The sequence below is a fragment of the Sinohyriopsis cumingii genome, chromosome 1 (genome assembly GCF_028554795.1).
Source record: "Sinohyriopsis cumingii isolate HCF-2022 chromosome 1, ASM2855479v2, whole genome shotgun sequence".
NCBI classification, from domain to species: domain Eukaryota; kingdom Metazoa; phylum Mollusca; class Bivalvia; order Unionida; family Unionidae; genus Sinohyriopsis; species Sinohyriopsis cumingii.
This window is the reverse complement of record NC_142961.1, coordinates 101,744,541-102,032,898: the sequence shown is the minus strand read 5'-3', so window position 1 is coordinate 102,032,898 and position 288,358 is coordinate 101,744,541. Positions and strand designations below refer to the sequence as shown.

Here is a 288,358-nt window from a genome sequence, read left to right as displayed (position 1 = left end):
AAACATCTGTCAGTACAATCATAAAAGCAAAGACTAATAGTGAGATCTTTGCTTTAGAGAGCAACACTGAGAAAACAGTGGACAAATACAGTGATTAACAGACACGGATTAGTCAAGGAAAAAACTTCAATAATAAAAACGACAAGAAACATCCCTATATTATATAACATATGGAAAGGTTTTAAAAGGGGGTGTAATAAAATCGAAAGCTATTATTAGACCCATTAGTATGATACGATTACATCGGATTCAATGGTTAAATCCATTAATGATTAAGAAAAATGTAATTTATTTCTTTTACGAAAACATCGCATAAGAAAAAATGATTGATAAATCAGTTAATAAAATTGTAACAAATATTACACCTGATTCAACACGAATTAGTTGAAAGGGAGTCTAATTACTATGTAAGAAAAACAGAGTAAATGAGCCGGAAACTTTAAATCCGGCAATCGAAACAATAATAGTCAATGTGGAAGGATTACTCGACTATTTTATTGTTTTGTTATTTGTTGTTTTTGAATTTCAGAAGCATAAGTTAAAGCCAGCATACTGTGAGAAAGAAGTAAGACATGAGACTCAGTAACGTTAGTGTTAACAATTTTGTTACTGACCATCATTGCATCCGAATCGCTTTAGGAAGTGTACATAATAATAAATTGTATGGCAGAGGTGAGAGATAAGTTATATTTGACAAGGCATACTGATACCAATAAGCATAAAAGCTTACGCAGACGCACACAAAATATATTTTTAACCTCGTTATGGTCTTGAAATAAGTAATGGGAAAAGCATGAACAAATTGTTTAATAAAATTCAACAAATAATTCATCTCCCTTTAGTACAAAGTGAAAATGTAAGAGGAACCTGTAGGATTGTAAATTAAATCCCAAATAATTATAAAAGTTCTATCACAAGTCCAAAAACACAGTCTATTCCGAATCAATTCCAATCTTGAATTTGCCGATGTATCAATCGTCTTCATATATCATCATGATATAATCCAGAATGAGTCTTTGCATGAGTTCTCAATAATTCGAAATTAGTGATTTGGTTCCAAAGTTAACGAGCACTTTGTTATTCCAATGCAATAGTTTAAATAAATGGTTCCTCTTGTGTTATATCTTAACATAAATACTTCTACAGATTACTGAACTTTAAGGAGAAATGAATAATCTAGTTCATCTCAACCTTATATTCGACTACCTATTTCTAAAAACTTTAAAAGAAAAATAATACATAAAGAAGTACATATTTGACATGCTATATACTAAACAAGTTAAAATGAAGTGATGCAAATAAAAAGAACGATGGTCTGGTTTGTAGCCATATTTATAATTCTTTTCTAACTTTTCTTCAAGTATTGACAAACATCGTTACAAAATAAATCAGATTGTGATTTGAAATAATAACAATGCAATCTAAACTCGTTTACAGATCTACTGAATACGTCCTGAAGTCTTCTGATGATAATTATGTCTACGGTGTGTGTTTATTTTGATGATAATTATATGTATACGGTGTGTGTTTATTGTGATGATAATTATATGTATACTGTGTGTGTTTATTGTGATGATAATTCTATGTATACGGTGTGTGTTTATTGTGATGATAACTATATCTATACGGTGTGTGTTTATTGTGATGATAATTATATGTATACTGTGTGTGTTAATTCTCTTAATTTCCTTTCTTGTGCAATATGCACTTTTTATCTCTTTTATATGTTGTTATTGCTATGTAAATTCATTATGCCATATACACCATTTAGAATATATATATATATATATATATATATATATATATATATATATATATATATATATATATATATATATATATATATATATATATATATATATATATATATATATATATCCTCGCAGTATCGGTGTAGGGGGCTTTAACAACAAATCGCAGAATAATTCGTAAACAATGTAAGTTTTATTGAAAGTTCATTTACACTTTCATCATTATACGTTTGCCAAATTCATAACTTAGAACTATTCATGGTTGCAGACATTTGTTCCGTAAGAAGTTTATTTATGAGTACCACGTTTTGCTTTCCTTGTCTATAACGTCATCTGTTTCGGAATGGTTTGTTCACAGAGCGACTTGCGGTCATCGTAGACATCAGAAAAGAAATGTACTATCACAGGAAATGGCAAAAATGGCAAATATAACAATACATAATCTTAATATGAGTCAATATTTTCTTCCACTTAACTTCTATGTATGCTTCTGTTAAAGCTTCTTGGACATAACAGCGATGCAGTTTTCTACCATTCTGAAATCTAGCAGACGGCATGCAATGCATTTATGACAGGGTTAGAAACGTTTTAATACTGTTTTGTTTCTAAAATTACGTAACTGTTAATGTTCCAAAATATACATATTTATCTTTTTGAAAAAGGTATTGATTTGAATATGTTAGACACTTTTATTTCTTTATTCAGTACTGGAAATAAGGACAGAAGGAAAAAAGATGTCATTAAATTCAACAGCAAAATTGATAAATATTTCATTAATGGGCTTCTATAGGGAAAAGAAAATGCGAAGTGGTCGGGGATAAGAAGTCACCTGACTTTATTCATTAAACAGTCGACAAACAAACTGCATCAAGGGTTTTAGTTCATTGACATTATCGATATATAAAGGTATTTTGAATGGGTATAAAATGTATTAAGCAATTTAACGATTTTGGTCATTGTTGTACATAATGGGTATACTTACAAGATTTAGACTAAGTTGAAGCATTTTCTTTACTTGCAGCAGAGCTTGACATAACTGTCAATACAAACTTCTGAAAATTGCGTCATCACTTATATGTCATCACGCAATATTAATGAAATAAAATGACCGCTCCGAAGAAACACATGACGCTCCGAAACTGAAGTCACGACTATATATATATATATATATATATATATATATATATATATATATATATATATATATATATATATATATATATATATATATACAATTACATCATACCTATTTTCTTCGGCAAAATTGAAATAATTTCTTTTATTACTATGCCTATTATTATCGGTTTGTAAAGGTCAGTGCAGAAATATCGAATACTTACATTGTTTGTAATCTATTTCATCAGTACTCTCCCTTTAAGCCTTCCAGTTTATAACATGTCACCTCTAATCACGTCTAATTTTAAAAATCTCTTCACTAGAGTTAAAGCAGACAATCTTTTGCAAAGGGTTTCATTTTGAAATCCTAACAGACAGGCCTATTTCATATTTTGGTATTCCATAGGCATCATCCCCCAAAAGTTGAGCCATGCGTTACATGATGTTACATGGATAAATATAAAGAAACAAAACTTTTCCTTTTATGTATGTAATTCTTTACAAATTTTAATTAGACTGTAATGTTATAAATTAAATATCGTAGGCGGGTAGTGATTATATTGCGCGAAAAATACCACGATTCCGTAAATTGCCGAGTTTTTCCGAGTTTTGATGAGACAATAGATCACGTGGTCCGGTGACGCAATACTAGCCAGTCCTCGAATACAAACAGAAACATGGCGAGCGAGACAGACAGGGGAAGACCAGATTTGGGTTGCACACTCAAAAGTTGAATCTGCTTCCGAGATATGCTCATAACTATATCTGTTGAACTGTGTGTTAACAATGTGTTTAAGACCTGACAGCGGAAAAGTACAACAGTAAGAAGGTGCTCATATTTCATATTTTTGAATTTAAAAAAACAAACAATGTAATTTTAAAATAAATACGAATACGTTGTGTGCTTTGCAAAAAATGTGATAAGGACTAAGTGATGGTGCCCAACGTAAAAATTAAAACTTTACCACATTGCAATAAATTCATTTAAAAGGATGATGTTCAATCGTATTATATATAAATGACATATTCACACACACACACACACATATGCGCGTGCACACCACCTAAGGACTAACATCTTGAAAATATACATCCAACACTGAAACACTGAGAGATAATAATGAATTCTGGGCGAAGAGACTAAGACGGGGACCGACTTGTGTCTGAAACAATATCCATTACCAGGGAGGTATAAAAGGCATTGAGAACGGTTTTCAACGGTCGTAACTTGTGCATTAGTTTTTCACAACCCCACCCCACCCCCAGCCCGCCCACAAATAAATATGCAAAGTAGAAATCGTAAGCGATTAATTTAAACATTAAGAAGTTTTCTTATTCGGATTCAATTACAGTGTATTTTACATGCAGCTAGCGTGTTGACAAATCTGATAGTATATACATGTCTGGTATAAATAGTTTAAGTGCTGTATTGGTCAGTGCTCAAAGAATTTTTGTTAGATACAGGCCCCGGGCTGGTGACCTAAATATTTTTTAACTCACTAGCCCAGACTGAAGTTACACAAGTCCGGACAGTTCATACCTGTCAAATCTCAAGCCGGAAGAAAAATCTCCCGATTTGGGGAGTATTTCCACACCCACCTCCCGATCTCGTGATATCTCCCGATTTTTCGCAGAGAACTCCTGATTATTACATTATGTCTGTCAATTTTCATTTCTCGGAAGAAAAAAAAACATACATAAATAGATTTATCGTATGCAATCCACATATGTCATATTCTATTTTATCACTTTTTAATATTGAAGTGACGAAATAATTAATATCACACGAGAGATTTTTTCTTCTTCAGTAAATATAATGTTAAGATTTAAATTTTTCACGTAAATTTCAGATTTTTTAAAACCACTACAACAGTACTGTAGTAACAAAACTTAAAGAATTAAAATTGTCACCAATTAGCTCCAATCCCATGAATAATCACTGTGAATGCTGCATAATTTTCTCGGCAAACAAAATCGCATCTCCATTTCCGCCAAAGAAACTCGGCCACTTAACACCTGACATTCCTCTACCGTATATGTAAAGTTTAATTACCATGATTAAATTAAAAGAAGGACTAAAACAAAATATACCACGCAGCATATGTGCCCCTAAAGACCTATTTCAGAATAAATATTTTATTCAGTAAACAGTTTACACCCCTTTAGAGTTAAGCCTAAGGAAATAAGGTGGTGATAAAATTTGGGAAAAACAATTGCCACATGTATAGCAGCAGAGAGGGTGAACAGACCTTTTGTTAGAACGTCATTTTTGAAAAAATAAAGCTTCCTACGAACACGAAAAATATAAGCGTAATAAAGCCAAACCGAAGCCTCTAACTTTACCGAGAGTTTCTCTAATTTGGTTAGTTTGTTTTGTTACTTTATCTACGTCCTAAGTGTTTTTCTAAATTTATATGCGTGTTTTCGTTTACCGCGGGATGTTTAATTAAGGTCGCACCCTCTCTGCTGCTATAATTAAATCATTATTATATCAATAATTGCACCAGCTATGGAGTCTTATACAGCTAGATTATCTCGAGAGAGAGAGAGATTAGAAGCAATCAAAACGTTTTTGCCTGTTCGTGATTCTCTTAGACAAAAACCTCAAGAACGTCAAGAATTACAAGTTGAATATGCAGAAGGTAATTTTTTTAAAATTTAAACGTATTACGAAGAATACTGAAAGAATTGCAGAAGCTACTGACTGCATTCTTCCAGCAGTACGACAAACAAAAATATTTTAAGAGATCTTCGAGCTGGAATAGCAGCTGCTCAACCTCCCCCATGGATGAAGAAATACATAAAGGTATTGGAAAAGTTCGTGCTGAAGTAGCCGACATAAAAAGAGAACATGCATCTAAACTTGAAGTAAGGGAAAGAAAATATTGGATTGATTAAAATATTTAAAGAAGGTGTTATTGAAGAACTTAAAGATGTTGAAGAGGAAGATTTACCTCGTGCTGCACGTGATAGTTATTTTCAAACGTCTGAAGTTTTAAAACATAAGTATGTTTTAAATAAATAAGGATAGTTATTTTAGATGGATATATCGTGTGTATTATGACAAACCCCAGGTTAGAAGTAATGATGAAGTATATAATAAATACATTGACGACATAAATAGACTTTGGGAGTTAACAACTTAAACAACAAGAACCACAATCTCCCCAGCAAGAACCACAATCTCCCCAGCAAGAACCTTCCTATCAACTTCCTTCACCGCTGCAAAAACTAGAACGACAAAATTATGATGATGCATTAAAAATTGGCCGCAGGGGGATATAACGAAACGGAAAAATATGTAGAACCTATTTGTGTTGGATATTGGCAAAATGAAGATGATTAGATTAAAGATATATATTCTATATTTAAAAGCAGACCTTTCGAAAATGACGATGATTATCGTAAATTTTTCCATGATATAAAAAGACAAAAAGAAAACGATATACTTGACTCATTAACTAAAGAATTTATTAAAGAAGATATTCCTGTATCTACAGGAAGTGATTTTTACTCGACCACACCAGGAGGAAGTGGTCTAGGACCCTGTCCTGACAGTGTTCTTGCCGATGTTGACCGACTAGAAATTCTGATCGGAGGAAAACGCTCAGGAAATAATTCTCCAAAATTATTAATGAAATATCTGATATTTGTCGACGATTGTTTACAGGCGATGTTGACGATCGTAACATTTATCATTCTATTATTAATGAAATTGCCGATGATTATTACAGTGACTGAAAACAATTAATCAGCATGTAATTTAAAAATGATTATACACACTTCTAATCGTGGACCTGTAATAATTAGGGTAGTAAACTTGCGATTGCCAATTCACAAAGCGATTTAAGGAGATGGACTCGGTGATGTCGTTATGGATTTATTCAGAAGGATGGCTCCAAACGCACTACCGATTGCAAAACAATTAGGGATGAAAGTTATTGAAACTATTCGCAATAATGGTATTGGTGCTGTTGTTGATATTGCTGGTAAAGCATTTTCATTGATCAAAGAAAGATTAGCTCGATTAGAACGAAGAAAACCACAGCCACCAGTAAAATTACCAGCACTGAAGTTATGCCTGCAAAAATCAGTAAAGTAATAAATCAGGCTGCTAATAAAAAATTGGCAGAGTTGGTTGGTGTTTCCATATCAGAAAAAGAAAAGGAAAGACATATAATTGCTAGTCTGATAGCAGGAAGTGGTCTTCATGTTAAACGAAGATAATTATAATAAAATAAATGTTCAAACGTGTATCCGATCCAGCGTTCGATATGGACGCACCAGTTCTCCAAGATTAATCTATACGCGATTATCAGTTTTATTCTTATGCCGCACGTGTACCAAATCAGCGTGGTCGAATCGAATTACAAGTTCAAGATACTAGCAGATATTTCTTACCTACTGAAGCATTTATCGAAGTAGAAGGTAGACTTTTAAAAGCAAATGATACAGCATACGCACTTTTAGATAAGCCTGGTTTTGTTAACAATGGTATTATGGCATTATTTAACAGTGCTATATACGTGATTGACGGAAAAAATATTGAATCGTATCTCAAAAAAGTTGATATTGCTAACACGATATTGGGTCTGGCAAGATACCTCGATGATTACTCACAAGTCAGCTGGTCCGTCAATGATGTTTACAAAGGATACTACCGATCAGCCTGAGAGTAATAACGTAACACTAAATTCAGCTGGAACTGAAATTGCATCAATGCACGAAACTTACAACTCATGAGTTGTGCATGTAGATCAATGTTAAATGACGAAGAAGCTTTTTCATGTACAATTCCATTATCGCATATCTTTGGATTCTGTAGACATGTTAGCAAAGTTATATTTGGAGCTAAACGTACTGTGGTGTTTGCGAGAAAAGCCACTGACAATGATGCAATCTGGCGACCCAACGCTGTTGAAGCTGGTAAAGTAATACTAACAAAACTTTAACAGTGGATGCCATTAATGACTCCATCGCTTGCTGAAGAAGAAAAATTAAGTTTTTTTTATGAATTCAGGTGGTAAATCATTGTAATCATGGTTGACAATGACTACAGAGAGCGTTCAAAGTAATGCGGCTGGTTTATTTACATGGCAAATAACATCACAACAAGGAGTTCCTGCACAAGGAAATGCCAGAATAGATTCGCAGGAAATAAATCCAATGGTATTTGACACACTTGGAGTTTCTGAAGTTACTTTAAGGATAAACGGACATCAAGAACCTTCTGAAGAAGTTTTGTTAGATTTTGAACCCGATTATGTTGCACGTGCTTATCATCGGTTGATGACATTTATGGGGCGTGATCAAAATGTTGACACTGGTTTGCAAATATCTCTGTGGGATTTTACAACATTATATCCAATTTATTATTTTTTATTAGAACATTTAGACAATCCGTTGTTGATATACATTTTCGAGCTCTTATAGCTAGATTACCTGCTGGTGGCTACATAGCAATTGCATGTTATACTCAGCGAAAAACCAATGCCATTTGAAGGCGTTGGTGGACGAATGAGAGTTATTGACGCTCCAGTTGAAAATATGTAATTAAATCACTCACGATATTTATAAATGTCATACCATCATGTTAACGTTACTCTGACTAATGGTCAGATTGAAAAACTTCAGTCTAGTTCAGCAAAGAATTGCGGATTAAGAATATCATTAAAAAGGATCAAATTTCATGTGATCAAAATAAAATTATCGTTAAATTAACGTCTACTCAGACATTTCAAATGTCATTAAAAATTCATTTAAAAGAGGCGGTATAATTCCACTTCTTGTAGCTTTAGCAGCGATAATAGCGGCTGCAGCTTCAGCTGTAGCAAAAGCAGTTGCACTGCTGCTCTTGGAACTGTTGCTGGAATGGCATTAAAGTAAAAAGCAGGAAAAGGATTTTAAAAAGAGGAAGAGGCTTGAGACTTCCAGGAACTCCTTATCGATACGGAAAAGGTCTGAGACTTCCAGGAAAACTTCGTTAATCTTTCCAATGTCAAATTATGATTTAATTGATTTAGCTAATAAACTGAAGAAAATAATTTTTAGAGGAGTTTCAATTACCAAAACATCCAAATCTTATTGAAACAGGAATTATTAATCTTGATAATAATTCAGGTCCTTTTACTCATTGGGTTGCATACGCATTTGATAAGCGTGGTTCTATTTATTTTGAGTCATATGAACATCCTCCGCCAATAAAATGTTTAAAATACGCCAAAATATTCCATTTTTGGTATTCATCATTGCCAACACAAACACTAACTGATCCGCCAATATGTGGTCACGAAGTAATTAAGGTACTCAGTGAGATATCTTCATCAACATTACCACCTCATAAAGTCGTGCACGATTATACAAGTAGCCGTTAGTCGTTTTAAACAGATCTTAAAGTATAATGGTTGATATTTACGGAAGATCTTCTTCTATCAAAGACAAGAAAAAATGATTATATTGATTTGTCAAATTACGAGACTAAAGATGAACTTGCCGATATTATGAACCTCTCTCTGGAGTTGAACAAGAAGAAGTTGTTATTTTTTCAGGATAAATATGGTGTTTAAAAGACGAGTAATATCAAATGGAATGACATAATTCGTAGATTTCTCGGTGCTACTGAGGATAACATTCTAGTATTTACTGACAGTGATAGAATCATATATTCAAGTATATCAATCGCAACTATTAGGAATGAAATTGCAAAAAAGTGTTGCTAATCGTTTACGATCTACCGGTGATAAAGTAACGGGTGAACTCAGCATGAATGGAAATGAAATAGTTGTTTTAAGAGATCCAACATCTGATGAAGATGCCGCAACAAAACAAATATGTAGACAATAACTATAATACAGTAGATACTAAATTAACCACGCTGCGAGCTGAATGTGACGTTCGCATAAACATGTTTTCAAATCTTCGAAGAAACTTTCAAAGACTCAATAAAATCGCAGATGATTTCTTTGGAAGTCCGTTGACTGTTAACGTAAAACTCTTTGAAATTAACACAGAACTCGGCAATATTAAAACAGCTATGTCAGACATTAAAACGATTCATAAACGATTAGGTGTTATCAGAGATCCTAAATTATTTTCAGAGTTAATCACGATAGCGCAGAGTCATTACGATGATATTAGAAAAAGACTATGTTATAAGTGGAATTCCTGATATCGTTAAAAATTAATCTGATTAATATTCCCAACAAGCAGATTATCATCGTGGTATATACAGTAGCGTCTGACGAAGCATTATGGTCACCACTTAATAAAACCATTAAACATCGCTCTGAGTTACCGGTATATACAGCCTCTCAGTACTCGGTGTTATAACATTTAATAATATCTACCATTATTTTACAGCGTTATCCACTGACTCCGTCAGGTGGATTTCCTGTATCTATGTTAGTGATGTCAGGTCAAAACGACGAGGAAACATTTACTGTGGAACCCTAAGGAAAAAAAAACTAGGCTTTATTTATTATTGGTGTCTTGAATTAGTAGCTAAATTCCCACCTAATTAAAATATAAAGAGCAGTCCAATTAATGTTCAACGTTTCAGATACAATCAAGCACGTCAATGGCAAACAAAACTAAAAAATATCCTTGTCGAATATACAGAAAAAGTATTTAAAAAAATATGTCAAACGTGTAGTTGCCGTTTACATAATTGTGTAATCAGCGTCTGTTGTTATTGCTAGAACCGGTGTATTATTATCAACAATAACACCATCGCTAGTGATAGCACCAGCAGTTGTAACAATTTGTGTTTCAGCTGCAACAACGATTGCCGGTATTCATAATATCATTGCCAAAAGATATGCACGTGCACAAACACAAAAAAGATTTCAGGTCATTGGGTGGCGAAATTAAAACTGAACATATAACTACATTCACGACATTAGTGCAATTATTTAAAAATTATATCATGTAATATCCTAACAACGATCTAATAAATGAAATTATTGAAACGATACTGGATAATCTTTATGAATCTGCACTCTGCTGGTAGTGTATATGTATCTTCAAATTTACGCGTTTGCAGTGATTCAAAATCAGAAATGATTTTTTTTATTACGCAGACTGCCTGTAAAGCGAATTAGATATTATTATCATCAATATTTACATAATTGATTATATAGTATACATATATTTATATAGTATACATATGTTTATTTAAAAATATTAACAAAAAAGAAACCGTAGCATGATGAGCGGTTATCATTCATGGGGTAACTCCGTTGGTTTTTATGCCTTCCGCGAGATCATTCTCATGATCTTCTCGGCACTCCACGAGGCTTTTCTTTTTGGCCGACATTCTTTCTGAATGTTTTTGTCGGGTGCCCTTCAGTGAGATTGAGTGATTACAGTCCACGGAAAATCACTGCGTTATTTTCTCACACTGTAGTCCATTCTGATCTCAATAGAAAATTGCTGGCATCGGTCCATTTTGACCTCTATGGAAAATTACTGGCACTGGTTACTGTCCATTGTGACCTAAATGAAAAATTACTTACACATGTACATTGCTTACTTTCTCCCACTCTGCTCCATTTTGACCTCAATGGAAAATTACTGAGAAGTACATTGTGCGATTTTTATCAGAATACGCGCACTTGAAATTGTGTACATGTCATTCGCTTTACAGGCAGTCTGTGCTGAACGTGTCATGATAGCAAATACACAAACGAAATATATTAAAGCAACGATAACAGCGGATCATTTTACCAGTATAGACATATCATTTTATCGAAACTAACCCTATGTCCAATAAGGGGTTTCGAAAGCCGACCCCCATGTATGAGAATCAGCCGCGCTACCACTGTGCTCTGTTTTAACCTTACTGTCATATGTTTCAGAAATTATTATAAAGTTACCTATCCTGGATTATCCTACAAATAACCACGGCGTAGATTTATTTTCCACATTGTATTACAATAATCATACATTGTATATATTTCAGCCTTTGACAAAGTCAGATTTAAAATAATTCTGTACAAACATAAAGATCTAGAAATAACTGAACTGTATTGTACATGTAACAGCGTGTGTGACCTCTTTTCTGCCTTAAGTTAGAAAGTACAAGTACCCTTCTTCTAATTTTGAACTACTATAAAATTAAGCTACTTCACTGATATTAATTATGACATATGTGGTTAATAATTAAAATAATTATAAGAAAGTTAAGCTCAACCGGAGAAAGATATACCACAGTGACATTTCCCTTCCTCATCTCAGTAACGTAGCAACAAGCGAGGTAACTATTGAATTACGTTGCCGGAGAGAGTTTTAGCTTGACATAATTATCTCCCTTCAACAGTGGAAGCTTCAGATTGAAAAATCGACTGTTATATCTTGATTTTTTATAAACACAAAAATACCTCACATATTTTATGACTGGTAAAATTATACCAAATTATTATTATATAGATAATTGTAAAACTTCACACCAACGAAGTCTCAGATTGATAAAATAACTGTTGTATCTTGATTATTTATAAACACAAAAATACCTCACATATTTTGCGACTCTGGAAACTATCCAAAATATTATATTATATAGTAATTTGGATAGTTTCCTCATCAACAGTGGAAGCCTCAGATTAATAAAACAACTGTTCTAATAATAATCATTTTAACAATGTTTATAATAACATAAAAGTTTAATAAAATAAATAGTAATATAATATTAGTAACAACACTACTTAATTACTGTACCGGAAAGCGACAGAGTTATCTTCTTTCAACAATAATGAAAGGTGATCTTTTGTTTATATTTGTTAGAGAAATCAGATCTGGTAATATTATTTGCGACAGACTGTATTGAAAACTTGCAAATATCGCCCATTTTGCAATTGTTTTACATCCGCCAGCATTACCACTTCTACAATTTTGATGCTGTGTAATATCTCGTAAATTATCTAAAGAGTTATTGAATTTTTCTCCATCAGTATGATCGATCACAAGACAGTCTTCGATTACCCCCTCTTCGAAGCATTCGTATACAAATTTATGACAAAAGTAATTTTTCTTCCCAACGCTAAACATGAGATAACCAGTATTAGTGACAAAACCGACTGACTTTTGTAGTCGACAATTTCTGATTACACCATCACGGGATATTTCATAATCCTTCATGATAGGAAGTCTCACAAATTCTTTTTGCTCCATTTATATATAATAATATCATTTGTTTAAGTGACTATTTTCTACATTATTATTTTTAAATCTAGCTAGATGTTCTTCAGCGTTTCTTATAACTTTGTCATTATTGTCTTTGTTATTTTTAAATCATAACAGCTTTTGAGCTCTGTATTTTTACCACCAATTGCACATATAATTGTGTTATTCCTCTAACACCAACACTACACTTAAAACACGGTTTAGGCATAAACTCCCTCTCCGTACACTTTGTAAATGATATCCGCAGAATTCGTTTACACAAGTTTTGTCAAAAGGAGTTGTGTGGCCTTGTCACGAAATTGTGTAGGAGTTATATCAATATGTATATGTTGTCAAAAATGTACTCGGGTTTCGTTGCCGCGTACAGCGTCACCCGAGTGTGATATATTTTTTCGGCTTAGTTATTTCGAAATCCTGAGCGAAACTCGGACCATGCTGCACGAACAAATTGCCTGCAGCGGGGAAACTAAGTACCTAGCTGCGCATATCTGTCACAGCTAGTGTACTTATAGAGCAAACTCTCTATAACCAAATCACATTACGCCAAGTCTTGTCAGGAAGCTTACCCCTTTACGGAAGCAGATCTCCAGCTGTAGAGGTAATGAAATTTTCTTTATTACTATTCGTTTATACGACAGAATTGTTTTCATACTTTAGATGTTTTAGAACCTTAATGTTTCAAAAAGACTTGTTTCTGCAAACATATTCATTGAATGCAGTAGCTAATGAGCAGGAAACATATTTATTCTAAATTCTACGGAGAGTCAATACCTAGGTTATACAACGCCATATTAGAAATACTTTAGTCTGGTTCGAGTTAGCTATTTGTTGTAACTGAACAGACAAATTGATATTTAATTATACGCTGTTTGCATTAAACTATTAATGTAATGGGTAATGAATTCATGTGCGCGCATGCGCTACATATATCAATGCAGAAGTACTTAACCGTGTCATATGTACTACACGGTTTAGTTATCATTTTAGCTGCCTTATGCCATGCCTGCCATGCCTTATACATCGTTTGATGTGGAGTTACAGAACTCTGTGGGGTTTCGTGTGACGTATACGCTGTGTTTTGGTGACGTTGGATCGGAAGAGTGGACTGGTTTTCTCGCTGCGAGGGAACAGGTCTTCGCGACCATAGGGTCTGTGATGTGAGGGATCCTTCAGCAGTCTGAGAGGAGCGGACCATGCGTGGGTGCTTCTCTGGCCATTTACTAGAGCACGTGGAACCGGAGTTAACATCTTGGTCGTCAAATGGGCGCCACGATAGTTATAGTGTTCCATGTTATTTCTACAATTGCATTTCATAATTTCATTCATTCCTATTGTGTCGTTATATGAACGATCGATAGGTTCATAATGTCTTTCATTCCTTCTATGTCGTTATATGAACGATCGATAGGTTCATAATGTCATTCATTCCTATTATGTCGCTATATGAACGATCGATATGTTCATGTCATTCATTCCTATTATGTCGTTATATGAACGATCGATAGGTTCATCATTTCATTCATTCCTATTCCTATTTCAATATCGATTTACGATCGATAGGTTCATAATTACACGTATTGCTATATCGTTATGTGAACGATCGATAGGTTCATAATGTCATTCATTCCTATTGTTATGTCGTTATATGAACGATCGATAGGTTCATCATTTCATTCATTCCTATTCTTATTTCAATATCGGTTTACGATCGATAGGTTCATAATTTCATTCATCCCTATTGCTATACCGTTATGTGAACGATCGATAGGTTCATAATTTCATTCATTCCTATCGTTATATGAACGATCGATAGGTTCATAATTTACACTGCTTTTCAATATCGTTTTATGAACGATACGTTAAAATTTACCTGCTTTTCTAAATCGTTATTTGAACGATACATTCATAATTACATTCTTTTCTAAATCGTTATTTGAACGATACATTCAAGACTCTTTATATTGGGGTGTAGGTCACTTTTATTTTGTTGATCGGTGATAGGAATTCACGTTTGTTTTGAAATTCCATTTGTTAAATTCATGTTTTGAGTTTTTTCTCGTTGAGGTATTTGTTGATGATAGTTCCATGTTATGAACTTTTTTAATTTTCCTGATCTTTTTGTTTATAATGGTGTCAGATTTGTTAATATTTAAACTGCGTTTATAAATAAACATCTTGTAAACGCAGTTGTTTTTGGAGTCTTCCCTAATCCAGTCCCAACCCGGCTTCATCCTGTGACAGGACTACCATAATCCACCTGCATTTGTTCTTCGTTTGAATCATTGTGTATATATATATATATATATCAATTTAAATATATTCTTGTCTTAATTATAATATGAATGAGATACTCTCCATCATTAAAATTAAGCATTCTAAAACTAAATTTAATCTTGACCGACTTACTGATGCGAGTTGATCCGATGAATAAAAGTTTGATTAATACTATTTATCCTACAGAATCTCTCCATGAAGAAATGAAAAATCTTGCGTTGAAATATACCCATGAAGATACTGAACAATTACTGAGTAATTGTTTAACCGTTTCGCCAGTTGCTGCTCATTTTGCAGGAGAGAAACTTTCGTGGAAACCAACATGATTGGATTTTCTTGAAGAAATACAACGCAATTGTGTCGAATATGGACACAGTGAATTATGGAATACTAATACCGATTATAGAGATATTATTTCAGTTGATATGGTTGCATATCATCCGGGAAGTTTTCTTAGAATGGGAGAGTGTTCTAAGTATTTTGAGCGATTTGGACATCCCACACACGAAATGACAAGAATATCGATAAACAGAACATTACCGAATTTTGATTTGACTGGATTCGCTTGTATCGAGTTATTTAAGTTTGCCGAAAATCTTCATCTGATTTGTTATGTCTGGTTTGGCAATTATTTTTCAGAAACAATGTGGGCACCAACAGTATTATTATGGTATATGCCCGACGTAAAAATAATATTGTTGTTAACAAAAGGTGAAGCAATTATACCATATAAGTTTGGTTACCAAACAAATGAAATGTTCCGATGATGAAAATCCAAATATAACTGATTTTGAGAATAAGAGCGCAACAGATTTTGGCAGAAAAATAATAGATAAATTCATCCAAGGAGGATCATGTGATCATAAACGACATTGTACAAGATTGATTATAGATTATCTGAACTACATTTTATAATTGCTGATACAACGAATATAAATACGTTTGTAAGTCGAAGTAATGTTAATTTATCAGACGGAACTAAATTAGGTACAAGTGTGAGTTATATTGATAGTGAGTCACCACAGGTTACTCATTTAAGATCTTCAATGCTCGCGTACGTTTCGATAAATCTATTATCGATGATAAACAGATTTCCTGATACAGTGGTTAGAGTCGCTACGGATTCATTTTATATCAATAAAAAAATACAGGATTGCTAGAACAACTACATATCGGCACTTATGCATCATGGGGTGAAAGGAAAATAAAACAAGAAAATATACTTAATTATTCGGGGTCCGCTGACGTTGAAATTAAGGGTGTTTATTGCCAAAAAATCTAATATCAAAATTATCATGTGCACAATCGGTATTTGATCCAGTAGCTAGACATAAAGCATTTTATCTCAATGGGCCTGGTCGTTGTGGTAAAACACCTCGTGTGATGGAATTATTCTTGGACAGTTGTTCAGAAATAGTTGTATTAACACCTACTCACAGACTCAAAAGAGAAATGAGAGAAAGAAATATTAAATCGTGCACGTATCACAAATTATTTTGATGGAAGGGAGATAAATGGACTCTTGAACGAATGGGAGAGAAATATATTCCAAGGATTATTGTTTGCGATGAAATATGCACCGTTAAAAATATTTCTTGACTGGTTATTGACAAAAAATACTGCCATAATAAATGGCTAAGGAATTGTGTAGATTATTATGAAGAAATAATCGATGACCATAGAGCGCTTGATCCTGAATTAAGAGAGTTTAAGAAATTAATCAGACTACAACCGAATAAAATTCAAGGTGAAATAATGTATGAAATAATTTCAGAAACTTCTATGAACGATTTTCTGCACGTGTGGAGACCAAACGATTTAATAGTGCCAAGTAGAAAAACTGTTCGTGATACACTTCAATAGCGGTTATTTTTGTTACATAAAGAACAATTTTTAGATCTACTCGTACCGTTGTGTTATCGACCGGCTGATACACAACGGCAGAATATCGACGTTGATATACCAGGATCGTCAGAGTAAGAAACTCTTGGATTAAATGATATTGTCTTAGTTCTTGTCAATGTTGTTGACAGCGCGTTAACCATGGCAAAAAAATCCATGGACACTATGATACGCAATGACAATTCAGTCATCACAAGGATTAACCATCTCTGATACAAATGTTTGGATCGTCAATGATCGTATCGAATGGTCAAACTTAGTTTATCTCGCAGTGTCTGGAGCAGAAGAATATCTAGCTGCGGAGAATTGTCCTAGACTTCACAGAAACTACTGGTAATAGCGATGTTATTGACAATGATATAGTAAGAAAAACATTAGTTATAAACAGTGTGATAAAAAATATAAGCGCGACTTTGATCTCGATGGTGAATTTATTATGACATTGAAACAACAGCAATATAATCATTGTGCAAGCTGTAACACAGTAATGTTGTGGCACTATTCAAATGATAATCCAAGACAATTTACTGTAGACAGAACTAATAGTATTTTGGTCATACACTCGAAAAGGTAATGCTGACCTGTCTTGAATGTAATCGACGTCGAGGTGCTAGTTTACAAAGGTGAATGCGGTGGTAATTGTGTCTTCAGGAATTACTTGTAATTGCTCGCGTACAAACTCACGTTCAGGAGCAGTTGAATCTAATCTGTAGATTGCAGGTTTACCCGTGGATCTTACCACGCTAGAAATTTTATATGATGTAATGCTCCAAAGAGGATCAGTCGTTCTTTTTTTATCGCCTTCAGGTTCACAGGGTTCATATAAATATTTTTAATAACATTCCCTAAATTATTAGTTATGAAAAAATCTTGTCGTTATATTGGTATATATTTTATTCTAGTTGCATTAACGGGTTTCGTGGCAGTTGTTCGAGTAATTTCATTATTTACTGCATTTATCCCACTACACTTGGTAATCTTGCAACCCATTCGCGGGATCTCGTTTCCTTTGCATATTGATATCCAAATAACCGCCCATCAAGTGTTCAATTAAATCGTTCAACAATTGCTTGATCACGACAAATTGCAGTATGTCCTCGTCTGATTTTGACATTATGTTTTTTCATCAGAAATGATACTGCACCAAGAAATTTTTTGCCAGGATTAACCTGTAATAGTTGTGGCCATCATAAGGGTCCTCGTTGATTGATTCGTTCAAAAGCAGAAGAAACTTCAGTTGCTGTTTTAGTTGATTACGGCACTGCTTCCTTATATCTACGTGCAACGTCAACGACAGCCAACGCGCATTTGTATGTTAATTGACGTATTCCAATTTTAATAGCATCTTGTGGTAAAAATAAAATATCTGCTTGATGAACTTCATTAGGAGTCCGGACATCAAAATGTCCATGCCATGTTGAATTTGTTTAGGTGGTGGTAGGTAAATTCGCCATATCGCCTGTCGTGCTAACCATTTTCCAGCAAAAAAAATAGTAACATTTGCTGCATCAGCGAGTTTACTAATCGATGCTCTACCCCTCCAGTATACTCTTGGGCTATAATAAATCGATTCCATTATTTTAATAATTGTATGATTAATTACCGGCTTGTAATACTAGTTTACCCTTCATCTCATATCTTACCAACCAAATAGTTAATGATCCTCTGAAATATTTTTTATCGAGAATTTAATGTATGAGTCCACTTCACATCTGCAATATGTCGTTGTTCTAAATCTTTACTTTTATGAGCTACATCATGAACGTGACATGCTTGATCAATAGCATTTATTGGATACTCTCCAGGTTTTAGTTGATCTCGCTCGTCAAGTCGAATATCAAGTCTAGTTCCAGGACCACAATTATTATATCCAGGAAGATGTTTTTCTCCTGTGTATTTAGCCCATGGAATTCCTGTTAATTTTCCTAATGAAGTAGCGATATCACCACCAATTTTATTATTAGAAATAAATTTATATTTATTTGTACCACATTTTACACGTTTGCCTGTAAGTGCACGCTTTTTATTTTTTGTTATTATTGTTGTTAATCCACTCGAACACAATAGAGATTCATATTATTTATTATATTTCTACAACATGAATGTCATTGATTTCTCAGCGACACGAAAGCAAGAGCCAGTAGAACATATTTCAGCATTACCGAATTCTATCATAATGATTATAATAGGTCCATCTGGGTCTGGTAAGACGCAATTATTACTTAATTTGATAATGAGATGGCTCAGATGGGATAAGTTATATTTAGGGACTCCATCAGTTGATGATCAGATATGTTACGATGTACTTAAAGATTATAATGAAAATGAAAAGTTATTAAATGAAGATGGCGATGATATTAATTTTATTACAGATATTAATGAAGCACCGTCCGTAAATGAATTAACGGATTTATGAATAATTTAGTTGTGTATGATTATGCAATGTTAGATAAACAAGCAAATCCAGCAAGAATATTTTCCCGTGGAAGGCATAAAACTACAGATATTATCTCTGTTACTCAGCGATATGTACAAATACATAAAGTGATCGGAGATAACTGTAATACTTTAGTTGTGTTTAATGGAGTTGATACACATACTCTACGAAATATTCACCAGACTTGGTGTATTGGGGATATGGACATGATTAACAATAAATTTACACGATCCCAGAACAAATGCACAAGATGCCAGAACAAGATATCGTGTAGGTCTTGATAAAATATTTGGTTGATATAATAATTTAATTATAGCAGCAGAGAGGGTGCAACCTCAATGAAACGTCCGGTGGGTAAACAAAACACACATAAAAATTTAGAAAAACACTAACGACAAAGTAACAAAAAGTAACTAATCAAATTATAGAAAATCTCGGTATAATGAAAGTCTTCGGTTTTTAGTTATTACTCTTATATTTTTCATTTTCGTAGGAAGCTTTATTTTTTTTAAATGACGTTCTAGCAAAAGGTCTGTTCACCCTCTCTGCTGATTGTATGGTAACTTAAGACTGCAGATTTGAACTGTTAAAATGAAGTCCTAGGCATCGTAAGTTACAACAAAATAGGGCATCGTATAAGGCGCCGTAGCGGACAAAAGCTGGTCCAATCAGAATGCTGCCATTGAAATTTTGCTGTCATATGTCCAGAATTCCAATTTCACTTGTTGTATCGGAAATGCTTGTCCTTAAAGTTCCATTTTCTAAGTCGAGACATTAGAACGTATCTGTTGAATTAATCAGTAGAAATTGAAAGTTATATTTTGTATGCCGAGGTTTTAGATTGTGTCGTTTAAATTACACGGCGGTGGTTGAAATTTCAATGTCATACGTAGAGAATTTACGTATTGGTTCAACGAGTTTATGTTACAAGTTCCATTTCATATGTTGAGTATATGCATTTCATCTGTTGAATTACACAACGCTGGTTGAAAATTCGATGTCCAATGTCGAGTTTTAGGTGGATATTGAGAATTACACGGCGGTTGTTGGAATTTTAATGTCACAAGTCGAGAGTTTCAATTTAACGTGTTGAATCATATTGATTATGCTGAAAGTTCCGTTTCGTATGTTGAGTTTTCATTTTGTATCTCTGATTGGACATTTTAATGTGCTTGTCAGAATTGTTATTTTTACATGGTGAAATGATGTGTTAGTATTAAAAGTAATATTTCACAATCTCCACTTTAACAATTCAAGATGATATCGAGTATTAAGATACATCATTCGTGTATTCAGTTATGAGATTCCATTACATTTCATGCATTTACAGTCTGAAAGTTACCATTCACAGGTCGAGAATTACTATGAATTTATTCGCTAGACGTCGCTCTCGTGAACGGACCACATTATTTTTAAACAAGGATGCTGCTTATAATTGCTGTGAAATTCAACAGATGAAATCTAAATACTCAACATATGAAATGGAACTTTCATCACAAACAGTTACATCCAACGTGTGAAATAGGTATTCTCGACACATGATATTGAAATTTCAACTGCAACTTTCTCATTGGACCAGCTTGTATCCGCTACGGCGCCTCATAGCATCGTTTATTTGCCAATAATATCGAGTATTAAGAGATAACATCATTCGTGTATTTAATTATGAGGTTCCATTACATTTCATGCATTTACAGTTTGAAATTTACCATTTACAGTCGAGAATTACTTACAGACACACTCTGTCGAACACGGTTCTTTGAAGTAGGTCAGAAGGGCAGTCCTTTTCACGCGATAAATGCAAGTATAAGGATTAACTATTAATTAGTCACACTGGCTTCATTGCTTGTGTACTTAAATGAACACTTCAGTTATTTTGCCGTTTAGCTACAGCTGACCAGAATGTGAAGAAAGGGGCTTATCCTGGGAGTTAATAAGGCGTATCACAGGGAGAAATGACGCGTCCCATGGGTGCTCGCACATTGGGGGAAGGGGGTGGGTCAATAGTCGCCTACACCCCCCCCCCCATTTCTATTGTCAGCCAGTTAATGTGAAACTTTCTTTTTATCCAAGACCTCTTTTCTTTTAACCGCTGATATATAACTGCCCAAGGGATAGTTTATATCAATCGCAATCATTACAAATTACTGTATACATTCTTCATGTAACAGGCATAGACTGAAAGTTGTTTTTTTTAATTTGTAGTTTTTCTTTAAGACTACTGAAAGTTGTGTTTTCTCGAAACACGACAGAAATAGAATCTTATTTTTAGCCAAGCTTCCATTTGATTAAAATCAGATCTCAATTTCACCTAGGACAGAGGTGATTTGATCTAGATTGTGCCATGTTAAGACATGTATGTCAACATCTTGAAAATACGTTTACTCATTTCACCAGCGCGATCAAAGTTTCCTCAGGCAAACAATTTTTGTTTCGACAAGCCCGACGGCCACCTCACTTTGAATAAAGGATGAGCCGGAACGTAGATCAGAGGGACCCCGGGTGTCGGGCTATCAGATTTTTTAGCACTGCTGGTGTAGATAAAATATCTGTGAACTGATTGTTGCATTTTGTGATCACTGACTCATCCTTCTGCCTATTTTCGTAACTCATACGTTTAACACTTTTCCCAGGATTAAAATACCCAACGGTATGTCAGGAACAGCTCCAACGTTTAGTCTAGACCTAGCATTTGCGTATCCTAGAGCTGCCATTTTTTTCAGGATCCCTCTCGTAACATTCCATACACTGTATAATAATAATAATAATATTAATAATAATAATAATGAGGACTTTGTATAGCGCCTAATCTTTAGAAGCTCTAAGCGCTTTACAACATTAGACAACACCTATAAGATAAAAAAAAAACACAACATATAATGATATGATTACAAAAACAAACACCATGAAATTAGAAAACATAATTTAAAAAAACATGCTGGGAATATTTAAGGTAGAAATCATTATTAAGACTTTAAATTTGTTCTTGCAGTCGAAATAAGTGAGTTTTTGAGAGCACTCTTGAATGTGATCACTGTGTCTTTGTGGCTAAGTTCAGTGGGCAATTCATTCCACTTTGCTGGGCCCTGGTATGCAAAAGAACGCTGTCCATATGACTTTGTTTTCATAGTGGGAATAATGAGTATACGATTGTCAAAAGAGGAGCGTAGGTATCTTGCTGGTGTATACACATGGGTGAGGTCGGATAGGTATGTTGGACTAGAGTCTGACAGTGAAACGTAGCACAGAGAACAAATGTTGTGTTTGATTCTGGATCGAATGGATAGCCAGTGTAGGGTGCAAAGCAGCGGGGACGTGTGCACTGATCGTGGTACTCTAAGCATGATCCTAGCAGCTGTGTTTTGAACTTTTTGAAGTTTTTGGAGTAGATATTGAGATGAACCAGACATAATTGAGTTACAATAGTTCAGTCTTGAAAGTACTAATGAACACACAAGTGTTTCAGTGGCATCAACTGAAAGATGTTTGCAAATTGAGCTGATGTGTCTCAGCTCAAGATATGCAGTCTTGCATATGTTCATGACATGTTGGTGCAATGTGAGAGTACTATCCAGAGTAACGCCTAGGTGTCGTACTGATTGTGTGAATTTAATGTTGGTGTTGCTGATATTTATTGTTTGAGGTAAATGAAATGAATGAGAAAGTCTTTGCATTTGATCAGACTGGCCTCAGTTTTATCATTATTCATCTGCAGCTTGTTACATGTCATCCATGATTTCACATCAGAAATGCACCTCTCTACGCCTTGGATGGTAGCATCAACTTCAGTTGGGTGGCTAGATTTATATATCTGGGTGTCATCAGCGTACAATTGGTGAGACACTGGATAATGTTCTATGACATTTGAGAGCGAGTGAGTGTACAGAATGAAGAGAACAGGTCCAAGAGCAGACCCTTGTGGAACATCACGATATAGGTGGCGCTCTACAGTTTAGGGCTAGAATTTAAAATAAAAAGAATTTCCCCGGATTTCCTCACTGTTTCTACCGGCTATTTAAAAAAGACCTTGTATATCTTAGATATAATTCAAAGAACCTTTAATTCCCTTTATTTTGGTATATGATTGATGGGTGTAATATGGGTTATAGAGTATACAGCTTGGCCTTACTCCAGATGTGCACCTTTCAAAAAAGTGCTAGCTCCACTTGGTCATTTTCACTTCCTGAAGTTCTGAGGTAAATTGTATAAAAAAGAGAGCCGAAAACTTTTTTGACATTTTGTATATTTAATAATTCATTCATTGCACTTTCAGAAGCTGGTATTGTCTAGTCTGGCAAAATTCATTTTCTCTATTTTAATAGCTGCTATGGATAGTGTACTTTAGACTAATTCAGGCTGATTTTTTAGCACAAGGAAGCAGTCATTTTAGTTATCAGTGTGTTTAAATCTTGTACAATTTCCAAAAGTATAATATCCAAAGAAATATCATCCACATTACATTAATGTAGCATAGAGGTATGCCACCATTCTCTCCATTGTGCATGTTTTAAATGCAAACAGCTTCACTTTACAGACGTCACTTTCTCAAGAGTACATACTAACTGGTGAGCGCCCCCATAGATCAACTGGGCTGGAGTGTATTCCATTTGCAGATACAATTTGTGTCCTGTTGACCAAGTAGGACTTGAACCACAGTAAGGCTGTATCATGAATGCCAAATGCATGCTGGAGACGGTGAAGTAATATATCATGGTCTATTGTGTCAAATGCTGCAGACAACTCAAGGAGGGTGAGGACTGTAATCTTTCCGCTATCCAACGCAGAGAGAATGTCATTAACTACTTTTAGAAGAGTAGTTTCAGTACTGTGGCAAGGGTGATATGCAGATTGTACATTGCTAACAAGACTGTTTGAATTCAGATGAGATACAAGCTAGGATAGAACAACATTTTCTAAGATTTTTTATATGAATGGGAGATTAGAAACTGGGCGGTAGTTCTTTAAATCGTTATGGTCTAGTGTTGGTTTCTTCAGCAGAGGCTTTACAATGGCGGTTTTGAAAAATGATGGGAATTCACCGGATAAGAGAGAGGTTATAATAACATCAGTTAGTGAAGGCAATACTGGATCTAATCGCTCAAGCAGCAGTGATGCTGGAATTGAATTACGTTTACATGACTTCGGTGCACTCTTCATCAGGATTGTACGTACGAAATCCATAGAGACAGGTTCAAATGCTGCTAATGGTTGCCGCTCAAATTCTGTATCCCAAATGTATGGTGACTACGAGTTAATTGAAATTGTGGTGTTAAGCTTATCTCTAATGGTTTGTACTTTGTCACGGAAGAAATTTGCAAACATGTCCGGAAGGTTGACTGGAGAGAAGGTAGTTGGAAGTGGTGTAGATTTGTTCCTTGACATTAGCTTGTTAGTAATCTCGCAAGAGCTCTTTGCATCTGGAACTTTCCATGATCTTAGTAGTGTAGTGGGCTGATTTCGCTGCATGGACTATATTTGTGACATTCTTCTTAGCGGCTTCATAGATTTGCTTATGAATAGTGAGTCTGGTGGAAAGCCAAAGCCTCTCAGCTTTACGGCGGTCTCTTTTAGCAGTGCGAGACTGGTCCCTAACATTGCTATACCATGGAGAACACTTCTGAATTGATACTCTGCACTTGATAGCTGGGGCATGTTTGTCGAGCAATGAACGCAGGCAGTTATCAAGTTGTTCTGCTGTAGGAAGTAAGTAAGTTGTTATGTTTTCTTGGATGTCGTGCATTAGTTTGGTTCTATTTATCATACGGAGGTTTCTTTTAGTAGCAGATAAAGGTGGAGGGTTAGTGACTGATAACGTCAAGATGGCATATAATGCAGAGGTGATCTGATACAAGGTCATGGGATACCAGGGAGGATCCTAGAATGCTTTTCCGGTGGTCCTACTGACTGGGCATTGAATAATGCAGTACGCAGAAGTATTTCTTGGATAGTTGACACAAAGGTTGACGAATTAATAGGGATTTGTATTAGGTTATCTAAATTAACGGTCGAATTTTTTTTTTAAATTGTTGAGCCGAAATAAGGGAGATAACTGGAATTCTTCTTCCTGTTCTACGCCGGCCAACTTTGAAACAACGTTTCTTTTTTCGCTCCTGTTTACATTTAGGTATTGATGACTGTAGTCCCAGTTCGTTTAGTCTTGAGCACAATGTAGTGTGGAGAGCCAAGGAGTGATCATTTAAAGCAATTAATGAGGGTCCGTCATATCATAAACGGATTGACTGGCGAGTATCACGTGATGACGGTTTGTTCAAAAACAGTGGAGCATGACAGCTGAGAAAAAGTCTGATCGTTCTCATTTCCAAAAATGGAGATGAAGAAACACATACGAATTGAACAGCCAATACATAATGAACACAATAACGTAGATGAAGACAGGCAACAAGCACAAATATCATGAAAACGTACTAAAAAACGGAACAGCTGCTTCAAGCTGGTTAAGCGATAGCGGCCATCTTGTTTCCTTCATACTGTATGGTGTTGCCTTGAAATCGACTCGCTTGTAATAATGTATCCATACTTTCTTTATGCCTTTGTCTTTTGGAAAAGAAAAAATATGTTGTCCACAGGCTTTTCTTAATGTGCTATTACACCCGTAAGCAACGCAAAACGTCATTGACTTTTACTCTGGCAACTCCCAGGTGGAATGCTGGAGTCGCTACTATGACGCCACATCCCGAAAGTAACCGAATAGGCGCGGAAGTTTTGCATACGAGGTCACAGAAATTCATCTCCTAGGAGATATGCAAATATTTAAACATGGGCATTACGGTAGCAGATGATACTTCAGAAGAAGGTTTTCTTCTATAGAACTTTTATTAGTATTCTATATTTCAATTGGTTACTGGTCTCCTTCAAGTATTGTTTGTATTGAAATGCTACATTAACACTTTATATAATAATATATATTACTATGTGCACATGCCATTTTTATGAAACTAATGAAATCTGCAGGACTATAAAAACGATTTGCTTTGTGAAAGCTTGTCCCAGAGTAAAAAGGATCAAATGCATCCTGGATCATCCTTCCCATATGAAACATTACAAATCATCCAAATCTTATGCAAAATATTTATAATCAAGACTTTCGTCTAAACACAATAAAACCAGTCCAAATTAAACATTTTGTTCCGTAGCACGTATTGACCAAATGTTGTTTTGTGAAGAAGAAAAAAAAAATGTTGTGTTTTTAAGCCATTACTTCTATCATTTTGATAAAATCCATATAAGAATGACATTACCTTCTCGTGATTAGTGCTAATATTTATTACGTATCTCGTCAGCCACAAGAAAAATACGCCCTGAAATCTTCATTACCTGTGCAGTTAATAAGAACGTGTTACTCTCCCGCTAACAAATAAACGCAACTAAGACAAAAACTGCACAATGGTTGATATATATATATATATATATATATATATATATATATATATATATATATATATATATATATATATATATATATATATATATATATATATATATATAAACGCCCAAAGTCTTGATGGCGATAATCAGGCGCAACCAACTGCCATTAATACTAGCCGTACAACATTGGTAACTATTTAATGAATCTAAATCTATAGTCAATAAATCAGATCGAAACACAATTATCAATATCAGGTCTTAACATGTACAGTATTTGTCAAAATTGTAGATATTTAAACTAACTTACGTAATATATGAGTATGTAAAACCCGAGTTAATATCAGACCTTAACATGTACAGTATGTGTTAAAATTGTGGATATTTAATTACACTTAAATATTGTGTTCTTAACTAATAATCATTTAAATCTTCAGTTAATATGAGGCCTGAACATGTGCAGTGTGTCTTAAAATGTAGACATTTAATTAAACTTAAGTATTGTATTCTGCAATAATCAGCAAATAAAAACTGAGTTAATATCAGGCTTAAGACATCGTATTCCTAAAACATGAGTATCTAAACCTTAAAAAGGCAGATATTTAATTAAACATAAGTATAGTATTAAGATATAATGAGGCCTAACACCTGAATTGATATCAAGCCTTAACATGTACAATATGTTTTAAAATCGAAATATCTAATTAAACCTAAGTTTTATTTTCCTAAATATCGAGTATCTAAAACCTAGGTTGAGCACGTACTAAGACAATCGACATTTTACCAAGAGACCATATTCGTATTAACCCATTTTTTTACAATTAGAGGTGTAGTCCCTACAAATTGCGTGTATTTCAGTCTCAGATGCTTATAAAGTTCTCTCCATGTGTATTATGTCCGAGTTCGTGCTGGGTCTGATATAAGACAGCCAGCATTTGGAATTGCGTGCAATGATAAAAAGATTATTTTGTTCTTCAGAATAATAACTTTTCATTTTCAAAGCTAGCAAACAGTGCCAATGTACTGGGTGTTTAATTTTGCAAACGATGCAATAATATGAAATTGCAAATGTAACACTTTAAGTTAAGAGTAAGATATATCGCTTGTCTATGTTGTTATTAGATTATTTTATTAAAAATAATGAGATTATCTACTTACAAATTCGGTATATATTGAACAAAAGCACTATATGGACAGTGTAGGCCAGCCAATTCATATATTTATTCACACGCACCGTGAAAACTACAGCATGTAACCTATAATTGTCAGACACTAATTCAAACTTTATTGACATATTATCTTTTTATACAAGATTTACTGGAACATTCCCGCAGGCTAACCATATTTTTATTGATAAAGATTGGATATAATGTAACTGAATGCCTTGATTGGCAGAATACGTGCTGTGACCAGCACGAAAACAGATTTGTTTTCGAAATCACCAAAAGGGTAAGCAGACAAGACATGAACAGTGATAAAAAGTTTAGATTATACAACCCACTGTACATTTAGTTCTATATGAATACCAACAAGAAAAAGAAAGCAAAAATAAAAACACAAAATCGACAGCATTAACACATTAACAAAAACAACAGCAAAAATAATAATAATAATAATAATTATAATAATGATAATAACTTTGAAGACGATGACGATGTTGATTGTGGTGATGGTTATTATGATTAAGACGACAACAATGACAAAAATAAGGACAAGGATGGTGCTATTTGCACCAGTAAAAATAAACTTGAAATACAAATAAAAAGTATTCATATACGAACAATAAGAAGAATGAACTTTACAGACAATATATTCACATCAAATATTATTACAGTGAATAAATTCAAAGGATGGACTCCATAGAGAGAAAAGGGAAAGGTCAAATTTTAATATTACGACTTCACTGTTGATGCTTTAGCTTAGGAGTTGCTGTGAAGGATGTCTCGTTTAACTCATTCTCGACTCTGTGAGATGTTTGCCTTTATAATGCCAAAGATCTAATGGAACCACGTGAGAGTCTGGCAGCACGAGACTACTGCAAAGCATGAAGATGTAAATCGAAAAAATTTCGCTTCATTTATAGTATTCCTCGTACTTGTAAAGACCGTATTCAACAACTCGAGGGAAGAAATGAAACAAAGGGCAGACAGGGTTATAACACACACATACGCACACACGCTTACACACATATATATTAGATAACATGGCTATTAAAGTGTAGGTATAAAGCAATTTCATAATAACAACAGCATTGTTATATCAAATTGTGACCCACCCATGGCGCATTAATACGCATCATATACAAATATTATTTCAACTGTATGCTATCGACGGTATAGATCAATGTTGAATTTCCATTGATTAATCATTAGCGTCAGAAAATAACGATAAAAATATTAATAATCCCCGTTTTCAAAGTGAATTTAACATAGTACACAATTTCATCGCAAACCTTTCTGAGTTCCTTTTTTTTCTTCCTCCCCTTCTCTTCCATGTATAGTGGACAAATTACGAAGAAATATGGAGTGAGAGAAAAAGAGAATTTGTGCTTGATCAAAACCTTGAAACTGAACTTACACCAAGTAACCTAATATCAATGATACAAAGTTGCAAATGTGTGTTGACACTCACAATGCGACATATTTCTTGGTAAATCGTTTATTTTTTAATGTGAGAATATCCGAAGATCGCACACCACTCCCCGCCCCTTCTCTCAATGTGTTGGTTGGTAAGGCAGCAGACTAATCGACCTGCAAAAAAACATGAGGATTGACAATAACAAAACTGCCGTTATGGAAATTCTCCCTTAACCGACAAACTCTCTCTCTCTCTCTTTCTCTCTCCCTCTTTCTCTCTCCCTCTCTCTCTCTCTCTCTCCGTCTCTGTCTGTCTCTCGCTCTCTCTTTCTCTCCCTCTCTGTCTCCCTCTTTCTCTCTCTCTGTCTTTGTCTCTCGCTCTTTCTCTTTCTCTCTCTCTTTCTCTCTCTGTCTCTCTCTTTCTCTCTCTGTCTCTCGCTCTCTCTCTCCCTCTTTCTCCCTCCCTCTCTCTCTCTCTCTCTCTCTCTCATGTTAGCAAGGTACGTTTTCGCCTGTATCCTATGACAAAGTCTCTGTACTATGAATGATGGTAAAAATTATATTCAAACTTACCAACGGGAATGGGAAAGAGAAATGTATAGCAAAACAATTTGTATGATGGTAGAAATGTCAATTAAAGTAGAATATCTACTTAAATCAATTGTAAATACATTAAAAATGTTTGAATTACCTCTTGTTGGTTCGTAATTTCTCTTCGTTTATATTCCATTCAACAGTACGTGAATGGCTGAGTGTTCAGTGCACAAAAAGCTAGTCATGTGTCTGTAGTGTTTTGCTTTCTTCATTAACACAATCACTTATGTTTAAATCATAAGTGTATTATATTTATTTAATCAATATACATGAAAATATAAACTCAAAAGCAGCATATCAGTTTGAAAAGGGAATTGTAATAACCACAAAAGGCATAGGACTACATTTTGTAGCGGACACACTGGGCAGTGACGTGAAGAGTTCATTTACTTCGTCAAAACAGTTGCCTGTAATAAATCTTAGGTCTGTTCAAAGGCAAGTATGTGTATTTTTATGTGATATAAATAAAATATATGTACATCTGTACGCTGTATCTTTAATATACCACTAGTTATTTACAGTTTTCATTAAAAAAAAAACTCGGCAAACCTCGTATAAATTTATGATGCAAAACAAACAACAACACCATAACCAAAGTCACTTTAATCCAATTAATCCTGTCTTTGACATGTTTATTTCACCTATTGAGATCCTCAATGTGATCCGCTTTAGCTTCTAACAATGAAGTAATCATCATGGCAGACTTTACTATTGAGTTAAGTTACTATGGTAACACCAAATGCCTTCATGTAATGCAATTAACCAGTCTCATACATGTAATCAAAGTTCGGACAAGATCGAATGTCCATTATTGTGTCATATGCAGCCACGTCTACACTACTGACAATCTTAAACCACGCCTATACTACCCATAATGACAATCTTAAACTATGTCTAGACTAATCATACTGACAATCTTAAATCACACCTACAGTACTCATACTGGCAATTTTAAACCACGTCTATACTACCCATAATGACAATATTAAACTGTCTACAGTACTCATACTGACAATCATAAACCACGCCTATGCTACCCATAATGACAATATTAAACCACGCCTACACTACCCATAATGACAATCTTAAACCACGCCTATACTATCCATACTGACAATGTTAAGACACGCCTATACTACCCATAATGACAATCTTAAACTACGTCTACACTACCCATAATGACAATCTTAAACCACGCCTACAGTACTCATACTGGCAATCTTAAGGCACGCCTATACCTCCCATAATGACAATCTTTACTACGTCTACACTACCCATAATGATAATCTGAAACTACGTCTACACTACCCACAATGACAATCTTAAACTACGCCTATACCACCCATAATGGCAATCTTAAACTACGTCTACAGTACTTATACTGAAAATCGTAAACCAAGCCTACAGTACCCATAATGCCAATCTTAAACTACACCTACACTACTCATAATGACAATCTTAAACTACGTCTACACTACCCATAATGCCAATCTTCAGCCACGCCTACACTACCCATAATGACAATCTTAAACTACACCTACACTACTCATAATAACAATCTTAAACTACGTCTACACTACCCATAATGCCAATCTTAAACTACACCTACACTGCCCATAATGACAATCTTAAACTACGTCTACAGTATCCATAATGACAACCTTCAACCACGCCTACACTACCTATAATGACAATCTTAAACTACGCCTACACTACCATTTCTAACAATCATTAGCTAACTTTATTTCTCCATGTGTGTTCACTATCAAGCAATAATGACTAATTTACATTTCTGCATGAAACACAGGTATTTAAACATGTTTTGAAAGTGAATTTTTCAACGAACTATCTCACTATTAACTCGGTAACGTTTTCTAAAACATAGATCATGATTTGAACATTCCGAATCATGTTTTCTTTCTTTACTATCGTCAGTAAGCATGCTGTCATAAAATGTAAATGAGTAAAATAATCAAAAGAGTAGACAGATAGACTAGAGAAACTGATATGGTTCAAGGTAGAGGTTAGTTTGATCATCAATGTAAGAACTTTACAAATTATCTTAAAGATAATTCAAATAATTAAGATAGTTAAGCCAAATCCTTCATAAATACCAAAGATAAACCCTCAGTTAAAAATAATTGAACCATCTTTAATATTCAACGTGGACGAAAAGGCCATGGGCGATCGTTGATATTGGTACCAGATACACAGACTGTCATTATATGACCAATCAGCTATCTTATTTTATACAGGTTATCATAGAAAACATACTGCCTTCGTGAATGAAATGGGCACCCAACCATGTTACGTTTAATATCACTTAATTATGGATACCCGATCATGTTACGCGTCTAATTATAGTAACTGATACTGTTGATATTAGCTCTAAAACAGACACTAGTAAATCTTGTAGATAAAATTCACCCCCAAAATTCCCACAAGTTTCGCTTTGTCAACCTCAGAATCATTGACATATGTTTTTACTTTCAGTATCACTTACTGACAATTTTCAGTCTTATATGTAATGCAAGGTGTCCACACTTCATTGGGAAATAAAAGAATGGTAAATCAAATAATCGACACACTACCGTCCTATATCTATTTTCTAAATTTATTGATTAACATGTTATCAGACATCTCTTTATATATCTTAGCATGTGCCAACTCTTCAACAAATCCCAGTCAAGTTCTCCAACAGAAGAATTCACGTCAAACCGTCTTCCCTAACCTACAGATCTGTGACTACAAGCGATCTTACCGGAGGAATCATTCTTGATTTTAAGAAAGCATTCGATTTAGTTGACGGTAGTATTCATTAAGAAACAATAGTTCTGTACGTTTTCATCAAGATAACTTTCTTATTTAAAGCATATGTCACTACAGTTATTTGAGAGTATTTACACATAACGGCATAATACAGTGGGTTGATTGTCATTTATGTTAACAATTTGATTACCGGTATAATTTTCTTTCTCAGAAAGATTATTGATTTTAATATTGCTCTCGAAATATCTTGCTACGTATTTGCATAGAACAATTTTAACAGCCCAGATTGTTTGCCGTCACTGTTAATTTTTTCTTTCAATTGGTATATTTTATATACAGATAATAAATCTCTCTTAATTTTTCCCCTCCTTCAGATTAACAAAACTCATATATCAGCCTTAAATAAAACCCCAAAGTCTTTGTTTTCTGTAATTTTGTAAGTTTTTCATTCTAGAATTAACTTCATTGTCAGTATTGTTTTGCCTAGGCGCCTCCGTTGATAGTGTATGGTATACTGGTGGAGCGATCGGTGTCATATATGAGTGTTGACTCATTAGATGTTATGCTTTGCATAGGCTCCGACATTGTTTGTGCACGGTAAATAGATGGAGTAGTTTGTGTCATATATGAGCATTTACTCTTTAGTTGTTGTGCTTTCCATGGGTTCCATTGCTTTAGGCTGTTTTGTTGCATTGTTCCTCTGATAGACATTATCTTCATCATCTTTGGTGCAACACTATGATTGGCACCTAATTTTGGCAGAAATGTGATAGTTTGGGCCATTAGCACTCATTCTCTTTCAGAGATTCTAAGCAATTTACAAAGTTTTGAAACATTTACTAGGTAATAATTTTATCTCACTCTAACCCGTGAACCATGACGTGGTCAGTTATGAACTTAAGGTAATTAGTTTACAGAATCTATGTGACTGTATTGGAAACCTCAATAGCTTTTTCAAACGTATGCTGAAGACAACATTAATAGCAGTGTTTAATGTTGCATGGTAAATAGTGTTCACAATGTTTTGTGTTGCTGTCTGCAGGGAAGAGCTTTCATATTAATCAAAACCAAAACGCCGATATAAATTCGGTTTTGCATTTGTTGGTAACAGAAACACATCTCCCTATCATATAACAGTTCGTGCTGCTTGAACTCGTGCCATTTCATTAACGATGTCTGCCCAAGGTGCAACATGCGATTATTAAAACTATAGGACGTTCAGATTTGGTTTTTCTAAAATTCTAACAATTTCGACTCTACATTTTTCTTTAAGATTTTGTGAAGTAACCGTTGTTTAGGTTCTTTTGTAACCTTTTATTTTCTTCGTTTTTACCATATTAAACTTTCGTTTATTTGCTAGGAAATTTGGAACGCTAACCCAAAATAAATCATGGTCATCGTGCCGAAGGCAGTGTATTCAAAGAACGCTCGTTCAGTGTTATATCTGAAAGTGTTTATAGCAGCTGTAGTACTAACATATATGTCATGTCTTGTAAAGCTTTTCGAACTATTGCGCGGTTTAATTGCGATCGATTATCTCGTTGTACGTTCTATTTGCAATAGTTATCTTAACGCCTGTATGTAACATTGTATCTTTAGTACAAAGGGATTTATTGATATCTTTGTCTACGAATCATATTAATTAATTTCCAGCTGCCTTATGTCCATTCTAACCAGTTTCAATAACGGACAAATAGCGTGACCAAGGCGCATAACCATTATCTCCAGATAAATTGCGCGCCACATTTCTTATGCTTTGATAGCAAAATGAATGACGGAAATAGATGAAAGTTTGGAATTAATCACGTTGAAAACTGATTATATCAAGACGTTTTACATACACAACAAAAACAAGATGATGATAATGTAACATTTGCAAATTTTTTCAGCCGCTCGCATATCACCAAGATTCTCCAATTCAAGGTTCCAACATTTCGCTCCAAGTGTTAGACCTATAAAAGTAGGACATAAAATAGTTCTTGGAATGAACAGTACAACCTGGTAACCCTCCGGCCTCCCACAAAAAAATATTATGAATGAAACGTTTGGTAAGATATTTCACATCGTGAAGTCACGTAACATCAAATCAATGTTATTACCTGCCATTTTAGCAAGTCAGACTGGAAAGGAGTTCTTGGTGACATTAGTATGAAAAACAAACAATAAGAAGGGATCCAATATAGGGATGATATACATCTTAAGTATCATCTAAACCCAGTTGTGTGCAGAGACAGCCGGTATAAGTACCAGACGAAATATAGTTTGAAAGAGCAGACTCAATCAAACCGTTTCATCAAGAGGCATAATATACTAAAACAATACGTATTTCCTAAACAGTTCAAAAGTGTTCAACGTACTGGAGCGCATTTATTCGGCCATCCAAAACATTTGAAGAAAGTTTCAGAGAAAATATTGAAAACATAAATTGGAAAGTTAAAACATTATCACTGGACGAGGGGCTGAAAAAATTGTTCACAGAAAAATGGTGCTAAAATAGCTGTTAAGACGTCAGCTGTTGGGACGACACCGTTAACTGTTGTTCTTTCTTCAGCAATGTTTGTAAAAGGTTAAGTAGGGAGTGGTTGCTCCATTTGAAGGAAAAGAAGATTAGTTCTTGAATCATTGCAAATTCATTTTTTTAAATGTTTATGAGGCATCCAGAATTTACTGAACAGTTAGTCGACTAAATATTTCTTTATTTACCAACACCACATACATAATTTCTTCTATCGCCATACTATACACTTTTAAACATCTGGCTATCTGGGATAATGCTGTATATTGAACTTAAGTTTCATTTTATTGTTTGTGCCGCTGAAGTCCGTCTACGACAAGGCTTGTTCATTTGGGTCAACGCAGCTGTCATCATTGACTTAAAGCAATTAAATCGTAAATAAGGACATGTGAGCCCTCGGTACCTTGCTCTTTTGTTGATTAACATCAGCAAAGTATTTCTCTGATTTTCTGTCATCATTCTTCCGGTCCTGGCTTTGATGTATTCTGCTGCTCATACCTTGATTGGAAATTTATTTTATTAAGTTCGCTAAAATCTATATCTTTAATGGTAAACATTTAAATGTTTAATCACTAATTTCTTATAGAACGTGTAAGTATTCTCTCGAGTTTCCGAAATTTAGCTGCTTCCTAAATTAGCAATCTCTGAAACGACGATGTCTTCCTTTACGCTCTTTTCCATTTCATTGGCTTATGTTTTGGGTACCTCAATTGTAGAATTTCATATTTTCTATTTTGGGTTCAGTAAGAATTCAAATTGCACGAAAGCAACAACACCTAAGCTGAATTTAATGATGTATTTATTTTTTGGTGCAAGAAAAATCGTATTAATCGGTCCAGTTTATTTATTGTGTTTGGTACGTCTGCCAAAACATCTTATTTGATCAGCAAAATTATGGTTCAGTCCATAGTTAAAGAAAGGCTCAGACAAGAAAAAGAGTGTGAAATGAACAAAAATATTAGTTTCTTCCAAGAGGGTATATGCATACTAGATAACTTTGTGCATAATGTTCAATCATCTCCATGATTTTCATAATTAAACCTTTCAGAAACTATGGTAATAAGGTATTGCAAATATAAATGATCTGACACGACATACGTCATTTACCTGACATATTAAATGTAAAATCGGAGCAAAATTTGTTTTATATATTAAATTTAAATAACATCGTAACCTCTTATATATAGGGCCTGCAATATACAATTCTTATGTTTATGGACAACTTTGTTTATAGATAACTCTTGAGAGCCAGATATGGGGACATAACGTAATTTTCTTTTTTATTTTCTCTCATATCTGAGTGTTAACTTGGCCAGGAATATCGTGCACGCAGAATAAATAAAATGTACAATTTTTTAATATATTTTTGGGTAAAATGATGTTTATAGCACTTCTTTACGGCCTTTCTATCCGTTCTTTTCCCGACAAAACGCTGAAGCAAAAATCTAAAATAAGGCGATGGTAGAGATATTGGGAAATAAGGTTATCTTCACAACAAAATTTCCGTTGGTGTTAATATGCAGAGATACACGATTAATCATGGAGCGAAAATAAAATAGTACATTGTTACGAACTCATTGAAAATGTTTCCATTAGAGAGTTCATCTCATGAAACATTCCAGAGCATCCTTGGCTCTTAAAATCTGGAATCTTGTTTGTGTTGCATTTAACTAATCAATCATCCCAAGTTCTCTCAGTCATCCACTACAAGAAGTATAGTATCACCGAAGCATACATTAACGTATGTAGATAATAAAGACAAGTTTAAATCAACTCCTCTCCAGACATATCTATACCAAAACCCTTACAAAACATGGCATTTGAAGAAAACAAGGGTTGTAGAAAGTAACATTTGGAGAAAGAACATGACAGAAGTAATTAACATGGATATATACATTTGCTCATTAACAGTCGAAATGCCGCTTTTGTAACGATTTTAAAGATTAGATGGTCTTTGATGTGAAATACACGCAGTAATGTTTTCTTAACTTATACTGAAAAAAATGGATACTCCAAAATGAATTTGCTCCAATTAAATCCACTTTATAGAAGCATAATAACGGAATAGTTTGGGCACTTTAAGAAGTATTTGATATTTCCGTATCGAGTATTGGACTAATCGGCTAGAGATCGTCATCAGCAGCAGCGGTAATAACGACATTGTCTTCTGTTTATCTTTCTTGCTATTTTTTTCTTAATCCTTCTTGTCATCACCCTTCTTTTGAAAAATCTTGCTCTGCAATACATATAGACAATGGTTAAATGGATGCCCTCTGTGAATTTTATTACTCCCCACAACACCATAGGTTCCAGCTACTTTATTTTCTAACCAATTCAGCTGGTTATTATATTTACATAAAGCTGCATCTACACAGAGTCTTGAAACTTCGTCGATTTTCTTTGTGCGAGAATTCAATATTTCATGAGAAGAACAGGTTTTCGAAGGTGGCGTTTGTAGATGAAAAGCAATATGTATCCTTTACGAAGAACGCAAGTGCAGTTCAATGATCGTATTTTTCAGGGCCAATAGTTGGAAATGGATGTGATTTCAGGCAAATATTTATTGCTTTGGGATATTGCCCATGATTATTCGCGTCAAAACAAATCATAACACGATCAACAGCTGATTTGATTGGAAATTAATGCTAATCACAGCCGTGAAACTGTCGCAGTTGTTTGTGTATAGCTGCGTGTGGCCAAAAGATAATTGACTTTAATCCCTACGCAGTGCATTAAGGCATACATCCAGTAGCCTGGTCTTTTTAAATGAAAATTGTTTGCGGAAACTTTGTTGTTATCGTACCCAAGGATTAATGCGTAACTTAAGGTCAGTGCCGATTATAATGCACCAAAAACCGTGAAATGCAATAAAAACGCGATACAAAATAAGGTAATAAACGGAGGAAGCGACATTTAGTCAAAGGAGACCTTTGTTCCAGACCTCCAGAATTCAGATTGAGAAATTTAGATCTTAATGGTTACGTTAGAGTGGATCACCAGAATCTTCACAAAAGAGCTACGAAACACCAGGCTTGTAAATTTCTCAGCAATAATATTCACTGAAATAAATAAATTTGAAAGCAAATTGGCAACTGGCATTGCTGAACCGCGAACACGTGTGACTCCTACATTACAATGAAATATTTTGGATAACATCAAAACCCACAATAGATGGCCCAAAGAGGCTACTGATATTACAAACAGAATACGTGACAATTATCTACAGGCAATGAATTGATGGAGGATGCAAATGAAATACTCCCTACCCCGTTCTATATTTCCACTCCAACTAGTGAGCAAATTCAGCTAGATTACTCTGCCTCTATTAACACTTTAAACCCTCTCCTTACTTGTTTGAATTCAAAATCTGTTCCGCGAGATCATGTATCTTAACCCTTGAATGTCATCATATAATAATTGGGACGCCATTATACCGCATGTGTAATGTGTGACGTCAAATCGTTTTCTAATAAAGATCATGCTAGTAAAATGAGGTCAGCAGGGTTGAATAAGGAATTATGGGTCAATGGGAATGTAATATTACCCGTAGTATGTGACCCCATAAAAGAAGTCCATAAATTTAAAATTATGGGCAGTATGGAGTCAAGGGAAAAAGCAATGTTACAAAACGTCAATGGAATTAATATTTTGAGATACTCTGGATTTTCACACAGATATCTACTGACCAATATTTCCACCTTCTAACCTGACACCGCTACCTACTGACCAATGAACAGTCTTCCTGACAAAAACCCACCTCATGGAATTAATATTTTGACATGATCCTAGTATAAGCACAGACATCTACTTACCAATATTTGTACCTACTAACCTGACACCCATACCTAGTGACCAATGCACCGTCTTCCTGACGCAAACCCACCTCTAATTATCAATTTCATATACCTAACGATCAACACACATACTTACTGACCAAAAACCAAAATCGTATAACAATCACCCAGGCCTGCTAGCTGAAAGCAGTGTTACTGACAGCATAAGCATCCGTTGACCAGTAAATATAGTGTTATTGACCAACACCGATGCCTATTGACCAAAACATTGTGATATTGAACAGCACACAACGCTGCACACCAACACTCACTGTCTTTTAAAAGCAGACCTGCTGGCCAAAACAGTGTTAATGACAGCATACCCATCTAATGACCAGCAAATACAGTGTTATTAACCAACAGCTACATCTACTCACAAGCACACCGTCTTATCGAACAGCACACACATCTCCACAGCAACACTCACGCCTTCTAACCATCAGGCAATCTCTTTGACAATCACTCACCCCTACGCACTAACAGACGAAGTTATCTACAATCACCCATCTCTGCTGATCACTGTTCTGTCTTTCTGACCAGCACGTACCCTCATACTGACCAGCACCCAGTCTAGCTAACCATAACACCATCGTAATGACTTACACTCACACTAACCAATACAAAGGTTTACTGACCAACATCCACGTCTATTTATCAATACCCACGCCTATTGACCAACGCAGCTTACTTACCAAAGCACCAACATATTCCAACAAACATCCACACCTGGTAACCAATACAGTATTACCGACAGCATCCATATCTAATGAGCAGCAAATACGGTGGTGTGTTGACCAGCACCTACACCTACTGACCAGCACACGTTGTTATACTAACTAACACCCACCCTAATAGTCTTACTAACCAATACCCTCGCCAACCGAATAATACAAATTGTTACTGGCCGGCACCAGCACTTACTGACCAACACTCAAATCTCTTGACCAGTACCTACGCCTATTAACTAGTACCAGCACCAAGACCTAGATGCGTAAAGTATTGTGTACAGCAAGTGGTAAAACGAGGATTAATATCGAACTTTAGACAGACAATTACGCATTATCAACATTCAGCACTGACCATATTATAATCAAAACATATGACGACAGAATCTTGGACAGAATGCTGCCTAGAGCCTATATATAAAAATATTATATATCTGAAATTATGTTAGGAGCAATGTAAATTTGTATATATTGCACTGACCTCATAAAGAGCTGTCATTTACAGAACTAACCCATTATGCAACTAAAATGTACGTTATAAAACAATAATGCTAAAATTACTCAACTTTCCAGAAATTTGACGAAGATTAGAAAAAAACTCGTAATATTATATTGAAAAAGGCCGAAATTTAATAATAATATATTACAAATTATCAGTCGGACTAAGAGTAGCACAAAAGTCTGAAACTGACTCGGAATTTACAAGTGACTAAACAAAGTCTAAAAAATTATAAAGATAAAGGAAAGATTATAGTAGCACTAGTATTCGAGAACTAACGCTGAATTTAGTGGGGACTAAAAATAAGTCCTGAACACGTATATATGTATGTATGTATGCATGCATGTATGTATGTATGTATGTATGTATGTATGTATGTATGTATGTATGTATGTATCTATTGTATGTATGACTGACTGACTGACTTTATTTCCTCTTTAAAAAGAGATTACATCAGAATAAACAAACTCATGATAATACAAGATCATAAAATAAAACAGAAAATTGACAAAAATAAAAAAGTAAAACTGTGTCAGCTACCGTATTGACAAAACGAAATATCTCAATGCCTGCAATTATGCAAATCTGCAGTCATTTGGCGGAGCAAGGCACTAATCTTTTAACAGTTGCTTGATGATGATAATATTTCGAAAAGTTAATACGTCTATAGTGTTATGTGCTTAACATTAAGTTCGAGATAGTAACGAAAATGAAATGAAAAACTTATAACAGTGTAATTCTATATGTAGTTTTTTTTTCTTCATATGACGCATGTATTTATGCATATATATACTTGTTTGCGCGTATGCGTGCGTGCATGCATTTATCTATGACTGACTGTCTAAATGACTTAGTTACCTCTTCAATAAAGAGCATATCAGGTTGCTAAGATACATATTATACATATCATAGGATTATGAGACACATCATAGACGAGAACGCAAGCATGATATATACATCGTCAACTAATGCATTTACAAAATGAGATATATAAATACAGAAAACCATATGGAAATCTCTTGGAAATAAACATAAACAAATACATAAACACACACACAAACAGCTGTCATACAACAAAATTTGCGGATTTGACAAGAAGACTTTGGCCTTTAATTGTTTATATTTAATGTTAATTTACTACTTACTTTTAATATCATGTTAGGGCATGTTAGCTTATAGTAGGGCACACATTTTATTGTAGAATGAAGCTATGCTGTTTGCGGTCACCAACATGAGCCTATCTGATACGTCATCGTCAATAGACGACATGCAGTCAACCCTGCTTCCAAGAAGTGTCTCCAACAATATATCGTCTTCTTGATTGAATAAGTTAACCCCGTCTCTCACTTCTAAAGAGTCAATCACTCTCTCAAAGAAAACGTTTCGTTCCTCAAGCAGCATTTCGCAGCCTAAAATAAGATGTTTCGCTCTGTCGTCAGTCTCTTTTCCACAGAGTTTGCATACCATAACTTTACCAACAGGCATTATATATAGTTTCATTACTTCAGAGAGAGGCCATAACATGGATGGAAATTTACGCCCAAGAAACCATATATTACTTGGTTTTAAGTCCAAATGAATGTTTCTGAAGTGAATTAAATCATCCCTTAGTTCCATATTTGCTCTCCATGTAGTTTCTTCATGGTTTTGGATAATATCAATAATATGTCGATTCCAGATGAGTTTTTCTTCAGTTTGTACTCTTTCTGCATAGTCTTAAAGAACACTTCCCATACCATATTTCTTAGTTATTTTGTCAATATCAGGTATAAATCCCGTCTGTTTTAGCGGGTTGTTCAGATATTGACATAGGCGCATAATGAAAATCTTTTTCCAGATAAAAGTCCAATCGCCCTTACACAATCGGTTGAAAAAGAGCAATTTCATCCTATCTATGTATGCTTCCATTGACCAGAGTCCTAAGGTACTACTCGTTGCCTCCGTAGGCGAATATTTATCGAAAGCTTGCATACGTCGCGCTGCATATCTCTGGCATAACTCAAGTTCTTCTATATTCGAGTTTGTGATACCTGACCATAGTTCACATCCATATAGGACCGAGGGTAGAATAATTCTTTTCCAAATCTTCAGACTTGTTAGAGGGTTCATTCCTCCATCTCTGATACCAATAAAATATAAAGAGTTTAACAAGTGTTTGCCTTTATCACATGCTTCTTTTATCGCATCGTTTGGTTTTAAGTTGTATTTTAGAGGTATGCCGGCATACTTCTTACTTTTGACTGCCGGAATTGGAGATTTGTCGAGCATAAAGGAAGGTATACCAGTCGTTCTTTTGTTAGTAAACAAGATGGTGCAACTTTTATCTGCATTGTATCTTAATCTCCACCTTTTCGCATAGTCGGAAATTGTATCAAGCAGCTGTTGCATTGAATGATGCGAGTTAGACATTACAGTTGTGTCATCTGCTAATAAGACACAAGGCAGGTGGAGATCAACAAGATTTAGACCTCGCAAAGTGTGATCTAATTCCGTGATCAAATCATCTATCATTACAAGAAAGAACCAGGCAGACAAGATACGGCCCTGTCCTACACCCTGCCTAATATCGAAGCGTTTGGACAGCTTGCCCGCATATAAAACGGAGCTTGTTACTCTCTCAAACGAATCTTTCATGATGCGCCAGGTCTTCCCTTTGATGCCAAGTCTGTACAACTTGTAGAATAACCCGTTATGCCAAACTGTGTTGAAGGCTTTAGCATTATCAAGAAATGTAGCATAGACAGGAGTATTTTTATCCAAATAGTAGCATATAGATTCTTTGATACAGAACGCTGCAGTGATACTACCGCAATTATTTCTAAAACCCTGTTGCAACGGATTTGGAAAAGAAATCTGCTTAGAAAATATAAGTAGTCTACTATGTATAATTTGTTCTAGAACTTTCTGAAGCACTGGAATTATAGTTATATATACCCTATGAATAGTACTTGTACTACTGCTATTAATAATAATAATAATAATAATAATAATAATAATAATAATAATCATCATCATCATCATAAGTAAATAATAATAATAATAATAATAACAAAGAAATAATGGATACTTCAGTTTTTACTTGCACTTAGTATATTCACGAATATGAAACACAAGCAAACATTTTTAAAAACATTAAAATTCATTTGTTTTTTGTGAGTGTCATGATTTTAATTCTTTTTAGAGGGAATGTGTTCTTATGCCTCTTCTTCTTTGTATAAAACAGCCATTCCTCACGTAGCTCTTTCTTCACGTTCCACTCGTGTGGATAACACGTTGAAGATAAATGATATAAAAATACAAAATACAAAATATTTATCTTCTCATTTTTCTCATGACAAATGTTCTCCTTTCTTTTAATCGGGGTTACTTTCTTTGACGCTGTGTACATGCTGGGGTCCAATATTCTTTCTCTGGATTGATATAAAATACATCTTCACTTTTATCGCGACAGGAGCTGTGGTTTTTGGAGACTAACCAGATAGTTCTTTTCCAGTCTGGATCAACACATTGTTCTACCATTCAGCAATGCTTGTTTGGGACTCTGTCGATGAAGACCGCGTGTTGATCGGTAGGTGTGACTGCTGGCCCGTAAAACCGTGGGTGCTGGGCAATCGCACTATTTGCTTGTCAGTAGTTATGGATGCTGTCAACAATACTGTTTAATATTGTGTATTGTTCAGTGAATGTGAGTGTCGGTAATTAGACGTGGGTGCTGATCAGTAAGACCGCATACTGGTGAGTCCGTGTAGGTGCTGGTATGTGTGCGTGGGTGTTAGTTGATTGGAGTGTTAGTCAATAGGTGCGGATGTTATTCAATACCCATATTGACCCCAATCTATTGATTTTTTTTTTAACATTACCTTTCTTGTTGACCCATACTGTCATATTCTGTTGACATAAACACGTTGTATGGTGTCAACATGAAGGTGTACTTTTAAATCCCCGTGGACATGGACCCCATATGGTTCCATCTGAACTTAGGGTATACCCCATTACTACTGCTGTTACATTCTGATGAACATGAAGACAAGCAAGGGGATGAGAACTTAGGAAGAAAGAATGTTGCATACATCCAAAGATGAAAAAGTGGACCTGCTGGAGAAGTTACTCAATGAATTTATAAATAAACAAAAATTGATTCATTTGCTGGATCAAGATAAAAGAGAATATCTTAGAGAGGAAACGCCATTGGAATGAGGCAAGGTTTTAAGTATTCACTGATTGTTGCAATGTAATGAGATGATAAGATGAAAAGCCTCATTAAGTATGTTCAACTTACTTTATTGCCATATTTTCAGCACATTTACTAGGACAACAAGTTCATATAGCTTATTTACAGCTCTTCCCAAATAAACAAGTTGAAACATGAAAAGTGGCCAGTAGAAGTAGCAGGTGTGTGTAAGTATACGTGGATCAGAAACATGGTGCATTGATTATAAATGAATATTTAAAACTGCATGATATAAATGATATTGCATAATAACCGCTATGAAAGTATCGATGATTTTTTCGAAATTTTAATTAGTGGAATAGTAGCGCATCGAATTTTTGCGTGTATGACCTTGTTTAGAAAATGTGTTCATTGATGTATTGCGTTTAAGACCTGGTTTGGAAAAGGTGTTTAGTGACTTTTTGCGTGTAAGACCTTGTTCAGTTAAGCGTGATATCTGAATTTATTGCGCTTATGACCTAAAGGGTGATCAATGAATTTTTGCGTGTGGCACCTGTTTAGAAAAAGGCGACAATTGTATATCTGCATGTAAGATCTTGTTTAGAAAAAGGTAATAGTGAGTTTTGCCTGTAACACTTTATTTAGAAAAATTTTATTAGTGGATATTTTTGTTTGAAACGCCTGATAAAGGTGATGCGTACATTTCTGCGTGCAAGACCTTGTTAGAGAAATGTGATACGTGGATATTTCTGCTCGAAAGGCCTTGTTCTGATAAAGGTGATACGTAAATTTCTGCGTATAAAACCTTTTTAGAGAAATGTGATACGTGGATATTTCTGCGTTTATGACTTTGTTAGAAAAATGAGATACATGAATATTTCTGCGTGTAAGATCTTGTTAAGAAAAATACGAGAAGTGATTTTCTGTGTGTAAAACTTTGTTAAAGAAATGTGATAGGTGGATATATTTGAGTGTAAGACCTTGTTTAAAAGAAGATGAGAAGTGAATTTCTGCGTGTAAGAGAGTGTTTAGGTGATAAGTGGAAATCTGTGCGTTTATTAATTTCGACATTTGAAAAGATAATAAAATTCATCTCAGAATATCTCGCCATTAAAAAGAGTGCATTTCTTAAGACTAATCTTATTTAGCGTCTCGTTCCTACCGGTAGCTTATACGACAAATTTTAAAAATTCGAAACTGATCATGAATACCATTTCTAAAGGTTACACCTTCTGAAAACAAGTACACTTTTCTATTCCATTTTGTAACTTTTCATATATAACGGTATTTAAATCGTTAATTTTAATTTAACAGTTCGACTATTATCAACATCATATATCGTTTTCCTGTTGAGGGTTTGAAGAATATACAAGATGAACCTTCAATCTGCACCATTTAGGATAACCTTTACTTGATAGCTACTTTGTTTACCTGCTAAATAAGAAAGTCAGAAATGTACTATTTTTGTTTTTATGTGATTGCTAATGGGACTCTTCCAAATGAAAGTCATTAAAATACTATTATGTGTCTGTTTGTCTGTACTAAACTTGTAATTTTTCTAATCATGTACCATGAGTTATGAAGTCATGTTATGTCCCAAACTGCATCAAAATTCGGCAGTATAGGAACTCAAATACAGTCAAACAATTTTATTTAAAGACTTAACGGTAAACTTCAACTACCAAGTACTTTCACGAGTAAATGCGTGGCTTCTCTTCCTTGCTTTCAGCCACTGTTAATGTAGAAACTATGTGACTTTCAAAAGCTTTACCAAAAGCTTGAACATTATTCATCGTGCCTCAGAGAGAGAGAGAGAGAGAGAGAGAGAGAGAGCGGCGGTGGTGGTGGTGACAAGGTAGGAACTCTTGGCATACCACAGCATCAACTTTAGACCTAAAGTGATATTAGACAAGAGTTTTATTTGAATACAGTAATGGATGTAAAGCGAATGTGAATTGCAAACACTTTAACGTAAGTCTTTAACATTGTTGACGCCATAGCCGGAAATGTGAGCACAATGTGAAAAACTGCACAAATGTCACTATTTGGCAATTGTTTCTTTTACCAACACTATTTATCAATTTCCAAAATCTGTTGGCAATTTAGTATTCGTCTATTCTACGTTTTAAGTTTGTATTAAGAAATGTATTGCTTTTTTTTAAAAAATCTGCACAACATTTGGGTTAATGGATTTTGCGTGCTGAAGACATTTATGTGGAGAGTTCTGTACTTGTGTGCAAAACAAGTTTTCGTCATAATAACGTGATCCATAGTATTGGCTTGAAAAGCAAGGTCTTGCCATAAGAAAGAAAGTTTGTTTGTTATTATGTTTGCTGTTGTTGTTGTTGTTGTTGTGGGGTTTAACGCCATTTTTCAGCACACGATAGGCTATACATGGCGGCCAGTATTAATGGTGGAGGAAGAACCCGGAAAACCCCGGAAAGAACCACCGACCCACGAGAAGCTACTAGCAAGCTTTCTCACATGCCCACATTGGCTATTATGTTTGCTATGTCACTTCCTATTGTCAGTAGCATTGTAAGAACACACCCAAAAATCGTAGATAAACGTTTACATTTTTGATAATGAAACCAAGTAATCAGCCAAAAGTATTGTTGTTGTTGTTGTTCTAGGGTTTAACGCCATTTTTCAGCACAAGATAGGCTATACATAGGGCCAGTATAACTGGTGGAGGAAGAACCCTGGAAAACCCAGTTAAGAACCACCTACCCACGAGAAGCTTCTGGCAGGCTTTCCCACGTACCCACGCTAGCCGAGCATTGGACTCGAACGCACGCAGACAGAGGTGAGATGGCAGTGATCCGGAACGGTGAGCGCTTTAGACCACTCGGCCACTCAGGGCCCCCCAGAAGTATTGTACGAAAGTAACTGGACTAAGGCTCATTTCATGAAAATATTTACCATTAAGAAGAAAAAGACGGTTATTTTTCCATATATCTAATAAAATGCGAATCTCATTATTCCAAATTGTATTTGTGAGGCACGAGTATCAACAGTTCATAAAACTGCATGGCTGAATAGTATACAACTACAGCCTTTTATATGACACTGCACAAAAATGAATTTCAGCTTTCTCATCCTCTAAATGCCTCATTTCGACGGCAGTTTGAAAACATGAATTTTTTTGAAAGGTTTGTCCCATTACAAACCTCGCGAGATGAATACTGGTCTCAAGATTGGCCAGTAATACCGGATCACTTAAATTAGTTGTATCTACGTGCTTACACAGAAACTCATAAATTTATCAGTTTAAATTTTTTCTCCTTTGGGAACCATAGATGACAATATATTGTGTTCCTAAACGATTGACACGAGTTTTTCATGGACGTCAGACATTTTAGGGTCGGAATCGAACAGCAGCCATGCTGGCTCCTCTTCACGCAGTTTACTTGGGGTACAAACGTATGCGCAGGACCGGCACAAAGTCACGTTTCATAGGACAATACTGACGACAGAACAAGATGACTGCCTCCGTCGAGAGACATTGATAATACTGTAAAATAGTCAGGTGAACAGTTTTCCAGCTGTATTGGAGCAACAAGCTCTGATTCCGGAAGTTCTATGAAGTTAGGTTCAACACTAAAGCAAGAAGTGGCCATTTTAAACGCCAAAAGCGGCTAAAAAGCCAAACAATCGTGATTTTTATTGTATGGCGAAAAACAAAACGAAACAATGTACGTGAACTATTTCAGCTGCACTCATATTCATGTGACGACCAATGTGATTCCGATGTAGACAAATATATTGCCAAACTATACAGGCAGAAAAAAGAGGAAGAAAATGTATGTATTGTACAATTCAGAATTCCTCCAAAGGAAACGTTTGACAAGAAGTATGAAGTTACTGGGCCTAACGTACGCTTCTCTATAGATAAAGGAATCTATATGTAAGTAAAACGGAAAACTGGTATGGCCACCATACGACTCTACAAATAACCTCTTTTCCAAAGGTCAGTGCTGAAACATGAGCATAACTGAAAAAGTCAATCAATATTAAATGTGTTAAATTTCAGGGATTACACTGTACTTTGGACACAGGTTTTGTCCATATGCGGTTGGTGGATTATTTTCCTATTCTGATGATTAATGAGATAGGCAATGATCCGCATTACGTTTTTAATCATGCTGGCAATACATTGAGCCTAATGTCGAGTCCCTTTGAAATGTTATCCCAGGAGAGAAAGGGTGTCATGAAACTTAAACTAAAACTATGTATTGCCAGAATGATGCAAGCGCACATTATATCACTGATTCTCTCTCTGTTGATGATCTAGGAAACCAGTTACAGGCCATCAACGAGGTATATGGTGTAGGAAGTAATATAGCCGGCTCATCTCGAGCTCATAATGAATACAGCAAACTAGAGTATCGCAGTTTTGTTTAGTCCTAAACAACAACAACAGCAACAACAAAATGCAGCAGTTCCGCAAGAAGGGCAAGGGATAAAGACACAAGGGCAAGGGACAAAGACACAAGGGCAACGGACAAAGACACAGCTTGAACAACAACTCAGTTTCTGGCCCTGTATGTACAGGCAATTCACTGAATTTGCACAATGTCCAAAACAAGATCCCAAGTAAACAAAATTTTCCAGTGTCTCTTGGTTGCAATAGATAAGAACATAATTTGAACATATACCATCTCGATCTAGCCTTTCTAAATATATTCAAACTCAGTGGTGTGGATTAAGTGTGTGTGTGTGTGTGTGTGTGTGATTAGGATATTTAACATAGCTTTAAACAATTTTTCAGTCACATCGCTACGATGTCAACAGTGTGGCAGCTTACAGTGATGTCTAGCACTGGGACATCATGCCGCAGACATGCTGCCTCGCTTGGCGTTCAGCATTAAGAGGTTAGTGTTAGGACTGGTCGGCCTGGTGACTGGGTGGGACATCATGCTACATGTCTGCGGCATAATGCCCCAGTGCTAGACATCACTATAAACTGCCACACTGCAGGCATCGTAGCGATATGACTGAAAAATTGTTAAAGCTACGTTAAAAATCAATATCACATCACATCACACCTCAGACACATAGCATGATGTCCCACCCAGTCACATTATCCTGACACCAGGCCAACCAGTCCTAACACTGACCTCTTAATGCTGAGCGCCAAGCGAGGCAGCTGCTGTTAGTACCATTTTGTAAGTCACTGGTATGACTCGGCCGGGGTTCGAACCCACGACATCCCGCTTCCGAGGCGGGCGCTCTAACCCCTAGGCTACCGGTGCGGTGTGGAATAAATACAATTAGAGAAGGATAAAAACAAAAAACAGAACATATTGTATATGAAAATTCATGAAACGTTTTATCGAAGAAAAAGAGAAGTTCATCTCAAATATTACCCAATGGCAAAAATATAATTCCGTAAATATGAATGTATAAAAGTGCCGTTTAAAACTAGACTCTGTTACCATCATTGTGAAAGAAAATTGTTATTTTGAAAATGTTATCTGCATCTAATTTGGTGAAAAAAGCATTCGCTATCATGAAACGATCCGCTATTCAACCTGAAACCTTAACCTTATTAGTCAACACAAAATATTAGATTAATATAATTCTTTTTGATAGAGAAAACGTTTTTAGTACAAAGCGTACCGTTTGCTAATATCGGGTAGTTTCCGTGTAAATTCGAAACTGTTGAAACTTATATAAAATTATTATTAGTTTTGAAATCCAAACATGTCATGTAAATATGTATAAATCAGTACCACCTAATGTGTACGTAACCTTGCTAACAAGGTTTTGGCTTAAAATGTCTCTAATAATAATAATAATAATAATAAAAATAATAATGTTTGTTTCTATTCTTTATAAGATTATGTATTAAAAAAAATTCCGTCAGAATTATTACACTGGACAACAAATTTTTACAAAAGTCATGTTACTGAAATAAAATTAGTCAATTCTTATCAATTTTTATGTGCTGAACACGAATATGACAGTCAAATTGCAAAATTGGCTCTAGTTTTTTTGTAATCTGCAAGAAATTAATGTTTACATAACGAAACGCATTCCAATAGTAAAAGGTCAACTGTAATAGCCTACCTATAAAAAATCAAGTCATTGACTACATCTTAGATTTCTTCGCCTGTCTCTTGTACAGCTGTTCGGGAGCATCTCTGAGGAGTGTCCAGCAGTAGTCAGCCAGCATTGTAGTGGACCATTTTCCCTGGTATCTTTGTTCCATTGTTGCGATATCTTGATGAAAACGTTCGCCGTGTTCATCACTAACAATACCACAGTTGCTAGGAAAGAAATCCAAATGGGAATGAAGGAAGTGAATCTTTAGAGACATATTGCAGCCAAGTTTCTTATACTTCATCAACATGTCTTCTACTAGTTCCTTATAGTTTTCTGCCCTAACATTTCCGAGGAAGTTTGTAGAAACTAGGCGAAAAGCATTCCATGCTTGTTTCGCGTCACCTTCCAGCAAGTTGTTGAACCGGTCATCTTTGAAAAGCTCTCGAATCTGAGGACCCACAAAAACTCCCTCTTTAATCTTTGCTTCGCTGAGTCGAGGGAATTTTTCATGCAGGTATCGGAATGCTGGCAAAGTCCGGTCAATGGCTTTCACGAAGTTCTTCATCAAACCTAGTTTGATGTGAAGGGGTGGTAGCAAGATTTTCTGAGCCTCAACCAGAGCTGGGTGTTGGATATTCTTCTCTCCAATGGCTACATTCTGCCTGTGAGTCCATTCCTTCCTCATGTAGTGCATTTCCCTTGCTCGGCTATCCCACTCGCATAAGAAACACATGTATTTTGTATATCCTTGCTGCAGTCCCATTAAAAGGGCAACTACCTTCAAATCACCACAGAGGTGCCAGCTGTACTTGTTATACTCAATGGAATTCAGTAGCTGCCTTAAGTTATCGTATGTCTCTTTCATGTGGACAGCATACGCTACTGGAATAGATGGAAGAATGTTTCCATTGTGCAAAAGCACAGCCTTGAGACTCAGTTTCGAAGAGTCCACAAATAGTCTCCATTCTTGTGGGTCATGAGTGATTTTTAAAGCATTCATGAGGCCCTCAATATCGGAACAGAATATCAGATTACTTTCCTTTCTGAAGAAAGGCTCCAATTGCTGGTGGCGCTTTCGATATGCAGTAATTGTGACATCTTCTTCTAGAAGATTCCATTGTTGGAGTCTTGATCCTAGCAATTCTGCCTTGTTCTTTGATAAGTCCAAATCACGAATCAGGTCATTTAGTTCTTCCTGTGTTATTCTGTGTGGGGTTGATGATGCACCACAGTGAAAATCTGGATCACTGCATGCTGATGGACCAGGAGAAGAACAGGTCGACTCACCTTTGTCTTCGTCAGATGAATCAAGAGAATATTCTGCTGGAGGTTCTGGAATAGGAAGTCCCTCACCATGTGGAACTGGTCTCAATGCAGACGGAATGTTTGGGTAGACTATTCTCGACTTCTTTCGCTTCGTTATTCCGCCGGAAAGAGGAGGAACCAAGCAGAAGTAACAGTCATTTAGGTGGTTGCTTGGCTCTCTCCACACCATTGGGACTGCAAACGGCATTGATGACCTTTTGCAATTCAACCACTGTGAAAGCTGTGTTGTACATGTAGCACAGCATATATGCGGAGCCCAAGGCTTGTCTTGGTCACCAACCTTGCAGCCGAAGTAAAGATGATATGCCTTCTTCACTTGAGAATTGATACTTTTCTTCTGGTTGGCAAATGTCACTTCCCCACAAATATAGCAAAAATTGTCCGCGGTATTAACACACTTTCGAGACATTACTGTTCTTTATTGTACGTAAATGGATAAAATAATAAGTTTTATGTAACAGTAGCTTGAACTGTCTCGCACAACGTCTAAAATATTTTAAATGCTGAACCTATCTGATTGGGCTTTATATAGTACACTGCTTACGTCAGCTTCAGCAGCCGCCTGGCATTAGTATAATAGGCCTACACATGTATAGTACACTGCTGACGTCAACTTACTTCAGCAGCCGCATGGCATTAGTATTGCATTGCATCAGAAAATGATGCAATCAACTGTGGATGATGTGAGCATGATGGTATTATGCAATGTTACATCATTATTCCGGATGTTGCTGCAGTCCTACTGGAGAAATTTACACAGTGAAACATAGAAAATGAGGTATATGAATATCTTCAAAACGAGAGCCAATACAAATTTTTCATGGTTATATTCGTGTTCGGCACACCAAAATACTACAGATTAGGGCCTTTTCAAGTCAGTAATGATTTCACTGTTGACCAGTGTTATTATAATGTTATGGTGTTTCCTGGGCTCCGTCTCCTAAAACAGCCAGCCAGTACTATCATTAACTAAATGGAACTTAACCAATTTACGTGAAAATTTTAATTATTGTTTTAAAAAAATTACAAAAATAAACAAAACATTCCAATAACTTTGCGACCGTATTATTTAAGACCACAATTACGGAAAACATTGTAATCATTTTCCTTTGTGCCCTCTATCGAAGCAAATCAAAACCAAAAAGAAACGGTTGACACAGAAGCTGGTCTTGAAGTTTGAAATGAAGGTAACCATTCATCTACAGCATAATATAACACTGAATCTGTTGATGGTTAGAAATGTCAATAGTCATCACTCACATATGGTTTACAACTACCATTACCAGGAGAAGGAACTGGACAAAACCAAAAATGTTAGAAGGTTATGCTATTAATATCTCTGAAATTAATATTTCCACTTTAATGTGCATATGGAACAAGAAACAGTTATACATTTACTTGATTTTCAGTGGAAACGTGTTCCTTTTTATAGACTAGGTTTTAAAAAAACGGAAAGCATAAAAAGTTCAACTGTTTTTTACAAGACAGATACAAAAGCAGATCAGGAGAAACGATCGCTACATAAGTTCTTTCTGCGGCATAGAATGTTTTTATCTATTGAGTATAAGCACACAATTTAGAAGAGTAAAACTGAAGAGGATGATATCTGTAAAATATAATTCACTAAAGGCAAAAGGAGAGGTGCCTGAACAAAAGATATGCATGCTGATATCTGCTATAGTCAATTCTGAGATACATACTGAGTCTTCACTTGTGCAATTGATCCTTTTTTTCAGAAACGCAATTTGTTATAGTAAAAGAGAACTGACATGGAGCAATTGCCCGTTAGGGATGAAATTCTACCCCCAAACCATGATTGTAATGTAAACATCATGCAATAAATTAAGTTTAAGCACAAAATGTCAGCAAAAGTCATTGAGACAAGAATCACAGTACAAGGTAAAGAGACCATTTTTATGCTTGTTTGTTTAGTACTCTTGAAGATCCATCTCCTCACTAGGTAGACTACTATGCATATAGCATGCCCAATACCCATGGCGTTATGACCGAAGGTAGACTACAGTGCATATAATTACTCATGGCGTTATGACCAAAGGTAGACTACTATGCATATAGCATGCCCAATACGCATGGCATTATGATCTAAGGTAGACTACTATGCATATAGCATGCCCAGTAGCCATGGTGTTATGACCAAAGGTAGACTACTATGCATATAGCATGCCCAATACCCATGGTGTTATGATCAAAGGTAGACTACTATGCATATAATTACTCATGGCGTTATGATCGAAGGTAGACTACTATGCATATAGCATGACCATTATTCATGGCGTTATGACCGAAGGTAGACTACTATGCATATAGCACGACCAATACTCATGAGGTTATGACTAAAGGTAGACTGCTATGCATATAGCACAACCAATACCCATGGCGTTATGCCCGAAGGTAGACTACTATGCATATAATTACTCATGGCGTTATGACCGAAGGTAGACTACTATGCATATAGCACGACCATTACTCATGGCATTATGACTGAAGGTAAACTACTATGCATATAGCACGACCAATACTCATGGCGTTATGACCGAAGGTAGACTACTATGCATATAGAATGACCAATACCCATGGTGTTATGACCGAAGGTAGACTAATATGCATAGAGCATGCCAAATAGCCATGGCGTTATGATCAAAGTGCAAAAAGTTAAGTAAGGCGGAAACATAATAAAGTCACAATTAACTTGTTTTGTTGTTAGGATGTGGTACTAACACAGATTCATATTCTATATTACACATGGCTTCATCACTTATAAAGGACCTATAAGTTGCCAGATTAAACCCTGTGGAGGTAAATAGGAACCTTAGGCAGTCAAAATCTTGGGCCCCCCTCGCAAATTATCTCCTAATACATTTTAACAATATAATTTTGATCCATTTTTGTGGGGCCCTTAGGCCAGTGCCTACTCTTCCTATTTGGTAATCCAGCACTGACTGTAAGTATGATTCTTTAACTGACAGATCACTTATAAAGAAGAACGGGAAATGTAGCATATATTGAAATAGTAATAGAACTGGCATGCGAAGAACTCACACCCATCACATAAGTCAAGGTTTTCATATTAATAGAAATATTAGGTTGTACCCACTTTTCAGGAAAAGCAGTACATAAATACTTGCTAAAAGCTTAATGTGACCTAGAGAGTATTGGCTTTTATTGTTATAACTTATGCTTATTGGCAAAGCTTGTGAAGTCTACACTGTCTACACAACAGGGTGCTGATTATCATGTGGTTAAGGAATATAGCTTGAAGGTTTATCAGTTGGTACCTTGGACATATCAACAAATGTTTAGAAATTGTAGAAAAAATGGAGAAACTATTGTCATATTTGTAAGGGAGAAATTATTGGTGATTCTTCCAAGCTCATCTCTATTAAAATATTAAAGATACATGGTCTTTTCAGAAATTTTTGTTATCCAGTACTTTGCCTTTGTCAGAAAAGTCTCCTTCTTGTGAAAGTGTTCTTATTCTGTAAAGCTTTGTTAGTCTTCCTCTCCATTGTGTCAACTGTGTCTCAGGACCAATGACAGCTGGGGCCGCTTCTTTACCTATCAAAGATGTTTGTTTATTACATGGCAGTGGCCTAGCTGGAGATAACTTTTAACTGACAAGCCTTCTTTGGATCAAAAAGTTCATCCTATTGAGAAAAAAATCCCTGATTTACCATTGCTAAGGCAAAAAGAGCTTTTGAGAATGATGTTGATTAGGAAATTATCCCTTTAGTTGCCACATTTATTGGTCATTCTTTTGAGGAGGTCACATTTGTGCTCATAGTACGGATCCATCAATAGATATTGATCACAGTACTGATCCATCAATAGATATTGATCATAGTACTGATCCATCAATAGATATTGATCACAGTACTGATCCATCAATAGATATTGATTACAGTACTGATCCATCAATAGATATTGATCATAGTACTGATCCATCAATAGATATTGATCACAGTACTGATCCATCAATAGATATTGATCACAGTACTGATCCATCAATAGATATTGATCATAGTACTGATCCATCAATAGATATTGATCACAGTGATCCTCTTTTTGCTACTCATTCTTTTTATTCTTACCAGGGTAACAAAACACAATCTCCTGTTTATTTCAGATGGCTGTTAGTGAAACCAAAGCCTCACAAGTCACAATGTTACTTTGTCAAACATGAGGTCCTTATGAGGAAATGGAGACCACCTGAGGTACCCACTGTAGATGAGAGGTCAGTAAGCTAACAAATGGTCATTCCACAATCATATTGACAGAAGATTCTTAGTCTAGTCTATGAAACCATTGGCTGATCATTTAGGAGTCTATAAGACTTATCACGTAATCATTTTTAATGACCAAAAATTAAAAGTAGTGTTTTTCAATACTGTAGATCATGTCACACTAGCAGATCTTGTCACACTTGTAGATTTTGTCACACTTGTCTAATGGTAGGCTCATCTGCAACCTACTCCTGCAATTGATAACCATTTAGCAGAATAATGGTGGACTGTGTAAGTCCCTAACTAAGACCAAATCAGGCAAACAATACTTGCTGACCAAAATGTGTGCATCCAAAATATTTCTAGAGGCAATTCCTTTAAGAAACATAAAAACTAGGAACCAAAGTTGAAGCCTTGATAAAGTTTGTTTTACACTTTTTGGCATTCTCAAGATGTTGGAGGTTGCAGGTTCGAACCCTCACAGAGTCATAACAAAGACTTGTAAAAATGGCACTAACAGCTGCCTCACTAGGCACTCAGCGTTAAGAGGTTAGTGTTAGGACTGGTCAGACTGATTTCAAGACAATGTGACTGGGTAGGACATCATGGTACATGTCTGCAACATGATGCACCAGTGCAAGACATCAGTATAAATTGCCATACTGCAGACATTGTAGATATATGAGTGAAATTTTTTTAAAGCTACCTTAAAAATCCAGATCACACACACACCCCAATCTGTCCAGTCTAATCAAGAGTCAAATTTTAAGTCTGGAATTTTCCAACAAGTTATAGTCATTCAAGTTCTAATCTTCTGCCCATTGCTTGAAAGTCTAGGGGCTTTGGAAAGATCCCATCAAACTGAAGAATATGATTGTCATACTCCTTTGATACAGGAAAGGTTTGGGTCATTTACTGTTGTTCAATAGTAGGGAATAATTTCAAGAATCATAGGATTTTATTTTTTTTAAACTAATTTTTGGACATACTGTTGGACCATTGAAGTTATTAAAAGAGAAACTTCTTTCAAATGGGGATTCTAAGAGTAATCTTCTTGACTGTATGTCATGTTTCAGTTATAACTTGTCAAAGGCTTGTGAAGTAGTAAGAACTAATCTTTACTCTACTCAATCAAAATTGAAATTAAGGCATGACAGAACTACAAAGAAGTCTTCAGCCTGGTGATAGTTTCTAGCTTTCTTGCATTTCCTCTAAGAACTAATTTTTATGGTAATTATACCATTTAAAAGAAAGCAAATGACTTCAATTATATCATTAACACTCCCAAAAGGTGGAAACAGAAGCATCTTTGTGACAAAAATGTATTAGAACAATATTTTGGTAGTTATGGTCCTGTCAATTATTCAATCAATTTAGTTGTACATGTCCCTCACAATGAGGAGTTAAACAATGGTATGCACTCTGACTGCAGTGACTTTGTTTTAACCAATCTTCAGAATTCAGAATTATTAAACAATCTGGACCAGAGACTTTCACATCAATATTCACAAGAAAAAGAGTGAACTAAAACAATTATTATTGGAACATCTGGACATAATGACAATGAAATTGTAGATTCTATGAAATAACATCTTTACAAGATGAATCATCTCAAGCAGGAATTTTGAAGAAAAAAAACATTTACTGGAGAACGATTTCACAGAACCAAGTAAAAGTAACTGGAGTTCACCATGTATTTTTGTGCTGAAACCAGATAATACTTTCTACATGTGTACTGATTACAGAAAATGAACAGTGTTGCCTAAAACATATTCATTTCTATTGCCACAGATCGATTACTGTATCAACAAAATAGGAAATGCAAAATATGTCACCAAATTTGACATTTTGAAAGGATTCTGAGAAATTATACTCAGAGAAACAGCAAAGGAAATTTCAGCATTCCTTACTCGAAATGGACTTTCTCAATATAATCTGGTGCCATTTAGTATGAAATGTTCACCTTCAACTTTCTAGAATTAATGAACATGATTACATCTGGTGAAATAATTTTGATACTATATTGATGATGTCATCATCAACAATGATACTTAGAAAGATCACTTGGAAACCATTCAGAAATTCTTTGATCAACTAGTTATGCAAATTGGACAATTAATTTAAGTAAAACTGAGTTCTGCCCTCCTTGTGTCACATTTTTAGGACATATTGTGGAATATGGTCAAAGTTATAGAAGTTAAGGTCAAGGCTATCTCTGAATTCCCTGCGTCTATCAGTAAAAAGCAACTGGTATGATTTTTGGGTATGACTGGATATTACTGAAAACTTTTGCTCCAACTTTTCCATAATTGATGAACCACTGACCAGTTTGTTGAGTAAGAAAATCAATTTCATTTTTCTGAAAAATGCAAGGAGGCTTTTCATAAAATAAAGTCCATACTTAAAAGTGTTTCAACTCCACATTTCAGTAAATCATTTAAAATACCTGTTGAAGCAAGTTATGTTGATTCAAGAAGACAAAAATGGTGTGGATCATCAAGTATGCTTTAAAAATAATATTCAGTAAACACAAGAGATATTTTTCACAATCAAGAAAGAATGTTTGACTTTGATACTGGCTTCACAATACTTTTTAAGTATACATTAATTTAGCTCCTTCTCTTTTTACGGTATTCAGTGGTCACAACCCCCTTACTTTTATTAGTAAGATAAAAAAAAAACAAAAATCAAAGATTGTTAATGTTGAGTTTGATGTTGCAAGATACAACATTTATTATATAAATATTTCTTTTTCTTTATTAGGGGAGGTGTTATGTTATGTCTATTGATTTGGTATTGTGTGTTGGCTTTTCTTATATATATACATACATATCTTGTGTCACTGACCTTGGTCAATAATTAAATTTAGGGCCTACCTGACTAATGTCTTGTTATTTTGTCAACAGCATATTATATAACTGATATGTCTCTATGATATTAGATTATATATTAAGACCATTATTAATTGGAGGTAAATATGTTTATAGATGTAGAATTCATGGTCTAGTTTTTCTTTTAGAAATTAAAACTGTTCTAGAAGCAAATTGTTTACAAATTGGGTGGGAAAATGACCCTTATACTGGCATTGTTATTGTCTCTTAGCTATTTATCTCAATATTGTTTCCTTCAAAATTATTCAGTCCTAACTTAACAGCCAAAGTGGGATCAGTCTTAATGTTGTGTTTAGTTTTAATTTTTTTAATTATTCATTGGAATTATTGTGAATTCATTCAAGGACATTTTTGATTATGTCAGTGTGATGCATCAAGACAATTGGCACATTAGCACATTCAAAACTACTGGCACATCAGCACATTCAAGGCTGGAATTCATTCAGAATACCACTGGAATTCATTTGGATTACTCTATACTTTTGGACTTGTGATATAACTTTTAGGACTATTTGGGATTTAATTCACAATACAGTAAGTTCTTTTCAAAGTTTCACATTGTATTCTAGAGAAATAAATTATTTTACTAAACTTATTGGTTTCACTCTTTTCTTAACAATATATATATATATATATATATATATATATATATATATATATATATATATATATATATATATATATATATATATATATATATATATATATATATATATATATATATATATATATATATATATATATATAAGCAGCAAGAATGCATCACTCATCCCACCTTTATGGATGTAACAGAAATTTCCCTACATTGTAATGGCATGAAAAGGAATGTATTTTGTGCTATTTCCATAATTTAAATTGAAGTGTTTTTAATCTATGAAAATAGTTATCACTCTCATGATAATTTGAATACAGTAAACTGCAATTATCCCAAGTTCTGGTTTATCCAAAACAACATCTCCTGACATTTCCAATACTTCTAATTCAAAAAATTTACATTCTCCACCTGATTCTCTAAAAACTGACCCATCTCTCAAATACATTAAACTAGAGAAAAACTACTTTACTCATTAAAAGAAATGTCATTTTAAAAAGAAATTTTTAAAAAGTAGATCTACTGAAAGTATTTTCAAAACATTGTAAAAGAATCAATATATCAACCCAGATGATTGAGGTTGAAATATTAATATGAATATAATGAGATCAAACAAATAAATGAATACATGTGTAATAATAATACATGTATAATAATAATACATGTATAATAATAATACATGACCACTGTACTGTAACTTTATTCCAAAACATGGAAAAGGTAGATGGGTTATTATTGACTTCGATATTTTAAAATCAGCAATCTTAAATATTTTTTTAAACTGTAATCATTATTCTTTTAATTGAGTACAACAAATGTAAGATTTGACAGTAACTCTAAGTGGGCATGAACAAACAAATAAATAAAAGAATATTGAATTTTAGTCCTGTGCAGATAAAACTAACCCTTCAGGTGTTAGTTAATACATGTACAATGATTTCTTACTATAATGTTTTTCAAGGGCACATACAAATATCATGATATGTATCAGGTTCCAAATCCTGGAATACATAATTCATACTAAATGGCATCTCACTATCATGCTGTGTAATGGAACCATACAAAACATAATACATACTACATGGCATCTCACTATCATGCTGTGTAATACAACCATGCTAAACATTATACATACTACATGGCATCTCACTATCATGCTGTGTAATACAACCATGCTAAACATAATACATACTACACAGCATCTCACTATCATGCTGTGTAATACAACCATGCTAAAAATAATACATACTACACAGCATCTCACTATCATGCTGTGTAATAGAACCATGCTAAAAATAATACATACTATGTGGCATCTCACTATCATGATGTGTAATGGAACCATACTAAACATAATACATACTACATGGCATCTCACTATCATGCTGTGTAATAGAACCATGCTAAAAATAATACATACTATGTGGCATCTCACTATCATGATGTGTAATACAACCATGCTAAAAATAATACATACTATGTGGCATCTCACTATCATGATGTGTAATAGAACCATGCTAAAAATAATACATACTACACAGCATCTCACTATCATGATGTGTAATGGAACCATAATATACATAATACATACTACATGGCATCTCACTATCATGTGGTGTAATGGAACCATACAAAACATAATACATACTAGATGGCATCTTATTATCATGCTGCATAAAGGGACCATACTAAACATTATACATACTACATGGCATCTCACTATCATGCTGTGTAATGGAACCATAATATACATAATACATACTAATGGCATCTCACTATCATGATGTGTAATGGAACCATAATATACATAATACATACTAATGGCATCTCACTATCATGATGTGTAATGGAACCATAATATACATAATACATACTAATGGCATCTCACTATCATGATGTGTAATGGAACCATAATATACATAATACATACTACATGGCATCTCACTATCATGTGGTGTAATGGAACCATACAAAACGTAATACATACTAGATGGCATCTTATTATCATGCTGCATAAAGGGACCATACTAAACATTATACATACTACATGGCATCTCACTATCATGCTGTGTAATGGAACCATACTATACATAATACATACTAATGGCATCTCACTATTATGATGTGTAATGGAACCATACTAAACATAATAGATAACACATTGCAGCATCTGCTATTATCTTTGTGCATATTTATGTCTACCTTGGTTGTTATGTATAAACTTTTTACCAAGGGTAAGTTTAACTTAGTTGTTCTCTACAAGACACTCTACTTTCATTTCTCTGAATGTTTCACATGCAATGTTAGACGTGAATCGTATCATTTTATACTGTATCATGTATACTTATCTTTAGTTTTTATGACTAATTAAAAATTTATTTAAAATTAAACATATGCAAAGCTGACAAGTTTGCTTGACTTTTCTCTTAAAAATATTCTGGTTGTTTTGTTCTTCTAATCTGGCACCGTTACTGCTTGATGTTAGACTACCTTGAATACAAACATAATTACCCATTCACAGTACCATATACACCTGCTTATAGGGGCCCTGAGTGGCCGAGTGGTCTAAAGCACTCTCCGTTACAGATCACTGCCATCTCACCTCTGTCTGCGAGGGTTCGAGTCTCGGATTCGGCCAATGTGGGTATGTAGGGTCGGTGGTTCTTTCCGGGGATTTCCCGGGTTCTTCTTCCACTATTAATATTGGCCGCCATGTATAGCCTATCATGTGCTGAAAAATGGTTTTAAACCCTATAACAACAACAATCTGCTTATAACTCAGGTCCATAGACCCTGACTTGCTGCCACATAATGCTCTGAAAAATCTAGGTTTATGTTGTTTGTTCTGCTGATTATTCCTAACAAACTGCATAGGCCCAGGTTTGCTGGCATAGTATGCAATGGCAGATCTGGGTCTATGAAGTTTGCAGTTGGATCCAACCTACACATGAATGTAAATGGTAGTAATGAAAATATGCTTCTGACAACACATTTTGCTACACATACAAGAAAGCATTAAATATTTTGCTGACATATTTAGCAAACAAATAAAACCTGGCCCAATATGCAATTATAGGCAAGTAATACATGTTTATACATTACATAGTCATGGTCAATCACAACATGTATATACAGTGGAGCCTCGTTAATCCGGACACATTCGTTCCCAGCGAATATGTCCGGATTAATGAGTTTTCCGGATAATTGAATCATGCACATTTTTTATTTTACGATATCATCACACCGTATATATGTACATGTATATGCTAGCTTTAAATGTAATGTACTGTATATTCAATAATGGTTGAAATAAATTAATGAATACATCTATTAATTTGTGTTTATTTCACATTATTATAACATGTGCTTGTACGTACATATACAGTAAATAGAAGTTTAGACAATTAACACATCGAACACATCACACTATGTTCATGTACATGTATGTACTGTACATACATTTATTATGTCAATTTCCTGAAGAAGTCTGTAACCTTGTGGGCCAACATGTCTGAGAACCACATGAATACGGCATCATCGACTTGTTGATATTCGGCATGGCAAGCGCGCGGTTAGGTCTGCTGAGTCGGCAGGTACGGACAACCATTTGTCCTTGTTTTTTTATAACGTCCGCAACTGTCGACTTGCCAATGTCTAAGGAATAGTAAGCTATAATATGCTGGCGTATATCTTGAATTGTAGCTTTTGGATGATCTTCTTTGTGCTGGCAAATCTTCTTTTTTATGCTGGCCAGTATCTCTACTCGTCTGCGCTTGCTTGATGGGGTCGCCATAATATATGTAAAAAGTACAACGAATACAAACTGTTATCTCCCAGTTAAATGTGTAATGGTAAACTAATAAAATGCAGTCATTTTTATAAATTGTATTTTACAGTTGCTAATGATTGACATCCCCATTTTATTCGAAAATGAACCCCTATACTGTCCACAGCTTAAAAATGTCAACTGTATTTGCACAGCAAACAATAAACTGTGATTGTTACATACAATTGGTAAACAACAAAGAGGCTTAATGACACTTTTAATTTATTTACCGTATGTTATGTCAAAAAGCGTGGACGATTTGATCCCAGTGTGTTTATTTAATTATTAACACCCCCGTCGGCGACTAGCTAAAACAGACAGTGTTTATACAATCGCTGGTTACAATATGGTCACGCTACTTAGTTATTGATAGTGGCCATAGATTATCAAGGGCTTCACTACTGTGTTTTATGGATTATTCTTCTGATTGTATTTTCACATACGATTTTTCGAATTTTCTTATTTTTGGACAGATTATTTCCGGATTATCGAGACAAGTTTTAATGTAATTTTACACTTTGGTCCCCGATTTTGATTTCCGGATCTGGAACGTGGATTTCTTGATTAACGGAGCAAATTAACATTTAGGAATTCCGTTCACGTTGAATTATGTCCGGATAGCAAGGTTTTCGGATAAACGGAGTCCGGATTAACGAGGCTCCACTGTACATTACATAGTCACTGTTAATCACAACTTTCTGTGATAACTTAATTTTCATTTTTGCATAACTTTTGAGCTCTTAAGAACATGATAAAGTACATGTGTACTTAAAATATTAGTCTGTTATGATTACAATTGATCAATAAAGACACATTTACCAAAATCTTATTGTGAATTGCATTTGCTTTGTTTAGCTGGTTAGCAATTTTCATGTATTGTGTCGATAACAGTGACAAATCTGCGAGGACCAGATCTCCATTTTTTCCATCAGCATTGCAAGCACAAATTTATGTAGCCATACAAATGCTCTTTTTATATGTGCCAAACAATAAAATCATAAAAAGATGAGACAAAAATGAATACAGAGCATGTGAGTATCAACATTTTTTAAAGTTATCATCAACTGTGATTTTACATCATCTTTGTTCCAAAACATCTGACATTGTAATCCTCTAGAGTTAGTTACAAGGATAAAAAAATAACTTTTTAGTTTTAAATTTGTAGATCTTTCCATTTCTGATTACTTATAGCTTCCAGAAATTCCACAAATTTACTTCCAAGGAACAATACCTCCTTTTTAAAAGGTAAATGTAAAGTATTTATATAAAAAATTCTGAGATCGAAAATTATCATTGATGGAAAAATAATAAAATAATACCCAGTAATAATTAAAATCAATATCAGAACATAATTAAGACATGTTTTGTCAAACTTGCTCCAGATCACTATTGCGATGTGTCTTTGCTAGCAAAGGATCATCAACTTTTGGCATACTTAGCTACCTCACAAATTTATCTGCTGCTCTGCTCTCTGCCTAGATACTATTGTTGTGGTGGGCTTAGCACAATATTTCAGCACATGATAGGCTATACATGGTGGCCAGTACAACTGATGGAGTAAAAACCCAGAAAAATCCTGGAAAGAATCACTAACCCATAGAGAGCTGCAGTCAAGTTTTCTCATACATCCAAATGTGATGAGCCCAAGACTTGAACCCATGCAGACAGAGGTTAGATAGCAGTGATGGGTAAAGGTGAGTGCTTTAGACCACTTAGCCACCCAGGACCCTTTCTAACTAGATACAGCTGAAAGAAACTGTTCCAGTTAGATCCTTTTTAACATTTGCAAGATTGTTAAGAATAATCACACAGCCTCCATACACAATGATACATGTTGTATGTGCATTTCTCCAATTTAAACATGTGATGCAACTTTAAAAGTTAGAGTCAGTGCTGGCAGACATTGTGGAAATCACCCTAATGAATGCCTAACAGGTCATATAATGAGTTCTCTCATGGGCTAACTGATTCTGTTTGGTATAAGCAGGTACTTGTTTCAGCTACCTACATATACCAAGGGTTGGAACGAAGTGGATCAGTGACCCTTTGCTAGCAAAGACATATTTGGACGTACAAGGTAGCCATGAGAAATTGTACAGGTTTTCATTGTAACACCATTTTCGGCAAACAATAGGCTGTAAATGGCAGCCAGTATAACTGGTGGAGAGACCCAGGAAAGCCCTGATAAGAAACTAGCCCATGGGAAGCTACTGGCAACCTTTCTCACATACCCACATTGGCTGGGCTTTAGACTCCAACCCATATGGACAGAGGGGAGATAGCAGTGATCGATAAAGGCAAGCACTTTGGACCACTTGGCCATGAGAGGCCTCAATTGTATAGGTAATAACTTAGTTATTAAGTACCTTGGTTAATTAAACAGGATTTATGGGATCATTGTGGGGAAATCAATTCCAAGTTTATGTTAATTTGATGTAAACAAATAAGAATACACATTCACAATGTTTTTGTTGAGCTATTATATTAAAGAACATAAATATACTATTGCAGATCAAAACCAAAGTCATATACCCTACCAAATTGTGAAGAATTTTTTTTCCTTGTGAATAAAATTCAAGGATATATATAAAATAAACATGCTATATGTACTTGCTTATAAGTAAAATCTAACTGCTAACAACATAGAGAATAATGTGCCTGCATATCAGGTCAATGTTATTTGTTTTACTGATTACTCTTATGAACTGCATAGACCTAGATTTGTTGGCACATTATGTGATGGCAGAGATGGGTCTGTGTAGTTTCCAGCTGGACTTAACATATAAGTGGGTATCAACAATAGTCAGTGAATCAATTACAAGAAATGACATAATTCAGATACAAGACTTCAATGTAGATAGTAGTTAAAACAGTCCCTGAGAACCATGAATTCTATAACAATATAGCGATACATATCTGCATGTTAAATTCCAAACAGATTTAAAATATCTTGTGCAAAGATCCCACTATGGGGCATAATTAGATCCATTCCTTCATGCTGACTGGAGTTTTCTCCCTTTCTTCAGGCCAAGTGAGCTGAAACAGCATTCACTATATATACATCCTTAAATTCCCTGAATGGCACATACTTATCATTTGCAGATAATCACAATTCATTTTCCTTATCCAGTTCTTTCTGCAATACTGAAACTGTACATGATAAAAAAAATAACTCACTTTCTCTGTGTACCTAACAAGCAAGAAAACAAGCTGGCCAAGCATTGATCCTTCTCACAAGAATTGGAATAATGAATCTGAACATACCTTATTCACATTTTATAATGATAAAAATTTATCAAATTAACTAAACTATGCAGTAAACTGTTTCTCAGTTCTAATGGTTTATAATAAAACTAACACCTACTATTTTGCCATAAAGTAACTGTCTGATGGTAGAGTATAGAATAAGTCATGTCTTTGGTCAACAAGTATATGTGACCTTATGACAGTCAAAGGAAAACATTATGTCATAAGTAATAATTGCCATTAATTACTGCTACCAACACATACATGTATAACAAAAAATTTGATAGGTTTCTGCTGCAGTCAGAGTAGGTACAAATCAATTGGTTGGTTGCTGTCACAACAACACATGAAAGGTTATATAATGCCTGGAGTAAAGTGCCTTCCCCAGGGACAGACCATGGCAGTCAACATATCATGGTCCAGGGAGGATTTCAGTAAAGTGTCTTCCCTAGGGACAGACCATGGCAGTCAACCTTGCATGGTCCAGAAATGGATTAAGTAAAGTGTCTACCAAATGGCAGTCAACCTGGCCTGGTCCAGGAATGGTTTAAGTAAAGTGTCTACCAAATGGCAGTCAACCTGGCCTGGTCCAGGAATGGTTTAAGTAAAGTGTCTACCAAATGGCAGTCAACCTGGCCTGGTCCAGGAATGGTTTAAGTAAAGTGTCTACCAAATGGCAGTCAACCTGGCCTGGTCCAGGAATCGTTTAAGTAAAGTGTCTACCAAATGGCAGTCAACCTGGCCTGGTCCAGGAATGGTTTAAGTAAAGTGTCTACCAAATGGCAGTCAACCTGGCCTGGTCTGTGAAGGATTTCAGCCTGCACTCTCCTATAATAAAATGTGTGGCATGCTAATCACTGAATCCACCTGGTTCCTTGATAATGAGTACAATGTTCCATTCATCAGAACTTCAGACATATGGAATGCCAAAAAACTAATCAGATGGTTTCTTTCAGCTATGCCATTTACTGGAACAATTTGTTGAACATTTCTTGTCAACTGTTTCTTTATATCTTGCAACAGTTAAAAGAGATAATCAGTTGTCATATTTGGTACTCTGAAAGCTTTTTCTTTTTGGATCATTTGAGCTTTGGTTTAAACCTATAATTTCTGGCTTTTCAAATAAGAACTGGGATCAACTTAAATTTTTTGTGTCAACAACATTTTGAAAAACATTTTCACATAGCATACAGTAGAATCTGTATTGAAAGACCACCTCTTCTGCCAAAAGATAATGGTCTCTCAAGACAGGTGGTCACTCATAACAGGTCACAACACTATACAATCAATAAATCTGTCCATGAAGATTCTGATCTCTCAAAACAGGTGGTCGCTCACAGCAGTTGTTTCTCTAGACAGGTTTTAATGAATCACGACCAGTTGAATCTTCTTCCTATCCTATGAAAGAATCTTTCATTATAAGGATGGAAAAAATGCCGTAGTTTCTGATACACACTTGGGTCCACATCTGGGTGTTTCCTTCCTTTACTGTCTGAAAGGCATTTCTCCTTTTCATCAGTTTTCACACAATAAAAACCCTTTGTCTTGTTGAATTTGAAGTTTTCCACCTTGATCCTTGGATCTAGCCCTAAATATGTTTCAACATCCACCACTTCTTTGTAAGGGTTCCTGACAAGGTTATCTCCATCAATAATATGAAACTGACTCAGCTGGAAGTACTCTAACCAATGAATGAAGTGCTTAATATAAATTGATCTCTGGACCCCACTATAGCTTGTGTCAACCTTGCCAGTCTTTCTGTCTATAACTTTGTCCTCAAAAGGTTCCCATGGCTTGTTCTTCATTCTTTTACCCTCTGCAACTTGAGCATAATCTGAAATGGTTCTTTCCACTGGATCATGGACAACCAATAGTAATTTCATGGAACTGTTCATTCTAAACACTCTCTCAGGGGCTTTGGGTGATGTGAAATAAGCTGGTGTTTTCTCTATTGTTATTTGACCTTTAAAGCTGAAAGGCATCTGATGCCGGTATGCATCAAAACCATGGTTGTAATTCTCATTCCTGTCAAAAAAGTGAATCTCTGTACTTGCGGTTACAACATCTGGGTGAATATTTAGATAGTTCAAAAGTGCTCTTGTGCCACCCTTCTTTACCCCAATGATAAGGCACTGTGGAAGCTGGCGATGAGTATGTGCTATTTTCAGTCGGATCTTTCTGAAACCCTTGGGGTCTATGGTAGTTATCTTCTGTCGACTTTTTTTGAAACCCTTGGTGGCTGGGGTAGTTATTTTATGTGGTAAATTACATATAGTAGATCTGCTGTAAATTCCAGACTGAAGACAATATAATGCAACGATGACCAGAGATAGCACAACCATCATAACAACTGAAATTACTTTCAGTTGGGTCAGTTTCAGGTTTCTACATTGTAAAATCAGGGTCTGTTGGTAATTGTTGGCAGCCATTTTAGAATCACCTGTAAGGAAGAAAAAAACAGTCCAGAAAGTTCTTTCAGATGGACAGTCACATTGGGCCAATCAGTCTTTAGAAACATGCATCATAAATAATGTTCCAACATCAAATTTTGCAATATAAAGTTTAGAAGTACAAGTCTAATAAATATACACCAGGATTATGAAATATCAGTACCTTAAATAACCTTGCATAAGATATACAAAAACAGTTATCATACACCACTATCATGATCCAGAATAAACTGATTTCTTACAACTATATACCATTACAATTATAATGAAACGGAACTTAGTTAGAGTCCTTGGAGTTTTTGAAAATACAAGTAAAATACCAAAAAGCTTTTGGAATAAGCAAAGTATTTACAGCAACAATCCACCTGAAATACTTATAATTCTTTTCTTTGCTGATTTTTTACTCTTTTATCTCATTTACTTTGGAATTCAGGCTATAATGTAATATTTCATTAGGATTTTTAGAAAAAGTTACACTAAATGTAGTTAAAGAAGCTAAAGAATAGTTATCTCAAGACAGAATTTCTGGATTGTAACCATTCTTTTGTTTTTATGATATTTGGTTTCAGACTTGAATAAATTGGTCTTAGAGCCATAAATGGTGTAACACTTTTTATGGCTTTTTCTGTTCCTCTAAATATATTCCTGTGTCATCAGCATATTTGAAAAGTTTATATTCTTTATCTTTGACAAGAATTCCATTTGTATCTACTTCACTCCTAATTTTGATGCCCATTATTTCTATACAAATAAGAATACAGATCTGATGCAATAGTTTCTCCCCGTCTAAATTTCTTTTAGAAAATTCTTGTCTATATGGTACAAGACTTGCCTCATCAAAGAGTGTTTTTATTCATCTGTTCCCTAGTTAAAATTTGGAGAACTCTGAACATATGTTGCACTATATCGCATCATGTTGCACTATATCCCATCACATGCTTTTCAAAATAAGATGGAGGAAGTTTGGACAGTTGATTTTCATCTCTAAAATACATGAGGTCAGGCAATACATGTCTATTTTCAGCAATATATGGTATAACGGTACTGATTGCACAAGTCCAGGTGGGCAGAGCTTAAATTGGGGGAAGATTGCATTCAGAATTAAAGAACAACACTAGCTGTGATTGGTGCATTATGTAAGAGTTGTAATTTCTGTTAGGCTTGAGATTATGTTAATTCATATCTAGATCATATTTTGTATTTTTTATGATTTTTTTAAATGTGGTACACATGGCTGAAACTGTGTCTGTTGTGACTAGATAACTCTTACCCCATCTAGTTCCAGCAGAGTTATCTCTCTTAAATGCAATGGAGTACCTGGTTTTGTCCTTGTCAAATTGACAATCTAGCATTGTTCTCAATGACAGTGTGTGACATGCATGCTGAGGTAGGAAAGAAAGTATATTTATTTCACAAAACATTAGCATTGAGGTATATGGAAAAACAACTGGTACCGTGATACCTAAAGGGAAGAACAGCCTCACAGTGTATCCATAGAAATGCATACATGTGGGCGGCATTTATGAACTTTACTAGTATGATGTAGGAAAACAAATGGGTGCTGGACAGTTTTGGTCAAATATTGAAAGTCATTTGAGAATAAAATGTATGAAATCTTCAGAAAATAGCACAAGTTGGCTTTGGATGGGGACTTTTGATATCTGTAGCTATGATAGATATAGACTTGTGTTGTCTGATGCCTTTATGTCTGTATTGTTGGCTCCTAGATTGAAATATATGCAACAAAATAAGTTATCTAAACATAATATAGTTGATTTTGGCCAAATATTGACTATTTTACCTGCAAAAGATGAAAAATCAAGTGTACAAAAACAACTATCTTGTTATTGTAAGGCTTGCCATAAACCAGGATAGAGAACACTCTAATCAGTTGTAGATAGATCACTTGTATCATGTAGGATATTCTGGTATGAGTAATTTTAGGTAATTTATTAAAGATATGGTATTCCTTCCCACTTTGAGTTTAATTGTCCTGCTCTAATTGTCCATTTTTGTACACTTTCCTGCCTTGAAATTGTTCATGCAGGTTATTTGGTTAAGTTCTCTTGCATTCCCTTTTGTTGAAGTAGCAGGGAATACCAGCAGACAAGAGCAGTTTCTTTAAGTCAGCATTACCCATTGACACTTGTATAAGCCCAATTAAAATCTACTATTGACTTTCAATTAATTCTATTTATTTCTGTCCAGCTGTTCTTGTGGAATTTCCATATTAGGTCCAACATTACTGAGTGATAACCATTTTAGTCACAGTGCACATTCATTCCATTCAAATCCACAATGTTCTTGAAACTTTGCCTCACATTGCAAGAATCCAAATTGGCATGGGATCATATCTGCATGGTTATGGAAGGCTGCACTCTACATGCCAACATTGTAGAAAATATGAACTATGTGATATGAAAGAGCCACGTCATCTTAGAAATTAAAATTACATCACTCTTGAGGTCTCCACTGCATATAGAAGTCTAAATATTAAGTTCTCACTTTATCAATAATGTATTTTTGGATAATTTAATTGCAATGAAGCTAATACAGGTTGTTCATGAACTCATCTATATTACATGGATAATATATTAAAGGAAATAAATTTACCACACCTTATGTATATCATTCAGTTATCTCCCTTACACCAGACATAACATTTCAAGTAATAAAACACATTTTCAAAGGTGGTTATGAAAATAAAGAGAAGATTTGTGAAGTATTATATTAGCCCTCAATCTTGATGCAAAGGTAAGTAGAAGCAATTTAGTGATTTCTCACAGTAAAGTTTACAAGTTTAAAAACTGATAAAGTATGTTTTGTTTGGTTCAGGTAAGTTCCTGCCTAACTTATCCCCATTATTGTTAATTTTGTTATGTAGAAGAAATATACATTATATGTATCTATATTATCTAAATTATTCACCCTTTTATATTAGAAGGAAATGAACAACACTTCACCTGAAATTTGGATACCTGTAAGGGATGTTATAGCACAGTTGCCTTTGGGCTGTCCTTGGACCTATGGGGCCCTGTCCCCATATATTTGACCAAGGTAAGGTCATCAAACTTTCACTTCTCATTTTTCGCATTGCTGAATTTGTTTCCTTTAATTCCTTTATCATAAGCTATCTCTCCCTTTTAGATACACACTTTCCTCCTGTTTTTAACTTCATTTGATGCGCTATACTTATTGTTTATATTTGGCATTTTTCTGTATTTTATTCCCCTAATTTCACCCCCAGTCCAACATAACCACTTAGAAGCTGTGATTTACTATATTCAGTGACTGATTGGCTTACTGAATCAATTTTATTCGCACTACAAAGGAGAGAAGCTTACTATTTGTGTTATAAAGAGGATTGGTAGGTAGACTTTTGTGTGAGGACTGGTGGTTAGTGACCACATGTATCTGAAGACAGTGTAAAGTGTTCAAAGCTTATACTTTATAATAAGATTGGGTCATGTCCACCTGTCTCTGATGTTAAGTTCTGCATCTACCAAACAAATATAAAGTCCTTTCTTTTAGGTGAATTGTACTTTTTGAAGTAGGAAAGGTACATACTATTTGGTACATTGACCTTTGACCTAGTTATTACATAATATGATATAATGTGATTTATCCCATATCACCCATGTGAAGTTCAGTAAGTGATGATATGAATAAGACAACTCATAGTTAAAAGAATTCATTTTATTTCAAAAGATGATTTTGCTAGTGAAGCAAAAGTGTGAAAACATGGGTTTAAACAGCTCAATCACATTTCTATACACACTCATATAAGACATAGCTTTGTACCTCATAAAATTGTTTTTCACAAGTGAGACTAAGTATATTTGTTACCTATGCAGTCCTGAACTATTTCACTGATTATTTGAAAAATTAAGGTTTGCTGTAGGTATAACGGTACCAATTGCGCAAGTCCAGGTGGGCAGAGCATAAGGTGTAGGGAAGATTGCATTTAGAAATAAAGAACAACACTAGCTGTGATTGGTGCATTATGTAAGAGTTGTACTTTCTCTTAGGCTTTAAAAAAGTTAAGCTTCTTGGCAACATGTGAGATTATGTTAATTCCTATCTAGATCATATTTTGTATTTTTTTATGATTTTTTAAAATGTGGTACACATGGCTGAAACTGTCTGTTGTGACTAGATAAATCTTACCCCTGTCTAGTTCCAGCAGAGTTATCTCTCTTAAATGCAATGGAGTACCTGGTTTTGTCCTTGTCAAATTGACAATCTAGCATTGTTCTCTATGACAGAGTGTGACATGCATGCTGAGGTAGGATAGAAAGTATATTTATTTCACAAAACATTAGTATTGAGGTAGATGGAAAAACAATTGGTACCATGATACCATATCTTCAGGGAAGAAACCTTTTTTAATTTTCATGAATAATTATTTCCATTACAGGTTTGTCAAATATGCGAAACAAAGCTTATACATTGAGTTGAGTAAATGAAATAACATGTTCTCGCTTATAAGACATGTCCAACTGCTAATTGCACAGACCCAGATTTACTATCACATAATGCACCAGCAGATCTGGGTCTGTGCAGCTTGTTAAGAGTAAGTGGCAGAACAATCAACATAGACCATGATCTGCAGGTGTGTTATGTGATGATATATCAGGGTCTTTGTTGTTTGCAGTTGACTTGACTTATAAGAATGAACATATGCTAGGTTTTGCAGTTCTTTATACACATTCTGAGTATATATGTCCATGGTGTCATTGAAATTATACTTTGTTTTTAAGAAACATAATTTGCATTAACAAAACCATAATTAAAAGACATTACAAGAACATATCCAATACTGATCAATTTAATTTTCTAGAAAATTCTGTTGTTAATCCATTGGTGACTTGTTATTGTTTATATGTTTTAAAGCTTCTAGTATTTCTGTTAGTTGATTTATCCTTCAAGTAAATGATACAATTTAGCAATTTTGATACATCATAATTACTCATTAAACAATTAATAATTAGATCCTTAAAAATACTGTCTTTACTTTAATATACTATATATTAAAAAAAATTAATTTCTTTAAAACTTTTTTTTTACTACCATCTATACTGACTAATAAATCCAATCCAACTGCAAACTGCAAAGACCCAGATTGGCCAGTGCATCATGTGTTGGCAGATCTGGATCTAAACATTTATGTTAGGAGTAATCAGGAGAAGAAAGCACATAAACACTCATTTGCTGCTGCATTATGCGATGGGAGGTTAGGTTCTATGTAGTCTCCATTGGACTTGATTATAAGTGAGTCTATACGGTAGTAACCTTGTGACCTAAATCAGTTGTTATCTCTGTGATTGCTTTAGCATCCATTTATTCAGAATTTGGACAGTAATGGATGCAGAATCACACATGCTGACTTTGTGTAGAAAGTACTTAATGTTTACTAGTGCTGAGAATTTTTTAAAGATGATTTCTTCAGAAGTCAATTCCTGATGAATTCGATACTTGTCTTGAATATCATGTTTCATCACGTTTTCCACATACGTTCAAACGGGAACACATGTACAGCATCATTTACATGTCTGCTGACGATGTTATGTTGTGTTGGTTTCATCACTGAATAATTTATCAAATACTGTCAGCCAATAAATATATGTATAGAACTGTTATAAATACTTATGCACCATGTGCTTTCTATGAATTTGATGATGACACAATTTATATGTATTTCTTAGGAATGTGAAGAAGTTCACAGTTCATGGATGGAATAGGAAAACTGGATGTAGGATGGAGCTTTGTTAGTGCTAAATCTTCATAAATAGATATAATTCATGGCAAAGAGTTTACAATTTAAATGTGACCCCCATCGTTATTACTGTAAAATTATATATATTTATTATAGATCGGTATAACTAAAATTTGCCAGGAAAAAATGGGACCCAATGGAAATTAAAATATGCAAAGGAATAATGGAGCACAATGGAAATAAAATAAGCAGTAGAAATTATTTTTGTTTTTAATTTGGCCATGAACATTATGTCAAGACTGATCATTTCCATTTGCATACATTGACTGCATGAACGTTGGTTGCATACATTCTCAATTACAATTACACACATATATCATACAATTATTAGCATCAGTTTTGAAAATTAATTCAATTTTTTATGGTGCAATTCAAAGATATGTCTGCATCTGATGATTAAAAATTTCTTTTGAATTTTTCTTTCAATGAAAAAATTAAAAACAAAAATAAGTTCCAATGCTCATTTTATTTCCATTGTGCTCCATTCTTACTTTGCATATTTTAATTTCCTTTGGGTTCCATTTTTTCATTGTATATTTTAGTTATACTGATCTATAAGCTATCAATCTTCTATAACAAGATCATTTCTCAATGTTCTTTTACAAATGGTGAACTGTATATGTTTTATTTGTGGGCACTTCTCCATCCTTTAGCTACGTGAAGCTATTGGCCTTGGAAGTGTCCATCCCTACAGCCATCCAAAAATTGGAAAGGCTTTTATGTGTTTCTGTATCCCTTATAGTGTAGGCATTTGTTTTCCTGCAGAAAAAAATCAAAAGGAATTTGGAAGAAAAAAAGTATTTATTATTTTTCTCCATGGGTTACTGTTTGCTATTTGCATTTTGTTATTTTTACAGTGGGTCATACTTGCAAGGTCCCAGCAGCTGGTCCCTTTGTTTTCCTTCCCAGTATATTTTTAATAACATACACTTCCCTCCTTGGACACTAGGTCTTGCGGCTGGTTTCTTTAATATGGTCCCTAAATTTTAGTGATCTTGTCCAAGGATCAGTCTAATGTCATGTGTGTGTTATATGTGTATGTTGTATCATTTTAAACATGCTGTATCGTGTTTGTATTAAGACTGGACATTTTATGTATTTTAAGTTGCATTTAATTTTTATTAACTTTTTTAATTTATGAACAAAAACAAACAAAGTGGTGTAAGATATAATAGTTTCATAAAATTATGTGTTGTGATGGTTCTCTGGTCTTGGTCTAGAAATTCTTTTCTAAATAGTGATGAGACCAGAGTTTTTGTATATAGTATAATACATACATACATGCATGCATACATACATACATACATACATACATACATACATACATACATACATTACATACATACATACATACATACATACATACATACATACATACATACATACATACATACATACATACATACATACATACATACATACATACATTAGTTCATGTAACAAGATCAGAAAAATATCCAGGTCTATTTACTAAAGTGTTGTAAGTAAAATTATTTGATATATATGAATTTTTAAAATTTAATGGGTGTGAGAAAGGTTACTAATATGTAAAATTTATATTTTTCTGGTCATTTGCAAACTGTTCACATGTATTTTCTTTTAATGTAGTCAAACTCACCCATGCTGAATGTCACAGTTGATTCCAAAACTACAATTTTATGATTTTAATCATTTGTGGTAAAGTATTTGCATTCTATTTATTTTTATTTATTTATTCTTTGTCAAAAGATTTAAATGCCTACAAGAGTCCCTTGATGAAATTGATACTCTACTGACTGAAATGAATTCCCTGAATTCATGAAAAGACAGTGCTTCCTTTTAATTGCTGAGTGTTGAAACTATATCTGGTGTTCTTCAGACATAATGAGACTATTAAATCAACTGTGGTGATATTGAATGTCACTAATTTATTAAGACTTACTAACAGTCAACATCATTAAAAGTCTTTTGGTGAAAACCCAATGGCAAGATGACCTTCCATTATGGGGGAGTAATGATAACAAGAATTTCAAGATGGCCATCAAGGCAGATATTTTGAATGTATGATCAACACCATTTTCACTAGGACCAACAAGGTATATATTTATGAATATTGATATAAGTGTCTGTTTGGAAGGAGGTGACATCAGAAATATTCTGCCATGCTGATATGACTTTCAGTTTTAGATGAGTAGTGATAAAAAGATTTTAAGCTGTCTGCAATTGCACATTTAAGCCCAGATGGTCATCATAAGAAGTCTTTTGGTGAAAGACAATGTCAGTATGACCAACATGGCTATGATAAGTAGTGTAAACAAGATTTTCAAGATAGCCATTGCAGCAGCCATAATGGAGGTCAGATCAGCACCATTTTCATTTGCAACAAACAAATGTATCAGTGAAACCCCAGTGATAGCAAGATTTTCAAGATGGCCACTGTGGTGGACATACTGGATGTCATTTAGGACCATCTAGACTTTGTAAGTCTTTTGGCAAAAACCTTATGTTGATATGATGTGTAGCAATAACAGGATTTTCGTTATGGCCTCTATGACTGCAATACTGGATGCACAAGTGGCACCATTTCCTTTGGAACCAATTAAGCATCATAAGAAATTTTATAGCAAAACTCCATGCCTGCATGACCTTCTTTCAGGAGGAGTAATGGCAACAAGACTTCCATGTTGGCTGCTGTGGTAGCCATATTCCACATTAGTGTGAAAATCCCATTTCAATAATGACAATACATTCAGGAGGAGTAGTGACAAAAAGAACTTTCATGATGGTCACTGGGATGTCTGAACAGAACCATGTACATGTAGAGCCAATTAGGCCGGTCACTGGGATGTCTGAACAGAACCATGTACATGTAGAGCCAATTAGGCCGGTCACTGGGATGTCTGAACAGAACCATGTACATGTAGAGCCAATTAGGTCAGAGCATGAATGTGTGTGTAAAGTTTCATGGCCATCCTCACAGTAATGTTTTTAGGAGTAGCAATAATAAAATTGTGCTCATGGATGGGTAGATAAGAGATTGATGATGGACAACAGACCACTGAATTAAGCTCTCTTGATCTATAAGAGCTAAAAAATGGAAGGAATAAAAATCAAGCATTGGCATCATGAAATAAAGATATCAAACAACATACATGTACAAAACAAAATCATTTTTATACATTTCTTATTGTAACTTATGACATTACTTTAACTTGCAATGGTTATTAATATTAAAAATGTTATTTTAAGGTTATATCTATATTAATCTAATTTTTCATACATGATAAACAATATTTGTTGATTTCAACACATGCCTTGTTCACCAACTAGTCACCATTGAAAACTTTTGAAAAGGTTGGCAACTCTAACTCCCAAATAACTAAAGAACAGTTAAATCCCCTGACTAGTTAATGTCTTTTAAAAATGCTTGACTGTATTCCTCCCATTCTAAGTGTTTAAGTATCTATTTTAATAATTAATAAATAAATAAAAATTTAAATCAGAAAATCTTTTTCAGGAAAAGATCACACATGAGTAACTTTCCTTCCAATATATATTTGTTTTTGTGAATGATGTTCAAATGAAACAAGCTTGTCCATAAGCACATACATGTATATAGATCAACCAGCGCTTCTAAGTTGTCTTCTTGTCCCTGATTTGATTGGTTTGGTTTGGTTTTGTGGGATTTAATAACATTTTTCAACACATGATAGACAATGCATGACCGTCAATATATTTGATGGAGGAAGAATCCTGGAGACCCTGAGAAGAATCACTGACAGACTGGACGCTGTTGGCAACCTTTCTTACATACCAACACTGACAACCTTTCTTACATACCAACACTGACAACCTTTCTTACATACCAACACTGACAACCTTTCTTACATACCAACACTGACAACCTTTCTTACATACCAACATTGGATGAGCTGAAACTCAACTAACTTAGTGACCTCCTGACCACGTGGAACCCTCTCTGATTTGAAATTTTATAATCCTCGGGATTAGTAAGAATGGACTTTTACCAAATATATTTCAATTTGAATGATAAATTATTTGCATGTTTCCAGGGCCAGACTTAGGCCTTAGATTGGACTGATTTGGCCCCCCACACTCACAGGGGTCCCATGCGTGTTAGTAACTTAAATAAATATATCTATCGAGAGAAAATAATTTTGAAGCAATGGAAGTTCAATATCAAATGAAACTTGTTAAAAGTTTATTTCCAAATGATGTGCCCTCACAGGGTGCCACATGTGTAAATCCAGGGGACCCTGCCAAAATTATCCAAATTGGTTCCTGCCTTTGCTAAGGCCATTCCTACATGTTTCATATTCAAGCATGGGGGTGGAACAATGGAAGTACAAATTGCAATAATGGCTTAAGTTCTATGCTGACTGATACCTACACTTCCATCAAAGTTTCAAATCTAGAGCCAAGTTACTTTATTAAATGATAGCAGATCCTCGTTAGTAAAATTTCCAAGTTTCAGTACCACAACTGTCAAAATTGGAGCTTGGCATATGGTTGACAAGCTTTAATGATAGTCATGTAAAATTAAAAAAATTAAATACCAGACTTTAATGATACCACAGAGAAGACTAGTAATCATTGCAATAACTCAAGATTGACAATATGTCTTCTGGCAGGTTCATTAGGAGAATTAACAGTACCATTCATTTAAAAATTTACAGCAGCAGCTTTCACAGAATTTCACCAAGGATCAATTTATCACTGGAAAGGACAGTTTTAATTGACAAGTGGCATGAGACTGCTTTACCGTATATACCCCCTCATAAGTCCAACTGCAAACTGCTACCGTATATACCCACTAATAAGTCCAACTGCAAACACAGTTTGTAGCAGGTAATCAGTAGAACAAACATAGATCCTGATCTGCTGGTTTATTATGCATTTTTGGCAGTTAGACTTTACTTAAAAGTTGGACTTTAAAAAATGCAAAATTAGAGGTTACAAGGATCTAATAAATTTTGCTGCCGTTATCTGAACAAATGTATAATTTCACATCATGCATTCAAGGGAATCTTGTTTACATTCCATCCTACTTATCAAGATATTTCATGTTAAATAAAGTGAAACCAGTCTACTCAAACCGGGAATGGGACCAAAAGCCAAAAATGCAGGGTAGACTTAGTTGTGACCCTAAAAATCAATGTTAAAATCTATGACAATACAATAAAAATGAACTAAGATCTGAGGTTGCATTGATCACGCAATCATCATACTTATCATGGGCTGCACTGTAATGATTTTAGAAGTTTTACTTATAAATGTGAAAAGTAGCAGTAAATACTTAAAACAGAAATATTTTTATATAGATAAGGGTCAAGGTGATTCAAAAGTGTTTCAAAATAATTGGGTTGGTGTGCATTTTCCTTTACCATCCTCAAATATGTATCTATAAATAGGAAAGTATGGGAAAAAGTACCCTGTCACCAATTGTTCTGAAAATAATGGCTGAATGAGTATTGAAAAATTCATCAAATTTTCAGATTAAAGATCAGTGACTCTTCTTATCAAATACACAAAGACAAGGCTAAGTTGGTCTGAGATTTTATTTTATAAGCATGACACATATATTGAGCTTATATTCATCCTCTTTAGCAGCAAGCCTGCACAGTTCATTTACAACAGATTGGTAACAACCAATGCTTTCCAAAAAACAAGAAAAGGTTCTTTTTTTTCTTCTTCTAAACAGTACTTATCTTTTAAGACTTGCTGAGATTTTTTAAAAATAAGTCTGAAATTTTGCTTGTGTGAAATTGTAACCCAAGGAAGCTACAAAAAACGTGTTGTTAATTATTTACTTTTTCTTCTTCTGCTTGTTTAGAATTATCATCTTTATGATGATCTGCATCACCTCTTGATTAATTGATCAATTATGACCAAACTATGCAAAGTAACTCCTCCATTTTACACAGGTACAAATCACACCTGACTTGAAAAAGGGTGATTTGAGGGGACAGCGCATACATAGCATCATGAAACTTATTCAGAGAATTCCATGAGATATTTATGCAGGAAAGGTAGGATCTCAGACAACTGGCACCTCAAATCCACACAGAAAAATAGAAATAATGTTCGCATCAACCATTTTATAAACAAGGGAACTTTACTTGCTTTTGTCCAGTGCAATTCACTTTTATCATGGAACCAGAAGAACTGGGTCATTAGAACAAACATTATCAGAGTGTACATTACTGTACTAGGGCTGAACAAATGGTGTCCATTTCCAATTAAGTTTGTTATTCTTTCTTCTCATAATCTCTTGGTGTAAATTGATTTCTAAACACATGTCCAAAATTTTTTACAGCTAATCTTTTTGCTTAAATAAAGGAGTCATGGTGCTCACTGCCTATTTGTTGCCTACAGATAAATATAATTCTTAGTGTAGTAAGAATATCATGTGGTAGATATGCAATATCCAATAGAAAAAGACATTCTTCACAGAATGCAAAAGGTTTAAGCCAATGAGCATCATTCCATTTATAAGTCACCCTTGTATACAAGTCAAGCATGACAAAAATTCCTGGTAAAAAATTCTAGAAGACAGCATATGTCTCTGACAGATTGAAACTTTATGAATAATGTTTTCTTTCTCCTTCAAGAAAGCTCATCAGAATCGACAAATCTCTTGAATTTCATGCTAGTCAGTCTGGAGTCAACAAACGAGCAGTTGTAATTTGTTCATCCGACTGATTTGTGTCCTGAACTTCATCTTCTAATAACACTGTCTGTGTGAGTGTGATTTGGATTTTTTATGTAGCTTTTAACAATTTTGCAATCATATTGCTACAATGTCTGCAGTGTGGCATTTTATAGTGATGTCAAGCACTCAGGCATCATGCTGCAGACAATTAGCATCATGTCCCACCCAGGTGCATTATCCTGACACAAGGTTAACCGGTCCTAACACTAGCATCTTAATTCTGAGTGCTCAGCAAGTCAAATGTTGATACCATTTTTATAAGCCTTTGGTATAACTTGGCTGGGGTTTGAACCTTCATCCTCCCACATCTGAGGCAGATGCTCTAACCACTTAGGCCACCCAAGCAGTCAATAACATTGTTTAAAACTGCACTCATATATCAACTTCTAAACTCATAAGACACAAAAGAGCAGATTTTCTATAAAGCTGGTTATTGTTTACTACACTAATACAGTTGCTTACTTGCTGCAGAAGGACACACAATTCCTCACATGACAACTAAATACAAGTAGGATGTAATTAACCTTGAAAAGAAACTTAACTGATCTGAGGACATCAAGAAAAGAAACAAAATTATCTACTGTCACACTCACTGTGGACATTTTCTTATCCTGTAAAATTTTGAATTTGCATATCTTTACCGAAAGTGATGTGGTCACCCAAGGCAGGGATTTCTTGTTCTCAGTTGTTTTTTCCATCAGTGTTTCCAGAGATGCTACATATACTGTATTCCAGTCTGCTGGCATTTCCCATCTCAAAATATCTGTCATTAAGGTGATGATGAAGAAAGTCAGGTTATGATTTATTCAGCAAATACCAATTTACCTCAATTATTGGTCAAAACAAGTTTGTACATACAAGATTTTATGGAGATCAAACTTGACAATGTGACAAACATCAATGAATCATACAAGTACAGTTCACAGATTTGCACTGAAGTTTCAATGCAAGCTCCGCAAACCCCTTTATATAAAGTTGCTTACCAACATAGTTCTTATCTGGGAAAACTTTCTAAGAATGTAAATCCCCAGGAAATAATATAAAATGGCATTGAGATCCTAGAATAAACCTGAATTATTTGAAATATGCTTGAACTAGATTATATGCTTTCAATTTTAGTGTAAACTTATACACTGTACTGATAATCTCTTATCATTGTGTACGTACAAAAATACAATTTTAGATGTTTCGTCCCCACCACAATACCTAAAATTAATGTGTTTCTGACATTAGAGATATCAAATTTGTTAGGAGTGGAATGCTAAAGTACATTATTACTTCTGAATTTATTCTTAAGCACTATCAGCCTGAAATACTGTGACCATTCTAAATATGATCCAAAAGTATTTTATAGAAAGACTTTCAAGTAAGAAATTTCTCCATGAAACTGAATTATCAACATCCCCATCTTAGTTTGAGGTCATATCATGATCTCCATTCTAGTCTGAGGTCATATCATGATCCCCATCTTAATCTGAGGTCATATCATGATCCCCATCTTAGTCTGAGGTCATATCATGATTTCCATCCTAGTCTGAGGTCATATCATGATCCCCATCTTAATCTGAGGTCATATCATGATCTCCATCCTAGTCTGATGTCCCATCATAATCCCCATCTAAGTCTGAGATCATGTCATGATCTCCATCCTAGTCTGAGACTTAATCATGATCCTCATCTTAGTCTGAGGTCATATCATGATCTCCATCCTAGTTTGAGGTCAAATCATAATCCCCATACTAGTCTGAGGTCAAATCATAATCCCCATCATATTCTGAGGCTATATTGATTCTTCATAACAAATTGTTTGTAACAAACTGTACTGCACAGTCAATTGATGAGGGAGTAAGGAGTTCTCCACATAAATACAAGAAACAAATATTGCATATCAGGTGCAAGGATGACCAACTTTAGTGAATGCCTGAAAATTTTAAGGTCATGGTATATGACAATGGAATAAATATGATACAGCATGATCTACAACTGAACTGAATTTTTATGTCATTGTATATACCAATGGAATAAATATGTTAGAGCATGATTTATAACTGTACTGAATTTGTATGTTATGGTACATATATATGCCAATAGAATAAATTTGATATAGCATGAGCTACGACTGCACTGTAATTTGTATGTCATGTTGTATGCCAATGGTATACACATTATACAGCATGATCTACAACTATTCTGCAATTTTTATAAGATAAATTGCTGTGCAATATGAGATTTTATGACAAATGTAATTACCATATATACTCAATTATAAGTCGAGTCCAATTTCACATGGCACAGACCCAAACTAGACATCACCTTTTTGCACTAGCAGTACTGGATCTATCAGTTTGTTTGGAGTAATCAGTAGAACAAAAACAGCATGGACCCTGATCTGCCAGTGCATTATACCACAGCAGATTATGATCTGTGTTGCTTGCACCTGGGCTTGACTAATGAGTGTATAGGACATGCTGCTTACTGAGAGGATGGGTGATTCCCTTGAAATTCAATTACCCGGGTAATTCAATATGTTTCTATATTTAGTAGCCTCTTGTGCATTATATTCTGATCCACTCTGGGCACAGAACTCTTCCATTAAATCCATAACTAATTTTGCCATCATTCTGTATAACTGGGAGCAAAACCCTGGGAACATCCTGGATTCATCTTTCAATGAGAATGAAACCAAAGACATTGTTGCATATCTATCAAAATGTTATATATATTTCAATTATCTACCACTCTTAATACAACATTATCACTAATACCATTTGTAATCAAAATACTAATACAATAATTTCATTTACCTCACTGTAATAAAAATAAAGCAACCCCCATCCAAAAAAAAACAAGAGTCCCTTGTAAGGACTGACACTCAAGTTACGAGAAAGCATTTCTATTAAATTCAAGTAAGACCATTTCTTCCTTTTAACTCCCGCATGTTGAAACCATTCCTAATATTCTTCAGCAATGACAAGGTTTTAAAATTAACTGCTGTTGTGCACATACTAAACGTCTGATTGGTACCATTCTGTTTCAGAACTATGAAGACATCATTAGAAGTCCTGGTGAAAACCCAATGTCAATATCCATCCATTCATGGGATTAGTGACAGCAAGATTTTCAAGACATTCATTGTGGCAGCCTTGTTGAATGAATGATTGATAAATTCAGAACCAAGTAGGTATCATACAAAATCTACTGGTGAAAACCCCATACATGTACTGATATAGCCATCTATTTGGGAGGAGTCGAGAAACAATATTTTCAATAGGGTCACCAATCTGGTTATAGTGAGCATCAGCGTGTGTCATTTTTATTTAGGACCAATTAGACACCAGAAGAATTAATCTGAATGAATACCCCACATCAAAATGATTTTCTGTGTAAGAGTACTGATAACAAGATTTTACATATGGACAGTGCGGTGGCCATATTGAAGGTCTGATTAGCATATTTTTCATTTTCCATCAACTAGACATCATTAGAGGTTTTTGGTAAAATCCTATTGTTCATAAGACCATCCCTTCAGGAAGAGTACATATATGTATAATAAGATTCCCAAAAATGACTGCTGTTGCAGCCACACTGGATGTATGAGCCATACCATTTTCATTTAGGGTCACAGAGGCATCATAAGAAGTCTTCTTGTGACAACCCAATGTTAATATGGAGAAGCAATAACAAGAATTTCAAGATGGCTGCCATCATGGCCATATGAGATTGGCACTATTTTAAAAAGGAGCCACTAGACAGCATAACAAGTCTTTAAGTGAAAATCTCATGTTGATATGAACAGGTAGAGAAGTGATAATAAGATTTTCAAGATAGCTTCATTGGTGGCCATATTGCATGTCTGAATGGCAACATTTTCATTCTGGACCAAGTAGACCATGGGATGTATGTGTGTGTAAAGCTAGAAAGACAGATAACAAAGTGATGGATGGAGGACCATCCCAAAAGATCTTCTTGTCCAGGACCAGTACGGCTAAAACTGATTACCATATATACTTGCTTATAAGTTGATGCCAACCACATAATGCATCAGTTGATATGGTTCTATGCAGTGTGCGAGGAGTAATTAGTAAAATAAACAACAGACATTGACCTACTGCCACATTATGTGATAGCAGATCAGGGTCTTATGTTGTTCACAACTGGACTCGACTTATAAGTGAGTGTATATGGTAAACTGTTTTATTATTTTGCTAGAAAAGATCACTTGCTAAAGGAAAAGAATGGATTTAAGAATCATTATCTTTATTATCTAAGCTAACTTGCCAGGTTTGAAAAAAGGAAAAGGCTTTCAATAATATAATAGACTTTTATCAACTATTTTCATACATATCAACAAAACAATTTTCTTATGATGTACAGATGTGAACAATAAACTTTAAGGCACAGATTTGGCACAAATGCATGGGTTATCCCCCTTTAATAATGTAATAATGTCTAAAAGCTAAGAATGCATTCAAGTGCAAGCAGATATGATGTATTCTATATTACACAAGTCATACAGAAGACTAATGTACATGATGAAATTTTATATTCCTTTTAGAAATTCCTATTTGAAAAAAATATGTATTTAAGAGGTTTGGTTTTGCAATTTTTTAACTATTTTACTCTATTGCAGCAGGGATGATATTTTTCAAGTTGTGCCCAGGTTGCAAACAAAAAACTGCATTCAAATTTCCCGATGTACAATGTATGATACTGATATTTAGAATAAACTATAGCATTCAGCAGATTGGTTCTTTAGAACCACTGATTTCTGACCTGAAATATTAACTGCAAAACTAAGAGAAAAAAATCAACTCAGACTCAAAACTATAAAATTTACCATATTTACAGTCTCTAAAACATGGCTTTGCCACATAATTTATTTTGGTACACTTGCTCACTTCTATAATATCTCTCTATGGTCAAAAGTCAGGAACCAACTAGTTTGACCTTTGTACAGTATTATGTGTATTCTTTACTGCATATGTTTCTGCAAATTTTAATGCATGTATTTAAAGTCCAAAACTTGGCATGGCATTATAGTCTGTTATGCCTTTGCAATATCAGTGAAATCTGCCATGATTTTAGACAAATCTGACTGGTTCTAACCTTACTCCACATCAAGCTTAAAAGACATGAAATTGTCTGACATTCAAGCATGGCATCAATTTTAAATATGAAAACATTTTATGACAACAAGCATCGAGATCATAAAACTCATGGCTAGAGTTTCAATTATCAACCAATCAGAAATGAGCTTTGAAAAGTAGCATCATTTATCATTGGTTGAAACAAAAGTTCAAGAGTGATATGATTTCAAGGGCCAGGATTGTTAAAGAAATAGTTTATGATTTACATCAGAAACAAATGTGAGTTGATGATGGAAAATTTCCAAAATGTATTTATTATTAGGTAATCTGTCCACTTTTTAACCTAATGGTATTTATTATGTACATAATTTTCTCACTTTTCAACATAATTTGTTTAAATCAGATAATGCAAATAACACTGATATGCATGAATGCAAGGAATGATGCAGTTGGTTCCAAAACATTTCCAATCTCACAACAGGCATGCCCAAATTACACTAAGTGTATAAATTATGCAATAACACTAGTGAACATGTTATACTGGTACTTAGGTTATTTTTTATTAAAGTCCAAAACAATTATTAGAAAACATTTAGTATCATAACAGTTGAGTGTTTAAAATAAATTTACACGCAAGATGGAAGCCATTAAGAATATAATGATACAATTGTATTACACAAAAGTCTGACAATGTCCCATTCCAAATTATTCCAATATTATATGCCTGTTTTTAGTGATCAAACAGTCATTTTATGCAAAGATGGATTATTTATCTTTTTGTAATGGTATCTTAAAGGTTTTGTACACATTTTTCTTTGACCAGCAGTACAGTTCTGAGTATGTATAATAACTGTACATGCCCCTATCCTAAAGCACATGTTTTAAGGTGAACTGCATATACCCTTTAAAAAATAGGGTTCATGTTGTATTCTTGAAATCTTAAGTATAAAAACAGCAATGACCTTGATCCACAAAACTTTGATGTTAAATATGTTATATCATATTGAGGCATTGGTAACATGGATTGTCACTGTGGGAGTAAGGTTCATTTTTGAAGGCAAATGTCAAAATGTAGTTGTGATTCAAGGAAGGATGAGCCGTCTGTGAAGCAAGCAAAAGTAAATTTTAGAATGTCTGGTTGATGGAGTTAGATTTTGTAATGTACAGCAGAAAGTGGGGGCTCTTTATACTTTATATATTCTACAAACACGATACTGACTTTAATCACTTGGAGTACTGGACATCTGTCAGCACAATAACACTGCTTTGTATAGGGGCAAATGAAAAAAACATCATTTTCAATGCTGAGAAAAATTCAACATGAACTTCAGAGAAATTACTGAGTGCTACAAAGTCAGTAACTATAAGTTAATACTGTATTCCACTATCCAACAGAATATAAAAATATAGAAACTTTGTATATTATTTTACTGTGTGTGTGTGTGTGTGTGTGTGTGTGTGATATGACATAATTACGATACTGCTAAGTCTATCTGCTATTTTTGTATTTGAAAGTGTCTTATATGCTTCATAGAAAACATACTTTCTTTAATTCCCAGTCATTTTCTTTCGGGGCTTAAGAGTAAATAACTTTTTTTAAATTGTACAACATCATATATCCGGGTCATACACACTGCCCACCCACCCCCAAACCTCCTGACACCCACACATGGAACCACAAAACACTTTTTTAATCTAAAAGAAACCCTAAGGTTGGCAGGTATTATATGCTCTGAAGCAACACTGGCTAAGACTCAAACCCCATGTGGACAAAGGTGGGATATGAGAGTGATCAGTAAGGGTGAGCGCCTTGGACCACACAGCCACTTGGGACCCATGTGCAGAAATAAAGGTGAACAGGTCTGATGTCTAGAGGCTATGAGCTTGCTAAATAACTTCTAAAAATGTCTATAATCAAAATTCTACCAAGATCCAATTATTATCAAGTCTGATTGAAACCTACCAAATCTACACATTTATAAGACTAGTCCAACATCAAACAACATATACCTTGATCTGCCATCACATAATGTGATGACAAATCGTAGTCAATATTTTTTGCTCTACTGATTACACCTGACAAACTGCATAAACTCAGATCTGCTGGCACATTGAGTGATGGCAGATATGGGTCTGTACAGTTTGCAGTTGTATCTGTCATAAAAGCTAGTATACATGGTACTCATAAACAAGGGAGTTGTTGTGTGGAAATGAATGTGGGTGTATCCATCAATCACAAGCTGTAACTATCCAAAATAATGATGTTCAGTGTTGACAGTGAAACCTCCTCAATATCATACCAGTTCTAAAACCTGATACATTGCCAGAATAGAGATAACCACTCCCACTCATTAAACATAGCATGTCCTATAAAAACAAATTATTTTATGATCCCAATTACCCCATATGAATTAATTATTGTAATGTTTCATGGGTATACTTAAAATTTCATGTGATTGAAACAAATTGAAGTTACAACAATGATTTGATTTGTATATGTAACATAGGCAGCAGTCATCTTAGGCCTGAATGTCCAACAAATTGACAGTAAGCCTGCAAATCATGCAATACACATTTGCCTGTGATAGTATTGGTCCACTGTCCATAGGTGTCCACACCTTAGGGTATGAGTGACATATGATGATATTTTATGTTGGTTAAATCCAGTAATAATCATGGTGGTTTATGTGTACAAACAAATGTGGGTGGGTGTGAAAACTGAGGGCTATAACTCCACTAAACAATCATAAAAAATAATGACAAAGTTGGCTAAGGATTCATTAAAAAAGATGAAGATGCATACCAAGTTTAGTTGAAATCCATTAGGAATTAAGGGAGTTACTTTATGAAAAAGAAAGTGGCCGAGTCTGAAAGTCGGGGGCCATAACTCTGCAAAATTAATAATGAAGCTGAAAATTTAAATTTATGAATCATAATTTTAACATGATCGAACTCTTTGAATGTTGGATCAATATCACATTGCAGGCCAAATTTGGCTGACAGTCAATAATAATGATTACTGTGTGGAAACAAGAAATTGGATTGGGTCTGGCAATTAAGGTTTGGTAAGGCTTGTTCTGTGCTTTGCTATTTTGTCTGCACAGCAACACTGTGAAGGTTATACAATGCTAAGGCAACTACAAGTAAAGTGACTTACCCTAGGACACACAATAATAGCTAATCCAAGTTGATCAGATGGCAGAAATCAAGCCTTCACCCTTTCTGGTCATGAACCTAAAGCCTTACACACTGAGCCCCAGCAGCTCCATGACAGTCAAGGGCTATAGCTCTGTTAAATGATGATGCAGAAAGTGACAAGTGAATGCAGCCAATGTTTCATCAATATTAAACTGCATTCCAAATATGGCTCAAATGCACAAGTAATTAAGGGATTTAATGTTAACAGACAATGCTGTATAGGTCTGATAGGAAGGGGATTTAACTCTGTTAAAGGCAGATGCAGAATGCTGACAACTAAACTCATCTACAGTCACAAAACAATGATGAAGAAAAATGACAATTGAACTCTGCCAAGGTTTCATGAAAATCAATTGGCACACCAAATTTGTTTGAAATCTAATAATAAATAAGAAAGTTATTGAACAGAAATTAAAGTGGTTGGGTCTAACAATCATGGGCTATATTTAAGTTTGCACAACAATGAATAGAATGCTGACAGATGAACTTAGTATAGCTCTTTTCAAGATGCATAAGAAGGCACTTTATTACAATTACCTTAGCACTCAATAACCAACCTGTGTTACTTTGGTGTAAACACATTTCTCAGTGGGTTACCTGCCCATTACCTCCCCTTTGTGGGATCACCCCACTGACAAAGTACAATAAATCTGGTGGTAAATTTTCATCTGGACAAAAACAAACTACTTGAATCACTTGATGGCAATTAATTTAAATTTCATTTACTTCTGTTTTACCTACCATGTGTCTTTGGTGCAAAATATGAGGATTCTGTATAACAGGCCTATAATAAAAAAAAACTATGAATGCTTACTTTCACAAGAACACAAGAATGATGATGTTAATAAGTCAAACTTGAGCCAATGTTTTAATATGACAAGGACACCACAATGCAATGCATCTGAACTGTTCTATTTAGTCTGGTTCCTTTTTCCTTGCTCTTGATGGGATTTCAATGCATTTAGAGGAAACAATAACCAGTCAAGCTTCTCATGTACTAATCCACACAGAGAAAGAACCAAGGCTTAGATGACCTGGGGGCTGAAACATCATTTTGGTGGTAACATATTCTGAAAGACTATCTGCTGTGGAGAATGTGACCCAACCGAATAAAAAGAAATCAAATTTAGTTTAAAACAAATAATAATTAAGAAAGTTACTATGCAAAAACTCAAGTGGAGTGAATGTATGTATGTATGTATGTAGGAATGTATGTATGTATGGATGGATGGATGGATGGATGGAAGGGCAGACATGACAAATTTTTTATGTCGTTGAAAAGCTGGCTTTAAAAATGTTGAGCCAGAATGATATGACTTTCATTGAACAATTTAGACATTACACTGTGAGTGATGTTATGAAATAATATTATACATGGCATATCTTTATATATCATATGAAATGGGTTGACAAAAATGTAGCATCAATAATTATACGGGATAAAACAAATATGGCAGAATCTTTCATTAACATAAACAATGAGACTGAATTTCTTGTTTCATTATTTAACTATTACTGTGTGAAAGGTATAGTAATAATGGGTAAAGAAAAAATGAATTCCATGACAGGTAAGTCTCTCAGACCAACATGTACACTCACATACTTGCATATATGTTCTCCAGCAAGCCCTATCAATACACATGCAACATCCATGAAAACAGGATAAAAAATATAATTTCCTCAGTGAGCATTTTACTAACAGCTGAAATAAATAAGCTTGGAAGTTCAAACTACATTTAATATATGATGATGGCATAAATGAAACCCTCGCTAGATATTCAAGGTTAGGTAAGCAAGGCTGAGGTCTAAACAAACAACTATATGTTTAGAACTTATCTTAACAATGCAGGCTCAAACAATTTCTGGTCTTATTGTGAAAATATTTTAATTCAAGTTTTTCCTTCTACCTATGTCTAAAGTTGACACAAAATTCGCAAATTCATCAATGAAAGAAATAATAACACATCTTTTTCCTAATCCCAACTTGATTGCCAAGTCTATATGAAATCAAATTTTTGCAAAGGAAACCTAACCTTTCTCCCCACCCCCTTATTTGTGCAGCAAGCTAAAATATATCCTTATAATTTCTAATCAATTAGTAGAATTTAAAGTGCCAGGAAAGGGGCTAATTACAAAGGAACAACAAATCTCCAAGCCAACTAGTCAGACAACTAAAACTGGGATGATTAAAGTTTGATGTATGTAGCCAAATTTTATCAGGGTGAAAAAGATTGAATTTTTAGGTTAATTTCCATGCATTTCCCATTCTCAGCTAGTATGTAAAATGTGGAATTGTCTACCCCTGATAATTCTCTTACTTTAAGTGCTCAAAATTATTTATTATACCATTGCATCAATTAGGCTTGTCTTCAGTACTCAAATGAGATAATTTAATTAAGAATTAGGCTCCAAAAGAAAAAGTGTATATAGACCTCTTTAACCCAGATAATGTTTAAATTAAATGTAAGGAAATAGAGCAAAGAAAGTTTTGAAACATATCTCATATCCCCTACATTTGAACTTGATACAATGACTTGGTCCTTTTTTAGATGATATGTATTATTATTACAAAAACGGGCCACTTCCAGATGGTTTAACTATTTGTAATGTCAGCGGTACTTCAACCTTGTAATTTCCTTAAGTGATAATACATGTTTTGCCATGTGGAAACGTTTGTCAAAGCACCTGTCAAGGGCTCCAGCTCAAACTCTTCCCTCAGTGACATCAATCAGACAACAGGGACATCCTTCCCATAATGGCAACATTTGGAAAGTCCCTGTAAATGGCATTACATGCAACTGACTGGTACTTTCACACTGGCAACGGTTGATAGGTTATTAAATCATAGGTTGTGGCCCAACAGTGGCCCATAGACTATCTGGAAATGGGCCTTGGGTGCAGGAAGATTGAGAATGACTGGCATCAAGTGCAATGTGTGAAAAGTACACAACTTGTGTGCTGTTTTGAATATGGTGTGGCTGATAGTCATCTGATATATCATAGGCACTGGAATTGTTATACTGTAGTTTCATGAGTAATGGAAGTGTGATACTGAAGTCTCACGAGCACTGGAAGAGTGATACTGCAGCCATGAGCACTAGAAGTATGAAACTGAAGTCTTATGATCACTGGAAGAGTAATACTGTTGCCATGAGCACTGGAAGTGTGATATGTAAGTCTCATGATTACTGGAAGTGTGATATTTAAGTCTCATGAGCACTGGAAAAGTGATACTGTAGCCATGAGCACTGGAATTGTTATACTGTAGTTGCATGAGTACTGGAAGTGTGATACTGAAGTCTCATGAGCACTGGAAGAGTGATACTGTAGCCATGAGCACTAGAAGTATGATACTGAAGTGTCATGTGCACTGGAAGAGTAATACTGTTGTGATGAGCACTGGAAGTGCAAGATTTAAGTCTCATGAGCACTGGAAGAGTGATACTGTAGCCATGAGCACTGGAATTGTTATACTGTAGTTTCATGAGCATTGGAAGTGTGATACTGAAGTCTCATGAGCACTGGAAGAGTGATACTGTAGCCATGAGCACTAGAAGTATGATACTGAAGTGTCATGTGCACTGGAAGAGTAATACTGTTGTGATGAGCACTGGAAGTGCAAGATTTAAGTCTCATGATCACTGAAGTGTGATATTTAAGTCTCTTCAACACTACAAGTGTGAAGACCCATGAGCACTAGGAGTGTGATACTGAAGTCTCATGAGCACTGGAAGTGTGATATTTAAATCTCAGGATTACTAGAAGTGTGATACTGTAATCAGCAAAGCACAAACTAACCTTGTCATAATGTATCTTAATCATCAAGACATAAATCATGACCTGTAAAATGTGTCTAAGCCGAATGACCAAAATTTTATGTTGTTGTTGTTGTTGTTGTGGGTTTAATGCCATTTTCCAGACTATAAGTGGCAGCCAGTATATATCTGGTGGACGAAGAACCTGGAAAGGCCCCAGGATGAACCACTGACCCATCAGAAGCAACTGGCAAGATTTCTCATATGTCCATGTTGGCCAAGCTCGAGACTCAACCCATGCTGACATAAGTGATGTGTCAGTGGCTTAGACCACTCTACCACCAAGGTCCCACAACTAATTCAAGGTAACATACACTGTTTCTCACTAATTTACTGGATTAATGAAGGAGTTAATAGGTTAATGAGACTGCTTCATATTACTTGTAACATGTAAGGCTCTTTATACATGGCAATCTCTGCTGTCCACTTTCAGTGATTTGTATATGTGACATATTTTTCACACCCTTCTCTGTCAGTTTGGGATGCAAAGACAGAAGGACATGAGAGAATGGATATGATTTCAAGATGATAATAACCAGACAATATCTGCTGGTAAATACTGCAATGTTTCCTGTGCTGGAAATTGTCAATATCTGCTGGTAAATAATGCAATGTTTCCTGTGCTGGAAATTGTCAATATCTGCTGGTAAATACTGCAATGTTGCATGTGCAGGAAATTGTCATTACAGATGATGGATTCTATGAAAATAGCACTTAGCATGCTTGCTTGATCTTTGCTGGGGTTAAATTGTGGATCAGTCGTAAATGATGTATTTTTTTCTTCTCATTTCAAGTTTTTAAAATCTTCTGTACTGTTTGCATGAACTGGTTGGGGGGGTCGGGGTCATTAGCTTGCAATTTTTCCTCACAAAAATGGGTGTGACATAGTCAAGGGTAACCATGGTAGCTTAGTTTAAGGATAAAAAAGATAATGGATGCTGCTGTAAATATTTTTATCATAGAATGTTTTGCTTTCGCAATCAAGTTCTTGATGATAATGATGGATTATCAACACTTTTTTCGTTTTTGATACAAGCAAGTAACAAGCTGACCACATGTACAGATCTTTATGAATTTTGTTTTCATCATAGTTAGGCATACCCAAAATGGAGAATCCAAGAGTGCCAAATTTTTTCATAACATGACATTACTAAACATGCTGTTTCTTTCAAAAGTCCTGATTTCCAAAAATAACTTTGATAACTGGAAAAATTCTGTGTGCAAGGATTGAATTATATAAAATTACCATGACAATTCTAGGTAAATTCAAATTTATATCAATTTCTATGGATTTTTGTATTAAGTTTCCACAAATGTACAGAGCATTTTGAAAATATGTGTGGTCACCCTGTTGTAGTGGCAGCAGTAGCAGCTGACCACAGCTAATCCATTGTCTCGAGGTTTCAGTGTATAGTTTACTGCTTTATATTTAAATTGTGTCAGATTAGATGATACAAATGCTATCAGTTTATTGCTTTATATTTAAATTGTATCAGATTAAATGATACAAATGCTATCAGTTTACTGCTTTATATTTAAATTGTGTCAGATTAGATGATACAAATGCTATCAGTTTACTGCTTTGTATTTAAATTGTATCAGATTAGATGATACAAATGCTATCAGTTTATTGCTTTATATTTAAAAATTGTGTCAGATTAGATGATACAAATGCTATAAGTTTACTGCTTTATATTTAAATTGTATCAGATTAGATGATACAGATGCTATCAGTTTATTGCTTTATATTTAAAAATTGTGTCAGATTAGATGATACAAATGCTATCAGTTTACTGCTTTGTATTTAATTGTGTCAGATTAGATGATACAAATGCTATCAGTTTACTGCTTTATATTTAAATTGTATCAGATTAGATGATACAAATGCTATCAGTTTATTGCTTTATATTTAAATTGTATCAGATTAGATGATACAGATGCTATCAGTTTATTGCTTTATATTTAAATTGTATCAGATTAGATGATACAAATGCTATCAGTTTACTGCTTTATATTTAAATTGTGTCAGATTAGATGATACAAATGCTATCAGTTTACTGCTTTATATTTAAATTGTATCAGATTAGATGATACAGATGCTATCAGTTTACTGCTTTATATTTAAATTGTATCAGATTAGATGATACAAATGCTATCAGTTTATTGCTTTATATTTAAATTGTGTCAGATTAGATGATACAAATGCTATCAGTTTACTGCTTTATATTTAAATTGTGTCAGATTAGATGATACAAATGCTATCAGTTTACTGCTTTATATTTAAATTGTATCAGATGAGATGATACAAATGCTATCAGTTTACTGCTTTATATTTAAATTGTGTCAGATTAGATGATACAAATGCTATAAGTTTACTGCTTTATATTTAAATTGTATCAGATTAGATGATACAAATGCTATCAGTTTACTGCTTTATATTTAAATTGTATCAGATTAGATGATACAAATGCTATCAGTTTATTGCTTTATATTTAAATTGTGTCAGATTAGATGATACAAATGCTATCAGTTTACTGCTTTATACTTAAAATGTGTCAGATTAGATGATACAAATGCTATCAGTTTACTGCTTTATATTTAAACTGTATCAAATTAGATGATACAAATGCTATCAGTTTACTGCTTTATATTTAAATTGTATCAGATTAGATGATACAAATGCTATCAGTTTATTGCTTTATATTTAAATTGTATCAGATTAGATTATAAAAATGCTGTATTGAATATGTATTTTAAGCTTTAATTATGTGTTCTTTTCTTTATATGTGATATTATTATATTTTTCATATTTATTTTCTTTATTTCTTTCCTCCTTTCCTTTTTTTCTAATTTTTTGCAAAGTTTGGTTATATGCAAAAATAGCTAAAGAATGGAAACTTCTCCTGTCATTTAGATTCATGTAATTTATTATGTCAAAAAGATAGACCCTAGTCAGTCAAGAGTTCTAAGGTGCTCACAATTTACAGATCACTGACATCTCACCTCTGTCTAAGTGAGTACAAGTCTTGGGATTGGCCAATATGGTATGGGTAAGTGAGAAAACATGTGAGTACCTTCCCGTGGGTCAGTGGTTGACTGTCAGAATTCTTATGTCAATGCATGGCCTAAATCTACACCCCCCACCCCATTCTTAAGAGATGGCAGTATTTATGTTCCAAATGGCTGAACCATGTATTAACATTAGAAGTCTAACATAATTATACACTACAAGTCGGCTACCAGTATTCATTTTAATTAGATTACTGTATCATCAAATCATAGTTGCCCATTCATCTTACAATACTGTTTGAGTAAGTGTTCTCACAGTGATCATGTACTATAATTTCAAATGTGCACAGAACAGTTTGTACTTAAACAGACATCATAGTATATACTGATCAAAGGTTCCACCATGCAACATGGACCATGCTTACAGTAGGTGCAATTAGACACGGACAACTTTAGACTAAAAACTGAAACTTAAATTGTTATGTGTTTGTTGAATATATTTGTTAAAAGTATTTGTCTATTTGCCTGCATAACAGTTTACAAATATGCTGCTCATCCAGGGTTCTGGTGATATATATTACATTATATTTTGGTTGTCTATGACTGCAAAATAATAAGAAATATAAATTTCAAAGATTGCATTTCGACTGACATCTATTAGCCCAGCCATGTTAGATCACAATACTGATCAGACTCGATATTGAATGCAACGACGGTTGCTAAATGAAAAATATCCCGATATTGACATAAGTGATAATTGCACTCTCAGTTTGCAAGCATGTTATTATTTTTATTTTCATATGTGACTGATCAATGAATTTCAAGTTAACCTGAAATACCCACTATTTGGTGGGGGGGGGGACTAGACTGTATCTCTTCTGCAGCTAACAGTTCAGCTGCTTACGATATATTTTAAATTCTGACTTTTGTATTTCTTGATACAAGAAATAAATTCAATCCCAGTCAAACCGTCTCTGAATCACGTCAAATAATTTTTTATTATGAGGATGAAAGAATTCACGTAATTTTTGTAGCACATCTGGATCAATGTCTGGATGCTTGCGTCCCTTGGTTGCACCAAGGCAATGTTCACCCTGCTGAAATTTCATGCAGTAAAATCCCCGAGTTTCATTGAAATAGAGACGGTCCTCTGAAATACCATGTGGAAGACCCAAGAATTTCTCAACTTCTCGAATCTCTTCCAGGGGATGAGTAATGAGTTTATCCCCATCCACAATATGAATCTGATGCCGTCTGAAATATAAGTACCACCTGGAAAGGTGATAGTAATATAAACTGATTCTGACTGCTTTGTATTGTGTGTTCACTTTGCTGGTCCTGGGGTCTATCACAACATCTTCGAATCTTGATACAGTTTTATTTTTTGCAATCTTATTTGCATACACTTGAGCATAATCAGACACAACTCTTGTGGAGGGATTTCTCAAGATAACAATAAGTTTAACTGAACTATTCATTGCCTGAATCCTTTGTGGCACATTTTCTGCTATAAAGTATCGTGGTGTTTTCTCTATGGTAATTTGTCCCGGCAAAGCATATGGCATGCGGTTTTTATACCAAGCTAGACCTTTGGTGTAGTTTTCATCATCATCAAAGAAGTGCATTTCCATATCAGCTACTTTTATCTGTGGATGCAGACTTAGAAATTCTAATAAAGCTCTTGTGCCACATTTCCTTGCTCCGACTATAATGCATTGAGGTAAGTGTTTTTCTGACCCAGGAACCAAGGGTCTGTCCGCAGGTGACTTGTCATCCTCTAGAAGCTTCCGAAAGCCATACCCTGAGAGATTTTCATTCTGAAGTTTGGAATCAATTTTTAGCGATGACCAAACATAACTGTTGAATGAAAATGTGAAGACTAGAAAAATGCTAAGCACAATTATGGTTACATATAACTGTCGTTTAACGACTCCCATGATTCTATATAACTTTTCATCTAGTGGTTCTGGGTCAGTCAGAGGCCATGAATCCAATTTAGAAACTGCTAGCTTACACAAATGCCAGATTCTCCTTACATGGTGACTTCTTCTAAATGGCCAGCTTCCCATACCTCAAAATCATTCTCATCTGCAAAAAGAAATGAAAAAGTTTCATGAGAGATTCTGTACCCTATATGCTCGCTTACAAGTTGAGTCAACTGCAAACAACACAGACTGATCTGCCATCACATTATGTGCCAGCAGATCAGTATCTAATTTGTTTGTTCAACTGATTACTCCTAATTAACTGCATAGACCCAGATCTGTCCATACATTATGTGATGGCAGATCTGGGTCTGAACAGTTGGACATGACTTATAAATGAGTGTAGTTAGTACTTAAACCTGTTGCTTAGTCAATATAGTGCATGTTTTGAACTTTTGGCATCTACTTTGTATCGTTTATCTCCAAAATTAAATTCACTATATATAAAAGTTCTGGCATGAATGCAGATTCTCAGTACCCTCCAAAATGCAAAAAAAAATGTAATGAGAACATAATATTTCATAGATTTCTTTAAATATATAAATTTTAAAAAAAAACCATATGGACAATGCCAAAATCAAGAAGATATAAACATTGGTCTCTCTGCACATTTCTAATCCTTCAGATTTTCAGAGAAGAATTAGATGGAAAGATTACATGCCAAATTAATTTAAAGTACTGCCAGTAAAGCTTAAAGTTAAATAATTTTTTTAAAAGTTGGATGTAACTTATATTCTTTCTGCCACTTCTAATGATGGGGGGCACTTAACATGTTAATGGGAACAAGAAACCCTGATAAAGAAACCTATTTATGTTTCTGCTTACATTTCGAGCCCCGTGGCATACAGTAGTAGTACAATATTTACAAAATTATAGCTTACTTGATTGTTGATCCTGGTAGAGGATGAAAGGTTGTACTTAAGTTGATGGAAAATCACCCTGTAATTGCAAGACTTTATAGTCTGATGTTTGAAGATGGCAGAATACTCTGCCAGTTTGTGATGAAAATGTGACGTATGTGACAGGTATACACTAGTCTCACAATGCTATATAACTCTGTCAGACTTTTATGTTGTACAGAGATATCCAATTAATGTACAACATAAATTTGTAGCACAAATGAAGTCCATGATTGTCAAAAAAAAACTAATTCCCATCCTCAACATCAGACACATTATAAATGCAATCAAAAGAACAGATTAGAGCTGGAAGATCTCCACATAAACTATTATTAACATGTGCTAAATGTATACTAGATGTATATATACTAAAATTGTCTTGGAGTTGTTTGAAAGTGAAGGCACTTGCCAAAAATAGACTTGAAATTGACGAAGAGCACTAGACAAATAGAAGCCTGCAACTGTAACACTGTACAACTTTCTCATACAGTGCGTAGTTGTACAACTTGTGATCAACATCTTGGAAAACTTGTATCTATACAACATATATGAAACCCAACTGGATATATATATCTAACAGCTTGTGTCATGCAGCATTTCACATAAAAGATGATATGTACAAACTCAACATATTGGCTACTGATTCCTGTACAATAGAACCTGTCTTGAAAGACTGCCCCTTATGCCCCAAAAATATGGTCTGTCAAGACAGGTGGTCTCTCATAGCAGGTCATAACACTATATAATCAATAAATCTATTAATTGAGAATATGGTCTCTCAAGATAGGTTTTACTGTACTCTAAAAGAATTGTAAAACAGCAAGTTTACTATGTTCTGCACATTCATTTACTGACCCAGGAATTACAATAGAACCTGTCTTGAAAATAAACCTATTCTGCCAAGAATTAATAATCTTTCTGAACAGGTGGTCTCTTATGACAGGTTATAACACTTTACAATCAATAAATCTATGTGGTCTCTGAAAAAGGTCGTCTCTACTAGCAGTGGTCTTTCAAGAAAGGTTTTACTGTAACAACATTGGTAACACTTAAGATGGGTGTGCACTGCTATTTTCATTATTTCTCAAGGATTAAGTGGCTGTACTACTCATGCTGTTTTTACTGGAAGTGTAGTTAACTGATTCAAAATCCATCACTTTTACATTAATATAATCACACAAGCAAATCAGTAACATCTGACACACTTTTACATTAATATAATTACAAAGGTAAATCTGTTATATCAGACCAACTCTGTTACATTATTAATATAGTCACAAGAGGAAATCAGTTATATTAAACCAACTGTTACATTGATATAATTACAATGGTAAATCTATGATACAAGTAAATCTATGTTTCATTGATTTAATTACAAAGGTAAATCTGTGATACCAGACAATCTGTTACATTAATATAATCACGCAAGTAAATAAGTAATATCTAACACATGTAAATCCATGATGTCTGTTACATTAATATAGTCACACAGGTAAATCCGCGATATCTGTTACATTAATAAAATCACACAGTTAAATCTGTGATATCTGTCACATTAATAAAATCACACAGGTAAATCTGTGATATCCGTTACATTAATAAAATCACACAGGTAAATCTGTGATATCTGTTACATTAATAAAATCACACAGGTAAATCTGTGATAACTGTTACATTAATAAAATCACACAGGTAAATCTGTGATATCTGTTACATTAATAAAATCACACAGGTAAATCTTTGATATTTGTTACATTAATACAATGAGACAGGTAAATATGATATCTAACTGTTACATTAATACAATCACAGGTAAATCAGTTATATATGTTACAATAATACATTCACAGGTAAATCAGTGATATCTGACATAAAAATCAACTGTGATTATCCATCAACTGACTTATGATAAAATATTGTGGGGCCCTGAGTGGTCTAAAGTGCGCATCATTACGGATCACTGCCATCTCACCTCTGTCTGCATGGGTTCGAGTCTCGCATTTAGTCAATGTGGGTATGTGATAAAGCTTGCCAGTAGCTTCTCGTGGGTCAGTGGTTCTTTCCAGGGTTTTCCTGGGTTCTTCCTTCACCATTTATACTGGCCGCCATGTATAGCCTATCTTATGCTGAACAATGGCATTAAAACCCTACAACAACAAAAACAACAATAAAATATTGTTTTTGTTTTATTACAGACATAAATGGGGCCAAAAGTGGTCTAAAAAGCCTCTCCGTTACGGATCACTGCCATCTCACCTCTGCCTGCGTGGGTTCAAGTCTCGGATTCAGCCAATGTGGGTATGTGAGAAAGCTTGCTAGTAGCTTCTTGTGGGTCGGTGGTTCTTCCCGGGGTTTTCCAGGGTTCTTCCTCCACCATTAATACTGGCTGCCATGCATAGCCTATCATGTGCTGAAAAATGGCATTAAACCCAACAACAACAACAGACATTAATTGAGTCACTGTTTTTAGAGTCACTGTTTTTAAGTAAAACTTCTTACATTTCTTTAGAATCCTGTCATTCACAGCTGTGATTAGGACATTGGTGTCATTGCTTATAGTTGCGCTATTATAATCAGGTTTTTGGATATTACATTAGTGACAATCTGCTGAATATAGAATATTGGCATTTGAAAATGGCCCTAATAGCTAGCAGGATTTGTCATTTTTGTCTATGGGTTAAGTGCATTTCCAGGAAACAGAGAGAGTCGAGTACTCTTTAGGTCATATATTACTGAAGTCCAGTATGTGATGCTTGCTTCGATGCCCAAAATAACTGCCCCCATCCCCAATGTGCCAAGTACTGACAATAATTACTTATAAGGGTCAATATTGTTTGTTTGTTTTACTGATTACTCCTAACAAACTGCACAGACCCAGATTTGTTGGTGTATTATGTGATGGCATAAAAGGGTCATGCAGATATAAACTGGATATGACTTATAAGCAAGTAGATATGGTATTTATAATATAACCTGTTTCTAGAATGGCATTTATCATGTAACCTATTATCAGAATGGCATTTATCATGGAACCTATTATCAGAATAGCATTTATTATGTAACATATTCTCAGCATGGCATTCATCATGTAACCTATTACTAGAATGGCATTTATCATGTAACCTATTACTAGAATGGTATTTATCTTGTAGCATATTCTCAGCATGGCATTTATCATGTTACCTATTACTAGAATGGCATTTATCATGTAACCTATTACTAGAATGGCATTTATGATCTAACATTTTGCTATATGTACAGAACACTGTTGTGCACCTTTTCCCAAAGTATTTATAGTAGTTGTATTTAAAATAGTACACTTTTAGAAGAATTAAACTCAGTGCGGCAAAGTTAAATCATGGGTGACCCTCTGGATGGTGACTCTTGGAATAAATGTACATGTATCAGCTTGTAGTAAAAAACAAAAAAAAGCCTCCACAGCTAATTATGAAGCCAATAATGGAATTCAAATAACCCATTTAATCCAATCAGCAGGAAGTTCTCAATTTTGCTGTTAATGATGACTTTTTGATACATTAAATTATTTATTCCTGCTCAGTACTTGCACTTCAAAAACTGCTGAAGATTTTGACAACTGCTGCACAATGTACTTCCTATGATTTGTGGAGCCTTTCAATTTTTTAGTATTTGTCACTAAAAATGCCCACACCTAATTAATGGAGGAAACATTTTATTTGTGTATTACATACTTGCTGGTTAAAAAAATTAACATGTACATAACAAAATTCCATCAAAAGGTACATCTTAAAGTGATCTCATTTTGAGCATAAATTTTCAGCTATTTTTTGTTTCTGCAAACCTACTCTCACATAAAGATCCATACAGGCAACAGTATGTAAAAAGGTAACCTTTCACTAATTAAATAATAGCTAACAAGTGTTTAAATATTCATTAAAATTTGCAAAGGTTGAAAGTTATAGACTCCTCTTATCAAATATACATAGAAAAAAGTATGTGGGTATGTGAAATATTTCAGTGTGACACAATTACAGAGACATGTAGGTTCTCCACAACAGAAATCTTGTACAGCCAATAATTTGTGGCAGGTGGTCAATTGCTAAAGATTTCCAAGGTCTCATATACATTTCATTGACTTAATGATTTTGTCCCATAGGATGGTTATTACTATTATTGAAATTGCATTATAAGTTTAAGTTTTCGTTATTTAATAGATTTGCAGTAATGCATCATTTTACATCCAGTCTCTCCCAGAGTTCAAACTATGATGATACACCTAGGTTTTAAGGAGACATCATATTATACTATATATAGTAACTGTAAGTCCAGCCTCAAGCTGTACAGACCCTGATGTGCTGTTGCATAATGCACTGGCATTTCAGGGTCAGTGTTGTTTCTTCTACTGATTACTCCTATTAAACTGCAGAGACATAGATCTGCAAGAGCATCATGCAATGGACGATCTGGGTTAGTGCAGATGGACTTAACTTATATGTGAGTAACTATGGTAGCTGTCATAATGATCAGGTCATTGCAAGCTGTACAGTAAGTGCTGATCTCACAAAACAGACAACCTTAAACTACAACCATTTAAGTAAACAATCTGGTACATTAAACTGATGGAGGAAAAAAACAGGCACAGATGAAGGACTGATCTCAAGAACTATAATAGCTTTCTGCAAGTCATCAGCATCCTGAAAGTTTGATGATAACATAAACAAGGCAGCTGAAATTCTGGTCAAAATGGAAAATTTATCAACCACTGAAAAGTGGATGGAGGACTGAAGTAAACATACAACATGGCAGACAATAACCAGTCAATGTTACATAGAGGACAAATGATGAAATATATGAAGAAAATTTCATAAAAACGGGGCTTGCAAAATGGCTCTTTAACTCCCTCATTATCTGAAAGATACAGAAATGAAAATGCATTGGACAAATAACTGAACCATTCATCAGCCTTATGAGTCATTTCCATTTTGGCAACAAAGATCAATTTGAAATGAAAAAAATGAATGCCATTTAAATTTATCAGGTCTGACATGGCTGCCTTCGTTTGCCCTTGGAAATGGCACTTAGCTTACATTTCTGTGGGATGATATAGTCAATAATGCATTATAAGTGCAATTAAAAGGTAATATTTTCAGCAGACTGATAAATATTTAACATATTCCGTTTCATATTTTTAGGACTGTAATTGTTAATGATGAAATATTTCTATTATTATGCAATACTGATTTGTCTGTTGAGAAATATACCTTACATAACATCGAAGATACGTTAGTTTGAGAATTTATCTAAAAGGAAGATTTATTTTATTTTAATCTGAAGTGCTATTTTCATTTGGTGCTTTATGATACAGCATGACAAGTTATTTTGCATAGAGACAATTAAACAATCACCAAAGCAGACATGACCATGCCCAACTTATATGTATATCACATCATATACAATCAATGTATTTTATGCTGACACATACCCAGTGTGAATTAATGTTAATATTTAAGTGTGTACTGAACAGTTCACTGAAAAGGCTGAAAACTGTTGAAATGACAAGGATTTAAATTTGCAAAAATATATAGTGGCAGTTTGTCAGGTGACAGACACCAGTCCTAAAAGTCGGTCCAGCTGACTTTAAATCATGTGACTGTCACACCTCTGCTAGTGTCAGCATGGGTTGATCCACAGGTATCAGTGCATGTTATGGCTCGAGTGTCATAATGTGACAAGTTAAGTAAAGTAATGTATCTTGTCCAGGGACGAACCATGGGAGACAGTTGGGTCTGATCTGATGGTAGGATTTAAAACCTGCATCCTTTCGGTCATGAAGTAGGCACCTTAAACCACTGGGCCACTGCATAGTGCAGTATGTACCATGTAAAGTGCACATGTATGTGCATACAGTGTATGTGAGTATGTGTGATTTAAATTTTGAAAGTAGCTTTAACAATTTTCCAGTCACATTGCTACGATGTCTGCAGTGTGACAGTTTATAGTGATGTCTAGCACTGGGGCATCAGGCCGCAGACATGTAGCATGATGTCCCATCCAGTCACATTATCCTGACACCAGGCCAACCAGTCCTAACACTAACCTCTTAATGCTGAGCGCCAAGCGAGGCAGCTGTTAGTACCATTTTGTAAGTCTCTGGTATGATTCGACTGGGGATTGAATCCACGACCTCCCGCATCTGAGGTGGACCCTCTAACCACTAGGCCACTGGAGTGGTCATGCATACAGTGTAAAGTGCACATGTACATGCATACAGTATAAAGTGCATACATAACTTTAAACAGTGAAAAGTGCATTCATGACTGCAAACAGTATAAAGTGCACATTTGACTACGAACAGTGTAAAGTGCACATGTAACTACATACACGGTAGATTAGGATTGGAATTGGAAGTACCATATTTATCCATATGGGGTTAGCCTTAAAATTATCTGCCCCTCAGCAAATCTTTGAAAATGGAATTCAAACAAAAATCATTTGGAGCTAAATCAGGGCTGTATGGTGGATGTGGCAAAGTTTGGATGTTGTGCACTGTCATGAAGTGTGTGCTGTTGCATTGTTTTAAGTTAGATGCATACCTCATGTACCAGCCAGTGCAGGAATAGGTCATGCCACAACTTTTGGCAACACTCTGGAGGCATACAAATATCCATTGACACTAGCACAGTCTGGCATGGAGGCATACAAATATCCATTGACACTAGCACAGTCTGGCATGGAGGCATACAAATATTCATTGACACTAGCACAGTCTGGCATGGGTACATGGATGATCAGGACTTTTGCTTTGAAAAATATATAATTTTCTTTACCATCTGATTATGTTGAGAAATTTATGATCTCTGCTTTTTCTCTGAGCTAGACCTTATTATTTTCTCCAGAGTCAAATGAGTAAATCCATATTTTGTCTTCTGTGATAATCTCATTTACACATCTCTAGTCACTTTTTCATATCTATTGGGTGATTTCATCTGGAGTCTGCTTCTGATTTGCCGTCATGAAATGATGGACCGAGGTGCACAGGCCTTTCTGAATTTCAATTGAAATAAATGATGAATGAATGTCCATGATAACAGAAATATCTTCCACTGTGTATGGAGCATCTTCATCAAATCCCCCTTCAAAGCAGTGGCTTCCTGCTAATCAGTTGTGGACAACAGGTCTTCCACTGTGTAAGGAGCATCTTCATCAAATCCCCCTTCAAAGCAGTGGCTTCCTGCCAATCAGTTGTGGACAAGGGGTCTTCCAGAATGTGGGTCATTTTCTATGGATTTGCAACCATCTTAAAAATGATTTAAACACCTCATAATTTAACAATATGACAGATAATTCCATCCATAAACTTTATCCAAGTATGCCTTGATATCATTAGGAGATTACACTAAGAATACCCTGATTTATAATATGATTTTTCTTCAGCAGCAGAATTATTCTCCTTCAACATTTTAAGGTCTCTGTTATTCACCTGTGTTACATCACACACTTATATCTGCAGGTGTCCAGCAAGTCACATGAGCAGCTTCAGGTCATTAATATAACATTATTTTGTCTATCAATTGGAGTTAAAGTTATTGATAGTTCAAAGAAAATAAGGTTATAACAAAATATTCTGAACATTTCAAGGAACTCTCAGAAAGTGCACCCAGCTGCCTAAATCCAGATCAGATGTGGCCTACTGAGCTGGCCTACACTGTTTACTTGATATCATGAGCAGAACCATCATGTAGACCCTGATCTAGTGGTGCATTATTGATGGCCAATCTGGATGTGCTGTGTAGTTTTAGAGTGCATTATACATTAGAACAACAGCACAGACTTAAATCTTCCACTGTGTTATCTAACACAACATGTAAGCCAAGTTCTGCATTGTTTGCAACAAGGTGTAAATTGTATACAAGTCTGATAAAATAATAATTATTTCACCTGATTTTAAAGCATTAAATTATCCTGAAATTACACTGCTGTGCAGAAGCAAATTCACATAATGAAAAATATCTCAATAATGGCCACTGAATGCTAGGAAGAAAATGCAACAAAACTACTTAACAAATATACACTTGACTAACCATGGGAGCTACTTTGACAAGTTCTGTTGTTCCAGTTTAAGAGTGCAAAACCCTAGAGAGAAATTCTAATGCCTAAATAAATTCACACAATAACAGACAAATTGTTTTCAGTGTCAGTTGAGTATTTCCATACAGCAAAGGATTAAACACCTCCGTTTACTGAACAATTTGTTCCAAATAAACATCATGAAAATGAAATGATACAAGTTTTCATAGCAAACAAAACTAAAATTGGCAAGCAAATGGGAAATATCCTGAATGATATTAATTCAACAAAGTCAAATCACAAAATAGTCCCGATTTTTCTATGGAGCACCTGCCATGTTAATGTCAAACATAAATGCCAAGTGAAGTGGATCCAAGTACAGTGATTCTGTGACACAGTTCTAACATAAATGCCAAGTGAAGTGGATCCAAGTACAGTGATTCTGTGACACAGTTCGGTAATACATGTACAGTCGGCTCCACTTAAATGCATATCGCTTAATTGCATAGATCGCCTAAGTGCATAGTGAAAGTATGGTCCCATTTTTCATTGTAAATATACATGAATTCGGCTTAAATGCATACTCCGTTTATATGCATAGCTTGGGTCCGTTCCCGAGGCTATGCATATAAGAGGTGTTGACTACAATACAAACAGATGCCTTAACAAGAACATCCACCTCATTTTGGTCAAACTACATTAAATATAACTCATTCAGCATGCAATCCCAGCCTATCTCCTGGGAGAGCTAGAAGCAGTTGTTTAAACTTGTCTAACATCCTGATTTTCTTGGAACTGTGTCACTACATCATATACACTCACTTATAAGTCAAATCAAACTGCAAACAGCACACTGATTTGCCATAGCATATGATGCCAGTAGATCAGGGTCTTTGTTGTTTGTTCTACTGATTACTCCTAGCAAACCACACAGACTCAGACCTGCTGGACAATTTTGCAATAACAGATCTGGGTCTATGCAGTTTGCAGTTGGATCTGTACGGACAGTACATATCTGATGTCCTGTTACCAGTTGTTTTTATGGATTAAATTTGTATTAAAAATGAATCTGACATGATTTATTTAATGCCAGTGTACAGGGGGAAACAATGTACCTCCAGTCAGGAGATTACTCAATATAAACTGAGGAACAAGGGAGATAAATTATGGTTATATTGTTTTTGATATCATTAGTTTGTTCTTCTTAAGACCTTCAATTGTATGAAAATGCCAAAAAAATAACTTTTTAAGTGCAGCTTTTTTCAGATCTGACCTTCAGTGCTGTATATACTCATTTATAAGATGACTCCAACTGCAAACTACACAGACCCAGATCTGCTAGTACAAAATGCAGGGTTTGCATCGATCTTATTTGTTTATTTCTTTATTCAGGAAATTCAATACATAAGATTGTTGCAGACACTTGCATGATGAATTTCTTGCACAATAACTTCATTTTTCCAGCAAGGGGGGATCACTCTATTTTTTGACAGTTATTTTGAATCAAACTAAGCACTGTAGTTTTCTATATTTCTTTGTTCCCTATAAGAACTGTATCCAGGGTTCATGAATTTTCTGCAATCATTATCAGTTTCTCCTATCACAAGCCTTCCATACTGGCATTTCAATTCATCATGCTTGAGTAACCATTCCCCTGAGGAATTTATTATGGCCATTTCTAAGTTGCTTTCTTGGACTCAGTGCAGCAGTGCTTTTGCTGAAGATTTCATCTTCTGTTCTTTACAGCTTCTATCAATGATCACTGACCATGTGCTCTCAATTGACCTTAAGCAAGATGATAGATCGCTCCACCTACAAAATCACGCTACACAACCACCAGTTAACCTCCAACAAACATGTAGTATTTGACAAAGAAATATGTTTCAGGTTATGTTATATGTTTATTAAAACTGATTTGTTTTATTCTAAAAAAATTTAAAATTACAAAGTTACATAAATTATATATATATCAGTAGACAATATTTATATTTGAAATTCAAGTTCATAAATTAATAACCTAAGTGTTTTTTCCCCAGTAAATAATATAAATCAATTTGATAGCTGCAAAAGAACTTATTGATGTAAAACAAAATTCACTCCAAAAGATGTTAATGTATTTAGTATCCTATCCTTATTGATTTTATCTGGCTTATGTACATGCTGCCTTGCAAGTAAATTAATTAAAAATCAATAACAAAATTGTAACTAATTGCTGTTTAGGAGTGCTCTCTTGTACATAACAATTTTAAAGTTCTACCGTGGTTGATGTGTGTTGATGTAAACATGTTAATGCATGCTTAATATATAGAAGGGTAATTATCTGAAACCACTGTTTTTGTATTTCATTATTATTTACATTTTTTTTATCCCCACCCCTCCTTCAGCCCAATGAGAAAGTAAAGAGTCACTTAAGTGTCTGATAGATTGAGACCATAAATCATTATTTTTGGAACAAGCCAACATTAAAGTGTAAATTTTTAATTTTCAAATTAATCCAGTGCTTCATACACAAGAAAAATAACATACACATTATATCAAAGCCTGAAAGTTAGGGGGTTCTCCACCCATATTCTAGAAGGCTTATTTTTACATTCATTACTCAATTTCAATTTCTTTTTTTTTCTTCAAGTCATCAACGGGACATGCTTTTCTACATACTTTTATACAAATAATCATGTTGTATTGACATAAATTGTTTCCATATTCAGCTGATCTTACACACGACCATAAAAGAAATTCTTTATCCTACAATGTTTTGTATGTTTTGGGAAAGGAATAAATCTAATTCCTCCATTTAGACTATCTGGATATCAACTATCATAATTATAAGGCCCCCACTGACTTCTTATCACCCTTACCCATTGGGAAATAAACAAATCATTGCAAAATTTGTAAATATTTATCATAATCAATTCATTTTTGCCACAAGCAGCTTGTTGGAGGAAGATGGCAAACAAAAGCAATGCCTGGAGGTGTGTCTAATTTACGCTTGCTGATTGGTTAATTAATCAGCATGATTGACAACTGGCGATATGTCAATTGGTACCCAAACCAGTTAAAATTGGTAAGATATGTTTTTGCCAGCCAATGAAACTGATCAGCATATGCTTCTTTGGCAACAGGCACATTCTATTCAGTAAGCTTGGGATGCACTCAATTCAATCAGTCTGAAATTACATGTAACAATCTATATCTTTATTTTCCTCACTCTGAACTTTCTTGTCCCAAAGATAAAAGATAAAGGTCATGCAGCCTAAAATGAACCCTGTTAAGAATGAAAAGAAAGCGCAACCAAAAACTTAAAATACTGACCCTTAACCTCCACCTTGACGATGGACCCTCAATATAGTGCATGAGACACCCCAATATAGTGCATGAGACACCCCAATATAGTGCATGAGACACCCCAATATAGTGCATGAGACACCTTCTAATGTTACTTCATTCTTTAATCTCAAATGGCTTGAATTGCGCAGTGGGAAATAAAAAAGTTTGACAAAAGATTAAAACACTGAACCATGACTCTGAAGATGTCCCAAATGAGGAAGGTGACAATCTTCAAGTGATCAAAACATCAGGTTTCATCCATCATTTCTCAGATGGCTCTAAACTTATGAAGCAGATGTGATGGAAAATTTAAAAATTATGTACCACTGATTTATTATCTTGAAGATAGGCAATCAATGTAATAAATGACACACCTTCTAATGATACCATATTTCATCCCTGAATCTTAGCAGGCTTGAAAATTACAGAGTGGAAACAAGAATATGAAAGATGGGCAGATAGAAATGCAAATACTATACATTTCACAAAAAGGTGGAGGGGGAGGAGGAAATTAGTTTTACACAAACAGTAGTAAATTCGTACTATGAGCCATCCAAATTATAACCACACATTTATTTATACAATATGTGTACAATGTTATTCATATACAATACAATCTGTAACAATTTATTCACACACTTTATATCATGTGTACAATTGGTATTCATACATGATACTGTGTACCATTTTATTCATATACTATACTATGTGTAATATTGTATTCATACACTATACTATGTGTACTATATTATTCATACACTATACTATGTGTACTATATTATTCATACACTATACTATGTGTACTATTTTATTCATACACTATACAATGTGTACTATCTTATTTATACACTACACCGCTCCGGTGGCCTAGTGGTTAGAGCGTCCGCCTCGGATGCGGGAGGTTGTGGGTTCGATCCCCAGCCGAGTCATACCAAAGACTTACAAAAATGGTACTAACAGCTGCCTCGCTTGGCACTCAGCATTAAGAGGTTAGTGTTAGGACTGGTCAGCCCAGTGTCAGGATAATGTGACTGGGTGGGACATCATGCTACATGTCTGCGGCCTGATGCCCCAGTGCTAGACATCACTATAAACTGCCACATTGCAGACATTGTAGCGATATGACTGAAAAATTGTTAAAGCTACGTTAAAAATCAAAATCACATCACATTTATACACTATAGTATGTGTACTATTTTATTCATACACAATACTGTGTACTATTTTATTCATATACTATACTATGTATACTATTTTATTGATAAACTATAATATGTGTACTATTGTATTCATACACTATAGTATGTGTACTATTGTGTTCATGCACTATACTGTGTACTATTTTATTTGTACACTATACTATAAATACATTTTTTATTCATAAACTATACTGTGTACTATTGTATTCATACACAATAGAATGTGTACTATTTTATTCATGCACTAGACTGTGTACTATTTGTTATCTATACACTACACTATATGTAATATTTTATTCACACACTATACAATGTGTACAATTTTATTCATACACTATACTATGTGTAATATTTTTCATACACTATAATATGTACTATTTTATTAATATACTATCATATGTGTAGTACAATTGATTCATACAATATACTACATGTACTATTTTATTCATACACTATATGTGTACTATTTTATTCATACACTATATGTGTACCAATATTTTCATATACTAATTATTATGTGCACATGGAATAAAATGAGACCTGTCTAAATTTAATCTCTTAAAATTAAGAACAGTTTTGAATTTCAATGGTATTTTTGGTTTATCGTTGTAGGGTTTTGAAAATGTATCAATCTGTAATTATCTAGTTAGTAATGAAGGTATTTCAGCATCATGGATGTCTATGTTTTTCAGGTGTCAGATTCAATACATTTATGGGTGTCCATGTTTTTCATATATCAAGATTCAATAAAATTTATATTTTAGCCTAGAAGGTAGCTCTTAACTATGGTATTACAGAAATTCTGTTAGAGGGAAAATTGATTTAATAAAAACAACTAGATGTGTATGTTTCCTGACTGTATTTTTTTCTACTCATGCTGTGTTGGCCCAGCAACCAGTCATGAGCCCAGTGGGTCATTTATGTAGCACAGTTGGTCATTTATGTAGCTTGGTGGGTCATTCATGTAGCCATGTAAATTTTAATGATAGTTATGGTAATATGTGAGCAAAGCAGTCATTAGCTTTTTAGAGATGAATTTGTGTATTGTGTTACATGTACATCTTAGATAATACAGTTGACAGCACACAGTAAAATTAATTCTTTATATATGCTTTGCAAAGAGAATTCGATACTGGATGTAAAATATCAGTGCCATTTCCATTTAGGGCCAAGCAGATATCATAACAAGATTTTTGTTTTTAAAATATTCTTTACATAGCCATCCATGGAGACTGAGTAGAAATAACAACATTTTAGCCATATCTGATGCAAAAATGGAACCATTTCCATTTAAGAATAACTTAATATCATAAGAAGTCTATTGGTGAAAACCCCAGGATGAGTAGTGTTAAAAAGATTTATATATAATATGGTTGCCATGGTGTCAGATATGCATCCTTTTTTGGGGGGACCAATCAATGCCATTATAATGTACGAGTATGATTAACAAGAGCTTCAAGATTACCACCATGGTAACCATATTTGAAGCTAGTTCAACACCATTTTTGTTTAGGCAGTATATAAGATATTTTAGTGAAAACAACATGTCAGTATAACCATTCTGTTTGGGAGAAGGAGTGAGAACAGCATTTTCAAAATGACCACCATAGCAGCATATTGGATATCACACTGGCATCATTTTCATTTCAGACCAACTATTACACATAAACAAGACTCTCAGGTCGGGTCAGCACCATTTTTATTTAGGACAGTATGTGTGTGTGTGTGATTTGGATTTTTAATGTAGCTTTAACAATTTTTCAGTCATATCACTGACCTCATAATGCTAAACACCGAGCAAGGCAGCTGTACGTAACATTTTTGTAAGCCTTTGGTGTGACTCGGCCGGGGATAGGACAATTGGAGACCATAAAATGTCTTTCATTGATAACCTCATTTTTCATATTACCATCCATTTAAGAATAATAAGATTTTCAAGCATATCAAAATGTGCGACTACAGTTTTTGATCTGGAAACCTGTAATACTGCCAAATTGGATGTCCAAATGGCAGAACAACCAGATTTTGGGATGAATATGTATGTAATGTTTGGTGGCAATCTTCACAGTAGTTTCCGGCAAGCGACAGCAAACAAGTTCCAATGGATGCTGGATGTCCAAGGTCAAAAGTCATCACATAAGCTCTCCTACTCAATGAGCAGGAGTTAATGACAAATTAAATGAGCATACTCATCTTGAGTTCTCCAAAATGAACCTCAAATAAGGCAATTTGGTCATTTGCATTTGCCACATGAAGGACTGTGAAAAGTACTGGGATGATCCAAACAAGGCTAAACCAAGTATGATTACCAATGATACCAGGAATAGCAACTTTCAGGCTTTCTTTAAATGGGAAAAAATTGTTCCTTCTATAAATAATTGCTATTGTAATGAAAGTGGTTAATCAACTTGAAATAATCCGTATTTTATGGTCACTTAAATAGCTTTCTGATAGTCCTTAATTCTCTTCCAACTGAAAAGCTGAAAAGTGAAAGGCTTATACAAAAGGAGGAAAATGTCTCAACTTCAATACAAGGTGGACCTTCATATAACCTACATACGCATTAGGTGAAAAGATTCCTCGTACTTGTTACTCGTTACTTAGAGACCGAACATTTAATTTGTGTGAGGCAGGGCAATTAGATTTTTTTAATGTATGGCTCAGAATTAGCTTGAATGAATGAATTATATCTATTATAGTATATGAAAAAATTCTTGATGTAAAAGGTACCCCCCCCATTCAAGGCTCCCCACCCCCATAAATGATCAGTCCTTACACATTACACTCTAACCATAACTTAACTTCTAAATCTTATCATAAATTTACAATTCTAAACTATTTCTTGCCAAAGGACTAAATACCATCTCTGCTCACTTATAGGTTGAGTCAAACTAAAAACAAAGATCCTTATCTGCCATAGCATGATGCACCTGCAGATCAGAGTCTATGTTGATTGTTTTACTGATTACTCCAAACAAAATGCACAGACCCAGATCTGTTGGTGCATTATGTGATGGCAGATTTGGGTATGAGCAGTTGCACTTGTTTAAAAAGTAAGTATTGGCATCACATTTCCTAAAAATGTGTCTAAATAAGAAACCAGATAATTGCATTACTTTCTTTCCATCCTCAATTAACAAGATAATTTTTGCAGACCTAATCCTTTCAACAAACTCTCTCTGATGTTCATATGTTATTTAAAATCCGGTCCTGGTATTCATAAAACTTTAAAAGTAAAGGATTTCTTTCTTCACCAGCCTTCATCGTACTAATTCAGTTCCCATAGTAAACCTCTGCAAACACCAAGATATTAAAAATTCAATAACTTAAAATTTTTGAGTGCTCATGATCAAACCTATATTTATCAGTATAGATGAAACCTTATGTCAGCTTCCATGTAGAGGAAATGATATGAGCCATTGCATTTTCTGAACCTGCATGTGTTTGAAACATGTGCTTTCAATTCCGCACCAAAGAGTCAAGTGCTAATTTTAGTAATGAGTATTCCAAATTCAAGGCTGTTAAAGGACTGAAATTCCGTCAATAAAATAATTTTTCTATTTTTTTTCTCACTTACAACAATGATAAGCTCTCAAAAGATTCTTTCTCCTAAAACATAACTTACATTATTTGTCACCAGCTGCTGTACAATGTACTTGCAGATCTGGGCCCACGCAGATTGTTGGAAGTAATCAGCTGAACAAACAACATAGACCACAATCTGCTGGAGAATTATGTGATGGCAAATCAGGGTCTATGATGTTTGCATTTGGACTGAACTTACAAGGAAGCACATACAACTGACACAGTTGAAAATTTGACAGAATAATCACCAAAAGCTTGACAGCTACATAGCTCCCCCATTATAACACCATAACCACATAAGTTACCTGCATTATAAATGAGGGAACCTTATGTTGAGGATGTTTCAAATGACTGTGTTATAATAATCCATACAAACACAAAAATATGGTTTACAATGATGTGAAACTGCATACAAATTGGGTCTCATTAGTAGAGAACTAAATTTCAATTGAAATAAATTTAACAATGATAAAACATAATGTAGTAACCTATGTACGGTATCCATCACAATACCTGTGTTATTGGAAGAGCAGCAGCATATGAAGGGATTTATAATGAGTGACTACTGTAATGGATCTGGAAATTGGTATGTAAATTCTCAGACAGTCTCAAAACTTTGAAGAATTCAAGATCAGATGTACAGAGAATGTTATTTAAGTTCAGTCATGTGTACCTTGAAAACTCAGAATATGCATGCAACCTTTCCAGGATTTCACTTTGAAATATCTGTACACATTATAAGATGAAAAGAAATTTTTCTTTCAGTTACACAAAATGAGAAAAAGAAGGTAGAAACTACTTAAAATAAACAGGTGGCCATGGCTTTTATGTCAAGCCAACCTTTCATACATATTAAAGGAAAGTAAAATAAACCTTAATAAATGCATTAATCTAAGGTATGAACAGATGTATGTACAGACAGACCCATGGATGCCAAAGTATGTATGTACAGACAGACGCATGGATGCCAAAGTATGTATGTACAGACAGACGCATGGATGCCAAAGTATGTATGTACAGACGCATGAATGCCAAAGTATGTATGTACAGACAGACGCATGGATGCCAAAGTATGTATGTACAGACGCATGAATGCCAAAGTATGTATGTACAGACAGATGCATGGAAGCCAAAGTATGTATGTACAGACAGACGCATGGATGCCAAAGTATGTATGTACAGACAGACGCATGGATGCCAAAGTATGTATGTACAGACAGACGCATGGATGCCAAAGTATGTATGTACAGACAGACGCATGGATGCCAAAGTATGTATGTACAGACAGACCCATGAATGCCAAAGTATGCATGTACAGACAGATGCATGGAAGCCAAAGTATGTATGTACAGACAGACGCATGGATGCCAAAGTGATTGTAATGCTGTTCTTACCTGTACATGCATGCAATTCTTTCACAATTGCAGTGTAATATTTTCTGCTGCAAAATAATGTCCTCGTACATCTTGTTCTCCCCAAGCTCTATGAATATGTACAATTTTTCACACGTCTTCTTGTTTCTCCATAACAAATACAGGAAAACAAACATTTGTTTCAGTCATGACCTATTGCAGACAAGTTAAATCTGGCCAGGTGTGATCAAAGAAACTCCCCTATAAGAAAGGTAAAACTCTCTACCTATGTGCAGGTACAGCCAAGTCACTGTAACCACTCTGTACCAAGATATAAAAATTTGCATAGCTTTCCACTTGATTCTATCAATATGCAGCAGGAAGATAAAATGTTTTTGAGACAATAGACACAATCTGACATACACAATGACTTGATGAACCTAATCCTCCATTTGCAAACAGTCAAACTACCTCTTCAGGTCAAAGTGTTTGCAGTTCAGTAGTGGTATCAAAGAGAAGAGTGGAAGTCTAGATAGACAGACCATTGGCTAAAAGTGTTATCATGTTAGGACATTTATAAATATGGTAAATACAATTGAATTGCATTAATGACTTGACCACCTAAGCTTGTTTGTCTGATGTGTCCTCACATTTCCTGACACCACTGATTTAAGTGTGTGTGTGTGTGTGTGTGTGTGTGTGTGTGTGTGTGTGTGTGTGTGTGATTATGATTTTTAATATAGCTTTAAAAATATTTCAGTCATATCACTACGATGTATGCAGCGTGGCAGTTTATAGTGATGTCCAGCACTGGGGCTTCTTGCCACAGACATGTAGCATGATGTCCCACCCAGTCACATTATCCTGACACCAGGCTGACCAGTCCTAACACTAACCTCTTAATGCTGAGCGCCAAGTGAGACAGCTATTAGTATCATTTTTGTAAGTCTTTGGTATGACTCTGCCGAGGATCAAACCTACATCCTCTTGCTTCCAAGATGGACGTTCTAACCGCTAGGCCACCAGAGTGGTGTGTTTTAATTGCTCTTTTAAAAAAGTCTTGCTGTCTTTTTTTTTTAAAATTGTTTAATTTCCCAGATTTTTAGATTTATGTTTTAGGCTTTATCTTAAAAATTACTTTTTGTAAAATTAAATTTATGTGTATCATTTTAAGCATGTTTTAATATATGGATTATTTTCATCTTGACATGTCATGTGTGGCTGATTAGCACTGTGAAAAATTTTGAAAATCTGGTTGCCCTGCAGAATTTTCTTGTTGTCCAATAATATTAGCTGTAATTACCCTGAATGATTGCTTAATCAATATTTTTCACAAACTAGTCCTGATGGCACACAATGCTTGTAACTCACCATCAGTCCTGCTAAACAAAAGTCTCACACAAATTTTTATGCATATCTATCTACTTGATAGTAACAAATAAAAGATAACATAACTATTTTATTTTTTTGATGGTGTCTTCTTGTGCATCAGCTTTTCAGCCACCCCTGAGAGCAGAAACTTGTCCATATCTTATGTTTGTCTGAGTTTATATCAAGTTATTGTTAATCTGACACTATTAAACCTCTGTCTAATCTGTCCAGAATCTGTCAACTTTCCACACTGGAATTTTGTTTAGCCACCACCCCAAAAAATGTGATTGGTTCATTATTTAAACTTGCCATATTTCTTTACCACACTTAGCCAACAGAAGCAACTGTCACATGTTCTACAGCAAGTGCTCATTTCTTTAACAGACCAATGAGAAAGTGTAATACACATACCAGATCATAGGCATTCAGTGTGTCTAGCTGAAGATGAAGAATTTAGAAACCACTATCATATGTCCATGTGTGGTCAAAAGACAAACATTAGTAAATATTCTTTCTTTAAGGGTTCTCTATGAGGGGCTTGCAGGGTTCTACAAGAGGGGCTTGTAGGGTTCTCCCTGAGGGGTTTGCAGGGTTCTCCAAGAGGGTTTCATAGTATGAGTTGTGATTACTTAATGAAATAATAAGTAGCCAAAACCAATAAATTAGTGTAGCCTCTCATCCATCCAACATTCAAAAAAGGATATACATGTAGACAATTTTGACACCCTGAAACAGGTCCCCAGAATGGTGTTTCAATGATCAAATCTTTGGATTAGAAAATATATAAAGTTTCATAATGATTTAAAACACAATCATATTTTAACAAAATTTTAGTAGCCAGCTGGCTGGGCTTTCACACTAGGAAAAATGGTTGCCCAGTATTAATTTTTAGTTGCCCAGGCAATGGATTTTTTGTACCCTGGTATATATTCATTGAAATCTTTATATGTGCATGTATGTATATCATTTTAACGTATGTATTTATGTACATATGCATTGCAGCATGATTTAAAATGTTCTTGTTTGGGGTTTAATGCCACTTTTCAGTGCATGATAGGCAATACAGGTTGGCCAGTCTAACTGGTGGTGAAGAACCCAGGAAAATCCAAGTAAGAACCACTGACCCACATGAAGCTATTGAAAAGCTTTTTCACATAACTACGTTCACCAAGCCTGAGACTCAAACCCACACAGACTGTGGTAAGATGTCGGTGATCAATAAAGGCGAATGCTTTAGACCACTTGGGTACCCAGGGCCCTGATTTTGAAATGTGAAGCTAGATTGTTCTGCAGTGTCATGTATTATGAATGTGATTTGTACTGTTGAGATTTTTTCTTTTTACCTTAGTAAGGTTTCCATATTTTTCCTTTTTTTTTTTTTTTTTGAGGAGAAGCATTTTGTGTGAATCAGGAAATCTCCCTGACAATCAAGATATCATTTTTAACAGGCCGCAAAGTTTAGTCAGAATCATTCAACCTACCTGATCATCAAGGATATACCCCTTTTAAGGAGAGGGGAACATATGTCAGAGTTGATAATCATAAATGCTTACATATGTATTCGCATAATGTAGGTAGATCAGCCTCAGCACTGTTTTCTTTAAATAACAGGGTAAACAGACAGTATAGACTCTGATATCTGGAGACACCCTTAGCAGCTGGTCTGTATCAGTACTGGTCACTGTTAGGGGAGTCTTGTTAAATAGGTGAGATTCAATAAATAGCCTTACACAACCTCTGCAATTAATTACTGTACACCTGCACTTGTAAGTCTAGTCAATTGCAAACAACAAAGATCCTGATCTGCCAAATCATAATGGACCTGCAGATTTGGATCTATGTTGTTTGTTCTACTGATTACTCCTAACAAACCACACAGAACCAGATTTGCCAAACATTATGCAATGGCAGATCTGGGTCTGTGCAGTTTGCAGTTGGACTGTCTTATTTACTCTATATTTCTGAGGGACTAAAAGTAAAACTTTGATGGTTATCCTGCATGTAGTATAAAGAATGGAATATATAAGGATAATTGCATGTGGCAGGAAGGTTTTCCAGATACCCTCGGGCAGACATTTATAACTTGGTAGGCTCTGAAGCCAAACTTCTTGTTTGCACACAAGACTCACTTGCCCAGCTATCTTGGAACAAAACAAAACAAACATAAAGAGTAACCTGGGTAAATGATGCTGTATTTTTCATATGTTGATTAACAGTATGTTTATGATGCTCAGTCATGACTGGTGTACACCTTGACAAGACAGCTGTACATCTTGACAAGACTGTTGAACATTTGTGAAAATTGTTGTACACCTTGACAAAACTGTTGTACATTTTGACATCATTGTTGTACCCTTGACAAGACTGTTGTACACTTGACAAGATTGTTGTACAGTTTGAGAAGACTGTTGTACACCTTGACAAGAATGTTGTACACCTTGACAAGACAGTTGCATACCTTGACATGACCATTGTACACCTTGAAAAAAATTTCTATACCTTGATAAAACTGGTCTAAACCTTGATCAATTTATACAAGCACAAAAGACCCCCTCCTTCTGAGCATGCCTTTATTTTGTGAGAAATGACTACATAAAAATAAAGTAAAAATTTATTGTTGAACTTAATCTAGAGTGGGATGGATGTACAATTTGACACACATACATACAGAACATACAGATGCCAAAGTGATTGCTACATCAAGCTTTTCTATGGCTCAACAGAACCAAATACTTGGATTTAAAGATCTACTTACCACGTTAAGAAAAACATACTTTATCAGGTATCATACTGCCTTAAAATAATGTGCAAAATAATTTGAAATTGAAACCAACAGAACAGTTTAAACTTTAACATAAATTGATCATTGCCAGATCAACTGACATTTTATTCAATAAAAGCCACAACCCTAGTTGGCAGATGAAGAATTAGGGATTCCCTGAAGCAGAAGAGAAGGATTTTGAGATGAAATAAAGTGGAAGGTAGAAACAAAATTTTATAACGGATGAGCACACAAACAAACTAATGGATTGAAACTTAACTGTGCTGAATTAAAGATATATTTGAATTGAAAAGGAATTAATTTGCCCTGAAGACAAGAATAGTCCTTTCTACCAACACCAGCTCACTCCTGAAAAAAACTTTGAAAACTGCATCTCTGTTTTTCTGAATCCTTTGATGTATGTATCTATACAGTAGTGTTTAATGGCACGTCAACACAGATGTGGCTAAGAAGTATCTTACAACTTAACTCTATGATCTTAAACTAACAGAAAAGAGTGAAAACCAACAAGTTTAGTAAAATTCAACAAATGATTTCTTTCCCTAGAATACAATGTGAAAATCTGAAAAGAACTTAAAGTATTGTGAATTAAATTCTAATTAGTCCTAAATATTGTATCACAAGTCCAAAAGTATAGAGTATTCCAAATGAATTACAAAGGTGTTCAGCATCAATTCCAATCTTGAATGTGCAATTGTATCAATAGCCTGGAATAGTGCTGATGTGCTAAGAGTCTTGCTGTTTCACAAAGATATAATCCAAAATGTCTCTAAAAGAATCCAAAATAATCCCAAAATAGTGATTTAGTCTGCAAGTATTAATGAGCACTTTTTAATTCCAATGAATAATTTAAGTAAAAGATTCCTTTCAAATTAAATCCAAACACAACTGAAAATATAGATGAGAATAAATAATTCTGATGTAAACAACCCTGATATAAAAATTGAAGACACAGTATGAGGACCTGGATGATGGTCATCTTAATGGAAATATTTCATCAAACTGTAAATAAAATTCATTTCTAGAAATTTCTAATGTCAGAACAAAGGCTATATCTAAAACTCAAATACAAATCCTTAAAACATGATTAAAATTTGTTGTATAAACCACATTCCTATAAAAAGTCATGTGCTTGTTTGGGGTAGTACATCCTCATACAGTCTCTTCAAGCAGTTATTACTGAGTGGAAATGGACATGCTCCACAAGAATGTCAGTGGACACTGGCATAGTATGCATGCTGGTTGAGGTTTGGCTTGCAGGAGGTATGAATCAGTCAGGTATGTGTGTCCAATAGGCTGTCAACACAAGGCCATCTACTCCTTGGTCTATGAGGGATGCCACTCTTCAATAGTGAGTCTGATGTTCTTAAGTTTGTTTATTATTCCCCTTATTTTGCCAAGCATGCTGAACATGCTGATGTATACAGTATTCTAAGTCAATAAATGAAATCTTCCTTTCCAAGATCAGTGACTGCAATGAAACTTTGGATGATTTATCTGCCCTTTTATACGCAATGTGACTATGCAGACAATGGCACATAATAATTTTCCCTGGTTGTATGAAAATGTTGTGTTTCTGTAATATATGGGATATTAACATGTTAAAGATTTTGCAAGGCTTGGACATGAAATCTGAAAAGATGATGATACTGTCTTTTTGAAAGGTTTCATTGAAGTTCAAAGCTTTTGGTATGGCTGTAATTTCTTCAATAAAAATTGAGGCTTTATCCAGCAACCAGCTCAAGATGGTGAAAAAAAAAGATAGTCTGGTTGGATACTTAAGTGCCAATTTTTTTGTGTGAGATAAAGTCATTGTTGATTTGCCTCAGCATAGTGGCTTTCCAACAGTGAACTTGTAAATGTATCCTACATAGAATCAAAGTCCCTAATTGTGCATTGGACTGAGAATCCACAGGTAAGATTTCAAAGCTGACCCAATAGAGCTGTAGTCAAGTTTCAATCTTATTAATGACCTGTATAACCCAAAGCAAGGTTGGCTAAAAATAATCAAAAATTTCAAACATAACTGAACAATGTTTCAAAATGTTGGCACTATATATTGGTAATACATATCATAAATATCAATGTTAAATGTTAACTGAAAAAATATTTCAATACAAGTAGCGTTGGATAACACAATCTGATAATGCTGCTGGCTTAGCCAGCATATGGACTGGATTAGCCAGCATATGGACTGGATTAGCCAGCAGATGGACTGGATTAGCCAGCAGACAGACTTGATTAGCATCAGGTTTTGTAACATGTTAAGTATTGACATTGTCTGAAATGGTATAGCTTTTGAAGTGATTGTTTATCCAAAAAGATTACTGGATCAGTCTGGGTAAACTCCTAAAATGGATAAAGATGAAGATGCATATTTTGCATTTGCCAACCATTAATTTCTGTTTTGTAAGACTAATGTTCTGTAATGCAATTATTAATTAATATTCTACAATGCTGGCATTTCCAGTGAGAGAAGGTGACATGCTGACCAAATAAATCTGTTCAAATTTGAATGCATTTACCTAAATAATAACACACCAACATCAACACATAAACTTGAGTCAGAACATAATATGTCTACAGTTACCCGCATTTCAGATGGATGAAATTTGAATCCAACTTTAGTTTTATTGATGTGATGTGATGTGATGTGATATGATTAACATTTTTAAATTAGCTTTAACAATTTTCCAGTCATGTCGCTACCATGTATGCAGTGTGGCAGTTAAAGTGATGTCTAGCACAGGGGCATCATGCCACAGACATGTAGCATGATGTCCCACCCAGTCACATTATCCTGACAACAGGCCGACCAGTCCTACCACTAACCTCTTAATACTGAGTGCCTAGCAAGGCAGCTGTTAATACCATTTTCAAAAGTATTTGGTATGACTTGGCTGGGGTTCAAACCCACAACCTCCCTCATCCAGGATGGACGCTCTAACCACTAGGCCACTGGAGCGGTCAGTTTTATTGATCTGATGTCTTGAATTCAATACATGCTCCTACTGCTTAGTGAAAAGCATGTACTATGGATAAAGAAAAAATATAAATATAATGAAATAACTATAATACGCAACATTCACATATTCTTAGCAGAAACAAATGGCACACAAAAAGCCCAAAGAACAAGCTTTTAATTTTAGTTGCTTACATTTTTATAGTTGTTGCTCTCTTTTTAGAGAATTAAGTCAAGTTTGAAATATGTACTTGACACAACAATAATAGATGCTTACATTTGTTTTTTCTGTTCCCTGTTTATTTTGTCTCCATTTTGGCCATACTGGATGTCAGTTCAGCACAATTTTTATTTAAAACCAACAAGACATCATAAGTAGTCCTTTAGTGAAAACCCCTTGTTGGTATGACTATTAGAAGGAGCAGGGATAACAAAATTTTCAAGATGGACATTGTGGTGGCCATATTGGATGTTGAGGCTGCACTATATTCATTTAGGACCAACTAGGTGATGGAATGAATGTATGTGTCAAGTGAATGGCAATTTCCCTAGTTGTATAGGAGGAGTAGTAATAAGAAGCTTATGGTAATGGATAAATGGATGAAAAGAGGATGTCGGATGAACATCTTGCCAAAAAATTAGCTCTTCTGGTCTGTGTCCATTTGAGCTCCAAGCTCCCATAGCATAACTTTGTGTCCAAATCTGCCTTACCAAATCTGAAACAATGTAATAAGCAGGGTCCTGGCATGAATGCCTTTAACATTCATACATATATTTCCAATGCACTGAATATTTCAGATGAAGTTATTCGCAAAAAAACATAGATTAACAAGACTTTAAATATCACCAATATCAACCAAATTGCAGGAGGTTATCCTGACAAGTTTATCTTTTGACCACACCTGTTTTATTACTACCTTTGCCTTTTGTTATCCTGACAAGTTTATCTTTTGACCACAACACCTGTTTTATTACTACCTTTGCCTTTCAGACAAATGTATGTCAGATGAGCAATACCAAATCCACTTTGGCCTCTTATTCATTGCATTGACTTCTTAATTCTAAGGCTATTTTGCTTAACTGGCTCTAATTTTGATGAGAGTCTAAGACATGTTTATGATGGACTGCATGGAACCTGATTAATTTTTTTTTTCAATCTCTCAGTTTTAAAAGCACATATTATAAGCAATCTTATTTTAGAAACCAAGTATTTATCTTACTGCCATGGTCAACTCAACTAGCACATATTATAAGCAATCTTATATTAGAAACCAAGTATTTATCTTACTGCCATGGTCAACTCAACTAACACATATTATAAGCAATCTTATTTTAGAAACCAAGTATTTATCTTACTGCCATGGTCAACTCAACTAACACATATTATAAGCAATCTTATTTTAGAAACCAAGTATTTATCTTACTGCCATGGTCAACTCAACTAATTTCAAAACTATTGACAAAATTTATTATAATGTAGCCTGGGCTGGTATAGAGCCCCCAATTGTGGATTAAAAGTCTGATGCTCTGCCAACATAGCTACTGTGGCTCCCTTGTGTGATCTAAATCAGAGTGGCCCAACTATAGGCCCATGGGCCACATTAGTTACTGGAGCTCCCCTGTATGTAGTAAATCAGAGTTGCACAACTACAAGCCCACAGGCCACTTTGCTTACTGAAGGTCCCCTGTATAATCTAAAGAAGAGTGTTCCATCAGTAGGCCCATGGACCTTAAACGATATATATCACATATGGCCCATGAAATTTACATATTTGGTCCATATGGCTCACATTAAGATGTTGGACCACTCTAAATTAAATGTTCTTATTCTCTTCTCAAATCTCTCTGATAAGAAATGATACCTAATTGTGTTTACTAACCATATTATGGTATATACTAATGTAGTACACACCAAAGATGACTTCTGTACTGAAAGAACTATCTGAAACCAATAATTGGAAAACAGTAAAACAGTACAGTTCATCCAGTAACTGTGCTTGCATATTTAAGCAACATCCTGAAAAAAAAATAGTGGTGACCTTCATCATAGCTGATGTAAACTAATATCCTATGGGGACCTTCATTAATATATGCATGGTTTATGTAAATAACAAACAATGGAGACCTTCATCAATGTATGCATGGTTTATGTAAATAACAAATAATGGGGACCTTCATCAATGTATGCATGGTTAATGTAAATAACAAATAATGGGGACCTTCATCAATATATGCATAATTTATGTAAATAACAAATAATGGGACCTTCATCAATGCATGCATAGTTGGTGTTAACTCAGATTTTATGCAGAAACTATGGTAGTTAGTTGATAGAACACAAGACTTGTAATTATAGTCACAGATTTGATATTCACTAAGGCCAGGCCAGGATGGTGCCTTAGTGTATCCTTAGGTCGTTGTTGTTGTTGTAGGGTTTAATGCCATTTTTCAGCACATGATAGGCTATACATGGCTGCCAGTATTAATGGTGGAGGAAGAACCCAGGAAATCCCCAGAAAGAACCACCGACCCTCAAGAAGCTACTTGCAAGCTTTCTCACATACCCACACTGGCCAAATCCGAGACTCGAACCTATGCAGACAGAGGTAAGATGGCAGTGATCCGTAATGGAGGGTGCTTTAGACCACTCAGCCACTCGGCACCCCGTATCCTTAGGTAAGGGTCTTAGCTCCAATTTCCTCTTCATGATACAGTTTAGCCAATATTGTTAAAAGTGTCTTTAAAACCACAACAGCAAAAAAACTGATTCTAGGTTATTAGAGTTTCAATATTATTTCAGTGTAAATCACCATTGATTTAAAACAAAACAAAAAACATGCAAAATATATTTAGTGGGTAACTGCACCACAATCACAATATGCAATGCCCTGCAAGGATGGGCCAGCAGTAGTCAGTAATCACTTCTGAGGTATAAACCAGGAGAAGACTCCAATAATCAACTTTAAAAAATGGGTGGTCCTCTATTCAAATAATTAAAGTCTTGATTATTTCATGTCTTGAATACTATATATTAATGCTGTATCAGACTTTTGGATGCAAAGGAAAACAAATCAATTCTTACCAGCAGTCATCAATAGTCCTATATTCAATGAAATTAAACAGCTCATCAGACCCAATTTTGAAACCCCTACATCACAAAAGGGTCCAACAATATCCACTCTTCTCTTGTCCATGAAGCTATTCAAACCAGCTAAACCAAACAGCTACTAGTCTAGAATGGAAGCCCAATACATTTCTTAAATTGTAAATTTTCACTGACAGGCTGCCACTACAATCTGAATGAAACCGACAATAGCCAGGACTTAATTGTTGCTCGGAAGTAAACAATAGGAAATTACAAAGAGTGCCTACCAGCAGCTAACAACTGATTAATAAAAGGCATATCAAGCCATCAATTTTACCATGAACTGAGTTCAGAGTTTATACAAAATAACAAAATTACGGAACAATTGACCCTCTATTTGATTAGGGTAGAGAATAGGAGGGGAACTAAGCTGTGTTTAATCTCTCTAAAAAATTGCACTTGTTGACTCGCATGATAAAATTTAAAGAAGCTTTTTTGTATAAGCTCAGAACCAAATGAAGGTTTTTAAGATCAATGTTTAAATATAAAGAGAACAAAATAAAAATATTTGATGTGATGAAAACCATGAACAATTGCACCGTATTAAAGAAGTACTACCTGGATTTAAATTACATTAAGAAGGTAACTTCATGGATAATGTTTTTGTACTCGGACTATTAAAAAGAAAATCTTGTACATAGAAAAAGAATTTCATGCAAGGTGCTAATCATGCTGACTTTTCTGATCTTACACATAAATGACATGCCCCATAATTAAAATGGCAACAAAAAAGTCACATTGTCTATCTGGCCTTTTCCAACACATGGAAAGAATGCAAGATAGTAAAAATATATCATTTCTACATGCATGTTACTAGGTCAATATAAACAAAGAAAGTAAGAAAAATAATCTACACTTACTTAATCTAGGTCAGGTGAAATAAGTTATTTTACGTACCTTCAGTCAATGACAAGACTTAAGTAGATGGGAATTAACTGCCATTGTTTTACTTTGAATCCATCAATAAATGACGAAAAAAATAGAAATTAATCCAAACATTGTTGATATATATTTCATAGGCGATAATAAAAATAATTAACAACTGAGATGACCAAAACAACAACAAAATCAAGAAGAATAACCATTGGGAGTTGGGGAGGGAGAGAAGAGAAGAATGTTGACCATTCACACTATCATTTTTAAAATAATGTGCACAACACAAATTACAATAAGTAAATTATTTTTTGTGTACATAGATGAATCTTTCTGTATCTTTTAAATATTTGACATGACTTCAAAGATGTTAAGAATGATGTTGGTGAAATACTATTACAGAACTTAATGAAATGAAACTTGTAAGCATATTTTGCGCTCCATTTGATACTGTACTTGAGGATTTTTTTAACCTCAAACTTATGACTTTACAGATGATGATGATGATGATGATGATGATGGTGGTGGTGGTGGTGGTGATGATGATATTGAAGATGATGATGATGATGATGATGATGATGATGAAAACTATTAGTATAATTCACATACTTCCTTCTGCCTGAAATTCTAGTAACATTTTCATTATCCATTTCATCCTGGAAATTTTTATTGAACCCATACTATACCCCTTTTACTTATGGAATAAACAAAAACCACAATTACAAACCTATAAAAAACCAAAGACTTGTTTGAAATGTGTTGTTTGCATTTCCAGTAATGGTAAACGGACAAAGACAATGCCATTGATAGTATTCCATCAAAAGAGTAAACACTGATGAAACAACCAGAGAAAATACACATGCAAATCATTTAAATTACAAGAATTACATATTTTAAATATTGATCAAATAGTTTGCTGATATCCTGTTTTTGAACCTTTGACTCTTAACCTAGAGAACTTAGGGTCAGTCAGAGGAGACAGATATAGTCCAGATAAAGTGCACTCAATAACCCTTGCTTTTACACCAATTATGGTATGTTTTGGTGATAAGCTACAATCTACATATACCTTGATCTGCCATTGCATAATGTGCCAGTAGATCTGGGTTTATGCAATTTGTCATGGAGAACAAACAATACAGACCCTTATCGGTCAGTGCAGTATGCAAAGGCAGATCAGGGTCTATGTTATTTGCAGTTGAACTTGACTGACAAAATGAGAATGTATGGTACTGCATGACCCCTTTAAGCCCCTCCTGGTCCACTGTCACACTCATGGTCTGAATCCTTGTGCACATTTGAACCCAATTTAGAAGTCACATACCAAGTTAAAAAGCTGTATCTTGGTCTGTAACAAAAGTTTGTGGAGTGTCAGGAAAGTACCAAATTGGTTTCAGAAGATTCTATATTTTTATCTTTCACCCCTGTCCTGGGGATCCATTCAAACTGGAATCACCTGATATGACACCTATGAAGATGTGATTTATTAATGACCTAAGTTTTCAACTTCCTATGACCCCCTTCCATTTCTCTGGGGATCCATGGGACACACTGGAATTCTGAAACCTTCTTAAAAATCTGCACACATGGAGTGTGAACCAGCTTTACAAGAAATGTGACACAAAATTATTAATGAAAAGTGGGCTTAAAAAGTGAATGCCTTTTACTTGTTAACCACCTACTTTCAATGATTCTAAATACTACCCACATTCTTAAATATTAGACAACAAGCAAAGAAAATGTCTCTCTTTAAAAATGAAAGCAAATTATTTCAGCAATATACAGCAGACACAAAAAAACTAAAATCTAATTTTACCTTACCATAATTAGGATAAAATGTGGACACAGCCTGACACTGAAAACTACCTTATCTACTTGCTGATATGTCAAGTTGAACTGCAAACAACAAAGATCCTAATCTGCCAAAGCATAATGCACCAGCAGGTCTGTTTATTTAAAACACTGATTACTCCTAACAAAATGCACAGACCCAGATCTGCTGGCACATTATGTGACAGCAGAGCTGAGTCTGTGCAGTTTGCAGTTCGAATAGTCTTATAAGCGAGTTCAGATAGTAATTTATTCTTGCCCATGAACATGCAAAGACTGGGTATCAGTTTATACAGTTACCATAGAAAAATACATTTTTGGATTGTTAATTAGAAGCTTTTAATGAAAATCACGGATGTCAACACATTAATGTCATGGACAGTCTCAAGTCATGCAGTGTCCATGCAAGGCTTATACAAAAGAAAGGGTTAGCACGATATTAAAAAGAAATGTTCTTACATAAAAAATCTGGCAACAAATGTTTATACTTGATCTGGTTCACAAACATCTTATCCTTTCTTCCACCAAATCATATTTCAGTATAAATATTAAATGTCAAATCATAATGCAAATATAAATGTAAAATACATGTTATCATAAAGAGGTAATTTTTTGCAGTGACTCAGTGGTTAGCTTGCTGGACTCACAAGGTAAATAAAGGTCACAGGTTTGCATCCTGTCCAGATCAGTCTGGGTTGGCTGCTATAATGCATCTCTTGGCCAGGCATTCTACTCCCATTGAAATCGCACAATATTGCCTTTTATGAGTTGACATGCCCTTAAATGTCAAATAAATTATTATTTCCCAATATTCATCAATTAGTTACCAAATACAAGTGTCATTAACATAAAGTGGACTTTTCTTTGTTGAATGTTCTGATACTCTCATTCTAGATGGTTTTGAGTCCAACTGCAAACCCTGGATTTCACCTCTAAACCTGTTTTGGCCTACATCCATAAAACTTAATAGCTGTCAACTACATGTCTGTCCCCCCACCCCATAGTTCTCTTGCACCCCTGTAATTGTTTTACCCCTACTGATTATTCTTAACAAACTGCTTAGACTGAGATATGGTGGTGCATAATGAGATGATAGATCTGGGTCTAAGCAGTTTGCAGTTGGATATGACTAGTAAGTAAATATATATGGTACACAATAGATCATGAACACCTATAACAACAGAAAAGAAGAGAAGTACACAAATGATAGTCCTGGAGTACATCAGAATAATTTCTGACAACTTATCCAATTATGGCAAGATTGTGTTTTGTTTAGTTAATTAATGGTTGTGAATGAAAGGGTCATAATAGTGTAGTACATGCACAATCAGGCTTTATATCTTTTCATTAGCTATAGTTGGAAAAGTACACTGTAATTAATCCTAATGGGTCATTTACAAGCCCATTACAATTCCTCTTTGATTTAACAAGAGTTATCTAGCGATGAGATGACTTAAACCCCTACCCATAACCTCTCCCCCACCTAAAAACTACTGAAAGTACCCTCTGGTCCATCACTCTTAATTTTTATGTTACTTATTTGAGAATCATATGGTAAATCACTCTCCATTTACATGCTACCAATGGTACCCTTTGTTTTGTTTTTGGTAACATAATGAAACATTATACCATATATACCCATTTATATGTTGAGATCAACTGCAAACTGCACAGACCCAGATCTGCCACCACATAATGCACTGGCATGTCTGGATCTGTGCAGTTTGTTAGGAATAATCAGTAGAAAAAACAACATAGACCCTAATCTGCAGGCACATTATGCTATAGCAGATCAGGATCTTTGTTGTTTGCAGTTTGTCCTGACTTATAAGTGAGTATATATGGTATGTGGAAAATTCTAAGTATAAAGGACACCTGTAACGAACTTGCTTGGCATACACATGAAGTTTGGATGATGTCTTTTGAACAGTTGGTAAATTATGCTCTGAAACTAAACATTTATTGGATAGACAGACAGACAGACAGATGATAGACAGACCAAAAGCTATATCCCCATTACTACAATAATGGGTAGGAAAGAGAAACAATAAGATGGAGTCATCTACAACTCCTGCCCCTCTAAAATGTCTCAGGGCAAAGAAGACAAAATATTCAAAATGTTCAGATGTGGGTCAGGTCGTGGGTTCCAACCCCAACCGAATCATACCAAAGACTTATAAAGAAAGGTACTTGCAGCTTGGTGCTCAGCATTAGGAAAATAGTGTTAGGACTGGTTGACCCGGTGTCAGGATAATGTGACTGGGTGGGAAGTGATGCTAAATGTCTGTGGCATGATGTTCCAATGCTAGACATCATTATAAATTGCCACAGCAGACATCGTAGCATTAGGACTGGAGAATTGTTAAAGCTAAGTAAAAAAAAAAAAAAAAATAACACACACACACAAACACACACAATTTTGCTATATCAGAAGTTTATATTTGTTACATATACAGGGAAAGAGTTTGCTCCTGAAAGAAAGTGCGAATAGAAGTTAAACAGACAAATGACAAAACATTAGAAATATTGAAACTGAAGAATTGGTAATAACAAAAGGCACATCTGCACAACTAGTCTAATATGTGCACCACATTTCAGAGAGATACCTTGAATACCGTATATACTCACTTATAAGTCATGTCAAATGCAAACAACAAAGATCATGATCTGCCATAGCATAATGCACCTGCAGATCAGAGTCTGTGCTGTTGGTTCTACTGATTACTCCTTACAAACTGCACAGGCCCAGATCTGCTGGCACATAATGTGCCAGAACATCTTGGTCTGTGCAGTTTTGCAGTTGGACTTGTCTTATTAGTTTTGGAGTTTTGCCTTGAAAACAAAACTGTGGATAAAGGATGACTGAATGGACAAATCGACAAAACATTAAAATACAGAAACCACAGATTTTTTTATAGCAAAAGGCACACTTCTACCAATTGTCTAATATGTGTACCAAAACCTGTAGGGATGTTACACCATGGAAACAAAAATGTAAACAAGCTTTCTCACATGCTGCACATTGGGAAATGAAAGCGCTGATAATGGATGCATGATTGAACAATACAAAAGCATTGCAACTAAAGAATTGTTAATAGAAAAGGGAACAAATGGAGTATTAATCAAGTATGTTCATCAAGTTCTAAAGAGATACCATGGGCAGTCTGAGAGCCATGCTCTTGAAATTAAATTATTTACAGGCAAATACATGGATAGACCTTGCTATACACAGTGCCTACCTATAAATAATACAAATGAATGACATACGGCACCACTATTGTTCACAAGCCAAACCATACAATAACTACCAAACCAATCATCTTTCTCTTATTAGGGGATAAATCCATGAAAATTCCTGACTTGCATTAAGAAAAGCTGATCAAAACACAGGCAGACAAATACATGGATTGACCTGGCTATAAGGATTAAAAATAAATGACCACAACTGTTCACAAGCCAAACCATACAAAACTACCAAATGAATAATCTTTCTCTTATTAGGGGATAAATCCATTATCAGAATTATTTTTTTTTTACTTGCAGCAAGAAAAAGCAGATCAGGAAGGAGATAACTACTGTAGTTAATCATGTGGTGGCAAATTGAGCCTTAAATCATGGATAAAACCAGTAATTGATTTCACAATCTCCTTAATTGACAGACTCTTTTCTTCATAATGACTTCCAAGATTAACTATGAGAAAAAGAGTGTGTTATTATCCACCCTTAATTTTAAGCTTCAAAAGCAGGTTAGACTAGTCACATGTATTTGCAGGCAAATTTCAGAAGCAAATGACATTGTTCAAATTAATGCATTCCAGTGAAACAGATCAGTGTGCTAGTTGTATTTTCCAACATGGCATATCATCAGAAATAAGAACTGTGTGATAACTAGTAGACAAAAATATCTGCTTATGAGTCCAACTGCAAATTGCACATATCCAAATCTGTCATCACATAATGTGTCAACAGATCTGTGTCTGTGCAGTTTGTTAGGGGTAATAAGTAGAACAAACAGCATAGACCCTTAGCTACAGGTGCATTATGCTATGGCAAATCAGGATTTATGTTGTATGCAAGATTGAACCTTCTTCATTTTGGACCATCTACATGAAGCAAAATCCCAAGCTGACATGACCATTTTGTTTTGGAGAGGGAGCAATAACAATATTTTCAAGATGACCACCAAGGAGACCTGACCGGCATCAATTTCATATATCATAAGAAATCTTTAATTTAAAATCAAATGTTAATGACACCAAGTAGCAATGATAAGATTTTCAATATATATGCCAGGGTAGCCATACTGGAGATCTGATCACCACCATTTTCCTTTAGGACCAATCTGAGATTACAAGAAGTCTTTTAAAGAAAACCCATGCCAATATGGCCATTGGTTCAGGTGAAGTTGTAATTATAAGGAGTTTTTCTAGATGTTTACGGTCTGATCACTACCATTTAGAACTAACAACATACGAAACACACTTAAACCCAATGTTGAAATGACCAGCCTTTACAGATATTTTCAAAATGGCACTATATTTCCATGCTGAACATCAGATTGGCGACAGCATACTGATAGGACAAGAAGTAATGATAAAAAGATTTCAAAGATGGCCACTATATTGGCCGCTGTCAGGCCAGCACATTTTACAATTAGATCCAATTAGACATCACAAAAAGTCTTAATGTAAAACTCACAATGATTTGACCGTTCATTCAGGAGAAGTAGCAATAACAACTTTACACAATGGCCACTGAAATGGCCATATTGGATGACAGTCAGGCACCATTTTTTCTTTATGACCAAGTAGATTCCAGGATGAATGAGTGTAAAATTTCATGGCAATGCTGTCAGTGGTTTTGATGGAGTTAAAGGATAAAATAATTATGCAAATGAACAGATGGCTGACATGACAGGCTACTGTATAAACTCTTCTTGTCTCTGTCCATAAGAACCCAAGAAGTAAAACATCAATACCATAAAATTATACAGTTTTAAAACATTATTACCATAAAATTATACAGTATATATCACCTATTCAATGCAAATGTACAAAAACAATGCAGAAATGAACTTGATACCACACTGTTGGGCAAATAAAGCAAAGTCAAGCAATAGAATTATACCTGTCTCTGTTCCATTGATAAACTAATGATTACACTATCTTCCATGTGTGTCCAAGAATTCTAAAACTGCATCCTCCACATTTGCTGCAATACCATGTAGCATATGAAGACACTGAATGGACAAGCAAATTCATGTTCATCCAGGGCGTCTGAACCTGTCAATATCAATCAAGGACAAAGCTTTACAGTTCTCAAGAATTAAAGCTTCTTTGTGCATTGGTGTAAACATAGGTTTGGTTTCATGTTTTATGGCACAGCAACACAAGTAGGTTATTTAGAACCATGGCAACTGGAGTAAAAATGCATTGCTTATGGACACACTGCAGCGGCTTGCTTGGGCTGGTAGAATGTCGGGATTTGAACATGCAACCTTTCAGTGACAAGTCATGGAAAGAGGGATTGGAGTAAATGTCCTAATCAGTCCACCAGAAGTTTTCCTAAGTTAGTTCACACATAAAAAATACACCTCTAATGTTTTGTGACTGTATATACAACATATATATATACAAGAAAATGAGGTAAATGCAAAAATGCAACACCACTGACACCTGCAACAACAACATCATTAGAAAATTGATTCCTGAAACACTGGCAAGAGTCTATCCTTCTCAGGCAAGAAAATAAACCACAACACTATTCATATTTCTACATCAGTTTGGTCTCTAATTTATGTATGTGTTCAAACAACAAAATATTTACCTTTTTTCCATTAATGCATTGATATTCAAAATATTCAAAGTGTCTGGTGATTTTGGTCATTTATTTACATGTACATAATGAAATGTTTACCATAACCTGTCGGTACTCAAACTCTTCAAAGTCATGGTGATTTTGGTCATTTATTTACATGTACATAATGAAATGTTTACCATAACCTGTCGGTACTCAGACTCTTCAAAGTGCATTGTGAGTTTGGTCATTTATTTACATGTACATAATGAAATGTTTACCATAACCTGTCGGTACTCAGACTCTTCAAAGTCATGGTGATTTTGGTCATTTATTTACATGTACATAATGAAATGTTTACCATAACCTGTCGGTACTCAAACTCTTCAAAGTGCATTGTGAGTTTGGTCCTTACCGATAATTTATCTGTGAAGTAAACATTAGAATATTACATTAATATGCTTAAACACTGTCTATTCTGTTAATTGGTACCAACATAAGGTCCCACCAACCCATGCCATTATGACATCACACATGTAAATAAACCCTACAGGAGTGTTGCACAAATACTAAATGATAATACAGGTTGCGAGGTGTCTAAAACTGAATAACACAAAATGCAGGGCGTTCAAAACTGAATAACACAAAGTGTAGGTCTTCAAAGTTAAATAACATCAAATGCGGTGTTCAAAGCTGAATAACAAACTGTAGTGTTCAAAACTGAATAACACAAAGTGTGGTATGTGTTCAAAACTTAAATGTAAACTCAAAGCTGAATAGTGTTGTGTGTTCAATTGATGATAAAACAAAGTGTTTAGTGATCAAAATGGAAATAGTATCTAACGAGCATTTTTTTTAAATGTTGTTATGGAAAAGTAAAGAGAAATCTGTACAAAATACCATCACATTCCAGCTGAAAAACTCAAGCTTGGACTCAAAAGTCCACATAGAAAAGTGTCAAAAATGTTCTCCCTCAAGAAAGGCATCACCACTGGAAATTTCTTTCAGTACAGAGATCGTACACAAATATCAAAAATATATCCAACACAAAATCAGTCAGAAAATCTGAAAATATTACGGACAAAAGTCCAACTTCTGATTATCTATACAAAAGAAGATATTTGTATTAGTCTGAATAAACATTCAATCCATCGACAAGTCTGGGGCCTGCTATATTAATACAATATACAAATGATACAACACATCTGGGACCTGCTGTATTAATACAATATACGAATGATACAACATGTCTGGGGCCTGCTGTATTAATACAATATACAAATGATACAACACGTCTGGGGCCTGCTGTATTAATACAACATACAAATGATACAACACGTCTGGGGCCTGCTGTATTAATACAATATACAAATGATACAACATGTCTGGGGCCTGCTGTATTAACACAATATACAAATGATGCTACCTGGAGCCTGCTGTATTAATACAATATACAAATGATGCTACCTGGAGCCTGCTGTGAACTGAACAACTCTGTCAGCCTACCCCACTCCCTTATCCATTACCTTGGTGATGTGATTATACAGTAGGGCTATTAACACATTCAAGGCTAATTTGTACTATTCAAATGAGTATGTTGTTGAATATACAATTTCAAGATTAGCATCACCAGGTGTTTGTTGCAATTGTGTGCAGAATGGAAGTGTCATGCCTGAAAGGTAATCATGTCATATGATGGTGATACATTTGTCAAGGTCCAGTTTAATGTCCATATCTGATGTCAACTAATGTAAAGTCAGCAAGTAATTATGGTATCATCTATCTGTTAGTGTATGTGTTACCAGATGACTAAAAATAATAACTAGGAAATTATCTGTAGTAATAGCCAAATAAACACATAATGGTCATTGAGTTCAGCACTTATCTGACAATAAATCCATGGCTCAGAATCTCTGTCTGTCAATCACACATATAAGCATACACTTAAAGGGATCATCAAATCAAATGAAATGAAAGATAAAGTTCCTTTTTCTAGAGTGTATTTTTTTAATTACAAATAAGGCAAAAACTTAGCTTATTAAGGAGGTCAAAAATAACTGAAACAAATACATGTGATGGAATAGAGATATCAGCTTAGAACAAATCAGAAGATTTGCACAATTTGTTTTGGAGTTTTGACTTTCGAAGGAGGATTTTCAAGGAGAATGGTGAATTTTCAAGTGCAGCAAATATATTTGATTTTCTTATCCCACTGTGGTGGACCCAAAGTTTGGGTCACTATGTGAGTAGGTTTTTTTTCCTATTTGCATGTGAATGTTTGTGCAATTTTTGAGTCAGAGAGCATTATTTTGACTAGAGCTGAAAAATAATCTGCTATCATAAATAGGAGAACATGATCAGGTATAAAGTTGGCAAACAGTGTTTCAGCACATATATCCTTATCCGCATTTTTTAAGCAAACATGAATTTCATGATAGCAAATTCATTGCATGTTTAATATGCTGCATGATGCGTAATGTCATTCTTGTCAGAGTAGCAGTTTTAAAAGCAGCTATACGAGAAGGGCAGAATGCATATTGTGTTCTTTTAACTTGATTCCAATCACTGAAATTTATGTTCCCATCAATCATTGAATTTCACATAATTTTGGTTACTTAGATTTGGTAGAAAACGCAGAGTTAGACATCTCAACAAACTTCAAACTCTGAAGCCAAAACCAATCCTGTTTTATGCTAATTTAATTAATCTCTTACCCCTTTTGGCACTGCTTCTGACCAACCCTGTTTCATGCTGATTTAATTAATCTCTTACACCTTTTCGCACTGCTTCTGACGAACCCTACTGATAGGTGTTAATTGCTTTATACTGCTTAAGCTATTCACAAGCATATGATCATAGGCAGCCTTACCACAAATATGGGACACCTGAAGGTGTGAACAAAATAAACATTTCAATAATCATTTTGTGTATATTGGAGATTTCAGTTAGTGACAGGAGGAATATAAGACACCCATCATCTCAGGAGAGACACAGTATTGGAACGCGATGAAATGATAACCTGTTTAAACTTGTATTTCACATCTGTCTAAAATTGTAGTGGTGTTGACCAGTATCATTATCTAGCTCATCTATGAAATAATATCTTATATATAACACAGCTAATTTTTGTATAACTTTGATCATCCTGAACAATAATAAGGATGATAAACACTATCTATGATATTAATACCTAAACTTTTTTCATGAAATTTTGGGATATATATATATATATATATATATATATATATATATAGAGAGAGAGAGAGAGAGAGAGAGAGAGAGAGAGAGAGAGATGTGTGTGTGTGTGTCTGTGTGCACACACGTGTGTGTGTACAAATAAGGAAATAACAACCAGGATGGCAATAGGGTGATTACTGAGCAATACTGCAAATGATTTCCTTCTGCCCCTACAATAAGTAATGGCCTCTAGAATGCAGTAATGGGACCAACCATTTAATTTTTATGGGTGTGGGGGTCTGGAATTTTCTTTCAATCCAAGAATTATTTTCATTTACCTCAAAATAATTTATTTCTTTCAAGTAATATAATCTATCTCATTAATTATTTTTTCTATAAATCACAACAAGAATATTATTCTCAAGATCTTTATGGGTAAAACATATTTTTAAAATAAAATTCCCAAACTTCCACTAGAAAGTTAAAATTGTCATACCCTAAAGCACTGAAGGCATTCTCAATTCTACATTAAAAGCATTAAAAAGGCCAGGCCTAGAGGCTATGCTAGAAATAATTTCATGGAAGCAGAGGGCTCAGTCTAGGACTGTGAATGATAGGATCCCTGGTCCATCAAGATTTTCAAGAGGACAACCATTAATCTGACATGGGCAATCATGTTTCCTCACCTCTTGGCTAATTGTAACTGAAGAGCAGATAATAAATGTACCCCAAAATTATGCTTACAGTAAATAATTATTTCTCCAACAGCAGAATACAGTATTATTTTTTAACACAGAGTAAGAATGAATCAAAATTACTTTATGGTTCAATTATCTAAAATAAATAATTTATTGTTTTAATTTCTTTCAGATAAGAAATATACATAAATCTGTCACATTTGTAATGAATATTAGAAGTAGAAAACCATCATTATGAATAGTTTCAGACATTCATGTTGAAAATTCCAACTGATGTTCATCAAATTCAATCTTAAGAGTGATCCAATTTCTTGGAACCAGGCTACTGTAGCTAGGCAACTTGCTCATGTTGTATACAGTATTAACATGGTTCAACTGCATAGTATTTTGATAAGTGCCTCACGACACAATGATTTAATATTCTTAACTGTACTGTTAAAGAAAAAAATATTAACTGAAGTACATCACTTTCAGCTTTTCAGCACCACCCTGGCATTAAATGCTTTTTCTATGGGATCAGTGACATTTTTATGGTGGCTATAGCACAGAGATTGACTTCTGAAAGTGTCAAGCAATTAAAATTATAATATTCACCTGGAATAAACCAGATGTCTTAAATCATGTCTTGAATTTTGTTCAAAAGTCCTGTCCAGACCAAGATGGCAAATTAATTGTGAAACATATAACAAGATTTTCATAGAAATAAGTTCTTCATTTTGGATTATTTCATTACCTTAGCACAATATAACCCCTTATGTCTTGATAAACACACAAAAAATCAATCAATCCATCAATTCTTCAAGGAAAACTTGGATCAATCAATAAATCCAAGTCTTCCTAAATGAAAGCTTACTATATATTTTAGAATATTTGGAAATTAAAAATGTACAATCATAAGTATTTATGTACTAGTGTCCTAATTTTATATTTTTGATTTTCATCTTGATATTCTTTGTAACCTCTTGATATTTAATGCTTATTTTTACCCAAAAAAATAGCAAAAATAAAATAAAGATTGGTTCATTTAACACTGGTGCATAAGATAGATTAGTTTATCAATTAAGTTGGTGAAAAACTAATGTAATCTTTAATTTGTCAGAAGGATTGCAGATGTATTTTGACCTGAATTTCATGTTGGATATCCTGTGTCTTCAGATAATTACAAGAATAAATAGGGCACTGTGACCTAAACTATCTTCATCTTGGTGTTACTGCACCAGTAGGCCAAGCAAAAGATTTCCACAGATTACCTATCCAACCTACCTTGCCGGATTAATTTGCCTCAAGCTGTATAATATTTTTGGATTCAAAGCTGTGAGACTGCTATGAAAAAATATATCTGAAAGACATTAAAAAAAACGTATGAACCCATCTTGTAATGCACAAGACAGTCCATTGATCCATGAAAAACTCTAATCTTCTTAGTCCATGAAGGTTTCCCCTTTGCTACCAGATTCAAAATGAACCGCTAATAACAATACTTATTTTATTTTTTTTAAAATTACTTTTCATGACAGCCACTATTATGTGCTTTATGCCATCATGGACAGCCATGTGTGGAAAGACACTCAAGGTCTCCAATGTTATGATACACCAACAGCAGGTTTAATCCCAGTGGCAGTTTCCTAATTCAGGATATGTCATTAGCTTTGTGTAACAAGTGCAATGTGTGTGCTATTACATTATGTATCTAAAGCTAAGTCAATATAATGTACAAGAATTGTATCTACCAATAAAAGCCCACAAAGAAGCAACATTTAAAACAGAATATTATCAATTAATGCAGAGACAATAAAGACCCAAAACAGTGCAAACAATAATGTATAAAACTTCATCTACATTACTCTCATTTCATTTCAGTATAGCATATAATAAATTCTAAAGTTCCGATTGGATGACTAAATGGATCTCTTTAAGGACAGAGAGCAGCTTTCCTTGGTCAAGGGAGACAATACTTGACTATCAGACTTATAGGGGAGACAATATTTGATTATGAGCAAGCACCAGTGTCACAGCTGAAGCTATATGACATCTCCTTATATCATATGATCTACTAAATCTATTACAGTGTATTGCCTTCTCCCTTGGGAACTGTCCTCCCTCTTTGTTGTCTTGGTGTGATGTAGTGATCTTGCCTTGGACTGGGGTACTATGTCCCACAGAACAAGAGGCAAAAATGGGCCTGATATCACTCAAAATCTTACATAACAGTTGATCATTTCACTAAAGCAGGCTAACCAGTATTGTAAGAAAACATAATATGTAAATTATCTCCCAAACTTGATATGATGTTGATTTTACCTATTTTACTATAACTAGATAAAAATACTTTCTAAAACCAAAGGCTTTATAAATATGCATAATCTGTTGCTCATAATCAAAGTCATCCACAAACTTGACAATAATAAACCCAACAAAAACAATAATATGGCTTCAAGAGTGGCAACAAGGTCAGTCAATCAGATTCAAAATGACTTCATTAATATGTGTGGATCCCTGCTACTATTTAAACTGCCATGACCTTGATGATCTAAATCCACATTCTGATTTTGATTAAATATTGGATAAGAATTATGGGTTTTGGAATGGTAAAACACAACAAATCATATGGAAGATCACCTCATGCATATAAATGGATCTTGCTTATTACTGAAGCAGTCTAAGATCTTGATGATATAAGTATATTATTCAGGTCTAATGAGAATCATGTCTGATATAAGTATATATTTAAGGTCTAATGAGAATCATCTCAAATATAAGTATATTTATCAGGTCTAATCAGAATCATGTCAGATATAAGTATATATTTCAGGTCTAATCAGAATCATGTCAGATATAAGTATATATTTCAGGTCTAATCAGAATCATGTCAGATATAAGTATATATTTCAGGTCTAATCAGAATCATGTCAGATATAAGTATATATTTCAGGTCTAATCAGAATCATGTCAGATATAAGATCTTGATGACAAAATCATATTAATGTACAAGTCTGTACAAGTCTAATCAAAGATGGATCGGAATTGTGGCCTTAGTAGTGGCAACAGGCTCATCCAATCGGACAATGGTTCATTCATACAAGTGGCTCTCACTCATTACTGCTCTCATCCGAGAATTTATCACATAAGCCTATATTCCAAGTTTGATCAAAATGAGATCAGAAATATGGCCTCCAGAGAGGTAACAAGGTTGGTTATAAGATCACTCATTAATACGCATGGATCTTTGTCATTATTAAGTCAATATTTTGATTATATAAATACACATTCAAATTTTGATTGAAATTGGATCAGAAATATGGGTAAGTCATAAAAACAGAACAAGAAAAGTATGTAATGAACAGTTTACAAGTCTGTCATATTTATAGAGCGTTAATTGAAATGTCATGGGAAATATGTGACATGAAGAATACCAAGTCATATGTAATCATGTGACATGAAGAAATAACAAGTCATAGGAAATCATGTCATGAAGAAATTCCAAATCATAGGAAAACATGTGACATTCTTAAGAATACCAAGACATAGGCAATCATGTGACATGAAAAAATACCACATCATAGGAAAATATAAAGTGAAGAAATACCAAGATATAAAAAGACTGTGACAGATGCAGTAAGATGCAGTTACTGTTACAGTCACTCTAAAAAGACTGTGACGGGTATGATCCAGTTCCTGTTACAGTCACTCTAAAAAGACTCTGATGGGTATGATGCAGTGGCTGTTATAGTCACTCAAAAAAGACTGTGACTGGTATGATGCGGTTGCTGTTACAGTCACTCTAAAAAGACTGTGATGGGTATGATCCAGTTACTGTTACAGTCACTCTAAGAAGACTGTGACTGGTATGATCCAGTTACTGTTACAGTCACTCTAAAAAGACTGTGACGGGTATGATCCAGTTACTGTTACAGTCACTCTAAAAAGACTGTGATGGGTATGATCCAGTTACTGTTACAGTCACTCTAAAAAGACTGTGACTGGTATGATGCGGTTGCTGTTACAGTCACTCTAAAAAGACTAACACATACAATGCAGTTACTTTTAAATGTCTCTGAAAAATACTGGAATTCTGTAATGATAAATGCACATAATAAATGTAAAAATCCTAAATTTAGTAAAGGTTTTAAACCTGCACGTGAAATGGGAATGGTCTTTTTCACAGATTATGAACTGGTACCAATGCTACATAGCAGATAAAAAACAAACATAGAAAGTTCATGTACCTCCCACTAACCACATACTTAGAATGCTTTGTTAAAAAGTACACATTTAAATGTTTCAAATATTTTCTAAATGTGAATAGCAATGACTGAACTGCCATTAAAAAATGACTTGGCAGATCTGCTGTCTGAAATTGATGACAAGAATGAACAGTGGATCCTTATCTGCCAGTACATTATATGATGGCAGCTCTCCAAGGCCTCGGATCTGATGGCATGCTTAACATGTCAAAATACATGTATCTATTGGTACAATTCATTCAGCAGACATGCACACAGCATTGCTATTTTTGACGTAGCCCATGTTTCCTATGATGCTTCCCCACCCCATGTCAGATATCTGAATGGTTGTTACAGTGACAGGTGAGAGAACATTCCCTATTTGAAAAAAACTGGCATTTGCCAGGGCAGCTGTTTTACACAGGGGCTAGCATAAGTGAATGACCTTGGCTTGAATGCTAGCTGCCTAAAAACAATAACTAGATACTGTATATACTTGCTTATCAGGCGAGTCAAACAACAATGATTTTGATCTGCTGTAGGATAATGTGCCTGCCGATCAGGGCCTATATTGTTTGTTCTTCTGATTACTCCTAAGAAACTGCACAGACCTGGATCTGCTGGTGCATTATGCAATGGCAGATCTGGGTCTGTGCAGTTTGTAGTTGGCTTCATCTTACATGTCAGTATATGGTAATTAAGCTTCACATGATGAACAAATCAAAACACCTTTCATCACTTAATAAACCAACCACCATTTTTGTTAACAACCTGGATAGCATGCAAAAACTGCATGGTATCTTCAGTTAAAAGTATTGCATATTAATGTATTTTTCCAATGTTTTTGTGATCAAATTAATGTCCATCAGGAATTTGTTACTAATATTTCAGTCTCTTTACTGGGATCTTCAGTCATAATAGGCTTTCAATAAAACAACATCACACAAAACTTACATTTCTATGTTCTTTCTATACTAGGGGTGTAAAACTCAATTGCTATGATGGGCCAGATTTGATATAAATGTGCTTCACTCTGGCCATATGTATTATGAACTATAACAAGCATACAAATTTGACACTAATAAGATAAATGCTCTGTGGTCAGGACTGCTGAGACTGGCAGGCCTATGTTTGACACCCCTGTTCTATATATTGGTAATGGATGATACTTTTCTTCATCTTAGCAATTAGACTCCAATCAAAACTGACATAAACTGATTCATTCTGATTAAAATCTAATCTCCACAGTCCCACCTGAAGATCTGACAGAGACCACTTAGGGGTTACGTTCTGGTGACCTGTGTTACTACCATAATTGCTAATAATATCAGCTAATCAGATGAAGTCATACCTTTACATTTGGGAGTCTGAGCAGTATGGCTGATGAGCATCACAGTGTGCCAAATGATTTGATTCACTTTCAAAAATTTCTGAAAGCTGCATTTCCATTGGCTAATTCTAAGGTAGCCAGAACATGACCCCCAAGTGGTCACTGTTAGATCTTCATGCAGAACAGTGGAGATCTGATTTTAATCAGATTGTTAACTGATGCTAACTTTGAAGTTTCATGCATCATTTTGGATCTTATTTTCCTTAGACATGATGTCTTACTGCTTTCCCTAACAGCACAAATAGCATTATCCCCCTTCCTTAAATGTCCATTATTTGTTTCATTACTCCAAACCAACTTAAATGACCTGTAACCCTACTCACACATGAACCCTTGCAATATTAAATATCTGATAGGGTCAGGTCCAGCCCTTAATTGAGCTCTGGTACCCCATGTCCCACATCTGCCCTGCATCCATCACCACTAACTAGCTTAGCCACTGATTTTTGCATCAGGAAAAGTTATCACTGACCCATATCCTGAACCTCTGGCTAACTTAATTTCTTTGATTTGTGCTGACCCTGAATGCAATAAATGGAATAGCCTTATCACTTTAAGACAAACAGAATCCTTCCCTTCAACTCTGAATTACACAACTTGAAATTAATACACATCAAACAAATTTGAAAAATTTAAAATAATTACCCAGTCACCTGGGAGGGAATCATATTTTTGACCTTTACATTTCCCCCAAAATAATGTAGCCAGTGGATACTGATCAAACATTTATTACAAGAACCTTAAGAGCTGATACTATTTATCATAACAAATAATGTATTTCATGAACTGATGTACCAGAAAATGTGTGTGCTGTGATAATGAATCATTATTGTTCAATAAAAAAAAAGATAAAGTTATAGAGAAAATGACTTAATTTTTACTAACATTTACATGCTACAGGGATGGATCTACCTTTTTTCAGGACCTTTCCATGACTGCAATCCATTCTTAATCCTCTTAGTCCTTGATAGACAAAGCGTGTCCAACGACTCTGATACATTGGGCAGGAAAACAAAAAGTGTGCTTTATAGCCAATGGCATTATTACAAAATGGGCCAAGCCTTTCACTTAGAAATCTTGTTTATATATCTGACTTTCTAAAGGTTGACAGCTGATCTTCATGGATACAAATGCTTTTCAATAAGATCAATTTATTATACTGGAGAATTAGCAAGAGAACAGAAATTTAATTATCATACGTGCTCAATTATAAGTTGAGTCCAACAGCAACTTGAACATACCCAGGTCTGACATCACATAATGTGTTGGTAGATCTGGGTCTGTGTAGTTTTTAAGGAGTTATCAGTAGGACAGAAAACATAGATCCTAATCTGTGGGTGCATTATGCAATGGCAAATCATGATCATTTTTGTTTGCAGTTTGACTCAACTTATCAGAGAGTATGTGAAGAGTGGTAAAGTAAAGAAGTTTTCAGAGTAACATTTGCGGTGGGTCCTCAGCTTGTTTCCTTAATAGCTGAACAATTCAATGAACTGCTACTGGAATCAGCTTTTTATCTTGTCAACATATACAATTTAACACATGGCTTATATGTGCCCACACAGAGTTTTTTTTTTATGGCAGTGCCCCCAGGGACTCATCCTCACAGTAAACATGACATGAATTGCTATTAGATTTTGCTTCCAACAGCCTAGCAATACATTTCATTTCATTGCTGAATGACTAGTATAGATAGAAGATGCAGTCCTAATTCAGCCAAAGCACTGATGTGATTGGCTTTTCTTTGAACTTTGAATCATGAACTGCCTACATATCCTAGCAGAAGAACAATTGTTAGTTAATTAATTCCACCTAACAAGAGATCCAAGTCAACCTGATATCACTCACCTGATATACTGAACAGCTGACCATTACACTATGCAGATATACCATTACAGTCCAAGAATACAACCTGTGTAAACTATCTTTTAAATTTATTTCCTGTTGATCTGATCAACTTTAGTCAAATACAAATTTATCTGTATGATAAGTCATAGTTACTATGAATAGTCACCCAAGCTGTTACCAGTAAAATTTACAAATGAAGTTTTAATTTGTGATTTACAATTTCACATAGCTTTCACACAACTGAAACTATAATTAATTCAAAGTATTATTTTTTAAGGCCACAGGATTCTTTAATCTTGGCAATTAGGTCTGGAAGTGTTTTAGAAGAAAAACATATTAGAATATAGTTTTGGTACTAAAAGCTAAAAATACAAAATATGAATTTTAAAAAAATTTGAGTAATGGCACTGAATATGAAGAAAAAAAATGCCATCAAGTAATTGATGATGCATGTGATAATAAGATGCAAATTTGTTTCAGGCACTTTAAAATGGCAAGAATAGAACAATCAAACTATTTCATCAAATAAATCAAACATTCTTTCAAATATATAAGAATGTAAAATGAAATAAATATTTAAGAAATAATTCTCTATATATTGTTAGTCTGAATTTTGCAGATGTCATTGTAACCTATAACAGAGTGAATTTTGCAGATGTCATTGTGAAATGTAGCAATTTTAAGTTGATTATGTAATATTGCACAGAATTAAATCCATGGCATGTTTAAGGAAGCTAATATTTGAATATATATGTTAGGGTTATGATCGATTCTTAATGAGGTTCCATTTGATAACTATTTCAGGTGAAACTGGACCAGAGTGAAGGATGGGTTTTGCTTATTGAAATGTTTCAGAAACAGCATTCATACCTGTTGAAATATTTGTCATAAGTTGAAACTTTGCAGAGATTGGTATATTAATGGAAGCAAGAGAGAAATGTAAAATTCTCCAACTCAAGAGGGCATGTGTTAATAAAGGTGGTTATATAAACCTGAATTCTAATTGGGTGAACTAAAAGTTTGAGGTGTGTTTCCCATGTGATGTCTTGTGTTTAATGGTTTACTCAGCAGAATAGGCAGTGTAAATTTGCACAGGCCAAAAAGTTCTAGACTGGGGTGGGGTGGGGAGGGTGTGAACCCTCGTTAAGGTTGTCCTGTGAACCTTTCTGGCAAGGGGAAATCTCTTTGTAACTAACACCTGATAGTTAACATCATGGGTTATTTCCCTTATTTTCCTTTAGAGAGATATAACAGGCATTACAAAAGGGACTAAATCCTGATTATTTTCTAACTGCTCTGAATTTCATTTACATCTCCTGATCTTGCTAAAAAATATAAACTCAGCGGATGACTTGATGACTTAAATCTGTTGACCAAGTTTACTATAAAATCTGACCCAGAATAATACCATCACATGTTGAGCCAGTCATGTACAAAGGCACCTTATTAAAATGATTTAAGACAAAGTATTTTCTTCGTTAATTGTTAGTTTTCATGTAGTTGCTGAAAAAAATCCTAAAAGTGTTACAACTATATTCAAGAAAACAGTCTGAGTTGTAGATAACAATATGAACTTATTGCAAAAATCCAGTGTGATGCTGTAGTCTGACCCAGACTGGGACACATGGGCTCATATTGTTGCTTACAATTGACCTGTCATACATGTACTATAAACTAACTAGTTATTATATAGTACATTATGATAGGTCAATTGTAAGCAATGATATATGAGTCCCTGTGGACTGGAACCTATCTGGGTTACCAAAGTAAAATTGAAGATCATTTAGGCAGATAGTGAAGAGCATGGGCTGCATAAGGAACCCTGTCTGACCCCTACATTTGATGGAATTGTGTTACCAAGAGTGTGATTTCTGTTTGCAACATTAGAAATGTATTGATATGTATCAGCACACAAGATATGGCCTCCTTGAACACCCTCTTTGTACAGCTTACAAAGTATCCCTGTTCTCCACATTCTGTCAAAGGCCTCAGCAAAATCTAAGAAACAAATGAAAGATTTCCTTTCTTGTAATTTGTACTTGTCTATCAATGTCTGACAAACGTAAAGGTTGGTAGTTATTCTGCAACTTTTTTTTCTGACTCCAAACTGAAAGTCATTTAAAAGATCATGTATCTCAGTACACAAGATTTTCATTCTTCAGACAGAAATGGGATTAGAATAGGTACCATATGTATACTTTTGTATATGTCAACTTCAACTACAAACTGCACAGACCCAGATCTGCCAAGGAATATCTGGGTCTGTGCAGTTTTGTTATAAGTAATTAGTAGAACAAACAACATAGACCCTGATACAACACAGATCCTGATCTGCAGGTGTATTATGTTATGGCAGATCAGGATCTTTTTTGTCTGCATTCTGCCTGAACTTAAAAGGGAATATACACAGTACCAGCTATCATTACTGGACACAGTGATAGTTTGTGAACTCAATTTTAAATGACACAGGAAAAAATAGAATTTGACACTAATAGGGAGGCACTGGTTTCTATAGTTTTCCTTTTATGTAGTATCATCTAAAGTCTTGAATGTGCTGATATACTGACACATTTAAAATGCTGCATGGTTGCCAACTGAAAGGGCCTGTGGCAATCATTCAATTATAAGATTTTTAGAAGGCTAGAAATTAGGAAATGGGGTTGCACACCTGCACTGTCTTATAATTTGGGGCTGTAGGATGTTTAAATAATTAGGGAAATGTAATTACCAAACTGCATCTATGACAAATGTCTGCCATTAGGAGTTAGAAACCAGTCATTTCAGCTTATCAGTCAGACATGTTTGTCAGAAACTGTCATTTTTGGAAACTCCAAAAGATATACAGTACTCCATCATCATAATACTGTCCAGGAAGCCATGGAATATACCATCTTCAAGTGAGATTATATTATAAGGAAGTAAATAATGTATGATTTTATCATTAAAAACTGGGTCCACAACTACACCCACCTAATAATGGGAAAAATGTTATAATGAAGGCCTGAACAGTGTGTGCATGCGTGTGTGTGTGTGACTTCTACTATAAGGTACATGTACAGATGCATACATACTGATAACACACAACAGTAATATAGGATTTTAATGGCTTCCATAACATACATACTGATAACACACAACAGTAATATAGGATTTTAATGGCTTCCATAACCATACCCATCTGATAATGGGAGACATGGTATAATGATGGCCTGAACTGAGATGAGGGATATATATAATATACATACATACATACATACATACATACATACATACATACATACATACATACATACATACATACACACACATACATACATACATACATACATACATATACACACACTTATACACACATACATACATACATACATACATACATACATACATACATACATACATACATACATACAAACATACATACATACAAACATACATACATACATACATACATACATACATACATACATACATACATACATATGACTTCTACTATGCTACTAACTAGAAGCTTGCAAGGCCCCCCATACTTGACTCACACAATGAAGGTGAAATGTAGTAGGTTTCCCCTTCTCAACTTCCATAATTGATATGGGACTATTGATATGGGACTAAGTACAATGCTGTATTTTTTTTACAACACAATTGTTTAGATAGAATTTTTTTTTTTTGGCCAGGTAACTTATATGCCTAGTTCTAAAGAATTTCAACAAACTAATAATGTCTGAAGAAGAAAAAACATTTAAAACCACCATAATAGCATAACAAATCCTGATAATTTGATAGATGGTTATTAATCCCACAACCCATTGGATTATGAATATAAACATGAAGACTCGATATAAGGTTACCTGATTTTGTATGTTTCTGTGTGCAGCAAATACCCTATGCATCTACTGTATTGTTGCAGCATATTCCATGTTTTCAACAGAGGAATGCACTCTGTTGTTGTTGTTGTTGTAGGGTTTAACGCCATTTTTCAGCAAACGAAAGGCTATACATGGCAGACAGTATTAATGGTGGAGGAAGAACCCGGGAAAACCCCAGAAAGAACCACCGACCCACGAGAAGCTACTGGCAAGCTTTCTCACATACCCACATTAGCCGAATCCTAGACTCAAACCCACACAGACAGAGGTGAGATGGCAGTGATCCATAACGGAGAGCGCTTTAGACAACACAACCCCAAAGTAACTGTCTAAATAACAGACACTGGTTGGGAAAGGTCAGAAGAAACTGAACTACCCTTGCAGTTAACACTAATTAAAAAGAAACTTGTCAACATAAAGTGAAACATAATAGTTACAGGCAATTTTACAGCTGGGAGGACAAGAAAATTGTAATTAAGTTCTTCTTATTGGGTAGGTCAGGATGACACAAAAAAGTTTAAAAGACCTGCAATCCTAAATTTGACCTATCTATGATGATCAAGCCAGTCTTTTAAAAAGTATGCATGTTGTACATCAGCTCCAAATTATGTCTGAGAGAGAGAGAGAGAGAGAGAGAGAGAGAGAGAGAGAGAGAGAGAGAGAGAGAGAGAGAGAGAAAGAGAGAGAGAGAGATAGATAGAGAGAGAGATAGACAGAGAGAGAGATAGAGAGAGAGAGATAGATAGAGAGAGACAGAGAGAGAGAAAGAGAGAGATGATTGTCATTCACAGCTTTAACAGTTAGAATAAGGATACAAAATCAATTATTACTTCCACTTCCTAAGAATCTCATACACAATTAAATTTAAATATGACCAAACAACCTCATTTACGGTTCTACACTGTCAAGTTGTAACTAAATATAAGCATCGATATTCACCTGTTTACAAAATGGACTGCTTTATTCATGATCTCAAGCTATACTTGATAAAGGTAATGCACCTTGGACGTTGACAATGGATACACATGATAACATTACATCAACTCACATAATATACTGTTTAATATGCCACACCCTGCTGCAGTAAAAGTGTAGTATGAAGAAAAAAAACATACCTGTGTCACAATGAAATTTGCACCCATGAAGAGCAATGAGTTCCCCCCAGTCTAATAGTTTGCTTAATATCTTGTTCTAAACATCAATATTATGTGCTGCATCTTAATTTAAATACTTTATTTCCTCTGAATACAAAGGACTTCCTGTTAGATCTGATATTAGAACTGATCTACAGATACAGATTGTGAGGGCCAGTAACATACTCATCGCATGTCCTCTCTTTATTATCTCCTGCCATCCCAAACTGTCATATGGCTGTCATAAAATCCACAAATAACTGTAATAACATTAATAAAAATCTGCATCTCATATAAAATTTGAAAAGTATTTAAATTATGATGTCCAATTGTGAGGTGTGGCTCTATATATATATATATATATATATATATATATATATATATATATATATATATATATATATATATATATATATACACACACACACATACACACTCACCTATAAGTAAAGTCAAACTGCAAACAAAAAAGGTCCAGATCTGCCATAGCATAATGCACTTGCAGATCAGGGTCTATGTTGCTTGTTCTACTGATTATTCCTAACAAACTACATAGACCCAGATCTGCTGGTGCATTATGTGAAGGCAAATCTGGGTCAGTGTAATTTGCTGCTGGACTCATCTTAAAAGCAAGTATGTATGGTTTCTAGTTTTACTGAAATATATTTCCAACTGTTATGAATTGATTTAGTTTCCTGCATGGTAAATGAATATAAAGCACCACAAGATAATGATCTGAAATATTGTACACATCCATACATTCTGGGGATTGCTTCTGGTTTGCAATCAGAATCCAGCCTACTTTAGGTCAAGCATTGTCTCCATCAACTTATAACATCCCTCCCTAGCCACTAATTAAGATCAAAATTTGCAACCCCATCTAAAATCTATGATTAAAAGTTTAAACAGAGTACAAACAGTCCTTCCTACTCTCCAATGCTCACCTATATTCTATCACTTGCCTCTATAGTTAAGCACACACCTCTATAGTACTTGACACTATAGTATAGCACTCATCTCCGTAGTCAAACACTCACCCCTATAGTAAAATACTCACCTCTATAGTATATCATTCACCTCTATAGTCTAACACTTGACTCTATAGTCCAACACTCACTTCTATAGTTGAACACCCACCTCTAAGTATAACACTCACCTCTATAGTACAACATCCACTTCTATAGTCTATCACTCACCTTCTGCAGTCAAACAATTGCATCAATAGACCAACACTCACCTCTATAGTCAAACTCTCACCTCTATAGTGTAACACTTGCCTCTATAGTAAAACACTCACCTCTATAATCCAACACTCATCTCTATAGTCCAACACTCATCTCTATAGTCTAATACTTGCCTCGATGATCCAACCCTTATATCTATAGTGCAACACTTGCCTCCATAGTGAAACCCTCATTTCTATAGACCAATGCTAACCTCTGTAGTCTAACACTTGCTTCTATAGTCCAATGCTGAGCTATACAGTCTAACACTTGCATCTATAGTCCAACGCTCAACTCTACAGAACAACACTCACCTCTGTTGTAAAAAAAAGCAAACAGCAGACTTTATGAGCAACTATGCATTCATACATAACTGCATTATGCATTAATATTGTGCATTAAGTCAGCTTTTATTTTCTTTAGGGTCAATTGTTACATGATGTGTTACAACTCTATGGTCTTAAACTATGTAAAAGAAAGAAGCAAAATGAACAAGTTCAGTAAAATCAGCAAATAACTGAATTATCTAAGTTACAAAATGAAAATTTAAGAGGCACTTTAAGTATTGTGAATTAAATCCCCAAATATCCTAAATGATCTACTGAAAAGTTAAAAAGTACTGTTATGACTCTATGCTCATACACTAAGCAACAGAAAGATTCAAAACCAACAAGTTTTGTAAAACTTAACAAATAATTATCAAAGTTATAAAATGAAAATTCAAGAGGAACTTACAGTATTATGCAGTGAATCCACAATAATAAAAAAAACTATATTCAATCCAAAAGAATCAAATGTTCAAAATGGATTTCAGATTCCAAAATGTACATAGCGCAATGGCATTGTCCAGAACTCCTTTGAATGATTCACAATAGTCCCAGAATAATTTGATTTAGTCCAGCGATCACTTTGTAATTCCAATGAATAATCCCAACAAATCTCCTCTCAAAGTATCTAAATACAACATTAAATACATATGCAAACTGATTTTACAATACGAATCAAGAATCCAAAATAAGAATTAATCCAAAATAGGAATGAACTATAGAGGTGTGTGCTTAACTATAGAGGCTGAACCTGAAACAATTAGATATGGAGTACCACAAGGCTCAATTCTAGGTCCACTACTATTCATTTTATTTATTAATGACCTACCACTTTTACTAAGAGACTCAATATCATCTACAGATCTCTATGCAGATGACACAACATTGTCAGACATCCAAAACACAAAGCATGAGCTCAAAATTTCTTTACAGAATGCACTAAACAAACTGGAAAACTGGTGCAAATGTAATGGCATGGTGGTAAATACTGGTAAAACTAAAATATTACTTATCTCAACACGGCAAAGAAGGACAAATCTTGATAGTGATGAACTATGTCTGACACGGAAGGATACAAATCTGCAAATAGTCTGTCATGATAGGCTACTTGGTGTTCTGGTAGATAATAACCTATCATGGACTGAACATATCAAACATACCAGTAAAAAAGTCAATTCAAGTTTATGGCTTCTCAGTAGGATAAGACATTTTCTTCCTGAAAGGCACAGGAAACTATTTTATAACAGTTACATACAACCCTATTTGGACTACTGTAGTACAGTATGGGGTCATTCAAATGATAAAAACATAGCAAAGCTGGCACATCTTCAAAAAAGAGCATTTGGGCTAATATCAATCCAGAAAGAAAGCAAGGAAAGTTTAGCTGGTAGGTTAAAAATATTACCTATTAAAGACCGAATCTGTTTGAGAAAAGCCAAATTAATGTACAGGATATCTCAGAATAGTGCTCCTGAATATTTACAATCACTATTCCAGTATAGGCTACCTGGTAATACTCCCCACCTGCGATCCATGTCTACCAAACAGTATAAAATTCCCAAACCAAATAAGGAGTTATTTAAAAAAAGTTTCCAATACTCTGGAACTCTGCTCTGGAATAGTATTCCAGCTGAGATTAGAAATGCCCACTCTATTTCCTTCTTCCAAACCCAATATATCCAGTGGCTTCAGAGATGCAGCTTAAATAAATAAATTCCTTTGTATGAGGGCCTCAAGGTAGATTAGTTTTTAGCTAATTGTGTTACCCTCTTTAAATAGGGTCATTATTATTATTATTAATATTATACTCAGTTATCTCCTTATGAACACCATCAAGAGTCTATTAAGACTACGTTACAATATACCCAATGAGACTAATCTTCCTTCTTAATCTAATATTTAAAAATACCTATTTGTATGCTGACCCATACAATGGGAATGAACATAATTCTTCTAAGAACCCACCTGACCCCACCAGCCAGTGAGAAGTTACTCCAAAGCTGTCAACAGGTTTTATTATTAGAAACCTAACAAAACCTACTGATATATCATGCTGCAATCTACACTCATAATATCTTAAGATAGAATTTTATACCTGAGTACAAGAAGTTAGCTATCTAATACCTTGACTACAGATAACATTACAATTGACAATTATTAAATAAAACTGCACACAATCATGTACCAAGAGTTCCCATAAATAGAGATATACATAACAGTATAGAATGTTCCAAATGAATTCCAATAGTCTTGAATGTCTTGATGTATCACAATATTATCCAAAACGTCTTTGAATGAGTCATCAACAATCCCAAAGTAGTGCTTTTAGTCCAAAAAGTCAGTGAGTATTTTTTTGTAATTCCAATGAATAATATAAATAAATAATTCTCTTACATTATATCTGAACACAACTACAAACTCTGATCTGATTCCCAAAGACTGATATTAAACAGGAAAGAATAATTTGTTTACCACATACTTTATATACAGACTGACACTTGACCTATGCTGCAATAGTATTTTCTAGAAAAAAAACACTAACTCTTAAATATTGTCAGGTTTTGAGCTTAAATGTTAGTAAAGAACATGACAAAAATCAGGTAGGCACTACCTTCAGTCATGACAATAGTCAGGTGGTCCAAAACACTACCCTCAATCATGGAAAAAGGTCAAACCCACAGTATAAAATTAAATATACGTAACTTATGTATGAGCAGAGGACCTCACTAAAAATAGATATGATTTATGCTGACAGATCAAAACACAGAAAGCAGAAACAATGAATACTAAATCACAGCTGCTGAAAGCAAGCTTAATGCTAAAAAAAAGCATTAGCCTAGTTTTAAGAAAATCAAAGTGAGTGATAAAATTCTCCAAATCGCTGCTGTGACCTGTGATGACACTCAACCCTATTTATAATGCTATACATGAGTCAACAACCTTTGAATAGTAGAGATGGGGTGGGGAAACTATGTATTTTGGTGTCATGTGAAAAGATAATGTTACAAAACAACGTGCTTCCTAAAATAATGTTTTGTTGATGAAATATGCTGATGAGATGACAGAAAAGAAGAAAATTAAATGACCATTGTTGAGTATCTATTGAGGTGCAAATTGTTACCTAATTCACTTACAAAATTTGGACTTTATTAATTTTATGAGTGATCAGTTCAAATATACACTTCAATAAATATTCAACCATGATCATTCAATACTACTCATTTGTAAAGCTAAATGCATTTCTCTCATTTGACAGGAGCTAAAGCCATGAAATCAACATACAGACTCTATCACAGTCAAGAAGCCATGCAATCAAGGTACAGACTTGGTCACTGTCAAAACGGTAACTCAGTTGGTACAGCCTCAGACTTGTAATCAAAAGTGTCATAAGTTTGATACCCACCTAGGCCAACCCAGGTTGGTGCCTCTGTATGTCGGTGGCATGACATAGCCAATGTGTTAAAATTGCACTAAAAGCAAGAAGCACAAAAGTCACACTGTCAAATTAATATAAATCAACTGTCTTTCTTGAAATTACACAAATCAATAACCCTGCTGAGAAATGAAGTAATTCAAAATATTTCACTGTCAGATATTTTTCCAACTTTAATTAGTCCTCAGTGCAGTTACACCATGTTTAACCAGGATTCAATTAAAATGTGGGAACAATACATTCCAAATTATTCTATATTTGACAGAAGTTAATCTTGTTAGAGTCTGATTTGTTGAAATGAAGGTGGTGGGGTCTAATTGGAAATTTAAAAAGTTCTGGCTCATGCAATGACCTCATTCAGGGAGCAAAAACTGGACTAAATATAATAAAAATCCTAAGAAAATAATGGAAAAGACAAACACACAAACATGTATAAAACTAGTGTTACTATGTTTCAATCCTGTATACAGAGAGTTTATTTTAACTAGAAATGAAAATCCACACATTTAGATATCCATGTGGGGCACAAGAAAAAAAAGTACTACTGAACAGATAATTTTATTCAAACATCAAGCAATTAAATCTTGTTTCAAAAGAAACTGGTACTTTCAATTAGGCCATGATGATTGAAGGAATGGATAAATTATATAAGAAATTTCAGTTAGTGGCAAATAATAACAGGAAATGCAGCTGCCAGAAGATAATTAAAAAAAACTGCAACAAAGTTAAGAGGAAAGAAATTGTGAAATATGGACTTAAATTCAAATGTTTCACTATTTGTTGATGCTGTATAAAGCAACTCAAATTGATTTCAGTAGGCTTGCCTGCCACAAAAAAGAAATTGGGAACTTAATGAAGACTCTGAATATCATTAATGTAAACACTTCATATCACTAATGTACACACTTCATATCACTAATGTACACACTTCATATCACTAATGTACATGCTTCATATCATTAATTTACACACTTCATATCACTAATGTATAGAGTTCACATCATTAATGTACACATTTCATAACCTTAATGTACACACTTCATACAATTAATGTACACACTTCATATCACTAATGTACACACTTCATATCACTAATGTACACACATTTTATCATTAATGCACACACTTTGTATTATTAATGTGCACACTTTGTATAAACAATCTACACACTCATGTCATTAAAGTTAATCATTTGAACAGCCTGTTGTTGTTGTTGTTGTTGTTGTTGTTCTAGGGTTTAATGCCATTTTTCAGCACAAGATAGGCTATACATGGCAGCCAGTATAACTGGTGGAGGAAGAACCTGGAAAACCCAGGGAAGAACCACAGACCCACGAGGAGCTACTGGCAGGCTTTTCCACATACCCACGCTAGCTGAGCCAGAGAATCTAACCCAAGCGGACAGAGGTGAGATGGCAGTGATCCAGAACGGTGAGCGATTTAGACCACACGGCCACTCGGGACCCTTATTTGAAAAGATATAAGAGACCCTAATGTTTAAGCACATTATGCAGTGACAGGACCCAGCCTGATTCAACTGCAAACAACATCAGCTGTGATCTGCTGTCACATACTGTGCTGGCAGATCAGGGTCTATGTTTTTTGTTCTACTGATTGCTCCTAAATACTACAAAGACCCAGATCTGACACTGCATTATGCCATGGCAGATCTGGGTCTGTGCAGTTTGCAGATGGACTTGTGAGTATAAATGGTGGGTGATCACAACCATGATGAACTTCTTACAGATGCTAAGATAACAGAGTTGAAGGGACACATCAAGTTTCATTATCATACACGCAATAATGTCAATGAAGCTTTGCTGCATAAGCCAAAAAACAAAACAAAAATTCAGTGAAGCATGAAAAGTGTATGTATGTCACTTGTACCTATATAGATATTTCAGCCATTGCATATGTGACCTACTTTTTACTGACAGTTTGCAGAACCTTCCACAGACAATATACCATTTAGCAATAACTCAACAGAATTGGTCAGCAGTCATTTGGAATTCTGCACTGACTACTAAATTCTACTAATTTTAAGTGATAGGTAAATATTATTTCTTGGTTTTATTTGCATGAAGCATTTCATGTTAGATCATTCTTTCCGTAATCAGTTTATCCCTAACTGCACCTTTTACTTGCATATGAAGTGTGTTCTACATTTCTTGTGAAAAGCTGAGATGTTTATGCATTATGTGACATCAGACCAGAGTCTATGCTGGTCTCAGTTGGTTTGCATTTTACTGTTTATTAATAAATATGGTTCTGGTTATGAATGTCAAATTCTTGATCATGCACAGTGCAGATCTATGTAGATATTATGTGTTTATGTTATTTTGGATTTTTAACATAGCATTAACAACTTTAGTCATTTCAATACAATGTCTGCAGTGTGGCAGTTTATAGTGATGTCTAGCAATGGGGCATCAGACATGTGCCATCATGTCACATCCTAACACTAACCTCTTAATAATAAGTGCCAAGCAAGGCAGTTGCTAGTACCATATTTTTAAATAAGTCTTTAGTATGAATCAGCCAGGGTTCACACCCACGACCAACTGCATTGGAGTCAGATGCTTTAACCACTTTAGGCCACTGGAGCAGTCTTAAATTAGTATGATAAATGACTATATCATGTCATCAGCTTAAAAAGACAACAAAAACCTCTCTTGAAAAAGCACCATAAATAAATCACTTGAAATAAATTGCATTTTACACACATTAAGAACAGATCAAAGATTTTCTTTCCAACCATATTTTCTTTTCTTTTACCTCAATTAATTTTTTCAACAAATTAATGGATAATTAGTTTGATTTTTTTCTACAAATCAGATGAAGATCTTTTTCAAACTATTTGGGGACCAAAAATGTTTATAAACCAAATATCCAGGCATGCCTGTACCCCCCTAAAACATGAAATGGTCTGTTCCTTATCAAGATATGACTTTTGTAAACTGGGAATCGTATATGAGCAATTTGAATCAGGATAACTATGTAAATGCTTCTTAAAGTCTAAAGTTATTTGACACCTTGTCTGAAATTATAAAAAGTAGTTAAACTACATCTATAATTTTGGCAGCTGTAATGGAAATCTTGTAAATACTCCATTTGTCTAGATCATTCTTTGGATTAAAAGCAGTTTTGATGTACTGATTAATCTCTAAATGTATATGTCTGTGCATAAATCAGGTTCAACTACAAACAACACATACCCTGATCTTCCATCCCATAATGCATCAGTAGATCAGGATATGTACTGTTTGTCCTTCTGATTAACTGCAACAAGCTAGATATCAAACATGTCCAACACTGGCCTGTGTGCTGGATGGAGCCTTCGACCTGCTTTTATCTGCTTATTTGCATCATAGGGTGTGGTTCACAGAATTCAAAAAACATCCTTTTCTCCTTTAATTTAAGCATCAGTTTCTACATAAATATTAAAACTTTGTTGATGATGTATTTTTTAAAAGTTGCTTCTTTCTATACAGTAAAAAATGGCATCCTGCAACACAGGGGAAATGCTGTTCTAGAGACCAAAGAATCAATTATTAATTAAGACTTCACTTGATCATGAAATACACTAAACACTTCATTTGATATGCATTTCCATTTACACCTAGTATTAGTATTAGTACCCATACTTCATGGACCACATCCAGGCAACAGCATTGCTGCTAATTTACACCCAGACCACTGGTAGGATGTAAGTTACAAGTCTTGACTGGTCATAACAGATTCAATCTGGTATATACTGGGAGTAACCTCTAGGGAGTTATATTGGCTATTCAAGTGCAAAACAGTTGCATACAGTATCATCAGTCCCACTTAATTCACAGGTCCTGCCTCTCAAACATGATATACAGCTGAACAAAATATGCACCATATTTACCTATATATATATATATATATATATATATATATATATATATATATATATATATATATATATATATAGCAGCAGAGGGGGCGAATCGGACATTTTGTCCAATCGTTATTTTGCTTAATTATTACTTTCTGCACTCAACGATCTAGTGTCGTCAGCGCCTGGTAAAAAAAAAACGACGACGTCGTTGGGGGATCGTCCAAACGTCATTTGGTTTAATTAACACCTTCTGCGCGTTGATCCCCAGCGTCGTCAGCGTCCGGTAAGCACATCGACGACCGCGTGGATGTCATCGCCCCCTCTGCTGCTAAGTGGTTATTTACAATGAAAGTCTTTATGATCTTACAAACAGAGTGATCACTAACTCCTCCTCTTGCAGATCAATTAGGTTATTTGACTGATCGGTAATTCTAAAATTAATTCTCGTTAAAAACCGATCATGGCATCGCATATAGACCGGATTAATCGGACTCTCAACGATTAAAAATCCCGGAGGGGCTGTTGGTGAAAACGAATAAAGGATATATCCCTGTTGAGCCTGATTTGATTGCTTGGTATCTACCTGGTAACTTCCTTCGATAGCATCACACACTAGATTAATCGCTATCACCGATGCAATATTTACGTTGTATGGAGCAATATGCCTACCACCATCTCCGTTATCGTGTCTGAGGATAGTTGATGGGGGGGTGTCCGCGGGTGGATTCTCAGGCCATCCTAGTATGGTTCTTATTGAACTGTTATAAATATCAACCATATACCCCGGTGTGCTTATTTCAATCGTCGACGATAACGTCGGTTCATGAACCGTAATAGCGATTTTTGATTCCTTTCCTGTGATCGATTTTATCCTGCGTTGAAATTCTTTATTGATTTGTTCTATTTGGTATGACCCAGTTGGTATTGTAACCTCCTCCCAGTCTGGGGTCCCATCGGGTTTATTTGTCCGTGCAAAAACCAGCGAGTTATTAGGTTGTTGTCCGTTAAATGCGTCCGCTCGGATATTAGGCCAACTGTGATATACTCGCAATTTTGCCAGTGCTATTTCCTTTACTGGAACCGGTGATGGAAAGTTTACACTGAATTCGGGTTTCGTTGACGTTATTGATATCATATTTGTTTGTACCGGAGTGGTGTTCTCCGCGATCCGCTGAAGTAATTGAAACCCTTCGGGGTTCAGCGACATTATTATTATTCGTTGTCTTTAGTGTCTAATTTCAACAACCAGGTGGTTTCGGCTTCCAGTTGAAAATCCTCGATTTTTGACATCGCGGAGCTATACAACTGGACCATCGTGGAGAATTCAACATCGGATACGAACAAATTATCAATCGATAACGAGATCAACCCGGATAATTTCGAGTATGCGTCGGATACTATTTGATGTTTTACTGTATACTCGTTGAGTTTTTTCTGAAAACACGATGATATCTTCCTAGTGATTGCGTTGGCAATTCCAGCAACTGTTGTCATCGCGGAGACAGCGATTGGAACAGCGATCGGGGTTATCGTGGTCACCGTGGATAAAATAACACCGGCGCCAGCTACTATACCCGACACCGAGTACACGACCGCGTCGATGGCGGTTATTTTACGACGGTATTTTTTTATTTTTACACGGTATTGTTCGGAAAGCGTTTTCAAGTTCGCGGAAAATTCTTTTGCGGTATCGAATCGATATTGATGTGACGTCGGTGATACCTCTGATTCAACTTCCTTGGTGGTCATTTTTATTTTAAAAGGGCTAGTGTTTTTAATTACTTAGATTCGCTGCAAATTCCACATACCATGTAATGTTTGCCCGGGCTAGATTTCTATCAACGGCATAAATTGTAAACTGTTCAGTTGCGTTCCTGTCTATAATTGTTGATATTGTATTGTTAAACCCGGATGAACTCGACGATAATATATTAAACTGCATCATTGAAACCAGTGTCAATCGATAAATACCCTTAACAGTTGCGGTAATATTTACTGTATTCTGTGTAGGAGTCCAATCGAATGATCCATGCCGAATTGTGTATACTGTGTTGATGATGTTCTCATGAGGGATTTTTATTTTTTCGAATTGCTCTGCTACTCTCGGTAGTCCGTCTTTAATCGCTTCAACATCAGTTTTAATCGTTCCTATTTCCTGTATATGCGTGTCCACATCTTTTTTGTTCGCTGCAACCCTAGTAATGAGTGTATTTATTTCCTGTATATGCGTGTCTATACTTTTTTTGTTCGCTATAACATTAATTTTGAGTACTTCTATTTCCCCTTCATGCACGTCTATACTTTTTTTGCTCGCTATAGCATTAGTGTTAATTGTTTCTATTCTCTGTCTATGCGCGTCTACATTATTTATGATCGTTACAACATTAGTTTTGATTGTTTCTATTTCCCGTGTATTCTCGGTCATACTTTTTTTGTTCGCCGCAACATCAAGTTTGATTGTTTCTATTTCATATGTATGCACGTCTATACCTTTTTTGTTCGCTTCAACATCAGTTTTGATTGTTCCTATTTCCTGTGTATGCGCGTCCACACCCTTTTTGTTCGCTTCAATATCAGTTTTGATTATTCCTATTTCCTGTGTATGCGCGTCTATATTGTTTATGATCGTTGTAACATCAGTTTTGATTGTTTCTATTTTCCGTCCATGCGAGTCTACATTATTTATGATCGTTGCAACATTAGCGCCGATTATTTCTATTTCCCGTTCATGCGCGTCTACACCCTTTTTGTTTGTTGCAACATCAGTTTTGATTGTTTCTATTTCCTGTCCATACGCAGTGATATCATTTATAGTTATTGTGATTTCATCCGGCTTGGTATTTTTTTTACCAAGGAATTTATCAAAGTTGTCATCGATCCTGTTAACATTTTTTCGTAACGTGTAAAATTGGCCCGACAGCGTCGTAAACTCCAAAATAGTATTTTTTATTGTTGCAAGATTTGGTTCGAATACTATCGGGTACCCAAAAAATCTATCGATAGTTGTTTTCACATGCCCTTCGAGTTCGATTATTGATCTATTCAACCTTATACCACCGTCTCGGATTAATTCTATCATTCTCTCTATCTCCACTATATTTCGACCCGGTTTGAGTCGTCCGTCGCTGGTATACAGCGCGATAGTGTTCTCGTCGGCATCACGCTGTCGTATTAAAACATCATTCAGTGACACATTACCGGATTTCAATTTACCCTGGCGGTCTTGAAATACAACTATTTCATCTGGGTCAACACTGGTTAAGTTCAACGTATCAGCGATTTCATCCTCAATTAGTTTTTTTATGTCATCGGTGGCGGCTGTTTCCGTGGATTCTTTCAGCGCCGAAACCGATCGTCCCCAAATATCAATCATTATTATTGTAAATGTTATTCTCTAAAATCCGTTGAGCTTCTACGACCCCACTAGTGTATTCGTTTACAACCACATGAGGTGGTTTTCGCGATGATGAAATCGCCGCAAGTACGTTCAATACCTCACGGCCACATATCGGTGGGTCACTTAATCGCTGTGTTGGCAGCGTGGAATAAAAAACCCGGGCTGAACACGCCCGGATATACCGCATGAATTCGTTTGGTGGGGCTAACCCGTATGAATCAAAATAGACGATCGCACGCGGATCAATCGCGTACGCAACCCAATGAGTTCCCGCTCCGGAGGATCCATCGAGGTTAATTATGCCGGTTTCAATATTCCTTGGTGCCGCCGGTAATTGATCCCTCATAAAAACACCTCTGAAGTTTTTTATCGCTAGCGCGTTTGCGGCGTCTATTAAATCAAAATTAGACATTGGAGTCATAGACTCAGGAGTCATTGACTCCCGAGTTAATAAACGGTTCCCGGTAGTCTTAGACCCTTTCCCGAGTACCATGAATACGGGGTTCCCGGTAGTCTTAGACCCTTTCCGGCTACGGGTCGTTTTTTTTTGTAGCCTTTCCCGGTTGCCTTCTTCAATGCCATCCCCGCCGCGGTACCAACGGCCCCCAACGCCGCCGCCTTAGCCACTGCTGGTGCGGCCGCGGCAATCAATGCCGGAATCGCAGCTAACAGAGGAAATATCCCACCGGTCTTTTCCATGTTTTTAATTGCTGCGGCCGAAAAATCTATTTGAACACCCTTTTTATTCTTCATCGCATCATTGAAATGTTTTATTTGACGCGCCGTCAACGATATCTTATGATTACCACCCGCCATCTGCGACGGCTTAAGCGTTATTGTGGTTCCGCATTGTTTAGCCGACTTTGATCGTAATTTCTTGACTTGACCATCGGTCAACTCTACACTGACGACACTATACGACATTTTATTGTAAACGCGTTTTGTGCTTTCAATTACATGTTTTCCACTGGCGCATCAACGATTCTCATTCGTCCACCAACACCTTCTAGCAGCATTGATTTATCGCTGAGAATGACAGCAACCGCTCTATAATTAACACCACCCGGGGCTATACGAGCTCGGAAGTGTATATCAACGACGGATTGTCTCGTTAAATCAAGATGTTCCAGCGAAAAATAATAAATCGGATACAGTTTTTTAAAATCAAGTTGTGATATTTGCAAACCAGTGTCGACGTTTTGATCACGACCCATATACGACAGCAATCGATGGTACACACGTGCGATATGGTTGTCGTCGTAATTAAGCTGTATGTCCTCGGACGGTTCCTGTTGTCCGTTTATTCTCAGCGAAACATCCCTGACTCCTAATTTATCAAATATCATATGGCTGTGTTCTTGATTACCCAATCGATTCCTATTCTGCAGCGCTATGAATATATGACGCGGGGCTGAAACACCCTGTTTTGATGCCAGGTGCCATGTAAACGTATCGGCGACGTTATCCTCTTTAGCATCAGTTGTTACCGCTAGCCAACTCAACAACGATTTCCCTCCCTGTTCCATAAATGCTAACAATCGTGCTTCCGTGGTAACTGATGGAGTCAGCACTGGCATCCACAATGCCATTTTAGTTAAAACGACTTTACCGGCAGCGACGCCAGCAGCACGCCATATTGCATTGTTATCATCGCCCCTTCGCGTCAGCGCGATTGTATGCTTAGCCCCATAGATAACCTTCCTGACATTTCTGCAGAATCCAAATATGTGATGGAGTGGAATCGCGCATGAAAACTTTCGGCGTGGTCCTTGCAACATCCCTACTCGTGTTGCGAATCCTAGATTAAAATTATCGTTAGTACTTTTTATAATATTGAAATTAGCGCCTGGTCTTGCTCTGCGGTCTGGGTTAGCTGCTTCAGCCTGTGGGTCAGTTGCGGTATCTCTTTCCGCCAGCACGTTGATGTACTGAATATGGTCAGCGTTATCGTCGGTGTCCTTCGCAAACATCATAGATGGGCCCGCCGATCTTGTATAATCATCCGAGTATCTCGCCAACCCAATTATCGTTGTTGCAACATCAACCTCGCGTTCTATTGATTCAATTTCTCGCCCGTCAATAAGATATCTGGCGCTCTCAAATAACGCCATGATACCGTTGTTGACGAAACCAACTCGAACACGAGGGTCATCTGCGTATGGTGCATTATCGGCGGCATTTGTCACGAGTTCTCCCTCGATTTCGATAAACGCTTCACACGGCAGAAAGTATTTACTGGTATCTTGGACCTGAAGTTCAATTCGCGATCGTAGGTCGGGTTGCGCTGCATAATAAGAATAATATTGATAATCACGGACAGAATCATCCCTGCGCACTGGGGCGTCCATATCAAACGCGGGATCAGCGGTTCGCGCAAACATTCTATTATTTATCATGTTGATGTTTTCAATTGAAATCCATCAACGTCGTTTTCGTCGTAAATTCTTCGAATTTAAACCACTCCCCGCTATCGCGTTCATGAGCGCGTTGGTTGCCGCATCGGCGGATGGCGAAGTCGCCAACGACTGAGTCGTCGCCAACGACTCTAATTTTTCTTCCACGGCGTTATTTATTACTTTACTGACATTTGCAGGCATCACTGTCGTTGATGGCATCTGTTTTCTTTTTGAGAATCTCTTGGATTTCACCAACGACATTAGTTTGTCCCGCGCGGCTGAAAGCGCCTTTCCGGCAACATCTCCAATGGCACTAATACCCTTATCACGAATAACATCAATAGCCTTCATTCCTAATTGTTTGGCTAACGGCGCTACTTTTGGAGCCATTCTTGTAAATAACCCCGCAATGGTGCTACCGAGACCATCTCCATAGTACGCACGGTAAACAGGCAATCGCGAGTTTACCACGTAGACGAGTACTGGTTTATCATGGTTGTAGTGTATGATCATCCTTATTAAAAACACCAGTTTTCCAATTAATCATCCACGAGCTCGTCTATGAGCGTTCGATATGCATTAATGTCCATAATACCGCCTGTAAATAACCGCTTGCAAATATCAGCGGCCTCATTGATTATTTCCGTAGAGTTATTTCCGGCTCGTTTTCCTCCGATTAGTACTTCCAGCCGTGATATATCACTGAGAACACTATTAGGACAGGTAACGCCGTAGGATTCTTTACCAACAGAGTATCCTTTTCCTTTTTTTGGTGTTATACTCTTAACTTCCTTGTGGAATGCGTCGTAATCGGATTTACTACGATGTGGTAATGCATCTTTATGTTTACTTGCTAAATACACTATTCTTGCCCAGTCCTTTAACGACTTTATATTTTTCTCGTAACCGCTATTGATATGCTTCTTATCTCGTATGTTCTTAGCAAAATTGTTGGCAGTAAAATTAATTAATTCTTCCCTGTTGCTGAAGTCTCTAATTTGATCTATTGTGCTCTTCTTGAGTACAATACGGGGTATATTCCCTTCTTTTTCTTCCGGTATTTCTTCTTCTGGTATTTCTTCTTCTGGTTCTTTCGCAGTAGCGCCTAGTTCTTCCTCGTCGGCCATTGTAACATAAGGTTCTTGTGGTTCGGTTATAGCGAGTGGTGGTGGCCTCCGTGTTGTAGCAGCCGCTATTTTTGCAGGGAGTGTTTCTAAAGACCTTTTTGTTTGTTTTGTCTCTGCCGCTATCTTTTCAAGCGCACCAAGAACGGGTACAGTTACCGCCGTAACATCCTTAGTCGCTTTAGTTACCGGGGCAAATAACTGTTCACTTCCAACAGCAAAATCAGTTTGCATTTGTTGTCGCGTTTGAAGTTTCTCTCTCACTCTGTCTCGTAACGGTATAAACTTTCTAAGCGCTGCTAGTCGCTCTCTGGCTAGCCGAGTAGTAAGTGATTCACCTACCATTATTGTAAATTGATCCGCAATTTTCTAATTTTCCGCCGAGTGTACCATCGGGGGCTCCACGGAGTTTTCGTCTATAATCCTTCTAATGTTTTTGATCTTACTAGAAATCTCCCGGCGTCGTTCATAAACACGTCCGAGTTTTTTTCGTATTATTTCAACGGCAGTAAATAGTCCAATGAATGCATTTGCGTCATTGTGGTACAGGTTCTCATTAATCGTATGTTGTAATCGTTTTATAAAAAAATACTCGCGGGCCAGGGTAAAACGCCCCCGTTTCGACTGTTCGTTAATAATCTCATAATCGGATAATATTTTTTCACTGTCGAGACCATCAGATAATTCAATTCCTTGATTTTTTAATTTTGAAATCTCGGCTAATATATTATTGATGTCTTCGATATTCATTATTCTTATAAAACATCTTATTTCTAATATCAAAAATTTTAATAAAATTATTGGGGGTCATTTTTGACCCCGTTTTTTGTATGGACAGTACAATGCCGTAGATCTCCACTCGAGTGTTGTGGCAGATTACAGGCATACATGGACAGTACAATGCCGTAGATCTCCACTCGAGTGTTGTGGCAGATTACAGGCATATACATATACTTAATTAAGGACATTCATATCTTGGAACCCCAAAGCATACATCTCCGAGAGGGAGGCCTAGGGTGACAAACGTCATCGTAGACCGCCCAGAAGATATGCTTGGGGGACATCACTACATGTACTTAATTAAGGATGAATATATTTACAATGAAATGATTGATGGATGATGGGACGGCACAAGACAGCACAAACATAAAACGGCGGGGCGGAACTCTACGGCCAATTCAACCAATCAAAAGCAACCCAATTAAATTAACCCGGTTGCATGATTGTGAACAAAAGACAACCACACGCCCGGGTCAAGAGCGTGGGTTAGTTTTGATTAGTTGAATTGGCTTTCGAAAGCCCCAGGCTTATAACGAGTCATCTTATATATAAAGTGACTAATACAGCGGCGTCAGTCACAAGGTGTGTGTTAATTTGAATTCCCTTGAATCGTTAAATCCTTAAATACTTATTAATGGTGTTTCACGGCATTTAAATGGAACCAAATACTCAAATAAAACATTAAAAAAAAGAATACAGCTGTTAGATAACAGCGTGTATTTCATTAGTTTTCATCGTAAAATGATTAATTAATCGCAACATTAATTGGACTTCAAGGACGTAACTCTTGTCATGCGACGCTATCACAAAACGAGTTATCTCCCTTTGATGTTATATATGAAAATCGAATTCTGTGACCCGTCTTTTTTGAGATCGCTGTTTTAGTTATATTCTCCGCAACATCTAGAACTGATTTACTACAAATATCGAAGTATTTACCAGCCGCATTCATAGAGCGAAATATTTTTTCCTCGTGCGTTATTGTATCAAATGACTTTACGGGTTTTGCCTTTCTCATCCCTCCTGTTTTTCCAAATTTGGAATTTTGACTCGGTGTAACAGCTCTTAGATTACACAGTCTGTTATTTTGAGGACATCCATCAATGTGATCAATAACGAGACCGTCGTTGATCAGTCCGTTAAACGCTTCATACACCATCCTGTGAATAAGACAGATTTTTTTCCCAGCATTAAATCGCAAGTATCCGTGATTATTTACGGTACCAACCGGCTTCTTCAGTCTGCGGTTTCTAACAATACCGTCGCGAGATGCCTCGTAATTAACAAACACAGGGTGAGGTCTGAACTCTTGGTCCATTTGTATAATAATACTACTTGTCTAATTTATTATTTGGTTTAATTATAAACCTTGCAATGTAGTCCTGAGGAGTTTTGATGACGAAGTCTGCGGTGGGGTTGATGACGGCGTTTTTTATTCGTTTATCGTAATAGCGTTTTAGTTCCCTGTATCGCTTTCCGCCACAATTGATACACAACTGTGATTTTCCTCTTACACCGACGTGGCAAACCAAGCACGGGAGGGGGCCAAGAGAACCATTACGAACGCTTTGTAAATGATACCCGCAGAATTCACCTCTACATGATTTATTGCACGGGGTTGTCGACCCAATCATCAACCATTTGCATTTATTCATTGTACTATATTCTTTCATTTAAATACTTGTTTTAATTATATGGATGAGTTCGAGAGATTAGCAGTAATTAAGCCCCGGAAAAATATTAAGTTCAATCTCGATAGAGTCCTCAAGGACACACCAAAAGCGTTAATAAACGATAGAACCCTGTTGAATAAAATACGCGATTGTATCGATGAATTCAAACGTGATGGTGCATCTCATAGTTGGTCAACATTTCGAATTGATGGCGTTGTTGATGCTACCATGAACGACAACCGCGCAGCAACGATAATATCACAACTTGACGGTAAAAGGTATTTCTTCAGAGTAAAATTCATTGTCCGGGTGGAATCAGGCGATTGGATCATGCGTGATAAATTTGAACCAGTTCTCAGCGACAAGAAAACAGTCACTGTCAGCCGCGACTCCAAGCCGGGGTTGTTAACCGGAATTGACAAACCATACTATGAACGAGCGTATCCTGAAACAGCAGTTGTTTATGGAATATACCCGTTAAATAAGAAACCTGATATCGGAAAACTGAAACCGATGAAACAGTCAACTGGGATAAATTGTGTAGCAGAACGAATAATAGAGCATTTTACAAATGCATGTCGAGGAAACAAATTGACTGATTTACGACGTAGCAAAATCAACCAGTGGGAACTAACCGTAAAAGAGCATGGAGCAACCATCAGCGACATAGCGAGATTAGAAACATCGCTGAGATTTCCAATAACCGTTACAACGATAACCGGTGAAGTATTATACGAATCGAAGTATAAATCGAAGGGAGCCCCAATCAAAATTATTGATCATAACGAACACGCATGGACGCCCGTGATCACAATATTTCCACGGGATAGAACAGTAAAGTATATACCCGAAGAATTCCTGGGAGAACAATTCTCCAAGGACGGTTTTCTCGCGGAGAGGAAACTATTTGATGCTATTGCCTACTTGTGTAAAAACGACCCTGTATCAGTGTGGTTACTTCGCAGCGCTGAAAACGATGCGGATACCTTTGATCAGTTTGTAAGACCAAACGGCGAATTATATCGCACTGAAGCATTTCACAACAGGATGAAAAAAACCGCCATAGAATTTGAGGAGCATGATGAACAACTGCTAACAAATTGTTTTACGATTCCATCGGTTGTAGCTCATGTTGCAGCAAGGAAAAATGCGTGGAGACCAACGCGCAAGGAATTTCTACCGGATGTACAATCCAGTTGTTTGGAATACTATCACGGTGGACTATGGAACACTGAATACAACCGCGACGCTATGATCTCGGTTGATATGGTTGCCTGTTATCCAGCGAGTTTTCTCGGGTATGGATCCGCCGCTGAGTATTTCAAACGATTTGGACACCCCAGTCATGAAATGACTCGTGTTGCTATTAATGGACCACTGCCTGATTTTGATTTAACCGGATTCGCTCGCATAGTATCATTTGAATTCGCGGCAGGACTCCATCGCTGTTGCTATATTTGGATCGGTAGACACATGGCTGAAAAGAAGTGGCTGCCAATAGCGCTGCTACGGTATATGATTGATTGTAGCATGCTAGTTTCGTTGATTGTCAGTGACGCGATTATATCATACCGGGCGCAGACTGAAGTCTGGTTACCAGAACCGGAGCGTCTAGACATCATAATTGACGAGTCCAGAAAAAACATTGATGCCGACGAGGAATATATCATCGAATGGTCCAGGAGGATATTTAACCAACGAAACCGCGAGGCAAAAGATCTCGGTAGAAGAATAATTGGTAAGTTCACACAAGGTGGAAAAAACCACGACTACAAACGATATTGCTCACGGCTGATTATAGATGACGCAGAATATGATTTCGTAATCAAGGACGCAGTGGCAAAAAATAGATACGTGAACTGCAAAACAGCTTTCTTGTTCAATGGAACGAGGTTGGGTACAGTTGTTACCTACAGCGATGGAGACAGCCCGGCGTATCCACATTTGAGGGCGTCTATGCTGGGTTATGCCGCTATCAATTTATTCTCGATGATAAATAGATTTCCCGACACCGCGGTTAGAGTAGCCGTTGATTCGTTTTACATAGACGTAAAGTATAAGGGAAACGTAGCCGAGTTTACTAGTCCGGACGAGAGTTGGGGTACATGGAGAATTAAAAATGAAATACGACGCGATTATTCCCCGTCAGCAGATGTCACCGTTGAGAACAACTACTTACGCGGTGATAAATTGTCAGAATGGTCTAATGCACCATCGTGTTCTGATCCAATTTGTAGACACAAGACGGTTTATTTAAGCGGCTGTGGCGGGTCAGGAAAGACGACTCGGGCAATTGAATTATTTCGAACGCGGGCAAGTATAATCGTGCTTACACCGACCCATAGACTAGCGCGAGAGATAAAACAACGAAATGTTGACGCCGTTACTTATCACAGCTTTTTTCGATACAGCGGCGGTGAGTGGACTCCTGATCGAATGGGGGAAAAATTTATTCCTGAGGTTATCATTTGGGACGAGATATGTACTGTTTCGTTAGATACTTTACAAATGTTTCTTGAGTGGTTGCTGCGCGCGAATACAGCGGTAATCATGTGTGGCGACCATGGCCAACCACCACCATTTGTCGGCGAGGGTCCACATGATTGGTTGAGCGGGTTCGTGGACTATTATGAAGAAACCGATACTGATTACCGAGCACTTGATGAACAACTGCGCGAGGTTAAAAAATTAATCAGATTACAGCCGGATAGAGTTCAATGTGAAATAATCCGCGAGGTGATTCCGGAAACGCCGTTAAATGAATTCTGGGAAACATGGAGACCAAACGATTTGATTGTAGCGAGTAGAAAGATAGTCAGAGACACACTTCAGCGGAAATTGTTTGCGTTGCATAAGGAAAAGTTTCCAACGCGTCCAGTGCCGTTGTGTTATAGACCCGCGGACACACGGCGGCAGAACATTGAAGTTGAAATCCCGGGCCGGACAGAAAAACAAATTCTTGTGCTGAATGATATTGTGCTCGTTGATATCAGCGTCGTCGAAGACGCGCTACGTGCTGATAAATCCCCGTGGACGCTAGGATACGCAACGACAATACATTCCTCGCAGGGACTAACCATCACGGACACAGTTGTTTGGATAGTTGATAATCGCATCGAATGGTCGAATCTAGTCTATCTTGCAGTGTCCCGAGTACGGAGAATAAATCAGCTTCGAAGAATTGTTGTTGACGAAGTCAGTGACGGAGTCACCAACGACAACGACATTATCGATGCAAGCGTCATTAATAGAAAACTCTCGGGTTACCGCCAACAGGATAAAAAAAAACAGCGGCGTTTTGATATTGATGCCGAATTAATAATCTCGCTACGACAACAACAGAATAATCACTGCGCGAGTTGCAATTGTATAATGAGTTGGCGTTATTCGGATAAAGACACTCGCCAATTTACCGTGGATAGGATCGATAACAGTCTCGGTCATGTCAAAAACAATGTGAGGTTGACCTGTCTTGAGTGCAATAGACGCAACGGCGCTAGTTAAGACCACGTGGAGGCAATTGAGTATCGTTAGGTATCACTTGTAGTTGCTCGCGTGTAAATCCGCGCTGAGGAGCAGTTGAATCCAGTCTATAGATCGGTGGTCTACCAGTTGATCGTGTTATCGTTGATATGTTATGTGTGGTAACACTCCAAATAGGATCGGTAGCCCTTTTTTTACCGCCTTCAAGCTCTCCTGGTTCATACAGATATCTCACGGTAACATCGCCGAGAATCGGCTTGGAAACGCTATTTATTTTTGATTTTCCGGGTATATACTCGTATTTAATCGCGTCGCTGGGCTTCATGTTGATTGCTCGGGTAATCTCGTTATTTAACGCTGCAATTACGCCTGGCAACCTTTTGACCCATTCACGAGATCGTTTTTCTTGGATGAATTCCTTCGCGTATTGATATCCAAATAACCGTTCAGCAAGAGTCCGATTGAATCGTTCAACAATTGCCTGATCACGATGTAGCGCAGTATGACCTCGTCGTATCGCGACGCTATGATGTTTCAGCGTTGATAAAACAACGCCGCGAAATTCACTACCAGGATCAACTTGTAATAGATTTGGCCAGCGCAGAGGACCTCTTCGATAAATTCTTTCAAACGCAGCGGCTACTTCAGTTGCTGACTTTGTTTTTAACGGCTCCGCTTGTTTGTATCGACTCGCAACATCAACTACGGTTAGCGCGTATTTGTAACCGTTGTCATGAGGCAAAAATAGTATATCAGCCTGATGAACTTCATTAGGTACGCTGACATCAAAGCGCGAGAAGTTGATTTGTTTAGGCGGTGGTAGATAGATTTGCCATATAGCCTGTTTGGATAACCAATTAGCCGCAGTGGTCTTTGTTACCTTTGCAGCGCTTGCAAGCTTACCAATTGCGGCCTTCCCCTTCCAGTATCCTCTCGGAGAATAATAGATGGATTCCATGTTGTTATTATAAACGCTATCGTTTTCAATTACCAGCGCGAGAAGCTCCGCTTCCAATCATTAATTTACCTTTCATAGCCGATTTTACCAACCATGAAGCCAATTTTTCTTTGAATGATTTATCAGGAATAGCATTTAATGCGTGAATTAATTTTACATCCGCGATATGACGCTGTTGCAGATCGCTACTTTTGTAAGCAACATCATGAGCATGACACGCTTTATCGATAGCGTTTATTGGATACTCACCGGGTTTGGGCTGATTTTGATCATCGAGTCTGATATCTAATCGTGTTCCGGGGCCACAGTAGCTATATCCTGGGAGGTGCTTTTCTCCTGGATACTTTGCCCACGGTGTTCCGGGGAGTTTTGATAACTTGGCTGCGATGTCACCTCCTCGCTTTTTTTTAAAACATCTCCGGGTCTAATAGAAATAAATCTAAATTTCTTTGTACCGCATTGTACACACTTGCCAGTAAGGGCCGATCTGTTATTTCTTGTTGTAGCGGTTGTCATATCATTTGTGCCAGTACGTACTCTACACTTCACACAATATAGATCCATAATTTATGTATAGAGATATGAATATAATTGATTTTTCGGCGACTAAAACAAGAGAACCAGTTAAGCATGTTGCAGCGTTACCAAACTCGATCCGGATGATTATCATCGGACCATCTGGATCCGGCAAGACGCAATTGTTACTCAATTTAATAATGAGATGGATGAAGTGGGATAAGTTGTATTTGGTTGCTCCTAGCGTAGATGATCAACGATGCTACGAGGTGTTGAAAGATTTCAACGAGAATGCATCAGCGATCGCTAAAAAAAATGTTATTGAGTTTATTACAGATATCAATGATGCACCAGGTATTGATGATATTGATGGCGACGTTAACAATCTAGTCGTGTACGATGATGTTATGTTAGACAATCAAAAAAACCCAGCTAGGATATTTTCCAGAGGCAGGCATAAAAACACTGACGTGATATATGTCACTCAACGATACACTCAGATTCCAAAAGTAATTAGAGACAACTGTAATATTCTTGCTGTATTCAACGGCGTTGATACACACACGCTACGAAATATTTGGCAGACATGGTGCGGCGGTGACATGGACTTTAATGGTTTTCGAAACTTTTTTAGTCATGCTCAGTCGACCCCACATGGATTTGTAACGATAAATTTACATGATCCTCGGACACGATATCGTATCGGACTTGACCAAATATTCGGTTAAATTGCAAGTAGCCACTTAGCAGCAGAGGGGGCGATGACATCCACGCGGTCGTCGATGTGCTTACCGGACGCTGACGACGCTGGGGATCAACGCGCAGAAGGTGTTAATTAAACCAAATGACGTTTGGACGATCCCCCAACGACGTCGTCGTTTTTTTTTTACCAGGCGCTGACGACACTAGATCGTTGAGTGCAGAAAGTAATAATTAAGCAAAATAACGATTGGACAAAATGTCCGATTCGCCCCCTCTGCTGCTTATATATATATATATATATATATATATATATATATATATATATATATATATATATATATATATATATATATATATATATATATATATATAACATGCATCTAACTGCCAAGAGTAATGACTCAGATTGGCTGTCATACTGTCATATATCGTACTAACACTGACTCTGAACCACTGTAATACTGCACCAGCACTGATTCGTATTAGCTGTCATGTAAAAAACCAGTACTGATAGATCAGCTGTCATGTTAATGCACCAGTACTGATATGGATCAGCTGTCATGTTAATGCACCAGCCCTTACTCATATCAGCTGTGTCATGTAATGCATCAACACAGACCCAGATCTGTTGTCTTGAAATGCATCAACACAGACCCAGATCTGCTATCTTGTAATGCCCCAGCACTTAGATCAATGAGTCATTTAATGCCACAGCACTGACTGATATCAGCTGAAATGTAATACACCAGTAATGACTCAGATCAGCTAAAATGTAATGCACCAGCACTGACTCATATGATACAGATGTCATGTAATGCACCATTACTGACTTAGATCAGCTGTCATGTAATGCACCAGTACTGACTCAGATCAGCTGTCATGTAATGCATCAGTACTGACTCAGATCAGCTAAAAAGTAATGCACTAGTACTGACTCAGATCAGCTAAAATGTAATGTACCAGTACTGACTCAGATCAACTAAAATGTAATGCATCAGCACTGACTCAAATCAGCTAAAATGTAATGCACCAGTACTGACTCAGATCAGCTGTCATGTAATGCACCAGCAATGACTCAGATCAGCTAAAATGTAATGCACCAGCACTCAGATCAGCTGTCATGTAATGCACCAGTACTGACTCAGATAAGCTAAAATTTAATGAACCAGTACTGACTCAGATCAGCTAAAATGTAATGCACCAGCAATGACTCAGATCAGCTGTCATGTAATGCACCAGCACTGACTCAGATCAGCTGTCATGTAATGCACCAGTACTGACTCAGATCAGCTGTCATGTAATGCACCTGCAATGACTCAGATCAGCTAAAATGTAATGCACCAGCACTGACTCAGATTAGCTGTCATGTAATGCACCAGTACTGACTCAGATCAGCTAAAATGTAATGCACCAGTACTGACTCAGATCAGCTAAAATTAAATGAAGCAGTACTGACTCATATGATACAGCTGTCATGTAATGTGGCAGCACTGACTCAGACCTGCTGAAATGTAATGTAAAAGCACTAACTTATATCAGCTCTTATGCAATGTACCAGCACAATCTGGTGGCAGATAAGCATTATTTATATAAATATGAATGCCTCCAAGCAAGCATTTTTTGTCAAATTTAACTACATACTGTTAAGCAGTCTTCTGAGATGAATTTAGTAGCTTTTTATTTTTAGTTTAGTAACTACAATCATATCTGAAGGCAGGCTGGCATCATGTATGTATATATATATATATATATATATATATATATATATATATATATATATATATATATATATATATATATATATATATATATATATATATATATATATATATATATATATATATATATACCCAACACACCTTGATGATTTCTGTTAAATTGAGTCAGATTCTATGAAGCATTTTTTAAAAGTCTTTAAAAGGATTCTTTTATTATAGTGATGGTGGCAATATTTGATGGCACATTGGCATCATTTGTACAAATCTGAAAGCCCCCAACACTAGAACACTTTTGATCAAATTCTGTTAAATTCTGCTAATCATTTTCTAAGAATTTAAAGGTTTCTATTTTAGTAGCAGTTGCTATATCTGATGATATGTCAACATGATTTGTAAGACCTTGATGCAAGTTTTGGTCAAATTCTGAGAGTGGTTCTACAGCAGAAGGCACTAAAAGGTTTTCCTGTTCATTAGTGGTGGCCATATCTAATGTCATATCAATATAATTTACATAAAAATGAAATACATGTAGGCCTGGATGCTTTTTTCTATAAGTTGGTCAAATATTCCATTGAATGTTTTTTTAAAAGAAGTCAGCTAAAAAAAACTCTTTTAATTAATGGTGACTGTTTTTGATGGCATTTCTGTATCATTTATAAAACCATAATCACTTGAAGGAACTTTAGCTCAAATGACTGATTTTTTCCCCCAGGAATTCGCAATAAGACCTTTTAACTGCTGAGTGTTGAAACCATCTCTGAGATTCTTCAGCAACAACAAAACTTTCAAATTAGCTGCCATGGTATACATACTGGATTTCAGACTGAAACTATTTTCATTTAAGACCAAAAAGACTCCATAATAAGTCTTCTGTTGGAAACCCCATGTTGATATGGCCTTCTGATTTGGAAAAGTAATAATAATGATTTTCCAAATGGCTGCCATGAAGGCCATATTTGATACCAGACTGGCAACTTTTCTATTTAGTTCCAACCAAACATGATGAGAAATCTTCTGGTAAAATCACATCTAGGATAAGTAATACAAATATTTTCAAGATGGCTTTTATCGTGGCCATATTAGAAGTCATATCGACACCTTTTTTATTTATGACTAACTATTGTAAGTAGTCATCTGATGAAAACCAAATCTCAATATGACTTTCGTTCAGGAGGAGTAGCAATAGAGATTTTTTATATGACTGCTGTGATGGCCCTATTGGATGTCACATTGGCACCATTTTAATTTAGGACCAATCAGACACTATAAGAACTCTTTTAGTGAAATCCGTATGCTGATATGACTGACCATCCATTCTGGTGGAATAGCAACACAGTTTTCATACTGGCTGTCCAAGTCACATCATTTCACTTCAGAATGAGTAGCTGTGACATTTTCATATTGACTCCGTGAGTGGCACCATTTCTATTCAGGATCAACTAAGCCATGGGATGAATGTCTGTAAAGTTTTATTGCAGTCCTCCAAGCAGTTTAGGAGGAGGAGTGATAACAAACAGATACTGACAGATGGAGGGGCAATGGATGACAGACAACAGGCCATCCCATCCATAAACTCTCTTGGTCTATGACTGGTACAGTTCAGAATTTGAAACCCTTCTATACCAAAATGTTTTCTGAGCAGTTTATAAACAATTTTTTTTCTTCTTCAACTTTTAGTAACAACTTTCGTATTTGGTGCTGGACATAATATCATAATACTTTCTGTCACATTTAGTCAAATTTTTGTTTAATGGTATTTGAGACTATTTCTTAATTGTCTATCTATTTTTAGTAATGATTGCCATATTGGATGATGGATTGGCACCCACTGATCAAATCTGTAAGACCTTGATGCCAGAATGTCTTCTGCAAAATCATGTGCAAATTAGCCAAGTAATTTTTGGGAAGAAGTTGCATACAACAAATGTAAACAATGAGTAGCACATTAACTAACTTGGCACTGAGCCAGGAAAACTAAGAATAATGATAACAATAAAATTAAAAATTGAATTTATATTCAAGGTTAATTACAAATTAAAAATAAAGCTTTGCAGTTTTTTCTGCATGCTGATATGAATCCTCTGTACCTATCTAATTACCTTAAAAGAACCTAGCTAATTACCTAAATGAGATTAACTAATTACCTTAATAAGATTAGCTAATTACCTTAATATGATGATCCTCATTGCAATGTGAGCAAAAACTAAAGAGAACATGTTAGTCATTCCTCTGCTCTCAAAATGTTTCCAGGAAAATGGAAGCAAACTAAATTATGAAATCATCACTGCCATTTCATCGAACTACTCATGAACACTTATCTGTAATATGTAACTGACATATCTAGATTATCACATAAGAGAAAACTTGCCAGTTGTGATGTGTAACATTTGTGAATGATATGGATATTTTTGATTCAACACTATTAAAAAGCACCAGACAAAATGTATACAGCATACAGTCACGTATAAGTCAAGCCCAACTGCAAAATACCGTACACATTGCTTTGTTGTTGCAAAATGTGACACTATAGGAGAGTCTGTGATGTCTGTTCTACTGATTACTTCAAGCAAACTGCATAGACTCAGATCTGCCAGTACATTATGGGAATGTACAGTTGCAGTTGGACTTGGCTTATAAGTGAGTACATACAGTACATGTATTTCTGATATGAAGGAAGTAACTTGTAATATACACTACACAGATCTACAATCAGCTTCCATTATATACAAGTGTACAGCATTTTTCACACTACATAACAGTTGCAATGGCTACCATAAGTACTCAGTAATAGAACTAATTACCATATATACTCACTTATAGGACCAGTATTGATTAAAAGTTGACCCCTTCCCACTTTTTAAGTACAGCAAAAAACAAACAATTTTCTGACCCTCTTATATGCATGTACATTCCTTAGCTAATCATATCCACCTGTAATGCATGAAACATAAAACTATCTGAGTCAATCAATCAATCAATTAAACAATCTACAGGCATCAGACAGACAGATAGGTATTTAGGTACCTTGGTGTTTTTTATATATGGCTTATTGCCATTTTTCAGTATGTAATAGGCTTTACATGGCAGACAGTAAAGAATTGTATGGTGGAAAAAGAAAATCTTCACAAATGAGAAAAATTGCGACTCGAAGATGGGAGAGCTGTGACTGGTCTCACAGGAAGTACATCTGCTCATATCATACACACTGAAACTGACTGGTCAACATTAGCAGACTGGTATAAATTTCACAATTTTTGCTACTTTCATAAAACTGTTTATGGCATATCTCCATTGTATCTTTCCTAACTAGTGCTGCAAATGGCTGGTGAATCAAACAGATATAGCCTTGGAAATATTCATAACTTCATGTGAATGAGTCTTCATTTCAAAATTAGGATGATTTCATCTTTTAACTCCACCATCCATAGTTGGAATAATCTTCTGTAGTTAATAAATAAAGAAGGAAATTTATTCCGTATTTAAAAATAGAACTGAGTTTAATACCAGACACATACATTGCTATTAATAAGATGGGGATAAAAATTTGAATACTCTAATAATCCAGATTAGGATTAGCACTCTACATTGTGAATTGTACATGAACCACATACATGATACATTAATCCCATAGGGGTGCGAGATTGAGACAAAAAAAATTAACTTTGGTATCAAAACTGGGGGTCAAATTAAAAATGTGGGGTCTCTGAAGCGCAAATGAGGGTAAAGAGAAACACTACCTTTTGGTACATGTGGTGAATATGTTAAAAATGACATACATAGATACATACATACATACATACATACATACATACATACATACATACATACATACATACATACTGTGAGAAACCTACAGAACTGGTTCAAGGTCCTAATTGGCTTTCACAACCATTGACCATAAATACTCCATTAAATGGGTCATTGGATTTGTCTGAATATAAATATTCATGTATTCATGTCTATTTCATATAATTCAAATTTTATACAAAATAAACCAAGTGTTTTATCTAACTGTTCTGAAACAGTACACTATACTTAATTTTATTTTCATCCCCCTTTTAAATTCAAAATAGTAACTCTCTCTCTCTCTCTCTCTCTCTCTCTCTCTCAGTAGTATTACATTGTACTATTTGTTTTCTCCTCTTCATGTAAAATGCACAACTTTTCAAAACAAAATCATTTTCCCTGACTCGTGGGAACTTGTAGCCCAATCCTATTGCAACACTTATGGATATAAAATCTGTTTGAACTGAAAATTGTGTCCATCTTTCTTGTAAAAAAAGCCATAATTGCTGACATCTGAAATTGATTTAGATGAGAAATACATGAATTTGAAGATTATAGTTAGGTCAGAAAACAAAACTATTCCAGAATTATCCAATTCAAAATATCCTACAATATCCTAATTCCAACTGTCGTACACATATACATAGGTTGAGGAGTCCACATTATGTGATTTGCAAGTACCCTATAAATGTTGCTGTCCAATGTCATCTGGTCCAAAGTCCAAGAAATTGTAACAAAACACACTTCTTTGGCATTTGGCAGTTTCTCTGGAACTTTCAGAATGACTCCCACAACTGCATCTTTTCTACAATGTACTTCATAACTGGGTTTATATGCAGAGTACCTTAGCTGTTTCTCTGATCTTATGTCAAATACTGTAGGTCTAGTACTCTTACTACCCTATGTTGTCAACCACCCTATGTTGTCGCATACATCTTTGATGTCAACTATAACTCTAGTACTCTTACCACCCTATGCTTTCAAATACATCTATGATGTCAACTATAGCTCTTGTACTCTTACCACCCTAATGAATTTTTTTGTTGTTGTTGTTGTTTTGGGGCTTAATGCCATTTTTCAGCACACGATAGGCTATACATGGCGGCCAGTATTAATGGTGGAGGAAGAACCCGGGAAAACCCCGGAAAGAACCACCGACCCACAAGAAGCTACTGGCAAGCTTTCTCACATACCCACATTGGCTGAATCCTAGACTCGAACCGCCGCAGACAGAGGTGAGATGGCAGTGATCCGTAACCGAGAGCGCTTTAGACCACTCGGCCACTCGGGGCCCCCCCAATGAATGAGAACTTGCATTGTAAGTATATTTGATGAAAGTTGATACTTTGTGATTCATGCAGATGGTGGTTCAACTTTTAAACATGACATTAAAATGTATCAGTTTGTAATCAATGTTAAAAACACTAATGAGTACTCATGCAGTCACATGTTCTCATTTTTATCTTGATTGTGAATCACTGATCCAGTGCCCTTACCATTCTGTCCTATGTTCTCATTCTCATCATGGATGTTCACAATAGATCTGGTTCTCTTACTGGCCTAAATCATCACAAACATCTTAGATGTTAACTACAGCTTGGGTTCCCTTACTGTCTGTTCTCACCTTCATCTAAATTGTTAACTACAGTTCTGGTCTCTTTCTGTTCTATGATCCTACATTTATATTAGATGTTAATTACAAATCTAATTCCCTTACCATCATGTTCTCACATTGATATTAGATATCAAACACCTCATTCCACATTATAACCAACTGCTCTGACTACTTCTCCTCAACAAAAATAAGGAGTTGGCGCCAGTACTTTGTCTTTGCATCTGTCAATTATTTCAAATCATTACTCATTAGCTGTCATAACTGGATTAAAGGTTATTTAGAGGTGGGCACATTCAAGACTTAACTTCTGACTGGCCAAGACCTAAATAGCTTCTGGTACCTCTGAGTTTTGCATATGTCCACTATCCATCAACATTCACTAATCAATCCACTGTTAAGATTGTCTTCTGATGGCCATTACAGTACAAGCTTTATGGTTTATATGTTTACTTGTATGGTCTGGAATATCAGGAATAAAAAATCTTTGTCACTTTCCAGACACATACATGTATGTCTAAATTATATACACACAGATTAATGTTGACGATTGCTATGGTAATAAATTCATCCTTATTGTCTGAAATCACCAAATAAAGTTCTGAAATCCTCCACTGTAATATGATTGTTGTAGACAGTTAAATTTATTTTGAACCAACATTGCCTCTAGAGTATGACCCATTGTCTGTCATTACCCCTGGCTCTCACCTCAGACATAACTTGGAAATAATAATCATATATACACTTTCTTGACAGGAAAAGGCCATGTTATTTATGCAACCATCACTGATCCCTGCATCTCCCCCTGCTCCACCCCCAAGTGATAGAAACTAGTGATAAACCCACCCTTAAAGTATATATACACTCACTCAGAATTTTTAGACAAGGAATTAATTTATGCAGTCAGTTTATAGATTCCTGGGTCTCTTGCCTTTACTCCATCCCCAGTCGAACCAGGTCATAATGTGGAAATCACTGAGATTCCAACGCTATAACCATGTATGCGCTTTCTCATTCACTATCCCCTGGAGATTTTTACTTTTCCCCTAACTTAAGCCACTATAAAAGGATTGATATAGTTACATGGCATGAACAAGTGAATTTATTAAAGATAACAAACAGAAATGCATTTAGCAGAGGCTTAAAAAAAGCAAGACTTATCATTCTTTGAAATGCTTGAGTAATTATTAAAATCCATTAAAAATTTTCTACAAGTATTTTCGAATGAACAAATGTAAGGGGACTAGTGCAAGAAAATGTAAAAATATATTGATAGTGTTGTTGTGTATATTGCAAGCTGCTATTGTTTTTAACATTGATTACAAACTGATACATTTTAATGTCATGTTTAAAAGTTGAACCACCATCTGCATGAATCACAAAGTATCAACTTTCATCAAATATACTTGCAATGCAAGTTTTTCATTCTTCCAACATGCATAAACTCCTTGGCTTCCAATGAGCTTTGTCCATTCATGTAGATAAAGTCACATTGACGCAGCTTTCTTTTTAAAAAATAAATTAAAAATAAGAGAATATTAAAAAAAAGTCTGAACACTGTACATTCACTGTTTTTTATTTATGGTGTACCAATTTAAATTTTTGCTACAAACCATGAATTTCCAGACCCAATAAAGAATGATCATTCAGTGGAAAATACACCTGGGCTCCTTTCCCCAATCCATAAATTTCCAGTCCCATCCAAAAAAGATCATTCTGTGGAAAACACAAGACTCCTTTCCCCAATCCACAAATTTATCAGAAAGTACTTAAAAAAATTTAATTTTTCACAAAACCATCGAAGACTGATACCCATGCAATACCTGTACATACCTGTGTATAATTCAGATCAAACTAAAGGCTTCATAGACTCAGATCTGTTGATGTTTACTGCGCTGGTAGATCCAGGTCTATGCAATTCGACTGAAAGTTGCCATCCAATCTGAACAATCAATCTTTATTGATCAATTATCTCAATTAAATATTAATTCAGAGTATGAAGATACAAATTAAGTTTATAGTGATGTTCATTAAGAACTCTAATATCCTGTAAAATCCTATACCATATATGAAGCCTTAAGACAAGTGCAGAAACTGGCTTTCAACAAATGAAGACTGCATACTGTCATCATTTACCTTGAAACTGCAATCCATACACACATTGTAAATCACTGCTTTTTGCTTAAAGACATTGTTCTGACCCATGCAATTTACTATCAGCAACTTGCCTATATTTTCTACAGCAGCAGCACCAACCAGTACGTTAATTGAGTGACTTTTCCTGCAATGCTCACTCTCAAACATCTACTTACATTGCTGTGAGGGGGCTTCATTTACCATATCTACCCAATATACCATATATACCCACTTATGAAACCCAGCTGCCAAAGTGTTAATAAAAACCTTGATATGTATCTTCACAATGGAAAATCAAGATTTAACTGCCATATATACTTGTGTACAAGATGACCAAGTGCAAACTGCACAAACCAGATCTGCTGTTGCATAATGTGCAATCAGGTATGTGTCTATGCAATCTATTAGGAGTGATCAGGAGAAGAAACAATACAGACCCTGCACTGCCAGTGCATTCTACAACAGTAAATCATGGTCTTTTTTGTAGTTGGACTTTTCTTTAGGTGATTATATCTGGTAATTGTAATGACTAAAAATGAATCCTAGATGTACATGTAGTTTTTGACTCACAATTACAACAGTTATTGAATTTGATATCCTATTTACAGTGTCTATGTAGACTCCCTCCTTTGTGAAATTTTTGTAGGGGTGGGTATTACTATTTTTCTCTCTTTTTGTGTCAGTTACTTTTACTACTGTTCCAACAGCTTGTGATAAAATAAACTTGAAAATGATGCTGGATATTCAGCTATATACACAGATAAGACAGTATAAAATTTCATAGTAATAAATAACAATCATAATGGAAGCCACTCTGAATGGCACAGACAATGATATGCAATTTACAAAGCAGATCAGATCCAATGCTAATAACTAGCTGTAGAGTATCAAGGTTGCAGGTGTTACAAGTCTTGCTTACATGACAGGTACAGAACATACCTGTTATTTTGTTCCTAACCATAACCCAAAATGTCAGGAGAAGTGATTACTTCCATATTCACTGCTAAGGCTACCATTTGTTAACACAAATCCTGCAAAACCTCCATAATTCCTTACTCACAAGAATACCAACACAAACATGAACTTTTTCAGTCTTCCAGCTCCAGCATATGACTTCTTTTGCTTGCAACCTTCACATTCTGAAACCAGTCTGAACCAAATCCTAGTAAATGAACCAGTTATTAAAGGACCCAAAACTGGAACAATAAATTCAGGCCCACAGTATTTGCATTTATTAAAGTTCTAATGTATAATTCTTCTTCTTCTTCTTCTTCATGGATAAGCATATATACAAAGCTTTGGGTAGAAATATAATTCAGTGTTTTTTTCTTTTATATTTATGTGCTTAAAACTATTTTTAAATATGCACCATGGAGCTGTGGTGGCTCAGTGGTTAGCATGCTGGACTTGTGACTGAAAGGATATGGGGTTGAATCCTACCATCAGATTAGCCTGTGTTGGTTACTTTGGAGTGTCCATGGGCAAGACACTTCACTCCAGTCGCCTCATTACTAAATAACTTACTTGTGTCACTGTGCTATAAAATATGCACCCAAAATATCTCTACTTGTTAATCTACCTTAAAGGAGCACTACTGCACAATAAGAAAATGTTTAAAATTCCAGGAAAATCAAAATAATGTCGGTGTAAAAACACAACTTTCTGCCCCATAAAGTACATGTCAACCATCGGGCATAGATAATCTAAGTCCAACTTCCAGATTTGAAAAATTACATCAGTTTTGAATCCTGTAAATAACACACAGGAATATATAATGTCTAAATATTCAAAAAACTATTGCTTTTTCCGTAGAAGCTCATGACTCCAGGTAAACATTACAAAGATGCACATTTTATAAGAAATGTGTTTGTGAAAAATCTGCCTGTACAGGCAGGATTATTTTGATCAACAAAACTGAGAAAGAAGAAATAGAAGACAGTGCAAAAGATACAATGGAACAAGATGCTTCCAATCTTTAAGAAAATGGTTTAAAGTTGATATGAGAGAACAAGGGTCATCTCAAAACCATTATACAAATGCTTGATTACTAATGCTCTAGAATGTATTTGGTACTATAATTACTTGTCGATACTTGCAACAAATTTAAATCACAATGATAATGAATAAAGTTATCGTTATTGGAAATCAACATGGAGAGTGAAGGTGTCAGCATATTTTTCATCCTTTTGACCAATAACAGTGCATCACTGACAATGCATGCTATCGGCATAACCAGAAACTGTTTCTCATGTAATTAATATTGTTTAATTCAAAGAACTGTTAGTGTTGAACCATGATTCAGTTACTTTGCTCAACATTTCTTTACTGTATATTGTGTATGCATTCAGCATGAAATCAAACTTTACGAATTTGTTTTCAGTTTACACTCGTTCATTTTTTGCATGTATCACTTTACGTCAAAGACATAGTATATAGTCTTCATCACATAAATTAACATGAAAGCATCAACATCCACTCCCATGCTGTTTATGCGTAGTTTATTATTCTGATGTGGACATGTGATCATATCAGAATAGTCAAGTTCTATTTTTAGATGAGGAAACCCCTAAAATGTCAACGTTTGGTTGCCTTTAAATGCGATTTTCTACCTTATTAAATTAAACATAAGCTTAATTTCAGAATAATATGACATTTTGAATCAAACAGGAAATGAAAGTACAAATAATTTTTTGACAATTTACGCAGTAGAGCCATTATAAAAACCAATACTGAGGGCATTTATCTCAAACAATAGGGTCAATACTGAACTGCTAAAGATGTTTATTTTTGGTCATTGCTAACATTGCTGACCAAAGTGCAGTCAGATGTAAATAGTCACTTAAATGCAGAGAGTCAAAATGATGATGTGTCATCATCAGATCACCTGCTGGTTTTGTTAATTAGAGCCTTTTACCTGTCTCATTTAAAATGAAAATATGGATGAACAACATCTGAGACCAATCAATGTCATTAAGTTTCACATTTATTTATAATGCTATAACACTGGGCAAACAAAAGGCAGTAACAACTTTAGGTTAAAAATGAATGCACTCAGTCAAACCTATCACAACTTTTCATTAATAACACCAACCACCATACCCCAGTGCACCTATAATTTACAGCTAGATCCAACAGGCTGGGAGATAGTGTACACTCCAAAACCATTGCAAATTATTGGCTTCTGCTCTTATCTGCCTCACTATTCAGTGCAGCTGAATTCAGTGAAAACTATGAATGGATGTATTCACTGGAAATAATAGTGCTAATCCAATTCTCATTGTGCAGGTATCCTAAAAGCTGCCTGCAATTATTCTATTGATTCCAGTCTGAGACATCAAAGCAATTCAATTTGAATTTGTTCAACCTTCATTAAGCTGAAATGCTGCAATATCTAGCCTATGTTTGTACATCATGAGCATATGGGATTATAGAGATAAGACAATCCAACCTCCAAAAAGAAGAGGAGCTTCAACTGGATTGGACAATTATCACACATCACTGGAGAGTCTGATGGATTCCAATTCCTATTCAATAAAACAATTACATGTGGCTGAAGTGCCACTGTCTCTACTTCAAATTGTTTTCTAATTCACAAGAGACAAATGGTCTAATGTTAAATAAGCTTTAGACACTTCTTGATTTGGGTCAGGCTAAGAGGTGGTACATCTGGAGACAAACTGGCATCTAAAGATACAGTATATACTAACTTGCAAGTGACCAACTGCACACTCTGATCTGCCCTCGCATAATGTATTGGAAGATTAGGGTCTATGTTGTTTAATCTAATTATTACTCCTGGCAAACTATAGAGATCTGGATCTGCCAGCACATTATGTGATGGCAGATCTAGGTCAGCTCAGTTTACAGCAGTACATGACCTTTAAGTGAGTATATATGATAAGAGCAAATGCTGAATATCATACCAATAAATTGTTTCTGTGTCTATTTTCTGGTGTTGTTTCTTTTTGTGGGTGTGAAAGGATTTAACACCATTTTCAGCAAATTTAGCAAACGATATGCCTTACATGACTGCCAGTATATTTAGTGAATGATCTAATGGAAGGTACTACTAAGGTTGATAAATCAGTCCCTCACCCGATATTGATTGGTGGTTTAGGTGCTGATATTGCCTATTCATTAAAACATGTAAAAATCTGTTGAAAATTTTACTTGTACACACTGTTGTACATTTTATACATTTTTCCAGTATTTCATATGGCTGTGGAGCTACCATCAGCTGAAGGCTTCTTTTGGTGGCATGTACATTATATTTTCAGAGCAGATCCTACGTTTGGTGACATGTAAATCCAATGTAATAGCACAAGCCTCTGTCCCATGTCCATTTTGAATTTCACGCTAGATATGGCTCTTACCAATTACCTGTGTGTGTCTAAAGTATATGCAGGTTTGTTCCAGAAAGATTTGCATACAGCAAAATTGCACATTTTAATGAAAAGGCAACATCAGACCCACATATTGTCCATCAGTATCAACACAGATTTGGGTGGATGATTTATGCTTTCTCACAGAGCCACACTGGTTGAGCCAAGACTCAAATTCATGTGGACAAAGGCAAGATATGTGCATGATCTGTAAAGGCTAGTGCCTTAGATCACTCAGACACCCAGGGTCCCATCCGTTTTCTGGTGCCACCTACACCACCCAGTTGCCATGAGTATGGTGCTTGGGTGGTTGCATTGCCAATAAGCTGCAGTGATTAGCATCCACAATACTACACAAATTTTATAATATTTTGAGGTTTCTTACATTGCATTACAAATACAAAAGTTTTCATGACTTCATCATTATAAAGCAGTAAGATAAAATTGGGTATGACTATACAATCCAAATGCCCTGAAAAAAATGCATTATTTACATTCGTAATACAATTATAAAGCAGTAATTTATCACTATAATTACATGTATTTATTTTATGATCTATATTTAAGAAGTGAATACATTTTAAGTTGATTTATACAGCCAGGATACATTTAAAATAATTAAAAAAAAGGTTTCTCCGTAAGTAATACAGCATTATGTAATGGGGTCAGAACTTTCAAAGCATGTGTTAGTACTATTTATTCTCACTTACAAGTTGAGTCTGACTGCAAACTGCACAGACCCAGATCTGTTGCATAACGTACTTGCAGATCTGGGTCTATGCGGTTTGTTAAGAGTAATCAGTAGATCAAACAACATTGACCCTGGTCTGCAGGCAGATTAGATCAGGATCTCTGTTGTTTGCAACTTGACTCATAAGTGAGTAAAAATGGTAAATCAGATCAGCAAACAAGTGTTTTCATGAAAATGTTAAATTTACTGAGAGAATGAGTCTGAAAAATCTCTATGGACAGGTAGATTAAATTCTGACTTGGAATAGAATTCTGGCAAGTCTCAACATTAAGAAATGTTTCCTTCACTGTCATTCACGTATTCTTTCATTTACTAATTCTTTTTTATTTTCACTATAAATCAAATCTCACATTCATCATGACCAAATTTCAGTCTATTTTGATATTTTCAAAATAAATAATGTAGTTTACTGCATAGGATTTTTTCTTTCTTCTTTTACAACAAAATTGAGGAAGCAGAAGAGAAAGGAAATGTAGACAAACATCTGTATGAACCTTTCTCTACTTATACACTGCATGTCCTTTTTTAATTTTTATAAATTTTTCAGAATTTTAGCATGATAAAGTTTTACATTTTACCTTGTACTTCAAGGTCACATATATATGGATTTTTTCCCCCTATTCTTTTACCTTTACCTTTAGATGGCACAATGTAGCCACTATTGTGCTGAGGTGCCATATAACACATTTACAGTTTTAATGAAATAAATGTACTGAATTTGTAATCACTATGATCTTAATTTAGACCTAATTACTAATGAAAGAAAAATACTTCTTCCCCAAACAACTACTTGTGTGACAAGATCACAAAAAATCAGCCAATATTTCTGACAAGTTTTTGAAAATACTGTATTCAAAAAAGGTCATTTTTGTCATTTTTTATGAAAATATCAAGAGCAATAATAACATTTACGAGTATTTATTTTCTATTTATTTTCTAGTTTATGGAAATATATCTGGGCAACAAATTAAATTGTAAAATGTTTGAACCAAGTGAATGTTGAATGACTTGGGCTTTTTAGGCCTTCTTTTTGACAGATAAAATTTGTCAAATTTCAGAATTCCTCTTTAATTTGAAATTGACTTGCAAATGAAATTATATGGTTAACTGAAATTAAAATGACATGTTGGTCATGGGTAAATATTCCTACATGACAGCTTTCCGAAATGAAGACATTGAAAGTTAGTAAATGTGTTGCAATTCATCTGGCATTATTTATAACTTAGACTAAAATACTACTGTTTGCTTACTAATAGTATTCTGCTACTGTCTGCTTACTCTTTTCCAATTGTTTGCTAACTGTTACTATTGTTTGCTTACTCTTTACTAATGTTTGCTTACTCTTTTACTATTGTTTGCTTACTCTTTTAGTAATGTTTGCTTACTCTTATGCCATGTTTGCTTACTAATAGTATTATGCTACTGTTTTGCTACTGTTTTCTTATTCTTATGCTACTGTTTGCTAACTCTTATGCTACTGTTTGCTTACTAATAGTATTATGTTACTGTTTGCTAACTCTTATGCTATTGTTTGCTAACTCTTATGCCATGTTTGCTTATGAATAGTATTAAGCTACTGTTTGCTTACTCTTATGCTACTATTTGCTTACTCTAATGCTACTGTTTGCTAACTCTGATGCTATTGTTTGCTAACTCTTATGCCATGTTTGCTTATGAATAGTATTAAGCTACTGTTTGTTTACTCTTATGCTACTGTTTGCTTACTCTTATGCTACTGTTTGCTAACTCTTATGCTATTGTTTGCTAACTCTTATGCCATATTTGCTTATGAATAGTATTAAGCTACTTTTTGCTTACTCTTATGCTACTGTTTGCTTACTCTTATGCTACTGTTTGCTTACAAATAGTCTTATGCTACTGTTTGCTATCATTCATGAGAGTGTGAGTGATGTGATTTTTGGATTTTTAACGTAGCTTTAACAATTTTTCAGTCATATTGCTACGATGTCTGCAGCGTGGCAGTTTATAGTGATGTCCAGCACTGAAGCATCATGCCACAGACATGTAGCACGATATCCCACCCAGTCACATTATCTGACACCAGGCCGACCAGTCCTAATACTAACCTCTTAATGCTGAGCGCCAAGCGAGGTAGCTGTTAGTACCATTTTTGTAAGTCTTATTCATGAGAGTGCAAAATCAGCAAAAATGAAGTATATTCATAGTGATGAAGAAATACCAAAGATTTAGATAATATAATATATATAAAAAAATGATTTACTCCCTGATTTGAACTAATAGCATGCTCCAAAATTCAATGGTGTAATTTTTTAAATGTGTGAAACATAAACATTTGATATTGGACTAAGTCTTAATCTAACATTATTCACACACTGTTTAGAGTAAAGTCAAGGAGATTAATGACCAGGACTAATTCAGGATGCATTCGATTATATGGCTTTATTAGTGTGAGTATTCTTACTGTGATCAAGCACTATCATTCCAAACATGCACCAAACACCTACCTTCATAAAATAAGGACTATATACATATAATAGTTTTAAAAAAACTAGGTACCTACATCTATTTTAAACACAAAGGAAATGCACATATTTTTTGTGTGCCTTTTGCTAGATGTCATATACTGGCAACTTTGTACCAAATATTTCATTTCAATTGTTTGACAAATTCATAACTACATGGCCTGTATGGAGATTGGAATAGAGAATTTTTTTGACAGTTTTGCCTTTCTTTTTTCAGTCCATTCCCTTCAGGCATGTATAAAACCAGTACCCGTCATCAGTAACTTAACAAGGGATTTGGAAATTTCTTATAAATTGTCAAGGAATGGTTAATTTTGTAATTTATGTGCAATGTTGATGCAAAAATGAATAAATATGCAAGGAATATTCAAATTTGGTCACATCATCAAAATGCACCCATTAATGGTGGATTTATGCTGTGACACATGGTGGCTAGAGGATTAATTTTCCACAGAAAGTTCAATAGCATACAATGGAAAAATAGGGCAAAATTAAGGATTGACTTCTTACATGACTTGGCTAATCAAGTCTGCAGTAAAAAAAATCTATACTGTAATAAAGAGCATATCAAGAAAGCAAAGAGAAAAGTAATAACCATTACAAACTCATTCACTGTCTGTCAACAAATTTCGAAATAATGATGCACAGGGGTTCGTATCATCGCTTAGAATTTAACTTCAAGTCGTACATGTACTATATTATCAAAAGTTTTATTATATAGTACATATAATACAGGTAAATTGTAAGCAGTGATTAAAGCCCCTCTGTAATGATTCAAGCTTTCTGATGTAGTTGACACTGAATTTTCCTTAGGTGTGGATGCCCCACCCTCACACCCCCCACCACAGTAAAGACCTTTCAGACATGTCAATCAGCCATGTATAGCACCCACTTATCTAATTATCTATGGCCAATGGGAGAGCTATCAGGATATGAGAGGGCTCCTGGACTATGGGAGGGCTACCAGGTTATGAAATGGCTATCAGACTATGGGAGGGCTATTAGGCTATGAGAGGGCTACTATAGGAGGGGAGGGATACCATGCTATTAGCATAGACATGGTGTGGATAGCTGTATTTTGATAGGTATTGTCACAGGTGGCTGACATTAGCTAAATTTTAAAAAAAAATAATCAATAGCCTGAAGGAAAAAACCATGGAAGAACATAAAGAAAATGTTCCCACAAACTGGACTAAATTATAGGAATATAAAAATATTCCAGAAACTACTGTTTTAATTTTGCTTGAATTTTCAAAATAACTCTGCATTTGTATGAATGACAAGTTTGTCAGATTTATTTATTTTTTCTTCATTAATAAAGATCTTATGTAAATCAACATAGGCGGGGCTTCATGCAAATTTCAGAAAGGGCCATAGAACTCTTCATCTACAATTTTCCAATGGACTGTCCAATCATCTCACTTGCAGAAAGCCACATGTTAATGTTTACCTTTCACCAAACTCCCCAGTTCACTAAACTTGAGGCACCTACACTGCCAAAAAACCTTGGCTGATGTGATTAATGCTGTTTCTCTAAAGTCCTTGTTACCTCATATCTACCATATGCAATCATCCCTGGAGTTTGAGTTGTTTACACTGGAAAATTCTCACATCTCAGTTTTCCAACACCTTCAGATGAATGCCATATATACTCACTTAAAAAATCTAGACTGACTGCAAACTGCACAGATCCAGAACTGCCAGTGCATAATCCACTGGCAGATCTGGGTCTGTGCAGTCTGCTAGGAGTAATCAGTAAAACAAACATCATACACCCTGATATGCAGGTGCACTATACTATAGCAGATCAGGATCTTTGTTGTTCGCAGTTTGCTTTGACTCATAAAGGAGTATGTACAGTAGATCCTACCCCCCTCCCCACTACCAGAGTTGATTAAGACTATAGCTAGACAGGAGGTCAAAGAGCAAGGCTGGCTTAACAGATCAAGCTGTCATCACCAATTCACACTCACTACCATGCCTGATTTATAATGCAGACCCATTTGTATCAGAGCACATGGTACAATGGTAAAAAGTGGTGTAATGGTACTTTCAAAATAATACAACATAGGAATGGTTGAAGATTTCTTGTTATGTCTAGGATTTACAATCTACCAATAAAACATTCACATCTGCAACAGAAATATTTATTAGCTGGAAAAGCTGTCATATCATTTTTTTGGGGAATTATTGTGTTTCTCTGTTGGCCTAGTAACAAAGAAAATCAGTCCTGTGAAAATGTTTGTTTTAATGGCATTTGTGAAACTAAACACTCTGTACTGAGGAATTAAGGAATACAATTTACTGGGAAGAAAAACAATCTCCACTACTTCATAATTTGTTGACACCTCGAAGGTGATGGCAGAAGCATCAATAACAACACTTATCACTAACACACTCATCACTAACACACTCATCAATAACAACACTCATCATTAACACACTCATCACTAACACACTCATCACTAACACACTCACAGAAAACAATACTGACACACCTACTACTGAAACAAACATGGAGGTACCCATGGAGATAGCGACACCGACCAAAGGAAAAAAGGGTGCAAAGCGCATACAGACCAGTTCTCCAAAACAAAGAGAATGATTTTCAAGCACGAAGCAAAGGAACAGTCAAAACTGGGAACCTCAACCATGACTGAGACCGGGACAGATATTAACACGGATGAAGACATGAAAACTCCCAGGATACAAGCAACAACACAAAGACGGAAGAAGAAGAAGCTGGTGAAAAAAACTGCAAAGTACAATGACGAGCAGACTATGAACAAAGACACTCCTAAAACACGAAAAATCAAATCCAGCCTGAAGGAGATGATTATAAGTAACATCATCCCTACCCTGGAAGGAAAGTGACAACACAAATTCAAGCAAACACTAGCAAGACCTGCCAACAACAGCTTAACAGACCAGGCCCCCAACACAGTCAACAATAGCACAACAGACGAGATACACCAAAAAAACAACAACAACAACCATAATGATGGCCAGGTAAACAAAAACAACCAACACACCCAAAACAACTCACAGAAAAAAGTTCTATCTTACCATGTATTTCTACCAAAGAAATCCTCTGCATTTTTGCTTAATATATTCCTTTAGGCTCAGGTCTTAGTAGTGTACAGTCAGGAGATCCTAGACAACTAGTGGTCCTCACTAATTAAGTTCTCTCCATTTAAAACAAAAGCCCCAAAGGAAGTAGTAATGAAATGGTCCAGATGCCATCCTAGCACAAATATAATTGGCCCTTCCCTGCTGGACTGACCTACCATACATTCTCTAGTAAATAAAAAAAAATGGCCCTTTGTTTAAATTTCTATATCCAGGCCAACCATCACATGAACTTATGACATACACATGTCAGTTATTTTAACTGAAAGAAGATCACCTCAATGCATATAACTACAACCAGGGTTACACTGAGTCTGTTCTCCATAAAGAACCTGGACTTTGAACTCCAGAGAATACAATGGACAGTGCAGTGTTAAATCTGTCATGGGTGATTAATGGTTTGGGATCCACCTCCCACTCCCTTTGGAATTTAGAGTTTCTTAAAGGGCTCTTGGGTTACAAATGACCCCTACAATATTTATCCAAATAAAACACAATTGGCATTCCCAACATTTTTCTACAGATGCTGCAATATACTGACATTAAATATACCATATGTGACAAAAAGTAATAATTTTGTACAATAAAGATGCAAAATCATGAATCTAACATAAAAACACTTGGGGGATATCTAACAATGTGGATGGATTATATCCACACTTTGTAGTATACTGTGATATGACCATGTATCCATCCCTTCATTACATTATAATATTAACCCCATTTACACAACCAGACAGCATTATAAGTTTTGGAACAATGTTCACAAGGATGTATGTGTAGATGACAATGACAGTTTCACAACTGGGATGTAGCCTCCATGACAGGGGCTGATCCAAATGGGAGGAGAGAAGAGAAAAAAAAAAAGGTGGGGGGGGTGCCAAGCCCAAACAACTGGAAAATTTTCTACAGCAAGCTTTCTTTACAGTTAAATGACTAAAGTTAGGCTTGGGAGGTGCTTAAAGTGCAGGAGCTTCCGGGGGCTTCAGCCCCTGGCTTCCAAAAGTGGTTCTATTTGACAGATCCCTTCTCTAGTTGTGTACACCCTCTCAATGACAATATTCTTGGATTTGCCCCTGCTTTGTGGAGGAGTGTAAAGGTCACAGTTTCACAGGTGGGTAATACAATCATTAGAATGATCTGGAAACACTAAATTGGCAAAAGTTTCTCCTTGATTTAGGGTGAGTTTCCTGCTGTTTTAAACACATTTAAACAAAATCAGCCCATTTTGAAGACTTTTCACAACTATGTCTACTTTCTGATTTCTGAAAGAAAAAAATTATTCTACTGAGCATAGTTGTACCTGAATTTTGGTAGTGAGACATATAAATATATGTGGTGGTGCTCTCAAAAGTTTCAGTGTTATGACTCAGCGACTAAATTCTGGAGAGGGGAAGGGAATTACCCTGGGGCATCATCCACAGGTCCCAGACTGACATATTTCATATTTTTATGCTTGGGTCATTGCATCTCATATGTTGATTATATGACTATGAGACACACAACCCTGGATTTATATTAAATTTGTGCAAAATCACCCCCTTTCCCTGGCTTCAATCAAAATTCTTAGCACAATCTACACCCATAGTCTTAACACAACATACACCATTAGTCTAATACAATCTACACCCTTAATCTAACACAATCTACGTCCTTAGTCTAACACAATCTACATCCTTAGTCTAACACAATCTACACCCTTAGTCTAACACAATCTACATCCTTAGTCTAACACAATCTACACCCATAGTTTTAGCACAATCTACACACTTAATCATAGCACAATCTACACCCATAGTTTAACACAATACACACCCTTAGCCTTTGCACAATCTACACCCATACTCTTAACACAATCTACACCCATAGTCTAACACAATTTATACCCTTAGTCTAATACAATCTACACCCATAGTCTTAGCACAAACCACGCACTAGTCTTAGCACAATCTCCACCCATAGTCTTAACACAATCTATACATATAGTCTAACACAATTTACACCCATAGTCTTAACACATTCTACACCCATAGTCTAACACAATCTACACCCATAATCTTAGTACAATCTACACCCAGTCTTAGCACAATCTACACCCTTAGTCATAGCACAACCTACACCCATAGTTTAACACAATCTACACCCATAGTCTTAGCACAATCTACAACCTTTGTCTTATACAATCTACACCCTTAGTCATAGCACAATCTATACCTTTAGTCATTGCACAATCTATACCCATAGTTTAACACAATCTACGCCCATAGTCTATGCACAATCTACACCCTTAGTCTAAGAACAATCTACACCCATAGTCTAACATAATCTACACCCTTAGTCTAACACAATCTATACCCTTAGTCTAACACAATCTATACCCTTAGTCTAACACAATCTATACACATAGTCCAAGCACAATCCACACCCTTAGTACAACCTACACCCTTAGTCTTAGCACAATCTATACCCTTAGTCTAACACAATCTATACCCATAGTCTAAGCACAATCCACACCCTTAGTACAACCTACACCCTTAGTCTTAGCACAATCTATACCCTTAGTCTAACACAATCTATACCCATTGTCTTAGCACAGTCTACACTCTTAGTCTAATACAATCTACACCCATAGTCTAAGCACAATCCACACCCTTTGCACAACCTACACCCTTAGTCTTAGCACAATCTATACCCTTAGTGTAAAACAATCTACACCTATAGTCTTAGCACAATCAATACCCTTAGTCTAACACAATCTATACCCTTAGTCTAACACAATCTATACGAATAGTCTAAGCACAATCCACACCCTTAGTACAACTTACACCCTTAGTCTTAGCACAATCTATACCCTTAGTCTAACACAATCTATACCCATAGTCTAAGCACAATCCACACCCTTAGTACAACCTACACCCATAGTCTAACACAATCTACACCCTTAGTCTAACACAATCTATACCCATAGTCTTAGTACAATCTACACCCATAGTTTAATACAATCTACACCCATAGTCTAAGCACAATCCACACCCTTAGCACAACCTACACCCTGAGTCTTAGCACAATCTATACCCTTAGTGTAACACAATCTACACCCATAATCTTAGTACAATCTACACCCAGTCTTAGCACAATCTACACCCTTAGTTATAGCACAACCTACACCCATCGTTTAACACAGTCTACACCCATAGTCTTAGCACAATCTATACCTTTAGTCATTGCACAATCTACACCCATAGTCTTTGCACAATCCACACCCTTAGTCTTAGCACAATCTAAACTCATAGTCTAAGCACAATCCACACCCTTAGCACAACCTACACCCTTAGTCTTAGCACAAACTACACCATTAATGTAACAGAATCTACACCCCTGGTATTAGCACAATCTACACCCTTAGTCTAACACAATCTACATCCTTAGTCATAGCACAATCTACACCCTTAGTCTTAGCACAATGTACTCCCACCTAGTTACACAGACTCCTTATGCATAATCTTAGCACAATCCACACCCTTATTTTCAGCACAATCTACACCCATAGAGCTACAATGCAGAAGCTCCTTACTTGGTATCTCACAATTAGGAGCTTTGCAAAATCACATTCTAATGAACGAGTCAGCTACAAGTAAGACCGAGTGACTCTCAGGGCTATGCAGGCTGAGGTTCCTTATCTAACCACTGCTATGTTAGTCAGACTGGTCTGATTATGAAGGGACAAAAATGTACACTGACACTCTTTTACTTATTTCTACCTTTCCTATCATTACTTTCCTGTCCTGTCACTACCATATTTACCTTACTTTGACCATGCATCACCCATTGCTTAATAGCTAAGTGTGACTGCTGTTGTTGTTGTTGTTGTTGTGGGGTTTAACACCATTTTTCAGCACATGATAGGCTATACATGGCAGCCAGTATTAATGGTGGAGGAAGAACCCAGGAAAACCCCGGAAAGAACCACCGACCCACGAGAAGCTACTAGCAAGCTTTCTCACATACCCACACTGGCCGAATCGTAGACTCAAACCCACGCAGACAGAGGTGAGATGGCAGTGATCTGTAACGGAGAGCGCTTTAGACCACTCGGCCACTCGGGGCCCCAAGTGTGACTGCATCAACGTATTTATTGACAAATAGTGATAGATCACATCAGTTTATTCACTGGTCACTGAGTAATGCATGTTTAAAAATCAGTGCCTGGACTTACAATGCTAAATTAATTATCATACTTTCAGCCAAATCTTATTTGCACGCTCTTGCATTACAAGATGAACTGTTATTCCCCTCAGGTAGTACTTAAACAGCTTGTATATTTTCATTGACCTGTGCGCTTCAGTCATTGTGTAGCAGCATCCAGCATGAAATGAATCATATATATTTGCTTCCTGCTGCAAACTGCACAGATCCAGTTCTGCTGGTGCTTAATGCTGTGGTTATCTGGATCTGTACATTTTGTTTGGAATAATCAGTAGAACAAACAACACAGACTCTAATCTGCAGGCATATTATGCTATGGCAGATCAGGATAATTGCTGTTTGCAGTTTGACTTGACTTGTAATTAACTACATATGAGTACATATGGTAGTTGAGTGTTTGGCTGGTTTTATGTGGAACATGTAAATGCACATGCTCCTCTCAAGATTTGCAACTGTACTGCATTGCATCTTTTCCAGAAATATATTCTACAAGCAAACACATATCAAGAGAAATTCATCTCAAAAACTGATGAAACCCTCCTGTGATTGAACTCATCTATGCTGTATGAGGGAGAGTGGTCATATCTAGTATGAAATTTTTTCTGGATGTGTAGACAGTTATCTAACTTTTGAATCCTGAATGAAGTCACTGGGGGGTGAGGTGGACACTATCTCTAGTACAAGCTGCCTTAAAGTGCGAAAATCAACTGTAACACAGTCTACTGAATCAACTTGAAGTGAATGAATCAACTGTAACACAGCCTATTGAAGACCAGTTAACAAGATTCTTAATTACAGAAAACAGGCTGAAGATTCATATCCACTTCCATGCTGTGTATTTACCTATGTTATGTTACTAAGTGACATTCTTGCCATGATGATAAGAAAGCAACTGAAATAGTTGTTAAGTGCTAGTCATTCAAGAGTATGCCCTGTTGTACAAAGACAAGATACAAATACATGTTGTATAAGTCATTCAAGAGTATGCCCTGTTGTACAAAGACAAGATACAAATACATGTTGTATAAGTCATTCAAGAGTATGCCCTGTTGTACAAAGACAAGATACAAATACATGTTGTATAAGTCATTCAAGAGTATGCCCTGTTGTACAAAGACAAGATACAAATACATGTTGTATAAGTCATTCAAGAGTATGCCCTGTTGTACAAAGACAAGATACAAATACATGTTGTATAAGTCATTCAAGAGTATGCCCTGTTGTACAAAGACAGGATACAAATACATGTTGTATAAGTCATTCAAGAGTATGCCCTGTTGCACAAAGACAAGATACAAATACATGTTGTATAAGTCATTCAAGAGTATGCCCTGTTGTACAAAGACAAGATACAAATACATGTTGTATAAGTCATTCAAGAGTATGCCCTATTGTACAAAGACAAGATACAAATACATGTTGTATAAGTCATTCAAGAGTATGCCCTATTGTACAAAGACAAGATACAAATACATGTTGTATAAGTCATTCAAGAGTATGCCCTATTGTACAAAGACAAGATACAAATACATGTTGTATAAGTCATTCAAGAGTATGCCCTATTGTACAAAGACAAGATACAAATACATGTTGTATGGTAAGGCTTATCTGCACTTTACCCTGAGCATAGCTTTCACTTGACCAGTAAACAAATCTGGATTCCAGGCAGCTCCTTTCTGGCACAAGCCATCTTAGCTGCCAAAATGCATAGTGACCGGAAATGAATGGCAATCACATTGTAGCTGGCAGCCATGATCATGTTCAAAGGCAATGATTTGTGAGGACTGAAGTTTCCTCTGATGGCCGAAAGTTTCCATCTACTATTATTTCTATTTGTAAGAAAATTCCTAAAGGTCCCAGAATTCACCCTTTTTTTCTTTTTCTTTTATTACCAGTAATGTCATGATCTGGATATGAATAATCCTTAATCAAGCATTGAGGATGCTCTCATGCATGGAGATTAAAGATTAAATTCAGCTTTGCATTTATGTAATGCATGATAATATACAATATTACACAGAGAGTGGCTGTTTTGCCAGCTTCCATCTTGCTAGCATACCAACGTTTAGACAAGGGAGAATATTTAAAAGTAATTATACATGTATAACTCCAATAATAATAATAATAATAATAATAATAATAATAATAATAATTATTATTATTATTATTATTATTATTATTATTATTATTTGAATTTGAGGAACTCAGACTTGGTTTCTTGCAAGTTTGTCAAGATGCAAAATAATATTAAATGTACTTCAAAGAACAAATATATACTATGTCTGCAGCTTTCAAGTCACAAATATAAAAAATGACAAATAAATAACTAAGAAATGACCAAGAATGAAAAAGGTATTTGACAAAAGTAAATTTAGTGACCAATCTCATGCAGCTTAAAAGAGAGCAATGGGATGTATAAAATCTAGTTTTCTTCAAAAAGATAAACGACATGCCTTTTCCATACTTTGTAAAGTCAGTTTCATTCACCAGCAAAGATTAAAATTTTATAATTCAATCAGTTTTAGAAATGTTTCATTGTTATATACTTTTGACAGTCTACGAAGACTAGAGGTTGAGACTGCCTCATTTATTCTTACTTTTCATCTCAGAATTAACATATACAATAATGTATGCTGCCACTAAGCAGAGAAGACCCTAGTAGTGTTTAGACAGATGCTATCATACACTCATTTCATTTGAGGTTTAATTTCCCAAGTGCCATGTTTACAATACCATCTATACTCGCATATAAGTCAATTCCAACTTCAAACTGCACAGACCCAGATCTGCTGTCACATAATGGTCTGTGCAGTTTGTTAGATGTAATCAGTAGAACAAACAACATAGACCCTGATCTGCAGGTGCATTATGTTTTGGCAAATCAGGATCTTTGCTGTTTGCAACTTGACTTAACTTATAAGCAAGTACATATGGTAACTTAAACATCTCTGGTAGAGCAATAGTTGGTAAAGTGGAAGGAACTGATGTAGTACTGCAAAATGGTCTTGAAATGCTGTACAACTCAAAGGCATACAGTGTATTAGATTGACCAGAGCAGTAAGTTTTAACATGGCTGACAGTACATGTCTAATGGTTAAGGTTAATTACCACAATGTTTCTCAGTATACCACTGTCCTTTTAATGTTATAATGTGGATCAGTCTGCAGATCATATTCAATTCATTCAACTTGGCTTCTATATCTACATGTACTTCATTTATTTCACCTACATTTACTTCTTCGATAATGAGAACCACATATATTGTTATTTGAAACAGCTTTGTTGAAACATACCTCAATGTAACAGTCCCTCACTTATAACATTGGTCACTTTGATGGCTTCCATGAAAAGTGTTATAAATAAATATGGGAATGCTATAGAGGCAGCCAAACCATCTCCATCATGTGCCTCAAGGTCTTCCAAATTCATGTACAATTGTGTTCATTGATATTCCTGCAACTAGAGCAGTTCATAATGAAAACTACCAAATGTCTGGCATTATTTCCTGGATTAATCTTTCCTAATGTCTTGTTAATATGTTTAATCGTTGTACTGGAATTTAGGCCATGGATTTTGACTACACATATGTTTAGATCTTATGTGTAATGAGTAAGCAGACGTCAAAAATGAATCGATCCCTGTGTGACATTTTTTTTAAAGGATAGAAACACAGAACCTCTTGTAATGATTTTCATCAGCACAGACCCAAAAACTGTACAGATAAAGAAAAATAAGAGCAGCTGCTGAGCATGCATTATAATTATGGTTAAGGAGAAAGCAACTATTCTTGGCTTTATCTATTATCTGTACTCTGACACAAAGCAGCATACACAAAAACATTATATTCCCAGATTTGCAAATGCCTCTTCAGATTTTGAATATTGAAATATTATATCCTGAAAGACTTAAGGAAGGAATAAATAAGAATAAAAAATAACAAGGGATATAAAAAAATTGAAACTGAATCCAGTTAGCATTGTTTTTTCTTTATAGATGTCTAATCTTTATACAGTTTCCTCCTATAAGAAAATGGAAACTTCCAATGCAAGAGTTTGATGATTAAAGATTTTAAGTCCAGATAAAAGTGCAATGGTGACTCATCCCTCAAATGAAGCAGTAAAAGCTTTTACTTTCTTTACATGTCTTTTCAGATTTAAATGCAAGAAAAAAAATACTTTTTTTCATCTGGTTCATATTCCAAGAGGATTCAGTAATGAAATTTACACGTTATCTTGTTGACTCGTTTTAACATGGTAAGGATTCATAAATATGTTACTTATTTTAGCATGGCAAGGTCTCACAAATACATTATGCCTCACTGCTATGCCAGTTCAACCAGCATGATTCCATCAGATTAAACTTAAAGCTTGTTATTCCTTAACAGGTTGCTAGGCAGTCATTTTCTTTCATTTCCAAACTACACTAGGATTTCACTCCAGCCATTTTTCAAGAACTTGAATAAACCGAAACAGTTTTAAGCCATGAGAAAAGAGATTTGTTAGAATATAATTATCAAGTCAAGCAAAGACCGAAGCTTAAAGGACAAATCTATCAAAAAATTAATCCAAGGAATGTACAACCAAAGGTGTCAAGAAGGTGCAATCCCTTCTTGAAGTGGTCAAGAGGTAATAGATACAAAGTGAAGTTTCTTCTCTAAGAAGAAATGGATTTAAGCTATACAAAAGCCTTGTCAAAATGACATAAAGGATTCATTTCTGTGGAAAAAAATAGAATTATCCCAAACACAGAGATAATCATTTAATCCTATCACAGTTTACTTGAGAAGTTTAGAAAGTGTGACACAAAGATCATTTATCACTGATAAAAGCAGAACAGTGATCCCAAACTTGACACCACTCTTAAGACAGTCCACAAACTTGATCTGAGGCACCTTCCTCAGAACCAAATTGTTATATTTACACAATTGTGCCCCCCCACCCCCGAGTCACCCCTTTGATAGGGCCAGCTTTTTGATGCAGAATTAAGGGTGATCATAAGAGGGGTAATTGCTGTATGATGATGTCTGACAAGGGGAACAGCTGGCTGACTGAGTGACCAAGGTCTAGTTCCATAGCTGATCACAACTGACTTCTTTATTGTTATTCATTGATCAAGAAAGAATATCCAATGAACGTGAAAGATGTGCAACATACAAAAACATTACCAAAAGTCATAGTATTAATAAGTGACAAATTAAATGGAGAAATTTATCAATTTTATTTAAGACAAATTGCAAATTTGTTTCATAGGGTGTGGAGGTTTCAGAAGAAATCAAATCCACATTGGAAAGTTGTATATTCCTGTAAACAGAAAATTTTCATATTCCCAAATTGGAACAGCCTCACTTTCACCCAACATGCTAAAAGCATAGGATGAGGTTACAGGTGTCTCCTATTTTTCTTGTTTTAATTCAAATGCTGCCAACCTCAACCATCACTTCAACAACTCACAGCCTCATATATATAAAAAATTCTTCACAAGAAAGATCTCATTTCAATTAAGGATAGGCATTTAGTATATACCCATATATTTAGCTTCATTTATTCGGATTCATTTGCATACACTTTATAACAGTCAATCAAGGAGGATAGTGTATCCACACCAAAATCCATTTTGCCACTTCTCAAAGACAATGGTTCCTGTGTGTTTCTCATGTTTTCTTCAGGATATATATATATATATATATATATATATATATATATATATATATATATATATATATATATATATATATATAGTTCTTTAAAGTACTAATTTAGAAAAATGTCTTGCAACAAAAACCACTGAATTCCTCCTAACCCCCCTCCCCCATGTCCTCATTTCTAATATCCAAAGTAAATTAAAATTACATTGTTGAAATTCTGCTACTTTACAGTGATTATTTAAAGTAATTTTCAAACTTGAAAGGCAATTACTGAGAACTTAATTCTGTAAATGCCAGCTGGCTTGCTCAATTATTTTAAAGATGCATTTCACATTCACTTCAAATGTTGGCAATGGAGATGTTTTTTATCGTTGGCTTTTCTGTTTGGATTTAATGCCATTTTCTGCACATGGTAGGCTATACATTGGGAACAATATATTTGGCAGAGGAAGAACCCGAGAAAATCCCGGGAAGAAAGACTTATCCCTTTGAAACTACTGGCATTGCTTTCTCACATTACCCACATTTAGCCAAACCAAAGTCTCAGCTAAGATATGTGTGTAATCTGTGAAGACAAGCACCCTGGACCACTCAGCCATCAAGGGCCCCAATAATTGGAGATGAGATTACAAATATAATACTTACCTACTGATACATATTTATCCTCAAACCCATTTTTCGAGTATTTTTATTTTTTATTTTTAATTTGATTTTAAAGGTTATCTCTCAAACAAGGACAATTATTTTACAATAACAGATCTAACTTTGCTGTTCGGCTACAATAATCCACCATGTCCAAAGCATCATTTTTAGTCATCAAAATAGAACTTTACCTTCCATTACAGTGTATACTTACTTATGAGACCAACTGCAAACTGCACAAACCCAGATCTACCATCACATAATGCAGCAGCAGATCTGGGTCTGTGCTGTTTGTTTGGAGTAATCGGTATAGCAAACAACATAGACCCTGATCTGCAGACACATTATGTGATGGCAGATCAGAATTTTTTTCTCCACTTTGACTCAACTTATAAGTGAGTATATATGGTATCAGTGATCGTGACTCTCATCTATTAATAAGAACAGTGTATATATGATTTAGAGTACTTCATCTAGGTTCAGTTCTACCATCCCATGACTTGCATTTACCAATATATCCAGATGTGATGCAGCTACTGGCCTAGTGAGACATTCCTTGGTCACAGAGGGTGAGATCACACAAAGGTAGTACAAGAAAAGATTGGACACTGAATCCCCTTCATACAAAGATAATACAAGAAAAGGTTGGACACTGAATTTCCTTCATACAAAGATAATACAAGAAAAGATTGGACACAGAATCCCCTTCATACAAAGATAATACAAGAAAAGATTGGACATGGAATCCCCTTCATTCAAAGATAATACAAGAAAAGATGGGCCACAAAATCCCCTTCATACAAAGATAATACAAGAAAAGACTGGACACAGAATCCCCTTCATACAAAGATAATACAAGAAAAAATTGGACACTGAATCCCCTTTATATAAAGAAAATACAAGAAACGATTGGACACTGAATCCCCTTCATATTAAAGATTTCATCTTGTCTATGTCAAACTTGTAATTTACCGCAACTTGATTCCAGGGTCATATCCTGAAAGGTAAGTAAAAGATGCCAAAGCATGAAACCTCAATTACCAACTTCAGCAAAAGTTGTACTTTAAAACTTTCTCAAGTTACCTGAAACATACTATGTACCAATTTAATGACAAAACTTAACTACCCTTAAGAAACTAAATCTTCCACAAAATTTATGACTGACAGGTATGAACCTATTTCATCTGTAAGTTTGTTCTAAGATGAAGCATGACATATTGAGCTTTATCTGATGCTCAAGATCACAAACAATACTGAATATTAAACAAAATAATACTCAACATTAAACAAATAATATTAAATATTAAACAAATAATACTCAATATTTAACAAATAATACTCAATATTAAACAAATAATATTCAATATTAACAAATAATACTCAATATCAAATAATACTCAACAATAAATAAATAATACTCATTATTAAACAAACAAATACTCAGTATTAAATAAATAATATTCAATATTAAACAATACTCAATATTAATTAATACTCAACAATAAATAAATAGTACTCAATATTAAACAAATATTACTCAATATTAAACAAATAATATTCAATATTAAACAAATAATACTCAATATTATATTAAACAAGTAATAATCAATATTTGATACTCGATATTAAACAAATACTCAATATAAAAAATAATACTAAATATCAAAAGAATTACACAATATTAAACAAATACTCAATATTAAACAAATAATATTCAGTATTAAACAAATAACTCAATATCAAACAAATAATACTCAATATTAAGCAAAAAATATTTAGTCTTAAACAAATACTCAATATTACAAAATAGTACACAATATAAAACAAATAATACTCATTATTAAACAAATAATAGTCAATAATAAAATTCTGAATTATCATTATATACTCAATATTAAACAAAGTAAAATTCAATATCAAAATTAGAAACATCTTATGTGTGAATACCAATGGTTCCCATGAATGGTGGGTCCATGCTGGAATAAGAATTTGTATGTGTACTGGCTATTTGTGTTTTTTCATCCTGACAAAATGGCAATGAAACCAAGGAGAAAATTACTGCTACCTATTTAGTTTCAGTTTGTAAAATGAGATCCCATGCAAACCAGACAAATAACCCAACTGGTTTTGAAATGAGTTCTCCTATTTCTGCACCATTTTTCAACAAGTTTTCCTGGACAAGACTGTTTAAACTGTCAATGTGCTCTAGCAAAGTGTTTACAAGCAATGGGCTCTAACAAAGTGTCTACAAGCAATGTGCTCTAACAAAGAGTCTATAAGCAATGTGCTCTAAGAAAGTGTCTACAAGCAATGTGCTCTAACAAAGAGTCTACAAGCAATGTGCTCAAAGTGTCTACAAGCAAAGTGCTCTAACAAAGTGTCTACAAGCAATGTGCTCTAGCAAAGTGTCTACAAGCAATGTGCTCTAACAAAGTGTCTACAAGCAAAGTGCTCTAGCAAAGTGTCTACAAGCAAAGTGCTCTAACAAAGTGTCTACAAGCAAAGTGCTCTAACAAAGTGTCTACAAGCAAAGTGCTCTAGCAAAGTGTCTACAAGCAAAGTGCTCTATCAGTGTCTACAAGCAATGTACTCTAGCAAAGTGTCTACAAGCAATGTGCTCTAACAAAGTGTCTACAAGCAAAGTGCTCTAGCAAAATGTTTACAAGCAAAGTGCTCTAACAAAGTGTCTACAAGCAAAGTGCTCTAGCAAAGTGTCTACAAGCAAAGTGCTCTAGCAAAGTGTCTACAAGCAATGTGCTCTAGCAAATTGTCTACAAGCAAAGTGCTCTAACAAAGTGTCTAAAAGCCAAATGCTCTAGCAAAGTGTCTACAATCAATGTGCTCTAGCAAAGTGTCTACAAGCAAAGTGCTCTAGCAAAGTGTCTACAAGCAATGTGCTCTAGCAAATTGTCTACAAGCAAAGTGCTCTAACAAAGTGTCTAAAAGCCAAATGCTCTAGCAAAGTGTCTACAATCAATGTGCTCTAGCAAAGTGTCTACAAGCAATGTGCTCTAGCAAAGTATCTACAAGCAAAGTGCTCTAGCAAAGTGTCTACAAGCAATGTGCTCTAACAAAGTGTCTACAAGCAATGTGCTCTAACAAAGTGTCTACAAGCAATGTGCTCTGAGAAAGTGTCTACAAGCAATGTGCTCTAACAAAGAGTCAATAAGCAATGTGCTCTAGCAATGTGTAAGTTGTTTAAATTTGTAGATCAATTCTCTAGATATAAATATAACTGTGTTGAGTTTATATATATATATATATAGGAATATATATATAGGAATTCATACAATAATCTTCTTTATATAAGGTTGTCGAATTGTTTGAATTATTCATCTTGTTTTTATAGGAATAAGTTTCTAAGAATTTCATGTATTTCTTTAGTTGATAGAGTTATGAGAATCTGTGTGAATTCACCGATGTCAGGTAATTTCATGTATGCTAAAGACTTGAATGTGTGTATTCAATGAACACAACATAGAGCCAGTTAGTGAATTTCATTCATTCATTTGTGTAATTGAGATGACAGCAGAACTTCTAAGTCTCTTGTGTTAATGCAAAGTGATGAATTAGCCATTAGGAAGTACATTAATCTTATGAAACTAGGTTTGTTTTGGTCTACCATGCTTGGGTCAACTAATAGCCTTTGGTATCTGTTTCAGTACCAATAGTAAGATCTGTTAACGAGAGGGGAGTAATGTTCTATCTCCAGTAGAATAATCGACAGAAAATTTAGGTTGTCCTCAGATTTACCTACACACTAACATATCTACATGCTTACATATCTATCTACCCACACAAAGTTTGAGGGCCAAAAGGAGGCAAGACAGTAGAGAGGTTGGGAGAGAAAAAGGGAGGAAAAAGGTGAAAGGACAGAGAACAGTTACAGTAAAATTGGAGTGAACCAGAGATAAGCAGGTTATGCAACTGTACAAAGCAACAACTTTGATTGTTCAGTCGATCGTATGATGAACTAATTCTACCAGTAAAACAGATCAGCTATTTGTACAAATATATTTGTGTTTTGAGATTCAGTGATCGATTTATTCCAAAAGGAAGTGCATCTTCCTAATGTATTGTATTATCACCATTGTTTATGTAATTGATTAATTCTGATATATAATGAATGGGGGCTCGAGTCGTTCTGTTCTATATATCTGCTCAGATCTCTTTTTATTCTACCTATAAATTTACTTGATCTGGGCAATAACACTGAGGGCAATCATCTCTTAGATAACGAGAACCGAATAAAGCGGACACCATGAAAGAAGTTACAATCCGCCAATCAACCCACTCCCTTTACAAAGAGTGGGGGCGGTTTACAATATATATATATATATATATATATATATATATATATATATATATATATATATATATATATATATATATATATATATATATATATATATATATATATATATATATATATATATATATATATATATATATATATATATATATATATATAAAACAAAAATAGTAAGTCAAGAAATGTTAAAGCTAGAACTTATCTTTGTCCTTAATTTTGCATCTTCATGTGATAATGATTGCATCTATTAAAACTCAATCTGACAACAAAATTAATTCCATATATGTGACAACTGGTCTGAATTTCACCAAAAATACTTCATCAAAGAATGAATACAACAATTAATGAAATTAGTGCCTGGAGTTAGAAGCTTACCTTAATCCAGAAATGATGACCAATTACATTGTATATATTAGAATGATTCTATTCTGATATCTTCAGCACTTTCTGTAGTCTGTAGATCCTCATCCCATCTGCAACAAAGGAAATATAAGGTGCAAATATTCTAGCCAGTAGATAAATGCCCAAAGTATATCTATACTTTTTGTAACTTCTGGTACATGTTTTTATCCAATTTTTGTAATTTTTATTCATGGCTGTAAATTGTACAGATTTTTTAGTTGGTGGCATATGTGCATAAGGTAGGTTCTAATTAAAGAATGAAAATTTTAGCAGGATCTATTAATAGTTGCTCACATACATCTTGAAGGTACTAATAATAGAATTATTAGTAAAGATGTTTACAATATTTAGTCTTTTTCCCCATTGGATAGATTAGTCAGGTAGTATCTTAGAAGAATTAAGTTAACTCTTCTTGAATGAGATAGGTCACATGAATAGGTATTTTGAAACATTAGAATGAGTAGTATGATATGTCACTTGGGGGTTTGTTGTGAAATATAGTCGTAATAGAAGGTGTATATAAGGAGAGAACCATCAGATTTCATTCTTATTTTTGGTATCTTTCTTATTTCTTGTGTTCCTGTTGTAACATCAAGTTTGCAGACGTGTTTTATGTTGTACTTAGATAGTATGTCAGAGGAAAAACATCTATTTGGACTATTTAGCAGAAATAGAAAGTACTCTGTTGGACTATAATATATTATCTTGGAACTATTGTGAATTATTCAAAGGAGTTCTGGGCAATACTATTTTGACAATGTCACAATTTTTGGCTTACCAGTACATTTCTGGTTTTTAAATTTATATGGGACTTTTCAGTTGCTGGACTTTGTAGAATTTTATCATGATTATTGTGGATACACTTCATAATACTGTAATTTCCTCTCACATTTTCATTTATAAATTGGATAATTAAATTATTTATAAAGTTTTACACCTATAATGTTTTATTGGCTATTTATGTCATGTGGTCAATAAGAACTAAAACTGACAATGTACAAAATGTGTTATCAAATGTAAGCTAGTTATGAACATTAATGGAAAAGACTAAATCTGAACATGAACTTCCTTAATATTAATTTTGATTTATCTGAATTTTGATTAGTCAAGGGTACAATCATTGATATGAAGCTACTCTATTACCATAAAATCAATGTCCTTTCATGTTTATGGGACATTTAATGTAAAATCCAGCTGTGACTTTATTTTGATCTGGGACATAATATCGTTGCATTTCCACATCATCCAAATGGGAACCAATTTTCATTCATACAGTTATGTTTTGGGAAAATATTTCTTTAAAGCACATAAAATCCATGAGTCTGTATTAACTGATTTATATTGTGTCTAGAGTGAATTCATTTGCATCAGGCACTTACAATGAAACAATCTTTTATGACTAGTCAGCACACCAACAAATTATATCTTGGGGCACTGGATACAATGAAAATTTAAAAAAATGAAAACCAACATCTTTGGAAAAGTCACATTTGATCCAATTGTGGGTTGTAAATAAGAGTTATATGAAAAATGTCTCGACATAATCCCAATCATACCAAAGATTTGGAGGCAGTGCTCAGTTAATTGATCTGATGAAATTATTTGTCAATCTTGCATTTTATAACTGGTAAGTATAGTCTCCTAATAAAAATGTATCCGATCTAATTCATCTTGCCATAAACTGGATGCAATATTTTCATCACACTCTCTGATAAGTGAACAAATCTGAGCAGGATTCAATAAGTGATGACAGTATATCTATCATGTTTGTTCCTTTATAAATGATGATCTCCCAGTAGAGAGACACAACAGAGACAGGGACAGACAGAGAGAGAGAGAGGGAAGGAGAGAGAGTATTTAAAAAAATTAAAATGAAGTATAACTAACCAAAGAGAACCATTGCAATACAAGGCCATTATCTGAATTTGAATGAAAAGAGGCAAATTTTTAGAAAGTGTTTTATACAGGTAAAACCAGCTATAACGCAATGCTCGGGGTCCAAAGAATAACATTGATATAAAAGCAGAATCGTGTTAAACAATTTTCGAAAAACTTCCCCAAAGAAAGTGTGCATTGAAATTTCAATGTCATCAGTTCTAACTAACCTCTTGATCATTTGTTTTGTTTGATGGGTTTCATCAGACATCAAATATACTTGTTAACAAATATACCACTGCAATATGTTTTAGAAAATTTCGAAGTTAAGGCAACATTAAAGCCCTTACTAAGTCTAGTCACCTAAATTTAGTAACAATCATTTCCATATATCTCATTAAGACAATTTTTGTGATGGGGCCCCAAGTGGCTGAGTGGTCTAAAGGACTCTCCATTACGGATCACTGCCATCTCACCTCTGTCTGCGCTGGTTCAAGTTCCGGATTCAGCCAGTGTGGGTATGTGAGAAAGCTTGCCAGTAGCTTCTCGTGGGTTGGTGGTTCTTTCCCGGGTTTTCCCGGGTTCTTCCTCCACTATTAATACTGGCCGCCATGTATAGCCTATCATGTGCTGAAAAATGCGTTCAACCCCACAACAACAACAACAATTTTGTGATAAAAGTGATAAGATTTTAAACTATGAGTAATGAATTATTTCCATTCCTGCATCATATCAATAGACTGAGGATACTAGGCTATAGGATTCTAGTTGTATTATAGTTCTTGATTACCTTGTAATAGAACATGAGCAGAAAACATAAACTGTTTATGTTTCTTATTAAGCAATAACCTGCTGATTAGCATGTATTACTTAATGTTAATTAGAGTCACTTCTATTTCTCACAGCTGCTGACTCTAATTTTCTTCACAACCAGTGATGTGATTCCATGACACCCATATCCTTAAGTTGGAGCTACATTGGCATAGTAGTTACTGTGCTGGATACGCGACTGAATGGGTGCTGGTTTGAATCCTATCAGATGAGCCTGGGTTGAATACCATTGTGTATCCTTAGGTGAGGCGCTTTACTCCAATTGGTGGGATCCTGAGTTGAGTGGTCTAAGATGGTTACCTTTACAGTTCACTCACATCTAATGTCTGTCTGCATGGGTGTGAGTCTCAGGCTTGGCCAGTGTGGATATGTGAGAAAGCTTGCCCATCGATTCCCATGGGGTGGTGGTTCTTCCACAGTACTTGTGTTGCTGTGCCATTGGACACCAAACCAAACCAAGCCACATTGTTAAGTAATATGAACTTATTGCTTGATAACTTATAACTGTGTAGTTCAAATATAAGTACATGCTTAAATAAGTATGACTATATCTCAGAATCTTTCCATCATATGTTGAGGCAAGTACATTGAACTCTGACAAGTATCCATTGAACTCTGACATGAATCCACTGAACTCTGACATGCATCCATTGAACTTACCATCCTAAATGTAAAGCTGCAAATGAAAAACCTTATAACCACACTTGTTTGGCTATTCAAAATAGCCACATCTGTTTTTGTCTTTTTAAATATAAAAATAAATGTTTTACTTCGATTGGGTTTTTTAACGGAAATGAAATCTTGACAATATATAATGACAATTCAGTGCACAAAAATACTGTCTTGTAGGAAATTTGTCTTGAAAGACTATTGCTATGAAAGACCACCTGTCTTAAGACCAGGTTTCCAAAGCAGAGATTGATTGATTTTACAGTGTTATGACCTTAAATGAGAAACCAACTGTCTTGAAAGACCTTACTTTTGGCAGAAGGGGTGGTCTTTCAAGACAGGTTCTATTGTATTTCTCTTGTATAGCAACACAGCACATGATTCTCAATGACAGATGAAAAAAAAGCTTTCTTGAAGAACACATTAAAACTAAAATTTTCTAAGCATAATGTATTGGTATGCAATGTTTAAAAACCTATACACTATGATGTTTTTCAAGTTTTGGTCACAGATCTTCAAAGCCATATTTGCTATTTCGACAAAGAAAAAGCGCACACACCATTGTTTTCTAAAGGAGGATTTGTGTGATAAACAGCTTGAGAAATGTCCCCTTGGGGCACAGGAGAGGTTTTTAGTGAAGGTTGACAGGTTTTGTGGCATAATTTATCAGATAACACTTGAATTATTAAAGCACTGCCTCTGGCCAGCATAGTGTCAACTGCAAATGTTGTTTTGTATTTATCTGACCTTTTATTAACTTGATCATCTAGACTAATGCTGACAGCATATATCAAATATACTCACTAATAAGTTGAGTCCAACTGCAAACTGCACAGACCCAGATATGCTGGAGTGTTGATGGCAGATCTGGGTCTGTGCAGCTTGTTAGGACTATGCAACAGAACAAACAACAAATGCCCAGGCACAAAAAGTTATACTACGGCAGATCAAGATTTTTGTTGTTACAGTTTGACTTGACTTATAAGGGAGGATATACGGTAACCATACACAAACCTGTGTTCACCTGATGCCTGAAATATCACAGCCTTCCTAACCCTTGTTCTCTGGCTACCATCATTAACTTGCTAGCCCAGACCCTGACCTAACAATGCCACATGCAGCAAGATCTTGGTCTATTCTCTCATTAATCTGGCCTTTAATTATCACATACTACCTTCGAAGTCAAATGCAAACTGTACAGACCCAGTCTGCAATCAAATAATGCACTGGAAGATATTGCATCAATACAGTTTGTTAGTAGCCCTTAAGTTAGACACACAACATAGACCCCAATCAGCTGATGCCTAATGTGATGGCAGATCGATGTCTATTTTGCTTGCAGTTGGACTCAACTCATAAGTGAGTATATACAGTACAATTAGAGAGAGTTGTAACAATTTATCGATATGTATCAGTATAACAATATTTTTTGAAGTGATATACTGTATTGATATCAACAATGCTAATGGAATATTTCAAATTATTTATTGGATCAGGAGTGCATCAGTATGCTGACACAGCAGAAACTGAAGTTGATGTATTACAATATGTATAAATCTAATTTGTGAACCAGAAAATTATTGTAGAGTTTTATATTTCTTGAATATAACTATTACATATTTTAGCGCTGTTTTTAGAGTATTATTATCCATCTGCTAGACATTTGTTATCAGACTGGTTCTTTACTCAACAAGAGAAATCACCCATTTCAGTGATGAAACATCAGAATCATTTTTTAGTCTTATATGGTTATGCAAAATGGCACAAGAATGTTTTAAACATTTTAAAATTTGTATTACAAACTCTCCAGGGGAGCCCAAGACAAGTACAGTTTAATGCATGACAACCATTCTTCCCAATGTGAAATCCTGGTTGGGTTCATTGAAAGTTATGTTAAAAGTTAAAATGGAATTTATATATTTTCTAGTGATATTAAATTGTCCCTTTGGGTACCCACAGAAATGTGCCTGAATTATCTCCACATAATTCCATATTCAAATGCCGGGTGATTATTAATCCATAGAAGGCCTCACTAATCCATATCCCTGATACTCATTATCAGATTAACTAATCATAGTTCAAAACTACCTGCCCCTCTGGGTGAACCATTCAAGAAACAAGTCTCTTGAATTTTCATCTTTTGTCAACACACCAGCATAAGGCATATATATATATATATATATATATATATATATATATATATATATATATATATATATATATATATATATATATATATATATATATATATATATATATATATATCTGGTCAGTTATAGAAATGGGCACTCACTGTAGAGAATGTGACAGTTACTCCTGTTGGCTAAAGGTTAAAAGCAAGTTTTAATAATCAAACCAATCACACTTGTTGCATATTACTGTTCTGGTCACAGCTGAACAAAAGTCCCACATTGGTTATTTCAAGTTTAAGATAGTTCAGGCTCGGGATTAATATCATAAGGTTAGTTAATGATAACTTGAACCATAACAATATAAATTCACATAAATATAAAACATGAATATGTTTGTGATAGGGGTTGCCAACGTGTGTGTGTGTATGTGTCCATGCATGCATGCATGCCTTGTAACCTACCTACCTACATATATACATGCATACAATACATGTGTGCATCTGTAAGATATAAAGCCGCATGAGAGAATATTCTTTTGCTAATTGAATATTGACATAAATTGTATAATAATAATAATAATAATAATAATAATAATAATAATAATAATAATTATTATTATTATTATTATTATTATTATTATTATTTTTAGATCCTGAATGACGTTAATTGTGGTATGCTGACAGATTTACTGTTGAGTTTATATGGTATTTGGAAGTTTAAATAAATTCACTGATTCTCAAGATACTGTTACAAAACATACATAAATAAACATAACGGAAATCAGGCTTTCTGTTAGAATATGTATTTGTAATTTATACGTTTATTTTGCCTAAGTGTGCCTTGTTCAAATTGTCAGTTCTGGTGGTCACATATACGAGAAACTGCCAGGCTGCCCATCATCCACAATTTGCAGAATATTGTTTGCTAGTGACCTTATCAGAAAGCATCTACTGAAAAATCTATGCAATAGTCAGGTTATTAACCTGGTGATTTTAATTAGAATACTTTCAGATGGAGAAGGTACCATACTTCAGATTTACACATGCTACTGTATGCAAATGGCAATTATCCACCAGTATGTTTTTGGTGGTGGCAGGGCCATCTGTTGCTCTATCTCAAGTCTGGATAAAATTGAGGAGCTCACCTCAGGTGTTACAAGACTCATCATGACTGAAGATTCCCTTGTTGTGTGTGAAATAAGAGAGTTATTTGGAGCCAGAAGATTAAGAAAAAGATCAATTAAAATCAAGGAAACAGAAGCCCCCAAGATGTTAAACCTAATAATTCCATTATTTTGGAGTATTGGAATACACTGTGTATACTGGAATACATTTGGTGTTACAAGACTCATGAAAACTGAAGGCTTGTGTGTGAAATAAAACAGGTACTGTTTGTACTCACTTATAAGTCAAATCCTATTGCAAACTACACAGACCCAGATCTGCTCGCTCATTATGCGATGGTAGATCTGGGTCTGTGCAGTCTGATAGCAGTAATCAGTAGAACAAATAAGATAGACCTTGATCTGCAGCTGCATTATGCTATAGCAGATCAGGATCTTTGTTCTTTGCAGTTTGACTTGACTTATAAGTGAGAATATACAGCATTCAGAGTCAAAAGGTTGAGAAAAAGATCAGTTCAAACAGAGGAAGCAATGACCCCTATATCTAACACTTCCATTATTTGGACTCTCAGAAAACATGGTGTCAGAATGGGCCAATGTTAGTTAGAGGTAAAGCTGTGACTTTTTCACAGATGTTATTTGCCAAGACTGTAAAAGTATGAATATATAATCTTTTACTTTTTTCTTACATTTACCAATTCACTTTATGATATTAACTTGATTCTGAAATTCACTGCATTTTGAGAAAATTGCTTTCAATGAAAATTTGTCTTATTCATATAAATGCATGTGTGTGTGTGTGTGTGTGTGATTTGGATTTTTAATGTAGCTTTAACAATTTTTCAGTCATATTGTTACAATGTCTGCAGTGTGGCAGTTTATAGTGATGTCTAGCACTGGAGCATTATGACGTAGACATGCAGCATCATGTCCCACCCAGTCATGTTATCCTGACAACAGGCCAACCAGTCCTAACACTAACTTCTTAATTAATGCTGAACTCCAAGCGAGGCAGCTGTTAGTACCATTTTTGTAAGTCTTTAGTATGACTTGGCCCGGAGATCAAACCCATGACCTCGTGCATTAGAGGTGGATGCTCTAACCTCTAGGCCACCAGAGCGTCTCACATAAATGCAGTAGCAGACATTGGAGATCAATTCTTTTATTAACATACACTTCTAATTTAAAAATTAAAATGAGATTTAGTGAGAGGAATGTATACTTTATCCCTTCCATTTCTGATCAAGAACCATTCTCAATCAGTTATTTTCAAACGTTCTAATTTCAGAGAATTCATCAGCATTTTCCTCTCAAACTCAAATTAAACAGTCGTTTCTATATTAGATTACAGAAAAAGGTACCAAGAATTGGCAACGCTTTCCCTAATCAATTCTTAACTTTTTTTAAACCTAGTTGTTGAAATTTGCTCTGCTTTAACAATCATGGATATTTTACAAAATATTCTATCAGTAAAACTAAATATGAAAATAACAGTTTAAGCACATGATGACTAAAACCAATAGTAAAAAATGATGTAAACTTACCATAACATAATGGGTTAATATCCAAATACTTCTGCAATTTAAGTATCCAAGATCAATGTTAACACATAGCATTCCGCAGAACTGAACTACACAAAACAGCTATCCTCTCTCTCTCTCTCTCCCTGTACTGAACCATTTGCCTGTAAGCATAATTATGCCTGCTGCTGTCATGCTTTAGAATAATACCTACACAGAAGGGGTAACACTGGAGAAAATTGACACTGTCATGAATACATTGTCATCTCCCTGATTTTTGGGCCATTAATAAGTTGAACCAGAAGCCATGAAAGAAGGGCAGTTACTCGACACAGGTGGTAATACTGTAACAGATACCTGCACATTTAATTATCACAGGCACCTTAAGATCAAGTGGAGATATTAAAATAGTCTTAAATATTGTATCTCTTCCAGGTAAAGATGCAAAAGCAAGTCAGGTGGCAAACGGCTCAATAAAGAATGTGTCAAGTGGTGTGAATAGGTAAATTCCATGACAAATTTAACAAGATAGGTGAAAACTTCCATGTGCTAAAAAGATTTAATTTGCAATTATGCCAAAAGGAAGAATATTATCTGATATAATTTAAATGTTCAGCGAAAATTTTGATTTTAAATTATTTCAAGGCTAAATTGGAGCCCTGATTGAGTTATCATTTTTATGCTGAATAAAGGTGTAATCATAATGATGACTGGTGTCACATCATGTGTGTATTACCATGCAGTGTTATTACCATTTGGAGAAGTCTCTCAGTCAGTACAATTTAGATGGCCTGAACACCTGATTACAAGATAATGCTGATTGAATCTTCTCACCTTCTGAGAAGTTCAATGTCATCATTTTGCCCTGCACTGGCCCACCCACTGGGACATCAATTAACAGCAAAAGATTAATAGTTACTGTTTACATGCTATTATCCCCCCCACCACCACTTCAGTCCCAGGCAATATACACCTATCATATATATTCTTGCTTGTCAGTCAGGTCCAACTTCAGACTGCACAGACTCAGATCTTCAGTCACATAATGTGCTGGCAGATCTGGGTCTATATTATTTGCAGTTGGACTTGCATATGGTATACAGTTTACCATATATACTCACACATAGGACACGCATAACTGCAAATTTCATAGACCCATATCTGCCATTGCATAATGCACCTACAGGTCTGTGTCGGTGCAGTTTATTAGGAGTAATCAGTAGAACAAACAACACAGACCCTGATCTGCAGGCATATTATGCTACAGCAGATCCAAATGTTTGTTGTTTGCAGTTAGACTTGACTTACAAGTGGGTATATATGGTACAATAATTCCCTATATCATGAGTAATCCATATTTAAAGGATAAAAATAACTTCCCTTTGGATGCATACTCACACATCAGATCCAGCTCTAAACAACAAAACTTTCATCTGCTGTTGCATAATGCACTGTTAGATCAGGGTTTATGTGGTTTGTTCTATTGATTACTCCCAACAAACTGTATAGATCCTGATCTGCTGGCACATTGTGTGATGACAGATCTGGGTCTATACAGTTTACCATTGCATCTGACAAAACGTAACCAAAGTCAGTGAGTTGCAAAATATGGGTCACAGTGAGCTACTTTTGTGATGAGAGTACAGTGCTCATCCAGATGCATCTGCTCATCAAGTTTCATGATTCCAGGCATAATATCATGTATACAGGATGCAAACAAATGATGACAAGCTAAACACTAAATCTTAATCCAAGCCAGAAAAATCCAAAATCTAGATTGTATTGGCCTTCTGTTGTTGTAACGGTGTGGTTTTACTAAAAGAGTTGTACACAGTCATCTAGTTTGATGATTCCATCTTGAACAATGCTTAAAATATAAACTTGAGAAACAAAAAGCTAAAGTCACTGAAGTGTGAAGTATGGGTCACTTTGATCCTCTTTCATAACCTAACTAGGGTGTAGTACTGTTATGACTTGATGGTTGTAAACTAAGTAACTGAAAAGAGAGACAACCAAAAAGTTTTGTAAGATTCAACAAACAATTTATTTCCCTAGAATACAAAGTGAAAGCTTAAAGAGTTCTTAAAGTACTGTAAATTAAACCCCAAATAGTCCTAAAAGATCTATCATAAATCCAAATATATAGGGTATCCTAAATGCTGAAACTGCTGTTACCAATAGCCTGGAATAGTGTTGATGTGATAACAGTCTTGATGTATCACAATGATATAATCCAAAATGTCTCTAAACGAATTCACAATAATCACATACTAGTGATTTAGTCCAACAGTATTATTGAACACTTTGTAATTTCAGTGAATAATTGAAATAAATAAATCCTCTCAAATCAAAACTGAACACGTCTAAAAGACTGGTTCCACTTCTGATGCTAAAGTAAGAATAAGAATTTCTATTTACTTCTCCTTCTATAAAATATGAGAACAGGATGAGGGTCAAAAGTTCATTTCTAGATTATTCTAAGTTGTCAACAGTATCAGGTCTATTACTAAAGCTTTAATAAAGAACATAACAAACATCAGATACACCAGGAATTCCAGAAAGAAAAATCCATGTCTTGAATTCTTATCCATGTAAACAAGTTTACCTACAAACAATAATAGATTTTAAAATATGATCTAAAATTATAGAAAAGAATTAGCTTTGTAATATATTGTTTATAAAAAGAAGGATATTAATCAGGTAGGCCAAATTGTTACTCTCCAATATAGACAAAGGTAAATCAAAATACAAATTACATATGCATAACAGTACTCAACAAGATGCATCCTCTCACGAAAGTTTGAGATTTTATTTATGACAATATATGTACTGGGGGTGGGATGGAATGGAACATAAATCATAACTGGCCATGAGATAAATGCAAAATTTAACCTAATCCAGCAAGATGTGAAATGTAGGTTACAATGACCAACTTTTGTGGAAAGAATGTAGCAGTAACAGAGATGCAAGCAATCATCAAGTGTGATGATTCTAGGATGAACAGAGCTTGAGAGATTAACTTTAAATGCAAATCTGAACCAGTTACCAACCCTGGGAATTCAGCAGTATAGTGGAAAAGGTGAGTTTCAGATCACACAATATTACAAACTTACTGGTTATTAGATTTTTAAAAATTAAAAAATATAAGAGATGGAATCAAAACCGTAGCCAAAGGATGACCTACATGGCCCCACCAATGGACTTGCTTCAGGGTAGATTGTAGTAATACCCATAAGGTCTGTATGTAATGAAGTGAAATTCCAATTACATGTATAAAGAAAATTGGTTATGGAAATATAAGCAAATAAAGAAACTTAATCATAAACTGGAACCAAAATGTGTCTCCCTTATAATTCTTGACCCCAATGTTCTACCAAGAGGCAGAGCCCAGAAATGTGAGATGAGTATGTAATGATATTATATTCTAAATATGAAGTGTATTGGATTGGGTAAGAGATTACTAAAATATGTGTAATGGATCAAACCTCAACCTAAAACTTTAACCAAAATGTGTACCCATTATAATTTTTTACCAAAGGCCCCACCATGGGGCAGGCCCCAAAGAACAGACTGGTACTGAGAAGAGGTGAGTATGTGATTTGCTATGACACAATTGCCTAATGCAATGATATGGCTTTGTGGGGTTTAATAATAGCATTTTTCAAACATGATGGCCAGTATATCTAGCTGGGAAGATCCAGGAAGAGCCACCCACCCATGGAAAGCTTCTGGCAAGCTTTCTTGTATACTTATGTTGGTTGAGACTTGAACTCAAATGGAGAGAGATGTGTGCAGACAGAGATGTGTGTGGACATGTGTGGACAGAGATGTGTGTGGACAGAGATGTCTGAGTGATCTGCAATGATGAATGCATTACACCACTTGGCCACCTGGGGCGGCCAAATGTAAGGGCATAACCCAAGAACAACAATTGTGTAAAGCAATAGGTAAGAATGATCATATTATAATCCTAATATACCTGAATTGCATGTTTTATTGAGAATAATAATAATGATAATTATAATAATAATAATAATAATAATAATAATAACAACAACAATAATAATAATACATATAATAATAGAAATAAAAATAAAACTAACAACAACAACAACAACAATAATAATAAAAAAAATAATAATATTAATAATAATAACAATGCTAAGTGTCCTTTTGGAACCTATAGCCCAACAAGGGATATAACCCTGGGAAAGCTGTGGTATAGGGAGTATGGGAATTATGAGATACATTAATACAACTATTAAGTGAACTGAATCAGGGTTTAAATACTGGACAAAACACAAGAAGCTGGCCATGACCTGCATGTCAAGCCTGCTCCAAGCTTTGGTAATGACAGTTATTATATTTCTAGAAAAGGCCCATTCAGTTCACATGTCAGTAAACTTAAATTCACTGATGCACGAAATATAGGTCAAAGTTACCTACTTCAGGTAGAATGGTGTTTGACTCACCCAAACCCATGCTAGCACCAAGATGCATAACACTGTAACTAATAATGGATTTTATGTATGTATGTATGTATGTATGTATGTATGTATGTATGTATGTATGTATGTATGTATGTATGTATGTATGTGTGTGTGTGTGTGTGTTTGTATGTGTGTGTGTGTGTGTGTGTGTGTGTGTGTGTGTGTGTGTGTGTGTGTGTATGTATGTATGTATGTAGTGTTTCATGGCACCTCAGCACAATAGTGTCTATATGATGCCAACTTAAGATAAAGTTCCAAAAAAGTAAAAATGGACTGCACAAAACATTAACATTAAATTCTCTCAAACAATGTAAACATGAAGTACAACAAGATAAATATAAAATGTAAAGATGTTAAACTTCTGCAAAATGTATACAAGAAATGATAAAAGTAACATATTTAAAATCCTTAAAGCATTGTCAAGATTTTCTTGAGTGGTACATCTTTGTGCAATTTCTTCATCTAATTCACATCAATGAGTGGATGTCTAAACACTTGACAAGAATGGCTCCCCCCTGTCAGTGAAGACTGGCAAGATATGCAAACTGGTCAGTTTTCATCCTAAGTCAGGTATGTGTATCAGATATGCAATCAGCATAATACCAATCCATCTCCATAATTTCTTCTACACAAAGGATGCCACTCTCCGATAGTGGGTCTGATGTTCTCTTAAGTTTCTTTTAGTTTTTATTTGAAGTATTCATGCCTATTACAATGAATAACCTAATCTGTGCAATGCTTCAAAGTCAGTATATGGAATCTTCCATCTGGAAATGGGTGACCGCAGGCAGCTTTGGCTGATGGCTGATATATCTGCCCTTTCATTACTCTTAATACCAATGTGACTAGGCAGCCAACATTGAACAGTACAGAATACATTCTACAGACTCCATAACACAGGTTTCTGTAACATATGGAATATTAACAGGCTGTCAGATTTAAGATTCTGCAAAGCTTTCAATGTGGAAAGAGAATCCATAGATGATGAAATTTTATTTTTTTGAGAGGATTCAATTTATTTTAGGCTATTAGTAAGGCTATAATTTGTTATTGTGAAAATTGAGACTTATTCTGAAAAGAGGTCAAGACGATGCTAATATTGGGCTGTTGCGATGGAAACTCCAACTTTGTATCTACTTTTCAAACTGTCTGCAATAAGAGGTTCTGATTTTTATTGAATTTAATCAGAATTTTAAAGTGCTCACCTTCAGCGATCACTGACATCTCAACTTTGTATGCATGGGTTTGAGTCTCCGGCTCGACTAATGTTGTTATGTGAGCGGCTAATGTTGTTATGTGAGAAAGCTTGGCAGTAGCTTCCAGTGGGTTGGTCGTTCATACCAGGTTTTTTTTCTGGGTTCTTCCCCCACCAGTTATACTGGCTACTATGTATGGTCCATCATGTGCTGAAAAATCGGGTTTAAACCCTAAAACAACAACAGCAACAGAATTGTGCAGTATTTCCAGCTCTGATTTTTCCAGTTTTTAAGTGAAGATAAAATTGTATGTCAAAATGTGGAAGCAAGTTTCGGTTTTGATTGTACAAGTTTGGTATATGGGCCTAAACACTACATAATATGTGGGATTAGAGGGAATAGATGATAGATTGGTTGTAAATGGAGGAGCCAGTTTAATTTGTCTGAGATAATGGAATGTTTGTTTGCTTGAACATAGAGGCTTTCTGAGGCTTTACATTTGAAGTCTCCAGTATCCAGCGTAAAAATTAATTATCAAGCAAAAAAGGAAGAAGCTAAATTCAGACTAAAGTGATCTTGAGACTAAAGTGTTCATTCTTGTAACAGGGTATAAAGGACATAAACAATAACAGGAGTCCCACGAAGGGACTAATGCTTTACTGTTTGAAAAGAAATTTTAGGAATTAAAGAAAAGACTGTTTCCTCTTTTTAACTGTTGAGTGTTGAAACCATCTCTGATACTCCTGAGTGACAACAAGATTCTCAATTAAGCTGCTGTGATGACCATACTGGATGTAAAGTCTGCATTATTTTCATTTAAGATATCATTAGAAGTCTTTTGGTGAAAAGCCTTTGTCATCATATGCACACATTCAGCACAAGTAGTGATAACAAGATTTAAGGATGGCTATCATGGCAGCCATACTGTTTTGTAAGACTGGCACTATTTTCATTTATAACTAACTAGATATCATAAGACATCTAAGGTGCAAAACACCATGTCAATGTGATTTTATGTTTAGGAAAAGTAATAATAAAAAAAATTTCAAGATGGCTGCCATGGTGGCCACATTGGATGTCACAGAAACCTTTATTTTGTGGAAAGGATGGCTGACAGATGATGGACAACATGTCATCATATACATTTTTCTGATCTTATCAATTTTCTGAAACAAAAACCTTTCTTTGAACTTAAAAACTGCAAAACTTTGAAACTAATACACATAATTATGTATTAATTAATTTTCTGGTCAAATGTGTCTCTCCATTAAGGTCTGCCCTGCAAATGTGACATTTGCAATATAATACAAGACTAATTATTAACAGCAAAAGTGAACATTACATGTATATACAAAAACAAAAACAAAAAAAATTAACAAACAAACAAAATTTTCATCACTTTCTTTATAAAGTCCTTTACTGAATATAGTATAATTTCAAGGAATACCATTTTAGCACAGGTAGGTAGGTCCCAAGGAGTACTAGGACTAGCAAAATGTTTCAGGTTTCATGAAGTGTCACTACCAGCACATGCATGTAAGTTTCATTAGCACATATATGTAGGTAACATGGAGTACCACCACTAGCACATGCAAATAGGTTCCAATGGGTACCACCAGTAGCACATATATGTAGGTAACATGGAGTACAACCAGTAGCACATATATGTAGGTAACATGGAGTACCACCACTAGCACATGCAAATAGGTTCCAATGGGTACCACCAGTAGCACATATATGTAGGTAACATGGAGTACCACCAGTAGCACATATATGTAGGTAACATGGAGTACCACCACTAGCACATGCAAATAGGTTCCAATGGGTACCACCATTAGCATATGCATGTATGTTCCAAGGAGTATCACTAGAAAGTGCATGTAGGTAACATTGAGTACCAACACTATGACATGGATGTAGGTTCCAAGTATGATTACTAGCACATGAATCATGAATGTAGGTAACATGGAATACCACTACTAGCACATCCATGTAGGTAACATGGAGTACCACTACTAGCACATCCATGTAGGTAACATGGAGTACCACTACTAGCACATCCATGTAGGTAACATGAAGTACCACTACTAGCACATCCATGTAGGTAACATGGAGTACCATTACTAGCACATCCATGTAGGTTGCATGGAGTACCACTATTAGAACATCCATGTAGGTTGCATGGAGTACCACTATTAGAACATCCATGTAGGTTGCATGGAGTAGTGGTTAGAGCATCCACCTTGGATGCGGGAGGTTGTGGGTTCAATCCCCAGCCAAGTCATACCAAAGACTTACAAAAATATTACTAACAGCTGCCTTGCTTGGCGCTCAGCATTAAGAGGTTAGTGTTAGGACTGGTCAGCCTGGTGTCAGGATAATGTGACTGGGTGGGACATGATGCTATATGTCTACTGCATAATGCGCCAGTGCTAGACATCACTATAAACTGCCACACTGCAGACATAACAATATAACTGAAAAATTGTTAAAACTATGTTAAAAATCCAAATCACACAAACGCATTTATATGAATTAGACAAGTTTTTATTGAAAACTGTTTTCTCAAAATGCAGTGAATTTCAGAATCACAGTTAATATTATAAAGTGAATTTGTAAATGTAAGAAAAAGCAAAGATTATATATTCATACTTTTACAGTCTTGGCAAATAACATCTGTGAAAAAGTCACAGCTTTACCTCTAACTAACATTGGCCCATTCTGACACCATGTTTTCTGAGAGTCCAACTAATGGAAGTGTTAGATATAAGGGTCATTGCTTCCTCTGTTTGAACTGATCTTTTTCTCAACCTTTTGACTCTGAATGCTGTATATTCTCACTTATAAGTCAAGTCAAACTGCAAAGAACAAAGATCCTGATCTGCTATAGCATAATGCAGCTGCAGATCAGGGTCTATCTTATTTGTTCTAGCTGCCTCACTTGGCGCTCAGCATTAAGAGGTTAGTGTTAGGACTGGTCAGCCTGGTGTCAGGGTAATGTGACTGGGTGGGTGGGACATCATGCTACATGTCTGCGGCATGATGCCCCAGTGCTAGACATCACTGTAAACTGCCACACTGCAGACACTGTAGCGATGTGACTGAAATTCTTTAAAGTCTACTTTAAAAAAAATCCAAATCCAAATCCACTATTAGCACATGCATGTAGGTAGCAAGGAGTACCACCATTAGCACATACATGAATGTAACATGGAGTACCACCAATAGCACATACATGTAGGTAACATGGAGTACCACCACTAGCACATGCATGAATGTAGCAAGGAGCACCATCACTAGCACATGCATGAATGTAACAAGGAGTACCACCACTAGCACATGCATGAATGTAGCAAGGAGTACCACCACTAGCACATGCATGAATGTAACAAGGAGTACCACCACTAGCACATGCATAAATGTAGCAAGGAGTACCAGCACTAGCACATACATGAATGTAACATGGAGTACCACCACCACATGCAAGTTAGTTCCAAGGAGTATCATCCTTAGCACATACATGTATGTCCCTTAGCACATTAATGAGGCAATGTATACAGATATGATTGGGACAAATGGGATCTACATATGAAGAAATTCTGTCATGAGAATAATGATCAATCTGTTCAAGGAAACTGTAAGCACATTATTACTTGTAATCAAAAGTTTCATATATGTTTGTTTCTTGTCTCCCTATAACTTAACTGAAGTAATTTCTTATCCCACTAACAAACAGTTCTGTATCAGCCGCCATATTTGTGGTCAGCTGGCAGATTTACTGTTGACTTTATATGGCGTTTAGAAGTTGAAATAAATTCATTGAATCTCAAGATACTTTTATGAAAATCACATGCATAAACAAATCGCAATTCAAGCTTTCTGTTAGTATCTATATCTGTCACTTATAAGTTGACTTGGCTTCAGTGTGACTTGTTAAAAATGGTAAATTTTGGTGATCGCATATAAAAGAAACTGCCAGGTGCCCATTGTCCAGGTAAAATGGGCAAAATATTGTCTGCTAGTGACTTATCGGGAAGCATCTATACATTAACTATGGGATATCATTTTTCTTCCTTGTACCATACTTACTTGCTTATAAGTCGAAACAAACTGCAAACCAGCAAAGATCCTGATATGCTGTTGCATAATTTACCTGCAGATCAAAGTCTATGTTGTTCATTCTATTGATAACTCCTAACAAAACTGCACAGACCCAGATCTGCTGGTGCATCATGCAACAGCAGATCTGGGTCTGTGCAGTTTGCAGTCAGACTCATTTTTATAAGCAAGTACATATGGTACTTCCAGAACTTTCAAAAGGTGGGATAGTTTGATAACAAGAAAAGACAAACATGATGCTCAAATGGCTACTTTGTCAATTGCTGGACCTATAAATATATTTGCAGTACTAACCTGCCAACACAGAAATGTGGTGATGATTAATTACAGTGAAAACAAATTAATCATCCAATTGTGCAAACAGGATACCACAGATGATTGAAAGTAGAATGAGGTTCTAACAAGAAGTCTAGGAATTATATGCCAATGAAACTCTTAAACCAAAATCTTAACAAACTGTTGATGCCACCAGCACTGCAGTTACAAACACTGCCATGGGAAAGTGACTATGTCTCACTAACCATTCAGCATGCCAATAAAATCCATATACATCATTCTGTGTGTGTGTGTGATTTGGATTTTTAACATAGCTTTAACAGTTTTTCAGTCATATCACTGTGATGTCTGCAGTGTGGCAGTTTACAGTGATGTCTAGCACTGGGGCATCATGTGGCAGACATGTAACATGATGTCCTACCCAGTCACATTATCCTGACACCAGTCTGACCAGTCCTAACACTAGCCTCTTAATGCTGAGCACCTAGCAAGGCATTTGTTAGTACCATTTTTATAAGTCTTTGGTATGACTCTGCCTGGATCAAACCCACAAACTTCTGCATCTGAGGTGAACTCTCATTCTCTGTCTCACAAAAAAAAATCATGGTTATTATCTATCAATTTAAGTCAGTTGAGATCCCATGTACACGTACATGTAAGTAGAGTCAAGCTGCAAAACACAGAGACCCAGATCTGCTATTGCATAGCACATTAACAGATCAGAGTCTGTGCAGTTTGTTAGGAGCAATCAGCAGAACAAACAACATATAATCTTTTATTCTAGTGCATTATGTGATGGCAGATCAGGGTCTATATTGATTGCAGTTGGAATTGACTCATAAGCGAGTATGGATGATAATTTGAAAGAAAAACCTCACCTGGTTTTTTTTTTCTTCCTTAAATATATACTGTAATATTAAATATTGGAAAAACACAAACATTCACAGCTACTAAATATTACAATCTTTTGTCTGATCAGCTCACATTAATGCTGCATGTTTAATTCCAAAATGTCTTCCTAATTTTATCACTATATTCTTTTAGACTGTAAATCTCCATCATTTTCCAGAACATCAATTTATCAAGTCTGGCATAACCTAAAAGTGATTTGAGTTTTCATGCACAAAACTGATAAATAATTGTAAAACCTGGAATCAATGGTTTTGTTAGTCATTGAAAGTGATACATTTACTGCCTTGATGGATCTAATTTGAGCACTGAAAACCAAATCAAATCCATTCTGTCACTTGGATGGAATCTTGCCACAGTTAAAGGAAAATTCAATTCCTCAGACAGTAATTACTTTGAAAAGTCTTGGTCTTTACATGCATGGTTGATGGCCCAATCATCCAGTAACAGTATAGAAAGACAGTCAGGAACCAGGAAAGTCTGGTATTATAAGAACACAAAGAAGTCTTGTATCCTCTCCCTTACTTAAATATGTATTAAAAAATGTCTATTAAAATGCTGCATGATTGAATACTTTATGATGCAGTTTGCCTCTTTGTGTATTGCAATTCTATTTTCATATACATGGGCAGGTTTGCCCAAGAAAGATAAATGAGTCAGATTATTTTAATGATTTGAAAGAAATGTATGGCCTGAGTTTTTTTTATTATTATTGGCCACGAAGCTGGATATGTCATATTATAAACAATAGTGATAGTTATTCCTCGCTATAAACCATCTCAATATAAGGTAACATTGACTCTAAGGTGGTCCACTTTAATGGCTGTCATGAAGAGGGTTATGGTGTGGAGTACTCTATATCTATATCAATAAGATAAAAAGTAAACGAGTTAATCAAATGAAGTGATGAAGCAATCAGTGAGACCATAATCAGGAATTTAGTGAATTTGTGTATTTGACTTGTCTTTGCTTAATACATACGAAACTAGATGTATATTGGTAAAACACATCCTGTCCACTGCAGCCCAAGAAGTCCAAGGAGTTCAAACATTTATTAAATAAATGAAAGAAAAATTGTTTCCATGGTATGAAATCTTATCAGGTCATCTACATACAAACAAAAGTTACAAAATTTTATTTCTATTTGGCCAATATTTTTATATGCAGGCATATATAACAAATTTAATTTGTCCATATCAACCAGTTTTTGTTCAAGTAAGCTAACAGGGTTTTCTCACATAATGTCAATGTTGAAAAGTACAATAACTGAACAAATGAAATAAAAAAATATTGCAATATCATAAAAGTTTAATCGGGTCACTAATATAACACACACAAACATGCCTATAAAATTGTATTTGTCTCCAAATCAAGTAATTTTTGCATAATCATGTTAGCAAACTTTCCTGGACAGACTGATGGACAGACAGGTGGACAGACAGATGGATAGAGGAATGGACATTCAGACATGAGCTGGATGACATCAAGATGCACCCACTGTAAGCAGTGGGGAAAATAAACCTTTGGCATCATTCCTGTAGTTTCCGATGGCAGGGCCAATTTCTCAGGCTGACTAGAGATTGCAAATTATATCTGTTCTTACTTTCCAAAATATCTAAATTCCCAGTGATGTAAGAAATATTACAGGTAAGTATATCATGTTAATTTGATTCTCTGCAGGTAGAATCCCCATGCAATTTATGCAAGCAATAATGATGTCTACATACATGCATCAGCATAACCATATTAAGCATGGAGGTTACAAAAGAAAAACTTTTAAAAAATTGCTCATAGGACAAGTCTACTGAAAAACATAGTTGCCCAGACAAATCTGTTGAAAAACGTATATGCCCAGATAAGTCTACCGAAAACATAGTTTCCCAGGCAAGTCTACTGACAAACATAGTTGCCCCAAAAAGAACCATCTCAAAATAAAAATTGTAAATTAAAAAGGTGAATGCTCAGTTTTATAAACTTTTGAAAATTACCTGAAAATGAAGGCCAAGGTTCTAATTTTCATTTCTCTTTTTATGTAGACAATTGTTTTATTGATTTTGCACCATGGCAAATCAACTTGCCTGAAATCCCAAACACCATTAGCTGGCTTTCCATCATGGCCCTGACTCACTTTGTGCTCTTCTTTAATTTTTATCTGTCCTGGGCTACTGATTTTTTTTCTAAATTACGTTTTAAGAGCATATTTAAACGCATTATTGGTTATTTCATGCCAAAAGGAAATGGGAGCTAAGTGCCTTTCCCAAGGGCAGACTGGGACAGCTGAACCAGGCTGGCCTAGGTGGGTATTGAACCTGCAACTCTTATCATGCAGAAACTATTTTCCTTCTTTCAGTCACAGTGACCTTGACTATTGACCTCAAAATCAATAGGCATCTTTCTTACTGCAAGTGCAAGCAAACCAAAGTTTGGTCCAGATAAGTGATGTAGAACTCATGTTGTTGTTTCAAAACAGTATTTCTTTTTGTAGTAACAGTGACCTTGACCTTGTAATCCAAAAGTCAGATTTCTTCCTTACCCTAAGTGCGAGTGGTCCACAAGCTCTGGTAACTGTAGAGGATTGATGACTGGAGTTAATATGCATAATCAGTTTTCTTTATTCAGTTAGTGACCTTGACCTTTGAAACTGATCAGGTTCTTCCTTACTCCAAGTACAAGCCATCCACAAAATTTATTAACTGCTCATGGTGGAAGACTAAAGTTATTGTACAGGAAACATTTTTCTTTTTTCAGTCACAGTATCTTCACCTTTGATGGTTTCTCCCTGAAATCAATTGTGTTTATTTATATCTCAAGTACAAGCTATCCTAAATGTTTGTGAACCGAGGATGGAGGACAATTTGTGTTATTGTGCAGAAACAAAATTGGTAAGAGAGAGAAGGATGGATGGAGAGAACAATGAATGGACAGACAATATCATAACATAATATGCACCTCCCTATGGCAAGCATATAAAAGTTCATCAAATGCTCAAGTGGTAGATCACAGACTCCTATATAAAATGTACAAAGAAAGAAAGGTATGGTGTGGGGTTCCATTTTGTCATTATGATTCATCAGTTTTCTGCAACAAGCCTGTGTAGTGATTTCTTAGAGGGTTATATATCACAAAAGATTTGACAAAGTCTTGTACACTCATCATTGCCTATTCCAATTTCTTTTTCATTATTTAATAAGAAAATGTACTTGCAATAAGTAATTTTTACATACAATCTATCCCAGAGCTAACAGTGATATTATTGATACATATGTATGTAAAGTGACATCATATTTATGATTAAATAATGTAATGATCACATCATTTGGAGTTGTTCAATAAGTATTGATTGACTGTCTTATTTATTCACTTAGAAGTTGGATGCAAGCACAAACTTCAGAGACTCAGATCTTCCATTGTATTACCATATATACTCTGCTTACAAGTTGAGCCAACTGTCTATGCTGTTTGTTCTACTGATTACTTCCAAAAAAAACTGCACAGACCCAGATATGCTGGCACATTATGAGATGGCAGATCTGGATCTGTGCAATTTGCAGTTGGACTCAACTTATAAGTGAGTGTATATGGTAAGCAATTGCAGATCCGAGTATATGCAGTTTGTTTATAGTAATAAGTAGAAACATCAGGATAGACCCTGATCTGCTGGTGCATTATGTGATGGCATATCAGGGTCTATGTTCTCTGCATTTGGACCTGTAGTATAAGCCAGTATACATGGTATACTAAGATCTACTTTTGATTTAAAGTAAACAGCATTAACCCTGATCTACTGGTACATTATTAGATAACAAGTCTGGGTTTCGAAGAGTTAGCAGTAACTGTTGGATGCCCACAATACATGGATAATTAATGTTGCAAACTCAAATACACAGATACTAAGCTTGCATGCATTATGGAGGACAGTATGAAAACTAGTCGAGGGATAAATAACGATGACAGAGGCAGGTGCACATTACCAATTAAACCGTGTGTTCTGTACAGTTTTATAACACAGGTAAATTGTAGTATCTGTGGCAATAAGACTGCAAATATTATGGCAGGATATAAGAAATTTTATAATTTGATGATTTTCATGATTGTTTTCATTAATATGTTGAAAGATTTATTGATATGAGTAAATTTATTGCTTCCCCTCTCCTGTTTCCATTTAATTAATGTCTGTAGTGCACTATATCCTGGTGAAATCAAATTAGGTAACACATTTACTGCTTCCGAATAATAACAAAAAAAAAAACAAGGTCAAAAGGAAATATGATTCAGGTCTTGAATATCAGCATTGATATTGGGAAATATTATAATAATGCAGGGTTCCAGGCATTGGGCAGTAAAGAATGCTTCTGTTCTCAAAATATTTCTGGGCAACCCCATTGTTATGACCAAGATGGGAACACAAAAATTAAAGAAAGATACATCTACCAAACTGGAAGACAAAATTCAAGTTCAGTCTATACCAGTCTGTAACATTTATAGTGACTAAAACGAAATCTATACTTAACTACCATATATACTCACTTATAAGTAGATTTGAACTGCAAAACTACATAGACCCTGATCTACCATTGTGAAATGCAATGGCAGATCAGGGTCTGTTATTTGTTCCACTGATTACTCCCAATAAATTCATAGAACCAGATATGATGGCACATTATGCAACTGCATATCTGGGATTGTGCAATCTGCAGTTGGACTCGACGTTTAAGAGGGTGTATATATGGTACAAAAATGCCAGTCAACCATCACTGCTGATCTTTAAATGATGCCTACACTTCCTTTACTAAATAAAGCTTTTTAATCCCAATCTCAAATTCATTTCTGTTCCTTAACAGTATATCTCTCATGGGAAGAAAAGTAATGTCTTTTCTGAGGGCGCTATAAAATGTCACTGAAGCCTTTATTGTGGCTAATTATTGCCTGCCATGATTAAAAATCATTAAGTGCCGCAAAAACCATCAGATCCGACCATCTTAAAGAAATAAACTTAATGTTCCACATCAGAAATGGCTATACTGGTAAGACTGAAGCATTAGTTAATCCAGGAAAAAACCAAATATCCTAACATTCAAGATCTTTAATCACACCAACAATCTCAAGAACTGAACCAATCCCCATGCCTTCCTGAATAAAAAGAAATGTGTGTGTGTATGCGTGTGTGTGTGTGATTTGGAGTTTAAACATAGCTTTTAACAATTTTTAAGTCATATCGCTACGATGTCTGCAACGTGGCAGTTTATAGTGATGTCTAGCACTGCAGCATCATGCCGCAGACATGTAGCATCATGCCCCACACAGTCACATTACCCTGACACCAGGCCGACCAATCCTAACACTAACCTCTTAATGCTGAGCACCAAGCGAGGCAGCTACAAGTACCATTTTTATAAGTCTTTGGAATGACTTGGCCGGGGTTCAAACCTGCTACCTCCTGCATCCGAGGCTGACGCTCTAACTACTTAGGCAACTGGAGTGGTTTAAAAGAACCATGGCAGACGGAACAAGGTGTGAATTATATAGAGGAGTTCCAAATGAAGGCAAAGTTAAATCTCCTTGGTAAAATAGTATTTAATATGCTGTTTCATTTACAGCCCTATGATTTGTGATAAAATGTATTTCTAATTTAGTTCTTTTTCCCAACGAAGCAGAGATGCAATCGCTGTTAAATGATTCATTACGCATATAACGAATACTGTAGCCTTCGAACACTGGGGAACTCTCTGTTGTTTATTTCTCAGGTGCTACAACCCCAATTCTACATACAAACAAAGGAATATTGTTTTATGAAATTCTGGTAAATACCATGTTTCAATTTATCAGGACCATCACCACCAAATTTCGTTTGGTACAGTCATTCCTCGTTGCCAATTATGGGTGATGGCGATTTTTTTTAACAGTCAACAACAATATAGAACCAACTGCGTACTTCGACCTCAGTCCAGAATGTCATGTTTTTTTTAAGGTTATCTCAGTGTGATTTACTTTAAGACTGGATTATTTTCTATACATTTGATTGTTTACATTTCTGGTGCAAATTATGGCATGGCCAGGGCTGAGGTACATTGATGGCCTTGATCAATTCTCATTTCATCTGACACACCTTCTGTATTTGCTTGTAAGTCAAGTCAAACTACAATCAAAATAGCTCCTAATCTACTGTAGCAAAATGTACATGGAGATCAGGGCCTATGTTGTTTATCCTACTGATTAATTCAAGCAATCTGTGCAGACCCAGATTGCTGGCACATACTGTTCCAGGAAATCTGGGTCTGTGCAGTTTGCAGTTGGACTTATCTAATAAGCAATTATATATGGTGTCTACTATCCCTGCAATGTAACTTTTGGAACTATTGTTCTAAGGGGGTGCCTAAAACGGATCAGAGCGTGTAACCCCCCAAAAGTGACATCATGCATCTGAGAATAAGTTATATAGTCATACATGCCTGAAAGAAAAAGAAAAAAATGGAAATTCAAATCTGAATAAATAAAAAAGTTGTATGTGAAACAATAAGTACACTTAAAAAAATAGCTGATAGATCTTAGCATTGTCATATATCATGAAAAAAAACACACATACACACACATGTAAGCACTCACAATCACACTGACATAAAATAAAATCTAAACGTTTCTTTTAAAATCCACTGAACAATGGAAAACGTCTTAACCAGATGCCGACTTTGCTGGTATCAATAGGTCAGAGGTTGAAGGTCATGCAAATGTCATTAGTTTTTAGAGCTGGGTACCATACAAAAAAGTTGTACTATGGTATAGCATGGTATTTCTGAACTTACCGTAATATGTAACACAATATACTGCAATTAAATTGGGGGGGGGGGGAATGTAAGGTTCTGGTTAAGTGACCTTACACAACTTTAAAGGCAAACTTCCACCTGCCAATAGTTGGAACAAATCTTGCTCTGATTTATAGCAAATTGACACTATATTATATCCATCCTATTTTCCCCCGAAAAATAACAATCTTAATATAAAAGAAAAGAAAATATCTTAGCTGAAAAGAAAATAACAGTCCCCACCCCCTCAAATAAATGGTCAGTACCATATATTATATAAATTTGTCATGTGTATGTTAATTGTTTCATTATTTTTTTTAACAAGTTGTGATGTAATAACTGTAACTAAAGAAGTCTGATTAGCTTTACACTACAGCCAACAGTGTAAAAGACATTGTACTGATATCAGAAAGCTTGTTGATAAAAACAGGAAGTGTTGAATACTAACCACTATTGATATGATAGACAGGCAAACTTTGGTTAGAGAAATGATCAGAGAGGGCAAGTCAATGTAAAACACACTCAAAACAATGAGAAAGTATTTAGTGGACAAGGTAAATTATTAAAAAATTTAACCAAATTTAAACAGAAAACAGCCCTCTAATGGAAATCGTATGACGCTCTTTTAAAGGAATACATGTCCTTAAAACATTAACATGTGTTAGAAAAAATAAAACTGATGTTTACTGAAACTTTTTCCAACAATTTGGATTTTATCTGAATATTTTCACAACATCCCATTTAACCACAACATTAGAATACATAATATACGTAAAACATGTGAGCAAAGGATCATAAATATAATTTTATTTGTAATATTCCAAAATTAATTTGTAAGAAATACCAATATTTTATTAACCATAAATGATAATTTTTGGAATAATTTTGGGATGTAAAGTGAAAATAATGCTAATAATAAAATTAAATCCATAGCAAGATTACTTGGGAATTTCTTTACTTCCTTACTGATGGAAACTACTGATGTAAGATACAATGGAAAATTATTGTGGTATATACTAGCAGAAAAAAATATCATGGTAATCCAGTAAACTGGTAATACCGCACGCCTCTATTAGTTTTCATCATTACATTCATTAAGGATTGAAATGTACAGTTGTACAGACTTTCCTGAAAATCCTGTTGATTATTTCTTAGCATCAAAAACGATCTGTCTGCACATGGTTTTGTGTGAGAGAACACAATGTCCATACTTGTTTGAATGCCTAATCTTGCTTTTCCTCAAAATGGATTGCAGTTGCCAATGTTAATTATACGGTGTTTGTAGAATGTGAAAATAATAAAATAACCCCACCCACACTTGCAACTTCATTACATACACAAAAGTTCAACTCCATAAAGTAGAAGTTTTAAATTACAGTGATTATTTTGGCTTGGCTTTGCTCACTTCCATTTTCATCATCCTTTCCTGCATCAAGGCTACATTTCGACATTTTGCCCATCCTTTCCAGACCGCTTCAGTGGCCTAGTGGTTAGAGTGTCCGCCTCAGATGCGGTAGGTCATGGGTTCGATCCCGGCCGAGTCATACCAAATACTTACAAAAATGTCACTAACAGCTGCCTCGCTTGGCGCTCAGCATTAAGAGGCTAGTGTTAGGACTGGTCGGCCTGGTGTCGGGATAATGTGACTGGGTGGGACATCATGCTACATGTCTGTGGCATGATGCCCCAGTGCTAGACATCACTATACACTGCCACACTGCAGATATCGTAGCCATATGACTGGAAAAATTGTTAAAGCTACGTTAAAAATCCAATTCACACACACACATCCTTTCCTGAGTCAAGGCTGCATTTCAACATTTCGCGCTCAGAAATGGATCACACTTCCACGCTATTCTAACTATATAGTGAAATAATCCAGGTTTGCATTTTATATACGGATAAAAATCTGACTTCAAAGAAACATTGCTGCTCATCATGAATTAGTCAATAATATTTAATTCAAATGGTTTAACATTCTCATTCAAGGCGACAAAGTGTAATGACTTTTGTTTCTTTAACAAGCAGCTGTTTGATTTACCTTGCTTCAAATGAATTGGTTTGTCCCATTTCATGTGCATTACCTATTCACATAATGGGCTCTCCCACAGTAGTGCTGAAAGGATTTGTAAAAAAATAAATATATAAACTGTCCAAATAAGATAGGTTTCTTCATGAGAATAAAGCATGGCTTTTTACATTTAATACAGGCAACAGGTTACGGGCAAATATCATTGCGTCAGCAAATCAATCTCTCTCTCTCTCTCTCTCTCTCTCTCTCTCTCTCTCTTGCCTTCATTATTTCCAAGATTGACTGTGAACTGTTTTTATAATATAATCATGTCAGGTGCTTTTGGGGTAACAAAAATGAGTATTTCGTGTGATATATCACGTTCTGGAAGCAGCTATCACACATATCCCATGAACGCTGAGATCGTTTGGGCAACACATTAACTCTCCTTCCAGCAGCAGTTTTCGTGAGACTGAGGCCATTTGCAGTCTGTACTCTTCTTAATAGTCTGACTTCCCTCTTGGTCATGAAGCTTTCATGATACTCTTGTCTTTCCATGTGCTTTTCATATTGGACGGAACTGCTTGTTCGTCTATTTTCTTGGTTTGATTAAGTCGTCTTTGTCAAATAGGTGCATTAGATTATTATTAATCCCGAGCCTTTTCTTTGACTTTGTTTTTAAGGTCTTTTTCTGCCACTGCTTTGTTTTTAAGGTCTTTTTCTGCCACTGCTTTGTTTTTAAGGTCTTTTTCTGCCACTCCATTCACTGCATCATTGAACCTCTCTGTGGGGCATTGAGCATCCTACTCTGGCATTATCTGTGGTGCCAACTTCCGCCAATGAAGCATTTCTTGCAGCTGGAAGCCCTTCAGCTTTTCAAGATACATGTAATCCTTGTGTTTGGGGGCTTTTTTATTTTCTTAAGTCTTAGCTGAAAGCTCGCCATTAGCAAGTTGTATATACATCCAACGTCAGTTCTGGGAAAGCTTATTATTCTTGTTGGAATTTTTGCTCATTTTAAACCAGACTTTGACGAGAATGAAATCAATTTTGGTTTTCGAGACTGTTGCCTGGTGAGTGCCACGTTCATCATCTGGATGGCGTGTGGGGAAACTGTTTTGGAAACGACTAGGTCAGTAAGTTAGGCAAAGTCCAGCAATCTTAGCCTCGGTTGTATAAAGATCCCAATTGCCAGACCATGCTTCACTGATTCGTACTATTATCTTAGCATTTCAGAGCGTAATCATCTGTTTCATAACCTCATCAAAGTACATGAATTGATTGGCACCGATGTTAGATGATGATGATGATGACGACGACGATAATGATAATGAAACTGAATACTTTCTCCAGCTGCAAGAACTGCTTGACAAAAAGTCTCAGAAATACATCCTTGTGGTTTGAGGGAGCTGAATGGGTGGCAACCCATCACCGTGTTCTTCATTTTCTTCTTCAACAGGAAACCAACCCCGTTTTGGGGTTCGATTTCCTCTCCAGAATACTACAGCATATGTCCCTCGTCATGTGTTGTCTCTGCAATGCATGTCCAGTGTACTTTGGACTGTCCTAACACATCACACTAGTGCTGCTCTATTTTCATGTGCAAATTACACGACACTCCCAATTACTTCTGTTCTTGTTGGCATTTAACTTTTGATTTTCGCAAAAGTAGCATATTTTTCGTGGACACCCTCAGTCTGTTGATGGAACGGTCATATTTGCTAGGTTTCAACCGATCCAGAATGGAGTGATATGCCAACGTTTTGGGGGAAAATATAAACAATTTTGTTGGAGAAATTGACAGTTTAAGCCATGGGGATCGTGAATTTGACTTCATCGAAATGAACCAAGTGAACGAAAACTGGTTAGTCGAGTTCTTTTACTCAGGTTTTGTAGATAACGAAGACTTTACACGGTTTTCAAGTTAATTGGACAGCTGACTGGTCATAATGTTTACCTGTATACTTAGGTTGGATGGAGATTGAAACTTTACCTTGTCATTATTTTCACCTGATGTGAGATCAAGACCTTTGGAAAAATTTATTTACAGAATCAAGCCTTTACACAGAACAGGAGCACAGGTAAATAAAAAAAAAACCTTTGCAACAAAGTGGCTGTCGGTTGATATTCCAGATATGAAGGCGTTTATAGTTTTATATTTTTGCATGTGTGTTTTACATCTCCCTTCCAGGAATGACTGTGGGAACAAAAGAAAAGGACTTTAAAGAGAAAAATATTGAATTGGCATTTGTGTTTGCAACATGACAGAAACTACATACCTTTGACATATTTTTAAATACGTTAAATCAGGTAAATTCATAGTTTTCAAACAATGAAATTTTTGAAAATATAAATGTGTGAATAATATTATGAAATTTGGCTGCATTCCTAAGAACTGACAAAGCATAGACCCAAACACTGTCATTTTTACTACAGAATTTAAGTTGGAATAATAATTAAAAAAATTAGTGAAGCAAAATAACCTCCGTTGTCAATTTTCCAGTAATGGTCTATCTCTGCAGCTTGCTCTCCAATTTTCATGAGTAAATGAAATAAAACTGGTAATAACGTTTGATATTCATGACGAATTTTTAAGGTTTTAGTCACCATTGTCATGTGTCATAAAATTCCAAATAATTTTGGCATTTATTGGCGGTAAAACAAATTCAGCATGTTTTATTTTAAGTGTTATTGGCGAGCTTGTTCTTCTTTACCTTGCAGTGATATTTTTTACGTTTGAAAATTATCAATTTAAAAATATACGATTTCGTAGAAAATTGAACACTTAACAAAATGGTATATGATTTTTTTTAAAATTGTTTTGATCAACTCGTCTGTAAGTCAGATTAACCAACGTCACTGTATTCGCTTGTGTTGATACACAACTGACTGAAAAAATGTAAAGTTCCACACAAATGCATATCGTATTAGGCTTCAGTTTAAAATCACTTGAAATACATTTCTGTACTGTGAACATATTTTTGTCACACATATATCTGTCCCGGACAAGTAACCCAAGAAAATCACCCGCAGATTATGTCTTTGTCTATGATTTTGTTTTCTCAAATATTTTATATATTTTTATGGGCTTTTCATGAATGGGATTTTTCTATTTAATTTTAAAATCAGAAAACAAATAAAATTTTTTTTAAAATTAACAAAAATAGCCTTTACATTAAGTTTTATTATTTTAACTATATTTAGAAAACTTAAATTTCATCCTCCACAGAACACAAACCAGATCTGGCACTATAAAGTAATTATGAATCATATTCCTTTGCAATAATTTCATATCTATTTAGAATTAGCACGTGATCGAAACGCATTTACAATGTTGAAGATATCGTTCTTTACTGCAACTTCAAGAATTATCCAGTTGACACATCTGTTAATACAAGACAGTAAACATGAAAGATAACGAAGTTTATTGTTAACCAGGACATACATACAAGCTGATTTAAGGACAACTTTTTAATGATTATTTTAATCATTTCATATTATATCATCACGAGCTCTGCAGTTCTGTTATTTTATCCTTATTAGCCAGGTCGAGTCAATGATAGCCGAGATCTATTGCGTGTTAAAATTGGCGATATAGTCTTACGAGGGCATGTATGGTATGCAGTCAGCCTGAGCAGCGCCAGTTTTGGCACAGCTGAAAGTGACAAGTTTATATTAAAAGTTTGCCACCCAGTCAGGCTGTGAAACTTAGTTGATAGCCTCAGTGTCAGCCGTAATGCCACTTCGAACTCTGAGGTCCAATACACGTTTCTTTATACTGAACAGTGATTCTTTAGATACTGCTTGTGTTGCACCAGTTCTGTTCAGCATAAAGTTCTTGACTTAGCTCCCCCCCACCAAAAAAGATGAAATTTGGAAACTTTTGTATTCAGTTATTAAATTACGTTTCGCCTCTGCTATTTATAGTCCCATTCATAAAAAGTTTAAAAAGCAACAATCAACACCGACTTGCACACTTGCATTTTCCAAAAGCAATGGAATCGCAATAAATAAATCTTGTTAACATTACTTTGTGGGGTGGGGTGGGGGTGTGACACGTGCCGAGAGCTTACTGCTTGGACATGTGAATAGGTCCAAATAGCAAGTTCCAAAGCCATTTAGCGGCAGATGTAATTGAATGCTGACTTCTCCCACCTGCCAGCAACAACGGTCAATTACGTACTGCCTTCTCTTGTTGGCCGTAAGTGTTACGTAATAACAGACAGACCGAAGGCTTGTTGCCTGGTCTATCGGAACTGACAACCTGTATCTGTTCCGTTATCTATACACACATTCAAATTGTGACAAGTTCACAATTGTGTGTGTGTGTGATTCGGATTTTTAACGTAGCTTTAACAATTTTTCAGTCATATCGCTACGATGTCTGCAGTGTGGGAGTTTATAGCGATGTCTAGAACTGGGGCATCATGCCGCAGACATGTAGCATGATGTTCCACCTAGCTACATTATCCTGACACCAGGCCGACCAGTCCTACCACTAACCTCTTAATGCTGAGCGTCAAGCGAGGCAGCTGTTAGTAACATTTTTGTAAGTCTTTGGTATGACTCGGCTTGGGATCGAACCCACGACCTTCTGCATCAAAGGCGGACGCTTTAACCAATAGGATACCGGAGCGGTTCACAAGTTCACAATTGCATCCAATTTTTGTAAAGTTTTCTGTGTGTTCTAAAAGTTCATTGTACTTTTATTGGAATTTAGTGCCTTAATAAAGGATTGTATTTTTACATTAACTTCTTTCCTATCCCTGCTATGGCGTTTCATTAATTCTGGACGTATACTAACCAGGACGACCGCTAACGGAAGCAGAGGACATTTAACAAAACTAATGTTGCAAAGAACAGGATGAAGCTGGCCTGATAGCGCTCAACTGGGCAGCTGACATATGTCAGTGAATGCGAATTCACAAACATATTGAAAATGTAGAGGGGAAAGAAAAGCATTGATGACACAGCTGCTACAGTTTGTGTGATCTATATTCTTTTCAGATAACGTTTATCTATATAAAAAAAATATAAAAAAAATAAAATAAAAACCCAACGTAAACAAAGGTGGTGAATGACCTCAAGTGCACTTGAACATTTTTAATTTATGTAAATAGTAAAATCATCCCATCCCCCGGGATGAAAATGGCTTTAAACAGACACGAAAATCTTAAGGCAAATCTATATAAGTTGTGATCGGGGCTGTTTAGCGACAATGGGAAAATACATTACAGAACCCCTTGGGCACATTTAGGGACAAAACTTTTTAGCACACCCTGGAGCTGTTTAGTGATAAAATGAATTAAACTTGCGGAATGTTGTGCCTATATAGCGACATGGGAAAGTTGGGTTGAATAGGAATGGAAAAGGTGAGGTGACGTCATGGTACTGGACATAGGTAACAATATGGCAATCGTTTTACATGAATATGCACTACTCTGTGGAGACACAAATACATTAGATATATAGACATATACATAGACATAAACAACACATATATATAGATTGATGAATATCAATCTATCACACCTAAACTATAAAATCGACTTTAAAAAAATTAGGCAAGAGAATAAATATCTTTTCGAGTCAGTGGAGTGGCCCTGACAAGGGCCTTTGGTATTTTTGTTAACACCATTCCATTAACACAGAGGGCATCGCATAGGTCTTCGTCTCTTTCTCAAACTTCTAACTTCTGGACCGTAGATGATGACTCTCTTCAGACAGCATTGTCTCTCCACATACATCCTTCTTTTCCATATCGGTGATCTTGATGATTGTCCGTGATGATTTGATATACATGGGTAACAGCATCGACGATACGAGGTTAGATGATTGAACGTTAGTCCACATCTTGTGACGAGAACAGGTGAAGGGAATATAGTGGAGAGGATTATTTAGAGTGGAAGAGCGGATCGAAACGGATTGAGTTGGTTTTGTTTTTTTTACCAATCCTAACACGCGTTACATAATTCAGTCACAGTACAGAGTCTGTCTTCCAATCCGAAAAGAGCTGCCTGTGACGTCACATTCCCAATATATATGCGATAGCGTCTGTGCGCAGTGAATCAATGCGACAAAGTTTTCAAACACGACGGAAACTATGCTCTTTCCCAAAGTAAACGAAGACTGATTATGGAAGGACACTACTTCAGTCACAAATATAAACGAGGCTGTTGGCCACGACCCCGCGATTCCTGATTCTTGGAGGACACTGCATGTATACTTTAGAAGAGAACATTGGTGGTTTGCCTGTGGAGTTGAGAGAACGCATTTACCGAGAGCTGGTCAAAACACAAGTTCAACGAAAAGAACAATTGCATATGTTACGTCCCCGATGTTTAAACCACTGGTACCTGAATGCTAAAAGAGGACAGATTCAGATGAAAGTGTTCCAGTGGTCAGACATTGTTAAACTGGACGTGGGCGAGAAGGATTGGTTTTTTGTGACTCATTCTTTTTACTACAAGGTAAACATACTGCAACGAATTCCAGAAGAAGAGTTAGAGGATTACCAAAATCTTTACACAATGTAAACTTGGTTCAAGAGGAAACGTTTGAACGGAGTGTGATGTGCAAGTTAGTGACTAAACCATTCAGATTCGCCACTAGAGTACGAGCATCTTTGTACAGAAAGTACACTTATTGCCACCGAAAAAAAGAGGTATAAAAACGGGCTCAGTGGCGATGCAAGAAATTCCGTGGAAGGAAATCAATGACAGTATTCAGACGGTGGAGGATTACCAACACTTATTACATGAATTGTGTCCATTGAATTGGGGTCGTCGTGTGCTGTGTGTCTTTGTGACTTCCTTTCTTGGATTTCGTTTATCAACCGATTCCTTGAGGGCTGGCTCTTTACGAACAGTACTTGCCACCAAATAAAACACGAAAATGGTCGCTTTAAATGTCCACGAGACACTCATTCTGTTAAAAGCCTTGCTCTTTTTTCTGTCGATACGTCTCAAATTCTACGGGTAAAAAAGATTCGTCAACTTTTAATTATGAACATGTGTACGACGAAGTGTGTGTAGCTTGTGACTTACACCCTCACTGAACAGATGTACCTGACTGGAAAAGTTGGGTTTTCGAGGCTTGGACCAATGAAGTGGCCAATTATGCCCAAGAGTTGTGATCCTAAATTCAGACGTCCAGTGAAGAAAGTAACTTTTAAACCTGTGTTAGTGATAGTGCCAGAAGAAGAACCCGACACCGAGGAAAACCACTCCCTTCAGGACAGGAGTGTCATGGACATTCCCGAAAGACCATTCCGGGAGGACACCTGTGTTACTCTACCCAACGTAGAGACTGTAATAAGAGTATACACTGTCCCTAGGACACCTTTGTTACCAAAAACATGTTGTACTGTGACTTGTTTATATTCCACTTTGATCGTTGTGATGTGTATTTTATCGCTGTACTTAACCACTTGACTTTTATTTAGTTTTGTCTTTCAAGTTGTTCCATTTTAAACATGAGGTGAAATAAAAAATGTCCGAAAAAAAGTATAAAAACTCGTGTCTTGTCTGTCTTTGTGTCAAAAGTGACATTCCATGCACTATAGCTACCTCTGCTGTTCCTGCTCCCTCTTCCTCCACTTTCAATGTTATCGACAAACACTTAAATTGCGCTAGTTAGGATGCCTTGTTAATTACCGGACCCAGCGGTTCAGGCAAATCCGAATTTGTCAAACGTTTGATCGAACATAAATATCATTTGATCGATCGTCCACCTCAACGGATCGTATGGGGTTACAAAGAGTGTCAATCGACGTACAGTCTCTTGCGAAAAGTAATGCAATTCCATAGTGTTTGTGGAACGCATTCCTGGCGAAGACGACAGGATCGTGTCTGACCCCAGTCAAAGCCATCTGGTCATCTTCGACATGTTAGGAGACATGTTAGGAGAAGACGAAGAAGAAATTAAAACTGTGGCTTACGCGCAAAGGGCATTATCGTAAAGTCAGTTTTATTTACATCACCAAAAATTCGTTTCAACAAAGTAAAGCCCAACACACCACCAGTCTAAATGCTCATTACGTGGTTTTGTTTAAAAGCCCTAGAGATAAATTGCAAGTGCAAGTCTTAGCCAAACAGTTAGGAACGCCTTGGCTGACTCATGCGTACGACGATGCCACTCAAACCCCACACGCCTATTTACTCGTGGATTTAAAACCCACCCACCCAAATTATTTGCGATTGCGTACCCATATGTTTCACCACTGGTGCCAAGACGGTGGACCCGTCGTGTACACGTCCCCTTCGTCGACTTAACAACAACAACAGAAAATCTATAAAAACCTCGGTCACTTTGAGTCTGTCCCACACAGCGTCAACATGACGTCTCTTCAGTCTAATCTTCCCGTCAAATTGATTCGTGCCTTGTACGGCATCAGTCGCTAAAAAAATCCACAAATACGTGCTCGTGCCTTAAAAACCAGTCTCAAAGAAGGCTTACGATGGTCTAATGTGACAGCACGTCAATTACTGAAAGGCATCATTCACATTCCACATCAAACCAAACTCTTTTTTGAGAGAAACAAAGTAGCCTTGACGCAACTGGCCGATTCTCGCATCGACACTCAAACAGAAAAAAAAATCATTTTGAAACCTGGAGGTAGCGGTTCTCTAGGAGGTGTCATCATTCGCCCCCTCTTAAAATGGAATCATAATGCCCCCAAAATTCTCCCTAAGAAAAAAGCAACTGTCAAAAAACGGACCCAAAAGAAGAAGAGCAGTGGTATCATGACCAGGTCACAGCAACAGAAAAAGAAAAGCCTACAGAAAAAGAAAAAGAAAAACCCACATAAAAGACCACAGAAAACAGCTTCTTCTTGCAAGAGGCCACAACCTACAGCGACGGTGACCTCCGTAAAGACAATCTGTAGCGAAGCATACCAGTATAAGAAAGACCTGCGGTAAATGATGGAGATCAGTGTGTTTTAGTTCCTGAATCAAAAAGATGTCCCCTAAAATAAGTGCACAGCACTCTCTGGCTAAAAATGGAAAAAAGGAAAGGAGTTCCTTCTCGTTTAGCCAAACACTGGAACATGTTGTCCTTCCTGTCCAGTCTGACCATCCATTGTTGACTCATCCTCCTATGAAGATGAATTCAAGACTAGCCAAGCTGAACGAAGTTTACGTGAATTTACATCATGTCAGGCAGAGCCTGATACCCAATTCTGAAGAGATAGAGAATGTCAGAATGTTGAAATAAGCCGAAGACCTGATAGAAGAGCTCTTCAGAGAGGAAATCAAGAAGAGTAGACGGAGAAGTACAGACTTCAGAAGCAAAGAGAACATAGAGAGCAGCAACAGCGACATGAACCAGACAGAGGTTTTGTAGACTGTCGTGTGGACAGGAAAGAGGTCTCCTTCTCTTTCCGAAGAAGCAGACCCTATCCTGTGGGAAAGACTGCCACCAGACGGGGACGCAGTCTCAACGATAAAACATTGCCATAATACCCGTACACAAAAAATAGCCTTTTTCAGTGCTACCCCAATATTCTAGAAAAAAAAACATACTAGTTCAATTGCCAATTATTTTTATATTTATGTTTGTCTGTACGTTAAAAAATAGAAGTGTGTCTATAGGCACTTAGTTTCTTTGTTTCATGCCCACAAAAAAAAAACCGCGTCCATAAGAACTTCGTTTCCGTAGCTTGTCAAATAGTCAGTGTGTTTTTGTTTGAAGTTAGCGATTGTAAGTACAAAAGTGAGTGTTTCTTTTAGGTCAGTGCGTTCCATGTTTTCGGGGTGATGATATGGGCAATATGTGTTAGTGTCAGGGGATGTTTTCCTTCACGTCCGCGCTTTACAAATATAATGGGAAGCGTTCGTCAGTCTGGCTACCTACCGTTGACGAATCAACTTGAAAATGAGTAGCAGAATAGCGAAATTGTTGGAGCTTCAGATGTAACTGGAGTAAGCCAGGCGCATACTAAATGAACTGACCATGGAGGATATAGCAGAAAGTGCTAGAATAGAGGAGGAGGAGGAAGAGGAGAAAAGAAAGAAGAGGAGAAGGAAAAGAAGACAGGGATACTGCCTCACCTCATGCTGAGTACAACAACCACAACAACGTCAGCTACAGCCACCAGTACCAGTGCCAGAGATAAGGAGACCTCATCATCCCCGACTGCAAAATAGAAGACAAAGGGAAGTCTTCACTATCCCACAAAGTGAAAACTGGGATGATGAGGCTATTCAATCCGCCTTTGCGCTCCCAAGAATAAATGTCAGTTGGTAGCAGGACTGGAGTAGGCGTTGCGTATGTTGTGCCAGGCCAGGGAGATGTCAGCATTAAGCAGGTGTATCTGAAGCTCAAAAAAAAAAAACAGCAGTTCTCAGGGCTAACCAGATCTCTAGAAAAGAGACTATTCTAGTGCTAATTGGAATGAATTTGGAGTAGTGTGACTGTAAACACTTACCCCTTTGCTGATGTGATTGCGTGTGTGTTTGTATGCATGCGCGTACATTGTGTGGATAGTATAATTGGGGTTTGCTTTTTTTCTCCCGTGTGTGGATAGCAGAGTGTGTGTTTTGTATGCGTTCGCCTATGTTTGTGTGGATAGTAAATAATGTGTTTGTATGCGTTCGCGTATGTTTGTGTGGATATTAGATAGTGGGTTTGTTTTTTCTCCTTCCCGTGTGTGAATATTATATTTGGGGTTTGTTTTTTCCTCTTCCTGTGTGTGGATAGTAGAGTGTGTATTTGTATGAGTTCGCGTACGTTGGTATGGATGGTATATTTGGGGTTTGCTTCCTCTTCCCGTGTGTGGATAGTAGATATTGTGTTTGTATGCATTCGTGTACGTTTGTGTGGATAGTAGATATTGGGTTTGTTTTTTCTCCTTACAGTGTGTGGATATTATATTTGGGGTTTGTTCTTTCCTCTTTCCTTGTGTGGATAGTAGACGTCGTACTTGTAAGAGTTCGCGTACGTTTGTGTGGATAGTATATTTGGGGTTTATGTGCGTTCGCGTACGTTTGTGTGTATAGTAGATATTGTGATAATATGTGAAGTTAGTGTAAGGAATGTTTTCCTTCACGTCCGTGCTTGACAAATATAAAGTCGAGCGTTTGTCATTCGCGCCATGGATTCATTCATTTATTCTCATTCATTCGACATTCAGGCAGTGATCACCAAGGAAGCAGGACCGGCTTACCAGGAAGGGGGGGGGGGACAGGGCAGGCGGGAAAAGAAAGCGTGCACCTAGGAACACAGAACAAAGAATGAGTACAGAAGCATAGAACAAAGAATAAGGAGAATAAAAATATTCTACTCGCTGCTAAGACCTTACATCAAAATGCTGCTGATAAGAATTTACTAAAACAGACAGAGAGAAGACGGGGGAAGCAGTCAACACGAGGTAGCCCACAAATTGTAAGGCGACCAGTGATATGACAAGCACCACCAGAACCATTACTGTAAAGAGGTGGAGAACAAAATTAGCTGTACGGAGAAAGAAGTGGAACCATAGAAGTTTAATGGGAAGGCGTACACTAGGTTGTCTGCTAATAAATGGAGGCATAAATCCAGTGACGTCACCACAAAAACAAGCTATGCTACCCTCTTATACCGGAGCAGCTAACCAACTTTCTGGCACCTGTTCCACAGCATCAGCCAGAGAGAAGAACACAGAACCAAAGGTTGCTAACATTGCCCTAATGTATTTGGTTCTTAATTTGGCCCGAGAACCTATTTTGACAATATCTCTATCTAATAAACTATTTTGATTTATTCGGCGACCGCCATTAAAATTTCACCTGTCTTTATCCAATGCGTGATGCAAAATGCACATAATTCAATTTGACTTTACTGATTGGTATTTAATAATAAATCATATGTACACTCAGTACACAAAATTCCAACTTATTAACGAATGAGTCATTTTTGAAATTCTTCGACCAGGGGCGTATTAACCATTAAGCAGACTAAGCACGTGCTTAGGGCACCAGGGCCAAAGGGGGCACCACAAAGTTGAGAAAAGGGTGAAAAAAAAAAAACGAATGAAGATTTGTAAAAAAAGAAGATAAAACTAGTGCAAATTGATCTAGGGTTATCTTCCCAGGTGTACCACAAGGAGCACTGCTGGCGCAGTGCACTCTGACTTCTGTCGGTCAGTAAGATCATTAACACTGTCACATGTTTCCTGTTGTGGAACATTCTCGACTGACCTCTGTGCCTCAGACATGATGTGTGCGATATCCTTGGAAATCTAAGACCACTGCACTGGTAAGATGTCATACAGCTTCAATGATCCTTTATTTAATTAGTATAAATAGTTGTCTCTTATCTGTCGATCTTTTTTGAGACTTTTTGTGGAGCCAAATTCAGTTGTCATAAAGCGTGTTCAGTTGAGTGGTGCGCAAAAGAGAAAACGTGCAAAAGAGAATGAGCAAAAGAATCTGTCTGTTGTAGCCAAGACAGGAAAGCTGACAGATTTCTTCTTACAAACTGCAGAGAAAGATGATCCAGATCAAAACCAGTGTCAGTTTTCAGAGACAGCAAGTGAATCAAATCTATCTCCTTCATCAGAAACAGGCAGTGTTGGTGCAAGACCAGATTTTCATGATGACGTTGCTTGCACATGATGAAGTGCCACAACCTGGACCTAGTTCTACGACAAGATGTGTAAATGCTTTTGAACTGTGCAAGAAGTTTAGAGAACTGACCAAGGATGAAATGAACAAAGCTAAGGACCCAGGGTTGTGGGATGAATTTTATGGTGACTTATTGGGTTGCTTGTGGACCCAGGGAATGTCAGCACCACAATGGACCATTTCACATATCGTGTCGCAATTTCATCAATGGGAAGCCAAAGAGATACTGTTCACAGAAAATCTTTCTTGGAATAAAAGCCGATGGTAAACACTACAAGAGAGAATGGATGTTGTACTCTCCTTCAAAAGGATCAGTTTACTGTTTTGTTTGTAAACTATTTGCGCCCAAAGGGTCAAAGCATTTTGCTAGAAATGAAAGATTCAGTGATTGGCGAAACACTGCTGTAATTGACAACCATGAAAAAAGTACAACTCACCGAGATGCCATGTTGACATATTTAACTCGGAAACAAGGCTTAGGCTTGACACAGCCACTGGAAAAACAAATTGAAGAGGAGTACAATTACTGGGAGAATGTGCATCGGCGTGTTGTAGCAGTCATTTGCACACTGGCTGAAGGGGATTGGCATTTCGAGGAAAAGTGGAAAAATTTGGGTCTCTCAATAATGGGAATTATTTAGGGCTACTCGAATTAATAAGTCAGTTTGACCCATTCTTGGCTGCTCACATATCACGGTATGGCAATGCTGGAAAAGGCAACCCTTCGTACCTGTCCAAAACGATATGTGAGGAACTTAATGGTAAAGAAAGTGCACTCCGTCATCATTGACGAAATTAATGTTTCTGGGTACTTCAGTCTGTCTGTGGACTCAACGCCTGATCTTTCGCATGTTGACCAACTGAGCATAGTGCTCAGATACTTACAAGATGGACAGCCAGTTGAACGATTTATCACATTTTTGGAATTACAAAACCACACTGGTAAAGCTATGGCACAGCAGGTGTTGAAGTACTTATGTGATGATTGTAAATTGGATTTTGCTAAATGCAGAGGGCAGTCATACGACAATGCTGCCACCATGTCTGGACGTTACAATGGCATGCAGCAAAAACTTTTGGATGCAAATCAGTTTGTCATTTATGTACCCTGTGCAGCTCATTCACTAAATTTAGTTGGACGAAGTGCTGTGGATTGCTGTCAAGTTGCAGTAGATTTCTTTTCCACTGTACAACTGCTCTACACATTCTTTTCAGCCTCAACTGCTCGGTGGAGAATTCTCAAAGATTGAATTGGAAATGAAAAGTGTTGAAATCACTTTCAGACACCAGATGGGAAGCACATGCTGTGGCAACTGCAGCAATTATCAACTCTTTCTTCAAGATTCTAGAAGCTTTGGAAGATTTATCAGATGACCAGTTGCAAAAAGGTGACACTAGAAGGGAGGCAACGAATATTGCAAACAAGATGCAAGAACTGGAATTTGTCTTCATGCTGAATTTTTGGAATGAAACTTTAGAAACGTTTCATAGGACAAGTCAACTTCTTCAAAGTGAAAATGTGATCTTGCAAACATGTGCAGATTTGTATTCATCATTGGCAGACCAGTTGCACACATCAAGAGATGAGTTTGAGAGATTTGAATCACTTGCAAAGGACATGCTCCCTGGTGTAGAATACAAAGCAACTCAAACGCGTAAGCGTATAAGACAGAGAATGCCCAACGATGGAAGTGCACCAGAGGTCATTCTCAGTGCCAGAGACAAATTCCGTATCTCCACTTTTTGTGTAATTGTTGAAAAGTTAGAAACGGAAATGAGGAGGAGACGAAAGGTGTACACTTAAATAGCAGACAGATTCTCTTGTCTGACAGATGTTCCTAATGTCACCCAACAAGGTGCTAATTCCCAATTATCAGAAAGTGAAAGGTACTCAAAGGCTTGTCAGACACTCATTGATGCTTATCCAGATGACATGAACAACACTTTGTCTACACAGCTTCAGCAGTTCCATTCATATGTTCTTCATCAGTTTAAAACAACCAAGAAAACATCTTTCACTCACATGGAACTTTACAACACAATTACAGAAGACAAACTAGAGAGCGCCTTTCCAAATGTTGAAATTGCCTTAAGAATATTTTTAACATTAATGGTCACCAACTGCACAACAGAGAGGTCTTTCTCACAACTGAAACGTGTAAAAAAACCCAAATAGATCAGTTATGCTTCAAGAAAGACTCGACTCACTGTGTATATTAACAATTGAAGCAGACATTCTGAGAAGTATTAATTTCGAGGATGTTATCAGTGATTTTGCGAAAATGAAATGTGGAAAAATGCCTTTCAGGTCATGATAAATTGGAACTTTGATACATTTAACTTGTGAAATATTAAAATAGATGTTGTATTGCATTTTTGTAGAACTTTATGTAGCTTAAGCTTGGCTTAGTTTGTACAGTATATTGTGTTATCATATGAATAAATTTTTGTACTGCTGCAACCTGCATTGTATATCTGGTCAGACAGGTCAACAACTAAAATGGACTGGGTCAGCGTGGAAAGGAGGGGGGGGGGGGGGCACCAAGATTTGTCAGTGCTTAGGGCACCAGTGAGCCTTAATCTGCCCCTGTCTTCGACTCACTATATTTGATCAATTGCACAGGTGGCTTATACATTATTGGATTTATTTATCGTCCACTAGTACAACTGGACTTGATTTGAAATAAAATACGTCCTGGCCTTTTAGGGCTATTACTGCGTGTTCGGTGTATTAGTTGATTGAAATAACTACGTAAAACTAAATCTGATTGGCAGTTGGAAATTTCGGTTCGTACTCTTACTTGGTGGAAGCAGGTTTGTAAACCCGAATTTGACTGGTAGTCGAATATTTTGGTTGGTTTTCTAACTTGGTGGTATTAGGTATGTAAACTCGAATTCGATTGGAAGTTGAAACCTTTGGCTAGTTTTTCTACTTGGGCTAAATCAAACATAGTAACTGTGAAAGGCTGCATCTGACTGGAGGTTGAATTCTTTGGTTGGTTTTTCAACTTGCAAGGTTCGATGTATTAACTCAAATTTGGTAATTTAATACTCTTGTTGAAACTTAACTTGTAATGTGAAACCATGATTTAATAAATCGAATTGAGGGCTGAATTCTCAACTAATAACTTAATTCTTTTAGCTGGGAATATTTGGTGTTAACTATGATTGGAAATGCTAATTGAATTTAATAAAACGCTCTTATTAGTTGGCGGATTGGAAATAGTTTGTTTGGGTTTGAGCGCTGATCCTATTATTTTGCTTCCACTTTTGCCTCGTCCAGACAGACCAATTAAAAAGTGTGACACTCACACATAAACACGGAACTGTAGCGGCACCATTATTACAGTTCCGACTAATTAAGAATCTCGACATTCGAGTCTTAACCAGTCGCAAGAGCACACGATGCATAGGCGACTTTAATTTTTTATCATTCATTCGCGCTATTCAACATTGAATAAACCAAGATCGCAAGTAACTATCTTGATAACATGAAGAAGATGCAAGACGTTCTCGATAATTTGGGAATGATAGTAGAAATGTTATTCAAACTGGATGACGACTTTTATTATTACAGTCCCCATTCGAGTGAAGATGAAGATCAGCAATCTAAGAAAATCAAAGGACATATTAAAGGAAATGTTTAAAGAAGAAAAAAGAGGAGAGGGAGGATGAAGAGGATAGAATAAGAGTGCGGGAATGGAATGAAAAGATAGAAAGGGAAGAAGAAAATGAAAAGGGGAAGAAAGGGGGGGGGAAGGAGAAACAGGAAAAGAAAAATAAAGAAGAAAGAAGACAGCAACGATAACAAAACATAGAAGATGGATGAAAAGAAGGAATTAGAAGACAAAGAAGAAGAAGAAAACCAAAGGCCCTTTTCAGGGCCACTCCACTGTCTCGAAAAGATATTTATTCTCTTGCCTAAATTATTTTAGTCGATTTTATAGTTTAGGTGTGATAGATTGATGTTCATCAATCTATGTCTATGTGTTATACATGTATATGTCTATATCTCTACTGTATTTGTTTCTCCCTAGAGTAGCGCGTATTCAGGTCAAACCCTTGCCACATTGTTACTAATGTCCAGTACCGTGACGTCACCTCACCTGTTCCATTCCTATTCAACCCAACTTTCCCTTGTCGCTATATAGGCCCAATATTCCCCATGTTAAATTCCCCTTGACGCTAAACAGCCCCAGGGTGTGCTAAAAAAGTGTTGTCGCCAAACGTGCCCAATGGGTTCTGTAATGTATTTTCCCATCGTCGCTTAACAGCTCCCCCCCTCCCGTCACTTCTTATATTCATATTATCTTATTTATATATTCCGACAATCAGGCTTATTGATCAGTCTTCACGCGGATTTTGTATCCTCATGCGTTTGTTTCTTGAGTCCTACTAAACAAAGAAACTAAATTTAAAATCTCTAGAATAGAAATGCAATGAATGTACCATTATTCCTGGACTACCTACATTATAGATATAATGACTGCGATAGGCCATGGAATTTAAAGGGTCAAATGATTTGTTTTATGGCAAAGCAAGACAAGTAGGTTGGAGTAATGTGACTTGCCCAAGGACATAATAGGATTCGAATCCATACCCATTCGGCTGTGAGTCCGGCATGCAAACTACTGAACTACAATGACTCCTACCGCCATGCGTTGCCACTTACAACATGCAAGAGAGTGCATTATGAATATTCGACATCCTCGAGCTCACTGGGTTTGGGTCTCTATAAAAAAAAGGAATATCCTGTAAAGAAAGTTACATAGCACCCCTCTATCCTCCTTTGTTGGCATACCCAGAAGTCAACGCACTGATAAGAGACCCAAATGGGCCTGCGATTGTTAACCTGGTAAACATATGCCTCATAGTCGACTCCAAAAGTAGATGAAAAAGAAATCTGGATCAGAAGTATGCTTTCTACAGAAATTTTTACCAATGTTGTTGATCATATATATTATGAAAGTTTTTTGAAGATTTCCATGATTGTTTTGCACTTTTATCCATATTTTATGGCACATTATCATCATTTTTCCAAGGCTGACAGACTTTAATGTCAAAGTTGTTCAAATGAAGATGGAAACCTTTTATTGATAAAGTTTCCTAAATGCTTTTGTATATCTTTTTAATGACAGCCATATTAGATGTAGGATTGGCACTGCCTGTGAAAATTTGTCAGCATTTTAATTTTAAAGCCGGGATATTTTCTAACAAATTTGGTAAAATTCTGGCAAGTGGGTTTTAATTTTAAAAAAGTAGTTTAACGTTTTTCTATTTTAGTAAATGTCCATATTTGATGATAGATCAAAATCGCTTTTTACAATCCTGAAATCTCTTCGTGCCAGAATGCTTTTAATCAAGTCCGGTTGAATTCTGTCCAGTGCTATGTGAGTAGACATTAAATTGTTTTCCATGAAGAGAAGCACTGATTATTTTTTATAAAAAAAGACAGATAGGAGTCATTTGTAAACATTTAAAAGCCCTTTGTGCAAAGATGCGTTTAATCAAATTTTGTCAAATTCTGCGGAGTGATTTGTGAGGTGTAAAGATCTTTACATTTTTAGAAAAAGAGGCTATAATTAAAGGCCGTTAAGCACCATTTGCACCAATCTTTAGAACTTCTATACCAGGAAGATTTCTATTTACATAAATCTTATAAAATTCTGTTAAGTAATTTTTGAAAAGAAGTCATTTACCGGTAAAGACTTTTCTACTTTTAGCAACCGTAGCGATATTTATATTTTTTTGCAACGGTGACTATAGTTCTATTGTTAGCAACGGTGGTCATAGTTGATGGTGTATAGTCTTCAAGCTAAGATGCTTTTTGGGGGAGGGTAAATTTTTGTCATTGACTAAACACGAATGCCTTTCATGTCAAGATGGTTTCAATTAAATTCGGTCAAATTCTATAAATTTATTTTGAGAAGTTGTTTAACGGTTTTTATACTTCCAAAAGAGTCGTTAATTAAAGGCAGATTGGCGTCATTTGCACAAATTATAAAGACCTTTTTGCCAGGGTGATTTCTATTTGTTCAAATCTGACCAAATCTGTTTAATAGTTTTTGAAAAGTTGTTAAAAGTATAGATGCTCTTAGCATCATTAGTAACAGATTGAAAGACCTTCAAGCTAAACTCCTTTCTGTTAAATTTTGACATTTAACTAAAATCGAAGCCCTTCATGTCTGGGACCAAATTCTGTCATGTGGTTTTTGGAAAGTGTTTAAATTTTGTTCTTCTTTTGTTAGTAACAGTTACCATCATATCAGACATTAGATCGACATCATTTTCACAAGTTTGAAAGGTCATCATGCTAAGATAGTTTCTGTGAAATTTGGTCGAACTGGTAGACGTATTATGAGAAGTTGTTTTAAAAGCTTATCAATTACAGTAATGGTTGCGATATTTGATGGATCAAAATCAAATGAACAAATTTTAATGAATTTCAAGCAAGGATGCAGTTGCTTACCAATTGTAAATGACGCCTGGGGCGACGACGATGGCCCAATGGGGTTTTGCGCCCTAAGATATCAGGCGGCCCATGGTTTTGGCGCCCTAAGACCCTCTGGTGCTCTTGGTAAAAGCCACGTCCGCCCCCCGCCCCCTTAATACACAATGCTTCCTGACAGATGTGATCAAATTCTGTCCAGTGATTTTAGAGGTCATTGAAAAGTTTTATATTTTTAGTAACAGTGGCCATACCTGTTGTCAGAGTAGTACCATCTGAATTGTGAAAGAGCTTCATTCCAGAATGCTTTCTATGGAATTCAGTTCAGTAGTTTTTTCAGATATTTAAAGAATTGACTAATTTTAGTAACAATGGCCATAATAGATGACAGAAAAAATAAACAAAACAAATTCAAAGGGAGTCATAATAACGTTTGTGATTAGATGACACGTGGCGAACAATGCATGAAGGATGAAGGGCCATATCATAAACTCACCTGCCATTCTGGGTCAGGTGATATTACAATAATGTTATTTTCTTAAAAACCGTGAAAAATAATTTCCACAAAAAGGAAATAACTAGGTATCAGTTTCAATTTTTTTTTTAAATTTAGTCAGAATTTTGAATTTAAAAAAAATACATTTTAGTTCAGTCGTTTTGTTTATAACTAGTCTGTATTTTAACAGGTACACATTGGATTATGCGATTTGAATCCAATAAATGCAAATGGCAAAACAAAATGTAAAATCTAGTATGTCATATCACACCTGATGAATTTCTTTAGAAAATGACAAGGAAATAAAATATTTAGGCATTACAATTATTCGCAATGTAAAATGCAGCCTTCACATTAAAAAATATGCACAAAGTTAATGAAACATCGTGCCTATTAAGATCTACCTTTAGTAACTTACTATCATGCCCCAAAAGTGTGAAATAATTAGCTTTAAAAGTCTAATTAGACCCATATTGGGCTACGATTCTACAGTATGGGACCCCCTCTCGAAAGTGTTATATGATGATCTTGAACACAAAATCCAAAAGCGATCAGGTTTGTTATAACCATTCATGACTACACACCAGGAAGTATGATTGTAAAATTAAAAATGAAGTGTTCGAAAACCTTAAAATAACAAAGACTGGAAAACAGACTAACTTTATACAAAAGGTTAACACAAAATGCGAAATTCTCCAGATACGATCTGACCAAATAATAATAAGGAAATTGAAAATCATCAGGAATATTTTGTTTACAATATAACCATTGCTCAACGAATTTTTAAGCTAATTTATTTCTTGAGAACCAGCAGAGCCTGTGATTTTTTTAAATCACAACTGTTAATCGCAACTGTTGAATCTTCATAAAACAAAATTCACGCATTTTTAGAAACATTTTTTCCCATATATATTTTGTATGATGCTTTAATATCATGACGTATATCCAAATTAATCAAGATCACTCATATTTAAGTTTGTATTATTAGAGTGTACTCTTTATTCAATTTCTTGAGGGAAATGGGTACTTCTTTGTTGGATTGTTTATTTCATTTGTTTACCTTAATACAAAAATGTACTATGCGGCACTCACGGTGTAAATAGTGTAGTGTGCCTGACAATATTGAACTGGTTTTCGCACCTGGAAGCAAGAGAGACTTGATTATAATAGCAGAATGGTGTACCGGGCATTCACGATGTAAAGAAAAAATTGAATGCGCCAGAAAACTGATTTTATCAATGACCTGTTTTATTCCTGCTTCCTGTGCATGCACTGTTTAGAAGCCAAACTTTGCGGTTGGAGGGGTGGGGGGAGGCAGAAACAGATATGGGGGTTGGGATGGTAGACGAATCATGCAAAATAGTAGCTTTTAAAACAAAATGCCTGATCTATAGATATGAATTTTATAATGTCTTTACATCGTTTTATTAGGTTTTATTGGTGGTGACTCTAGTTCCTGATGTACTTTGCAAAAGCAATTATGATCGCTGAACAGTATGTTGGAGAACTCTCTTTTGTGCACGTGTCACATCTAATTAGCATCTAACATTGTTAATAACAGTTCCACAAGTCTGAGTCACCACCATTAGAGGATACTAGATTCACGGGACTGAAATGAATAGCAAGTACGAAATACATCTTTGATTTATCCTATTGAGTTATCGATAAATATGTAGCTGTGACATACATTACCTTTTCATGCTCCACTAAATATTATCTATTTTTTTGTTGTTATTTACATATAGCTCAGTTTCTTTAGTCTAAGTCTACTTATGTTAGCACTCATAAAAACAAATTGTAATTGCAACTACCTATCTTTTCTTTCTAAACAGGATATGACAAGTTTCTGGATTGTGTGCTAAACAAGCAAAGCAGTCAAGAAATGGCATTCAAAAGAATTTCTCTTGGTTCATATTTTGCACAATCCTTCAAATATTTATCATTTTTGTGTAAATATGAAAGAAGAGGAAAATATTTAATTTTGATTGATTTCGTAACACATTAAAACTTTTTCATACAATTTCATGCTTTGCTTTTACAAAAATGTTACATGGAAGGGTGGTGGGTGGTATTATCTTTGTACAACTGCTCATTCAGAATAAGGCACATCCAGAACGTCAAGATATTTCTTGTGTGTGTGTGTGTGTGTGTGTGTGTGTGTGTTTTATTTGATCAAAGGAATCGCGAACGCAGTCATATCGTACATTATCAAATGACACATGACCTTGAGTCTGAATAACATCTTTTATGAAGAACCTCTTTTGTGCTATTGTAAACTGTATTAAACAGTCTACAACAAACATATGTATGTGCTAAACAAAAACCTATAACTTGAAACCCGAGACTGCTGAAAAAGATGCTTTCTGACATCCATGATGGCTTTATCTGAAGGAGAAAGCCATCTTCTTCTCCACCTTTTCAGCTGCAGGAAAACAGAAGATAAGGGATAATCGTCTTCGGATCCAAAAACATGCAGGTGATGTCTGTTATCTCGAAGTACCAACGAGTGCCGACAGTAAAATATGAGTTACCTCCCTTGTTATCTGTTGAACTTTCATCTGTTTATATCAACATCATGGCGCCAAGATGTTTTGATTTTAGTCACTGTTTTGTGATATTAACATTGTAATGAATCAGCTGCTATAGCAGCATTGTACTGAGGCGAGAAACATCCCATAAAATATAAATCTGTTTCTAATTGAACTGCAGTTTATTTTCTTATTAGGTGAAAATATGCCGCTAAAATGTGCTAAGACTGTAGATGAAAAACAGATCATTTCAAGATCATTTTTTTTTTTTGTTGTCTGAAAGTTTATTTTGGACCTGAATAATTCCGACTGGCACTTTTTGATGCTCTAGCAATCAAGTCTGCAAATAGGTGAAACTTTCATTATCTATTTAAATTCTATCCTGCCACTAAGATGACTGAGTTGTCCCATTTCTATCATGACTTTGATAAATTTCTTTATTTGAATACCCCCCCCCAAAAAAAATATATAGATATAAATGAAAACAGCAAAAACGGGTTTTCAGATAATAAGCAAGAAAAAAATGTTGACTATTACTAGATAAAACAGTGATTCAGCCCTGACTAATTGAAGATGAAAGACATATAACTCAGTCCTTATAGCATTGTAATAAGATTTGGCCAATTAACGGAGACAGCCAGATTAACTTCCTGAAAATTTTGATGCCTCTGTCCTGTTATGTCCTCCCAAGTGTGAATACTGTATCGAATTAAGAAAAACGACAGCCATTCATGGAAACATTCTGGATTTAGCACTTAGTGATAGCGAACTTTTAGTGATTTAACTAAACAAAATTTTTAAATAAAGCTTTATGAAGAAAACATAAACAAAAATGTATACGTTGCAATAAAAAACACAACTTGTATGGTATACCTTTAAACCTCATGTATAAATCTGTGTTCTGTACGTAGTTAACATGTGAATTTTTACATATATAGCATGCAACGTTTCACTATAAAGATTTAGTCTATTATTTGATTAACAGATCAAATAATTGATTCAATGTGTAATTAATTAATTAATTAATTAATTAATACATTCTCTCTCTTTTTATCTATTTGTACTTCTTGTTTCTTGGCCAATGAAATAAATTTTTTTTACAATATTTGTCAAACGTTGTTGCGAAGTAATAAAATAATAATTTACTACCGAATACTACACGTGCAAAATTTAAGATTCACGATGTAAGAGTTACCGTATTCACTCAATTTTAAGTCCATTCCACGAAAACAATTTGAACAGACCCAGACCTGCCATTACATAATGTGCTGGCAGATCAGGGTCTGTGCAGTTTCTTAGGAGTAGCCAGTAGAACAGCAACATCGACATTGATCTGCAAGTGCATTATATGGCAACAGATCAGGGTCTATGATGTTTGCAGTTGGAATCAATTTATAAGGAGATACAGATGATAAATGTAACAACATATATACAATACCAGTGCATCTGATTTGCCACTCGTGCATATCAACGGTTAGGACATTTTTTGCTATTCTTTAATTCAAGGAAGCATTTAAAATATTTAAAAAATTCACTTTATGCAACACTTTGAGTAATTTATTTTTTAGAAAATGATTCTTACCATGGGTCAGAATTTTTTTCGGAAATAAAATACAAATCATTTTGAAGTCAATTTATTTATGAGCTTCTCTCAAGAAAAAAAAAAGTCTGGTGCCATCCACTTTTTGTTTATTATTTCCACCATGTACAACCTCCTCTTCACGTGGAACACCTTGCTAACAAATCCCTTAAAAGTTAACCTGACTATACTCTCAATCAGTAAAACAAACAGGAGGCCTAAGTGAACCTCAATTTGCTCATTTGTTGATACTTGCCTAATAGTCGAAACACCTGAGTCGGTATGATGTTTTCTGGAAAAAATCTTTTAATGATGTTAATTAAATATCTTAAGAAACAGTTCTGTCAAGGCTTCTCTTTCTTTGTATCTTTGTCACCGCTCTGGTGGCCTAGTGGTTAGATCGTCCGCCTCGGATGCGGGAAGTCACGGGTTCTAAACCTAGCCAAATCATAACAAAGACTTATGAAACTGGTACTAACAGCTTTAACTCTTGGCGCACAGCATTAAGAGGTTAGTGCTAGGACTGGTCGGCCTGATACCAGGATAATGTGATTGGGTGGAGGACATCATGTTACATATCTGCGGCGTTATGCAGCAGTGCTAGAAGACACCACAATGAACTGCCACACTGCAGATATCGTAGAGCTATGGCTGAAAAATTGTTAAAGCTACGTTAAAAATCCAAATCACACAAACTTTGTATCTTTCTGCAGCTGACAGAACATCAACACTATTTACCCAGTACAGAAAGACCTTATGGCCAGGATGCGTTCTGTCAAAGTTGGTCAAACTTTGTTGTGTCACTTTTTTTATAGATAAAGGTGCTTAATTATTTTTTTTCTTCGTTTCAGTTGTTTTGTGGTTGAACGCCATTTTCAGTACATGATAAGTTATAAATGATAGCCAGTATAACTGGTTGAGGAAGAACCCGGGGAAGACCCCAGTGAAACCACAAACTCAATGGAAGCTACTGGCAGCCTTCTCTCATATCCACATTGGCATAGTCCGAGATTCAAAGCCACTCGGCATAAGGTGAGATATCAGTGACCGGTAAAAGCAAGCACTTTTGATCACTTGGCTAATCAATACCCCGTCCAATTTTAGAAATGGCTGTCAACTTTTTATCAAATTCTGTTGAACAATTGTTTAAAAAGATTTTTTAAATTTAAAATAAAAACGAAAGTAACATTAGCCATAATTGACAACAAATTGGTGTCATTTGTACCCAACTAAAAGATCGTAATACCAAGATGCTTTTGTAGAATTTGGTCCAATTATGTTCAACATATGTACAAGTAATTAAATTGTCTTTCAATTTTTTTATAATGGTGGCCATATTTGCTCATGGACCATGCTCATTTGTAATCATTTTAAAGGTATTAATGCCAAGCTGCTTTCTGTCAAACTTGGTCGCATTCTGTTCAGTAGATTTTGAGATGAAGCAGATTAAAGGTATTTTTTTTTTAAATTTTAGTGACCGACTGGCATAATGTGTTCAAATCTGAGAAGTCTGCATGCTAGGATGTTTTCTGACAAATGTGGTCAAAATTCTTTTCAGTGGCTTTTCAAAAGAAGCTGTTATGGGCCTCTCTGTGTTTAGTAATGATATAGATAATTGTTAAGCATTAGCTCAATAAATCTGAGTGGACTTCATGTCAGAATGTTCTCTCTAAATTTATGTGCACATTGGTAAGGAAGGTTTTAAGAAGATTGTACCTACAACACATCAAAGATCATGGAGAACGCACCGAACCTTATGTTCACTTGGTCTTAGACAAAATTAAATTATAATGGAGGTCTGGGTTTTTTTCTTCTGGTTACAAACTGATGGTTGTGTATCAGTCATGAATTCACAAGAAAATACTCAGACAAATGGCAGATCTGTGGAGGCTCAGAGGTTAATGGGATGACATCCCAGATCAACTCAGATTAGCTGCTGTGGTGTATTTCTGAGCAAGGCACTTTATCCCCACTTCCTCGGTACTTAAATCTATCCTGTCTTGTATCAATACATGCCAAACAAACAGTTTAGATCTAAGATAACACATTTAATGAATTGCTGAATATTAAATACTGTTATAAATGTGCGCACACACACACACACGCACACACACACACACACACACATAGCGACAAAAAAGTTGCCTCCATTATAGTTGCCTCGTGTGACATGCATGACAATTCATCAGGCTTGTTCAACAGTCTTAAGTCTGCAGGGAGAACATATATCACAAAGCTCTCAAAACTACAAAATTTGCTCCATTTTATTCACGATTTTGTTTTAAAATTCGCCTTAAAAAGCCATATTAAACATTCATTATCACATACATGCAATATATTAACCTTGTTTTCATGACTTCCTATAAGTTATAAGTGCTACTTCTAGATTTCAGCAGAAGTTCAATTGGGACCTGTAATTATTAAGTTGTAAAATGGACCAATTGATTTGTGTAGGTCCCTCTAATTACTTGTTGGAGGGTGTTAATATACAATAGAAATGAACACCTGTGTTAATTCTAATTTACATTTATTGCAATTGTCTTGCATTGGACAGATGTAGCTGGTAGCGGAGTTTACAAATTTAAACAAAAAATATTATCTAAGGAAATGATACAAAAAACATGTACTCCAAAAAGAGGTAGTAAGAAAGGCCTTTGAATATTCTTCCTAAAGATGAGAAGGTCTTAGGTACACTGATCACATTCATTGAGAAAGAAAAGTTTACATAACGATTTCGTTTGTAAATTACAGAACTGGTGAATTAGTCCCTTAATAAAGTTCATGAGATAAGATACACAATGAATGCCAATTAATGAAGGCAGGAGGACCACTCTGACCAAGCAAGTTTGGAATATCTACTTTGAAAATCAGAAATAAATATAAACATTAGTTACTGGAACATTACAGGCATTTAATAACAAACAACATGGACACAGATCTAGAATCACATAATTGCTGACAGGTCAGGATTCTTGCTATTTCCATGATATATTAGTTGAACTGGACTGACTTGGTTGAAAATGCAATATAAATGATATAAAATCTGAGACAGACTCTTTGCAACTGGTTATGTATTCCACAAAAGGAAATATCGTTTATTAGCACATGTCTATAATTAGTTAAATTTGTTTACTAACCACACATGATAACAATGTGCCGTATATACTCGCTTATAAGCCGAGTCAAGCTACAAAAAACACAGATCTTCATCTGCTGTAGCATAATGCACCTGCTGATCAGGGTCTTTGTTATTTGTTCCTTTGATTACTCCACAAAAACTGCACATACGTAAATCTGCTGGCACATTATGTGACGGCAGATCTGGGTCAATTCAGTTTGCAGTTGGACTCCACTTATAAGCTAGAATATATTGCATAAAATCGGGGTGGGGGGTAATGTAAGGCATCTATGAATCGCCACTAAAGAGCTATCATGTTTGATTGATTGTTGGTATTATTTATAAACGTAAGATTTCTTTAAAGAAAAAACAAAGAGAAGAAAACAAATTATTTTTTTAGCCATGCCCATATCATTTTGTTTTCGGTCAGCCTCTAATAATATTCAGTGTAAAAAAAATCATTCCTTTTCCTCCTGCACGGTTCTCATACTGCCACCAATAGATCATGACATTGTCTACTGCAGAAAATGTATAAGGAACTGAGAACAGTTGAACCTTAAATATATTATGAGTAGTCCGAGTTTCCTCTGGTGCCGGCATGGGGTAGCCGCTTACTAGCCGGCCTAGCAAACTTTAACGAACTTTCACCGAGATATACCTGCATGAAATCGATAGGAATATGATTTATTTTCTCAGATATTGCGAGTAGAGCATTTGTTATATCTTTAATCCGCTAACAGACTAGCCTGAACAATAGCATTAATGAAATTTGACCGGGAACTCGCCATTTGAATTCCGAGTCACATGACTACACAAATCTCGCGACCTACATGTCAATGACATCAGAGTTCAAATAGTCATGTGATATTAACAATAAATCATTTCTAATGTTGCTGCAGGAAAACAAATCGAACATACAAATGAAAGTCACGTACTATTTACAGAAAAATGAAAGAACATAAACTTCTAAATATATTTATTCTGAAAACAACGACCAGAAATCTGTAAATGTTGGAGCAACTTGGAAAAAAAACATATTCAAAAAGCGGAGAGCACATGTCAATGAGGTAGTCACGTGGTACCAACAAGATACATTGCCGACACCTGCTTAGAACTTGATGAATCTGGTTTTCTCCAACTTGCTGCGATACCGACAGTTCTAGTCATTGTTCTCAGAATAAATATGTTGGGAATTAAGTGTACATTATATTTATGTAAAGTATATACGTGACTTTCAATATTTTCGAATTATATGTACAACAATTTTTGAAATGGTATATTGTTAATATCACGTGATTACTGGACCTCTGATGTCAGTGACATGTAGGTTGCGAGATTTGTGTAGTCATGTGACTTGTAATGCAAATGGCGAGTTCCAGGTCAAATTTCAGAACACACGGTACTGATTCAGTTCGCATAGTAAACCTATGCAAACCCCATGATATTAAAAATTCAATAACTTAAAATTTTTGAGTGCTCATGATCAAACCTATATTTATCAGTATAGATGAAACATGGATGTCATCTTCTGTGTAGAGGAAAGGATATGAGCCGCGGCATTTTCTGGACCTTCGTGTGTTTGAAACATGTGCTTTCAATTCCGCACCAAAGAGTCAGGTGCTAATTTTAGTAATGAGTGTTTTAAAGTCAAGACTGTTAAAGGACTGAAATTCCATCAGTAAAACAATGTCTCTATTTGTTTTCACTTACAACTAGGATAAGCTCTCAAAAGGTTCTTTTTCCTACAACATAACTTACATTATTAACCAATCATGGTCAGCCTAACCCATATATACTCTATTTTAGGTCCACCCATTTCCAGGCTGGTTCCCATTTTTCCATACCATTACTACCGTGTGTCCGTCATCAACACTGTAGTTACATCTGGTCTGTCAGCGGATTACAGATATAATGAAAGCTATGTTCGCTATTTTTGAGAAAATAAATGATATTCCTATCGATTTCGTGCAGGTATATCTCAATGAACGGTCGTTTTAGTTTGCTAGACTGGTTAGTAAGCGGCTACCCTATGCCGACACCAAATGGTGTCGGCGAATTCCAACTTTTCTATTGGAAATTGACTCTGACCCTACACCCTAACATAAATGTCCAAATATCAAAAAAGGGGTGGTAAGGGTTAGAGGAAACTCGGACTATGGTAACATTAGCGCCATTTCCTCTCTATCTTGGCAACATTTATTGCAGGCAGGATTACAGTGATCATTTTGGTACTTCAAGTTTACCAGATTTAGCCTCCATAAGTTTCTAGTCTTCAGGGTCAATTATCTTCAATAAATTATGTTATCCTTCCAACAAAGCTGTTCTACAGACCACAGCTGTACTCACAAAGCTTTAAAACTTTCCCCACTGTAAATGAAATCATCATATGCCAAGTTCCCTGAAATATGTATACCATCTGGATTCTCTGTACTGTACACAACAAGGCAATTCACCATCTAGATGGGGTAACGCACTACTTGCTAAGAGAGGGTCTAAACTTTATGATAATAATAAGAAGAAGAGACACACACACAAAAACAAATAAAATAAACACTTGTTCAAGTTTATACATTTCAAATTTGTCCTTCAGTTACTTGCTGGTGAGCTCTGAATAACGGAAATAAACAAAGCTTTAAATTCTAACTTTGATCTTTTGTCTAGAAAAATATAATTCTGTGGAGTATCATGCCAAAGTCGATAGGTACCAGCCGAGTTCTCTATACTTAATAAAAACAACAAAGCCGTTTCAAAGCAAATACTAATATTCATCAAATATTTTGACTTAAAATTTCTCATTCCTCGTTAAGTATCTGGGGGTACTGTAAGTCTTAAAAATTATTTTAAAAAAAAACAAAAACAATACTTCATTGAATTATCAAACAAATCTTTAAAATTTATTTGATTTCACTTTATGCAATGGTGCAAAATTTTGTAGATAATTTTGCAGTACAGTTTGTCGTGTTCAGCATGACACATAACCATTAAGACTGACATATGGGCTAGGCTCGCAAAAACTTGGCAGCTCGTGAGAGTTAACTTTTCCTGTTTTTTTTTTTTAAAAATGTAGGGGGTACATAAGTGAATTTTAATAGGAGTTTGTTCAATAACGGTCAGACAGATAGAAGATGCCACTGATAAAGTAAGATCAATTAGCGAAAAATGACAGAGCTGAGACAAGCCAGAAAATTTATTGGGAAATCTTTGACCATTTAAAATAGGTGTCATAAAATGATATTTTCTAGAATAGTTATTAATAAAGGTGGACAAGAGAGAATTATTCGGACTTCATTGGGAATGTAAAAATGTTGGCGCTGGAGAAAGTTAATCCTGTTTGGCTTTGCTAAACAAGGGGACATGTTCCTCAGATGAAATTTCATGGTTTAAATACCATAAAACGAACGTTTAGGCAGTCCGAGTTTTCTACCGAAACGGGAAACTGGCTCAGAGATCAGTAAAAAAAAAAACAACAATACTTTTCTCATTAAATAAATTGTCCAAGGGACAAGAGATCAGGAAATTTGAGAGACCCATGAACCAGAGAAGAGACAGAGGGAATTATCTTATGATCAGCAAGCGAGGGTTAGATAAGCACAAAGGTATGGTCTCAATCACGCACAATATATACTGATGTCAGTTTGCAATTATTTCTTGAATTTGTTCGTTTTAAATTCATACTTCAATTTTTCCTCAAGTCAGGAAATAATCCTACATTCATCTGATTTGAACGTAATATAAACCATGAAGTGTATGAATTTCATGCACTACTCTAATACACATAGTAAGAATTAATTTGTCATGTATCCTAAATATTTCATGCATTTCTTATGATATGAATTGTGAGAAGTAAATTATCTATCTTAAATGATTTTGTGTCATATATGCTGAAAACAGATTTTACTGTGCCCTGTTACTGAATCGCTAATTAGGGAGTAACGTAGTTAGTACAACGAGTGAAGACCGTCAATTCATTGATGTAATTAATTATAATTCTTTTCAATCGAGAGTCGATGGTGTTAGCATTTGGAACGTGTGTCGATTGACATAGTCAGCTAGTAATGTACAGCCCACAGCGGGGTGTAATGGTTTATCTATGTGGTGGTCTAAGTATGTCAGGTTCCAGTAGGAATGAGAGTAGCCGCTGGAAAAGACATAAATTTACGTTAATAGGTTGCTTGTATATCAGATCTTGTTGCGAACTGATCATAGCTTAGCTCTGTTGAATAACGATAAGACAATATCTGACGTGAAAAAGAGCGGGAATAGTGTTTGATCATAGGAGAAGAAAAACACCTGACAGGTATTTAGGTTGGGTATTATATTTTATTCGAAGGGACACAAATAGCTCCATACCTGTACTGCGTAGTGGAAAAGAACGCCGCGTGCATGTGTGTGTGTGTGTGTGTGTGTAATTTAGATCTTTAACGTAGCTTTAACAATATTTCACTCATATCGCTACGATGTCTGCAGTGTGGGAGTTTAATTGAGATGTCTAGTACTGGGGCATCATGCCGCAGACATGTAGCATGATGTCCCGCCCAGTCACGTTATCCTGACACCAGGCCGACCAGTCCTAACACGAACCTCTTAATGCAGACCGCCAAGCGAGGCAACTGTTAATACCATGTTTTTAAGTCTTTGGTATTACTCAACCGGGTATAGAACCCACGAAAAGAGCGCCGTCTACAACCAACACGGCTGATAACCCAAAGACAGTGCCGTCTTAAGGCATGGGCACACTGGGCAGTTGCCCAGGACCTCACGCTTCTAGGGGCATCATGCTGCCCATATTGTTAATGAATGTTGAAAGATCTTTTGGCAATTTAATTTGCTTTAAATGTGCAGTGGGAAGCACATTTCCCAATTTTAAAAATAGTGACATCTAGCTGAATTCCTGTGGGTGGGTAGGGCCGGTAGGGGGCCCCAGTGCATTGCTTTGCCCAGAGCCTACAGTGTTGTTAAGACGGCCCTGCCCAAAGAGACGCGTGTGTGTGTGTGTGTGTGTGAGAGAGAGAGAGAGAGAGAGAGAGAGAGAAGAGAGAGAGAGAGGGCAGCGCTGACCTAACACCAACAGTGTTTTGGAAAAGACTGGAAACAACCAGGTTAAGCTGACAAGCTGGCAATTGGAGTTCGATCAGTTATATGATGAAATTGTTTTATTGTTGCAAAAACGGCTAATTGAACTTCGCATAAATTTTGTAACTATATTTATTAAGAGAAAATGAATCATTCAAATGTCATGTTCAATTTCATATTCTTTATTTATATTGATGAAATTGTTATATTTTACATGTGGAGACTCGTGTTATTCTATTATATATCTCTGCTCAAATCTCTGTTATTCCATCCGTCAATTTCATGTTTTATTTTATTGTATACTCATCCGGGAAATAACACTGCGCTCGATCATCTCCTTGATAACGATAGCCAAAACACCGTAAGGAGTGCGAGATCACACATTCCACACGTTTGACACCTTCCATATAAATGATACTGTGTTATGTTTGTTGTGCATGTCATGCATACATGGAGCTGAACACATTTCTGCACAGTCTACAGATGTTGAGGAATTGGTTTACCAAAAAATGTCTTTTGCACCGGCTTTCATTATTTTAAATCCTTTACTCTGTCAGTGTTAATTCATCCACAGCAGGCAGCATTTCCACAAATGTAATCAGATCTGTTCCCATCTAAAGTCTGTTTCAACACGAAAGATAGTGATGGAAACACATGAACTGAGTACCAGACAGTGCACACTTTTATACATAGTATTCTGGTTTCAATGTAAAAACTTCTGGAAGTATTTAACACATGGATTGTTACATAGATCTTATTGTTATCAACAGCTTTATGTAATTATATCACAAATAAGAACGATGATGACAGCTGTAATGTAGGAAGAAAAATATACCAGAGTTAAAGACTCTTATAAAACTGTAAGTTGCAGATTAATGGGCTGTGACATCTACAATCTGTACAGTCACGAGCTACGGTATGTACTCGCTTATAAGTCGAGACGAACTACAAACAACAAAGATCCAGATCTGCTGTGGCATAATGCGCCTGCAGACCATGGTAAATGTTTGTTCTGCTGATTACTCCTAACAAAACTGCACAAACCAAGATCCGTTGGCACATTATAAAATGTCAGATCTGGGTCTGTGGAGTTTGCAGTTGGACTCGTCTTATAAGTGAATATATACGGTAGTCTTCAAACTGCTTTCTTAATAATCAGTGCTCGTGGCAGCTCAAGCATCCCTGTTGTTTAAAGACACGGAATGCTTTCAGTTTTATTCTTTGCCAATTTACCAGAAGTTTAACCCAATTATTTTTTTGAGAAATATTAAATGAAGAACACAACGAAGTTTACAAAAAACTATAAAAAGTCTCTTTCAACTTCTCAGGTGAGACCATGCATTCATTGTTGTTTTAGAAAATAATGTGGGACTGACATCTGGAGAAGAGTGCGTGGGTGGGTAAGGAGTCTGGGTTTTTATATATTATTTCCAGCCCCAACTAGCTTTACATAAATAATCTTGATCTGATTTTTTTGTAGTGAAAAGAAAATAGCTGACTCTCTCCATTATAGTAGCAGAAATAAAATCATCTTGCGAAAAAAAAAACATCCTGGCTAGAATGAAACTATCAGGCTCCGCCCACCCCACCCAAATTAAATGGTAACTCCCTAAATATATGTGTGACAGCAAAATACTATGCTTTGCGTTTATTTATTATCCGTCATACATTCCATAATTACTTCATACACCCGGACATATCATTCTCACAATGTTTGGTCTGCTTCGTATTGAAATGTATTAATGCAAAGGTACTATCTGATTGTTAACATTTACTGTGAATCCTGCTGAAATTTGTGCACTTAATTCACCTAAACAATTGTTTACTTTTTAGGAGTAGAAAAGCTATAAAAATAATACAGGAGTAGAAAAGCAATCAAAATAATACAGGAGTAGAAAAGCAATAAAAATAATACAGGAGTAGAAAAGCAAAGAAAATAATACAGGAGTAGAAAAGCAATAATAATAATACAGGAGTAGAAAAGCAATAGAAATAGCACAGAAGTAGAATAACAATAAAAATAAACAGGAGTAGAAAAGCAATAAAGATAAAACAGGAGTACAAAAGCAATAGAAATAATACAGGAGTAGAAAAGAAATAAAGATAATACATGCGTAGAAAATCAATATATCATGCTTGTAGCAGTGTGGTTCATACCAACATCCATACTGAAGATCTGTGCTCCAGTGAAGAGCAGAGCATTCAATTAAAACCAAGCAGCTAATCGGGGATGTCATAAATCAACAGAAGCATATCTGTTAGCACCTTCAAACAGAAAACTCACGAAGGTACCTTTTATAACACCACAGATCCTCTTCTTACTTGAATATTATCAAATATATTATTCTCATATTCACAATGTGATTTTGTCTTGTTTTTACCAGATCCTTTATGTATTTGTTATGTGTTGTGATGGTAAGGGCAACCGGCTATGCACGAAATTAACATTAGTATGTGCTACCATAAATATAGTAAGCCAAAAGAGCAATAAATACTGTTTCAACTTTCCACATTTATTTCACTTGTGCTTAGATAATATTGGAGTGGGTGGGTGGGAAAATGGCAATCTAAGAGTACATGACACTGTAGTTGTATTTGTACTACTTATTTACGAAGGCAGCTCTAGGTGGCAAAATTAAATTAACACTGAACGTCCTCGATGCAACTTATGATTCATAGGTTCTGGCTTTGATACCTGCCAAGGTCAACTGGTCAGATGCCTGCGTCAGTCCTTGGGAAAAGCACTTTGTTCCCATTCTTATACATATTTAATTTAATTGATTGTTTGTTTGTTTTAAATTTCTTTTATTCCATTACATGCTATTGTAAAGTAACATTGTTTACTGGATTTGACATTAGTCCAGAATTGATTTTTTTAAAATTTTCGATGTAAAAACTAATAATAGAAACATTGTGTCTAGTTGGTGACCTTGCTCCAAAATCAGTGACAGTTTTGGTAAACAACTTTTTAATTTATTTTAAAATTATCTTTCTCAGAGTAAGACTCATTAAGTTGAGTCAAGGTCATGTCAGGACTACATGAATCAGCCATGTGTCAACTGGTAAACAAACTTCTATTTTTTCCAGATGTTTGACCCTCATCCGGGAATTAGCTTTGCGTTTTACTTAGTCGTATAACTGATGTTTTTGATAAAGATTGACGAGTCGTGCTTTAACATCTGACACGTTAAGTTGTATTGTGTTGTGACCAGTTTGGGCTGAATTTTATGTTTTTTTCAAATTATTGAATTAAAGTGATTGTTTTCCCTATAGATACAAAAGTGCTCTGACAAAATTCTTGGACAAAGATATTCATTGGAATTTGTATGGAATTCAAAACTGGAATAATATTTTCTGTATTTCAACATGAGACTATCTTCACTATTTTCTGTTACTTATTTTAAGAAAATAGACTCGTAACACCATATCCTGTGCATGATCCATTGAAACCAACAAAAATATCTTTAGCTATATTTCTTGCTCATCATGATATAATAAATGTCTTTGGAATTGGAAGTGATCTTAAATGCACAGGAATCAAATTCCACTGACAATTAATACAGTAATCTCGAAACAAAGTTTTTGTGGAGACAAGATCTTTTTATTTGGAAACGGCATTCTCAGAATGCATGGATGACAGACATGGAGACAGACAGTAGATTGATTACAAAAATATTACTGGTGACTGACAAAAGGCTGAAATCACAGGGAACATGCAAAATTGAATTTCTATTGATGTACTCATTACTGGCATTATAAGTGTTTGCTTATATAATGAACCCCAAATCCATGAACACACTACATGCTGCCACTGAACACATATTCATGCAGAAAATTAATTTTCAAATCGGATGACAAATGATTCAACAGGCATATAAAAGCCACCATATCAAGATCTTTTGGAGACTGACCTGATAAACGCATTGGTAATGGTTTATTGCTATGTTGTTGATTTATCAGCCAGTATAAAGGCAAGAGTAAAACTCTGTGTGTGTGTGTGTGTGTTTGTGTGTGTGTGTGTGTGTGTGTGTGTGATTTGGTTGTTTAACACAGCTTTAATAAATTTCAGTCATATCGGTGTGATGTCTGCAGTGTGACAGTTTATAGTGATGCTTAGCAATGGAGTATCATGACAAAGACATGTTGCATCATGTCCCACCAAGTCACATTATCCTGACACAGACATGTTGCATCATGTCCCACCAAGTCACATTATCCTGACACAGACATGTTGCATCATGTCCCACCAAGTCACATTATCCTGACACAGACATGTTGCATCATGTCCCACCAAGTCACATTATCCTGACACCAGGTCAAACAGTCATAACCTCTTAATGCTGAGTGCCAAGCATGGCAGCCACTAGTACCATTTTTATAAGTCTTTGGGATTACTTGGCCGGATTCGAACCTAGATTGGTCAGGTAAAACAATTAATTCTTGTAACATATTAAATATCAATTTCATCAGAAACCTTAAAACTTCAATAATATTATGAAAATGTGAAAAGTACAGCTACGGCTACTTCAAGTATGACATGTCTTCACTAGAATCTTGACCACATCCCCCAATCCCCATTTCCGGAATGTACCCTGGAGTCATAGTCCCAAATTCATTACATATTATATGCTCTTCCATGTGAATACATGTACAGTAAAGACTATGTATTACAATTCTGTATTAAGTTTTATTTCCCTAGCCAAATCACTATTTATATGTACTATGTATTCCAAAGACTTTGTTATAACATTGTAGTGTTTGATTTGTAGAGTCTTTCAGAAAAATAAGCTTTATTTTAATCTTTTGACCACCTGTTGCCTGGAACACCTGACTTTGAAATAAAAAAGGCATGATAATCACATTTCATTTACAATCGGTAATTTAGAATAACAGGTTGATGCCTTTATGTAATTACAGCATGAAAAGAAATGTTTTTGTTTTGTGCTTTTTGACAAACTAATTGAGAATTATCATATAGTTACCTTTCTACACCTGTTTATTGAATAACTGAGTACAGCTTGGTTGGACACACTTAATTTCCTTTATTAGCATTTGCATGTCATTTGAAAAACATATCAACAAAACATCTCAGATTAACAGACAAATAAGACGACTATTGACAATTTCTTTGCAGCCACATAAATAAAGGACTAATCTACTACTAATTTAAATAATAAATAGACATCCTTACATGTACATGTACCAGCCACTGAATTATACAAATCAAACAAATGTCACTTTTATGACTCATTCAGCTCATATGTGTATGTTGGCACTTTAACTGGATGGCAAAACTGTAATACTGGTTTATCGTTTGTTTAATAATAACAAAATTCAAACACAAATGTGTGTTGTCTGAAAATTTTATTCCCATTACAATTATAAAAAATTTCTTACTACAACCATACCAGTATAAATTATTTACTATATGTATGTCCAACATCAGAGACTTGTACATAAACATTCTGAAAAAAAAGTGAATTTGGATACCATTTCTTTGTTAAAAATTGTAATAATCCCAGTCCAATGTGAAATGTAATAAGCAATTTTTACTATGTATATTTAAGTAAAAGAAACATAAAAAAATGCAACTGCAATTTACTTTTTTTATATCTGATCTACTATTATCTTCCACTAACCCCAGGGTAGGGGCCCAAAAGCTATACCCCCCTGGTAGATGGCCACCACAAAGGCAATCTATGTACCCTGTTTAGTAAATCACTGCTCAGCAGTTTAGATGTTATGGATGGATGGATAGACTTAAAGAGGGAAGGTCTGATAGACAGAGGGTATACCAAGATCTCTTCACTAAAATCAATAATTCAACATTTTTCTCTCAGTTGATGATTTCAGTCCTTAAATCATAAAAACAAATAATGTCCAACTTAAGTGCTTGACTACTAATACTACTACTACTATATATATATATATATATATATATATATATATATATATATATATATATATATATATATATATATATATATATATATTTAAATGAAAAACATTATTAACTCATTCAGCCCAAATCCCGTCTGTAGGCGTTATGAGGCTGCACCCGACTTCCAAGCTCTGCAGCATCAAGGTCATTTAAGATACACCAAAATGGGTGGTATTACAAAAAAGCAGACAGATATAGCTCTACAATGATACCAAATAATCTGGACATTCTAACTGCACTACAAAATACAGAGGGAAAAACCTCATTTATTTTTGTTCACCCAAAATTCTCTAGTGGTCGGAATCCTATTTTGTGTCTGGATTTGAGATCTTTTGGCCTCAGATCTAAGGCAGACCAGTCTGAACTGCACACAGACAGGTGAACCTTTGCAAAAACTAGGATAAGGTGGGCATTTGGAACAAAGAGTGGTCTCCACACGAAAATGATGCGCAAGCAAAATAACCAATGGAAAACGATGTTTCTAATACAACTTGGCATTAGTCTAATCGAAAATCTGTTGAAAGTCGATGTATTACGATGTATTCAGAAATAGCCCCCAAAATGTCTCTCCTACTCGCATTTCAGACGAAAACGACAAAAATCTCCAGGGCTAAATGAGTAATGTTTGCTTTCATAATAGATGTTGTTCATTACCATATATGCTAACTTATTATGCAACTGCAGATCTGGGTCTGTGCAGTTTGCAGTTATACTTGACCTTTGAGTGAGTATATATGGTAATCATAAAAACATTAGATGAAAAGACATTTATTTTTTTAACAATATAAAGTTAGTGAGTAAATATATAAGTATTGTTTATTCAGATCCATTTCCTCTGGCCTTATCTAGGAATATCACAATAAATGGTCTGAATTTATACTTTGTCTACAGCGGCTATATATCCCAAGTAGTCACTAAACTTGTTATTAATTTGGTTTATCAGAAAATGAGATATCTTTGTCAGTTAATTCAACCTTGCAAATATGTGACACTATTATAGTTGGTAGTGATTCTGTTATCTTAGAATACAACAGGGGAAACGTGGAAGATTTTATTCACTAAATTTCTATTTTAATTGAACTGATTTGGTATCTGAAATATCTGATCATCTTTTCTGGTTTTGGTGATGACTAGTGTAAAGAAAGCTTTTACTGGATCTGGCCTTTGGCTCAGCTTTGGACTATATCCTTGGACGTTATGCAACATGGTGGTGGTGGTGGTGGTGTGGGAAGCTAGCATTGATTTCCTCTTGACCAAGAACAATAAACTGTATGTAATGATGTTTAGTGTTGACTCATTATTTCCATATCAAATGGCCTTTGCAAATTTTATGGCAATAATATACGTTTAGTCATTATTGACTCCATGAAAATTATTTCTCTGAAATGGCCTTCACATTGTCTATGACAATATGACATGGAGTCAGTAAAGACCTGGCCCTCACAAATTCTATGGTAATATGACATGGGAGTTAATAAAGACCTGGCCCTCACAAATTCTGTGGCAATATGACATGGAGTTAATAAAGACCTGGCCTCACAAATTCTATGGTAATATGACATGGAGTCATTAAAGACCAGGCCCTTACAAATTCTATGGTAATATGACACGGAGTCATTAAAGACCAGGCCCTCACAAATTCTGTGTCAATATGACATGAATTAAATAAAGACCTGGCCTCACAAAATCTGTGGCAATATGATGTGGATTCAATAAAGACCTGGCCCTCACAAATTCTATGGTAATATGACATGGAGTTAATAAAGACCTGGCCCTCACAAATTCTATGGTAATATGACATGGAGTTAATAAAGACCTGGCCCTCACAAATTCTATGGTAATATGACATGGAGTTAATAAAGACCTGGCCCTCACAAATTCTATGGTAATATGACATGGATTCAATAAAGACCTGGCCCTCACAAATTCTATGGTAATATGACATGGAGTCATTAAAGACCTGACCCTCACAAATTCTATGGTAATATGACATGGAGTTAATAAAGACCTGGCCCTCACAAATTCTGTGGCAATATGACATGGAGTTAATAAAGACCTGGCCTCACAAATTCTATGGTAATATGACATGGAGTCATTAAAGACCAGGCCCTCACAAATTCTATGGTAATATGACATGGAGTCATTAAAGACCAGGCCCTTACAAATTCTATGGTAATATGACACGGAGTCATTAAAGACCAGGCCCTCACAAATTCTGTGTCAATATGACATGAATTAAATAAAGACCTGGCCTCACAAAATCTGTGGCAATATGATGTGGATTCAATAAAGACCTGGCCCTCACAAATTCTATAGTAATATGACATGGATTCAATAAAGACCTGGCCCTCACAAATTCTATGGTAATATGACATGGAGTTAATAAAGACCTGGCCCTCACAAATTCTATGGTAATATGACATGGAGTCATTAAAGACCAGGCGCTCACAAATTCTATGGTAATATGACATGGAGTCATTAAAGACCAGGCCCTCACAAATTCTATGGTAATATGACATGGAGTCATTAAAGACCAGGCCCTCACAAATTCTATGGTAATATGACATGGATTCAATAAAGACCAGGCCCTCACAAATTCTATGGTAATATGACATGGATTCAATAAAGACCTGGCCCTCACAAATTCTATAGTAATATGACATGGATTCAATAAAGACCAGGCCCTCACAAATTCTATAGTAATATGACATGGATTCAATAAAGACCTGGCCCTCACAAATTCTATGGCAATATGACATGGAGTTAATAAAGACCTGGCCTCACAAATTCTATGGTAATATGACATGGAGTCATTAAAGACCAGGCCCTCACAAATTCTATGGTAATATGACATGGAGTCATTAAAGACCAGGCCCTTACAAATTCTATGGTAATATGACACAGAGTCATTAAAGACCAGGCCCTCACAAATTCTGTGTCAATATGACATGAATTAAATAAAGACCTGGCCTCACAAAATCTGTGGCAATATGATGTGGATTCAATAAAGACCTGGCCCTCACAAATTCTATAGTAATATGACATGGATTCAATAAAGACCTGGCCCTCACAAATTCTATGGTAATATGACATGGAGTTAATAAAGACCTGGCCCTCACAAATTCTATGGTAATATGACATGGAGTCATTAAAGACCAGGCCCTCACAAATTCTATGGTAATATGACATGGAGTCATTAAAGACCAGGCCCTCACAAATTCTATGGTAATATGACATGGATTCAATAAAGACCTGGCCCTCACAAATTCTATGGTAATATGACATGGATTCAATAAAGACCAGGCCCTCACAAATTCTATGGTAATATGACATGGATTCAATAAAGACCTGGCCCTCACAAATTCTATAGTAATATGACATGGATTCAATAAAGACCTGGCCCTCACAAATTCTATGGTAATATGACATGGAGTTAATAAAGACCTGGCCCTCACAAATTCTATGGTAATATGACACAGAGTCATTAAAGACCAGGCCCTCACAAATTCTATGGTAATATGACATGGATTCAATAAAGACCTGGCCCTCACAAATTCTATAGTAATATGACATGGATTCAATAAAGACCAGGCCCTCACAAATTCTATAGTAATATGACATGGATTCAATAAAGACCAGGCCCTCACAAATTCTATAGTAATATGACATGGATTCAATAAAGACCTGGCCCTCACAAATTCTATGGTAATATGACATGGAGTTAATAAAGACCTGGCCCTCACAAATTCTATGGTAATATGACATGGAGTTAATAAAGACCTGGCCCTCACAAATTCTATGGTAATATGACATGGATTCAATAAAGACCTGACCCTCACAAATTCTATGGTAATATGACATGGATTCAATAAAGACCTGACCCTCACAAATTCTATGGTAATATGACATGGAGTTAATAAAGACCTGACCCTCACAAATTCTATGGTAATATGACATGGAGTTAATAAAGACCTGACCCTCACAAATTCTATGGTAATATGACATGGAGTTAATAAAGACCTGGCCCTCACAAATTCTATAGTAATATGACATGGATTCAATAAAGACCTGGCCCTCACAAATTCTATGGTAATATGACACGGAGTCATTAAAGACCAGGCCCTCACAAATTCTGTGGCAATATGACATGGATTAAATAAAGACCTGGCCTCACAAAATCTGTGGCAATATGATGTGGATTTAATAAAGACCTGGCCCTCACAAATTCTATGCTAATATTAGTAGGTCTTTATTAACTTCTTGAGTCGCTTCTCCTCTGAAATAGCATTAACAAATTCTATGGCAATATAGATCTTTATTAACCCTCAGAGTTACTTATCTTCTTTTCACAATAGCACAGGTCTTTATAAACTCCTGGAGTTATTTCTCCACTGAAATGGCTTTCACAAATTCTATGACAATATGAAATCTTTATTGGTGCAGTTGGTACTCAGCCTGTACAGTTTTTCTCTTTTGTTAAAGATGCAAGTCAATCAGACTTGAGCCGTTGAGTATAAGTGAATGAAATGGCAGTTTTTACAAGTCTAATACCTTGGGGTTCAGAATTTTAAATGCTTGTAAACAGTGGGGATAAAAATGGGCAAGTATACAAAATACATAAAAAATCTCTCCATCGTACTGAACCTGTTACCAGCAGTACACAGAGCTCACATAGATGCAGATGTATGGTATAATAACATTAGTTGATATGGAGCATTACATAAATTATACAGAAAATGCCTTTAAAGCATTCAGCACTGTTATCTGCATTTTAAAAAAAAAATGTTTCTATAGCAACATCACAATTATAAGTGACTAGTTCTTGATGAGTGGGAGAGTGATTCAAGTTACAATAAGAACACTTTAATTTGCTGTGGAGAAATGCATTTGAGTGTAGTAATCTGGTCTGATAGTGTGTGTACCATTCTGGCTGAATGCTGCCTGAATATTAAAAGAAAACATTATCAGTACTGTACTTCATACTGCAGTGTTTGAGATAGATTTATCTGGTAGTCTTCATATTTGTAACAAAAAATGAAATATTTGATAGATGTTTGGGAAGCTTGAAAATGTGTTGGTTAAATTCACCATTTTTGCATGGATGTTATTTTCCCTGTAAGTCAGTGTGACTTAAAATCTTCTATTAGTGCTGTAGATGGATTATAGGTAGAGAAGGGCAGTTACTCATGATTATTTTGTTCAGTTACATGTGTGGTGCTATTTAAAACAAATTCTTGGGGAAATGATTGTTTACAGTGATATTTGGCCAAGTTATTTTAATTTGGATATGCTGATTTTAAAAAAAAATGCTTTTCTGACTTTGATATGACGTCCTCTGTTCTATACTGTGTTCCTTATCAACTTGCCATATTCGATGTTATCTTTTGAGACATTTTGAATGACAATTAATAGAAATGGCAAGTTTGTAAGCAATGACTACTCAGAATTTTAATATTGTAATTATGTTGTGAATTGTTAAGTCTGAAAATTAAGGTGATTTGGAAGGTTTCCAGCTTTTTCCTTGTTGAAAAATTAAACATTGCATAGTTTACATTTCACCTCTTTTGTTTCATTTACAAAATACTGCAACAAAGGAAAATTCAAAAACTGATTTTCTGTTTGAATATTCACAAAGAAAATGTTCTGATTCAAATAATTGGTTGGTTATTCATGTCGCTCTAGTATCAGCCGTCTGATAAGGAGTTGTATACCTTATACAGCCATAAATGTTAATAAAAAGTTTCCAAAGATGTAATTCTCATCAAATGCTTCTTGCTTTTCTAACCAGGACATTTTTATTTACAAAATGTGTTTTTCTAGACACCCCAGAGCTCTCAAGGTTATAAGAACTCTTGATCCAGGTCATTCCTCTTCCACAGTTGTTTGCTTTATGCCATAATGTTCTGTTTCATAGTTTTACAAGGAGCAGGAAAGAATAATTCATAAGCTAGTGAATTTTCAACACTTTAAATCAATGTTTTCAAGTAGTTCACATGATTTAATGTCATTCAAGCCCTGGCAAAACCAAACTAGCAACAACATAAACCACAGTGCCACTGCCTCACATGAACAAACTGCATTTAAATGTACTACATATACTCGCTTATATGTTAATTCCAACTGCAAAGAACAGAGACCCTGATGTGCTGGCACATTATGTGATAGCAAATCATGGTCTATATTTTTTGTTCCACTGATTACTTGTACAAAACTGCATATATCCAGATCTGCCAGTGCATTATGCAGTGGCATATCAGGGTCTGTGTAGTTTGCAGTTGGACTCAACTTATAAGCAAGCAAATATGGTAGGTAAAAACTGTCCACAACAGCTCTTATACCAAACCATATGGAAATTTTTTGTATGGGCCTATATATTTATTATTCCTTATTTTTCATCATGATATATCTTTGTGTATCGTAAATAAGACCCAAATTTGCTGTCACATAATGCACTGGCAGATCTGAGTTTGTGTAGTTTGTTAGGAGTAATCAGTAGAAGAAACAACACAGACCCTGATCTGCATGTGCATTATGCTATGGCAGATCATGATATTTGTTTTAATTGTTTTCCTATACTTATAAGTGAGTATATATGGTATCTCATATTTTTCTGATTAAATATTACCAGGAAAAAAAAGGTACACAGTATTATTTTACAGGAACTAGCTGTTGCTAAAAAGGATCAGCATATATGTGTGGTTAACAGGCTAGAATACCATATAAGTCTAAAGGGATACAACACTCCAAGATGTTTTTTCTTTAGCATGTGCCACACACCAGTTAAAGCTCATAAAGATTCTTAGAAATCCTATGCTGGACATATTTGATGAACATGACAGACAAATGAGTTCACATGACTGCTTTCTAATTTGACATGCTGGACATATTTGATGAACATGACAGACAAATGAGTTCAAATGACTGCTTTCAAATTTGACATGCTGGACATATTTGATGAACATGACAGACAAATGAGTTTAAATGACTGCTTTCAAATTTGACATGCTGGACATATTTGATGAACATGACAGACAAATGAGCTCAAATGACTGCTTTCTAATTTGACATGCTGGACATCACCCATAGGTTATCCCTTGGAATTGTTTGGTTAGGATGTTTTCCCAAATGTATATATAGCCACAAAACCTAGACAAAAGGTGTGGATCATCATCGGGTCTAACTAAAACCTTAATAATAAATGAATGCACCTTTGTCTTAACTACTGTACTACAGACATGACATAAGTAACTAATAGTCACAATTATAATCTTTACCGAGTCAAGCTTTTCATTTTCAACAAATAATATTATCTGGTATCAGATATTTATGCCACAAACAATAGTTCGAACAAGATCAGCCGAGACAAACTTCTTTGCTCAGGAACATATGAAACAGCCTGTCAGCAATAATGATAGAACTCCAGTTTCTCTCCCTTCCTAGCTTATTAACATTATCAGGATATGTCCACACACATAAGACCATTAAAACAACATATGCATAGCCATGGCCCTAATTGATTAAACAAAGATAGCACAACAATTATCATTTTATTTTCATCCTCCAGCACTTGTTTGAGGACCTGATTAAATGAAAAATTTACAATTATAGCATTTACATGCCCTACCATTTGTTTGCACAGCCCACCACTGATTTTAAAAAAGGAAAGCATCAAGGATATAAAAATGCACAAAAATGTGTAATTTCCTTCACTGACTTTAATTTTTAACCTGGTTGTCACCAAGGGGTCCATAACACTGTTGAATTGTTGGCATTTCAATGCAAATGGAAGCTCCTGATCTAAAGAAGCAGAGTGCTTACAGACTATTTCTTATTTCTAGAATAGTCTGTTTCAGTCAAAACTGTGTCGTCTGCATCCATTGTCTAGTTTTAATATTTCTAAAACAAATTGAAAAAATATATAGGAGGAAGTCTTGCATCCATGTGTTTAAAGACGTTAATCCAAAATTTATGGAATTATTGCGATTAAGAAAAGATAGTGAACCACATATGTTGTTTGAAAACATAGACTGGCAAAAGTAAATATGGCGACTGTGTTGCTAAAGAAACTCCCTTTTGATTTGAAATAACAACAAATTGACAGGATTTGGGACCCACTGGCGACAATCAGATTAGAAATTATAAATCCATAAATGAAATGACTATGCTCTGTGCATTTTTTATATCCTTGTTGCCTTCTGTTTTCAAAACCAGTAGGAAGGTACAAGCAATGGGATGGTGTGAGAATACTATAGACTATTAATCAGGCATTACGCATTTTGAAGCAGCAAGTCAGCTTGTTTGCAATTAATTATTAATTTTAAAAAGCAGTAGCACAGCGTAAAATAAAGCAGTTGGGTACAATTCTGTATTATAGTTTTCGGGAAAAAAATATAAATTTTGCAAATAAATATTTTGAGAGATAGCAGGTGAACTGAAACAACAGCATTCCAAGAACTGAAAATGACACATTTTCTGGTAAATGTGATAAGAAAGTATCATTTATCCTTTGTTAATTGCTGGATTTATTTCAGCAATCTGATGTGAGATGAGTTGCTTTGATATGTCACGAGCATGCACCAGGCACAAAGGTCAAGGATTGATATGGTCCCTCTCACTTAATTTAAGCTTGATTAAAAACACATAACTAAGCAGAACTGTCAAGCAATAAACTCGATAGATAAAATTTGTTAATCTGGCACTTGCCCTATCAAAGTATATACATACATACATATATATATATATATATATATATATATATATATATATATATATATATATATATATATATATATATATATATATATATATATATATATATATATATATATATATATATATATAATGAATCTCTAATGGCTGGTTATTTTTTTGTATTTTTAATAAAAGAAACCTTCCTTAGAATATTAATTGCAGAAATGAATGATAAAAAAAAGATCTAAATTAAATAAATTAGGGTGCTGTAGTAACATGTTTTATGAAGGTTAGCGTTAACTTTACAAAATAATTTATCGATATTGGAATCTTACCTTAAATCCATCATTGCACACACTTTATCATATAGTGGTGTGTGTGTGTGTGTGCGTGCATGTATGTGTGTGTGTGTGAAAAGGACAGTTTTACCAACCCCATGAAGAAAAACACCCTGGATGTACCCGAATGCATCACTTCAGTAAATTTTGCTAGACAGCCTGTCTGTTGGGGTTCTTGACTATACAACCAATACAAACAGCTCAATTGTGTGTAATTCATTCCTTTTCAGTTTGTAGTTCCTGACATGAACACAGACCTGTTTAATATCAGAATAAAATTTTACTGACATATATTAAGACTGAATTGGAAATCATTCCTTTGCACTTGTGTACCTTACCTTTTCCTTATAAGCTACATTAATGTCATCATTCCAACCTTGCCTTGGAAAACTTTTCACTTGGGTACTTCAAACTGTTCAATGAAACTGTTTCAAACTTTTTTTCAGTATCTGTTTTTACTATAATCCAGTTTTGGGCAGTTCACTGAAGAAAAGAAAAAGAGTAGTCACCAGTTTACATTTCTCAAATTAGACCCTCTGCTCCAAGTGAAGGGAGGTTAAATACAACTTAGCTGCCAAGCTTCAGTCTCAGTAACATCTGTTATAGCCTGTTTCAAAAGTACACAACATCCACACTGATAATTATATAATGCATATCCACTCCATAAGTCTTAATTGGCAGCAAGCTGAATGTACTTTTCAGAAAACAAAGATTTACCCTAATGAAACACTACACAAAGGGAAGGAGACTGAGTGTTGACAAGGCCCACCCTCTCCATCTCTCTCATTTAAACTTGCTTACAAACTAATTAGTGATTTTAAGTATGAACACAGTATAATCTGTTTCATTCATCAAAATCAAAACATGAATTTTCAAGTATCTCTCCAAAGTAAATTTCCTTAAGGCAAAAGTAAACAATGCATGATTAACATTTTTTAAAAAGAAATTGACAATTTTCATAGACAACACCATCAATATAGTTTGCCTTGATTCAAAAGCTTTATCAGTAATTATGTCATTGTATAGATAGAATTCACCAGAAACATTACTGAGTTCAACTCAAAAGGAAATGGACAAGTGTAATGTTAATTGGAAATGGCTGTCATTATCTAGAGGATGACCTCCCTTGATATTGTAGCCTACTGGGAGTGGAAGATAGAATTTCAGCAGAGAAATGAGCAAGAATATTGTGAAGAAAAAGTTCAATACGAGCCCCCTTAGACAAGAAAAATAACAAATTTAATCAAAACAAATTAATAGCGGCAATTCCAATTCAATCTAAATTATGCCAACATTATTTAATAGCAGTGTGAAAGAGTGCAATGTCCATGACTGATTGTATCACCCTCCTCTCATGACCCTGCCTGTATCAACATCTTCCTGTTTCCTTGAGCCTTCCTATTCTCTATGCTTCACCCCTTCCTGGACTTCCTAGTCCTTTATTCTGAATGTATCACTTCTTTTTTTGGACTTCCATCTTCAGAGTGTGCCATCTCCCCAGAAAGCTGTTCCTTAAAGGACAAAATTACCCCATAATCTCTGTATTTACCACTTTCTACATGTACCTAAAATTTCCTCACTTATGTTACTCAGAAGCATACTAGCTATCCACACTGCATAAATTCTGAACTAACCTGATAGAACATCACCCTCGCTTCACAGTGACAGGCCATAATTACCATGTTAGTGGTATATCTAACCTTACCATATCTCTTTACCTACGCTACCACATGCTCGATTACTATTGCATAAAATTCAAAAAATTCTAGCTCACAGCAATCCATAACTTACAAGATTATTTAAATATTACAAAATCAGATATAAATATGCGATTATCATTAACTCATGATAATCAGTATCGTCCTGACAGACAAAGGAAATTACTTCATATAAACCTATGATGTGATGTGATTTTTAACATAGCTTTAACAATTTTTCAGTTGTATCGCTACTATGTCTGCGGTGTGGCAGTTTATAGTGATATCTAGCACTGGGGCATCATGTCACAGACATGTAGCATCATGTCCCACCCAGTCACATTATCCTGACCCCAGGCCGACCA

At 35.4% G+C, this 288,358-nt stretch overlaps 3 protein-coding genes across 6 annotated transcripts; 1 reads left to right on the top strand and 2 right to left on the bottom strand.

Moving 5' to 3' along the window:
* Positions 1 to 67,532: 67,532 nt before the first annotated feature.
* LOC149807452 (heparan sulfate glucosamine 3-O-sulfotransferase 1-like) lies at positions 67,533 to 286,669 on the bottom strand. Of its 2 annotated transcripts, none has more exons than XM_089966712.1 (3): positions 286,635 to 286,669; positions 211,502 to 211,599; positions 67,533 to 69,334 (listed from the first exon to the last, which is right to left on the bottom strand). In XM_089966712.1, exon 3 carries the CDS (start codon positions 69,321 to 69,323, stop codon positions 68,265 to 68,267), a length of 1,059 nt encoding a protein of 352 aa, XP_089822838.1. In that variant the 5' UTR covers positions 69,324 to 69,334; positions 211,502 to 211,599; positions 286,635 to 286,669; the 3' UTR covers positions 67,533 to 68,264. The 2 variants fall into 2 exon arrangements, with proteins under 2 accessions (XP_089822838.1, XP_089822846.1); XM_089966720.1 differs by lacking the exon at positions 286,635 to 286,669 and adding an exon at positions 219,703 to 219,734.
* On the bottom strand, positions 86,140 to 211,600 carry LOC149807454 (heparan sulfate glucosamine 3-O-sulfotransferase 5-like). Of its 3 annotated transcripts, none has more exons than XM_089966680.1 (2): positions 211,502 to 211,600; positions 86,140 to 99,029 (listed from the first exon to the last, which is right to left on the bottom strand). In XM_089966680.1, the coding sequence occupies exon 2, from the start codon at positions 99,008 to 99,010 to the stop codon at positions 97,895 to 97,897; it is 1,116 nt and encodes a 371-aa protein (XP_089822806.1). In that variant the 5' UTR covers positions 99,011 to 99,029; positions 211,502 to 211,600; the 3' UTR covers positions 86,140 to 97,894. The 3 variants fall into 3 exon arrangements, with proteins under 3 accessions (XP_089822806.1, XP_089822816.1, XP_089822826.1); XM_089966690.1 differs by lacking the exon at positions 211,502 to 211,600 and adding an exon at positions 127,532 to 127,814; XM_089966700.1 differs by lacking the exon at positions 211,502 to 211,600 and adding an exon at positions 99,808 to 100,584.
* On the top strand, positions 251,951 to 253,888 carry LOC149807453 (uncharacterized). Its single transcript, XM_089956222.1, has 2 exons — positions 251,951 to 252,209; positions 253,368 to 253,888. The coding sequence occupies exons 1-2, from the start codon at positions 251,951 to 251,953 to the stop codon at positions 253,886 to 253,888; spliced, it is 780 nt and encodes a 259-aa protein (XP_089812348.1).
* Positions 286,670 to 288,358: the final 1,689 nt, after the last annotated feature.

Excerpts from the sequence above, each read along its gene's own strand:
- LOC149807452 (XM_089966712.1), bottom strand. The coding sequence starts at position 69,323 with ATGGCTGCCAACAATTACCAACAGACCCTGATTTTACAATGTAGAAAC.
- LOC149807453 (XM_089956222.1), top strand. The coding sequence starts at position 251,951 with ATGATCCAGATCAAAACCAGTGTCAGTTTTCAGAGACAGCAAGTGAAT. Across the intron at positions 252,210-253,367 it reads GTTGTGGGATGAATTTTATG|ACACCAGATGGGAAGCACAT; the intron begins GTGACTTATTGG and ends AATCACTTTCAG.
- LOC149807454 (XM_089966680.1), bottom strand. The coding sequence starts at position 99,010 with ATGGGAAGCTGGCCATTTAGAAGAAGTCACCATGTAAGGAGAATCTGG.